General features: G+C 37.0%; 1 protein-coding gene across 2 annotated transcripts; it reads left to right on the top strand.

The window, feature by feature from the left end:
* Positions 1-9,367: 9,367 nt before the first annotated feature.
* Positions 9,368-187,137, top strand: SI (sucrase-isomaltase). Of its 2 annotated transcripts, none has more exons than XM_087933383.1 (48): positions 9,368-9,631; positions 82,305-82,422; positions 86,811-86,884; positions 102,179-102,299; positions 103,439-103,548; positions 105,814-105,968; positions 106,839-107,010; positions 110,492-110,591; positions 111,428-111,540; positions 112,538-112,663; positions 115,916-116,047; positions 117,213-117,332; positions 119,499-119,612; positions 121,054-121,138; positions 121,959-122,076; positions 122,554-122,725; positions 123,949-124,065; positions 124,152-124,306; positions 125,884-125,968; positions 127,231-127,287; positions 128,038-128,162; positions 129,801-129,889; positions 133,059-133,108; positions 133,831-134,001; positions 136,661-136,810; positions 139,513-139,719; positions 140,512-140,666; positions 142,467-142,635; positions 144,223-144,319; positions 145,002-145,114; positions 145,223-145,348; positions 145,842-145,970; positions 148,092-148,199; positions 150,562-150,624; positions 152,734-152,868; positions 153,676-153,760; positions 154,144-154,282; positions 164,479-164,612; positions 166,160-166,194; positions 166,283-166,399; positions 172,586-172,734; positions 173,598-173,682; positions 173,767-173,823; positions 174,095-174,219; positions 174,567-174,655; positions 180,434-180,483; positions 184,933-185,106; positions 185,781-187,137. In XM_087933383.1, exons 2-48 carry the CDS (start codon positions 82,305-82,307, stop codon positions 185,841-185,843), a joined length of 5,433 nt encoding a protein of 1,810 aa, XP_087789509.1. In that variant the 5' UTR covers positions 9,368-9,631; the 3' UTR covers positions 185,844-187,137. The 2 variants fall into 2 exon arrangements, with proteins under 2 accessions (XP_087789509.1, XP_087789508.1); XM_087933382.1 differs by lacking the exon at positions 9,368-9,631 and adding an exon at positions 9,969-10,014.
* Positions 187,138-251,144: the final 64,007 nt, after the last annotated feature.

The following is a 251,144-nucleotide window of genomic DNA, read 5'->3' as shown; positions in this document are numbered from 1 at the left end:
TGAAGCAAATATTCGAAGTTTTAGACAAACAGAAGAACAGGAGCATTTCTTATATCTTAGGAAGAAAAACAGATATAAGAAATGACTCAGGATGTTTCCTCCCTGATTCACTAGGGTATTTAAAAGAGGGAAAAGAAGTCCCGTCAGATTTATAAGATACTATAGCCTTCCTCAATAAAATATAGTTGTGATCTTCTTGTGGAATATTCTGATCTGGTCTACCTTAAGGTGCTGATAGTCCAGGAAAATGATGTTAAATCAATTTTTAATTCTTGCCCCCATTTCTTAGACTGATTTCCTCCCCCTTTTTAAAAAAAGATATATATTCCTTTTTAAAAAATGTGTGCTGCATAAAAAAGCAGGCAGAACTTTGACCATACTTGATATGATCATACTGAATTTTTATGTCCATATCTTTTTGCCCCCTCTGTAAAATGAACTATATGTGAAACTTCATGATATGAGCCACACAGACACACAGAATCTAGATCACCTTTCCATGTGGCCTGAGTGAAGAAAACATCTGCGTCAACTTCATCTGCTTAGTTAGGGAAATATTTACATGCTTTTAGCCAAAGTGTTTAGAAGCATAAATTTGCATACATACAGCAAGGTGATATAATTATCAGCATCCCCAGAAGAATACAAGGGGTCACACATGAAAATGGAATTGATGACAAGCAGAAAATGAATTTTGCATTATTTTTAATCAGCAGCTTATGTTTGACATATCCAACTTTACACCATAAATTCTCCATAGAATCCTACTTAACAAATAATTGTGGTCAAAAAACAATACAAGTCTGCATAAAGATTGGAACAAAGCCAAAACAGTTTTAAATATAAGAGAATGGATTGGAAAATAGTGGCCTAAGAAAATATTTCTTATTGAAGAGTCATAAAGACTGGAAATTTTCCATTGGGGTGTGTGTGTGTGTGTGTGTGCGTGTGTGTGTAAACAAATGATGTCACACAGACACACACACACACACACAAAATGATGTGATTATAGTCTAAAGCAGGGGTCACATCAGGGTTGTGTTTCATTGAGGGTAGCATTTGGGTTTTGTTTGACCTCAAGTGCTGGGGTGGGTTTGGCTAGGGTGGGTGTGGCCAACTCAATGTCACTCAGGTTGGGGGCACCTGTAGTGGCCCGAGCACTATGCTAGCAAAAATGAGCTCCCGATCTCCATTTTCGACTGTGACGGCCTCCTGCACCCCTCTGCCAGTGAAAACAGAGCTTGGGAGGGGTGCATCCCTGATCTAGAGACTATGCATAGTGGACCACATTGTCATATTGAAATGTTCTCTTATTAGATAATTCATAAAACTTATGTTGTTTTAAATAATTTGTTAAATTCCAAGAGTTTATTATTTCACAATGCTGTTGGAAAAAGCAGATACCAAAAGGTTTGTTAAAATATATACTTTTAGCAGCAATATAATTATTTAGCAATGAAAAAAATGTTGTACTATAAATCATCTGGGTGAATAAATGGGTACTTTTGAAATGTTTGAAACATGGAAGTATTCTACTATTGTAATGGTTGACATGTTCAATCACAAAATACAGGTAGTCCTCGACTTACAACAGATCTTTTAGTGACCATTCAAAGTTACAAAGGCACTGAAAAAAGTAAGTCCATTTTTCACACGTATGACCATTGCAACATTCTCATGGTCATATGATAAGAATTCAGATGTTTGTCACATTTTTGATGGTTGCAGTGTCCCAGGGTCATATAACAAACTTTTGTGACCTTCTGACAAGCAAAGTCAATGGGGAAGTCAGATTCATTTAACAACTGGGCTACTAACTTAATAACGGCAATGATTGACTGAACAACTCTGGCAAGAAAAGTTGTAGAAGGGGGAAAAACTCATTTAACAAATGTCTCACTTGGCAACATACATTTTGGGCTCAATTGTAGTCATAAGTCATTCCTTACAAGACACAAAAATAATTGTAGTCATTCCTTTCAAAACACAAATCTCTTCTTTCTCCAGAATTTTCTTCTTAGCAACTTATCTTTCCATTGCTTTCTCTTCCTTTCTTCGTGAAATATGTGTGTATATGTATATATGTATATTTCTAAGTAAAACACTATAGCAAAGATGCCATGATTTTAATTTTCCAAAAATTCCAATCAAGTCCTGAAACTTGGAAATAAAAGATTTCTGGAACCTGATAACAGAAACAAGAAATCCAAGAAGAAACCAGCATGGTTGCACAAAGATCTCTTTGGCAAATTGAAAGAAAAAAAGGACAAGTACAAAAAATGGAAAGAAGAACATACAACTAAGGCAGACTATCAGCAGATAGCCAGAATCTGCAAAGGCTAAGTCAGGAAAGCAAAGGCTCAGAACAAACAAAGACTTGCAAAAAGTTAAAGATAATAATAAAAAAAGTTTCTTCCAACATATAAATAACAAGAAAAAAAAATCAAGGAAACAGTTGGTCACTAAAGAGAGAAGATGGCAAGGAAGTAACAGGCAACAGAGAGAAAGCAGAACTGCTTAACTCATTCTTTGCATCGGTCTTCACACAAAAAGAAACTGTAGCTCAACCCATTAAAAACATAACTGTAAAATACAGGCCAGAAATAAAAGTTAAAATAAGAAAAAAAAAATAGTAAGAGAACACCTGTCTGATCTTGATGAACACAAATCTCCAGGGCCTTTTGGACTATCCCAGAGTTTTAAAAGAGCTGGCAGAGGTCACCTCAGAAGCACTGCACCATATCTTTCAAAAATCCTGGAGCACTGGAGAACTATCAGAGGACTGGAAAAGAGCTGATGTGGTTCCCATCTTCAAAAAAGGAAAAAAAAAAAAACAGACCCAGGAAACTATAGACCAATCAGCCTAACATCAATACCCAGGAAGATACTGGAAAAGATAATAAAAAAACAGATCTGCTGACAACTAGAAATAAGTAAAGTAATAACTAGCAGTCAGCATGGGTTTGTTAAAAACAGATAATGCCAAATCAATCTTATTTCATTCTTCAACATAGTGACTTAATTAGTAGACCAGTGAAATACTGTGGACATAATATATTTAGATTTCAGCAAGGCATTCAACAAAGTAGACCAAAACCTACTTCTTAGTAAGCGAGAAAAAAAGTGGAATAGATAGCACCACCACTAGATGGACTCGCAACTGGCTGACAAACCATACTCAACGAGTAGTCTTTAATGGGTCTAAGTCTACTTGAAGGGAAGTAAGCAGTGGGGTATCACAAGGTTCCGTCTTCAATATCTTCATTAATGACTTAGATGAGGGAATAGAAGGGGAATTTACCAAATTTGCAGATGATACTAAGCTGGCAGGAATAGCTAACACCCTAGAAGATATGCTCAAGATCCATCTGGATCCATCAGAAATGGTGTAGGGTCTCCCGCTTGGGCAGGGGGTTGGACTAGATGACCTATAAGGTTACTTACAAATCTGATTATCTGTTATCTGTTATTTTGAAATATGCCAGGTTTCCATTTAATCTTGTTTAACGTTAAATTTTAAACTTAAAATTCTAAAAAAAAATGTGTAAAAGAGCGCTCTGCAGATAACAAACTGTATATATTGCAACAATACGAAAATCTGCTAATCAGTTGCTAAAGGCAAAAGTGGCAATATATAGCATAATTTGCAATTCTTTCAATCTGGTGAAACATTTTAAAAACCCTATAATCAGGAGTGGGATTCTACCAGTTCGCACCTATTCGCTAGAACCAGTTGTTAACATTCTAAGCAGTTCAGAGAACCAGTTGTTAGAAGTAATTACTGGCCTAATCCTGTAAGGAAGGCAGGAAGGAAACATTCTGGTGTTGCTTACAAAACTGCCTCTCTGTTAACCCCTATTACATTCTTGGCAGGACTAGACTTCCTGTCTCAGGAAAGTCTCTGGAGTTTTTTCCCCTCCTTTGCTGGTACTTTGCTTGTGTGGAATGACCATTCAAAGCTACAGTGGCACTGAAGGAAGTGACTTATGACCATTTTTCACACTTACGACTGTTGCAGCATCCCACAATCACGAGAGGCCAGGCGAGGAGATGCGTACCTCAATGTGAGTGATATTGAGTTGGCCATTCCCAGCCAGTCACATGACCACCAAGCCACACCCACCACCTAAGCCATGCCCACAGAACCGGTTGTTAAAAATTTTGAATCCCACCACTTCCTATAATAGTCCACTATACAATATAGCCCTCAGAATATTGTATGGAAGTAAAATGAATGTGCCTGTTGAGAAAATTGAAAAGAGTGCCTTGCTAGAAAACATTTCTCCTATTATAACTGATAATGAATTCCTTCTGTGAATCAAACTATGGTACATTAGGAACCAGGGCTATTGTTTATATATATTCCTGATTAAACTATATAATATCTTTCCTAGTTTTGTTAGCTACACAAAGCAGTATTCACACTTGCCTCTAGTGTTTGAATATTAGCACTTTGAAATTTCTAGTGCTATCATTTATTGTGGATGTTTTTTTCTTTCCCAGTAATGAACAACCATAGAAAAACCAGCACCAATGCTAGAATGGATTTTTGATTAATCATTTTTTTATTCATCATTTTAAGGCTGTTCTGAAAAGAGAAACACTGAATAACTATCACCTTCCTTCTAATGTAAAAATGATTATCCAAGGCAAGAGGTTCTTTAATTTGGTTATTTGGCTATTGTTTTATTGTACAAATGAATATACAGGAGTGGCTCAGCTAATGCTGAGATTCCAGTTGGTTACAAGATCCGTTATCAGGTCATTCCATTTCCCTCAGAATCTAATTTGTAATATTTGTCACTGAGAACCTGAGGCAATTATGTGTATAGTATATGAGACACCACAATTAGTAAAAAGCTACTTTTCAAAAAATTCCTTGTGCCACATAGATAATTTTCTTTTTTCTTTTTCCTTATTGGAAACACAGCAAATCATGTCTGACAAGAAGAACTCTATTGAGAATGAAGACAAAAATATTCAGTGCAGTGAGTGACTAAAGAAGCCATTCCATTTCAAGGGAGTGCATTTTGGACATGGACTACATTGATGCATTGGCCATCAGAAGGCACCACATGATAGATTTTATCCTATTGAGAGTTATCAGATGTTGGCATTCAAATTTATTCTATGGGGTTCACAACATCCAGTGGGAATTTTGCTCGTTAACATTTGCACTCTATTGTACATATTGTAACTAAATGTATTTAAATGTAATTGGAAAAAATACACTGTGTAAAAATGGATCTACCATGACATCTGCAAGCTAAAAAGAAGATGGTTTCTATATATCATTCTAATAGACAGCAACATTATGGATAGCTGACATCAATCTTTCCCATGTGCTGTGAGAGCAAGTTTACATTGGGTGGGACATTTAACAATCCAATGCATTTGGAAAATGTTAAATTGAGTAACATGAATCATTGAGGGATACCTGATTAGAGTAGCCTTTGTCATAAAAATAAAATTAGAATAGTAGAACATTACCAATATGACCATTAATTACATGTGGGATTTTGCTTTTTTTCTGCATCATTTAGAGTTTAGTTCCTTTTTCTTGCATCTAAGGATACAAGCAAGGTTGAAATAAGGAACAGCAGACTTAGTTTATTGTGTCTATTGTTTTCTTTTTTCTTTTACAGTTTTCTTTTGTTCCCTTAAAAATGCATTGGGACCAGGGGTGGGTTTCTACCGGTTTTGTCCACCTCTGTAGAACCAGTAGCTCTTAAGAGCTATCTGCTGATGTTTTTGCCCACATGACCACCCGGGCTCTTACCTGACCTTTATTTCCTGATTTTTTTCAACTTCAGCTGCCGTGCGAGGCACAGCTGCAGTTTAAAAAGCAGGAAAAAAGGGCTTTTTGAAAGGCTGCTTCTCTGCACCCAGCATGCTGATGACGATTTACAGGCACGCACCAGCAGCATGCAGGGAAGCACATCATAAATCACCAAACTTCGTAAATAACCGAACTGGTAGTTAACTCTGTCAGATCCCACCCCTGATTGGGACCTTGCAATGTCTTTATTCTAAAGCTTGTTCCTAACAGATTGCAAGTGACCTGAGCCTTATATTCTAAATTAGACTCTGCCAATCTCTGCAAGGATCTAACATTCTCATGTAACTTTTCATTTTACACTCTGTTATCTGCAAAAGTGAGACAATTAAAACAAGGTTAACAGAGACCCCCAAATTAACACACATTGTCTCTCATCATGATGCATTTTAGAATCAATGGTATACATGGTACATCCTTAATGAATTTAATTAATTATGTTAGATTGCTGTAGTGTTACACCCTTTTCATTAGCCTACCCTCTACAGTTGTAGTTAATGAATCCATGCAAATATCTTGATTTGCGGAGTGTTCTTCAAACACATTCATTAAAAACAATTTTTATCAATTCAAACTCATTGTCAGAAATGAAAAGAAATCATTGTGTTCATTTTGACCATTTTTTTTTTTGCTTAAAATTACCAGATGAATTTTAATTTAGCTCAGGTAAAATTGAATTTTTGTTCCAAAGCTTTATTACAATCAACTTTTCTGTACAATTCAAGATGGATCATATGAAATCAATAAATTGCTGCTTTTATTCACTTGCTCATAATTTGCTTTCTAGCCCAGATTCAGTCACATTTTATATACCTTCCTTACTCTTACCCTGCTGAGCTGACATACCATGTAGTGGTGGAATTACTGATGTTTTGAAGATCTCATGCTCAGTCTAAAACTTTAAAATGCTGTTGAGCCTCATTTTTAGTTCCCTGTTTATTTTTTGTTTTTTAAAAAGCTGTCCTTTTCATTAATAGGAAGAAATGGCTATTTCTTTCAAATTTTCATTCTTCCAGTCTCATGTTTGGGTGCTGAAGTCAAGTATGTAATTTGGTGCTGAAGAGTCTTAAGAATACAGTTTTGATTTGGGTGACAAACTGGACTGCTAAATACTAACTGGATAAGTAGCACTAACATTTAAATAAACTTGTTATGCATCCTTTAGATTAGAATTATTCTTTGTTGACATCAAATACTGTGTGACTTTACGTCCATGTCAATGTAGTTTTCTTAGAAAGTGCAGAAATGTGGTTTTTGAAGGTAGTTTTCAATATCCAGACTACACTAAAAGCCTCAGTCCAAATGCTAACCAACTTGATGGTACTTGACTTTCAAAACCAACCAGGACCAGCAATTATTGTCATCTGCTCAGATTTCCAAAATTACATTTCCCGAATTTTCCCAAAGAAAACTATTTAGTGGTGACCTTGAACTAATGACTGATAGAAAAAACAATTCTCAATTTTTTATACAATGATACTATGCTAACATTTATTGAATGTTTCTTTTTTCTTTTTTGCCAACGTGGCTTCTGATATCATATAGTATCTCAGTGCATTTTTTATTTTTTTAAAAAAATATTTTAATATCTTTGACTTTAGTTAAGGATGTAGGATTCATGCTATTAGTGCTGATTGTCATAACTATAAACAAAGATATATCAGCATCACAAGCCTACCTTACCTTTGTCCTTTCTTACCCAGGGAAAATACTTTATAAAGTCCATAGTTTTTTCTCCTGTTCTTTCTGCTTTCTTTTGTTACTTTTTTCTGATTTTTCCTCCAGCTAGCAGAACAGTAGTTGTTTGAATAATTAGTATATCCTTTTGTGTTATGAACAGCAATGAATGTCCAAAGACACATATAAATTGGACCTATATGTTGGGGTTATAAATTGGACTTAAATGCTTGCTATTTTTCAAGCAATGATCTAATTTATACTGCAATATGATCATTAATATTACTCATAGATCTATATTCTGGAAAAGGAAAAATGCTGCTTAAGTCATTCTCCATTTCATTATACTGATATTCTTTACACTATTTCTCTATAATATATTAATATTATTTTAATATTTCACCTATGCATTTATAAGCTAGTAAAGATATCAAAGCAAGACAGAACTAGAATAATAAATCCAAATAAAATTGTGCTATATTTCCAAAACTCCACAGATGCAGTTACATTAACAATGATCTGGCTTTTTAAAAGAAGGAATAAGAGAGGCATATGTTATCCTTCCTAATTTCCCACACTCTGCACTTAAATCATTCCAGGATGGTGTATTAACTTTTCTATAAATCCTAACTTCCTTGAATACTTTTGAAATATTCTACTTTTCCCAGGAGCTTAATGAAGCATATGCATGAAACAAGTTTTACTTTACACCTACAATAATAACTCTGTTAATTATTTGGGCCGAGATTATATCTTTCCCCCTACCCTAAAATAAAAGAAAAAAAATCTGTACATTTTTGTGGATGAGAATAGCTTTATACTTGATCTTCTCAGTCCTAGTCAAAGCCTTAAATTCTGCACTGCACTGGTAACTGTGGCATTAATTATGCCAGTAATTGGGATAGGTTCTCTTCTTTATTAAATGAAAATGATGTCATAGTTAAGGAAGTTCGGATTTTAAGCCAAAAGGTCAACAGACTCTGTAATAATGTAAATATGTCTGTTGATCTTCAAGTTATATGAATCAAACATTTTGGCATGTTGTATGCAAAAAGAGCAGAAGAAATTAACAAAAGCATTTACATGAATGTGTCAATTACTGCTTTTGCGCTTTTATAAAATTATAATGTTGCATTTTCAACTGCAACATCAGACCCTTTCTTCTGGTAATCTGAACTTAGGTGGTTACAACTCATTTAGCCAGAGATCCTTCCTTCAACCACGGGTTTAAAAGAAAACATAAAATCATCTTAAAAATTGGTGGCATATTGAATGTGGACATTATAATCCACACAATAGAGAGATTATGGGACCATTGCAAATAAAGGCTGTTTTTTACCAACAGGTTCATTGAGTCCATTGAAAGCTCAACTTTCTCATATGAAAACTGATTGTTAACAGGTCAGGTTCTGAGATATGAAGTGTCCCTCACTTGCAAACTTCCAACTTTCTTCATTGTCCTCATTTGGAATATGTGCTAGGGAACTGAATGGACTCTACAGGATGTGAGAGGATACCGAGGCATGCTTGTACCATTGCCCAAGATTCTGTTTAAGAACAAAACTTCAACAGAAGATCCAATGTGCTAGCTTAAAAATTCCCCAGACCATCTAGAAATCATTTGAGCCATTAATTTGTAGGGAAGACCACCCTATTAGTTCCTTCATCCTTGCAGAGAGAAATATTATTAGTAGTTTAAATCTTAAAGGAAGAAATAGTCTGATCAGAACAATGGCTGGATATGAGATCACTCTTCTTCAGAACAGAAAGACAATTTTGCAAGCTTGTGAAGTTAATCAACCCTATTAAAGGAATTTGGCTAGTTGGGTGAGGCTGTGGTGTTATTGGTTAGGATGCATGTCCTTACATGCCAAGCGCATGCTGTAAAAAAGGAAGGACTTCCAGATAGAGATAGGCTGTTAGGCTGATAGTGTTAGGTTGACTAACTAGAAGGTGAAATAAATTTCCTCCATCAACTATTTAGTCCCAGTCAAATATTTTGGAAGAAGACGTAGTTGAAAAATTACAAGCAACGCAAATGTTTAGGAAGGAGAACAAAGAAAGTGAAGTTCTCGGGAGAAGAGCAAAACAGCCTATCTTCAGTGACTAAACTTCAAGGTAAGTTTCCTAACTGTGGGATTATCTGCACTACTGGATTGCCCCTCTTTCAGGACATGCAAGAAGCATGTAACAATTTAAATAGGTTTTATTTAGAAACTAGAAGGCAAGACCAAGCAATATCACCCTGCATTTGGACTTCACATATGATCTGTTGCTGCATTTTCCTGCCCTGCTTTCAAAGTATGTTTTCCTGCTTTTGTTAACTCAGGTGCAGTTGTTCTTTATTTTCCTCGAGATTAAGCTTTGCACTTTGATTGGCTACTTGAGTCACAGAACGCATTGGCTACTTCAGAACACAGACACACACACCCTTTATTTTTCCAGTATTTCCTCAATAGGATCATCTGCAGATTAACCTAGGAAAGACTGCTTAAAACCCAGTAAGAATGTTTTATACATTTCTGTGCATATAATGTAGAGTATGTAAGGTTTTATTTTCTCTGAACCACCTGTGTATGTAGTCCTTTTCTCTCCTCTCCTTTCCCCTTTCTTCCTCCTCCTCCTCCTCTCCTCCACACTGCACAAACCTTCAATAAGAAAATGTAACATTTTTTCAAATAAAGCTGGTTGTTTTTTCTTTGTACTTTTGTTGCACTTTGATGGTTTAATGTCATATGTGGATTTATTCTACTTTCTATAAATGTATTTTACATACATAAAACTTTCCAGTTATACTCATCCTCAGAAAGTGAAGCCAACGGCAATTGCTTTTCTGGAATGGAAAGTTGGAAGGCAAAGCTGCAGAGGAATTGTCAAGTGGGAGAGTGTGGTTGCCTTCAATCTGAAAAAAAATACCTTACAAACTGCTGCTGAAGTCTTAGTTCACACATAATTTTGATAAAGTGGCTGTTCAATGTTCTATGATCTGAACATACTCTAGAAACTGCTTAAGGATATACTACCGATATATCTTACATGAGGAAGTCAGTATTACCAACTATATATAAATACAAGCGGGATACCTGTGCTTCGCTACAAAACTATGTGACTGGGCTTAGTTTTGGGGAGGAAAATAAGGAGAAAAAATTCTGCCTCTGCCTACCAGCATCCAATGGTATTCATTTGGCTAGCATCTTGTCAGTGTGTGAGAGCACTGAGTGCTGTTTGGAAAGTGAAACAGTATTTGCTGTGTGATCAAGGAGACAGCAAGGAGCCTGGGCATGGCTTAGTTCAACTGTCCTGTACTAAAGATGCTTGCTGCTGTGAAACTAAAGCTGAAACTGAAACTCCTCTCCTCTGCTTGTGTTTTGCAGGCGGGGAGGGGGTATGGAACTCCTTAGCATTATTTGATCATTTATTTATAGCATTTAAAATTCAATGACTCAGTCACAAACTTACAATAGTTTAGGTCTAGAATCCTGACTTTAAAAAAAAAAATTCTCCATGCTTATATTTTTGATAGATTGCCTGGGTTACATTGTTTTCAACTGCTAATGACCACATTGGTAGTTTTTCTCCAAGACAATTTATTCCTCTCCCAAAAATGCTTTCAATTTTTTTTTCTAGTTAAGTCAATACACTTTGCAACTGGTTGTCCTTATCTTCTCTCTCCTTTTAGTTTTCCCAGCAATAAATCCTTTTCCAGAAAGTTAGGTCTTTGCATAATGTGTCCAGAATAGGATAATTTGAGCCTGATTATTTGTGCCTTGAGTAAGAGTAGATTTGTTCAATCTACTGAGTAGATTGCTCAGTGATCCATTAATTTGTTTGCTGGCCTGTTTATGATATTCTCAGGAGTCTTCTCTAACATCAAAGTTCAAAAATGTCAATGATCTGCCTCTCCTGCTTCTTTAAAGTCCAACTTGTGGAATACCACAAGGATTACTATGGCTTGTATGAAGGTTTAGACACATTATGACATTTGAATACCTTTCCCAAGGTCTTCATAGCTGCTGTATTGAGTGCTTCATTGTATGTTTTGATGTGTTAGTACCACTTTATAATGCCTTAGTAAGATCACATTTGAAATATTGTATCTAGTTTTCATTACCATGATATAAAAAATATGTTGACACTCTAGAAAGAATGCAGAGAAGAGCAACAAAGATGATTAGGGGACTGGAGGCTAAAACATATGAAGAATAGTTGCTGGAATTTGGTATGTCGACTAGTTTAATGAAAAGAAGAACTAGGGGTGATATGATACCAATGTTCCAATATCTAAGAGGCTGCCACAAAGAAGAAGAGGTCAACCTATTTTTCAAAGCACCTGAAGGCAGGACATAAAGCAATGGATAAAAACTAATCAAGGTGGTGACCAACCTAGAACCAATTTCCTGGAAAAAAAAAATATCAGTGGAATGACTTGCCTGCATAAGTTGTGGGTGCTCCAACACTGGAGGTTTTTAAAATGAGACTGAACAATATGTCTGAAATAGTGTATGGTTTCCTGCTTGAGTACAGGGTTGGACTCCAAGTCCTCCAAGATGCCTTTCAGCTTTGTTATTCTGTATTTTGACTGTTTGATCCTTTACTGTTGATGGTTGATAATATAAAGCTACCCACCACTTTGATATCTTCCTTGTGAATGCTAATTCTAGTTTTCATAAATTTGGTTTATTTTATATTTTATCCTTTTTTTCATTACATTCTTTGATTTTTATACTAGGGCTTGCAGGTCTTCTGCATTATGGCTACCAGAGTAGCACCAGCCATATCTTATAGATTATTGATTTCTCCACACTCCTCTTCTTCCAATCCAGCTTCCCTTAATATATATTCCACATATAAATTGAATAAATAAGGGGACAATGTGCAGCCTTGCACATTCCTTTGTCAACCTGGATCCAATCTACTTCAGCATATTCTGTCTGACTTTGGCTTTCTGACCCATATGTAAATTTATCATTGGGAAAATGAGATGTGGTGGGATTCCTATTTTCTGGGAACAGTTCCACAGCTTGACCTGATCATCACTATCAAAGGCTTTTCTATAATTGATGAAGTGCATACTGACTTCTTTTTCACATTTTTTGACTTTTTCAATTATCCAGAACATATTGGCTATAATGACTCATGTTTTTGGCATTTTCTAAAACTAGCTTGAACATCTAGCAATTTTTTTTCCATGCAGAACTTGAACTGTGTTGAATGACTTTAAGTACTATTTTGCTAGCATGTATTGTAGGTTATTGTACAATTGTGCATGTGTGTGTGCTTAGTTCCTTTTTTGATACTGGAATCTAGATTGACTTCCAATATGGCTATTACATCATTCTCAAGATTTGCTAACATAGCTTGGTTAAAATCTTGACTATTTTTTCTTGTGTTGCTTGCATTTCAATAGGTATTCCATCAGTCTTCCTATTACATAATGGTCAGAATGCTGATCTAACTTCATGTTCTAATACTAGAGGTTCTTCTAACTTGGGAATACAATATCTTCAAAGCTATCTCGGATGTTGACATTTTTACTGAATAGTGTTGTATACTTCTTCCATCTTCCTTTGAATTGGTGATTATATGTCCATTGGCATCCTTTAGCATATCAATTTGAGATTGGAACATCTGTTTGAGTTCAGAGATCTTTGAAAGACTTTCCCTGTTTTTTCCATCTCTGTTGCCATCTTCAGTGCCTTTATAGATGTGCTTGTTTCTTGTCTCTTCTAACAGCTCTGAAACTGTTAATCCTTTTTGAGATATTTGGCTTTAACTTCTCAAAATGAGCAATTTTCACAGCTTGTTTTGATATTCAGCTTGCTTTCTTTTCTTTCTTCATTTTTGGCAGTGCATTTTCACATACATTCTTAATAACTTTAAGTTCATTCCATAATTCATCTGGTTTTCTAGCAATGACTTTCAGAACTATAAAGCAATTCCTGATGTTCTTTTTGAAAATGATGGAGATATATGCAAGATCATATTAAACTTCTATTACTTCTCCTTCTTCCACTTCTCCTTTCCCTTTCCCTCCTGTTCCCTCTTCCCTCCCCCTTCCCCTCCTCTTCCTATTTTTCTCCCTACTCCCCATTCCCCATTACATACACTCTTTTCTTCCTTCTCCTGTAGTTTGTGATTAAGATGGAAGAAAAAAGTATTTAAATTGAACTCATCTTCTGGTCAATCCTACTTTTTATAGGATTAACAGAACTGAGACTTCCCATGTTGTAGGGAAGTGTACTATAATATAAAGTCCACCAATTCAAGTGGCAATGCTATCAGTAACTGTTAATCACAATGACTATCTAATCTTCAATACCTGAGGCAAAATACTTCTCACGAAATGAACATAAAAATGTTGCTTTATTTTTGACTTGCCTATACAGCTGATCCTCATTTAATGATTTTAATTAATTGCATTAGATTGATCCTCATTTAATGATTATTTCTTTATCTACCATTGTAACTTAAGATAGCACTGAATGAATGATAGTTGCAATCAGATCTCATACTTGCAGCCATTGCAGCATGCCCATGGTCACATGATTATGATTTGCAATCTTCAGAACTGGCTTTCCACAAACAAAATCAGTGGGGTAGGTGGCAGGAAGTTGGAAGTTAAGGTCACATGGCGTCCTTGCTTAATGATCTGCATGATCCTTGCTTAAGGATAGCCCCCAGGACTGCCAGAACTGCCATTGCCAAGTGGCATGGTCATATGGTTATTCAATTTATGACCATATTGTTTAGCAACAGATTTTCTAGTCCCAATTGTTTAAGTGAAGACTACCTGTATTGGATACTGCACATACCAGAACTGTCTTCGAACTATGACAATAAAATGATGGTTTGTTGAAAAAAAAAAGCACTCAGTGAAAGTAATGGATTTATGTACTGTACTATTGAAAGATTCGGTACAAGTTCAAACAAAATATAGACTACAATTACTAGAAGAATGAATAATATAATCAAGAATATTTTCATTTAATATTTTCACTTATCTAGAGGCCATCTACAATGTTAAGAAAATTAAGCATTCTGGAAAGCTGTAATCAAAATATCTAGCGGACACTTATTTAAAAAAGAAAATTGATTGAAATGCAGGCCCAACACTTTACAAGATACTGAAATATATTTTAATATTTTTTCCCATAGCAAATTGTAATAAGACTATTGATAGAACTAAGTGGAGAATATGAAGTCTTGTTTGAAGGGATTAAAAAAAAAACACCTCACTGATGATACAATATATATACTATGCAGATGGAAACATTTTTTTATACACTGAAACAAAACATTGCCAATATTGACTTTTTCCTATTTTGTGATTCCCAGTCTGTATCCCTATTAGGTTCCTAAAATAACACAGGCTTGGTTGGTGATATTTATTTGTATCAAGAAAACCAGTAGGATTCTTGATTAAAATACAATGTAAGTTCTGATTTCTTAGTTTGGGATTTGTGAGAAATAAATATAGCAGCTGCTCATCTTGGCCGAAATCCTCAGGGAAGCAGAATGCTTAGTAAAGTTAGGAACGATGCCCATCTTTGACAAACACTGTCTGTTGAAGTGTTAGGGCTCCACAGCCAACTGCTCAGTTTTGTGTGAATGACAACATGGTGGCATGAACATTTAACTGCAACTAGCAACAGACAGCACTGAAAGAAATCTTTAGCATTCACACTAATACATAAGCAGTGGGATTATACTCACTTGTATAGAGTGACTACAAATAATTGTGTAGCTGTGAAACAATAAAAAATGCTTTGGAATACATATTTTTACTGATAAAAGATCTGTACCGATTACTTGTAACTATTAGAGCTCCCAAATAATCAAGTACAAAATAAAAATAGAGGAACAAAGGAATTATTTTAATCCCATGGTTCAGCTCCTACCATTGGCTTTTGAGCATTTTAATTCCTTGTAATATTTTTGCTTGCATACTAATGTCTACATACAAAACCATGAACTGAAAATTTTAATCATACTTCCTTTCTGATCCCACGAAATCACTGGTCAGACTTCATGCAGGTTTTATGGTTGTACCATCTGGCATGGTTTACCACTAGAAGGCAGCAAAGAGATGCAGGGGAAAAAAACATTTGCCGTGATGAAGTGGTTGTTGAAAAGACAGGTTTGAACCCAGACATGGCAATAAACTAAAGTATGTGGATTTGAGGAGAGAGAGGGGGGAGAGAGAGAGAGAGAGAGAGAGAATCAAGTCTTCATAGAAAGTTTTAATGATTCTAAGCTATTCTCAAGGTAAGTAAGGACATTTTATTCCAAACAGAAAAAAAAGAAACTTTACCAAAAAACAAAACAAAAACAAAACCAGACTACAAAAACTGAAGACCCACAAGTTAAAATAGTGTTGTGATTCCAATGATACAAATAATCTTTCATCCTATTAGGATAATAAAGTTTCACAACTATGAAACTTTTCTGGAATGGCAGTATATTAGCCAGTTCAAATGTTTCCCTGAGGTATTCAGTGGTGTAATGATAGTTAATGACATATGAAGTACAAGAATCTGCATCTTTTTTTATTTGTTTGTTTTGGTAGGAGGAATTTCATTTAATTGTGTATTAAAGAATGAATATTTATTTAATCCAAACAGTGGGGTTAACATGCCAATAGTAGTTAGTGATTTCATTTTTGGTTGTTCCATCAGTTTGTCTCCTTTAGGTCTTTCGTTCCATCAATAATGATACTCTGTGTAGTTTTCTGTGTAACATCAAAGCGAGCAGAAGGCAGCCAAATTACATGTAATCAATAAGTTAAACATCCTGTATAATGTATCTCAGTTGTAAAGATGTGCATAAGTTCCTTTGTAATGAGCCAATTAATCCTATAAAGGAAAAGCAGAATGCCTACCTGAATAAAAATCCATAGATACTGAGATGTTTTAAAATAGTTTAGAGTAGGAAGCTATGTTTTGGGATTGATATTGTCATGTCAACAGCATCCATGACACGCAAATAAAAACACTCAGTGAGTTCAACATAGATATCATTTGACTACAGATGCTCATGTTTTGGATTGATTTTGGTGATGGGATAAATTTTATTTTTAAAATGTACAGAAGAGAAAAGAGAGAAATCTCTGTAATTTTGTATTTACTAAAAAAGAAGTCTAGGAATCCTTCAACCTCATCCCTAGAGAATTTATTTTTAAAAGAAAATATTGCATTCACAAAGAATATGGTTTTGGAGGAAGATTTTTTCCTCTGGTGTAATCTTTCTTTTTCCTTATATTGGGATAGGTAGGGAAGAGAGTGAAAAGTTGTCTTTCAGCATATATATATATATTTTTAAAAAACTTTCTTCAGTTTATCACAGCCCTCTTCAATAGTCTTCTCTTCCAAATCAGTAACTTTATTTATTTATGTAAAAGTTTTATCCAGCCATCCAAGTTGCAGAAATGTGACTATGGGTGGGAACAAAATTCCAACTCTAAATACTCCAAACCTCAGAATTACAAAATCTCTAAAGGCAAAATAGCTAGAAGTCATTTAGAATCCACATTCAGAGCACGTCAGCGGAAGGAGAAAGGAGAAGGATTTATTCACGATTACACAGGTAATACTGTATCATTGAAGATATCTGTAGTACTTTATAACCTTAGGAAAACTTGATTGGAGGAAGATTGCCCAAGGCATTTTAAGAATTGTTGCAGCAGTTTTTAAATAGCTAGTTAAAGTATCAGCATTGAACAAGTGCTGATGATCCTCAGAGAGGAACTCTAATTCCTCTGGGAGTTTGAGCAACAAAACCTATGTAACAGAAATATCAGGATTGTATTGGATTATAGAGAAGAAAATCAGACCTAGTATTTCTTGGAAGAAGGTGAGGGCATGACGCCAATGAAAAATAATAATTGTAAACACATGTTGCTCATGCTTTATGGATTTGGTTTTTTTTTTCTATGTTAATATATTTTAGTGAACAGTATTTTCAATAGTACATATTGTTATAAAATGTACTTTTATACATTATTAGTTAATTAGTTTCCATAGTTGGAAACACAGAAACCAGTTATGATGAAAAAAAAAAAACAAAGTATAATGATCTTAGACAAGGAGAGCCAAGACTTTTCTCTAAAAATGAATTACACTTGAAGAATGATTCTATTGGTGTTTCCTCCTGCCTCACCACATGTTTCTCTTCAGTGCTGAATATATTTTTTTTCCAACTTTTTTGGTTTCTCAGAATCAAAAGGAATGAGTGCCTGTACTTATTTTTTTTCAATTTTGTAGATGCATTTTTAAGAATAGATTTCACAAAATGTGTCACCAAAATCGTATGTGGTTTTTGTATTTTAAAATGTAAACCATCCAGAATTGCTGGGCGTTGCATATAAATTTAAAATTTAATGAACTGCTCTCTTGTGCGCGCTCTCTCCCTCCCCCCCCCCCCTCTCTCTCTCACACACACACATATCCTGGACTACAAAAAGGATCATTTTGGCCATGTAGTTCAGTACAGGAGTTATAAATGAAAGCTTCTTGACACCTAGTCTTTTTTCTTATCCATCCAACTCTTTATATTCAGATCACACTTAACTAGCTTGCTAAGTCAACATGTTGCCGGCTAGAATGCAAAATTCCTTACTGAAATCAACATTAATTTTACAACAGTGTTCCTCAACCTTGGCCACTGGAAGATGTTTAGATTTCAATTCCCAGAATTCTTCAGCCAGCCATGCTGGTTGGGGAGTTCTTGGAGATGCAGCCCGCACATCTTAAAGTGGCTAAAGTTGAGAAAAACTGTTTACAGAACTCCCACTATCTACTAAAGAATTAAAAAATTAATTTAAGAAACAAAAATGAGCTGTTAATTTAGCATGTTTTTCCTCTGTTACTCTTATTAATGTGAAAGCATAAAAGTATCAAATTAAAGCTTAGAAAAATGAAGAAATAAGACAAAACTAGTCAGATCTGTCATTTGCTATTCTGCTGATCACAAACTAATTGATAGTTTCTGGGGCTGGATTTCTTCTAAAGCACAGTATTGGTTCTTTTTCAGCAAGATTACTGCTTCAAAAGAATATCAGTTCCTACAACTTATCATTGACAAGCCTCACAGATATCAACAGTTATACAATATATATGTCTTTCTCCTAGTACTAGTTTGATTTATTCAGTATTTATCCTCATATATCACTTATTCTCTCACAAACCCCTTCATGTTTACTTTGAATTTTCTACTATTTGTACTTTTAATTATCCCGGGGAAAAAAGCTAATATCAAATCTAAAGAAAATATTGTAATGTTATGGTCTTCAATAGATTTGAAATAACTAGGGTGATGCTGCACTACATTTCTGATTTCTTTTAGATCATATAGTTCTTTATTATGTGACAGACATAAAACTCAGTGTGTAAGATTGGTGATAAATATACATCGCTGTGTAATTCTCCATATATAATTTCACAACTTCTCCTTGAACCTCTTTCTCTGATTGGGAAATCAGTTTATTTTATAAGGCACATCATGACTCTTCTATATTTTCTTACATTAAAAAAAAGCATCTGTCCATGATCATTGATTTTTCTTTTACATTTCTGACTTTGATTATGCACTTTCCATTACAGATTTAGAAGATCAATTGTTTCTTTAGCTAGAGTTTAGAATGGCATTTTTTTACCTCATTTTGTACTAGGTTTTGCCCAAACCAAACCCTGTTCAGTTATTCATTTATTTTCTTGTTATATATTAAAGTAAACCAGTTTTCTGTACAAGTCTGAAAAAAGAGGCCACTACTGTGAACTATTTAATGAGAATCTTAAAACAACTGCAAAGATTTGTGAAGAAGCCCGAAAAAAATCTCTAACTCATTTACTGAATAGGAAAGTTGTGTGGTGCCATGTATATGTTGTAGGTCTGATTGCTTCTTTCCTTGATGTCTGGCATGCTTTGGACCTTAGTTTAGACTAGGGTAAAATAGGGTGGATAAATGTTAGAACCAAGCCACTGACTTTATATGATATGTGAACCAAGCAATCAAAATCAAGCCATAATATGATTTCCCTGTGTGGGTGTTGAAGAATATATGGATGCAGCTCAATTGCATTTTTTCAATGTTTCTAACTGAAGCTTAACGTTTATCATCTGGGTAATTATTTATATCCCACATGTTTTCAGAACCTTGGTTGGTGGCCTCACAATACAGCCCTAACAAGACCACCAATCAGAAAATTATCAATATTAACAACTAATCACAGAACTGAATGTTTTATTAATATGATGTTTTATTGTTATTTCCCTTCAGTAGTACTCCTTCAGCTTATAAACAGTTTATTCAGCATATCTTTGCATAATGACCATATCCTATGGTTAATCAAGTTTGTTAAGCCTCTGAATTTCCATTAGATTGATTTTTACTTTTATTTCTTATGGGCAATACATTGAAATGTACACTTTTAGAAATAAAATGAAACTGTTAAATGGAATCCTAATAGTATCAATTAGCTAAATAATCATTGCTATTGCAAATCAATAATGCCTGGTTTGCAACAATTCCATATAAGGAACAAACTGATGTTCAAGTACAGAAGCAGTTTTTGAGATTTGGTTTAGTTTAGTTTTGTTTTAATGAATTAAGATTAAATAGAATGTATCATACAAGGACATTAGAAAGAATTAAAAAAACCCAAATTATTTCATTAAAAGATAACTGTTCTCTAGGAATGTGTTCTTGATTACTTATTCATTTGTTTGTTTGATGGAATAGATTGATTTTATACAAACTCTTGGAGATGCTCATCTATAAGTGCTGGATTTGTTTATTAAAAATGTGTTTGATTTTCTGCTGCATTGTTAGGATCACCCATTTCATAGTCTAGCTAAACAAATAGAAGCTAATAGAAATGCATTGACATTGAGGAAAAAGTAAGATGAATGTGTAAAGTAAGGAAATGTGGTTACCCCCTTCTGCTATGCATCAATATTCTGTTAAGATTGTAAAAGAGGAAAAAATAATTAATCTCTGATAACTAAATGGAAGATAAAGCTTTCACTTACCTTTCTATATTTGAAGACAGGTAAAAGATATGATATCTTTGACATACTACCTTAATATCCGTCTGATTGGATTCTTAAAAGTAAGTGGGTGAATACTATCTGGAAATGTGCAATTCAGTTATTTTAGTGATTATCTAATGAATGCAAAACCAATTCAGAATAGCTTAGGTGCAGCAAAAAAGATGGCTTTATAAGCCCATTTAACAAGATGAGTATGAAGCAGCAGCATTAACCGCTAATTGCTTATACAGTCTTCTTGGAGAACTTTCAAAGTGAAATTAAGGAGGTAGGATAGCATCATTTTCATTGTACTTAATGATGAAATATCACAAAAGACTAACAAGAAAAACTTGTATTAACTACTTAATAGAATAGATTAAGAGGATTAATCTATTAGGAAAATAGAACAATTGATCAATTCTTTCCCACCCATGTCATTTTTGAATGTACTTCTGATTTTTCTGAAATTGTTGGCAACATTAATGATTAATGAATATTAGTTTTAAAGAAATCAGGTTTAAAAGAATAGTGCCAATTAGAACAATGGTCCCACTTTTTAAAGTTTCAGACCTGCTTCCCAGAACTATATCCTTGGTAAGAAGAGTATTGGTCAAGTAACTTGATAAATATTTGATGAAGTTAAAATGAAACCATCAATCACCCCCATCCCCCAAAATCATATAAGCCAGCTCTTTTTACTTTCTAAGCATCTTCTGTAAGGGATTACACTATGAGTGTATATGTGTTTCAATTTTGTCTAAATCAATCAACAAATTGGGTGTAGCCATCAATTAGCACAGGTTTTTTTTTACCCTGAAGTATACAGTTTTAAAATCACTGAATATAGAACTCAATTGAGACATGAAAGATGAATATCAATCTAATCCTAGAAAAGAAATATAATTGATTGATTATGTTCCACCAAGTCGCTGTGGATCCATAGTGGCCAGATAGGTAGATTTTCTCCATGTTGACCTATCTCTACCTTGGTGTTTCAACTCTTCTAACAATGTATTTATCACCTCTCTAACTTTCAAATCACTTTGCTTGTAGTCATCCTATTCTCTTTTCATCTATCTTTCTTAGGACTAGGATCTTCTCCAAACAGTTAATTCTCCACATGATGTGTCTCATTAGGAAAATTTAAGCATGATAATTCACACCTCAAATGAGAACACTGGGGTGATTTCTTCAGTGATTTGTGTTTGTTTTCTTGGCTGCCTAGTCAAAATTCCAAAATGAAAAGCTGGTAATTAAATTTAAAAAATATTCATTCAGGAGTATCAATACATTTGCAAAATACTATTATAAACAACTTTCAAAGATAGAATGGAGTGAAGAAATTATTTCATAAAGTGAATATTACAATACAGTGGGCTAGAATGTTTTGTAGTCATGGATAATTGCTGGAATGATAGCTAACAATTGTAGTGAAAATTTTTGAGCATGGATCAAGAAAATATATTTTCAAAATATTGTAGAACAAATACATATGGACAGTCTCTTTACACTGTATGTCATAAATAGAAAGTTATCCCCTCCTTAAATCAAGGGATAGTTAAAAATGAATCAGACATCAAAAACACAACTGCTTCTCTGTGTAAAGGGCACATTAACCTGGTTTCCAAGACTCTGTAACAGGCTCTCAAACTCCTGGCCCATGGGCCAGATGCATCACATGCTGTCCATGTCCACAGCCAGTTTAGCAAAGGGGAAAAAATCCTGATATGTCACATGACGCTGCCATGATGACATGAGTTTGACACTCTTGCTCTATAACCAGGCAATGTCTCTTTTATAATAAACCTAACTAGGAAACTAGCTTTCTTGGTTATTGTTAATAGGCTTGATACAATGAACTGGCATTACTCCAAATATATTGTCTAATTTTGGAATTAATGATGATAGTTTTAAATTTACTTTAAGAATGGAAGTACTTGCTTAACTGTAGAACCAGAATTAGCAGGGAAGTTTCCTCTGAAAGAAGAAGGGCTTTACTTTCATTATTTTTTTCATCCATCTGTGAGTCTCCCTCACATGGATCACATTTTAGAACAGAATTGTCCTTCCTATGATAGGAATAGCCTCTTATTATTTTCTTTCTATTATTTGCTTCCTTACATTACATGCAGTCTTGAAGGTTTTTCAGTTATGACAAATTTCTTCAATTATGGAAAAAGTAGTGATTTGTTTATTATTGGTTTTGCTATTAAAATGTTTGTCGTAAAGAAAGGAATCGCTATAGTTGTATATGAAAGGAGGCTTAAGACACCAGCATGCGCACAACTTCAATAGAGAAAAAATTGTAGGGTAAGTATTAATGTAAAATAATTGCAGATAGGCCATTATTTGCCTTAATTTGGGGTGATATGTTCCAAAAGTGGCAGTACAGATTTGACATTTTTTCATGCAGTATCAAATGACACTTCAACAAATGAAGCTGAACCTGACATTTAAATTTAAATTAACTATAAGTTTCAACTGCAATATTTTTTTTTGAAGCAAATCCTAGTGAATCATGTTTCTTGCTCAGAAAAAAAGTCTGAAAACAGTGAGATAAGTTAAAGCATTGCAATAATCATAATAAATCATATTACCTGAATTTCTTTAAAATAAAATTTTAGTCATAAGAAATTTCCTAGAATTAATAAGTTCTTGCTACCAAGAATTGACACAACAAAAGTTGGAATATTTTATACGTTCTCTTACTAGAAACAATGGGAACATGAACATAACTTCTTTATTCCTCTGGTTATAAATTTAGAAAAGTAGCTGAGACTTTCTCTATGCTGACTTTTGTTCTCAATTCACTATATTCAATTCATTGATTTCAGGCTTGGAATACTTTGCAAATTCATATTTTATGTGGTTTGAAAGAGAAATGTGTTCAATAGGTTTACATCCCACATTTCTGATAAGATTTCAAGATGGTGTAGAAATCACTCCTTTCTTTATTTTCACCTCATAATAACCTTGGTGGAATAGATTAGATTTAAAAATTTCTCCCCCATATTCAGGATCTTCAGAGTCTGAGGAGCTATCTGAATCTTGCTCTCAGTCTCAAATTAGCACTAAAAGCAGTTGACCATACTGTAATTCATTTCAATATTTCTGAAAATCTATTACTTATTAGATAATTCAATTGGAAATATTTAAAAATATGTCAATATAAATATAAATGTTATGTTAAAATAGGTAATGTAAAAGAAGCAGATTTGCTACATGGGAATCAGTTACTGATTTCACATATTGCATTAAGTTATGATTTACTTAAAAAGTTTACAAGAGATGGCCACAATTTGCCTCCATAGATTTGTTTAATATAGCCAAAAAAGGCTCCTGTAAGTACAAGAAAACCTTTGAAGCTTTGCCCAGCCACATTGTGTGACCCTGACTTATTCAATAAGCCTCAACCATCTATGTTTACATAATATATGAACTAGGAAGAAGTAAACCATATTTTGCTTTGAGTACAATATGGGAACTCAGGCTCTCATTTACAGATTTTACTAGTATCATGCAAACTAGGCTGAACTCTGACCTGGTGATCAGGATTGAATCTTATTCCTCCCTGGAGATAATGCAAAGAAAATGAAGACTTTTTCTCCCTGGAGATAATGCAAAGAAAATGAAGACTTTTTCATTATTTTATAGTATGTTCTCCAGTTACTTTGATGACTTTCTGTGGGGATCCATTTGTGATAAACATCACTCTAATTCCTTCAAAGACATGCAGACTAAGAAAATTAATGAATTCCCTTAGGCCAGTGTGCTATTTGATATTCCTTCAGGACTGAGTCTTCAATCATCCCCAAGTACCAGAGATGAGTGATTGATAAGTATTGAGGGCCTTATCTTCATTCTGTTTATTTTTATCTATATGAAAAGGTCGGCCAGAATCAAAGAGAATTCTCCTGAGCAGGGATTAACCATTTCCCCTTCTGGTCCAATTGCATATTTTGCTCAGATTTACAGATTTATTTGTTTCTGCAAATATCCAGGATACTGTACATTGGTTTTCTCACTGAATTTGTGATTATGGAGACAGTATCAAAGCCATAATCCAATGTTTTGACTAATTGGTTCTAAACCTCAATATTTTCCTGATATTCTAAAATTGGGGATTTTCCATCCATTTTCTTTTTAAGAAGTTGCCTCAGGTTTAGCTTTTTTAGATGGCCATTTGCTTGTTTTATCTAGCAAGCCACATTTAAGCAAATGTTTGTTCTTCTTGGATTGGCACAATATACTTTCCTGATACTATGTCAGTAATTTGTTTTTGATTCCATGTGGTATTTCAACTTCCCATTTCACGCCTGATCATTTATTGAAGAAGTTCCCTATTAGTGTTTTATGTCATTTGCCAACAGATTGTCCTTGACTGTATCTTTGTTTTTGGTTTTGATTTCATGGTACACATAATCTAGGCAGACTCGTGAGACTGAGTCTTGAAGTTAGAAATTAGACTTAACTCAGGAATATTCAAGAATGATCCTCAGAGATATGAGATATATTAGGAAAATATTTTTAAAATTACACAGAAATTTTTTTTTCTAATATGCAGTATGTACATACATGTTCTTTGATTGTTAATGTGAATTTTTGGCTCTAGAAAACTTTGTAGTATTTTAAGGTCCCACGTGGATTCTAGCTAGGGCTAATGTAAGTATTGTCAGGGGGTTCAAAGCCTTTGTAGAGATATTATTCTTTTTGAGATGTATATCCCAGATGAGTTGTTAGTCCGTAAGTCTAAAAAGTTCCTCAACAGGATATTTAATCTAAGTCCCATTTGATTTCTAGAATGAGAAAATACCACAGAAAATTGACCCAATTGGTTTTCAGCTTCTTCTTCCAACAAATATAGCCAAACAAGCACCTTCAAGCGGGCTGGTGACAGTAAACTGAATGGAATGGCAAGTATACAAGAATAAACAGTAAGAGCAGAAAATAAATTGTTGTTCTGTGCTGATTTGGATAGAGTTTTTCAATAAAATTTGTCATTATGGGATTGTCAAAAGAATAATTTGGGGTCCCAATATGAGCTGGGGTTACACAAGAATAAATCAGAAAGAAACCCAGACATGTTGTGTGGAAATGAGATTGTATTTATTCCCAAAAGCAAAAAAAAAGGATTGTTTGTGTTGCTAATGATAGGGGAAAAAATGAGATACAGAGAGGTTCTTTTTTTTAGCGATGACTAGGTCCTTGCTGTGGGCTTGAAGTGTATAGGTGTGTACGTGCTGGTCCTACTGTGTGACTGTCAAAAGGTCAATCTTAATTGTCCTTCCTTGTGTCTGTAGACTTGCCTTTGTTGTGTGGTGCCATAAGATGGTGGCTTATTTGTAGGTTTGAGAAAGTGTGGGTGAACAGTCCGTAGAGATTCTCAATCATCCAGGTTCATGGTTGTCCCAAAGGTGCTTTTTCAGGAGGCAACTAGACTTTCTTGTTTTGAAGATGTTTTGCCTCTCATCCAAGAAGCTTCTTCAGCTTTGACAGGATAGTGGGAAATGGAAGGATTTATATTCGTTGCAGACAGCTGGCGATTTACATCCTTTTAAAGGGTCATTGAAGCACTTGGAGGTTTATCTGTGTCATCAGGGTCACTTGAGTAGTGCTACTGGCTCCTGTATGCAGTTTTTCCTCTGGAAATCGATTCCTACTCCCACACCATTCAAAGGGTGTTCATCCCAAATTGTATACCTAAAGGTCTGGAGTGATTCTCAGTCATCCAGGAGCACTACTCAGGTGATCCTGAGGACACAGGATGTTTTGCTTTGCTTTGTTTTGTTTTCTAACATGATTATGAATATAGAAGTAAGATTTCTCATATATACTTTACTTTTGTTCCTAAACCATGATGACAATATAACTACTATTTTTGGCTACAGCTTGAGAAATGCAGTTGTGACGTTCTATTTATTTAGTTTTAATTAGAATATATTTTAAAGATGTTATGAACTGTATTTTCAATTACATTGCTTTTATGCTTATTATTAATCACTTTGAATTCCATTTGTTAGCAGAAAAGTGGGATATAAATCCAGTGAATGAAAGAAAATTTGAGACAAACATACCATTAAAATAAACAGGAAAATGCAGTAAAGAATATCTTAGAAATGCCCATATTTATCAAGGCATTTCAAGATAAAAAACCTTCCCTTGAGGCATTCAACAATCTGCAAAGTCAACTGCACTGATCATTTGCTGCACCCAAGGCTTTTTAATTTTGTTTATTGTTACAATATAGCATAATGATTAAAAACTGGTGCATAGCACTGAATCTGCTGCAAAACCAAATAAAACTTTTGACCCAATGAATATTGGTGAAATATTTTTTGTACATGATTTTAAAAACACACAGACATTTAGCCTATTGGGCAAAGTTAGGTATCTAGGATATATTTCTAGATATATAGACATTGTTGGTTTTCCCATTGTTGGGAAAAATGTAAACAATGGGGAAAAGTTGTGTACACTACAGATCAAGACCTGAGATTTTCTAGACAATAGCATTAACAAGACAATTATAGTGTATATTTCATTGGTTAACAGCATGTTTCTAGGAGAAATTACAGCACCATAACCCACCAAAAATAAATAACAGCTACAACATATTTACAGAGTTCATTATGATAATCAGGTTACTGCATTAATTACTTCATTAATTGAAGTAATTAAGTAATTACTGAAATCATTGAAGTTTATATCAATTTTTTTCATGTATAAATTTTAATGTATTTATACACAAGCAAGTGGAAAGAATAACAGGATGGAAGACAACTGTCATGATCTCTGTTGGTGCAGAATTACAAATTCTTATGAACTATGCATAAAACTGGGCCAGGTTTGATGACATCTATTCAGTGAAAGTTGGGCCAATGAAAGCATCAATTTTGTCCAGGGAAGTGCAACATTACTAAGCATCAACAATGTCACATCACCAGATCCTGGGTGTCATGGGATGTATGAATAACTTCAAGGAATAGAAGGAGTCCCAACCAAGATAACAATCAAAGAAATTTGAGTCCAAAGCTGAAATATAATTGGACAAAATACCCCAGAATTCACCTTACTACTTTGTGTCAATATAGAGGCATAGAGAGAGGGAGGCAAATTCAAACTTGCAAAATTCTGTTGGTACAATCCTATACAAAAAGTAGTATTAGCATTCATCATTTTGGTTTCCTAGTCTGGTTTACGTGAAAGCTGACATTGGGGTCTGAAAACCCAAAGCTACTGCCTTGCTACAGTTGAGTGAGAGTCTATACTTCCCCATCCAGACCATCATAATCTCCAGACACTTTGTGTACTTCAACAGCATCACCTGTTGCTAGGTGGAGATATACTACTGATATCATCAGTATATGTAGTGTACTACATCCTGTGTCATTGAATGACTTTGCCCTGTGGTTTCATGTGGATGTTAAAACAGATGGGTGAGACACCTAAGCCCTGAGACACTTTAGCAATTTAGGGTTGGACCTTTTTTTTACCAATCAACATTAAGGGGAACTGACTAAGAGAAGAGGAGAACCACTATAGATGAGTGGCTTCCAAATGTCCAAAGTTGGTCCAGAACAATATTACTTGATGGTACGGAAAGCCATTGAGAGATCTAAAATAATTACACTCACCTCCATCCTGACCCTACCTGAAAGTCATCCACAAAACAACAATTAGAAATTGAAGTTTGGAGATTGAATGAAAGATATTCATACTGTGGGTCCATGGATGACCTCTGAGAAGTAGGCATACTAGCACATCCTTCAAAGTAGATGGTATCTCGCCATCTTGGTAAAGGGGATTAAACACTACTTGGATTCAATCATTTGCCAAATCCCAAGAGGCCTCAACCAACCAGAATAGGAATTAGGTAAGAACCAGTTAAGCTAAACAATACCCTAAAAAAAATTCTTCATTCCATGAAAGAAATTTAAAAGAAATGATTGACAAAAAATAGCCATCAGTTGGGATTTATTGGAAATGATAGGCATAGTCCTTAAAAATGTTTATTATTCCCCTTTGAACCTAGTAAAGACAGATGTAAACCTCAGTTTCTTCTGAAAATGCCTACTTACACTGATTGATTAATTATCTAGCAAGCCATTTTAAAACCTGGATTAAAATAATTGTACATGGCATTACACTATCTTCCTCTTGCTCATTTTCTAATAAAAGTTCAGTTTCAGGCTAGACAGAAATAACATTTTATATATTTTTATATACAATTTTATATAACATAACTTCTCCATCTTAGGAATTGATTTGGGATATGATTCTTTCTCAATGGCCTCATCTGAACATGGATAGAAGAGACCCATATATGAGATGCTATTAAATCACCCCATGCTCAAAAGCCTTGGTAATATAGATATCCTTTTATACAGAATGGAAAGAGTTATGTTAAGATAATTTGGTATAGATCTACTTTGGAGTATCGTAGAATTTTTATCTGTTTTTCAGAAGATCCAAATAAAAAATTCTGTTTGATTTATGTTTCACCTTGGTCCAAATATTATAAGAAATTGACCTGAGAGGTCACAGTGTGAAGAATCTGACAGTACATGCCCCCCCTCCCCCCAAGAAGTACACTTATATACTGAATCAAAGACTCACCCACAAAGTTAGTTTTAGCTAACATTTCAAGCAATAAATTCTTGTGCAGTCTTTCACAGAAGAACAGCTTAGTTCCAGTTGAAGAAATGTGTAGGGTGGATTGAGGAGTACAAAGCAGGATTTTAATAAATTTTGCCTGAGTTGCTTCTAAGGACTTTATATCTTCCTAATGCAAAGTTGTTGTCCATATGGTAGGGAACTCAGCATCCTAGCTCAAATAATTTCACTGCTACAGGAATGAAGTTGTAACTGTTACAGCCTGCAAATCCAATTATATTATTGGAAGCCTTCTGGGCATAAACTATAGTTTCTCAGTGTTGCTTCCAAAAGGTAGTAGATTAAAAATAAATTTCTAGATATTTAAAAACCTTAATCTGTTCAATTTGAATGACATTACTTTTCCAAGTGTGGTCTCGGTTGGTACACTGCTTAGTAAATTAAACTAACTTCATTTTCAAATAATTAACTTCTCATTTTTCATGCTGCAACATATGCTAGAGTCTGGAGGCTCTGTCAAAAAAAAAAACCAAAACCCTGAGTTTGGGAGAGAACGATAATGTCACCTGCATAAATTAAGATGCATATAGAATTGCTGTCTAAGAATGTATGGTGGAACTTACATTTTGAGAAAGCTTGAACTGTGGAATGAATCTAAAAATAATGGAAAAAGATACAACCTTGCTAGTCTTGTTATATTGTGGGAATTGGGGCAGAAGAAGAATTTGACTTGCATATAGGTGTTATAATCAGTGGTGGGATTCAAATTTTTTTACTATCAGTTCTGTGGGAGTGGATTGGTGGGTGTGGCAGGGGACAAATACTGTAAAATCTCTAGTCAGAGGTGATATTTGCTGGTTCTCTGAACTACTCAAAATTTCCGCTACCGATTCTCCAGAACTGGTCATAACTTGTTGAATACCCTCTCTGGTTATAATACAGCAACATGTTTAACTAGAATTATTGATGATGGCTGTGGCTGCTTTGTCCAATCAATAGTTTGGAAACCTTCATCTCCTATTATGAATTTGTTTGTTCTTAAAATGACAAGTACTAAAACAAGTTAATATAACAGAGTTAAAGTTTACAATACACAAATGAAAGAAACTAGAATCATCATGGGGACCTAACTTAGATGCCCCATTTGTACCTGCGGGTATCAGTTCTGAATTTGGGAAAAGAAGAATTAATATTAGTAAGAAATGCTCAGATCAATAAAAGAATCATTAGTTTATGACAGGGCTGTCAAACTCCTGGCCTGCAGGCCAAATGCATCATGCTCTGGCCATGCCCATGCCTGGTTTAGTGAAGGGGGGAAAAGTCCTGATATGTCATGTGACACTGCCATGACAACATGAGTTTGACACCCCTGGTTTAGGACAACAGTCTCTAAAGAAAGAAGTATTAACTCAACGAGAAACAACTTCTAAGTTTCAGTTTTATAGTGCTATCCAATCAGTTATAGTAAATAGAAGCAGAGGGAATTTTATGGGCAAATGTCCCTATGAACATAATTAGTTTCAGACCCCATTTTTTTTCCTTCTCTTGCATTCTTAGTATTTAAATTTGGTAGAACAGGAAATTAATCACATCTCCCTAAGAAGGAAATTAAAAACATCTCCCTAAGAAGGGGATTGAACTCGGTAGATTCAATGGCTCTTTCAATTCTGTGATTGATGAGATTTAAATACATTTACCTCAGGGGTGTCAAACTCGCAGCATCACAGTGGAATCACATGACATATCAGGACTTTTTTCCCCTTTCGCTAAACTGGGTGGGGGTAGAATAGCTCCAGTGTCAAGATCTGCAAGGTGGATCTTTCTCCTCTTATATGATGACAATGTAATCAACATTGTATTGTGTAGAAATAGAAGGCAGGCATTGAATTTATCCACACAATTCTTGAAACCGCCTAATAAACAGTTTTTCATTGATGAGATATTTAGCTAAAATACATTTGTTTTCTTCTTCTTTCCCATATAATTCTTGGATCCTTTCATATGATGTCTATTATGAACCTTTCAAAGATAACCAATTTCTATTTGCAAATGGACAGTCAATATCTGCCTGAAGCATGTAGAAAAATAAATGGTAGAGTTGAAACCCAAAGGATGAAAGGCTAAATGAAATGTTTTTGCACATGCAAAATTGTCTTCCATTTCCATATGCAGAACCAACTCATCTAATCTGTCTGCTAGAAGAAAAACAGTTTTCTTAGCTGTCTGCTAGGCCATGGCAAATGGAAGAAAAAAGATAGGGAAAAAATGTAATCAAGTGCACAAGCACTTGAGAATAATCATAATAGATGAAAGATTTCAGGTTAAATAAGGGCTTCACCTTATTGATTACAAAATCAAAGCTGCAATGCAATGGTGTTTATTCAGCTGTGTATTATCAATAACACTATCAGCACGGTCGTGATTTAGAAAAAATAGAATGCATGAAATTACCAAGAAGCCAGTCAGATTCTTTTAAAGGATTTTTCATAAACTAAGACATTTTTAATATTTAAGTAATTAAATATTACTTTAAAAAACTCTTTCGTTTTTTTTTTTAAAAACTGCAAACTACACAGATTCTGCTGTAAGCTTCTTACTTTTTATAGTTTAAGAAAATGATTCTAGCTAACTCTATATAAAGAGAGAAGCGTATTGCAAGGAAAAAGCAAAAGCAAAAATGAAGAAATGAACTCAATCATTAATGAGAACCTAAGTGGAATATTCCTTTTTGCCTCTTCTATTTTGGGTTACTACCTTGGCTTAAACTGGATATAAGTTTTAGATACAAGTTGTGTGTGGCTTGTTTTTTTTTAAAATAATGAGTTCTGAAGCTGATTTTGACATACATTTGTTTCTAAGTTTGACTTGAATTGATCTGTTCCTCATTCTTCTGAGACAATGGAAGAGGACTTGGCCATTTCTTCATTTATTGACTCTGTTGAGATGAATGGTTAAAGACTTGTATTTATCCCCTTATCACTCCAAGTAAAACCTAAGCAGGATTAGAGATAGAGGTTTTTTGGACTATCTTTGGAGATATTATAAAGTAGAGATTTTAGGTGCTTCAATATCTTTATTATTTTGCCATTTTTAACCACAATGTGGTTATTAGCAATATCTAGCACCTTTTATTTTCTATCTGCGCATAATGGAACAATTTAAATAAAAGTAAATTCTAAAAAACAATTGATTTAATTGTACTGACTAAATACAAATTGACAAGGAGATTCTACTGATGGAAAAGATAGATAAAGGGACTACAATAATTCTGTTTAATCCTGGTTTATTGAATAAATGACACAATTGGTTCTGGTCACACCATATATTAAGCCAAGAAAAAATATTATTATGTGAACAAAACAAATAGCCAGTTATACAGCTGTCCATCTATCCCTGAAACTCTGAATTGCAAAGAAAACAAAAGTATAATGTTCCATAAAAGAGAAAACAAACAATATCCCAAAATGTCATATAATCAAAGGCATCAGGGTTCAAAAAGCCCCATCAGGACTGTTTTGTTCTGAATTCAGGATTAAAGTAGGATGTGGCCTCCAAGAACGATGCCTAACTTCTCAAGCAGGAATGTGAGCAGCATTTGATAGAGGCACTTCATCTGAAAATAAACACAATGACAACACATATGTCATAATATGCAAAATAATGAGAGAAACAAATTCCTCAGCTTTATTGTTATGTTCACAGTTGCTATGATGGTCCAAGTTTTATTTAGAGTAAGATATTTTACAGTGTGAATTGCATGCTCCTAATGTTAAGAAACAAATAAGAGAATGTGAAAGTTGGAAAGGGAAAAAAATGAATAAAATTGACTTGCATAAGAAGTTGAAGTCTAGAAAGAGGCTTTTATTATCAGAAAATGACATAATCACATTTAAACTATTCTATTGTATGAAACTCACTTGATACCAAAAGTAGGCTATAGCAACATTAGTAGTGTGAGAGCATCACTATTAAACAATTGGAAAGCTTCTGTGAATGCTCCAACACTAGAAGTATTTAAGAAGAGATTGGACAACCATTTGTCTGAAATGGTATGGGGCAGAGGTGGTATTCAGCAGGTTCTGACCAGTTCTGGAGAACCAGTAGTGGAAATTTTGAGTAGTTCGTAAAACCAGCAAATACCACTTCTCACTGGAGATTTTACAGTATCCTTTTCCTGCCATGCCTACCAAGCCATGCCCACAGAACCAGTAGTAAAAAAAAATTGAATCTCCCCACTGGTATGGGGCTTCCTGACTGAATAGGGGGTTGGCCTAGAAGACTCCAAGCTCCCTTCTGTTATTCTGTTCTGTTCTGAGTTCTGTTCCTAATTCTAATACATATGTCCAAGTTAACAAAGTATGTAGTTAATGGTATGATACAGTAAAGATAAGAAGACAGCTGTTATGGGATTAGTGGGATACTTTTTGGAAAATTACTGTGCAATTGTTTCTAGTTTAGGTACACCTAGAATACCCCCAGTAGTCCCAGATAAGAGGAAGCATGTGAGACATTCAGTTCAGCAAAAATTACAGCTTGATATTTCTTTATAAATCTGACAAGTTCAAGTACACCCTTATTATAGTCATTGAACAATTTGTTTCAAACAAATGTAATTAAAAAATATTCAGGAAATTGGGAACAAAAGAAAAACATAAAATAGATATAACATAAAAAAACATAAAAAGATTTTCAGGGTACTTTGGAATATGCTAAAAAGAAAATATAACATTATGAGTAAATAAAATAGCTAACAATAATATAATGTTAACATATTACTACTTTGGGTAATAAGAGATAAATTAAGAGCCCTCAGGATGTTAGTACATTATGAACAAATCCTAAAATCAAGGAATCACAGATGGGAAAAGTATCAAAATGGGGAAAACAGGCAAACACAGGAAAGACAGATGCAAATAACAAGCAGGAGATAAAAAGGCAGAGAAGTTAACAATAACAATCAACATTATCTCTCATTCTTTCTCACAGACACACACAGACATTTCCAGAGTCATTGAATAGTTAACACAAATAATTATCAGTGGATAATTGACATGAACATTGTGAAAGGAAGTGGCTTTTTAAAATTAATCTTTAACCCTTTCTTTTTCTTTTCTTGTCTCTTCAAGTCAGTGTTGATTCTGAACAAGTCCCTGAAGTTTTCTTGGCAAGGTTTCAGAAGTAGTTTGTCATCAGCTTCTTCCTAGACCTGAGAGAGTATGATTGTTCTTTTTTTTTTTTTAACAAACTTTATTCAGTTTTTCACATTAAAAACAAAAATCTCTTTTTAGTGGACAACATATTTCCGGGTCATCACCTTTACATACAGATATGACAGTAATTATACATTCATATATGCATACTTATTATTATATTATTACCTTTTCCATTCCAATTTTTCAGTAAGGAGAGAAACAAACACATTAATTCTAGCCTCTTTCATTAATCTCAATCGAAACATTTTTTTGTTTCATTTCAATTATTTCAAATATAATCCTTTAATATTTATTTTAAAAATAAAGATAAACAATATGTGTTTGCCTAATAATAATAATGATAATATAAAAAAAGTTGCCAATGTCTCTCATTGCTTTTAATAGTCTATATTAACTTATTAATTTAGTTGGTTCTTTAGTCTGTCATATTCCCTTTCCATTTCACATTCTTTTTATAAATTCTAGATTAATACAAGTTTTAACACTAAAAAAAAAAAAAAACAAGTATCGGTTTTCCTCCTTTTACTGTTTTGAGTGTGACACCTCAATGATTAAAATATACCTGTATTCCCTCATCTTAATTCCCAATAAACCATTATATTTAAGAAGTTACAATAACAATCATTACATCTTTTCACTTGGATTCCACAGCATATCCCCCCCTTGATTTTTAATAAGAGTTATCAGTATCTATATTACCCTATTTTCTAAATATTTTTAATTGCAGAAATATTCTTATTACCCCTTGTCACCCTGCAGAATCCCCTTTTTAATTCATCAACCATTATCTCTGAAAAAAAAATATATTTTCAACATTTTACTATTTCCATATTTTATTTCATGCACCTGTTTCTTACTGCTTCTCGTCCCCTTCTTTTTCCCATATCTTTTCTCATTCCAATTTATATCCCTCTCTTTCTTAATATCTTCTTTTCCCCTTTTCTGCTGAGTCTTTCTGTCTTTCCCGACTTCACAGGTATTCCCCCTTTTGATTGCCTTCTTAAATTTCAATTTTTTAACCTTCCTTCTTTCCCCACTTCTTTGTAATGTTCTTTGTGTTAATTGTCTATTTAAAATGTCTTCTTCTTGAATCGACTCTGTTAAGTTTGAGCAATGAGAGGCTGAACCAGAGCATGAGTGCAACAATACTTTATTATAACAATAAAGGGCTGACCGTGCTTGCCACGCCTGGAACTGGCTCGCAGCAATCAGCAACTGGTTGGACCCCGCAGCCTGCTTTTATAGCTGGCTGCTGGAGAGAACCAACCAATGAGGAAAGGGGGAATAACGCCCACACAAAGTGAGTGGACCTGAGTGAGAACTCCTAGAGTCCTCAGGACATAACACCCCTTTCCCCCAGATGCGAACATGCATAGTCCTTGAGGTAGACAGGGGGTTTGTGTTGGCGCCCGGAACGGCGCAGCTCGGGAACATTGTCTGTCCGTTCGGAATCAGTCTGTTAGGGTTGAGCCGGCAGGGTGTCGCCAACGCGCGCTGCGGTTCGGGCATCCCCGGAACTCGCAGGGTTGGTTACTGGGGTCGAGCTCCCGTGGACTGGATCGGGCTGGTCAACCCTCTGGGCGCTGTTGTCCGAGTTCGGGCTGACCGGAACGACTGTAGGTGCGAACTGGTCATTGGGTACGATGTGGCTGAGAGGCGGATGAGGCGGTTCTCCTTCGTCTGGTGACTCTGGATTCCTGCTGGCAAGGGTGCTGAGGCGCCTCCGCAGTTGGTCTATGTGCCTCCTCCAGACGCGACCATCCTCCAGCCTGACCCTATACGATTTCGGCCCGGTGATGGCGATGACCTCGCCTGGAATCCATAGTGGGTCCCCAGCGAAATTCCTCGCGAATACTGGCTCCTGTAACATAAAATGTCTAACCCCCGAAGTGGAAGCAAGGGGAGAGTCAGGGCAGTATTGTGGGTGAAGTCTGTCCAATACAGTCCTCAGGCGCCGGCCCATCAGGAGCTCCGCTGGGGACTTATTGGTGACTGAACAGGGGGTTGAGTGCTGGCTCATCAGGAACCGCGAGAGTTTGTGGTGCCAGTCATCCCTGCTGAACCTGGCGAGGGCTTCTTTAGTGGTCCTGACAGCTCTTTCAGCCAACCCATTACTGGCAGGGTGAAATGGGGCTGTGAAAATGTGGCGGATGCCCAGGTTGGCAGCGAAACGGCTGAACTCTATTGATGCGAACTGTGGGCCATTATCGGAGACAATGGAGTCGGGTAGTCCGTGCGTTACGAACAGGCGCGTTAACACGTTGGTGATTGCTAGTGTGGTGGTCGTGGATAGCTGTGCTACGTCAATCCATTTAGAATAGGCGTCCACGACCACTAGGAACATCTTCCCATGCAAGGGGCCGGCCAGATCGATATGGATTCTAAACCAAGGGGCGCTGGCGCTCTCCCATCTGGTAGGGGTGGCAATGGGGGGAGCAGGACGGGATTCCTGACAGATGTTGCAGGAACTTACCCAATTGACGATGTCCTCGTCGAGACCCGGCCACCACACGTAGCTGCGTGCTAATGCCTTCATTCTCACGATGCCGGGGTGTCCCTCGTGCAACGCCTCCAGGACTCGGGTACGCAGCGAGGTCGGAATGACCACTCAAGTGCCCCATAGTAGACAACCCTGCAAACTGGACAGCTCCTGCATGCGAGTCTTAAAGGGTGTGAATTTGTTTTCAACATTGCCACCCGGCCACCCCCTCCTCACCCAGTCGAGCACCTGGGCGAGCGTTTGGTCTGCCTTGGTTTTAGCAGCGATGTCAAGGGCGGTGATGGGCAGGTCCAACTGGGTGATCTCGAAAATGGCGTTGACAGGAGCGGGGTCTTCAGCCGGAGCGGGTAAGGGGCAGCGACTGAGAGCGTCGGCGTGGGACAGTGTTTTGCCCGGGCGGTGAATAAGTTTGTAGGAGTAGGCCGCTAGGAAGAGTGTCCACCTTGTCATCCTAGGGGAAAGGACCTGAGGGGTCTGTTTGTCCCCGGCCAGTAGGCCCAGGAGGGGCTTATGGTCCGTAACCAGTTCGAAAAAATGGCCAAAAAGGAATTCGTGAAACTTTTTCATGGCCGCAACAGCTGCTAGGGCTTCCTTGTCGATCTGGCTGTAATTGCGCTCCGTGGCCGAGAGCGTCCTTGAGAAAAAGGCGATGGGGGCCTCAGCGCCAGTGGGAAGTCTGTGACTAAGGACCGCCCCAATTCCAAAAGGGGATGCGTCTGCTGCCAGTACTAAAGGAAGGTTAGGGTCGAATTGGATAAGCACCGCCTCTGACGTGAGTAGTGATTTGACGGCGTTAAACACTTGGTCTTCTTTGTGCCCCCAGTGCCAAGGCGACTTTTTGTCCAGTAATCTGTTTAGGGGTTCGGCTACTGAGGCTTTATGGGGCAAGAAGGATGCGTAAAAGTTCAGCAGCCCCAAGAAAGCTTGTAGCTCCGTTTTGGAGGTTGGAGTGGGAGCCTCGTGGATTGCCCTAACCTTGGACTCCAGGGGGTGAATGCCAGAGGCGTCAATTTTATAACCCAGAAAGTCCACCTGTCTAGTGGCAATGGCGCATTTTTCTTTTTTTAACTTGAGGCCATGCTGTCTGAACCTCTCTAACACTGCTCACACTCTCTGGAAGAGTTGGGGTCTGTCCCTGGCCGAGACCAAGATGTCGTCGAAGTAGGGTACTACACCAGGGAGGCCCTGTAAAATCCGCTCCATGAGGGATTGAAAAATACCTGGAGCAACACTTACGCCAAATTGGAGACGCTTGCATCGGAAGGCACCCCTGTGAGTGACGATGGTCTGGAGTTCCGCTGTTTGGTTATCAACAGGGAACTGCTGATATGCTTGAGACATGTCCAATTTAGCAAAAATACTGCCCGGCTCGAATGTGTGTAATAAGTGCTGAATGACGGGCACAGGGTAAGCGCTAACTTGTAAATATTTATTGATTGTTGTCTTGTAGTCCGAGCAAATTCTCAGGCTACCATCTTTTTTGAGGGGTGTGACAATGGGCGTCTCCCACTTGGCGAAATCTGTTGGCTCAATGACCCCTTGTTTTAATAGTTTATCCAATTCAGCATCTAGTTTTGGCCGAATAGCGAATGGGACTCTACGTGGTTTTAGTCTGATTGGGACTGCCTGGGGGTCAACTGCGAATGAGATGGGGGTTCCATTATAACACCCCAGCTCCTCGCTGAACACATCTGCGTAATCAGCGAATAAGGAGTCAGTGTCTAAGGTTGAGACAGCATGGACTCCTGTTAGCCCTAGGCCGAGGTGGGGAAACCAATCGAGCCCCAATAAGGTGGGTAGATTGCCGTTAACTACCACTAGAGGTAGGTGACCTTTAAAAGTTCTAAAACTGACAAAGAACTTGCCTCTGCCGATCACAGGAATGGTCTTCCCCTGGTAGTCCTTCAGGCCGAACTGGCATCTTTGAAGCCGGGTAGTAGATTGGCTGGGGTGGAGTCTCTTGAGGGTGTTCCACGAAATTATTGAGAGCGCTGACCCTGTGTCAACCTCCATGTGGCACGGTTTACCTTCTAGGGAAACGGAGAGAGAAATTTTACTAACAGTGTGGCAAGTACGCTTGGCAAGGCGGTGCGTGCGACAGTTTAATACTTGCCTCTGTGGTCCCGAGTGCGAGGGAGGGAGTCTATGTGCTGCGCTTTGGGGGGCTTGGCAGACTCTCGCGATGTGCCCCCTTTTATGGCAGTTGTTGCAGGTGGCTCCTTTAAACTTGCAGGTGGCCCTTTGATGCGATCCCCCACAGGCTAGGCACAGGGTGATGTGCTTGGGTGGACCGGTGTTTTCTTGTTTGGCCCCTACCTGTGGCCATCTGTCATTGGCGAGGCGGTGGCCGTCGTTTTCATTGTTGAGGGTTTCCTCTGCTACCACCTCCTCGGAGTGGACTGGGAGCGATGCCAGCTTGGCACTTGGGCCCTGTATTTCGGTGGCTGAGTTCGTTGCCAGCTCGGCTGCCAGGGCCTCCTCGACCGCTTGTGCGAGGTTGAGGTCTTTTTTTGCTAGAAGGCGCCTCTGCAGGTTGAGGTCCTTGACCCCACAGACTAATTGATCGAAGAGCATGTCCTCCAGGTAGGTTCCAAACCCGCAGTGCAGTGCTGCTGTTCTGAGGGCGGCCATATATTGATTGATGGTCTCCTTACTTGATTGCTTCCTCATACGGAAAGTGAACCTCCTGGCGATCTGTGAGGGCCTGGGAGCGTAGTGGTTAGTGAGGATCTCAAGCAACTCGGACCACGGAACGTTTTTCAACTCTCTTGGAGCTACGAGCGCTGCGGCAGTATCGTAAACGGTGGCTCCGCAGTAGATTAGGAAATAGGATTTTTTCCGATGCTCTCCCGCATCCGCCAGGCTGACCGCATCGATGTAATGATTGAAGCGGTTCTTATACGATTCCCACTTCTCTTCGTCTGGTTTGAACGCCGGGAATACTGGGTTGGAACTCATGGTGCTGGAACCGGCTGGGCTACCTGTGGAAAAATCTCTCTGGGACAACGGGCAAGGTTTTAGTGCTCGTGGGTTGCAAGTGATATCAGCTCTGGAGAGGTTTTTTTGCTATCCTCTCTTTCTCTCTGGGTTAACCACGTTGGCTGTTAGCCGCTGGAGGTGTCTAGATTCGCGCCAGTGTGGGCGTTAGTGACTTACTACAGCGCTGTGCTGTGTCTCTCTTTGGTTTGAAATTCAAATGACACCCATTTGAATTTCGCGCCTAATACTGAGCGGCTGCGGCTCGCAGCGCTTCACTTTCCCTGTAGCTGGGCTAACAAGCGGCTACAGACGCTTCTAACTTTCGAACCTGACCGCTTTCTCTGGCTGCGGATCAGCGTTCGCTTCTCTTCGCCTGCTGACCGCTTTCTCTGTCGGCAGATCAGCGTTTGCTCTTTTTGTTTGCTCGTTTTGTTGGCTGACCGCTCTCTCTGGCTGCGGATCAGTGTTTCTCTTATCGCCGGCCGATCGCTCTCTCTGGGCTGCGGATCGGTGGTTAGTGACTCAGCGGTTGCATGGTGCTTCTGGTAGCCATCCCACCCTCGTCGCCAGTGTTAAGTTTGAGCAATGAGAGGCTGAACCAGAGCATGAGTGCAACAATACTTTATTATAACAATAAAGGGCTGACCGTGCTTGCCACGCCTGGAACTGGCTCGCAGCAATCAGCAACTGGTTGGACCCCGCAGCCTGCTTTTATAGCTGGCTGCTGGAGAGAACCAACCAATGAGGAAAGGGGGAATAACGCCCACACAAAGTGAGTGGACCTGAGTGAGAACTCCTAGAGTCCTCAGGACATAACAGACTCCTCCTCTTCTGAAGCTCTTTCTTCTCATTCTTCAATCGCCATTTCCATTTTTTCTAACACAGAGCAAAGTGATTCTCCTCTTTCCTGTAGTAATTCTCTCATATTTTAAAGTTCCATATCATTACACACGCTTATATTTTATGATCGTTAAAGTCCACACAGACACACACAAAAAAACACTTTTACTTTCCTTCTTTCTTCTTTCAATTTTCTAAAGTTCTCTGTTATTCCAGCCAAGGATCTATACCAAAAACATCAATCAATCCCACAGTCAGTCTTTCCTTGCTTTTTTCTTTATTCTGGTTCTGCTTTCACTTTCTAAGATTCTTACTTCGTTTCAATATTTTTTTGTTATATCCACACAAGTTCATTCAGAAACAGGATACTCTCCCTTTTGTTTGAGCTCAAGTTTTTGTCAAAAAGTGGCACTCTCTATTATACAAAGTCTTCACCTTTTTCCCCTATTTTTTATTTAGGGTTTTTCGAACCTCAATATTCCAGCACAGTCTAGTCTCCAATTTGTAAACTTTATTATTTTTTTTATTTTTTGACAATCTTAAGTCCAGCTTTATTTTATGCCTGTTTATTCCCAAAATATTTTAGTACAATTTAGTTGAATCATTAGTTCCAGCTTCTTCCTTTCCCGGTTCGAAGCCTCACTTAGCTGTCAAAAATATTTTCTTATTTTTTTTTCCTGTCCCTTTGTAATTTCGCTGATCACTTTTCTTTTCTTAAAAATTCCTTGTTACCTTAATCCCAGAGTACTTTTGTTTAGTTGTATTGCCCAGTTGTCCCGGTTCAGATGTTATCCCCCTCTTTCTTCCCTCCTACCAAATCTTAATCCAGCTCAGTCCTCTTCTTCAGGATGGTCATTTTAAACCACCGCTGCAGTTGTCTTTGGCGGGAAAAAGACCAGGCCCATGGGGGGAGATGCAGCTCCCCTCAACCTGGCTTGCAGCTTCCCCTTACTCCGCCACCCCTCCAAGGCAGCTTAAGCCCCTAATCGTAATGATCGGGGCTCTCCAATGAAAGAGCACGGACTATAGCCTCGAGAGTTGCTATCTATGGTCTGTAAGTGAGGAGGCTCCCCCTTCTTCTCCTTGCAGCTGATTTTCATGCTTAAAGCAGAACTAGAATTCCTGGTTTCCTGGTTTCTGACCTGATCCCTTCACTACCACAATCAATGGCTCTGTTTTATGTACCTATTTCAGACAAATAGCTTTAAAGTCTTTTTTTGAAAGTCTCCAGGGATGGGCAACCACAACTTCTGAAGGCAAGCCATTCCATTGGTTGATTGTTCCCACTGTTATTAGGAAATTTCTCCTTAGTTCCAGATTATAGTACTTCTCTCCTTGATTAATTTTCACCCATAGCTTCTTATCTTACCTTCTGGTGCTTTGAAAAATAGTCTTCACCTTTGTGGCAGCCTCCCAAATATTAGAATACTACTATTATATCTTCCCTAGTCCTTTGGTTCACTAGGCTAGACATACTCAATTCCTGCAACCGTACTTCATAAGTTTTAGCTTCCAGATCCCTAAATATCTTTGTTGCTCTTTTCTGGTAAAGTGTTTAGATAAAGAGGAGTAAATGAGTTGCCTGACCTGAGTGATGCATTTAAGACTACAAGAGGACTTATAGAAAAACAAAATTAAATTGCTATTGCAGAAATTTCATTCAAAGAGATATTAAGATAAAGATTTTTCATTCCTCTGTTGTTCAACTCGTAACGTGCCTCTTACTTTTTTGTGTGTTGTTAAAAAAAAAAGAGTAGTGGTTTATTAGTTTGTTCCCACTGATTTGGTGAATCACTTGTAATAAAGGAGTATTGCTAGATACGGCTGAATAAACATTCACTAGGGCAAATCCAGTTTATCTTACTTGTGCCAATAATTCTACTAAAAAGCAATTGGAAGGACTGGAGGAAAGGAAACTAAGAAAAATTGGACTGAGTTTCACTTAGCAGAAAGAAGCTATTAATAATTCCCATTAGATTGTGTAAGAAGCTGAGTTGTTGAGAAAAGTGATAGTATAAAATAGTTTTCTTTTTTGTCCCCTACAAGTAAAAGTTCTTAAAGTGAATTTATGGCTGAAGAAAAGAAGTAAAAAAAGCTAATAAATAAGTACATTTTTTGATCCTACTAAGTCATCAGTATTTAGATGTACATCTTCATGATAAAACAGTCCAGTGATTTTGTTATTCTACATATCTTAACTCCACAAATACATACATAATTTGCCAGTAGTTTTAAAAACCAATTTAAACTACAGAATAAATCTTCAATAAATGAAATAAGAGAATGATATACAATTCCTTGGTTATAGAACTGGATGTTCAACTTGTGAACTGAATTTGAGGATTATTCTCTTTTTAAAATTCTCTTCAAAAAGTACAGTATCTAGGTGTACTGGCTTTGTTGCTGTTTAAAACATTAATATAAATTTAGTATTTTATATCTGTATGTTCATTCATTCGTACTCATCCTTCATTAGTTGTCATGACAGCATGAAATCACATCTTCTACTATAATGAACTAAACATGGTTTAACTACTAAACACATTATTTCAAATTAGACCATACAATAAAATATAGAAAGATAGAGCTGAATTTATGCCCAAATTGGGCATTATGTCTTTGTTTGTTTGCTTGTTTGCTTGCTTGTTTGTTTGTGTGTGTATGTATGTATGTATGTATGTATGTATGTATGTTTTTATTGTGTTTCTAGATCACCCATATTTCTTAAGGAAGAGCTCTCATTCCATATTTGAAGAGAAAGAAGAAAAATAAATACAGCAAAATAAATACAGACTGAGGCGACAGTCATTAATATCCAAAAGAATTCAATTGATCCCAAATTATGCTACAAAACTTTCCCAACCTCAAAACATAGACCAAAGTTCCTTTAGGCATTTGATTTGTTGACTTAAAAAAAATAATTATCATATATTGAAACATATTTGGGGGCATCCTTTTGGAATCTGCATTCTTTGCTGTAGACAATAGAATATATATATAGCCACCTACTTGCTTACTCTAGGTGGCTTACAGAAAATAAAAACACTATGTAGAAGAAATAAAAATTTAAAAATAAATAAAAAATGAAATAAACACCCCCCACCAGGGCCTCTCGGCGACAATACACATTTATTCATTGATTTAATGAATATAATTAAAGAATATAAATGATGTTGGTATAATTCTGCAGACTTACCTTTACTGATTTCATATCTTAGACAAAAATGAGAAGAACGATTAATCAGAATCATCAAATCTGCTAGTTTTTTCCTGAGTGACAATGACCTGAGAGAAAGTAACCAGTTCAAGCTCATATAATTGACTTTGCTTCTAATGTGGAACAGGAGCTTATGATCTCTCAATGTTTAGCTTTGTGCCTTAACAACTACATCAAATTTCAAAGCATTAGATCAGGGCTGTCAAATTCCCGGCCTGCAGGCCAGATGCATCATGTGCTGGTTACGCTTACATCCAGTTTAGCAAAGGGGAAAATTTTTTTGGTAAATCATGATAACATGAATTTGACACCCCTGCATTAGATAATGTAAATATTCTGTCCAAAAATCCTATCACTTTAATATTTGACAGCAAATCATCAAAACAAAAACATATCTTAGAAACTAGTATCATATGTATATACAGTAGAAATTCAGTCAAAATCCACAAGTCAACACAAGTCTATAAACTATCTTGCTGATGTTCTGTAAAATATATTTGTCCAAATGTCCAAATGTAACCTTACTAAATGTAAACTTTACTATAATTGATAGGAAATGGATATCTTTTCATCCTGAAATATCAACTTTTTGCAACTGTAATATCATTCAAAATCTGTTTCAGTTTGAATTACTGTGAAATAATATTATCTTTTCTATAATTCTTATTTTTTCATATATTTGAATAATTTTTATTGCCTGCTAAAGGACTATTTGGAAATTTGATCTAATTGTGGGCTTAATTTTCTATTTCCTCTATTCTAAATTTAGGTTAACTGATTTAGATGTAAATATGGTAATTATATATGAATACCTAAATACGACTACTTGGAGATCTGAACATTGACTATTCATGTCAAACTCATAGTACTGGAAAAAACTATTCTGGATTATTTAAATACATTTAGAAACATTACAGAATAAAGGGTTAAAAAGAAGAAAATAACACAAAATGCAAGCAGGGAGCACTGCCCACAGCTCAGTTCAACATACCATTAAGCACAAATAGAATATCTAGCACAAATAGAAATCAATATACCATCAAGCTTCTGTAAAAACAAAATATAGCCACTTTATGCAGCTTCTGAATCACAGTTTATGCTTATGCGGATGATAAAATTGTTTGCTTTCTTCTTCTTTTTCTTTTATGCTATTATCCCATATTTTACTCTCTACAGAGACTCATTATTCTGCTTACCTTCTAACACAAAGGAACAGTAATTGATTGAATTTCTCTAGGTCCATGAGTGAGTAGATGAGGCAAACCCCCCAAAGTGTAGCTGCTTGTTTTTGTGTTTGGTTTTGACAAAAGCCAACCAAACTGCAAACCAATATTCTGCTAAAGTTGATTTGGGAGCCAAGGAGTAGCAGCTGGAAACTTTGTTGACCTCTTTTTAATTTTTTTTGCAGGGAAATTAAGTTCAGGGAGAATAGAAACCTTTCTATTTTTCTGAATGAAAAAGCACAGTAGTCTTCTGAAACTTTTGCCTTGCATGGCATGGACTCACTGATTTTTATAAAGCAAGATGGCTGAACACTGAAGCAATGGGATTATATGGATAGAGAAGGACATACTGTGAGAAAAGAAGCACACCTAAGGTGTAGCATTCATTGGGATTACAATGCATGTAAATCTTCTATCTTGTGATGTTCTTTATGGTAGGATTCCATATCCTAGGGCCTGACATGATTCATTGCAGTCTATTGTTTACAATGGATGATCTGTGTATTCTAAAAGAGCAGTAAAACAATAAAATTAAATACCATTGATATCCCTGTAGAGCTGAAACCAGCTCTACAGGAATATAAAGTCATAATATTCTTTCTCTACCAGAACTACTGAGCAAGTTTTATTCAGCCTCTAAATATATTTTCTTATGTGTATATATACATATTTGAGTTACTTTTGATTCCTGGGAACTGTCTGGACTAGTTCCTGCAGTTTTCTTGGCAAGGTTTTTGAGAAGTGATTTGTCATTTCCTCCTTCCTAGAGCTGAGAGAAAGATCACATCAAAGTCAACCAGTTGGCTTTGTACCTAAGGCAAGACTAGAATTCCTAGTCTCCCAATTTCTAGCCTGGTATCTTAACTGCTACACCAACCTGGCTCTCAATTGTCACCCTTTTTTTTTCACCAAATACTTAAATTTCATCTGTGTTAGACACACCAATTGGATTCATCTACACAGTAGCTTCCTCCAATAATCAAGACAGCAAGAAATTATATTCTTTTGAAACCTGCTGTCCTCACAATATTTATCTTACTGTGCCTTAAAATCAGGCTGGTAGAGCTGGACAAGACCACAATTATAGCAGGTGGTATCAGAAACTGTGCAGTTACTATTCAATAAAATTAATGAGTTGTATTTCACTGCAGGTCAGCTGAATTTTTAATTACTGCAGAATTCCTCCAAAAAGGACAATGTTCTAATCTTTCTTTTTTTTTTCAATACTCATGATCTCATTCCCCCTCTATGAGAGTTTAAAGTATTTTTTTTAATTAGTTCCAAGCAGTGTGTTTCAGTGTTTCCAACTATCCTCCATTAAAGTTCTACTAAAAAAAAAAAGTTCATGGATTTGTATTTATGGCTTAGCATATTCAAGCAATTAAAAATACTGTTATTTTTTATTTTATTTATTTGTCAAGAAAGTATTAGATAACAAGTATAAGTATAAGCACGGTTATGAATACATGAAATGGATACGAATAAAAAAGAAACAAAAGGACAGGGAAGGTAGACACATTGGTGCACTTATGCACGCTCCCTACAGACCTCTTAGGAAAGGGGTGAGGTCAGTAGTAGACAGTCTAAGGTTAAAGGTTTTGGAGTTTGGGGAAGAGACCACAGAGTCAGGTAGAGTATTCCAGACATTGACCACTCTGTTGCTAAAGTATTTCCTGCAATCAAGTTTGGTGTGGTTTACCTTGAATTTGTATCTATTGTGTGCTCTTGTATTGTTGTGGGTGAAGCCGAAGTATTCATTGACAGGTAGGACATTGCAGTAGATAATTTCCTGTACTATACTTAGATTAGACTGAAGGCGGTATAGTTCTAGGTTGTTTAGGTCTAAAATTTCAAGTCTGGTGGCATAAGGTATTCTGCAACGAGTCGAGGAGTGGAGAACTCTTCTTGTGAAATATTTCTGAACTTTCTCAACTGTGTTAATATCAGATACATAATGTGGGTTCCAGACTGATGAGCTGTATTCAAGAATTGGTCTAGCAAATGTTTTGGTTGCTCTAGTTAGTAGTGTGATATTACCAGAGAAAAAGTTACGCAGGATTAGGTTAACAACTCTTAATGCCTTTTTAGCTATGTAGTTACAGTGGGCTTTAGCACTTAGATCATTAGAGATGAGTACTCCAAGGTCCTTGACATAGTTGGGGTCATCAACAAGGTCTTGATTATTCAGCTAGTATTTTATTTTCTGATTTTTTTTTTCCGATATGTAAAGCAGAACATTGTTTGTTAAGATTTGAAGTTGCCATTTGTTTGACCATTCTAACACATAGTTGAGATCATTTTGAAGGATAGCAGTATTGTCAGTGGTGTTGAATAGCTTTACATCATCAGCGAAAAGAACGCAGTTGCTCTTGACAGGTTCAGGAGTTGATAGGGTGTTCCCTATTTTGACCATTTGTTGCCTGTTTGACAGAAATGCATCTATCCAGTTATGCAAGTATCCAAAGATGCCATAAGATTTTAGTTTTCGGAGTAGTTTGTTGTGTACTACTGAGTCAAATGCTTTACAGAAGTCTATGTAGATTGCATCTATTGCATTGCCCTGATCAAGTTGTGTAGTCCATGTTGTGGCTCCGATTCCTGAGCCTGCGTTGTTAGAGGAAGAGGTCTCGGAAGATGATGATGAGGAATTGGGAATGCCTTCCTTCCCAGGACCTTCCTCTTCGGCAATGCCTTCCTCCCTGATAATACCTCAGGTTTCAGCAGATAACTGAGAGGGACAGCCTGAGACTAATCAGGAGGAGGAGGGCATATCGGAGCAGCCTCTGACAGGGAATCAAGTAGACGAATGTTGGCTTGATCCTAGGCAGCGTCGCAGGAAAAAGTGTGAGCTGCAACGTAGGAGGCGTGGGTGAATCAGAGAATGAGCTGAGTCATTGGGACACACCCCACAGGGGATAAAAGTGGATGTGTTTTCTCTGGAAACTCCGTACGGGACAAAGTGTTACTTTTCTGTCAGGCTTCGGTGTGTTTTGTTTCTTGTGGTCTGTGTTGGAAGCTTTAGTGATTAATTCTCCTGGTTATCTTGTCGGACTTGGCAGGCAGCGTTGGTTATAGTGCCAAGAACACTGTCTGTATAAAGGAATTAACTCTGTAAATACTGAATCTTCTTGCCTGCTTGTATTTGTCAGATTTTGGACTCTTCATTTTCCTTGGAAAGGTGAGACATAACACGTCCATATGTTTTTGTAGTGTAGGAGTTGCAGATTACAAGATAACTTTTTTCTGAAACTAAATTGTTTGTTAGAGAGTAGGTTGTTTGTCTCTAAGTGGAGGATAATAGATTGGTTAATAATTGATTCCATGATTTTACAGGTGACGTAATATAAAGATATTGGTCTGTAATTTTCAACTAGGCTGAGGTCTCCCTTTTTGAAGATGGGAATGACCATGGCTAGTGACCGTAGGTGTGATGACCCAGAGTATATCAGAACAAAACCCAAAATGTAACTAAAAGTCCTTTAATGCCTTCAGCTTGGCTTCACTGTTCAATTGTTCACAGCAGAGGAGTAAACTATTTTCAAAATAACATTTCAAAGGAAAGAAACACAGTTCAAAGTCAAAGAGCCAATAACAAAGCAAAAACCCAAAACAAACTACACTGTATAAAGTTTTACGACAGACCAGGATAGATAATTGCCAACTTCAGGAAGATAATCAGGTACAGTCCGTTGGAAGAACGCCAACCAAGATAAACCTTATTTAGGTATAAAACACTAATTTGTTTTCAGCATCTGTTAGCACGCAGATCCAAACTCTTATGCAAATCTCATACCTGCAACCTATGAAGAGGATCATGGCCCTCTCCTCCTGAGTAGACCATATTTTATCCTGATCCTCTCCTCCCTGTGTGTCCTAGGATGGATGGGTCCTCCTCTGACTGCTCAGCTGGCTTTTGCCCTTCCCCAGCCTCCTCCACCACCTCTGGAGCCACACTTCCACTCCCTGTTGGCTGTTCCTCTTCTTCCTCAAAGTCAGTCTCCACCAGGGGCATGACACTAGGTCTGGCAAGGAGCTAGTCCTGAAAGATTTTTTAAAGATTATCTTTAGAGGTTCGGCTATGGCAGTGGATAGCTTTTTTAAGAAATAGGCACATATTCTGTCCAGTCCAATAGATAGAGATGGTTTTAGATTGTGTAGTGCTTTTTCAACATTATATTTTATAAAATCGATATGTATTAGATCATTGTAGTTGTCTGTGGTTCGACTAGAAATATTGGGCATGATCGATTGCTGTTTACGAATACTGAGCCAAAGAATGTGTTAAAGAGATTGACTTTAATGGTGTCATTGTTACAGTCTTTACCGTTAGGTCCTTTCAGGGGTGGGATGGACCTTGAGTCTTTTAGTTTTTTGTTTACAAAATTGTAGAAAGCACAAGTGGAATTGGTGCATAGAAGGTTTTTCTCTTGCTTAATGTGATAATTGATGTGTTCAGTCTTTATCTGGTGGCATACATTTTTGTATGAGCTTTTAATGTTGGCAATGTGACCAGATTTGTTTTTCCGCCAAAGGGATTTCTTTTTGGATTGGAGCTTCCTTATTGTTATGGGTAATTTTTTTATTTTGTTTTGGGAGTTGTTATTGGCACATATAGTTTGATGACTCTTTTGACTTCAAGTAAAAATATGTTGTAATGGTCTTTGACAGTATTGCATCCAGTGAATAGAATTTGCCAATCAAGAGATGAAAGATTGTTGTTTATAAGATCATAGTTGTCTTTTTTGAAGTTATAATTGGGTATCCCGTCGTTACGATGATTTTTGTGAGGATGTATGTTTAGACAAAAGTCAATCATGCTGTGGTCACTGTGGGAAAAGTGTTGTTTAATTTATATTCCATAAATTGAATTCAAAGTGTTGCAGAAGATGAGATCAAGGCAGTTGTTTAGTCTAGTGTTGTTGGTTACTAGTTGTTCCAGTCCCAGATTTGTAACAGCATTGAAGAAGGTTGCATGTATGGGTTCAGTTGTACATTTGTTTAGGGTCCAGTTAATAAGAGGTAGATTGAAGTCACCAAGAAGGATAAAAGTGTGTGGGCAGGAGGTTGCCCATGTTAGTAGTGAATTTAGCTTGTTTACATGTTCGATGTCATAATCAGGTGCTCTGTCACATAGTAAGAATCGAAATGTGATATTTAAGGACAGTTCACAGACAATGGTCTCAGGAAAACCAGGCTCCTAGGTAACTTGGATGTTTTTTAGATGTAGGGACTTTTTATAGAAGATAGCAATACCACCTCCTCTACGTATTTCATGATCTGATCTGTATACATGATAGTCTCTTACTGTGCTAATGGAATCAGGAAGAGATGTGTTGAGCCATGTTTCACAGATAAATATGATGTCGAATTTAGTTGTATTTAGTAAGAGGAGAAATTCAGGTATTTTATTTACGAGGCTTCTTGCATTGAGTAGCTTGTACGTACGGCCAGTTATAGTTGGAATTGAAGTAGTTAGGAGCATGCGTGCCTAGTTTTGGATGATGCTGGATTGGATGGGGTGAGGTTGGATGCTGAGTTGTGGGTTACTTTTAATACAATCAGCATGGTAGTCAATGTATAGGTCCTTGTCTCCATTGTCTAGATGTCTTTTGAGTTCTGTGCAGAGTTCACTGGATCGGATTCTTTGCAGTATGGATAAGTCTGGTCTTGAGAGAAATTTGTTATGGGTGGGATTGGTTTTTGCAATGGTGTTTATTGCATGAATGAATATCTGTTGCTGGACTCATTTTTGCAAACAATTCTACAAAATCTTGGGGCCACCAAGATGTCATTGTATTTGAACTCAGGGCCATTTCTGGTTATTTCAATGATATCTTCAGGAGAGATGTTTATTGTATTATGATATTGCGAACTTTGGTGATGTCATCTGATTTGTTGGTGTCTTCGGGACCAAATAAGATGGCATTTGGACATTTCTGGTCACGTTCCATAATGTCTCTGATGAGTAAGGGGATATCATTTGTGGAATTATTTGATGGGATAGTGATTATTTGTGGCTGTGGTTTGGTGGTTATTTTTGGTTCTGGCTGTGATTGTAGTTGAGGTAGTAGTTGTGGTACTGGTTGTTCAGTTGGGATTTGATTTTGAGCTGATAGGTATTCGCTTATATGTGCTGTATTTTTTTTCAAGAAAGATTAGGCTTGCTTCTATAGTTGTTTCAAAACATGTTGCTAAGCATTCTTCTATTGAGTGAATGAATGATTCTATGCTTTCAACTGTCAGAGTACTTAATTTGTTTAGCTTAGGTAAACATGATGGACATAGACAAGGGAATGTATCTGATGTTTTTAGGAGATCAGCTAGGTTTTTGTTTAAGTTTAAGCAGTGAGGTAAGCTTGATTGTCACATAGGTGGCATTTAATGTTATTTTCACTTTCATTGATGGTTTCAAGACATTTGAAGCATGTGCAGGAGTCTGGGAGGTTATTGTAGAGATATTCTTTTGTTGTTGTTTGGTAGTGGAGGATTAACACAATGGCATAAAAGAACTTATAAAACATGCAACACAGTATATTCCCATAATAACCAAAGGGCAGCCTCATGAAGTTTCAAATGCCAAAATAACATCAGCATTTCTAGAGTAGTAATTTGACTCAAAATTAGATGTTTGTTTGTTTGTTTGTATGTATGTATGTATGCAACCTTTATTATTATTTTTAAATAATTCAAAATGGTAAAGATATCTAATATTTTTCTCTACTCCCATTTTCCCCATAAGAAAACATTTTAGGCGAAATGGGCTGAGAGAGAGTGATTAGCCTAAGATCACCAGTCAATTTTCATGCCTAAAAGGGACTGGTGATTGACCCAAAGTCACCAACCAACAACTCATTATCTTCCAGTTTCTAGCCTGAAGCCTTTAACGTATAGCCATAAAAAGGCTGCTGTTCTGTGATTCGTACTTCTATAATGTGAAATTTAGGAAGAATAGTTAACAAACTTGCCAAACTCTTTTAGTGCTAAACCCACCCACCCCAACTTTAGCATAAATACAAATGAAGGGATAGAGACTTTGGAGCATCTGGCATATATGTATATACAAATATATTCTGAAAAGTGTAGATGCTAATCATCACAGAATCCTGGCTGCACCTGCAATGGAGCTAGCAGACCGGACCTTGCTCCATTAAGATCGCAATATAGCCTCCAGTAAGAGAAGGGGAGGGGGCCTAATTATTTAAGTACATAAAGACCGGTACACAAACAGCAAAATAACAAACAGACATTGCTCACCAGATTTAGAGGCCATGACTGTTCAGTATAGACCGTTTTATCTGCCACGGGAGCTAACAGTAGTTACCATCACTGCTGTATATTTACCCCAAGATGCTAATATTAGCATGGCGCTCAGTCACTTTCAAGACATAATTACCACACAACAGAGAGTTCATCCTGAGGGCATTCACATCATTGTTAGGGATTTCAACAGAGCATATTTAAAAACTGTGCCCCCCCAAACTTTACCAACATGTTAGGTGTCCAACCAAGGGAAAAAACATACTTGATCACGTGTACTCAAATATTAAGCATGCTTATAAAGCAAAACCTCTTCCCTACTTAGGACAATCAGACCACTTCACCCTGCCTTTACTACCAGCATACACTCTGTTGAGGTAATTCTCCGTTAGGAGAATGAGTGCATACAGGGAGACATATTGAGAGAAGTGTTTGAATAATACACACACAGCACACAGATACACTGTACAGTAAATGTAGGTTTTTACTTCCAAAAAGGATTAAGCAAAGTTCAAAACAAGCAGTCCAAAATCATTCACAGGTAAAATCAGTTAGTTTTCAATCAGGGATAATCCAATAACAAAGTCCAGTGTCAAAAAACAGTTCAGTAATAGACTTACATTAAATCCATGAATAATAGTCAATCAGAAGGAACGACAAAACTCTCCAACAGAAGGAAAAAGAGTCTGACTCACACTCTCTTCTGAGACTAAGACTAAAACAACCCAGATTTCTGGCTCCATCTTATGGCCGATTGAGAAACCACACCCAATTACACTTTTACATTTTCTTAAAGAGACAGTATTAAAATGTCTATCCTGGTTTATATATTTCCAACCCAAATCACTGTTAGGTAACTTATATTTCTAACACACCCTTAAGAAGAGAACAAAACCTAGAAGTCAAACTATTAGATGCTTGCCTGAAAACTCCCTCTCCTAGCTTCAGGATTGTTTTGCCTGCACAGATTGGAGCATCTTCAAACAACAGGACTTTGAGTTATATACAGAGACTGTCCTTTTCTACATGAAGACCTGTATAGAAAATGTTACTGTGGCTAAACATATACAGACCTTCCCAAACAGGAAACCCTGGATGACCAGCAAAGTTCAGACTCCGATCAGGGTCCATGACCTGGTTTTAGAGCAGGTGACACCTCACAGTACAGCACTGCCAGAGCTGAGCTAGAAGGGGCATCAAACATGCTAAGGAGATGTATAGGAGGAAGGTCGAGGGACACTTTACTGACAGTGACCCATGGGGAAGTGGAGGGGGATGCAGGCCCTGACCAACTATAAAGGCCAGGGCCCAACAAACAGCGAGAGCAGTAGCACTCTGGCAGAGGAGCTAAACAGCTTTTTCGTATGCTTTGAGACCACCAAGAACCTGAACATACTTCCTCACGAGGACCATGATGCTGCACCTCTCTCTCTTCAGGTGCATGAGGTGAGAAAATCACTGAGAGCAGTAAATCCCAGGAAAGCTGCAGGGCCTGATGGCATTCCCGGTGCAGTAGTTAAAGCATGTGCTGACCAGTTGGCAGAAATACTTACAGAGCTGTTCAATCTATCTTTAACACATGCCATCATTCCACAATGCCTGAAGGCTGCAACCATCATCCCCGTTCCCCAAAGAACAAATATAAACACTCTCAATAGCCAATAGTGTTAACAAGCTCCATTATGAAGGTTTTTGAGTGACTAGTTTCACAGCACATCAGAAACTTGCCTTCTGCACTCCTTTGTTCAACATCAGTTTGCTTATAGAGCAAACTGATCTACAGAGGATGCTGTGGCCATCACACTTCATAGAGCGCTGAGTCATCTGGAGAACAAACAGAGCTATGTGAGGATGCTCTTTGTGAACTACAGCTCTGCATTTAACACTATCATCCCAGATATACTAGTAACCAAACTATATGATCTTCAGGTCCCCACCCCCATGTGCTCCTGGATTAAGAACTTTTTGACAGGCAGACCACAGTCTGTTAGACTTGGCCCCCACCTTTCTTCCACTATTACACTCAGTATTGGTTCCCCCCAGGGTTGTGTCTTGAGCCCCCTGCTATATGCCTTGTACACCTTTGACTGCTCACCAAGCTACGCAACAAACACCATCATAAAGTTTGCGGACGACATGACCGTAATTGGTCTCATCTCCGGAGAGGATGAGAAGGCATATAGGGTAGAAGTAGAGAAACTGTCTGTCTGGTGTTTACAGAACAATCTGTCACTGAATGTCCATAAAACCAAAGAACTGATTATGGACTTCAGGAAACATGGACAGGACCACGCCCCACTCATAATCAATGGAGAATGAGTGGAAACTGTCCTTATGATCAGATTGCTTGGCATCCATATTTCAGCTGATATCTCCTGGTCCCCTAACATCAAGGCGATAGTTAAGAAGGCTCAGCAGCGGCTGCACTTCCTGCGGGTTTTCAGGAAAAACAATCTGGATAAGAAGCTGTTGCTGGCTTTCTATAAAGCCTCTGTGGAGGCACTCTGACATACTGTTTGGGTGTGTGGTATGCAGGATCCACAGCTGAGTACAGGAAAACTGTACAGAGGATGATAAACACAGCTCAAAAGATCATTGTTGTCCTCTGCCCTCCCTGGAAGACTTAGCCAGGTCCCGCTGCCAAAGCAGAATCAAGGTCATCATAGAAGACCCCTCACACCCTGGCAATTATCTTTTTGACCTGTTGCAGTCTGGACGGCACTTTAGGTCAATAAAATCTCACACCACTAGACTAACAAACAGTTTCTTTCCCTGGGCCATCCAAACTGCAAATAAACACAAAGTCACTACCTTATTAAGATGTGAAAAGATGTGAAATCTCAATACCCCATTCAGATGTATAATAACATATGACAGTACAATCCATCTCTTGTGTATTATACTCGGCAAAGCATCACAGTCAGTGTTAGATGTATATTTTATGTATATTTGTAGATACTGTACTCTCTAATTGCAAATGGAGATGTGGGTACTCTATTTTTCTTATCTCCATTTTTAAGTGCTCTGGTTTTATTGTATTGCGAACAGTTGCTGGGGTCCATTTATAGTTTTGTTGTACTTGTACAATGACAATAAAGTTGTTGTTGATCTTCTTCTTCTTCTTCTTCTTCTTCTTCTTCTTCTTCTTCTTCTTCTTCTTCTTCTTCTTCTTCTTCTTCTTCTTCTTCTTCTTCTTCTTCTTCTTCTTCCTCTTCTTCTTCTTGCAGGAGAAGCAAATTCTGAAACATACAAATATGGCAAATGAAGTTTAGCTGCATATTTTATTTCTTTCATAATTAATTCATTAGATCACTTAGGTAGAGTCCCAGCTAGGACAGAAGGTAAATGATCTACAAATTTAGATCTTGCTGAACTTTGTACTTCAATTTATGACACTGTTTATTAGTAAGAATGTATGACTATTTAGTTCTACCTGAAACTGGATGATCTAAATGAGATCAACATGAGTAATATGCCATTCTGTGTTCATTAGAAGAGAAATACTGGTATTCTTATTTTCTATAGTTATGCCAACAAAAAGTATCTAAACATTAAAGTTATTTTATGATAATTTTCAGCTTATCCTTCATCTCCATTTGTTTCTTTGCTTGCTTGTTTTGGAAAAGAAGAATAGAAGGTGACCATAGCCCAATGTTTTGAACAATAGAATGCTGGCATGAATCTTAATGATAAGCTGTTATTATATACCCTCTATTTGGTATAGATTAGAGGTGGCAGACAGCAACCATATCAGTTTGATTTCCATTCAATGAGTTACATTTCTTGTAGAAACTATTTTGTAGGAAATTATAGGTAAGATGAATGGCATACAAGTCTAATAAATAAACTCCCAGTTCCCATTTTGTGAAAGTGACCATAACAATTCTTGCAACATTGTTGACATGCTTCATGGCCCCTAAAATCTTCAGACCATGACACAATGTTTTACCTGTGAGGATACCAGACATTTGCCAAATACCCATATCGTGTCATCCACACTTGATAATCTTCATTGTCTTTGCACTAATAACAAAAACAAATATTCACACTGATTAGGGTTAAAGGTAATATCAAATTGTAAAGGACTATCCTTTTCCTTTAAGCAAATGAAGGTAAATAGAAAGGTCTGATACCTGTTTCAGTAGACCCTTTTGGATTAGAGGAACTCACAATGTTTAATTCCAAAGTCTACTTGAGAATTGATAAACCAGCCATTCACATGTGGACAAAAGCAAAACATAGATAATTTATTTTTAAGGGGGGAACATAATTATTGTATGTTTATTATAATAAACTAGCAATAAATATATTAAATATAATAATTTAAAATAGTTCAATTTCAAAACTGAATACATATTTAAGTATTTTCCTGGTCCTTCAACAACCAATAGGAAGATGATGAGATTTGAGAGTGACTTGTAGCTTAGGAAAGAGTATTTTCAGGAAATATGAAAAAAAGTCCATGAGAAATAGATAAGACTACAAAAAAGGAAGGGAGAAGCACCTGTTCCAGCAGCAGCAGTCCATCATGATAAATGTTGTTATGCCAAAGAGTGATGCCAAAAAGTACACTCTAACTTAGATGTCATCCAAACTTAACTAAAAAGTTTATCCTATAGATGGTGCTGTTTAATGTTAATGTAACAGATGACAGGCAGTCTTTTTTCCATCAAATTTTTGTAAGTGTGAATTATTTTATGTTCAACTTGAAGATGAGCACCAGATGATATCTATACTTCTTTGGATGGATAAATAGCACATTAGTTGCTTTCCTTCAATACTACCTTCTAAACAAAATAAGTTCTCATGCTTGCTTGGACTACTCAAAGTACATGACTGAAGAATGAAGCCTCTTCTCATGAATTGATAACTAAAATGTATTAGTGAACAACTGTAGATTGCATTATATTTTCCTTATTAGAATTGAAGAAAGTAGATTCAACAGCTTACCATCGCCTTGTGGTGAGATGAGCAGCAAACAAATTTAAGAAATAAAAAATAGATATCCCCATCCATTTCTTTTCATGATTTTAAGACAATCAATATTGCTCAGTCTAACCTTCATTATAAGTTTGTGATGGTGATAAAATGAAGAAGGGATGTAGATTCTCCTACATCGATTTATATGCCTTGGAAAAAAAGCCATAAAAATATATGCACTGGGGAAAAGCAAAATCATATTTTGATCACTTAATTTTAGGGAAACATAATTTGACATTTGTTCCAATTTCATTTTCTTCTAGAGTATGGCTACATTTGAATGCATCAAAAACTCTACCACTGTTCCTTTCTTGAGAATGGGCCCAGAAGTTCAGGACATATTTTAATGTACATATTACACTGAAATTTTGTAATGAAAAATTCATATGGCTTATCATTGTGACCATATTAACTTAGAAATATTTAATATTCAACTGGGAACTTTCAAGAAAGGTGCAAAAGAGCTGCACAGAATTTCTTCTCAGAAAAATTGATAGAAAACATAATGGTGTTTCTCTATACAAAGTAAGTTATAAAGGCTTGCAATCCATCCAAGAATTAATTAACTCAATCTTCAGTAATTGTTTTATGCCTGAAACTATTGACAGTCCTGTCAACTGTTTAAATAGCATATGACTATGTGACAGTAAATTGAACCACACACATATGTAAGTGAGCAATATGATGGGATGGGAAAGGATATTAAGGATATTAAATTAATATAAATAATGTTTGATGTCTCTTCTCTGTCCCACCCACAACAGATTGTTCAGAATAACAATTTCAATCTCTAGATCTGTTTTGAAGATTTGTAAGTTGCTGCCTTATCAGTGGTGGGGTTCCATTTTTTTTTTACTACCGGTTCTGTGGGCATGGCATGGCTTGGTGGGTGTGGCTTGGTGGTCATGGCAGGGGAAGGTTACAAAATCCCCATTCCCTCCCCACCCCACTAACCTGCTTCCCAGCTCCGTACTCTTGTGCAGGGCAACCAAAGAAGACCCAGCCAATCAACCGGGACTCCGGAGGCAGAGAATAGATGGGGGGCGGGGCCAGTCAGAAGTGGCATTTGCCGGTTCTCTGGACCACTCAAAATTTTCACTACTGGTTCTCTAGAACTGGTCAGAACCTGCTGAATACCCCCTTTGTGCCCTATTCAGGTTCCTAGTTTGGATAGAAAACTTCTCTTCCATGAACTTAAGTTCATTTGAAGATCCAGGCTACTGTTTCTGAATACCCAAAACCAGGAGTCCTGGTTATGTGGAAAGAACTCTTGATCTGCTGGGATGTTTATATAGAGATTCTTGTTACTTATCCTCTGCATTTTGAACAATGCACAATTATTCAGTGAATGAGATAGTCATTGTTGATCAGCCTAACCTTCATTATACTTATGACTGTTTCATAATACTTATGACTACTAGAGAACAAACAGGGTGATAAGAATGTATCAATCTAGGCACTTAATAGATCCAGTAGGATTTTGATATTTGCTCTGGGAATTTTGCAGTCATCTTGTTAACAGATCTAAAGATTATCTATAACGATGCATTTGGTTTTTCTTGTCTTGTCTTTTCTTTTTCTTCTTTTAACCATTGAATTTCAGATTGTTTGATAATATCCAATTCTGTTCAAGTCTGTCAAGATCCTTCTATATCTTTAACTTATCTTTTGGAGGGTTGGCTATTCCTGTCAGCTTGGTGTCATCAGCAAATTTGATGAGTTCCCCATCTTTCCCTCCATCCAAGTCACTGATGAAGATACTGAAGAATACATGAGAGCCTTTGAGTACCCCACTGCACACTTCCCTCCATAGATGCAGTTCCATTGAGGACTACACGTTGAGTGTGGTTGGTCAGCCATTTATAAATCCATCTGGTCTTGATGCTGTCTGACCCACATTTTTCTACCTTATCAAATAGTAGGTTGTGGTCTACTTTATCAAATGCCTTACTGAAGTCCAAGTAAATTATACCAGAATTCCTCTGCTCCACTGCTCCACTAATTTTGTCACTTTGTCAAATAATGCAGTAAGATTTGTCTGGCATAATCTGTTTTTGATAAACCCATGTTGGCTTTATTTGCTTCTAAGTGTTCACTGATTCATTGCTTGATTATCTTTTCCAGAATCTTCCCAGGCATTGAGGTCAGGTGGATAGGTCTGTGGTTTCCTGGATCTGTTTTTTTCCCCTTTTTTGAAGATGGGAACCGCATCAGCTTATGTGGGAAGAAATTACAGTGTTTTGCATAACATTGATGACCAAGTGACTAATATTTGCCAAGTTCTAACTCTTACTTGGCAGTGTATATAATGTAAGCTTGGGCAATGTCTTGCCATGTTATATTGGTTTCACCTGGTTTGTGGATTCTGATGAAGTGAATAGGGTGCTCTCCTATCTCTTCTTAAATGAATCCATGTCCCTTTTGTCTCTTGGAGAGGGAATTTATGGGTTTGGAAGTAGTCAATAGCTCATTGTGAAAGGGGATATTTTCTACTGCTATGAAAAAAGGCTGCAATGCACTTCTTTTTAAAGTCCTTTCCTTATATCCTGTTGCTTATCTACAACATTCATTTTTTGGGAAGGATGTTGTAGCAATGTGGGAAGGCTACGAATATCTAAGAAGAGATACATTATCTGATTCCTTAATAATGATTCAGTCCTTCTTCCTTCAAAGGTCATTCCTAGTGCAACTAATTTCACTTCTATGGAAGTGAAATAGAAGTGAAACTAGTTGCACTAGGAATGACCTTTGTTGCAATCTAGTTGCAGGGGATGTGACTTTCTAGACGTCTTAGTAATCTTCATGTTATCACAAACACTGTACATTGGAGTTTCCACTTCTTCCTTAGTGAGTGATTCTGTACAAGTAGAAAGGGACTCTACAAGAAGAAAGGCTGGTTTGTGTTTTTCTAGTTCTCCATGAAGATATTGATATGGTATCATCAATATGTTGATAGTACTTAATTATACACTGGTGATGCAGACAATGTTTTATTCCAGTCTGGAGGCTGTTGGGTCTCAATGAAAAGAAATAGGACTGAACAGTGTAACACAAAGCTTCAATGTTGTCTCTTGAAAGGTGTCACTGAAAGAGTGGGTCTGTGATTTCAGGATCCTCCTGCTCTAGCTTCTTTGGGTTGGACAGGTGAAGATCAACACCAGTCGCGCCTTTTCCCAGCTCTGACTGATATACTAATTGATTTTACCAGTGATGGGATTCAAATTATTTTACTACTGGTTCTGTGGGCATAGTTTAATTTGTGGGTGTGGCTTGGTGGTCATGTGACTGGTTGGGCATGGCTTGGTCATGTGACTGGGGTGGACGTGGCTTGGTGGTCACATGACTGATTGGGCATGGCTTGGTGGTGATGTGACTGGGTGGACATGGCCAGGTGGCCATATGACTGGCAAACCAAACACAAGTGGTCCTTGCTTAATGACCAGTTGCTTAGCAAGTGTTCTAATTTATGATTGATCTCCCCAGAACTACTTGACCTGTTTTTGGAGTTTTGACAGACAGACAGACAGACACAGACACACACATACACAAATTTCTAACCCTACTATTCCATCATTCTGTAAGGATGGCCTGCTGGAGGAGCGGGTTGGACTAGATCAGGGGTTGCCAACCTTTTGGACCTTAGGGACCACCAAACTCATAATTTTAAATCCCAGGGACTACTAACTGGTTCTGTGGGCATGGGCACACATACACACACACACCCTACTAACTGGTTCTGTGGGGATGGCCTAATTTGTGGGTGTGGCTTGGTGACATTTGACAGGCTGGGCATGGTTTGTATGTAAATATTATAAATTTTTATATAAATATTGAATTTTTTTATTAAAAAATAGAAACATTTATTCAAAATCAGGCAAAGCAGGGCGGCAAATTGAGTTGCTCACAGAATCACAGATTAATTCAGAGATCTATCTATCTGCCATCGGCTAGCTCAGTCTGTCACATAAAATTTGTTTGCAAGCAAACTCATAAAATTTGCTAGCAAGCAAATTCACAAAATTAACTCACAATACACCATATATGTAAACATTGAATTTTTTATAAAAAAGAGAGCAACTTTTACCCAAATAATAGAGCCTTTAGTCCTAAGGGAGGTTCGTCTGTGCTTAAAAATAGAGCTGAAGATCTAAAGACTAGCTAGAAACCAAGAAATGCAAACATTTCCTGCTTTCTAGCTAATCTAGATCTCCTGGCACAGCAGAACAGCTGATGGTCAGGAAAAAAAAGGAAAAATAGCAATTTAGCAGGCAAGTTTGCTGGATAAGGAGTGAGTGGGTGGGGAGGGTTCCCATGGGCCATGTGGGCAGTGCAGCCTTGTGTTTCTGTGCAGCCTGGATTAATTGCTTTGGGGTGTGTGTGTGCTCTGAGGGTGACATTTCTCTGTGGACCCCAAAAATTTTCTTGTGGACCACCAGTGGGCCATGGCCACTGGTTGGTGACTGCTGGACTAGATGACCTTTGAGATCCCTTGTAGGCCAGTCCTAGATTGCTGTGCTGCTCCAAAGAGTCTTCTGAAGCCAGAGTTTGTGTCCTTCCTTCCTCTCCTTTTCTCTCTCTCTCCCTCTTCCTTTTTCCATGTATTTATCTATCCATTCATATATCTCATTCACTTTCTCCTCTCTCCCTCTTTCTTTCTTTCTTTCTTTCTTTCTTTCTTTCTTTCTTTCTTTCTTTCTTTCTTTCTTTCTTTCCCTTCCTCTCTCTTTCTTGCTCTTTCTTTCTCTCTTTCTTTCTTTCCCTTCCTCTTTCTTTCCTGCTCTTTCTTTCTCTTTCTCTCTTTTTCTCCTTTCCTTCTTTCTTTCTTTCTTTCTTTCTTTCTTTCTTTCTTTCTTTCTTTCTTTCTTTCTTTCTTTCTTTCTTTCTTTCTTTCTTTCTTTCTTTCCCTTCCTCTTTCTTTCTTGCTCTTTCCATCTCTCTCTCTTTCTCTCCCTCCCTCTCTCTTTCTCTCTTTCTGTCTCTTCCCTTCCTCCTTCCCTCTCTCCTTCTAAAGCTAGGAGACCCACCTGAAACACACACACACACACACACGCACACACACACACACACACACACACCCTTCTAACCCTGGTATTCTATGATTTTGTAAGGATTTCCTCCTTGCGCAGGGCGTTGGACTAGAAGATGACCTCCGAGTTCCCTTCCAGCCCTAGATTGCGGTGCTGTTTCAGAGTCTTCTGAAGCCAGGGTTTGTGTCTTTCCTTCCTCTCCTTTTTTTCTCTCTCCCTCCCTCCATGTATTTATCTATCCATTCATATATCTCATTCACTTTCTCCTCCCTCTCTTTCTTTCTTTTCTTTTCTTTTCTTTCTTTGTCCTTTCCTTTCATCTCTCCCTTTCTTTGTCTATCCCTTTTCTTCCTTTCACTTCCTTTCTCTTTCTCTTTTTCTTTCTCTTTCCTCTTTCTTTTCTTTCTTTTATCTCTCTCTCTCCCTTTCTAATTCCCTCTTTTTCTCTCTTTCCCTGTCTTTTTCTCTTTCTTTCACCCTCTTTTTCTTCCCCCTCTGTATCTCTCTCTATCTCTTTCTCTCTGCCCCTCTCCCTATCTTCTCCTCTTTCTTCCCCACTCTCTGTGTCTGTTTGATTCTCTCTCTCTCTCTCTCTCTCTCTCTCTCTCTCTCTCTCTCAGCTGCAGCTGGGCCAAGCCAGCAAGTTTTCCTTGGCACTCTTTGCTACTTCTTTCATTTCTTCTTTTTGGAATCCAGACTGGCTGAACAACGATCACCAGCCACGGTGGAAGCGTCCCTTTGGGCGACTCTCCTCCTCCTCCCCCTCCTCCTCCTCTCATGACTAGCAAAACATAAATCATCTAACCAGTAGTTACACTGATCGGATCCCATCCCTGGAATGTTTATTTATAAGAGGAAAAACAAGGACATTCAGGTTTCTGTAAAAATTATGTAAACACTCCAAAAAGAATGTTTCTCTTGATTAATAATACTATTCCAAATCTTGGCTCCAGCGATTATCTGAAAACACTATTGCAACTATTACCACAATGATGATGATGATAATGCTATCCAAGTTATAAAAGAGTATGTTGCACAGTCTGTGAAAGTCACATCTTTTTTGCAAGGATGATCAAGGCAGTTTCTTCTTCAGGAACATAGGTGATTTCAGCAGAAGCTCATACCCAAAAGTTACAATATGGACTAGGGAAGTCTGAAGGGGACAGTCAAGAGTAGTGTTTCTCAGTCTTGGCAACTTGAAGAGATGTGTGGACTTCAACTCCCAGAATTCACTAGCTTGGCTGGCTGAGGAAATCTTGTTATTTGTTCATTTATTTAATTTGTTGTTGTTGTTGTTTGTTTACTACCCATCTCACCATAAGAACTGATGCCCACGCTTCTTAAAGTTGTCAAGGTTGAAGAACACTTTTCAAGAGGGATAAGACCCTACTCTAGAAGTGGCAGCTCTTGAGTATTCTTGCATTCCAATAACCTATCTAAGCAAGTTGTTTCCAGACTTCATGACTAACATTCAGACTATTTCTCACTAGAAATGAATGAGACTTTTCATTAGTCATTATATTTAAATGTCTCTTTGAGTTCAATGTCACATCTCATGAGTAATTTCACACTGAATGCTATTCCCTAATGAATAAGAATAACATTAAAAAAGAAATAAAAGGAAACAGCATGGAATAATGAAAATCTGAACTAATTTAAATAGATGGTTAAGTTAAACTGAAGTTGCTATTTGCACTTAGAGTTCATTTCTACTGAGAAAAATGTACTTTTGATAACATAAATTAATATTACATCTTAACCACCAAATAAAGAATAGCATCTTGAAACATGGTACAGGTGGCCAGCTTATGGGGAAATTTGTGAATCTGTGCACCTTTCTTGTATGTACAGCTGTTTGCTGAAATTCCTCATATATCAAGTTTACTCATAGAAAGGAAGAACAACACATGCTTCAAAATTGAGTTGGAAGAAGCACCTTAGACCAATTTGCTATTCATTAGTAGTCTATCTTTTTCCAGACATCTGTTTAAGAAGAGAGGCAGCTTCTGTATGAAATATATTCATTAAAATTAAAGTAATTCTTAAAGCAGCTACCCGATTCTCAAGCTCTCATGGATGCCTGAAAAATGTTTGGAGTTTTTATGAACTGTCAAGAAATATTGATGTGAAGTCTGAAGGAATTCTTCTCATTTTTGGCATCTTTACAGTCCTACTGAAAACAATGTTGTATACTGTTGATCAGGAAGGGAAATCCAATGCTGACTTTCTCTTTGAAAAAAAGTTTTCCTGAATGAAGGAGAAATTATTGATTTTTTAAAAAAATATCAGTAAGGAGTATTTGGGTGATGGCTGATTTTCTTGGCATAAGTTCCATGAACTTTCACATAGCATTAGAACCATTATTATGATCAACTCTTTCTCAATATAAATTACAAAAATTTTAAGCTGTGAAGTTCTGTAGATAATAGTTGAGAAATATCTTTCCTACATTTTTCCTGTAAAAAAAACCACAGAATATAACACAATGACAAATCAAAAAGGGCTTGACTCTTGCTGCACAACCATCCAATTTATGTATTGTGTAAAAATCAGCATCAATTCAAAAAGGAACCTTTGAAATCCAAGCTCCATAATTCAGGTAAGATAATTAGATGATTTTAGAGTCATTAAAGGATATCAAAACAAATATTTGTTAATTAGATGAAGATGTTTTGCTGACCTGGGGCTTTATAGAAACTTCTACTTTTTTTACTTTCTTCAATATGTAGTCTTAATAAGTAAATCTTTGTCCATTTTTAATTGGAGGATTTTCTCAGACTAAAAAGTGAACTTATTACAACTGACCTATAATTGGCCAGGCTTTAACATGTATTATTACTCGTTGATTTTGTTGAATATATTTTGTTAAAATGGCCTTAGGAGCAAGGTCTTATTACTAGCCTTGTAAAAGTATTTGTTTTGCATTTGGACCGAACTATTTTTAAGAAAAAAGGATATAAATATAGAGTGTTTGTATAACTATGTAAATTCAAAGGCAGAAGGTTGAATATTGCCACAAAGAGCAAAAGTGGAAAGGTGAGGATTTCATAACTGTATTTTTAATTTTTCTGGTGGTGATTTGTATTGCTTTTGCTTTTGTATTAGAAAGGATTGATCTTCTAAAATGCTCTAATAGAATTTCCACTTTCTATTTAATAGTTTTCACTTATAAAAGAGAAAGTTTATAGCTTAAAGGTTGAAATGTGAGGTCCTAGGTACTCTCTGATCTTGGTTGTTTTCTTGCAGACATTTCATCACTCAAACTAGGTAACAATATCAGTGCTAGTAGGAAATGGATTTGCATCTCTTCTTGTATTCTAGTGGCTTGCACTGTCAGTGTTGGTGGAAGTCTTTTGGTTGTACTTTGGCATGTTTTCTTTAAGTTCGATTGAGAGTTCCTCTACTTCTTCATTATTAGTCTGATGTTAATACTTTGCTCATTGGGGTGTTTTTTTGCTGTTGTGGAAGTGGTTTAGGCTTTTTTGTCCCTTTTTTGGCTTGTTGATTGTCTCTTTTCAATGGTATTTAGATGCTGTTTACAATGTCTGTGTGCTATTGATGGGCAATTTGCCAGAATGTCCAAACTTCCAGGAATTCTCTATCATTTTTGGATTTGGCTTGGTCTAGGATGATCACAGTTTTCCAGTTGAAACTATGATTAAGTCTGTTGATATGTTGAAAACTATGTCTTCTGACTGCTACTCGGTGTTTGTGATTGCACTCTACTAATTGTCGTATCTCTCATATGAACAAAGGATGCGAGGCAGTGACTCGGTTCAGCTCTTTATTCGGGGTAAAACACAAGTGGGGTGAGTGGGGAAGAAGCGCGGCTTAAAAGCATTTTCTGCCGAGTGCTGTGGCCAATCGGGTCGTTTTGAATCGCCCGCGATCGGCTCAGCCAATCGCGGCCGATTCCGAATGACCAATCAGTGCCGCGCACTCAGCCAATCCGGTGGCCGTGCGCTTTAGCCAATCCGGGCTGCCGGATTTCGAGTATGCAAATGTCTGTACAGAACACCCCTCCCCTCTTGGTTTGGTCCTACGTGACGTAGTCCCGTAAGTAGGCGGGGCTCCGTACTTTCCGACTGGACTTGCGCTGGTCAGTTGTCTCCTGGCTGTCGGCCGGTTCGGGTGGGACTCCTGTCGCTCTCCGCCTCGTTGATGGAACCGCCTGGAAGGGTGAGTCAGGCCTCTCACCGCGGCTCCCTCCTGGTCTCCCCGGGTTGGTCGAGCTGCTGGCTTCGCTGCTCCTGCTCGGCCTTTCCGGGCTGGTTGAGCTGGCTTGGCTGCTCCCGCTCGGGCTTCCGGGGCCGGTTGAGCTGGCTCGGCTGCTCCTTCCAGGTGAGGCTTCGAGTGGGTCGCTCTCCGGTTCTTCAGGTGGTGAGTACTGCTGGTTTCTTTTGGGTGGGTTTGTTCTTTTTGTTCTTTGGGGCCTTCCCTCCCCTCTTGGTTGGTGTTTTGCCGGTTCCTTTCAGTGTCTGGTGTTTGCGTGTCGGTTGTATTTCCCGCGGTGGTTCTTGATCTCAGTTGGTCGATGTGGCGTTTCCACGCTCGTCCGTCGGTAGTTTGAAGGCGGTACGAGTGTGGGCCTGTTGCTTGGGTGATCATTGCCGGTATCCAGCGGGGGTCCCCGGTAAGGTTTTTTGCGTAGACCCTGTCTCCTGGTGCGAATGTTCTGTGTTTGCTGGTGGAGTCAGGGGGTGTCTCTGGGTTGTATGTGGGGTGCAGGCGGTCGAGCGGTGATCGCAGTTTCCTCCCCATTAGTAGCTCCGCTGGGCTCTTGTTCGTTGTAGTGCTCGGGGTTATGTGCTGTATTAGCAGCATCCGGTTTATTTTGTCTTGTATGTCCCCGGTTTCGATCTTTTGAATGGTCTTCTTCGTGAATTGGACCATTTTCTCTGCCCTTCCGTTCGCCGCCGGGTGCACCGGTGCCGTTAATGCGTGCCGGATCCCTCGTTCTGCCAGGAATTTCTCAAAGGGCAGTGCGGTGAACTGGGGGCCGTTGTCTGACACGATGACATCGGGAAGGCCGTGGGTTGCGAAAAGCTTACTGAGTTCTCTGATGACGGCGTCTGTGGTTGTTGTCTTCATGTTGCTTACCTCCAGCCAATTGGAGTAAGCGTCTACGGTTACCAGGAAGGTGTGTCCTCTGGTTGGTCCCGCGAAATCTACGTGGATTCGGGACCATGGCCCCCTGGGGGTTTCCCATTCTAGGATCGGGGCGGCGGGGGGGGTTGTTCTTGATTACTGGCACTGCTTGCAGGCGGCCACCCAGGCTTCGATCTCCTTGTCCATCCCTGGACACCAGGCGTGACTTCTGGCCAGGGCTTTTGTCCTAACGATGCCAGGGTGCCCTTCGTGCAGCATGCTTAGGACTCTTTTTTGCAGTTTTTCTGGAACTATGACTCTGTCCCCCCACAGTAGACAGCCTTTTTGCGTTGATAGCTCTGTTTGTCAGCTCCGGTAAGCTTTGAACTCATTGTCCACGTCCTTTTCCGGCCACCCTTTTCCCACCCATCTTAGGACCTGCACCAGACGTTTGTCTTTAATGGTTGCTAGGGCAATGTCTGACGCGGTCAGGGGTAGGTTGGGTAAAGTCTCGATGCTCAGGGTAGATGTGGTGGGTGCCGGGTCAGCGTCCAGGGTTGGCAATGGTATGCGGCTGAGGGCATCCGCGTGCGGGATTGACTTACCGGGGCGGTGGATTAGCCGGTAATTGTAGGCGGCGAGAAATTCGGACCACCTTGTCATCCTTGGGGAGAGGATGATTGGGGTGGCCCGGTCTCCTGCCAGTATTCCCGTGATTATGGAGAAAGTCCTGCCGTAAAGGTATTCATGGAATTTCTTTACGGCTGCGACGATTGCTAGAGCCTCTTTGTCCAATTGGCTGTAGTTTCTTTCGGGTTTTGAAAGGGTCCTCGAGAAAAAGGCGATGGGGGCTTCTTTTCCGTCGGCGAGGGTGTGGCTGAGGATGGCTCCTACGCCGAAGGGTGATGCATCGCATGTTACCGTGATGGGGAGTGTCTCGCTGTACTGGATGAGGACAGTGTCCGATGTGAGAAGGTCCTTGGTTTTGTTGAACGCGTCCTCTTCTTGTCTTCCCCACGTCCAGGTGGCTGCCTTGTCGAGCAGCCTATGCAACGGTTCCGCCACAGTTGCCTTTTGGGGCAGGAAAACATTGTAGAAATTAATCAACCCCAGGAACGCTTGTAACTCAGTTTTGTTACTGGGTCTTGGGGCTTCCTTGACGGCTTTGATTTTGCCCTCAGTGGGGTGGATTCCGTGCTGATCTAGGAGATATCCCAGGAATTCAACCCGTGCCGTGCACAGTTGGCATTTCTCCCTCTTAACTTTTAGCCCTGCACTTTGGAATCTTTGCAGTACCTCCCTTAGGCGGCCTTCCAATTGTTTCTGGTCGGCCGCGGCTACCAGCACGTCATCAAAATAGGGTACTACCCCTCTTATGCCCTGGAGGAGCCTCTCCATTAGGCTTTGAAACACCCCCGGGGCTACGCTGACTCCGAACTGGAGTCTCTTGCAGCGGAATGCCCCTCGGTGTGTGACTATGGTCTGCGCTTCTGCGGTTGCCTCGTCGACCGGCAGTTGTTGATAGGCTTGGGCCAGGTCGAGTTTGGCGAAAACCCTGCCCCCCCCCAGTGAGTGTAGGAGGTGTTGCACTACTGGGACGGGGTAGGCGCTTTGTTGTAGCGCACGGTTCAGGGTGGCCTTATAGTCCCCGCAGATTCTCACCAACCCATCTGGTTTTATCGGGGTGACTATAGGGGTCTCCCACCGGGCATGGTCCGTTGGCTCGAGAACTCCCTGCTTGATGAGCTTATTTAATTGCTCATCGATTTTGGGGCGGAGGGCAAAAGGCACTCGCCGGGGTTTGAGGCGGATGGGGGTAATGGTGGGGTCCAGGCTGAACGATATTGGGGGCCCCCGGTACTTGCCTAGGTTGCCGTCAAAGACCTCTTGGAAGTCGCGCACGAGCTGCTCCTCCCAGTCTGCCTCGGCGACGTGGTTGGTGCCGGTCACTTCTATTCCCAGCGGCGCGAACCATTGGAGTCCCAGGAGGCTGGGGCGGTCTCGTTTGACGATGGTCAGGGGGAGTATTTCGGTGCGCCCTTTAAATGCGACCTTGAAATGCCCGGTCCCTACCACGGGGATGCGATTCCCCTGGTAGTCCTTGAGGATGAGCTTCTGGCTCTCCAGCTCGTGCCGCTTCATGGAGGGTACTAGCCACTTAATTTCCCGCCACGCGACCATGGATAGGTAGGACCCGGAGTCTACTTCCATCTTGCATGGGCGGTCTTCGATGGCGACCTCCACGTGGACCTTCCGGCCATCCCAGTTGGAGGAATGGCCGACGATGATCGTCTGGTGCATTTCCTCGCGCTGGCGGTTTTCGCTGAAACGGCGGCTCCTTGCTTCCCGGCTCCAATGGCTCTCGCTGTCCCGGTCGCGGTTCCTTGGGGGGGGGGTGTTGTCGCGCCTGGCGTTGTCGCGTCTCCGTGGGCTGCCGTCTCGGTGGCGGGGGCTGTGGTTTCGTTTGAAATGGCAGACCTTTGCGATGTGGCCCCGCTTGTCGCAATGCCGGCATATTGCATCGAAGAACCGGCATTCCGACCGCGGGTGCTCGCCGCCGCAGCCAGCGCACTGGAACTTTGATTTTTGGTTCCGTGGTTCGCGCCGGTCGCGCCCGTCTGCAGCCGGTGGATGTCTTCCAAGTCATCTTCCGAGTCAAAGGGGGATTCGAGGTCGCCGTGGTGCGTGGATGCGGCCGCTCGGTGGTTGGTTTCGGCCCGATTCTTGGGGGTCGCAGTCGTCTCGGCCATGGCGGGCCGCTCCGCGGTGCTGGCCTGCCGCAATTGGGCCGCTGATTTCTGGGTCGCCTCTGCTGCGGTGGCTTTGGCAAGGGCGTTGGCGAGGGAGATGTCGCCCTTTGCCATGATCCGACTCTGTAGGACGGGGTCCCTGAGGCTGAGGACGACGCGGTCCCGCAAGGCTTCATCGAGATCGGTGAACCCGCACAGTCCCCCGAGGTCCCTGAGGTCAGCCACAAAGTTGCTGACACTCTCACCTTGCTTCTGGTCGCGGCGGTAGAACTCGTGCCGGTGGATGAGGGTGGGCACGGCGGGCACGTAGTGGCTTCTCAGCAGCGGTTCGAGATCGGCCCAGTCCATGGCTTTCACGTCGAGAGGTTTGGCGAGGGCTTTTGCCATTTTAAACACTGCTGGCCCGCAGTGCGTGAGGAAGACGGCTCGTTTTCTCTGCCCGTTCGCGTCCTTGAGGTTGCTACTCTCCAAGAACATGAGGAATCTGTCTATGTACGATTCCCAGTCCTCCGTAGCTTGGTTGAAGGGAGCGGGTGGCACGTTGCCGCTGGCCATGTTGCCGATTGCGGTTCCGTGAGCCACTTGCGGTGTGGGACTTGTTTTAAAATCCCACCCTCGTCGCCAGTGTCGTATCTCTCATACGAACAAAGGACGCGAGGCAGTGACTCAGTTCAGCTCTTTATTCGGGGTAAAACACAAGTGGGGTGAGTGGGGAAGAAGCGCGGCTTAAAAGCATTTTCTGCCGAGTGCTGCGGCCAATCGGGTCGTTTTGAATCGCCCACGATCGGCTCAGCCAATCGCGGCCAATTCCAAACGACCAATCAGTGCCGCGCACTCAGCCAATCCGGTGGCCATGCGCTTTAGCCAATCCGGGCTGCCGGATTTCGAGTATGTAAATGTCTGTACAGAACACTAATCTTCACCTGTTTGTCCAGTGTAGGGGCTGTTGCAAAGATGACTCCTGGGGTTGCTGGGCCTTTTGGTTTACTTAGGATGTTTTGGAGGACTTTATTTGGTTGATCAGCAGACAAAAGACATGATGAAAACTCCCAGAAATCAACACCTAGATAAGCAGAGATTAATACCAAGATTAAGCAATGCCCCAATCAAGGAGCTGCCAAATAAGTTAACAGAAAGGAGGCCAATCAAAGAACCCCAAGACCACTCCCACCAACACTGACAGTGCAAGCTTCTAGAACAGGGGTCCTGTTGTGGCTGTCAGCCGCTGGCCCCTCCAGCAGCCAAATCAGATGAGGAGGCAGTGTGGGAGTCAGGGCCAGCATCAAGGCAATCTGAGAACTCTGAGGGGGAAGAGGGAATGGAGCTGTCAGAGATAGAGACAAAGGTGGAGCCTGGGCCATCCATCAGCCCTCAGATGGAGAGGTGACAGCTCCCAGGTCTGAAGATGGCTGATGTGGAAGAGCAGGAACAGCTGGGTTCAGTGCCTGATACACAGAAGGCAGAGAAGAAGAGAGCAGCAGGATTCTATGACCAAGTCCTTGGGACAGAAGAGCCACTGCTGCTAGCGAAGCCCCACCTGAGGATAAAAGACAGGGGGCGGAGATGAATAGGTCTGGTCATCTCCCTGCCGGTCAGCATTCTTAGCCTGCACTTCTGAATCCTGTCTGGAAATTACTAGAATTCTTCTTGAAATCTGCAACGCCTTCTGAGTGGTGTATGTGTGTGTGTGTGTGTGTCTGCTGTTGGAAGAAAGTGACCTCCAGGACTTCCTTTGCAAGTGCGGGAAGAGAGAGCGAGAGAGAAACAGACAGAGAGAGACACACACAGAGAGAGAGTCAGAGAGACAGACAAAGAGACACAGGGTGAGAGAACCAGAGAGAGAGAGAGACAGAGAGAGAGAGAGGCAGAGAGAGGCAGAGAGGGGGGGGGCAGAGAGAGAGAGAGAGAGAGAGAGAGGGTAAAAGGGAACGATCGTCTCTTTCCATAGGTCTTAGAGACTTTGTAGCCAGCTGTGAGAGAGCAGCTGCTGGTGCTCCTAATAAAGGGAATGTTTCGTTAAATACAAAAGGCTTTCATGTTTGGGAACTAGGTCCAACAGGTCCTTAACCCTTGGGCCATGGCCCACTACTGGGCTGTGGCCTATTTACACCTGGGCCCCAGAGTAGTGAGCTGGTGCACACATTTGCACATGCAGCTCAAGTTGTACAAGCAATGGGCTGGCATACGTGCATTGCACATGTGTGCACAGTTCAACTTGTATAAGTTGAGCTGCACATGCTTGTGCATGCATACTGGACTGCTCCTCACATCGCCTAGTCCCCTTCTCCTCCTGCCAGGCCACTGGGCTGCCGGAAAACGTTGGGGACCACTGCTCTAGACTATAAAATGAGAGCAAATCCACTCCCTACCAGTACTAATGATATTACCTAGTTTGGATAATGAAATGTCTGTAGGAAAATTTTAAAGCTCAGAGAGCACCAAGGACTCTTCGTAACAGTTTTCAGACAAGTTGTCCAATAGTATTCAGTCTCATTAGGAATAACAAAAGGAAATTGTTAAGTTTGAGCAATGAGAGGCTGAACCAGAGCATGAGTGCAACAATACTTTATTTTACAATAAAGGGCTGACCGTGCTTGCCAAGCCTGGAACTGGCTCGCAGCAATCAGCAACCGGTTGGACCCCGCAGCCTGCTTTTATAGCTGGCTGCTGGGGAGAGCCAACCAATGGGAATGGGGGAATAACGCCCACGTAAAGTGAGTGGACCTGAGTGAGAACTCCTTGAGTCCTCAGGACATAACACCCCTTCCCCCCAGATGCGAACATGCATAGTCCTTGAGGTAGACGGGGGGTTTGTGTTGGCGCCCGGAACAGCGCAACTTGGGAACATTGTCTGTCTGTTCGGTACCAGTCTGTGATGGTCGAGCCGGCATAGTGTCGCCAACACTCTCTCTGGACTGGGCATCCTCGGGAACCACCGGGTTGGTTACTGGGGTCGAGCTCTCGTGGGTTGGATCAGGCTGGTCAACTCTCTGGGCGCTGTTGTCCGAGTTTGGGCTGACCGGAACGACCGCTGGTGCAGACTGGTCGCTGGGTACGATGTGGCTGGGCGGTGGATGAGGCGGTTCCCCTTCGAATGGAGACTCTGGATTCTTGTTGGCAAGGGTGCTGAGGCGCCTTCTAAGCTGGTCTATATGTCTCCTCCAGACGCGACCATCCTCCAGCCTGACTCTATACGATCTCGGCCCGGTGATGGTGATGACCTCGCCTGGAATCCAAAGTGGGTCCCCAGCGAAATTCCTTGCGAATATCAGCTCCTGTAACAAAAAATGTCTAACCCCCGAAGTAGAAGCGAGGGCAGAGTCAGGGCAGTATTGTGGGTGCAATCTGTCCAATACAGTCCTCAGGCGCCGGCCCATCAGAAGTTCCGCTGGGGACTTATTGGTGACTGCACAGGGGGTTGAGTGCTGGCTCATCAGGAACCGTGCGAGTTTGTGGTGCCAGTCATCCCTGCCAAACCTAGCAAGGGCCTCTTTGGTGGTCCTGACGGCCCTTTCAGCCAACCCATTACTGGCAGGGTGAAATGGGGCTGTGAAAATGTGGCGAATGCCCAGGTTGGCAGCAAAACGGCTGAATTCTACTGATGCAAACTGTGGGCCATTATCGGAGACAATGGAGTCGGGTAGTCCATGTGTAACGAACAGGCGCGTTAACACATTGGTGATTGCTAGTGTGGTGGTCGTGGATAGCTGTGCCACGTCTATCCATTTGGAATAAGCGTCCACGACCACTAGGAACATCTTTCCATGCACGGGGCCTGCCAGATCGATATGGATTCTAGACCAAGGGGCGTTGGCGCTCTCCCATCTGGTAGGGGTGGCGATGGGGGGAGCAGGACGGGATTCCTGGCAAATGCTGCAGGAACTTACCCAATTGACAATGTCCTCGTCTAGACCCGGCCACCACACGTAGCTGCGTGCTAATGCCTTCATTCTCACAATGCCGGGTGTCCCTCGTGCAACGCCTCCAGGACTCGGGTACGCAGCGAGGTCGGAATGACCACTCGAGTGCCCCACAGTAGACAACCCTGCAAACTGGACAGCTCCTGCATGCGAGTCTTAAAGGGTGCGAATTTGTTATCAACGTTGCCTCCCGGCCACTCCCTCCTCACCCAGTCGAGCACCTGGGCGAGCGTTTGGTCTGCCTTGATTTAAGCGGCGATGTCAAGGGCGGTGATGGGCAGGTCCAACTGGGTGATTTCGAAAATGGCGTTGACAGGAGCTGGGTCTTCAGCCGGAGCGGGTAAGGGGCAGCGACTGAGAGCGTCGGCATGGGATAGAGTTTTGCCCGGGCGGTGAATAAGTTTGTATGAGTAGGCCACTAGGAAAAGTGTCCCCCTTGTCATTCTAGGGGAAAGGACTTGAGGTGTCTGTTTGTCGCCGGCCAGTAGGCCCAGGAGGGGCTTATGGTCGGTGACCAGTTCAAGAAGTGGCCAAAAGGAATTCGTGAAACTTTTTCACGGCTGCAACAGCTGCTAAGGCTTCCTTGTCTATTTGGCTGTAATTTCGCTCCGTGGCCGAGAGCGTCCTGGAGAAAAAGGCGATGGGGGCCTCGGCGCCATTGGGGAGTCTGTGACTAAGGACCGCCCCAATTCCAAAAGGGGATGCGTCTGCTGCCAGTACTAAAGGAAGGTTGGGGTCGAATTGGATGAGCACTGCCTCTGGACGTAAGTAGTGATTTGACGGCGTTAAACGCCTGGTCTTCTTTGTGCCCCCAGTGCCACGGTGACTTTTTGTCTAGTAATCTGTGTAGGGGTTCGGCTACTGAGGCTTTATGGGGCAAGAAGGATGCATAAAAGTTCAGCAGCCCTAAGAAGGCTTGTAGCTCCGTTTTGGAGGTTGGTGTGGGAGCTTCGTGGATTGCTCTAACCTTGGACTCCAGGGGTGAATGCCAGAGGCGTCAATTTTATAACCCAGAAAGTCCACCTGTCTAGTGGCAATGGCGCATTTTTCTTTTTTTAACTTGAGGCCATGCTGTCTGAACCTCTCTAACACTGCTCGCACTCTCTGGAAGAGTTGGGGTCTGTCCCTGGCCGAGACCAAGATGTCGTCGAAGTAGGGTACTACACCAGGGAGGCCCTGTAAAATCCGCTCCATGAGGGATTGAAAAATACCGGGCAACACTTACGCCAAATTGGAGACGCTTGCATCGGAAGGCACCCCTGTGAGTGACGATGGTCTGAAGTTCCGCTGTTTGGTTATCAACAGGGAACTGCTGATATGCTTGAGACATGTCCAATTTAGCAAAAATACTGCCCGGCTCGAATGTGTGCAATAAGTGCTGAATGACGGGCACAGGGTAGGCGCTAACTTGTAAATATTTATTGATTGTTGTCTTGTAGTCCGAGCAAATTCTCAGGCTACCATCTTTTTTAAGGGGTGTGACGATGGGCGTCTCCCACTTGGCGAAATCTGTTGGCTCAATGACCCCTTGTTTTAGTAGTTTATCCAATTCAGCGTCTAGTTTTGGTCGAATAGCAAATGGAACTCTACGTGGTTTTAATCTGATTGGGACTGCCTGGGGGTCAACTGCGAATGAGATGGGGGTTCCATTATAACACCCCAGCTCCTCGCTGAACACATCTGCGTAATCAGCGAATAAGGAGTCAGTGTCTGAGGTTGAGACAGCATGGACTCCTGTTAACCCTAGGCCGAGGTGGGGAAACCAATCGAGCCCCAATAAGGTGGGTAGATTGCCGTTAACTACCACTAGAGGTAGGTGGCCTTTAAAAGCTCTAAAACTGACAAAGAACTTGCCTCTGCCGATCACGGGAATGGCCTTCCCCTGGTAGTCCTTCAGACCGAACTGGCATCTCTGAAGCCGGATAGTAGATAGGCTGGGGTGGAGTCTCTTGAGGGTGTTCCACGAGATTATTGAGAGCGCTGACCCTGTGTCAACCTCCATGTGGCACGGTTTACCTTCTAGGGAAACGGAGAGAGAAATTTTACTAACAGCGTGGCAAGTATGCCTGGCAAGGCGGTGCGTGCGACAGTTTAATACTTGCCTCTGTGGTCCCCCGTGCGAGGACGGGGGTCTGTGTGCAGCGCTTTGGGGGGCTTGGCAGACTCTCGTGATGTGCCCCCTCTTATGGCAGTTGTTGCAAGTGGCTCCTTTAAACTTGCAGGTGGCCCTTTGATGCGATCCCCCACAGGCTAGGCACAATGTGATGTGCTTGGGTGGACCGGTGTATTCTTGTTTGGCCCCTACCTGCGACCGTCTGTCGTTGGCGAGGCGGTGGACGTCGTTTTCATCGTTGTGGGTTTCCTCCGCTTCCACCTCTTCGGAATGGACTGGGAACGATGCTAGCTTGGCACTTGGGCCCTGAATTTCGGTGGCTGAGTTCGTTGCTAGCTCGGCTGCTAGGGCCTCCTCGACCGCTTGCGCGAGGTTGAGGTCTTTTTGCTAGCAGGCGCCTCTGTAGGTTGAGATCCTTGACCCCACAAACTAATTGATCGAGGAGCATGTCCTCCAAGTATGTTCCAAACCCGCAGTGCAGGGCTGCTGTTCTGAGGGCGGCCATATATTGATTGATGGTCTCCTTACTTGATTGCTTCCTCATGCGGAACGTGAACCTCCTGGCGATTTGTGAAGGCCTGGGAGCGTAGTGGTTAGTGAGGATCTCAAGCAACTCGGACCACGGAACGTTTTTCAATTCTCTCGGCGCTACGAGTGCTGCGGCGGTATCGTAACGGTGGCTCCGCAGTAGATTAGGAAATAGGATTTTTCCGATGCTCTCCCGCATCCGCCAAGCCGACCGCATCGATGTAATGATTGAAGCGGTTCTTATACGACTCCCACTTCTCTTCGTCTGGTTTAAACGCCAGGAATACTGGGTTGGAACTCATGGTGCTGGAACGGCTGGGCTACCTGCGGAAAAAATCTCTCTGGGACTACGGGCGCTCGTGAGTTACTAGTGATATCAGCTCAGGAGAGGTTTTTTGCTACCCTCTCTATCTCTCTCTGGGTTACCACGTTGGCTGCTAGCCGTTGGAGGTGTCTTGATTCGCGCCAAAAAAAGTGGGCGTTAGTGACTTCCTACAGCGCTGTGCTGTGTCTCCTACTGGCTCGAAATTCAAATGACACCCGTTTGAATTTCGCGCCAAATACAGAGCGGCTGCGGCTCGCAGCGCTTCACTTTCCCTGCAGCGGGGCTAACAAGCGGCTACAGACGCTTCTAACTTTGAATCAGACCGCTTTCTCTGGCTGCGGATCAGCGTTTGCTCTTTTTGATCGCTCGTATTGTAGGCTGACCGCTCTCTCTGGCTGCGGATCAGCGTTTCCCTTGTCGCCAGCCGATCGCTCTCTCTGGGCTGCGGATCGGTGGCTAGTGACTCAGCGGTTGCAAGGTGCTTCTGGTAGCCATCCCATCCTCGTCGCCAGTGTTAAGTTTGAGCAATGAGAGGCTGAACCAGAGCATGAGTGCAACAATACTTTATTTTACAATAAAGGGCTGACCGTGCTTGCCAAGCCTGGAACTGGCTCGCAGCAATCAGCAACCGGTTGGACCCCGCAGCCTGCTTTTATAGCTGGCTGCTGGGGAGAGCCAACCAATGGGAATGGGGGAATAACGCCCACGTAAAGTGAGTGGACCTGAGTGAGAACTCCTTGAGTCCTCAGGACATAACAGAAATATTTATACTTAATCCAAGGTTCTGTGCCTGAACTTTTATCTTTCAATTAAGTATAACCCAAATTATAGTAACTTGGACAATATTCAGAGCTAGTGGAATGTAAGGTTCTTGGCAGTTTGCCTTACTGACATTTGATAGGTATAATAGATTTGTAAATGCATACATCTAATCTCAAACTCTGAGTTCTAGATTGGATGCACTCTTGGATCATAGGAAAGCTGCATAAAATTCTACAAAGTCCTATAAGACTAACAAACCAATCTTAAAATTGCTGGAAAATATCCAAGTATCCTTAATATTTTGATGGCAGTGGCTTTTCTCTATAGTAGTATGTTGGTAATGTTTTAATTTGTTGTGGGCATCATCTGTAACCAAAAAAATTCTAATTCATATTTACTTTTTTCAGTAAAGAACATTTGTTCCCTGCCTCCCCCACTTCCTTTTTGTGTTTAAAGGGGTAAAGATAACCTGTAAAGGTACAAAAGCACAAAAAAATGTATAAAGAAAGGGGAATGAAAATTTAAAAGCCAGAATAAAACAGCAGATAATGAAAAAGTAATCTTTTGTTCTTTAAAGCACAATTAGGCACATAGAGAATAGGCTGAATGCCCAACATACAGTAACAGAGGAAATAAATAAATCTGTCCTGGAAAATAACAATGCAATTTGTAGAGTAACATTGGATTTAGATGGATTTTTCCATGCTGATTGTGTTCAAGAGGTGTTCCAGTTGTTTTGGGGTTGCATCCAAGATACACATTACTATTGGTACTACCTTTGCTTTCTTTAGCCATAGTCATTCTATTTGTATTTGCAATTTGTATTTTGTTATCTTCTTGATAACAAAATACAAAGCTGTCTCCGACTATTGTCCTGTCCACTATCCAGAGGTTTCCGTCTTTCTTGTTCATAATTGTTAAATCTGTCATGTGATGTGGCAGGTGCCTGTCTGTCAAAATTCTGAAGTCCCTGAGCACTTTAGCTTCTTTGTTTTCTATGATTTTCTATATTTTATGGTCCCACTAGTTTTTTGCTTGCAGGCAAAAGGTGTTTCTTGCAGATCTTCCATACACCATTGTTGCTACTTTGTCATGCCATTGTTTCAAGTCACTCTGTGTAACCTTCTGACATCAGCTGGTCCACTATTTCTTCAGCTTCTTTGCAGAGGTGGCACTTTCTATCTGTTGTTGTCTTGTAAATTCTAGCTTTCTATGAACTAGTTCTTATGGCTTGGTCCGATGCAGATAGAATTAGCCCCTCTGTATCTTTCTTCAACCTTCCTAATCTTAGCCATTGCCAGATTATTATCTGCTTTGCCTACTATTTTATTTTTTATTGTACTGGCCATGTAATAGTTCTTGCCATGTCTACTTTCTGTTTTTCATTTGTTCTTTTTTTATAAGCCATTTTGGTCTCACCGGTGCTCAGTAAGCCTCTCTAGTATATTAGTTTCAGTGCATCTTGTGACTCAGTTTGGCCAGAGCACCAGGTGATAAAAAGGGAGACTGGGAGTTCTAGTCATTCCTTAGGCATGAAAATCAGCTGGGTGACTTTAGGCCAGACACCCTCTCTCAGCCTAACCCACCTCACAGGGTTGTTGTTGTGGAGAAAATGGGAGGAGGAAGAAGGACCATTAGGTACTGTTTGTTAACAGCTTGAATCATTTTTTTAAAAAATAATAATAAAGGTAGGATAAAAATAAATAAAACAAATAATTAGAGGGATTTGAAAAGTCCTAGCTGACAAGTCTTATTTACATTTCCTCACTCAAGCAGGTACCTATTAGAGTTTATACTCCCACTAATCAGCAGATGACAATAGCAATGAAAGAAAAGCAGTGATAAAAAACCTGATTAATACTGTTGCAAACTACTTTAAACTCTGCTTTCTGAACCTTTATAAAATTTTAATGATTTTATACTGAGGTTCATGGCAGAAATGCTGATAACAAAAGCAAAAGTTCAGGGAGAATAAATAAATGGATTCATGGGGCAGCTTATAGCATAGCAAAAAGCAAAAGTATCCACACGTACTCTGTACCTGTGTTAAATGCTGCATGACAGATACTTAGGATAAAAAAAATTATTAATTAACTAGCTATTCCCTATCTGTAGCAGTTAAAAAGAACCAAGCAATCTGCCTTTATATGCCTAACTTCAAATGATAGCCTGGTTAAAATATAATATAGTACATTGACAGCAAGTCAGTGTATAACAAGAGGCCACAAAGTAAATGATCCCTTTCACAGAACCATCTAGCAGTCTTATGTGAAGAAAACCAAGAGCCTTTAAAGGTATGTATTAAAAATCATATTGTTCACTTTCTTTAATGTTGTAACCACTGTACACCTGTTATAAAACAGAGAATATTAATGTGTTCCTCTTGAAACATTGAGAACATTGTTTATCACCAATAACCATTCTCTACAGGAAATAATATAGATGTAACTTGACGCCACATTATCTTTTCTTCAAAAACATTTTTAAAATGTCATGCTTTCAGTCTATCCTTATGAATAACCTAACCTATAGAAAATCGGCTTGTTTATCGACCATAGAATTTTTAAAATTCTTATATTTATATGCTTAGAAAATGAAATTCAAGGGAGGAGTGTACTAAATCAATCAAAACTCTCTTTTGCAATTATTTAGTGAAGAAATATATGTTGTAATAACAAGAGCAGGAAATTTCTCCATGTCCAAAAGTATTGTGTAACTTTTCTCTTAGTTGTCCTAGGGCTACTGACTCTAAGTTGCAAAAATCTGTACAGCACCAGAGACAGACAGAAAATTCTACCACTTTGCTTCCAGCTGGTGGTCAATCACGGTTTTGCAATCTTTAATAATATCCTAACTGGATACTGAGATGAGTTCATGGAGATAAAAAAAAAAAGCTTATTCAGAAATTGAAGATAAAATAAATTGCAGGAAACAAAACTGAAACTTTCAGGCATGTAGCCCAGGGGTCAAGATAAATGGAAGTATTGGGGAAAAAAATGAAGAAATAAAACTGAGGGTGAAATATCCTGCTTTGCACAAATGAAAGAGTATAATCATAATGTATAAAACTAGATTTCCTTGCTGTGTTGAATTGCATGATAAAATTTAATTCATGCTAAAATTTTGCTGCATTCTTTTCTTGTTCTTAAAGCTCACATTTCTTAAAGTAAGAAATAATAATATATGCATGGAAATGTATGCTGTTGACTCAGTTCAGAAAAATATTTACACCTTGGTCAGTACTTAAACCACTCTTTACAGTTGGTAATGATAACATACAATTCATAACAGTTTGCAAGTTGGGAGGGGGGAGGGAGGGAACCACAAAGTCAATATATTTATTTAATTGCTGAAATAGTTGAGCATTTTGAATGTTTTTAAAAAAACAATTTAAACAAAGTTAGATAATTTGTCAATAACAAGGAAAGAAAAAAATGTAGCTCCTCTTACTTTAGTATGAAAAACCAAACAAGGCAAATGGTAATTTAATTGATTCCTTATTGATCTAAAAATGCTTGATATAAGTATGAGTGGGTTGTAATACTACTTTGAATTAAACACTGTTTATACCGTTTGTTTTTTTTTTTTTTTAAATAAGGTTGAGCAGATGGCTGTGGAGCCTATCTCTTGGAAAGACAGTTTGTCAGATATGGGCATAATTCCTAAGATTACTAATCAATCCTTATCCTCAAGAACTGTATTTCAGCCAAAATGAGCACTTGCTAACATTTATTTCTTATAAATCTCAAGCTAAAGGGCCACAGTGGTGCAGTGGTTAGAATGCAGTATTGCAGGCTAATTCTGCTGACTGCTGATTGCCAGCAGTTTGGCATTTCAAATTTCACCAGGCTCAAGGCTGACTCAGCCTTCCATCTTTCTAAGGTCGGTAAAATGAGGGCATAGACTGTTCTAGGGCATCAACTGCTTAGAGAGAGCTGTAAAGCACTGTGAAGCAGTATACAAGTCTAAGTGCTTCTATATTGCTTTTGCTTTTGCTAAAGGTACCCCCCCCCCCGTAGGTTTTATTCTAATTCTAGTTGGTCTGTGTTTCTGTGTATGTGTAATGTGTGCATGGGCATTCGGTAAGTTTTTCTTCAATGATTATCAACTGGGAAGAAACAGGAAAACAACAGGAAAAAAACCTACACATGTAAATATGGTTTTGCTTTCACTTGAGAGAAGTTTAGTGATTAAAAATAAACGTTTTAAAATGCTAGTTTGAAAAAAGTTGTTGTAATTCATCATAAACATTTAATGTTTTCTTGCAAGTTCTGTGGTGAAGAAGGACACAGGTTTAGCATTGTTGGCTATATTTTGATTATTTGGATGAAAGGATACATAATTTGAAAGCAACTGCTTGAATTGAATTTATGATGCATGTTCCATATATAGATATAGATAAATATCTATTTATCTCTTTTTCTCTCTAGATGGGAAAGAAGAAATTCACTGGATTAGAAATCTCCCTGATTACTTTCTTCCTTTTGCTTCTTATCATAACCATTGCTTTGATTGTACTTCTAGCAACAGGTTATTCTGGTCTTAAAGGTAATAATCCACTGTTCCTTGATTTATAGCCAGAAGAATGCTTCAACGGCTTCATTGGCTACCCAAGATCTTTTAAAAGAATACTTAAATATCTCCTACATGATTTTTAGATAGCTTGGACATCTAATCATGCCTTCAAGTGAGCCTTTGTGTTTTTTCTGTCATTCTTTCTTCATTTGCCATCTTGAAATATGAAACCCATGGGAATTAGAGTAGGATAGGTATACTGGGGTTAAAAATTCAAAACAGAACCCACCAAAATTCTTTCCAAGCCCCAGTCTCATTTAGGTATGATGCAATTCTACCCATTTCATGAACTCCCTCCAATAGCTAAATGGAGTCCATCAAAAGGTGGTCTTGTCCATTCTAAGTCATAGAACAGACAATAACATTTCCCTATTTGTACCTAACAAGATACATATATATATATTCCTTAGCTATTGGTTGCCTTACCTGGTCTTCAATATGTATCTGAGACAGCCTAAAATACTGTTTTCCTTGTTAAGTAAATAATAAGCTATAGCAATTTTACCACAAATACAATCTGACACACTTTCTGACTCTTTTGCAATGGAATTACCTAGAGGGTTGGATCAGCTTGGCAGCTATTAACCAATTTAGGCTGATTTTAGGTATCCTTTAACTTTCTAGTTCTTGGGTACTGCCTCTGCTCATTATATTCTGAGCAATGGAAGAATTCAGGAATAAAGTAGGTTATCTATCAGTAAATATCAGTCAAGTCACTGGTTAATTCTCAGCTCATGGATATGAATGGTAGCTGATCAGAAAGGTTGACAGGGATTCTGCAGGAAAAAGAGTGATTTTCTTTGCCCCTGCTCCTCATGATGCATCTCCACCCACATATGGTTATGGTATTCATCAGCTACTATTCAGAGTTATGTTTCTTGTTTTTAACATAGGCTTACTAGCTTGATAGAAAAACAGCCCAAACTATAGTTAATGGCCGAGGAACTACATAGTAAAGCAAGAGAGACAGAACTAGTTCATACAACCATCCCACAGCTTGGTTGCCAAAGTGCTTTTGAATGTGAAGTTAGCCTTCTAGCAGAAGATCATGAACCCAGTATTTCAAAAACTATGGGATTAGCAGTCCTCTGGAAAAACAATAAACACGTGTTCAAAAGTTCCTCAAACAGAGGCTGACAAATCAAAAATTGCCCACTACAACCATATTTATCATCAGGTATATTTGCTTTAATAGCTATTTGGTCTGATCCTACTCAGGTGCACAGATCTGATGGGTAAAGTCTTTCCTCTTCACCTGTTGCTTTTCAGAACTTTGTTTCTAGACTGAGTGCAGAGGTGAATAGGTGGGTGAATGGGTGGAGAGAGTTTTATAAGCTTGTGAGTTCACTCATCCATCAAACCATTGACATTACAACAATGCTGTATTGATGGATCTGTTTCCCAACAACTGATGACAGTGACAATGGAAGGGTGGGGGAAGCCATCTTCCCTGCATAGGAAATAAGGACATCTTTGACAGCTATCTAGAACAGACACCACAGTCACTGAGCTTTGGAGATGAGCCCTTAGGTGCAGTTTAGTTGGTAATGCCCTTGTTATAAAACAACTTCAAAATAAATAAACAAATAAATAAAGTGGGGGAGGGCATTTGCTGAAAGGAATGTAATGCTTACTTACTATTTACATGCTTATTGTTATAAGTTTCATAATAATATAGAATACACAAAGTTGTATTCCTGTAATTAACCAAGGGAACCTTTGAGGGCTAAACAATATACCTGAAGCTTTCTGGAAGCTGAAGTAAACAACTAAATTATTGCTTGAGCATAGGCCTACAGAAAGAGTGTCAGTTATAGATAAAAAAGGATAAATCAACGTTTTTGACCCATTGGGCATAGAGAAGAATAAGCTACATACTGTCATTGTGGCAATTTTTAGTATGAGTTAAATATCAGATCTATATTTGTAATTTTGCTATGATAACATTTAAAATGCTTGCATCTCATTCAGCTATTATATCATTCTTTCCCAGCCCCACCATTTAACACACACACACACACACACACACACACACACACACACACACACACATCTCTCTCTCTCCCTCCCTCCCTCTCTCTCCCTCTCTGAGGTGGTGTTTAGCAGGTTTTGACCAGTTCTGGAGAACCAGTAGTGGAAATTTTGAATAGTTCAGAAAACCGGCAAATACCAATTCTGACTGGCCCTACCCGCCATCTATTCTCTGCCTCTGGAGTCCCAGTTTATTGGCTGGGTCTTCTTCCAACAGAGCTGGAAAGCAGGTTAGTGGGGTGGGGAGGGAATGGAGATTTTTCAGTATCCTTCCCCTGCCATGCCCACCAAGCCACGCCCACCAAGCCACGCCCACAGAACTGGTAGTAAAATTTTTTGAATCCCACCACTGATACCCACACACACAAAATATATGCACACACTATAATGTGTGTGTATGTGTGTGTATGTGTGATGACATACTCAAAAATTTTATAAATACTTATGATTAATTATTTTGCAGAAACTAATAATCTGGTTCATTGCATATTTTCAGACAAATTGCTTAAATGCAAGTCATTTGTTTCAACTATGCAGTGAAACAGTTGCTAGTCTCTGCAAAAGTAATGTATCATGGTAGAATAAACAGATTATGATAAAATGTTCCCTAGATGAAAGTATGTACAAAATACTCTGGGACAGAACCAAGTTATTTATTTGTATAATTGCTTTAAAATGGGTAATCAAATTATGAGGACATGTGCTTATGCTAACATTAGAATATGTAAACTTCAGGATAACATGATTGCATTTTATTAAGCAGAAAAAAGAAAGATTATTAGACAATAGCAACATTCATTTATATCATGTGTTTATAACATTTATTTCAACTATTTATTTCCAAAAATGTAATCAATAAAACAATATATTAACCCACACTTTCTGTGCAATGTGTATTATGTATTTGAAAATAGCCTTTAAGGGTAAGAAGTAGAATTTGTTTAAAAAAACTAGGCACAATACAGGGTGATGTTATTTATTTGTGATGGTACCGAGATCAAAGGCTGAGTTAATGACAGGCTGTAGGAATAGTTGAAAACTTGTTTGGTGTAGTAGTTAAAGGCACCAGACTAGAAACAAGATTGTGAATTCTTATCATTGCTTAGGCACAAAGGCAACTAGGTGGCTTTGAGCCTGTAACTTTCAGACCTAGAAAGGAAGCAATGGCCATCCATTTCTGACATCTTGCCAAGGAAACTTCAGGCACTAATCCAGCTAGTCACTGGGAGTCAATACTGACCAGAAGGCCAAATTAAAAGGTAGATTGTATTTGTATGTCAATGTGAGCTCAGGAGTTACTGAGGCCAGAGTCAATGTTGGAGATTTTTGAGACCAGCAAAAATGTTAGAGGTGCAAGTTTATGTGGCAGAAATTGGACTCAGAGTTGAACATTGGATGGAATGCAAAGAATGCCATTCTGGACTATGTGGTAAAACAGTGGTGAAACAGGAATACAGTTGCATGTGGTATTGGACTGCAGATGGTGGACTGTTAAAGACTCTTGCAGTAGGATGCTTTCACGAATAGAATTAAATATGATTCTTGTCTGGATTGACATGGTGTTTTATATCTGTTCGGATTCATTTTTTTAAAAGTGGCCTGTTGCAGCTTTGCCTTTGGTATGTTGGAGGGCTTGTGGTTGTAAGTGGCTCAAATCCTGTTGGTCTTTTGTAGACCATTAAGACCTGACTTTTCTCCTTGGCATCAACTCAGGGTGGTGAATGGAATGGCTTTAATTCTGAATGATTCTGGGCTGGGTCTTTGGGAGAGGCTGATTTTGTATTAAATGTATGTAAACTGCTCAGAGTTGAAATTTGAGAGTTGGATTACTACCTAAATGGAAATAAATCAGCAAGCAAGCTTGAGCAGCATTTAGTCTGCAATCCAGAACTAACTAAGGTATAAGTCACTCAATGTACTGGATTTAATTCAGACTTAGTACGTTCTGCAGAATAAGGACGCTAATAAAGCATGGCCATTCATAGATAGAAAAGAAGGTTACATCAACATTCTCTTACATTCTCTTCTAAAAATTAAATGCATGTTCTGTCTGATATGTATATACTGATACATGCACAATCTCTGAATGTATAACCACAATTCTAGTAAGCATCTGAATATCACATTCAAAGTAATGTTTGTTTTAGACAGTTGCTGATTCTTGTTAAAATGAAATAAACACTATTTTTGCCATATCATCTAGTGAGGATTGCTCAGATTTGTTAACTAACAAAATACTTGATTGTTATATTTGTATTGCCTATTTATTTCTATTGTTGTTGTTGTTATTATTATTCTCTGACTGATATAATAAATTGATGTATTTCTAGCCTTCTCACCTACTTGTCCAGTTATTCCTCTTCCTGAAAGAATAGATTGCATCCCAGACCAAGTGGCAACAAAGGTAAGCAGTGTATACAAGTGAAATAATAATAACAACTTAATGATTAAGAATTATTAAATGATTAAATTTCCACCAATCTTAAACTGTAAGTATGGGTACTCCTCAACTTACAACAATTCATTTAATGACCATTTGAAGTTATAACCGTACTGAAAAAAGTCACTTATGGCTATTTTTCACCCTTACAACTGCTGTAGCATCCCTATGGTCATGTGATCAAAATTAAGATGTTTGGCAACTGACTCACATTTGTAATGATTGCAACATCCTAGGGCATGTGATCACCTTTTACAAACCTCTGACAAGCAATGTCAGTGGGGAAGCCACATTCCCTTAACAACTGTGGCAAGAAAGTTTGCAAAACTAATTTAACAACAAACCCCAAAAATGGTTCAATTATGGTTATACATGGAGGACTACCTGTGTAACTGCAGATTACCTATAAATAATATTTGGGTAGCAGAAGAGAAGAGAAAGAAATGGAGAAAAACAGTAAACAAGAAGACCTGAAAATAGAAGTTGAATAACTGTGTTAAAAGAAGGCAAAGGTAGTATCACTTGTAGTAGGTGCTTTGGGTGAAATCCCAAAATGTTTGAAGTACCATTTGAACAACATCATCAGTGATGAAAAGTTCACCCATTAATTTTATTCGGAGCTGTAGCGATATTTTAACACCATCCAAGAACAATATCTGCCTGTCCCATGTCCTTGGGAAGAACTCAATAGATATATAAAAATGCCAAATCCAGTCTAAACATCTAGCTAATCAGAAGTTCTTTTTGGTCAAGAGTAGCTGAAAATATAAAGTTAAGAAGTATTGTGTGATTTTTTTTTTATAAAGGAAAATTTGCTGCTCCTTCTTCCCTTTTCTTTCTTTCCTCTTATGTAAAGCAATCCTAAGAAAATACTGTACTTTGCAAGGGTACAAAGTAGATAAGAAAGGAAAACAAAATGCATGCCATTGATCAAGGCAAAGTCAAAGTTTTATGAGTATGTTGTTCATTGGTATCGTTCAGGTTAATGAAAAATTTTTATTTCCTGCACTGCTGAAGATTACACGTCCACATTTTTAAAGGGAATGTTTGCAAAGGGTTGGACTAGCCAATGGAATTGATCATGCTAATTGAAAAAAGCTTGGCAGCCCTTCCTATTTCTTTATGCATGTATGCAATCACTTCTAAAGACTCAGGAAGGTTTACAAATGTCATGTTGTTTAAACCATATCATGCGTCATGATTTAGTAAGCTAACTGACTGAGTTATTTGTTGGCAGTCAAGAAGAGCATTCATGCAGCTTTTTGTGCCTTCACCAATATGCCTTCCCATTTTTCCCCAAGTTAATAAGCTTATACAGAACAGTTTGAAATTCAGTAAGAGAATTTTGGAAAAAAATATATAAAGAAAACAAAAAAAGTGTGGCAATAGAGGGAAAGAGTCAGCTGGAAATAGAAGGAAAAGAAAAATTCATTGTCGTCATCATTAATGCCATCACATCAGATAGTTGGGAAAAGTTGAAACTGCTATCATATGGGCTACCACAAAAAGTGCTTTAGGATTGCATGGTGTAGAGGGGTGTTTAGGTAAACCCCAACAATTATCAGAGAAGGGAAATCCAATTAATATACTTTTTTTCCATGAATGTGTGAGTGAAAATCCTGATGCAGTTTAAAGACTTAACATAAATGAAGGCAAATACATGTGTCCCAAAATAATCCCAGGATTGCAAGATCCAATCTGAGTCAGTCACCAGGACCAGAGGTTTAGTCTTCTGAGCTTTCAGACTTATGCTGGACCCCATCCTCAGGGAACTTCTCTATCAGAATATGTGCTTTGGGTTATTCTATGCTTTGTATTTATGTGATGCTTTCCTTCAGAGGTGGTATTCAGCAGGTACTGACCAGTTCTGGAGAACGGGTAGTGGAAATTTCAAGTAGCTCAGAGAACTGGCAAATACCACCTCTGACTGGCCCCGCTCCCATCTATTCTCTGCCTCCTGAGTCCCAGCTGATTGACTGGGTCTTCTTTTGTTGCCTTGCACAGGAGAATGGAGCTGGAAAGCAGGGTAATGGGATGGGAAGGAAAGCAGTGGTGGGGAGGGAATGGGGATTTTGCAGTAACCTTCTCCCAGGAGTTGGGAGGGAATGATGATTTTGCAGTATCCTTCTCCTGCCACGGCCACCAAGCATGCCCACAGAACCGGGAGTAAAAAGTTTTGAATCCCACCACTGCTTTCCTTATGTGGTTGATTAGTGTGTTGATGGCCAGCAATTGACTGTTGTTTCCTTGTGCTGTTGTTTCCTGTACTTACAAATCCTTGACACATAACTTGATAAGCTGGTGGTAAAACAGCACTCCTGTTGACCAACAAAGGGCCTGTTTCTTATGCTTCAATCATTTCCCTATCTTTGTACCTACATGGCCAACACTCTTAGTAGCTGTGAAATTGCATGTATGACCTTGTTCATTGCAGTTTGAGGCTACGAATCAGTTTTGGTTTTTTGTATGCCTGCTCAGACCTTGAAAACAATTTTCTACCTATTATTATGTGCTACTTATTAAATAGGCAGAAGAGAATCTTCCTCTATGAAGCTCTAAAAGAAATGATTTGGAGTTTACTTTAGTAAGCCATTGCTAAAGGTAGCAGCAACTTGTCAGCTGTTGATCATGCAAGTTTATTTAAGCAAAAGCTTCAAAATCTTTGAGACTGTGGGGAAAGGTAGAAACATAGGAAATGAAGGATGGTATAATTATGGTTTATTATAACCTTTCCCAGTTTGATACTTGCCAAATGTGTTCAATGATAATTGTCAAAATTCCCAGGCAGTCTTTACTTTAATGCATTGGATGAACCTGTGGTGGAGGAAATTAGTTTATTGTGATATTGCAATGCAGCCAGTGATACAGAACTTTGGATCAATAGACTGCATGACAAAAACCTTATTTTGAAAGTCATTACTTTGTTTTCATTAAAAACCTTTAAAAGAAGTCAAGAAAATGAAAGTTTAATTCTCATGTCAGCTTCAGCATTATATAATTTAATACTTATACATAAATGCCTAAATAGGATAGTTTTCACATACCAAGAAATAACCAGTTTTTATAGTTTAAGCCATTAGAAAACCATTGCAGGTCAATTTTGTTGTGCTTCAATCTTTTCTTCTTTCAAAGAGATGAGTTCACATAGCTAGACTAGTTTTGATCAGTGATGATACTCTTGCAGAAGGTGCCTTCAAGAAGTAGATGCTGTTGATTTTTAGATGGTCCTTTATGTATTCAAAGTTCTTTTTTTAATCCTGTAATTGTTAGAAGGAGAAACACTTTTTTCCATATGTAAGTGATGATTCTAGTAGGCAGAAACCTGCAGTGTGTAGTCTACATGGAAACATTGTATGAATATTTAAAAATGCCTGCCAATCTTAACACAGAGAAACAGCCCAACTATTTTAATTCAAAAGGTTAGGAGAGTAGTAGTAAGAGGATTCTTAGGTTCCCAGAACACAGCGATTACATCTGTCTATCTGTTTGTCCATCCATCCATCCATCCATCCATCCATCCATCCATCCATCCATCTAATTATCTATATCATCATCATCATCATCATCATCATCATCATCTTCTTCTCTCTCTCTCTCTCTCTCTCTCTCTCTCTCTCTCTCATTTCTCATCTATCATTTCTATCAATCATGCCTCTCTTTCTCTCATCTATCTACCATGTCTGTCTGTCTGTCTACCTACCTACCCACCTATCCACTTACCCATCTACCTATCCATCCATCCATCCATCCACCCACCCACCCGCCCGCCCGCCCGCCCGCCCGCCCATCTATCTATCTATCTATCTATCTATCTATCTATCTATCTATCTATCTATCTATCTATCTATCTATCTATCTATCTATCTATTCTATTAAATTTCTGGAGGGAAAATATTTATAGCTGTTCCTGGCCTCAGCCTATGGTTCCAGTGGTGGTAGAAGCATTTGGGACTGTGACTCCTAAACTGGGACAGTAGTTCCAATAGATCCCAGGGACAACACCAGAGCTTTTATATAGAAGGATGCAGTGCTAAGAACAGCTAGGATATTGTGTAGAAACCTCAAACTCCCAGACCTCAGACTGGGGAAGACACATATACCCACAGGTTGAGAAGGGATTTTTTTTAATATAATAGTGATGGTAGTTATTATTTAATGTGGTAGTTTGGAACATCAAAATATTTGTTCATCAAAACGTTAGCACTTATTTTTTCCTATGAAGTTCCCTTCCTTTCTGAAAGTGAAATACTTTTCATAACCACTTCCTACGCACATTATTTTTTTAGAAATTGGGTTATGTGTGTGTGTGTATGTATGTATGTATGTATATATATATATATATATATATATATATATATATATATATATATATATATATATATATATATATATATATATATATATATATATATATATAGATAACACACACACACACACACACACACAGGGCAGAAGGAATCATTTGATGCTTAGGCAACTGACTCCAAATCAGTCAAATGTGTCAAAAGGGAATGGGAAAGTGTATTCAGTTGCTCTTGGACTATATTTGACACTGAAACTCCAAGTAGAGAATACTAAAATAGTAAATCCTTATAACTCTTTATTATGCTTCTCAAAAGAAAACATGGGAAAAATTTTCTTGCAATCAGAGGTTCACAGTACTAATTCAGAATTATGGTCATGCACTGTTATTGTCTTAACTATGGGAATCAAATGAAGGTTTGGGATTGTTGAAGGTAAAATATTCTTTCTTTAAAAGCAAATCAAAAATAAACAACCACAAAGTTAAAGTCTATCTGGAGCAGGGGCCTCCAGACTTGGCAATTTTAAGGCTTGTGACCTTCAACTCCTAGAATTCCTCAACCAGACAATTATAGTAAGCCTAAAAAAGCTAAAGTAGGCCTTGTTAGGTCCTGGATGGGAGACCAACAGGACCAATATATACAGTATGACAGTCAGGGAAATAAAACAATAAGATCCTGAAAAAAGTAAAAGGTAAAGGCCTGTTACCCAGAAAATTGAACAGAAAATGTATTCAAGCAGTTGAATTCAACTTTAAAATGCAGGTTCTTTTTTCCTTTTCTCTTAAGAGCAAATTATTGGGAGCACTAACAACAAACAGGTTATTTTTTTACAGTTATCTGCAACCGAGAGAATAGTTTTGAAGTTAGTCATGGAAAAGATAATATGTATTTAATAAATGTACACAGGAATTTAGCTCCAAAATATTTTTTCTTTCTAATCTATAATTCTTTTGTGATAAGAAATCAACCTTTCAGTGAAGAAACATTTACATTAATGATTAAGAACTTTTATTTAAATTCATTGTTTTGTAATGTCATATAAGATGAATCATGTAGATTCTGGGATAACATCCAAATGATGGTTGATACTTGATTCTTGATTAATACACAACCCTCTTTAAAGATCAGTTATGAGAAAAGAGATAACTGAATCAAGGCAATAGAAAGGAATGAGTGAAGACTTCATGTTATTGCCAAATTCATTTTAGCAAAAACTTTTGCAGTCAATAATTTGTATGTGTGCGTGTATCATTCTTGTGTGGGAGGATTGATTATATAAATGTATATTAATATGAATGGTAGAGGAATAAGAATTGGTTCCTGTAACTTAGATGATGAACAGAAATATTATTTGTAAAATACCATCAATGTCTTTCTATTTCTGTTTGGTGATAAATGGAAGCTAAATTTGCTTCAAAATTAATCCAGACGCAAAGTAGTTTCTTAAATGTATGAAGAATACTAAGCACGAAAGAACATGTTCTGATTTAATGGGAAAACAATATAGCATTCTGAGCTTCTTTCTCTTCTAAAATACTTAATAACTAATGTGTTACTAATTACTTACAAGACACTTTTTATTTCCCCCCAAAAGTCTATACACTGCTTATTAAATTAATCATTTCAAGTACAAGTTTAAATTAATATTTCTACTTTATATTCCCAGAAAAAATTTAACATTTCAGGATAGATTCAAAAAATGCTAGGGGGAAAAAGCTTTATTGAGGAGAGTATATATGCAATGGTGGCCTTTCTTCTTAATTTGACAGTCTTTTGGGTTTGAGAGAGCTAAAGTAGGAAACTGGTATTTAATACTTATTTCCAAAAAAATCTGAACGAATAATTCTTGAAAAGGTTAGACACCAGCTATCTGCTTGTTCAAATTTCCTTCTATAAATCAAAGATTTCTTTGGCATAGTTTAATGTCTTGGCACTCCTGAAAGATAAGATTTGCAACATTCTGACATTGGATTAGGAGTCAGTAAAACCAAGCTTCTGGGACATGTAAAGTTGTACTCCCCATCATATAACGACATTTATTTATTTATACAACTTCTTGCAGCAAATATTAGAAGATGCGTGGTGATCAGTAAATACCCAGAAGTCATCAATAACATTGCACAGTTCTATATGAAAGCTAAAGTATTTATTTGGAGTAAATATAAGCCTCAGGTGAGATGGGCAGCAAACAAATTTAATAAATAAAAATAAAATTCTAACCCTAACCCATAGTATTAAAAATAGAAAAGAAAAGAAAAGAGAAAGGGGGAAATGAATAACTAAATTCAGAACAAACAGAAATAATTACAGAAAACAAAAATAACTCTCAGATAAAATCCAAGTTATCTGCCCACACTCAGCCAGCTGGGACTTCAAGTTCATGGAAATGCAACAGTCTTAACCTATTTTTGGAGTTGCAGTAAAGTGAGAACTGCCTGTACTTGATGGTGGTCGGGAGAGTATTCTGTAAGATGGAGTTATTATAAGAAAGGCTAGCTGTCTCATTCATTCCTGAAATCTTCATGAAGGAAGAAAAGTTCCAGCAGGCACTCTCCTGGAAACGTGGCCAGATTGGTAGATTTGCTTGTGGCAAGGTGTTGCCTGATGTGTTCTAGTTCCACACCATTTATGGCCCTAAAGATGATGAATAGCACTTGGAATTGAGATTGGAGACCTGCTTTCAAGCAATAATAATATAACTGTAATATAGCTATAATGCAGTTTTTACATCTATACTACAGTTAAATTACAGTTTTATATATGTAATATAGTTGTAATATAGGTGTAATTCTTTGTTTTATTTTATTTTTGTCAAGCATGTATTAGATAACATGTATAAGTATAAACACGATTATGAATACATGAAATGGATATGAATTAAAAGGAACATTAGGACCGGGACAGTAGGCACATTGGTGCGCTTATGCATGCCCCTTACAGACCTCTTAGGAATGGGGTGAGGTCAACAGTAGATAGTCTAAGGTTAAAGTTTTGGGGGTTTGCTGGAGCTCACTTGCCAATAATAGAAGTAAGCAAAAGTAAGAAGTAGAAGTCATCTATGAACTATCATCTGTGAACTATCCTTAAATATCACATTTCGATTCTTACTATGTTACAGAGCACCTGATTATGACATCGAACATGTAAACAAGCTAAATACACTACTAACATGGGCAGCATCCTACCCAAATGCTTTTATCTTTCTTGGTGACCTCAATCTACCTCATATTGACTGGACCCTAAATGAATGTACAACTGAACCCATACACGCAACCTTCTACAATGCTGTTACAAATCTGGGACTGGAACAACTAGTAACCAACAACACTAGACTAAACAACTGCCTCGATCTCATCTTCTACAATAGTTTGAATTTAATTTATGGAATACAAACTAAAGAACCCTTTTCCAACAGTGACCACAATATGATTGACTTTTGTCTCAACATATGCCCACACAAAAATCATCACAATGACGTAATCCCCAATTATAACTTCAAAAAAGGCAACTATGATCTTATAGACAACAATCTCTCATCCCTTGATTGGCAATCTCTATTCACTGGATACAATACTGTTGAAGCCATTACAACATATTTTTACTTGAAGTCAAAAGAGTCATCAAACTATATGTACCAACAACAATTCCCAAAACAAACAAACAAACAAAAACAGGTTACCCATAACAATAAGGAAACTTCAATCCAAAAAGAGATCACTCTGGCGGAAAAACAAATCTGGTCACATTGCCAATTTCAAAAGCTGATACAAAAATTTATGCCACCAGATAAAGACTGTATGCACCAATTATCACATTAAGAGGAAAACCTTCTATGCACCAATTCCACCCGTGCTTTTTACAACTTTGTAAACAACAAACTAAAAGACTCAAGGTCCATCCCACCCCTAATAGGACCTAATGGTAAAGACTGCAACAACGACACCATTAAAGCCAACATCTTTAACACATTCTTCGGCTCAGTATTTGTACACAGCAATGGATCGTGCCCAGTATTTCCTAGCCGAACCACAGACAACTACAATGATCTAATACATATTGATTTTACAGAAGACAATGTTGAAAAAGCACTACGTAATCTAAAACCATCTCCATCTATTGGACCAGATGGAATAAGTGCCTACTTCTTTAAAAAGCTACCCACTGTCATAGCTGAACCTCTAAGCATAATTTTTGAAAAATCTTTCAGGATCAGCTCCTTGCCAAACCTATGATCACAAGCCACAGTCACCCCCATCTTCAAAAAGGGAGACCCCAGCCTAGCTGAAAATTAAAGACCAATCTCCTTATGCTGTGTCACCTGTAAAGTCATGGAATCAATTATTAACCAATCCATTATCCCAAACAGACAACAAATGGTCAAAATTGGGAGTGTCCTATCAAATTCTGTACCTGTCAATAGTGGTGTCCCCCAAGGCAGCGTTCTAGGACCAACTCTCTTCATACTCTACATAAATGACTTCTGTGATCATATTAAGAGCAACTGCGTTCTTTTTGTTGATGATGTAAAGCTGTTCAATACCACAGCAATACTGCTACCCTTCTTGACTATGTATAAGCATGGTCGAACAACTTCAAATCTCAACAAATAAATGCTCTATCTTACATATTGGCAAAAAAAAAAAAAATCAGAAAATAAAATACACGCTGAATAGTCAAGACTGTGTTGATGATCCAAGCTCTGTAAAGGACCTTGGAATATTCATCTCTAATGATCTAAGTGCTAGAGCCCACTGTAACTACATAGCCATAAAAGGGATTAAGAGTTGTTAACCTAATCCTACATAGCTTTTTCTCTGGTAATATCATACTACTAACTAGAGCATACAAAACATTTGCTAGACCAATACTCAAATACAGCTCATCGGTCTGTAACCCACATTGTGTATCTGATATTAACACAGTTGAGAAAGTCCAGAAATATTTCACAAGAAGAGTTCTCCACTCCTCTACTCATTGTAGAATACCTTATGTCACCAGACTTGAAATTCTACACCTAGAAAACCTTGAATTATGCTGTCTTCGGTCTGATCTAAGTATGGTATATAAAATCATATATTGCAATATCCTACCTGTCAATGAATACTTCAGCTTCAACCATAACAACACAAGAGCACACAATAGATACAAACTCAAGGTTAACCGCACCAAACTTGTTTGCAGGAAATACGACTTCAGCAACAGAGTGGTCATTGTCTGGAATACTCTACCTCACTCTGTGGTTTCTTCCCCCAAACCCAAAAACTTTAACCTTAGACTGTCTACTATTGACCTCACCCCTTTCCTAAGAGATCTGTAGGGGACGTGCATAAGTGCACCAACGTGCCTACCGTCCCTGTCTTATTGTTTCTTTTATTTTTCTTATATGTACCCATTTCATGTATTCAAAACTATGTATCTACTTATACCTTGTAAGCAATTGACAAATCAAATAAATAAAAATAAATAAAAGTAAAAGTAAGATCTTTTCAAAGGCAGGTTACTTTGCAGTACTTCAGACAGGTGGTTTCTGAGGTCAGGACATTGTAGTCTGGATAGAGTCATAAATGGTGCAGTAACCTAAGCTAGGGGAACCTTCTGCTGTTTAATGGGAATTGCAGGTCCAGGATAGCCCGCAAGTCAACACCTCAATTTCCTATTATGATGATCAAAGATGAACTAAACATAAAACAGTTCAGTACAAAATATAAATTAAAACATGAACAACTTGTCCCAAATATGATTAGTACAAATTTAAGTCCAAACATCTTATTGTCTAGTTACCTAATGTATTATTTTATGCTTTGTCTCAGCAAAGAAGCAGAAAAGGAGGCAGATTTGCTCAGCCACATGTGATATGTGGTTGCAATGATATCTTCAGGAACCATTAAATTGAAAGATAATGCTCAAATATTTTCAAAATGTGGATCACTCAATGTGTTGCCCATTACTTTTCCAATTATTTGAAGACTAGAATATTGATTTTTAATTAATTTAAATAATTCATTTCAAGATTTTTCCCTTGACAGATTAATGCAGGGATTCCCAACCTATGGGCCACAGCCCATTACTGAGCCCCAGACTATTCACAACTGGGCCACATGAGTGGCAGGCTAGTGCACTTGCACACACAGCCCAACTCACATGAGCAGTGGGTGCCAGTGCTTACAGCCCAACTTGTGTGAGTTATGGATGACAGCGTTTGAAGCCCAATTCATGTGAACAGTGAGCACCGGTGCTCACAGGTCCACTCACATAAATGGTAGGTGTGCGCAGCCATCACTTGCAATAATGCTGTTCTCACACATACATGTGCACATGTCTGCCATTTGTCAAAAACCATCCCCACTCCATTCTGGGCAGCCAACCCAGAAAATTTGGGGAATGCTACAATAGTGCATATTTCTAAGAGCACTATGTACCATAAGGCTCTTAAATTAAAAATCAGGATATCACCCATATATTCCAGAGCTGAGATGGTTTGGATTTGTAACTATCTTTGGAGAAGTCAGATTTATGTAAGACAGAAATTAAACAACTGATGAAAATGGGTCGAAATGAGTCATCCTTTACTCCATATTAAACAAATATATTTTTGATGTATGTATGTATGTATGTATGTATGTATGTATGTATGTATGTATGTTATTCAGCTTTGTTTGGGTATTTTCCCATGTCATTATAGTTGTGCTTTTAAAGTTGTAACAATGTTTTGGCAGAATCTCATCTGCCATCATGGATTCTGCCAAAACATTGCTACAATTTTAAAAGCACAATTATAATGACGTGGGTAAATACCCAAACATAGCTGAATACCATACATATAAATACCTGCGAAAACTTAAGAATATATATAAGAATAATATAAAGTGCTACAAACCCTGAAAAGAGATAACAGCATAATCATACTCCCAGCAGACAAAGGGAATGCCACAGTAATAATGGACAGAAAAGACTATGAAACAAAATTGACCGACCTACTCCAAGACTCCACATACAAACCCATAAACACAGACCCAACCACATACCTGGAAAAATTAATCAAGAAGAAAATTATAACCAGCCACATGAGCAAAGAGATCCAACAGACAATCATCCCAAGAGAAAAATCTTCCAGATGCCCCAAACTATACAGCCTCCCAAAAATACACAAAGAAGGCATGCCTCTCAGACCCATAGTCAGCTCCAGAGGAGCACCACTACAAAACCTAGCCAAATACTTAGCAAAACAGCTACAGCCCCATGCTGAAACAGCAGCTTCACATGTACAAAACTCATACCACTTCTTGGAAATGATCAAAGATCTACATGTGGAGCAAGAAGATCTGCTTGTAAGTTTTGACGTGGTTTCACTATTCACTCAAGTCCCGATAAAAGAGACCCTTGAAATCATCAAAAATAAATACCAACCAGCTAAACACCTCATGAAACTAACAGAACACTGCTTAACCAAAACATATTTCATATACAAAGGACAAAGATACAAACAAATTGAAGGAGCCCCTATGGGATCACCACTGCCACCCGTCATTGCAAACCTTTTCATGGAAGAATTCGAATCCAGAGCCCTGGCCAACGCCATTCACAAACCCAAACTATGGTTAAGATACATTGATGACACATTTGTGATTTGGCCCCATGGAAAAGAAAACCTAAACAATTTCCTAACACACCTAAACAGCACACACCCCAAAATCAAGTTCACCATGAAACAGAAACAAACAACTACTATTCCTAGATGTACTAATCTACAAAAAAAAACAGATGGCACACTAGGACACAACGTATACCAGAAGAAAACACACACCAACCACTACCTCAACGCCCAATCCCACCACCACCCAGCACAGATAAACTCCGTGGCTAAAACACTAATTACTAGAACCAAACGCCTGGCAGACAAGATACACATTAAGACTGAACTATGCACCCTGACTAAGGTACTGACAGCCAACAGCTTCCACAAAAGCAAAATGACAGGCCTGATCCACAAAAACACACTGAGACATAATGGAGACCTAGAAGATGAACAGACCTATGGAACAGCTGTCCTGCCCTACATAAGAGCTACTACAGACAAAATCAGTAAGATACTACACAGGCATCACATCAAGACTGCTTTCAAAACAGACAGAAAAATAGCAGCCATCCTTAGAAACCCCAAAGATAAAATTGACCTGGAAAACCAAGACATATATGAAGTCCCCTGTGCATCATGCCCGGCCACATACATTGGACAGACCAATAGAAGAATAAGTACCCACCTGGAGGAACACAAAAATGCAGAAAAGAAGCTGGAATGCTCTTCCTCACTAGTCCAACACATGAAATCCACAGGTCATAGCATCAACTTCAATGGCACCAAAACCCTAGCCACTATAGAAAACCCCAGCTACAGAATTATCAGAGAAGTCATAGAGATTTAAAAAAGACCTGAAAGCATGAATAGAAGAGATGATTCCACCAGACTGTCAATTATTTGGAAGCCTGTACTCACAAACAAAAAAATCTCCAAACCAACACCTGGGCACAAACAGATCCCCCCTGATACCTCCACCTCAAACACACCCCAACCAGGCACCCAGATGAAATCTAGCTTCCTAACAAATGATAGCCGTCCATTTACTCAGAGCCAAGCTGCACTAAGAGCCTCCAATACAGGAACACAATGTTGCCAGCCAATCAAGACACACAAAAAAGCCACAAAACAGACAAAAAATATTAGAAACACCAATCAAGCAGAACACAGCAAACTCCAAGACCAAAAAACACAGACCAAGACTCCCAACCAGTCAGGATGAAGAAAAAACCATTCTGGCACAACAGTAGGCTAGCCCCAAATTTAGAACTGAAACAACTGTAAAAGTCTGACTCAGAGACGAATACAATACAAGAGCCTGATGATGGCAGATGAGATTCTGCCGAAATGTTGCTACAACTTTAAAAGCACAACTACAATGATGTGGGAAAATACCCGAACAAAGCTGAATACCATACATGTAAGTACCTGCGAAAACTTAAGAAAAATTTATATATATATATATATGTATGTATGTATGTATATGTGTGTGTGTGTGTGTGTGTGTGTGTGTTTTCTGAGGTTCTCACGGGTATTTGTATGTGGATCTTTGGTTATTCGGGCTTTCTCCCATGTAAAATTGGAAGTATCTAGGCAACGTTTCGATGAAGTCTCAACCCCCAAACCAATTAGAATACAGCCAAACCCCTACCAATGAGAACACCCCCCCACATCAGAACACAGCAAAGCCCCCACCCAATCAAGTCACACCCCCACTAGCAGTTAAAAGGAAGAAGCAGCTACAAGCTCATATCACTCTGAGAAGCACAGAGCCGAAGACACAAGCCTGAAGATGATGAATGAGACTTCATTGAAACGTTGCCTAGATACTTCCAATCTTACATGGGAGAAAACCCAAATAACCAAAGATCCATATATATATACATATACATATACTATATATGTATAGTATTCAGCTTTGCTGTATACCTTACTTTGCTATAAGTACCCATGAAAACTTAAGAAAACATATATTTATATATATGTTACCTAATTAGAGTATAATGAAAAATTTGCAAGAAAACAAGCAATCTCAGAGTGCACGAAGGACTCCTCAAATATATTTTTATCAAACGTTTCCAAGAAAGATATCTTATTCACAACAGTTCCTATCATAAAGGTTTCTGATAAGAGTAAAGAGCCACAATCCATTGAAGACATCTCAGGTTTTTGCCATTTCTCCCCCATTTATAATATCAAAAGCCAATTTAAATTCTGCAGAAGGATTCTTTGTCCATGTCGTACATCTTTCAGTCAGGTGTTATAAAATCAAGTCTTCTCTGTCTGTTCATCTTCAATGATTTCCTCATTATCCAACCAATCCCTGAATTTATCACAGAGGTGCCTTGTGCAAAGCTTTCCCAATTAGGCTTAGGAAGCTAATGGAGTAATAATTAATTAGATCAAAGTGAGCCCTTTCTTATAAACCAGAACAATTACAGTCATATCAGTCTTCCGAAAATTATCCAGAGGAGTTAATAAATGTGATGAGGGCAGCCAAAATTGAGATCCACTAGTCAGCATTATTCTTTATCATTTTTGCAGGAGTACAATTTACAGCCAACAGCTTTGCCAGTCTTCAACTGGCCTGTCAACCTTTCACCTTCTGAGTTGCAGTAGGAAAACATCTTGGCAACTCTCCTTTGGTGGTGAATTTCCAAGTCATGACCCTGTTTAGAGTAGCTCCTCGGATCAATATCCACTCCCAGAATGTATGGTGAAGATATTACTTAATCTGCGTCATTGAAGTAGTTTTGTAGTTGTACACATCCTCCACCACAAAACAAAACCCTCATTGTATTAAAGGAATAGGATCTATTCCAGTTTTCATCCAGTTATTTAAAGAAAGTGAATTTCCATATTTTCCTTTACTAAAGACTTGTCAGGCTATTGGTAACTGACTGAACTGAACATATTTCGCCCCAAATTCTCAGAGTTCCATTTAAAAAGTACATTAAGTTTGAAAGAGTAGCAGCACACATTTTCCAGCAAGTGAATTAATGTTAAATCTCAAATCTCAAATGTATATTAAGACAGAGACTTTCTCAGTCAATTTTCCACAGTCCTAAGTAGGAAAGGAAGTTCTTTTTACTGACAACTGATATGTTAACTACTATTGCTGCTGTAACAGTTGCTTGAATGCTTATAGGTCTGAAAAGCAACAGTTACTGGTAATTTGGAACACATGTAAGTACAAAATTGGTTTGCAAAAGAAATATATGAAAACTAAAAATCTACACAAAAGGTCAGTGATAGTTGATTTCAAACTGTGCAGCTTTCCTGACATTAATGATTAGATATAGACTATTGTCCCAAAATTAATCTGGAGTTTATTTTGGCGGTCACAGTTCTGATTTCCTTTTAATGCTGATGATACAGGATCTGTGTGTATTCCGTGGCTGTTGCTGGGATCCTCAGAATGAAACACATGTACCTTGGTGCTACTTTTCAAAAAATCATGGGTACCAAGTTCAAGGAAGAATGTCAGATACAAATCCAGGTAAGCTGAAGAAGCCTAAACTCCAGACTTATTAGATATTTATAGATACAACATACTTAGCATGTAAATAAGGCAATGAACATAACATGTAAAATAAAAAGTATTTTCAGCATATGGATAACTTAATGTTTAATTTCTGTCTTACTAGTAAACTTAAAATCCGATAGATCAAGTATCTTCTTTGTTTCTGCACCACTTAATATGGGAAAGAGAAACAGCCATTCCTAAATTCTTAAACTTTGTGAGTTAGGAGGCTAAGTTAGCGTTTTGTTCATAACCATTTACTAGTTATTTGGGGTTTCAGGTTATTTTAGTTAGGAGGTAAGGTTAAAATTGAGAAGTTGTTTTTTACTATTTTTATCACTTCTAAACATAAAATTAATACATATAAAATAAATTATTTCTCAAGTATTTTATTATGCATTGTTTACTATGACTTTGTCTTGGACCATAAAGAAATAAATAAAAATAATTGTTAGTTAAGTGCCAGAAAGATGAGATATTAATGATTTATATGGATCTGAGAATCCACAAGTTGTGAGAGAACTAGGAAAGTATTTGAGAATATTTCTAGGACTTAAGCAGATCTTCCTTTTGTTTCATGTACAGATTCAGTTATTTATTTTTTAGAACCTACAGATTAAAGAAAAATCTTGGTCCAGTAACAAATTGAAGTCAGTGCAGTTTTTTCAATTATTCTGCAATTTATAAGTGGTTAAGTTCAATGCAGAAAATTCTTACAGCATTTTTCAGCCGCATCAGCTTCCATGCAGTGGAAAAGAGCAGTATAGAGGCTTCAGAATGAAGGATCAACTAAAAGGACTGCATAATACAGACACAGAGAGATTCAAAGCCTGTTTTGCTGTATAATTCTGACTGATTTTGGTCTAGAGGTTCACCCTAATCAACTCCTTTATTCAATTGTTATGTAAAAAAAGGATAGATGCTGGATTGAAAAATGCTTCAGATATGTTGAACACAGATTTAATCTAAAGGTCAGAATGGACAGAATGCTTTATCAGTAAACTGCATGCCTTATTCTCTCACTCTGCTTTGTCCTAATTGAGGAATACCTGGTATTCTTATAATTATTGTCAATACTGGAAGTAACACCCTTCCTTCCTTTCCTTCTTTCTTAGGATTTGAAGCTACTCTAATAAGACTACCTTCTCCATCCCTGTTTGGAAATGATATCGAAAAGCTTCACCTCACTGCAGAATATCAAACTGCACACCGATTCCATTTTAAGGTTAGAATGGTTTTTTTTAATGAAATATTTTCACACAGAAGATCAAGGAATGCAAGTGGGTGGCAAATAAACCTAATAGGCTTAAAATAATAATAATAATAATAATAATAATAATAATAATAATAATAATAATAATAATAATAATAATAGAAAAGATTAATGAATGACAAGCTGATGCCATAATGTATCACTGGGCTAAAGTCCACTGTGCAGAAATTGGAGGCAAATTTTCAGTTGGTACAATGTTATTATTTTTGCTAAATATACTGGATCTGGATTGTAAAATTTCAGGCGTCCATTAGATAACAGCGCAGAGACATAGAAAGCACTAAATATTTGCTAGCCTATGGGGAACATCTGGAATTTTGCAGCTTAGATCTATTCTGTACCTTCAAAGATAAAAATAAAATATTTGTTTGAAAGGGTGTATTGCCCAATTATAGAATATTGTATATAAAGCAAAATTAATATTATGATTCATCATCTTAAAATGATCTGCATCTTAAGTTAAATGAGTATAAGCATATAAATAGGTATATTCCATACCTATTGAGGAACAAACTAGTTAACATATATATTGAAGAGTACTTTCTATGAAAATATATTCCAGGAAAAACTGTCTTAAGGTCAGCATTGTCATGTTGAGTTACAGCCAATTTGAAATTTCTCAGGACATTTCAGATATTCACTGAGAAACCCAACTGTCTGGTTTGCCACAGTGGTGCTATTTTACCGGTTTGGCCCAGTTCTACCGTACTGGTAGCACTGAAGATAAGCTGAGACCAAGCCAGTTCTCTCTGATGAGCTGCTCTTGGGCCCACCTGCATGGCTGACCAGGCTCCCATACTGACCTTTATTCCCTACTTTTGAAGCACAGCTGCTTTGCGCGGCACAGAAGATTGCCACGTGTTAGCTGTTGAAGCTACAGGGAGAGTACAGGATTGCAGGAAGTGCGTAGGAAAGCCACTGCGCTTGTGCAAAGTGCATGTTTGGCATGTGCATATGCACAAAGTGTGTGCATGCACATAAAGCACGCCCACCAAGCTATGCCCACTGAACTGGTGGTAAACCTCTTTGAAGGCCACCATTGGTTTCCCAATGTTAATTCTATAAGCAAAAAGCTGGCATGAAGTCTTTATAAACTTTTGAATTGAATGCCTGTGATGATATAGCAATAGCACTTAGACTTATATACCACCCCATAGTGCTTTACAGCATCTATGGGTGATTTACAATGTCAGCATATTGCCCCCAACAATCTGGGTCCTCATTTTACCAACCTCAGAAGAATGGAGGGCTAAGTCAACCTTGACCTTTGTCAGAATCGAACTCCTGGTTGGGGACAGAGTTTGCCTGCAATGCTGCATTCTAACCCCTGCACCATGAAGGCTCAGTGTAGGGTTGGATATATAGAAAATGAAGCATTTAAAATATGGTCCACAATTATGAAAAGGTTATGAAAAGACATTGCTTTGAATTTCTGACAGGATGATGAAACAACTGAAAATGGTTTTAATTTTTGAGAACAGAGAAGGCTTAGTCAATCTAGAAATCTGCACCTGTAGACAATTCTCTAACAAATATCATCTTCTACAGTACAGGGGACTGTAGAGATCAGAGCACATATCCATTGAAGCACAACTTTTGATATCAGAATCCTAAACTTAAACTGGTAGAATTACAAGCCCTCTTTATGTTCTTACACAAAACATATTTTATTTGATTGGTTATAATAGTGTGCATTTTACTGTACATAGACAACACCTGAATCTAATCAATTTTGGGAATTCTATATCTTTATTGAGTAGCTGAATTGATCAATGCATAAATTGAATAATAGATGTGGAAGATGAAGTAATACATTTAAAATAAGGGTCCTAGAATTGGTCTAAAACTGTTATGCTTACCATAACTGTCCTCTGAAAGACTGTTGTTTCTACAACTAAATATTATTTCCCTGGGACCTTGGTTTCCATTCTTATAGATAAGCTTTTACCTATCTTATTAGTACTTGCTATATTATCTTCATCTGAGGATTCTCAAAGCATAGTTGCTTTCTGGCATCTTGTTTGGACCAAAACATATGTGAGTTGGGGCTTAATGTTGGAACCTTATTTTTTAATATATTACAAGACTAATAAAAGATATAATTAATTGCATTTATTAAATTGCATTTACCATCAATTAAGAATATTTCAGATGAGGGAAAATTGTGCATTCACTTTATTTCATTTTAAAATTTTACGTTCTGGTTGGTTTTAACAGATTACAGATCCTGCCAACAAAGATAGATATGAAGTCCCACATGAAAATGTTCAACCTTTTCAGGGATCTAAAGCAACCAACTTAATGTATCGAATAGAAGTCACAAACAATCCTTTTGGAATCAGTGTGATCAGGAATATCAATAATAAAGTCCTGTAAGTTACCTTTCTGTTCCTTAATTGTGTAGCAATTGTCAACTATTTTGATCTCGGGCTCCTTTTAGGTTCTTACAAATGAGTGAGACTTTGGTTTATGTGGTCTATATCTGTCATATTTACTGTATTATAAACATATTGAGAGATTACTTTTATCTTTACAGACTCTCTGAAAGGGTCTCAAGAACTTTCAGAGGTCCCTAGACCACACTTTGAGAACTGTTGCCAATATATTGACAATAAATTTTCAAACATTTTTTTTAAAATGCAGTAAATGCAGTTATTTGAATTGCACACATCTCTAATAGAAAGTATCTCATAGACCATAAGTTGCTTGCACTTTGAATAGGGTCTCAAGAAAGACTCTAAACCAGAAGATGTTTTTGCGTGTTTCATACCAGATTTTGTTACCTGTAGCTCTGTTGTTCAACATGAAATGTAAGTGTATCCACTAACATATTCATTGTTGTTACACAATTTAGGCAAGAATCAGAAGTAATCTTCCTTCTGGGAAGTTTGACTGCCATCATTTATTTATGTAACATCCTTATCACAATATTGAAAAGGAGTAATTAAAACAATACATCAGCAGCAGTCAAGAAAGTGAGCAATGCCTGTTAAGGAATAAAGACCTATTATCTATTCTTCCAAATGTTTCTGGTGTCCTGTAGTGTCCTGTCTTAATGACTATAGTTCTTACTGGTGACCCAATTTTAAGCTCTTATGTCAATTTAGACAAATGCTGGTCTTTTCCTTAGCCTTTTCCCCCTTTTCTTTACAAGGTATTCTTAGTACGAATACAATGTGAATTGAATGCATTTTTTAAAATCCAGTTTATAAAAAGCATAATACCTTTGATCATTCAAACAGCTTCAACACCAGTATAGGACCTCTGATATATGCTGACCAGTTCTTACAGCTTTCCATTAGAGTGCCTAGCTGGAATGTTTATGGTGTAGGAGAACATGTGCATCGACAATATCGGCATGATTTTAACTGGAAAACATGGCCTATCTTTACCCGGGATGCTTTTCCCAATGGGGTAAGTGTCTTCTTCTGATTCTGCATCAGGTTTGGTCTTCCGAAGTAGTAAAATAAATAAGAACATAATTCTGAATGAATGAAATGAAAGGAGGAAAGCAAAATACACACTTTTGAATTGTGATTCCATTTTATACAAGAAGCATGATTCTGACTTTGCTGTGAATCAAATGGTAGGACAGCATTTCTTAAAATTAAAGCAAGGCATAAGGGAGAACCAAAAAGGAAGAAGGCACAGTTTGCTTGTTAAGAATACAGCTGGCCCTCAACTAATGGGCACAACTGAGTCCAAAATTTATTTCGGTAAGTAAGGTAGTAGTTAAGTGAATTTTTCCTCATTTCATGAGCTTTCGTGCTTTAGTTGTTAAGTGAATCACTGCAGTTAAGTTAGTGGCATGGGTGTTAAATGATGCTGGTTTTCCCATTTGCTTGTCAGAAGGTCATAAAGGCTCTCACTATAGGTGACCCAGACACAATAGGTGACACTGCAATGTCATAAATACATGTCAATTGTCATGCATCAGAATTTTGTTCACATGACCATTGGGGATGTGAAAAACAGTTATTGTTGTTTCACTTCCATTGTAACTTTGAAAGATCACTAAACAAACAGTTGTAAATTGAGGAGTACCTGTACTCCAGTGACTTCTATTGCAACATTTTTTTTGGAATCCTTTTTTTCCCTTTCTGTAGAGAACTGGTGATGGAGGAGGTGGGGAGTGGGACGAGGATTATAAGGATATAGTTCTAGATCCTGTTCCAGGGGTTTTTTTTAAATTTGGACAAAGAAGACAAATATTATGTATTTTAACTTTCTTTTACTTTTTAACTTTTGTAATCTGGTCTCCAAAAAGAGTTTTCCCAATAGAGCTTGTAGTACATTTAATCAAATAACATCCCCACCTTCACAAATATATATATATATATATATATATATATATATATATATATATATATATATATATATATATATATATATATATATATATATCTATATCTATATCTATATCTATATCTATATCTATATCTATATCTATCTATCTATCTATCTATCTATATATATGTGTGTGTGTGTGTGTTTTCTGAGGTTCTCGCGGGTATTTGTATGTGGATCTTTGGTTGTTCGGGTTTTCTCCCGCGTAAGATTCGAAGTATCTAGGCAACGTTTCGATGAAGTCTCATTCATCATCTTCAGGCTTCTGTCTCCGGCTCTGTGCTTCTCAGAGTGATGTGAGATTGCAGCTGCTTCTTCCTTTTAACTGCTAGTGGGGGTGGGACTTGACTGGGTGGGGGCTTGGCTGTGTTCTGATTGGGTGGGGGTGTGTTCTCATTGGTAGGAGGTTTGGCTGTGTTCTGATTGGTTGGGAAGGAGGACACCAGACCCACACCCATGAGAGCCACACAAGATGCCACCACCACACTTCCATGTAGAAAACAGACTCACACCCACTCAGAAGATGAGACACGACCATGGACCAGAAGCTGCACTGCAGCTGCATCACTACCCACTTCAAACCCCTCCGAGCCATACATGAAGCAAACTGACACCCACTATGAAGATGCAGCACGACCACGAACTCGAAGCCAAACAGCAAGATCACAGCTCACCAACTCAAATCCCCCAGCAACTAAGACTAACCTGAGCACAACCAAGCCCCCACCTGAACAGAACACGCCTCCAACCAATCAGAACACAGCTAACCCCCTAACCAATCAGAACACAGCCAAACCCCCTACCAATGAGAACACACACCCACCCAATCAGAACACAGCCAAGCCCCCACCCAGTCAAGTCCCACCCCCACTAGCAGTTAAAAGGAAGAAGCAGCTGCAATCTCACATCACTCTGAGAAGCACAGAGCCGGAGACAGAAGCCTGAAGATGATGAATGAGACTTCATCGAAACGTTGCCTAGATACTTCGAATCTTACACGGGAGAAAACCCGAACAACCAAAGATCCATATCTATCTATCTATCTATCTATCTATCTATCTATCTATCTATCTATATCTTTGGTTGTTCGGGTTTTCTCCCGCGTAAGATTCGAAGTATCTAGGCAACGTTTTGATGAAGTCTCATTCATCATCTTCAGGCTTCTGTCTTTGGCTCTTGCTTCTCAGAGTGATGTGAGATTGCAGCTGCTTCTTCCTTTTAACTGCTAGTGGGGGTGGGACTTGATTGGGTGGGGGCTTGGCTGTGTTCTGATTGGGTGGGGTGTTTTCATTGGTAGGGGGTTTGGCTGTATTCTAATTGGTTTGGGGGTTGAGACTTCATCGAAACGTTGCCTAGATACTTCCAATTTTACATGGGAGAAAGCCAGAATAACCAAAGATCCACATACAAATACCCGTGAGAACCTCAGAAAACCAATCAGAACACAGCCAAGCCCCCACCCAATCAAGTCCCACCCCCACTAGCAGTTAAAAGGAAGAAGCAGCTGCAATCTCACATCACTCTGAGAAGCAAGAGCCAAAGACAGAAGCCTGAAGATGATGAATGAGACTTCATCGAAACGTTGCCTAGATACTTCGAATCTTACGCGGGAGAAAACCCGAACAACCAAAGATCCATATATATATATATATATATATATGTTTTCTGAGGTTCTCACGGGTATTTGTATGTGGATCTTTGGTTGTTCGGGTTTTCTCCGCATAAGATTCAAGTATCTAGGCAACGTTTCGATGAAGTCTCATTCATCATCTTCAGGCTTCTTTCTTCAGCTCTGTGCTTCTCAGAGTGACTCACTCTGATATATATATATATATATATATATATATATATATATATATATATATATATATATATATATATATACTGAGAAAGCAAAGGCAGCAGACATAGTTTAGATTAGAAACTTCATTTATAGCACACCCATTTAAATATCAGCATATTATATTAAAAAATCTTAGGACAATTAAAAAAACATGTTTGATTAGAAAAAAATACTTATGAACAAAAACAAGCAAACTGAAAAAATTTGTAGGGGAATGGATAAGTTACCATAAGAGAAGGAGTGATGGTATCAGCAAGAATCTAGAACTGAATAGGCTGCATTTTAGACCCACTGTACCTTTTGGATGGTCTTTGTAAACAGTCTTATGTCAAGTGCCTGAATAAATTATTTATATTGTAATAGAACCAATAGATCCACTGATTCTAGACAGTAGGACAAGAAGTAGATTAACAATAAATACTTGAAAAATCAGAAAAAAATGAATTTCATTAATTAGCTGTGGTCTAAATTCAAGGATATATGATATGTGGTTCTTCACTCAAATTAAAGGCTGGTATCTAATTATGGATAAATTAATCTGGATTGCCAAACCACCGGTGTTACCAAGCCATATACACTATTCAGCAGTATGGGAACTTCATAAAAATATTATATATGTTCAAGGCAGTTTAAGATATTCAGTTTCAACACTTAGGATTTCTAATGAACTTTCGTATTTATATATAGTTGTTGTTTCCTTCAAAGGATATGAGCAACCTGTATGGTGCTCAGACTTTCTTCTTATGTCTAGAAGATAAGAGTGGACATTCATTTGGAGTGTTTCTTATGAACAGTAATGCCATGGGTAAGGAAATTATTTATGATTTTGATAAAAATCACCTGGCTTTCTTAAATAATTTTCTACATGTGTATGATAAATGCACAAGATAATCAGCAGGTATGTTTTATACTACACATTTTATATTACATATTTTTTATCTAATACATTTATTCTGAGCAAGTTGTATTTTAATAATACTGTTCGAACTAATAATAGTGAGAATCTAATTGTGAAACAGTGTGATCCTATCTATTCAAAATTAAGTCCTTAATCTTGGTGAGGCAATGGCATGGTAGGTTAGCAGATATAACATTACTGCTTCTCCTTCCCAAATCACACAGACAGTTCTATTTGTAAGCATTATACCAAGGCAGTGTAAATATTTTTGAAGAATCTCATATTGTTTCTATGTTATTTTTCTTCCAGATGTGCTTCTATGCAGCTCCACTGAAAACTGTCATTACAGTTTTAGATAATATTCTGGTATTTTGTATAGATATTAAAAGTCAATTGACCTATGTCTATATGGTTAAATTGGAATCTTCAGCATAATTTCCATCTTTTAATCACTCAGTCTCCATAAACATTGGTGGTCCCTCATTCAATCTTTATGAGATTCTCAAGGAACAATTAAGAATAGTACATATTTTGTTAGACCATTAAAAGGATATTGGGATTTTTTTTACAGTTGAGAATTCTAACAGTAAACTGAAATATGCAAAACTTTGAAAGGTACATGCTAGTCCTCGGAAGATTCCTATTCATTCATATATTAAATTTACACAATAATTTAGGAGTAAAAATTAAAACAATATTCTTGTGTTTAAATCTCAATTAATTTTAAGAATTTCTCCTAACAGATTTTGCTCTTCAGCCTGCTCCTGCTGTAACATATAGAACAATTGGTGGAATTTTAGATTTCTATGTCTTCTTAGGAAATACTCCAGAACAAGTAGTACAAGAATATCTATTGGTATGTTTTTTTCTATCATGTTTTTACTTGGTGCTAATAGAGTAGAGCTCTATATGTTATTGTCTATACTGAAAGAGAAGATATGCTTTTCTTGAGAAGCTATTCTAGATTAGGAGCACTATAAGTGAAAATGCTATCTGTATAGTCCTTTCTATTCTGTTTCTATCCAGTAGTAAGAGATGCAAAGAAAAACCTCAGAAGAAAAGTGAAATTGTCAGATCAGTTTATATTAAAGGATTTATAAAATATTTTGTCTACAGTCATAATGTACAGGTCACTTCAACTAAAGTAACTAGAATCAAAGTTAGTAACAATACCATAGTTAGTTGCTAGGACTAGTATTAGATAATCTGACATAGATATAACCATAACCGCCTGGAATTTAATCATAAAAATCCAGCTAAGATTAAAGAGCTTTGCATAGCATGTTATGGTCACCCTTTATTGAACTAACAACAGAAAATATTGATAGACATTTTTTTAGAAAAGACATATCAGATACACAAGAGAAATGACAAAAGACATCTCTGGTTGTCTCTGCCATATGAATATCTCTCTGAATTAGATCAAATCCTACATCTCATCTCAGCCAACCTCTCTTACTAGGATCAAAATCCTAACTAGTAATTTCAGGGCATTATCTGGAGGAAGATTTCTGTTGCTATTGTTGCTGCTGTTCAATCTCATGCAGCCCCAAAGTACTACCAAACATTGATATTGACTCCTGTATCGCTCGGTTTAGACAATGGAAATACAGTAAAACAAAAATCTAAATTTCTTCTTCATTCTGGCAGCAGCTTAAAATTGCATTACCCTTTTCATAGATAACTAAGTCAATATGAATATGTCTTGTCCAGTAGCATGATGGTACAGAGATTTCAGTAGTCTTCCTCTGTAATTACATTTCAAGAAAATATCCTTCTCTATAAACAATAGAATGCAAATGCAAAAGGATTTGCTAGCCTCTTAAATTTGGTTTGGTATTTTACTTCTAAAGTTGATAGGACTTCCACTGATGCCTTCCTATTGGAGTCTCGGCTTCCATATCTGTCGATGGAATTACACAGATCTTAATGATGTGAAAGATGTAGTAGAAAGGAATCGAGCAGCTGGAATACCTTGTGTAAGTAAAAATGTAAGAGTGGAGAAGGAGTAGAGTAACTGTGTGAGAATTGGGTGATTACATACATCTGTTTAATTAACAAATCAGTACATTATTGGTTGGGGGGGAAATCAGTTATTTTGAAGACTCATATTCCATTTGCTGTACTATTGTGATCAGTAGAAAGATACAATTCTTGAAGAATTTGTAATGTTGAAGGTAGAATTTGATGTCTAGTTTCCCTTGAAGCATAACCATGGGAAGCAAATCTATGCTCATTTAATAAATTCAATTTTGGCCAAATTAAGGTCCCTTTCCATGTGTCTAGGGCTTTTGCTATTTTTATTATGAGATCTCATATTCTTACAATATGCATAAACCATTGGTAATCTTTTTCTTTGTTATTATGATGGAAGAAGAAATTATGAATTATATGGGAATTGTTAATGTCATTGTTCCAATTTTATTTCGATGACAACGTCATGCTTTGGGAAAACAGGATAGCAGGAAGAACGAGTAAGGAAGAAAGTTATAATCTAAGGATGGATACATTTTGGATTAGAGGATACACTTTACATTTTTTGGTAGAAAATAGGAGGTCACAAAGAGTAAGTTGATTTACAAAGTAGATAGGGTTAGGATTTAATACTCTTTATTTCCTGGTTTGGGGCAGCTGAATTTTTTTAAAAAAAATTGTTTCCAACTAAAATCTAAACCTATTTTAGGACTTTTTAAAAGGATATTTTGTAATATATATATATATATATATATTTGTTTTCTGAGGTTCTCGCGGGTATTTATATGTAGATCTTTGGTTGTTCGGGTTTTCTCCCGCGTAAGATTTGAAGTATCTAGGCAGCGTTTCGATGAAGTCTCATTCATCATCTTCAGGCTTCTGTCTCCAGCTCTGTGCTTCTCAGAGTAATGGAGATTGCAGCTGCTTCCTCCTTTTAACTGCCAGTGGGGTGGAACTTGATTGGGTGGGGGCTTGGCTGTGTTCTGATTGGGTGGGGTGTGTTCTCATTGGTAGGGGTTTGGCTGTGTTCTGATTGGTTGGGGGTTAGCCGTGTTCTGATTGGTTGGAGGCGTGTTCTGTTCAGGAGGGCTTGGTTGTGCTCAGGTTAGTTTGTTGCGGGATTTGAGCTAGAGGGATCGTGTGGCTTCTAGCGTGGTCCTGCTGCATCTTCAGAGTGTGTTGGTTTGCTCATGATGGCTCAGAGGGTTGAGTGGAGTGATGCAGCTGCAGTGCAGCTTCTGGTCCATGGTCAGAAGCTGCACTGCAGCTGCATCACTACCCACTTCAAACCCTCTGAGTCATGAAGCAAACCAACACCCACTATGAAGATGCACAGGACCACGAACTAGAAGCCAAACAGCAAGATCACAACTCTCTAGCTCAAATCCCCCAGCAACTAAAACTAACCTGAGCACAACCAAGCCCCTCCTGAACAGAACACGCCCAACCAATCAGAACACGGCTAACCCCCAACCAATCAGAACACAGCCAAACCCCTACCAATGAGAACACACCCCACCCAATCAGAACACAGCCAAGCCCCCACCCAATCAAGTTCCACCCCACTGGCAGTTAAAAGGAGGAAGCAGCTGCAACTCCATTACTCTGAGAAGCACAGAGCTGGAGACAGAAGCCTGAAGATGATGAATGAGACTTCATCAAACGTTGCCTAGATACTTCAAATCTTACGGAGAAAACCCGAACAACCAAAGATATATATATATATATATATATATATATATATATATATATATATATATGTGTGTGTGTGTGTGTGTGTGTGTGTGTGTGTGTGTGTGTGTGTATGTATGTATGTATGTATGTATGTATGTATGTAGGTCTAGGGGTGTTCGGGTCTTTTCCCATGTAAAATTAATCTTACACGGGAAAAGACCTGAACACCCCTAGACCTACATACCTGTACCCATGAAAATCTACGAACACACACACACACACACACACTTATACACATACACATATATATATAATGTTAAATGTAGGAAATCAATAATCAGGCAGTTCATCTAGGGTTATTATATGCTAAAGCACTCTACAAGAATCTGGACTACTAACAGTCAAAGCAAGTGGTAGATAAGTGGTAGATAAGAGTCAGTGGAATTCAAGATGGGTATGAAAGGACTGAAAACTGATATGCATTTGATCCCTTGGGCTGGTTACCTTTTACATTTAGGATATTTTAGGATAGTACACTATCTATGTGCTTCCTACTTTAACACAGTGGGAAATGTTTCAATTGTCCTTTAAAATGGGCTATGTTGTTTATTGGAAAATATATTGGGACAACATACAATTTTGGTAGTTGGTTGCCTATTCTTGATATAACTGGTAGAAATCACTCTCGCTAAGGAAATTATAGTGTTTTTTTTCTCACATCAACTATTCTGAATCCAATCAATGGAAATGAAATATTTCTTTGAATATCACCTAGAATCCTGGTGTTTTCGTAAAGGATCACAGTTAGATAGGATTTCAATAAAATAGTCAATGTTTAGGTATACAGAGAGGACAAAATCAAGAATGTCATTTTACAAAAATTTATACTTGCTAGGAATCTAGTTTAAAAAAGTCTTTCCTGGAGGCTGAAGAATTAAAATGGAAACAGGAGCTGAATTTTGTCACACCTGTGAATATTTAATTTAGCTAATGCAAGGAACAGTTCCCTTAGCTAAAACATCAGATAACAACATATACATTTTCTTTCTACCACTAAAATTATGTGTTTGGAGAAACCAATTTTCTAGGCAATATTAAAGGATAAATCAATGTATTTTACTTTTTATATACATTACAGAAAAAAATTAGGGTGGCTACATAGCTAGTAATTATGGTAATGAAAATTGGGGATGGGGTTATTGGCTTTTATAATGAGCCAGAGGTGCAGTTTCAGAGAAAATATAATTTTCTGAATATTACATTGTTAACAGGATCCAAGAAACCAAATGAACCTTCATGCCCAGTCAGCATGAGCCATATTATTTGTAGAAAAATAACCATATTTCATATACTCTGATGTCCAATGGAGACTTAGATATGAAATAGAATTATGCATCCAATTATTTAATTTTTATTAAAAAGCTCATCAGCACCAATTTTCTTTCTTTTATGCTTTTCTTGGCATTCATCATATAGACTATGATGATCTTGGTGTTGGTGATAAGGATGATTCGTCACAGTTCTGCCTGGGTTGTAACAATGTAAAAATTCAACATTTCCAATGGCTACATTTTTTTCCCCAGGATGTTCAATATACTGATATTGACTACATGGAAGATAAGAAAGATTTTACTTATGACAAGATAAACTTTGCAGGCCTCCCTGAATTTGTCCAAGACCTTCATGACCATGGGCAGAAATATGTCATCATACTGGTAATTCTGATTAATTTAAATAGTTCAAATGAACAAATGAAACAATTATTGAAACAATTTATCAGCAATTGTTTGCATATAACAGTAGCACTTAGAGTTATATACCACTTCGCAGTGCTTTACAGCCCTTTCTAAGTAGTTTACAGAGTCAGCATATTATTACCAACCATCTTGGTCCTCATTTTACTGACCTCATAAAGATGGAAAGCTGAGTCAACCTTGAGCCAGTGAGGCTCCAACTCCTGGCATTGAGCTGAATTAGGTTGTAATACTGAATTCTAACATGGCACGCCAAGGTTCATATATTGTATGTTACAGCATATATATCTATGCCAAATAGCATGCCTACCCATTACAATTTCTGCTCCTTCCTGAAACATTAAAAGGTTTTTGCTATTTTTTTACTTCTAACCCTATTTTTCTTCCTTATTTGTACTAAGATTTACCTCCATATCAACTGTTTCAGTAAAAGTAATGGGAACCTGATGAAACAGTATTATTTTATTCAGGAACAGAGGTGTCTAATAATTGTTTATCTGCAACCTCCTATAAATCTTCATTGACTTATCTATTTCTGTGGTTCAATGGATCATAAATCAATTTTAAAACAAAAAGCACAAGAAATGTATGATGGAAGTATTACAATATTTTTAAAAAGTTAAAAATGAACAAGCACGGACTCACCTGTTTTATATCTTCATCTTTAATGATGGTCCTTGACTTTCCCACACAATTAAATATACCAAAAGGTTGCCAAGTCTCTCTGTATTCTAATCAATAGTCAATGGATATTGTCATTCCATTCCCAGAAGTTTTTTAAAAAGACATCCAACAGATGGCAAAAAATAAACATAATATTAATTGTGCCTTAGCAGCTGCTCTCCACTGGTACCTGGCAATTTAGTGGCAGAAAGCAAGGCTGCAAGCAAGAAACAAGATGGCTTTTACAGGATCAGGGCATGTTCAATGATGCCACTTTACAAGTCTTGCCCTGCAATGTCGTGATATGGGCATGTAAAGTTGGGGTGACATCACTGAGTAACAGAGTTTGTCAACTTTGTTCTGCTTTGTTGCATAGCAAAATACTCCTGCTATCCCCTGCAGGGGGTACAATCGGTTACATAATTGTGCAAGGGTTTAACATTTGTAATTCTTTTTGTTAAAGGATCCAGCTATTTCTGTCAACAACCTCATGAACAATACACCTTATGAAGCCTACCTACGTGGTGAACAGATGAAAGTTTGGATAAATGAGTCAAATGGAATAAGCCCTCTTATTGGGGAAGTAAGTTGCTGTTTTTAGAAATAAATTTTGAACCACTTGAACATTACTATAGCAAATACGTGTCTAAAATGGACAAAGAGAAAGGAGGAGAAAATTGTACTAATTCAGAATCATCTGTAAAACTGGGATCTCTTCTCCACTCCATTTATTTTATTATTTAGTACTCTGAAGAAACCCATTGTATTTTTTCTCCCTTAAAAAGAGAAAGACATAACACTTTGATAAATGTTATACATGTTGATTGCTCTGACTGTGTAGTGAACCTACTTTTTTTTATCTAGTTCGGGAATGTAAATATTGGCACAATCATCAAATTGAGAATAAATCACAATGTTGACAATGGTTATTTTGTCAGATATATTCTGAAAAATTAAATAACTTTTTTTAAACCTAAGAAAACGATAAGAGAACACCTGTATGACTTTGATGAATATAAATCACAGGACCTGAAGAATTATATCCTAGAGTTCTGGAGGAGCTGATAGATGTTATCTCAGAACCATTGTACCAAATCTTTCAAAAAATTGTGAAGCACCAGAGAAGTATCAGAGGATTATAAAAGACTTGATGTGGTTCCCATCTTCAAACAAACAAACAGACAAAAACAACTATAACAAGAAGAATTCAGGAAACTACAGACAAATCAGCCCAACATTAATAATTTATTGATTTATTAGAATTGGTCAAAGAAAAATGCAAACAAGAATAAAGCATAGTCACCAAACCAGTAGAAGCACTGGTTGAATCCCACCCCCGAGTAAGACCACACTTAGAATACCAAATCCAGTTTGGGTCACTACATTACAAAAAAGATATTGAGAAGCACTAGAGGGCAAGACAGTAAATTACAGATGGAAACTAATCAAGAAGAGAAGCAACCTGGAATTAAGGAGAAATTTCCTAACAGCAATGGCAATTAACCAGTGGAACAGCTTGCATTCATAAGTTGTTGGTGCTTCATCAACGAGAGATTTTTAAGAAAAAACAGGACAGCCATCTATCTGAAATGATGTAGGGTCTCTTGCCTGAGCAGAGTCTTGGATTAAAAGATCTCCAAGGTCCCTTCCAGCTCTATTCTGATTCAATAGAGCTTACTAAGAATCTTCCTGGTCTGTTCAGCAACCTACAAGTTATTTTATTAGATTATTAGTAATTTCTTACATAATGTTTAGGTCTGTCACTATGAAGGTATAAACATTCCATTCATTCTGTATCATGCTCAATAAGTCATGACAAACAGGTCTGGGCAGATGTATAATACTCATATAAAATATTTAAATTAGTATAGCAATTTTATCTTGCATTTGATGATAACACATTCAAATTTCTTCTCTCCCTCAGTGCATTTATTTGTTTAAATTATAGAGAAAATATTTACTAGATGAGAAATTTGATGTTTTGAACATTGTCTACAATAACTTACTCATATTTACAAATTAAGGCAAGCAGAATTTGCTACCTACCTACCTATCCATCCTAAAGCATGAAATTTTAAAAAAGTTGGTTTCTTTGTTGATAGCCATTTGCTAAGAATTACAACTGATTTACATTTCCTTACAGTCCACGATTTCTAGGTCTCTCTCACTTCTCCCCATCTCTATATACATACAAAAATATATATGCACACACATAAAAATGTATGCAAGTATATACATATATACATATATATATACACATATGCACACATATATGTATATCTATACTTATATGCATACAAAAATTATGTAAAAAAACCAGATGTATATGCATGTGACAGATATATCCTATTATGGGGACTTATTTAGGTGTCAGTGTTTTGTGTGTATTTTCTTAAGAGAAAATAACTGGAGCAGAACTCAGCAGTATGTTATATATACTATCTATAAAAACACAACAAAGCCAAATGTCATTTATGATATCCAGTTAGTTGTCTAGTTGACAGTTTCTTGAAGTGGTACTGTTACATGAGAAAGAAACAATTTAATAAAAACAGAATTTCAGTATCTAACATATGATTGCATTTTTCTATTTTACTGTCTTCCCATGCATACATAACAAGTTTTGTTTTTAATACAGATTACTCAGATATTCCACTTGTTTCATTTTGCTTAGAATCTTGCAAAACTGTTTTAAGGAAATACTTATATATTTTGGTAGACCACTTTTATACTTTTCTTTAACCTACAGGTGTGGCCAGGAACAACTGTCTTCCCTGATTTTTCTAGTCCTGAAGCTGTTCTGTGGTGGGCTTATGAGTGCAACAATTTTCACAAAACAATCCATTTTGATGGACTTTGGATTGTAAGTACTATTTAGAAGTGAAGAAACAAATATTTTCTAGCAAAAATACTTAGGTAAAGGTAAAGATTCCCCTCGCACATATCTGCTAGTCATATGCTGGCTGTAGTGGGTGGTGCTCATCTCTAATAGAAAGCCAAAGAGCCAGCACTGTCATAAGATGTCCTGTGGTCATGTGGCCAGCATGACTAAAGGCCGAAGGTGCAGAGAATGCTGTTACCTTCCCACCAAAGTCCCTAATTTTCTATTTGCATTTTTACATGCTTTCAAACTGCTAGGTTGGAAGAAGCTGGGACAAGTAACGAGAGCTCACTCCATTACATGGTGCTAGGGATTCGAACTGCCAAACTGTAGATCTTTCTGATCAACAAGCTCAGAATCTTATCCACTGAGCCACCATGTCCCTTTTTTAGCAAAAATACTTAGCAATAAGCAAAAAATATGCACCTTTAAGTTTCGATTCTTTTCATAGGCAACAATACATTCTTCCCAAGGAATATAAACTTTGTATAATGCTTTGATTTTTTAAAATACATGGTTTTTAAAGTTTTTTTATTGTTGGTATAGTCTAGTTTCTAAATCTAGCTCAGCTCCAAGGGATTACATGAAAACATCAATTTTGGGTTTTTTTTAGCAACAATATAGCAGAATAGCCTTGTTCCAGTTTGATATCTTATTTTTCTGGTGTAAGCCTGAAGGTTTAGAATTTTCTCGTGGTTTAACAACCCAAACACTAATAAAATTTGATTTTTGGTTACATATAAAATCAGCCAAAGTCTGCTGTTTTGATTTATTGTCCATAGCAACAGAAATCTCCCATTGAAAAAGGAAGGCTGTCTCTCTTGGTAAAGAGTTAGAGAGCTGAGACAGGCAACAACATTTGAAAAAACTAGATGAATAACACAATTCAGTTCTGCTATTCACTTAAGAATTTGATAAACAGGCATTGGAATTTCTCTGTAACTGGCTTACAAAATTCAAAGGTAAACTTGAAAATTGTTGCCATGATGAGTTTCGTCAGTCCCCAAACCCCCCATTTACTAGAAAGTGGGTCATATTTTTAGAGGAAAATGTTTGTGGCTCAGGGTTGAAATGATAGGTCCTCAGTTCTCTCTGAGCTTGGTTGTTTTCTTGGCGACATTTCATCACCGATAATAATTACCTAGTTTAGATAATGAAATGTCTGCAAAAATAAAAATCAAGTTCAGAGAGCACTAAGGACCCTTCAATCATATATCTTCTCTAGTAAGAGAAGATATATCATGGTATATATGATACCATGGGTACCTCTCTGTCAGGCATTATTATGGCAGTTAAATATGTTGCTAGGAGTGGTTGCTTTTTAATTTTTTTAAAAAAAGTTGAATAGGACATGGGTCCTGATGAGTTATGTCTAAAGACCACAACTACAAATCCACGAATTTCTCTGAATCTTTTCTCATAGGACATGAATGAAGTATCCAATTTTGTCAAAGGATCAAAAACTGGTTGTGCAGCAAACAATTTAAACTACCCACCTTTTACTCCAAGTACGTTCTCAACTGAAATCAAAATTATTTGATTTCCATGCTAGATTTTTTCCTATATCTGTGTATGTAAGATCCTTAGATAGAACCTGAGATATTTTCATAATCAGATTCATTTACCAATTGTTAAATAATGCTACAACATAGTGATTCTTCTGGAAGATCAGAAAAACTAATTGCTAAATTATCAGATGATTGTACAACTTGTCACGCTATCTCTAACTAAAAGAATTTTAATTGGTGGATTTTTAAATCCAAACAAATAACTTCAGTGCAGCAAGGTTAAAAAAAGTGCTACTATTTTATATATATATATATATATGAATTAAACCACATCTAATTTGATATAGAATACAGAATACAGAATAACAGAGGTAGAAGCAATCTTGGAGGTCTTCTAGTTTAACCCTCTGTCCAAATAGGAAACTCTATACCATGGATTCAATCTAACTAGGAATTTTTATTCCTTTGGATTCCTATATAATCGTGTCGCAATTATTTGTAATAACATTTATTTCAAAACAGAGAAGTATTGAATTAATTAGGAAGTATCTTATTTAATACAAGCTCTGATTGCATTCATAAAACTGATTTAGAGATTTGATCAAGTAATTTTCAATTAGCTAACTCAATATTGAATATTAACCTTATTAAAAACTAGTCTAGTGTAGTGGATTAAAGAAAAGTGAAAAAAATTACTTTAAAAAATGGAATACCACAAAAAATGACATTTGTTTATCTATTCTTCCAGAGAGCTATATATTGACATGTTCAACAGAGATTGTTAAATTTAATGGATTTTTAAAATCTCTTTGTTTTGCAGAAATTCTGGATGGAGTTATGTATTCAAAGACACTTTGTATGGATGCAGTCCAAAAGGCAGGGAAACACTATGATGTTCACAGCCTCTATGGTTATTTCATGTCTATAGCTACTGATAAGTAAGGAATTATGTATTCTTTTTTCCCTTTAATTCATCCAAACTAATTTGTGCCAGATTTCCTTTGTTTCACTTTGGACTGCAACAGCTAATCAGAAGAATACAAATCTAAGAATGTGTCTTAGAAAAAAAATGATTAATTTACTACACAGCAATTCCATTAATTTCTCTACTAGTAGCTTAACGCCCCCAGGAATGAAACCAAATTTAATTTTTTTTGCAATTTGGAAAAACATGCTTATTGATATAATCCTTCTTCTGGATTGAAAGGTCATCTATTTAGTACACACAGATTATAAGATGTGATCTGAAAGTGTGGCCCATATTTAATACTCTATTCACACTAATTTTTCAATAATTTGATGGATTTGTTGTCAGTACAAATGCTATGTTGAAACCTGCCTTCCATTTTCTCCAAATTTTTTGTCCCAACAAAATAAAGCTATTCCTTAATTCTATAAATTCATATTGTTTTCAGAGCGCTCAAGACTATTTTCAGTGAAAGTAGAAGCTTCCTTCTTTCCCGATCAACATTTTCTGGTTCTGGAAAATTCACAGGACATTGGCTGGGAGATAATTTTGCAACTTGGAATGATATTAAATGGTCAATACCAGGAATATTAGAATTTGGTCTATTTGGATATCCTTTTGTAAGCTATTTTAACTATAGTAACTGTTAAATTTTGTTATAGTAAAATAAGATAAAGTTTTGGATTAATGTATCTCTTTAGGGGAGATCTATGCATACGATATTCTTTAGACTTGGTTTACACAACATATAATTTAGTAAATTTCAACTATATACTTTGAAGTGCCTGACTATCTCTTTTCTATTGGAGTAATCCTTTGGTAGGCTGCATGAATTGAGGAACTCTTCGCCCTCTATGAGGTTGGTTGTTTACTTGCAAATGTTTCATTACTGGACTATGTAGCACCATGCTGATAATGTCACATGGTTGGGCAGTGAAGCATTTGAAAGCAAGTTCAAACAGCACCAAGGATCCATACTTCGACCCTGAGCTACCTTTATTCTCTCCTGCGGTATGATCTGCAATTCCAAAACAGTACCACTTTGCAGTGTGGCAATCCAAAGAATAAAGATGAGACAGAAATATGTATTCAGAAAACAAAATTATTTTAAAAAGCAAAAATATGGATTTAAAGGTATCTCAGAATAGATGGGGCAATGGATTTTTTTATAAGATCTTTGTTATTATTTTCTTTCTAGTTTTAAAAGTAGCTGAGAATCAAAGTTACTGAAAGGACAACAATGTGATATGAATTTCCTCGTCTCATAAGGAAAGCTAAAGTAGATTCTTCCTCTTGTTTTTTTTTAACACTGAATTGAGGCTGATTGTTTGTTTGTTGGAAAAGACATTTATTGCATCAGCTACTATACTATGCAATATCTAATCACCCGAAGCTTGTCTTTTTTCTGTATTTGGGCTTTTATAAAAATATACATTGAAAAGCTTATAAATTTGACTGATTTTTCATAGGCTGGTGTCTTAATCATAGAATGTATATGTATGTACATATGTATTCATGCATATACATCCATGTATGTGTATATGTGTACATACATATATATGTATAGGTACATATACATATAAATATATTTAGAAAAGTCAGATACAAATATTTACATATACTGTAATGGCTGATCTCATTGCTATTCTATCCTATTTCTCTTTGCTCAATCATCCAAACATGATTTAGATTTTTTAAAACCTCTATCAAAGACCAGTGTGAATCAATTTATACTGGTCATCTGAGAAATGATTAATGTGGAATTTGTAGATATGATAGCATCACATTTTATGCAGACATATCATACGGTATGTCAATGATTTTTAATGTGCTTCTCTTTTAGATTGGGGCAGATATTTGCGGCTTCCTTGAAAATGTCTCAGAAGAACTTTGCAGACGATGGTTGCAACTTGGAGCATTTTACCCATTTTCTAGGAATCACAATGCTGCGGCATATGCTGTAAGCCCAATTTTAAAATTAGATCAAGCTTCTGATTGTTTGAAGGCTTTTTTCCCCCCAGTAACTTTATAAATACTTATTTCTAGCCTAAAGATCCAGCATATTTTGGACACAACTCACGTTTGGTGAATTCAACGAAACACTACCTGACAATACGTTACAGTTTGTTGCCATATCTCTATACCCTGTTTTATAAAGCACATACTCAGGGAGAGACAGTTGCAAGACCTGTTCTACATGAGTAAGTTTCAGCTTTTAAGATTTTGGGTGATGGGAAAGAACTTTACACTTTCCATATTTATGTATCCCTACATTTACATTTATGTCTTACACACACAAACACATAGACAAATGCACATAGACACCGACTTTCTAGACTGTATTTATAGACTCAAGTAGTTAATCCCAATATTATTTCAGATTAGAAAGATAAATTCTTTAAAAGTCTTGTCCCAGAAGAAAGTTTCACAGATTTTAAATTTTATAAACGTTTTAAAACAAGAAAGTAGCATGCCTCTATTCTGTTGTGAATTAGAACAATCAAGTGTTAAGTATTATCAGAATATTATTATTCTAATGAAGATTTAAAGAACCACATGCAATGCTTAAGACTGGATACAACAGGTTCTTCAATTGGCTAGCATAGATAGATAGATAGATAGATAGATAGATAGATAGATAGATAGATAGATAGATAGACAGACAGACAGATAAAGCAAATAAGCATGCTTTGGCATTCTGAAGGGCATCGCTGAAGCTCTAGATTCATTTCCATTTCAGTGGGAGGATTATAGCAATGTATAAGGCTTATTCTCACAGGAATAAATAGACAATTATCATAATTAATCATTATGGGATGTGCAGTTAATAAACTCCAGGAGAAGTACTCTTAGTTTCCAGCAAGCTAAACTGCGGAAAAATAAAAACCATCTCTATGCCTGGACCTCACTGATGCTTGAAGATATCTGGAATTTGTTCAAAACATTGTAAGCATTTCCTAACATTCTGGGGATATTTTTGTAGACACTAAAGCTGTGTTAAAATCTGCCTTTGCAATTGCTTAGAAATGTTCTCCCAGTGCAAAAGAGCTTTCCCTTTTCTACCTTATTCTCAGAAGGATGAAGGATTTTTTTCTAATTTATTTTGATAATGTATTTAATCTGATTTTATTATTAAGGTAGTAGAAAGTGCTGTTGTTTTTGCTGCTTTCCGACACAGAGGCTTTCTTCATTTTTATGTCTCCTTACTTGCCTTTGCTTCCTTCCAAGAAAACAAGTTCCCTTGCAATGCCTTGTATCTGGATTTAATCAAATCAGGGAAAGTCAGATAGGTTGCAAAACATTGGTGAGATGATAGTACAATGAAAACCAGGATATTTATATACATAAAATAGAATATGCATAATAGAATGCATACATATATGCATACACACAAACACAATTTCATATTTAAAGTAGCTTATGACTTTACAGCCATCAATAAGACAGAGAAAGATGAACAGTATATAAATCTGCTTATATCAATATTTATGCATTAATCCAAAATATGGTCTGAGCGACAAAGCTTTAACATGGAATGTTAAATAGACAATGTTTAAGAATATATTGCATATTGAATACAAATGCACTGGTTTCATCAGAGCATAACTAAACCTACTTTTTTTCATGTGCCAATGTCAACTAGTGAGTTGTCTTAAAATATGAAACCCGCTCTTTACTCTTATACTTGAAATTGTCAATAGTTTTTCCAATGCATAAATAGTTATTTAAGATTCACCAATTAGAAAAACATAACTTTAATAAAGTAATATTTCTTTAGATTCTACTCCGATGAAGCCACCTGGACTATAGACAGACAATTCTTGTGGGGACCTGGACTACTTATTACTCCAGTCTTAGATCCGGTACATTTAATTTTTATTAAGTTGGAATATACGTAAGTGTTGTTTTGCAGTGAGTACATGCTAAGCCTGCATTACAATTTCTGTTAAATGATGAATAGAAGAGTAGAAGTAATAAAATAATTTAAATAATTGAGTGAAAGAGATGAGCATGTCCTTTTTCATCACAGCTACTTCCTATCTCCTTTTGTGTTAGACCTGCCCCAGTCCAATCCCTTAGGAAAGAAAGACTCTCATTCTATTTGGTTGAAGTGATAGATTTTTTTTAATGAAAACATGCTGGGTACAGTAATGTCAGATTAGAAGTAAATTTTCCATGCTAAAAAGATATAGAAAGTTTCCCCTCATCTCAATCCTCCCTTTATGGTCAGTTTGTGTTCAGCAAATGAAGATTGCCTAGGGGGTTTAAGAGTGCTGAGATGTTTGGGGTAATCCATATTTCTTCTTAGGGTGCATGGCCTTGACGACTGGCACAAACTGGTTTTGAACTTCTCTGTTCTTTGTCAAGCTCTCATTTTCCCCCTCCCTATTTCTCATCACATACTGATACAGGTTTATTGCTCATTTGTTCACCCACCCATGCCAGTAAGGCACCAAGCTGAAGATGGTTTACCTGACATTTTGTGTTAAGAAAAATCCAGTTGCTTTTCAAGTAATGTTAGCTTTACAAACTTCAAGTACAAAGTTTGCCCTTTGCTTAACTAAAGGAAATTTTGCAAATGATTATAAAGAAAACCTTTCTTTCTTTCTTTCTTTCTTTCTTTCTTTCTTTCTTTCTTTCTTTCTTTCTTTCTTTCTTTCTTTCTTTCTTTCTTTCTTTCTTTCTTTGTTTCTTTCTTTCTTTCTTTCTTTCTTTCTTTCTTTCTTTCTTTCTTTCTTTCTTTCTTTCTTTCTTTCTTTCTTTCTTTCTTTCTTTCTTTCTTTCTTTCTTGTTTCAGTGTTGCTTCAAAAACTACACCTATTTCTGCCACAGATGAAAATCCACCAGCATATATTATTGATAGCTTGATAATCACTTTCCATTCTCCAAACCTTCCATGTCTACAGTCATTTTAGAGGATTTTGTGGTGGAAATAGCAATTGACATTATAATATGAAAAAAATGCTTGACAAATAATTTTTCCAGTAGAAAAGTCAGGAAAGAATAAAAGAGAAAGACTTTCACCCTTACCTACCTCCAGCCTAGGAAAAAAAAAAAAAATAATATCAAGGCATTTTCCTTTTATGTTCGTAATAAATGAAATATTTTCTTTTTAATATTTCAGGGCGTTGATAAGGTAACAGCATACATCCCTGATGCTGTATGGTATGAATATGAGACAGTAAGTGCATGTTTATTACAAAATGTCTCCCCTAAAAGTCTACTATTAACTTTTCAAATTAACTCTGCTGTGTAGCAATCTGTACATCATTTAGTTATACCCTTTAAAATGCATATGTGGCAAAGGTCTGGAGCTGCATAGAATTTTGTAGGGGTACTCAGACACAAAAGGTCAAATCAAAGTGCTTAGATTCTTTGGATCAAAGAGAATATTTCACTTTCACTGAAGCATTGCTTTAATCAGGTTACTTTTGATGATTAAAAAAGAAGTAGTACATCAAACAAATTGTCTAGCCTTTCTAAGAAAGTCGTCTAGCATGTGAGTGGGTTGTTGAGAATTTTATATTTTAATACTATCCTGAAAAAAAAAGCAAAAGACAAGTTGCAATACAATATTTTTTAAGAAGCACATGAAGACTATATGAAGCTAAAATTCATAGATAAATTTCACCTTCCAAATTGAATCAAGGTGAATGCCTCCAGTTTCCCTTCCCCCCATAAATGTGACAATTGGATTTACTCAATATGAAGGGAAGAGTTGATTTACTGTATACTAGGTTGTTTTTTTTTAATTGACTTGACCCTTAACCATTTTTTTTCATATAATACAAAATACATCTATAGAGTCATGATATTATTCCTCTGCCAATTCCAGTTATAAAAGGAATATATGCATTCTTCTTTGTTTGTAGGATACTAACAATTTTATGAATATAGTAAACCTTTATTCTAATTTCCTTATAAAAAATAGGGTATAAAAACACCATGCAGAAGACAAGAGTGTCAAATGTTCCTTCCAGAAAACAAACTTGGACTTCATCTTAGAGGAGGATACATCTTACCTATTCAAGAACCAGCCAACACAACTGTTTACAGGTATTTTCTGATACTGGGTTATTCTTAAGATACAGCTGTCACATCTGTTTAGTTTGTTTAAAACACTGATGGTGGATAGTGGATGAATAGACTACATAAGAAGGAAAATAAAGTTGATTTTTAAGCTCACCATAAACAAATGCAATACAGCACAATTTAGCCATTGTCCTTCTTTTGGATATTAGTCACAATAACATAAAAGATATCAGATAGCAAGAGAAAATATAGCTTGATATTGCGAAGGACCTGAAAGGCAGTCTGATGATCCAAAATACATGGTAGGAAGATCAGGACTTTTTTCAGCCCTCTATTCTTGAGAGTTGAAAGGTTTCTTCTATCTAGGAATTTTGGCAGTCTTTCCAGTTGATGGGTAAAATATTACCCAAAACACAATTCCAATACAATATGGAAATCTCCCTGGCATAGATTTAGCTTAATGTTTCCAAATATATAAAAGCAATTAATGTTGTTTGGAGGAAGACAAAATATCCACAATGCATGAACCAATGCTATAGATGGATTGAACATTTATTTTCCAAGTCTAGAACATTTAAAGTTTTGTCTAGAGGAAATGCAACTATTGGTATGGAGAGAAATTCTCTGCATGTTTTTTTTATTAGTTCTCATTTCAAGCTGATGAAAAGAGAATTTGTTCCTTTGAAATCTCATTCCAAGAAGATGAGAACTTGCGAGAGTAGTGTTCTTGCATTTATTTGTGAAAAGGGAGTCAAAGAGGATATGTGAATATCTTTTCTTGCATTATGCAATTTCCTCTGGTAGCTTTGTGGCTACATTATTTTTCACACTTCAATTACTTCTTAAAGAATAATATCACAAAACACAAGGTAATTTCTGCCATATTTTTTTCTCTTCCCCACCTGTTATTGTTATTGTCCTATTATTCAGAGGTCTGACCCTTAAGAAACTATTGAAGATTTTTTCCCCCTTGGGGAAATATGTAGAAATACTTCATCCCATTTTGCAGCCTATGCGGTCTCCAGAAGCTGATTAGAGATACATTTCCGCAGGTGCCATTGATAGGAATGATACTACAGTTAGAATTAGTTCTAGAAGTTTTGTATATATCATCTCTGACCAATAAGAATGAAGTGTAGTAGGGCCTTTTTGCCACTATATTTTTCTCGAGAATCATTGAAATGCATTTATTTGCATCTCTATGCTAGTCGTTGATTGAAAAGGGATTGACTGACTTGGCATTTGTCTACCAAAATGCGTGCACAGATTGTGAAATTTCAAAAGCATGTGCTATAATTGATTGCTCTAATCGCATTGACTACTGTATGGGCAATAAAATGGGATATAATTGGAAATTACAATAACATACACCTATAATTGGTTTGTGATTATGATGGGATGTCTCCCTTGGTTCATAGTAAATAGATCTCAGTTGAAACAATTTAGCTTATTTTCTGTGAGAAAGCTTAATTTAACACAATGATACTTATTTCCAAATAAACATTAATCTTTCACCCCATTATTATTCTCCTTACCCATCACAAATCCCTATATGCTCAATTATTTCATGATATCATTAGAAGAATAGAATGAATGAAAATGTAGTCTTATTATAGAAACTCTCAATATCTGGTCCAATAAAGACAATATGTTTTTTAACAGCCGTACAAAGCCTATGGGACTTATAATTGCTTTAGATGAGAATGGAGAAGCAACTGGAGACTTATTCTGGGACGATGGAATAACAAGAGGTAAACTTACTAACAGAAATAGATATGTGATAGATAGAATGTTAGAACAATAGAACGATAGAGAGATAGCAACAATGGTGGTATTCTACCGGTTTGGTTCGGTTCGGTTCTGGCATACTGGTAGTGCCAAAGAGCAGTGGAGACCGAACCAGTTCTCTCTCATGCTCTGCTGTTGGGCCTACCTGGGCTCCCGTACTGACCTTTATTCCCTGTTTTTTAAGTGCAGCTGCTTTGCGATAGGGAGAGACAGGATTGTAGGAGGGGAATCAGAAAGCCTCTGTGCCTGTGCACGCATGCAAAGTGTGTGCATGCACACAAAGCATGCCCATCAAGCCATGCCCACCGAATGGTGGTAAACTTTTTTGAAACACATCACTGGATAGCAATACCAATAGTAATAACACTTAGACATATAGCACTTTATTGTGCTTTATAGTCCCCTCTAAGTGGTTTTACAGGATCAGCATATTATCCTCAACTATTTGGCTCCTCATTTTACCCATCTTGGAAGGGTGGAAGGCTGAGTCAACCTTGAGCCTGGTGAGATGGCAGTCAGCAGAAATAGCCTGCAGTACTGAACTCTAACCACTGCACCACCTTGGCTCATAATAGATACCATAATAGATTTTAAAAAAATAAGACATCCCCTGAAAGTAAGCCCTAGTGCTTATTTTGGGGTACAAAAGAAAATAAGACCCGGTCTTATTTTCAGGGAAACATGGTAGATGATAGACAGAAAGACAGGAAAATAGATAATAGAGGCAGGCAAGCAAACACATTTATTCTAATTCAAAACAAAGTATGCAAATAATTATGGAGATACATCTTCAGTATGTTAAATTCAAAATTAAAATATGGGCATATTCACATATTTCAGCAATGATCTGAACTTATCAAACTACTTGGGAGCAAGGGGTCCTTTGTGCTCTCTGAGCTTGTTTGTTTTCTTGCAGACATTTCATTACCTAAAGTAAGTAGCATCATCAGTGCTGACAGGGCAAGCCAGTAGAATATAAACTGAGAGAAAAGTTCATTCCTTGCTAGCACTTATGATGTTTATTTATTTGTAAAATTCATTTGCTGCCCATCTCGTATCCAACATCTCCAAGAGGTTACCTAGTTTGTGTAAAGAAATGTCTGCAAGAAAACAAACAAGCTCATAGAGCACCAAGGACTTCTCATTTCAACACTGAGCTACAAATACTTTCATTTATTGGTATTTAAAACTCCTGATTTGTAGCAGTGGCATTTATGGAAATATGGAAAGGATATCAATTCTTAGAAGATTCTCAGATGTCTTAATGCTTAGTGGCAATTCAGCCACTTATTTGCTTGCTAGCAATGTTTTCTAAAGTGCTGCAAAATATCAGTTATCTTTGTGTTTCTTAAATTACCTTTCTCCCTGATTTAAAAAACTTCTGTGTTGCACTATATATAATTATTGGTCACCAGTGGTTATTTAAAAAAGCAAGCAAAATATTGAGATGGTTTAAAAAAAGGAGAGAGAGAAAGAACAATTTAGTGATAATTACTGCAATGAATACTGAATGGCTTTAAGGTAGACTGATGATATTGAATCCCAAAGATATTGGACTCTTTTTTAAAGATCTAAAATAAGCAAATGTTCATTGCATTAATTTAAAATAAAGTAATATAAAATGTTATCTTTTTATTAAACAAATAAAATGTAGGTGCAATGATTTTACAATCAAAAGTACCTGCCCTTAGAATTTGCTAGCAAACTTCCTACTTTTGTTGTTGTTAAGAGAAGATAATATTTAGCAATTATGTTATTTTCTAGAATTTTTATAGGCAAAAATTGTCTACTCTGTATAATAAAGCACTTTGAATCATATAGTTTTATAAAAAGTTATTATGGAAAAAAATGTCTTCCATTTCAAAAAAATTCAACAGATAACAGAATAGAAAAAAAGACACTTCAGTAGTTTATTTTTTCAGTCATTTATTTGACAAATACTGACCCAGGCATGTCATTTCTTGCTGGTTAATAATTTTTAAAATATCTTCTTTCACCATGAACAGACTTTATTGTTCTTTATATCATTTGGGCGAAAAGAAATTTTTTTCTGTGGTTTATTTTAATTAAATTAAATTAAATTACCCTGAATGTGATAGGATGTCCATAATAGCATTTCTTTTTGGAGTGGAGTCATTCAGCTAATTCAGTTTGGTGACATCAGGATTTATAGTTTAGATAGATTGAAGCTCACATTTTCCCAAATACTTCAATTAGGAACTCTGCTGTGTAAAGCATAAATAGTGTATATTATGACAGCTGATCTTTTATAGCCTCTGGCCCCTTTTGGACACCCTAGAACTATGATGATGAACCTATGGCACACATAACGGAAGTGTCATGCAAAGCCATTTCTGCCAGCACCTGAGCTGTCGCCCCAGAGTAATTCCACTGTGCATGCATGCACGCCTCCCGCTGCATATCTGCCATGCATGCACATGAGGAGGGTGCATTTAGGAGAGGCGCCCATATGCGCAGGGGTCAGGGGAAATGGGTGGAGGCATGCATGTGCATCCACATGCGCACTTTCGGCACGTGATAACGAAAAGGTTAGCCATCACTGCCCAGAACATGGGTATCAAACTCACGGTATCATATTGCTGTCACATGATATTTCACAATGTTTTTCCCATTCGCGGAGCTGGGGTAGGCATGGCCTGCACGTGATGCATCCAGTTTGACACCCCTACACTTAAAATCATACCAGTGAATTTCAACAACATTTCATCAAAATTGGTGGGATATAATTTTTTTCTTTATTATGGCATTTCTAACATTGATTGCTGTATGATTTGTCCATTGCTGATAGTTCTATACCATCTATAGAACATTTTATATCACTGTACCTTAGATTGTACTGTAGCTTGGGGTTATATTTTATTTTTTCTACTGTTCTTTCAATTGTTCTATTGATATTATGTCTTATTGTTCCATCTGTTTGATTATTTATAGGTAGATGTTTAGATGGACATCAAGACCAGTTATGAGCAGATCTGCCAAATATTGTTCAGAATTTTAATAATAGATATTTATTACATGCATATTACCTAAGTCTTTAAAATATTTTATTTGATTAATTTGCTTTAATAACTATCTTTGCTATTTAAAAGTACATTTCTCCTTATGTTTTAGATACAGTCAGAAATGAAAAGTATCTCTTATATAACTTTACTGTCACAAATGTAAGTATATTTTCAATAATAATAGAGATTCCCAGAAATTTCATTCAGTTTTTAACTGGATAAATATGTTTAAAATATACAAATTCTTAAATAAAACTAATGGATAGTATGTGACCTGTTATGAAGAATGAATATATGTTTAAAGAAGTACATTTTTTGATATATGTATATTCCTGCCTATGATTTACATGGAACAGCAGAATAAAGGATATTTAAGACATGTGTGAGTCAGAGGGACAAGCATAAAGAATAAATGGGTTAATTAATACAATATGTGGAACAGTGAGAGCATTTTTGGTGTACAGAAATAGTTTGTAAGAATGAAAAGTTATAGAGCGATTAGTGAATAGTGTTGGATAAACTAATATTTGATTTTATATTATTTTATTTTATCTCCAGCTATAATTTATTTTCCTCATAAATCCTGTTTTTCTGCATCTGTGAATCTAATTTAAATAGTTCCCTTACATGTAATAAATATGATCACAGTTTTAGTATTGAGGAAACTTACTGAATGCTAGAGAAAACTCATTTCATTATAACAATTGGATTGCATGATATTAACACATTTGCTTTTCCAAAGGATGTTTATTGTACTGTACTTACAACAAGCTATCATTTATACATGATTTTAGCTTTAAAGTAAATCATACAAAATCATAGAAAATTATAACTAAGATCAGCGAACAAAAGTGTTGTGTAATGATTTTTCTGTCTTCCAGAAAATCTTAACTATGGCAGTTACACGTAAAGGCTACAAAGATCCAAATAATTTGATCTTTGAGAACATCAAGATTCTTGGGCTACCCCTTGAGCCTTCAAATGTGAAAGTAACTTCAAATAATGTGGCTCAGTCATATAATTTGAATGTCAAGTACAATGCTGCAAACAAGGTATGTATTGCTGAGTGTTTTCATAAATTTTAATGAATTCCCCCCATAATATCATTTGCTATTCAAAGATAAGCGTTAAGGTTATATTTACTATATTTATAATGTAGTCAATAAAAAGGTTTCAGGAATATATTCGTTTAGATATTTAAGTGAGAGACACTTAGGTTAGTGTCTTTTCTTTGAAAGCTACCCACACATGCATGCATATCAGATAATATCCAATGGCAGTCCTAGTATTAATTGTGTCCATGTATGCTAACATAGCAAGTATTGAAGGTGCTAAATCGGGGATGTCAAAAGCCCGCGGACCAGATCCCAAACTTCGTTTTTGCTGGCAGAGGGCTAACAAAACAAACTAAAAACAAAACAAAGGGGGAAATGTTTCCTCTTTTGCATTTGAGCATGCAAGAAGGGACATGAAAGGAGAAGAGGAAAGAGGAAAGACAAAGAAAAAGAAAAAGAAGGAAAGGTGGAAAGAGAGCAAGGAAGGAAAAATAAGGAAAGTGGGAAGGAAGAAGAAAGGAGAAGGAATGGGGAAGCAAAAAGAAGAGAAGAAAGGAAAGAAGGAAAGAAAGAAGGAGATTATGAGAGTGAGGGAGGGTCTGAGGGATGTCCTTCCTTAGTACTTGGCCACCAATAGGTGTTTTCAACATGAGTGATGTCGAGCTGGCCATGGCCCTGGCCACACCCCAACCACCCCAGAGGTCAAACATAACCCTCAATAAAATTGAATTTTATATCCCTGTGCTAGATTAACTTTGCTAGATGCTATAATGCTTTAAAAAGAAGTATTTCTTTTATTAATGTTTTATTTTCCAATTTTCAAGCAAGATCCTTTCAAGCCTTGATAAATGTCGTAGTCAAACTGAAGGTGTCAAATTTTAAATAATTAAAACTCTGAAGTTAGAAATATCTTCTACCAGGTCATAAGAGTAGTATGTCTGACAAATATCTTTGTTAAGAAGATACTTGTTTAGAGGAGCAGAGACTAAATAAGCTACAAAGTAATGTATCAAACTATTAATGAAATCAAATCTTATCAACTATGCCTGTTTTCAAGGCATGGCAAAATAAAACTTTGCATAGTTAATTTTGCCCTTCTTCAGCACTGAGTCTAATTGTCAGAATATCTGAATATTCAAATTGGGTATTAAGTATAATAAAGAATAATTCTTGGGAACATTGCTAGGTTTATGATCCTAAAAGAATCACAGGCTCCTAGCAGTTAACAACATAAACATAAAAAAGAGGTCAAAACAAAACAGTAACATTGCATAAAAGCTCACCAAAGAATAACAATCTGTCTTACTGAGCTAAGAAAATCCACCTTCTATTCCCTGAAAGCTTTCTAAAACAGAACTAGTTTCAGTTGCTTCCAGAAGAACATTAGAATGTATGCTTGTCTTGGGAGGTGGGTTAATCACCAAAGAACAATGTTTTCAGGTTTCTGCTCTCCTCATCTCAAAACAAGGGACCAAAACTAGATTTTCACTCAAGAAGAATATCAGATGGGTTAATTATACTTAAAAAAAGGTGGTCCTGAGAGTTTTAAAAAAATGTACAAGGTTTCTCATGTCCAATCTTGTCTGATTTTAGGGGGCACTGCTCATCTTCATTTCCTAGCAGAGGGAACCAGTATTGTCCGAAGATTCTTCTATGTGGCCAGCATAATTATATGCTCAGGCACATGAAATGCTATTCCCACTGAAGTGATACCTATTTATCTACTTTAATTTGTATGCTTTCAAACAGCTAGATAGGCAGGAGTTGAGGCAAGAATGGGGGCCCACTCCATCATGCAGTTCTTGGATCTAGAAATTCTGGTTTCACAATCTTAACTTCTAGGCCATGAGCCAAACCATATAGGTCAGATTTGACTGATACACACACAAAAAAAGACACCTTATTTTAAGAATTTGATTCTCAATAATATTTGTAACCCTATTGTTGTTTTAGTTGTTACTTTGAACATATATCCTTTAAAGAGTGACCCAAAAAGAGACATGGAGTTCAATATGTATTCAGTATTTCTCTTTACTTTCCATATTGAACAAAGAAGACAATTTTTAGACTGAAATAGTCAGCTTTAATATTCATAACCAGGTGGTTAGTAGGGATTTCAAATCAATATTCATACAGCTACTTCTAATTTGATTATGCGGCATAAGTTAATATTTTCCCAGTACTGCTGATCTCAGCATTTTCCTAAAATAATTCTGGTTCTCGCTTGTCCCACATACCTTGAAAAGACCCCCAGAATATACCACCAAAGGTGAATGTATCACCTTTTTTCTTGCAAATCCCTTTGCATTGCAATCTGTTTCTTCAACGTTTAGTCATTCTACAGCTGATTAATATTGCCAGTTGTACATTATTTAACAAATAAAAAAGTAATGGTTTCTCTGACAGTCATAGTAGACTAGAATACTGTTTCTATTTAACCTGCTGCTTCTAGAATATGCTTTTGTTACTATTTTGTTCCCATTTCCTTATTCCTCACCACTCTCACTACGTCTCCCGGTGTGCACTCATTCTCCTAATGGGGAATTACCTCAACATTAAGTGTTCTTTATTAAAGTGGTGAAATCCATTTTGCACATGTGATTTACATGGGATATTTATGTGATCTGTATTTTGGTTTTTATTGTGAATTTCATAGGTTGCTTACATAACTGGTCTTTATCTTAAATTGGGGGAAGAACATACAATATCCTGGAATCAGACTTTAAGAGATATTGACAAATTTGATTGTCATCCTGAAGAACATGCATCAAAAGAAAAATGTGAAGCTCTTCGCTGCATATGGGAAGTAAGGAAAAAAAATCTCATTTTGTCCTTCTTGTGTGTTTTTGCTCTTTAAAGTTCTGTTTGTAGAGTATCTGCATTTTTTCCTTTTTATCTATAGCCACAAATTGGAATCAAAATAGCTTATCGCTGAGCAGCTCTCCAATCAATTCTTTCCTAAATTTTGCTGAGTATCATTTGTTGAGTTCACAGTTGACTGTGAAGCTTCCTAACTGCATACTTTTGAACAGCATAACTGGATTAAATGAAGGCGTACTCACATGGAAGCATTTTTGAAATGCTGTAATTCAGTTCTATAACCTTAATTAGAACTGATTGTAAAAATAAAATGTAAAAGTCACATTATAATGTAGAATTATTGTACCTTCTCCCCACCTAGAAATAGAAAATAATGTGGGGAAAATGCAGATATTTGTATGTTTCTTATTAATTTGAAGTAAAATCTAGGGATATTTCCATATGATCTAAGAAAATGTAAAGTGAACAGGATTGCGGAGTCCTGGGTGCTCTCTGAGCTTGATGGACATTTTTGAAGACATTTCATTACCAAACTAGATAACATCATCAGATGCTGTTAACTAGTTTGGTAATGAAAATCTGTAAGAAAACCTCCAAGGACCCCAGAGGTCAACCCTAAGCTACAAATATTATCTTTTATAAACAGAATTATTTCTAGATTGATTATAACTCTTGTAACCCTCCTATTTTTCTCTCCAGCAATGGTCTATGTTTTATTTTTCAATTCAACTCAAGTTTCTATATCTAATCACATGATGTTGCTTCCCTTGTGTTAGGAATTGATAGTTACCTAACAGTTGGGTTGGAAATATATAAACCAGGATAGACATTTAATACTGTCTCTTTAAGGGAATGCTAAAATTACAATTGGGTGTGGTTCTTCAAACGGCCATAAGATGGAGCCAGAAACCTGGGTTATTTAGTCCTGTTGTTGATAGTTGCTAGTTGGTCAATGTTCTGATGTTTGCTGTTTTTGGTTCCTGCATTTTTCCCTATTGACTGTTGCTGATCATTACTTTTCTTGGATTTATGTGAGACTGATTACTGAACTGTTTATGATACTAGACTTTGTTATTTGGATTATCCCTGGACTGAAAACTGACTGCTTTAACTGTGTATGATTTGGACTGCTTGTTGGACTTTACTTAACCGTTTATTGGAAGTAAAACCTACATTTTATTATTCAGTGTATCTGTGTGCTGGTTGTGTGTTATTCCTCACCACTCTCACTACGTCTCCCTGTGTGCACTCATTCTCCTAATGGGGAATTACCTCAACACCTTGGCTATCATTACCAATAGCAAAATTTGTACTGCTTAAGTTCTGTAGTCCCATTATAAGTGTTATAGGTCAACTAAAACAGTCCATATAGGATGAATATGTGTTTTCCTAAAATCCTTGCAAGCCTCTTAATTGTTGAAATGGGCAGAAAGAGACAAAATGTTCATGTTTCTATATACAAGAAAATTAAATCATTGATATTCAATTCATTAGCATCATGACTACTATAGCTAAGCATTTTTAGTGATTTTAGGTACAGGCCTAACTAAAGGTGAGCATTCCTGCAGAACTAAGTAGATGAAAATGTAGCTACCTAGTATCCCTTCCCAGCAGATTTCTCTTTAATTCCACAAAAAGGGATGGAAAAGGACAATATTTGTTTATTATTCATGAAACTCCCTGCATGTCTCAAGCTCTTTCATAAGAAGAAAGATATTGTGAGTTGTAGGGAGAAAAAGACATGGCATAAAATAATTTTGCATTCTTTTGGGTGCCGTAAAAAGGGCTTTCCTCCTGCAGAAAATGCCAGTCAGCTTAAATCCCCACTTAACTCTCAGTTAGTTGAATCAATAGATGTTAAAAGTCCATAACTACATTGGATTCAACTCTTTCTAAATATCTTGCTGTGTTTGTTTCCCATAATAATTCCAATAAGTATTCTTTCAGCTGTATACTAGCTGCTGAATCTTTTTAATCTGATCAAACAAAACTTGGTGGTCCTTTTAGCATTAAGCTATAATTCTAATGAAATCTCAAATGTTATTTCATGTTGCATAGTAATTATGATATTTAATGCTTCTTGATTCAATTCATGGCAATGGAAATTTTGCCATTCCAATGACAAAGGGTGCTTCTAAAGATAGAAATCTCAACAGTGGCGTAAAATTTTATCCACCTATTCAATTTCAATGCTCACAGTGCTACAGTTGACTTTGAATTTGTAATCATATTTCAAGTTCAGACTAGGCTATTTGTTTTGCTTTTCTTTATGGTCTGGGGCATTAAATATATGATTTATATTGTTTTAATTCTTATATATTTTCAATAAAATTTATTTCCTATTGTGGTATTCATTGTTATAATATGATGCCCCTTTACCCTCTTCTGCAATAAGCCAATCTAACATCCTTTATAAGGAAAAATAGCATGGAAATAAAATAAATGAATGCATAATGATAGAACTGGGTACGACAACAGTATGTCTCGTTATATAGAACAAATCCCACCCCCCCATTTTTTTAATACAATTCTATGAAGGCATTCAGTACTAGCTATGTGAAACCTGATTTGGAAAAGTCTTGCAAACTAGTTGTAAATATTGATTCTAATAAATTCAGAAATTTGGATTTAATCTCTTTCCAATTCTATTCACTCACTGATATATTCTTTTTATTTTTAATAAACTAGCCTTCTCCTGTTGATGACGTTCCAGACTGCTACTATCCTCCTGACAATGGTTACACGGTGGACCAAATTGAATATACATCATCTGGTTTAACAGCCAATCTTGGTAGAAACATTGACTTTCTTAGAGTTTCAGGACGGCAAATCCCCCTCATTGACAAACTTCGTTTGGAAGTAAAATATCATGACAATAACATGCTTCAGTTTAAGGTAAACCTCTTTCTAAAATGTTATAGTGGGTTATTTTAGAAACAAATTGAGGGTTTTGTCATTATTAATAAAGAGGTTGATTCTGGCTATCTGGTTAGAATTTTACCAAACTATCTGGTTTCAAAATATGAAACATAAAATATAGAAAAATAGAACTATTGATATATTGTATCTTGGTAAATACATTTTAAATTCTTATTAGAATCTTCATCTAATCATTTAACTTTTCAGCACCAGTTCATTTCAGCCTATTTTTGAAGTAGTGATTTTATTTTTATTTACCTGTGAAGAAATATCAATATCCATTTTCTTTTCAATTTTCCAATATAGACATTTTTTGCAAGTTCTGTTCCATCAGAAATGCATTGATATACAATTTCTCCAGTGCAGCTATATATAATTTCTTTATAATATTCTTTTGGTTATCCAAATACACCCCCCACCCCCACAAACACAGATACACTTTGCACAGACACACTTTGATCACACTACAGTTGTTTTATAACTCTAATTCAAGAGAAATTGAAAATAGATACAAATATAAATCTCTTAATCCTCGATTCTTTACTTTTTTAACTGGAGTTTATTGACCACATTTTCTTAAGGGAACCCATTCGCCTGTCTTGATATTGATTAGAATCTCTTTTCTTTGTTGGAAGATTATAAGTAAAACTTTTTGATGTGTTAAGAAACTTTTATCATCATTAAACAGGAGAATATTATAAAATGAACAAGCAGGTCTCCAATAAATGTTTTATGATCAGGTTTTAAACCTAAGACTTTTATTTTCAGATTTATGATTATAATAAAAAGAGATTTGAGGTTCCAGTGCCTCTGAATCTTCCCCAAACACCTATAAGTACTTTGGAAAACCGTCTCTATGAAGTGTCAATTCAGAATCACCCATTTGGAATTCAAGTTCGACGCAAAAGCACCGGAACAGTCCTGTAAGTAGAAATGTGATATTACAGATGAAATATTTAATTGGTGAATTAAAACATGTTGTGAAGAATGTTGTGGATAGACGATAGCATTAAGTACTACATGTAAAATTGCACATATTTAACAAGGTTGATTTAGCTATCAGTGCTATGGTATCAGGGGACTTTTCTTAAATTAATATCTCCCTTCACCATTGCTATTACCTTGATGGGAAATCAAATCATTTCTGGGTTAATGAATTGTTTGGCTGATTGACTAATAGGTGGACAAGACTAGCTTCTTAACTAGACAAATTTCATTTCATTTCATTTCCAATAAAATTCCAATTATTTTTTTCCAAATTTTCTATTTTTTTTCTATGTTGTTGAAACATCAGTATACTATTCTTAAAATCCCCTAGATTTTGCTTTACTTTAAACTTTTCAGAAAACATATGTGAATCAACGTAATTGCAGTTTCTTTTATGCTCATCGGGTAATGAACTAAGTTTATCGCCTCTTTTACCTCTCTTCTGCTGTGATTAAACATCATGGAAAAATAAGCAAGAAAGTACCACAAGAACATCAAAACCTTGTCAGTGCTTTATACACTTTTTTTAGAACCCATAGGAAAATGAAGAAGCTAATAGAAAAGGACACTTGAGATAGGAAGAAAATAAATGCTAACCTTCAGTGAGGAAAATAGTAGAACCGTAGAAAAATCCTTGGTGGAAGTCTAATTTAAAAAATACAGAAAGGAAATGAAAGAAAAAGAACAAGGAAGAGTCCATATAGATACCTGGGTACTGTATTTGGAAGACTAAAGGTCAGAATGAGCTACAAAGCAAATGAAAATGCTAAGAAAACTAAAATTGGCTTCTCCAGACAATTCTAATAAATAAAAGAGAATCAATGTATCAGAATTATAGAAAGAATAGAATAAAATAATTAATTTAGATTACAGGAAAGCAGATTGCAATTGTGTGTTAGAAAATAACTTATCCAGAATCAGAAGAGTTTGACAGTTAAATCAGTTCCACTGAGAATTGTGGATTGTCTTTCACTGGAGCTGTTCAAAATTGGAGGCTACATTGGGGCTGATTTGTTTTCAATTCTTGAGCTAAGCAGGACTTAAACATGGCCTAAGTCCAACTCTATGATTTTCCAAAATGTTAGAATACAAGTGCAACTGCTTAGCATTGTTGATTTCTATCATGATGTATAGGAGATGATGCCATTACATTCTATAAACTGGGAATATTTCTGCATCTAGCTATCCAGCGGGTTTAATCAACACCTATCAGTATTCTGGTTTCTTTCATTTCTGCATTTTGAGTCTCTTGCTATTAACCTTTCAAGAACATGTCAGTTCTCTAGGAGGGCTATCTAAATCCAGAAATTAAAAGAGAATTGTTTCAAGGTTTGAATGCTATGCAATTTTAAAATTCACTGATGAATCAGTGATGTATAGAAGTGAGGTCAACAGTTCAAAAATATATAAAATGGAAGAGCTGTAATGATTTTTTTCCATTTCTCAACATCAAATTGAATACTCTTTTTGTTTTAATATCCCAAAGAAAGAACTTTGTGTTTTGATGATATTAGAAAATGTCAACAAGTATTTGGTCTCTTTGCAACAGCAATGACATTTTACTGCAAGATAGAAAAATATTTTTTCTACTTTATCCTGCAAATGATTGAAAACTCAACATCTTCATGTTGCATTACTATTTATAAGTTACTAATATAATTTAGTCTTGTTTGATGTTTTATTATAGTTTAACATTTAATCATTGTTTTGACTGCATTTTTTTTTCCTCTTTATAGTTGGGATTCCCAGTTACCTGGCTTCACCTTCAGTGATATGTTCATTCAGATTTCCACTCGCCTACCTTCACAGTTTGTATATGGGTTTGGAGAAACAGAGCATAAACAATTTCGGCATGAAATGAATTGGAAAACCTGGCCAATGTTTGCAAGGGATCAGCCTCCTGGGGTGAGTTTCTTTTTCTTGATATAATTCACCTTCACTTATTTATTGTAGCTTTTAACTGAATAAAGAGGCTAAATTAATGCCTCACAGTTCTTTTAAAATGAAATGTATACATTTATTTATAATTCTTGTACATCACTTTATTTCATAATGGTTCTATGCAGTTAGAAACATAACAAAAGACATATCAAAAGTCCACAGTAGTCAATATTAATAATCAATTAAATTAAAATGGACATGCTAATAAGTAATAATGAAATGAAACTATTTGCATGTTACAATTTTTATTGTTTTATTTGTTGTAGTTATACTACTTAGAATATAATCAATCTTAAAAAAAAATAAATCAAGTAAGAAAGTAAGCATAAAGCATTATATGAAAACAATATAAAGCATCATATAATCAATCTACAACTCTCTGGAAAAGTTCAACGTTCATCAATTTCTAGAAATGGTTCATAATAGGCAAGTCCAGTTCCAGAGGAGATTATCCAACATTACCGGACCACAACAGAGAATCAACGGCCTAGCTTCAGTTCGCCTCACTTTAGGGAACACCAAACGTTTTTCCTACAACACATAGTAGTATGGATCAAGTGAAAAGATCTGAATGTCTATCAATGCCAAGGTAAATATAGTAGGGCTTTATAGGTCAAACCATTATTTGAAGTTGGAGAACTTGGAATGAACTTGAAAATCTATTAGCAATACAGGGCCTAAACATTGGGGTAATAGTGATCAGCAACACTGGTAATTAGTAAGCAAGCCACTATATTCCATACCAATTACAACAGTCAAGTGGGCTTCAAAAGCAGGCCAGAAGAAGACTTTGCAACAATTTAGCCAAGTAATAATGAGGTAAGATGTAATTCTGTGAAATCTCTGTACTTCTGGTAGAGCTAGACCTGAAACTAGACAAAAGCTTCTTGGCCATATCTCTACCAGCGCATCCAGCAATTACTATGAATCCAGAATGACTTCCCAGTTATCAATCTACTTCTCACAGGTAGTGCTTCCTTTTTAGTGAATAGAAACCACAAAAACCAAATAGCAATTTTTGGGGTTCATGCTTCAGACATCAACATATGTCTGTCCCATCCAATCCCATTCCTAACTATTTCCAAACACTTGACCAGACTGGGTGGGCTATGTAATTTTCAGTATCATTTGCATACTCAGAACACTTCACTTTAAACCAAGAATGATCTCTTCCATGTCTTTATGCAGATGTTGAAAAGTAATAGGAGAGGATTAACCCATGAGACATCCTTAAAACTATTCATTGGGTTAACCACTCTTCCCACAAAATCAATGCCTGGAATTACTCTGTAAGGTAAGAGTGGAACCATGGTAGCATGTTGTTCCAGATACCCAGTTGGAAGGCAGGATTTTAGTAGTGATGGCATCAAAAACAGCCAAGGAATCTAAAATATTCAGAAGAGGCACACTTCACTCAGTTAAGTCTAGACAAAGGTATGCTGCATTGAGAATGTAGTTTATTGCATCCTGTCAATATTCACATGCTAGCAATAAAATGTATATTCTAAACAATGCATTTGGTTATGACATTTTTTCTCTTTATGCCTGTAGTATAAATTTAACACTTATGGAGTTCAACCTTTTTATATGGGCTTGGAAGACGATAGCAATGCTCATGGAGTCCTATTGTTGAACAGTAATGGAATGGGTAAGTTGTTGTTTATTTCCTAGTGTCTATTCCAAACTAAATAATTGCCCTCAGAAATCATGGGCACTTCATCACTGGAGTTTTTAAAGAAGAGATTGGACAGCCACTTGTCTGATATGGTATAAGGTCTCCTGCCAGAGCAGGGGGCTAGACTGGAAGACCTCCAAGGTCCCTTCCAGTTCTATTCTACTCTAAACTAGTGCATATCATATTAGTGAACATTAATTCATAGGTCAGATGAGACTCAGCATGAGTTTTGCCAATCCCTGCAATGTTCATATTGCCAGTATGAACACATCAAATCCTTTTTTTGCTTAATATTCATTTATCTGTAAACGAAGAACCTAAAACCACTTACCATTTCTATATTAAAAAAATAAATCTGTCAACCCAAATGTTTTAGCGTACATTATTCCAAGTTAAACAATAGATTACTATTATTTGTGAAATAGCTTATCCAAAGCAAATAATTTGATACAGCTACATGGTTCTTCTTGCTGGGAAATGTTAGCAGATTAGATGCAGCACATTTCCTGCTATTTCAAGAGAGAAGATTGTACATCAGGTTGCTCAACTCAGAGATGAAATGACAGAGAAGTGATTTTCATTTTTATTGATTGGTTTTATATAACAGTATTATCAGGTCTATGCAATATTTTATTTCCCCTTTGTGAATTTTCAGAGGTAAAATTCCAGCCAACTCCTGCTTTAACCTACCGTACCATTGGAGGAATTTTGGACTTTTATATGGTTTTGGGCCCAACTCCAGAACAAGTTGTTCAAGAATATACCGCAGTAAGAACCTGTATTACAAAATAAATCTACCCTAAACTATGATTATAATATTAAACCAACACAACAATCACTGTATAATCCCTATTTCTTTTTGTTTGTTTTTATTAGCTCATTGGACGTCCAGTTTTACCTCCATATTGGGGTTTGGGATTCCAGTTGTGTCGATATGGATACAAAAATGATGCAGAAATATCTGAATTGTATGATAACATGAAAGCAGCTAATATCTCATATGTAAGTTATTCACAAATAAGCATTTTTCACAGCTTTCTATAAAATAAAATAAAATAAAAAATGTTATGAAATTACTTGACTTATGCAATTACTTGAAGCTATGCATTATCATTGTGCTAAATTATGGTAGCATGAAACAAAAACTTTTCTAGACTTACTAAAACATCTAAAAGCTCTAGATAAATATTTTAAAAGTCAGCAATTCAAAAGACATTTTAAAAGAGAAGGAGATCAATTGTCTATCTGACAAAGTTGTAAAAAGCTATTTCTTATCAGTACTACCAGTCTAGACACAAACATGTATTGGGTTTAGCAGAAGTTCTAAAAGACTAATGTTAGTGGTACAGTAGTCTTTTGCTCCTTGATGTGTTACTTACTTACTTACTTACTTACTTACTTACTTACTTACTTCTTTATTTGAAAATGAATAATTTTAATGTGCTTGTTATAACAAAATACACATCACTTCACAAAATTAACTTGTTTTCCTTAGGATGTACAATATGCCGATATTGACTATATGGAAAGGCAGTTGGATTTCACTCTAAGTCCCAATTTTACAAATCTTCCAGCTCTGATTAACAGAATAAAAAAGGATGGAATGAGATTTGTCATCATTTTGGTAAGTGATCATCACTAATTGTTCTGACTAGTTGGTTAATATAACAATACAGACTCAATCATCCATCCATCCATTTTTCTTCACCATCCCAGTTATGACAATCTGTATTCCTTAATGGATTGCTTTGTTTTTTAAAATATCTGAGCACAGTCATTTCCTAGGGTTTCCCAAGTCTTAAGGGATATTTCAGTCTTCTTTGATTATATACAGCATATATATATATATATATATATATATATATATATATATATATATATATATATATATATATATATATATATATATATATATATATTTATTCTTGACTATTTTCCCCAAAGTTATTTATCTGATTCTCTACACTTATGGATATTTCTTTCAGCAATTTTAATATAAAATTATCATTATAGTAATGCAACAGTATTCAACCTTGGCATAACCCTTTCCCAGTTTTGTAACATTTAGATTCTATATATTCTATATATTCATTTAGATTCTATAGATTCTATATATTCCATTCTAGTTGTTCTTCCAGAAAAGTTTCAACTGGTAGGTCAGTATGCTAAGTATACTCCTGTTTTACAAGCAAATGAGTCTTTTGTCTACTCCCATTCATCCAACAGATATTATTAACGTATTATTTTATTTTTATTTTATTTGTCAATCGCTAAGAAGATAATAGGTATAAGTATAAACGCGAGTAAGAATACAGGAAATAGGTACAAATAAATGGGGACAATAGGACAGGGACGGGAGGCACAGTGGTGCACTTATGCATACCCCTTACAGACCTCTTAGGAATGGGATGAGGTCAATAGTGGATAGTTTGAGGTTAAAGGAGTGGGGGTTTGAGGATGTAACAACAGAGTCAGGTAGTGCATTCCAGGCATTGACCAGTCTGTTGCTGAAGTCGTACTTTCTGCAATCAAGTTTGGAGCGGTTAACATTGAATTTGTATCTGTTGTGTGCTCTTGTATTGTTGCGGTTGAAGCTGAAGTAATCATTGACTGGTAGGACATTATAGCAGACAGGACATTGTAGCAGATTCTTGGATGCTTCTAATTCAGTTTGAGCATCCAGCAGATTTCATTCCAGGTATTGTTGAATGAGTTGTATAATGACTGTCTGTTTCCTGACAACCATATCAATAATCTGTTTTTCCCTACTATTTTGATTGTGAATGTGACTGCCGTTAATATGGTATCCTATAGGCTTCCTTTACTTTCCTTCCAGTATTTTTTACCATGATTTTTCTTGTGAGTTATAACTGAGTATGATAGAAGTGCAAGTAGATACATTCCTTTTATGAGCTGCTTTATCTGAATTGTGTTATTTTTTTGATTGGGATTGATGTTGGAATGCTATATCTAAGCACTGAGGTTTTTCTTGCTTCCTGTTTTCACTATGATGATAGTGAGGATATAAAATCTCTTAAAATTAACCTTTACTTCAGTTAAGATTTGAATGAAATACCACTTCTAAGAAAAAGAGCATCACCTATGTCTTTTTGTTCTCCTCTGCTTCAAAGTCCCATTTACTCTTTCTAGCTTATCTTGTGCTGTTCACTATAGAGTAGGTTGTGAGGAAAGTCTCTAGAGCTTGCTCTGACAGCCCCAAAGTGGAAACATTTTTAGACAATGTGAAGTTCTTCCATGAGAAAGGCATGTTGCCTTTCTATATCAGGCTGATTTGCAAATTGTCAGGGAACTGTTTAAATAATCCCTTCCATTTAACTGATCTCATCATAGAGGTCTAGAACTCCAGTGTGATGGTTTGGACATCAGCCTAGAAAGAGAGTGATTATAAGTTCTAATCCTGCCTTAGTTACAAAGCTAGCTGGCTGACATTGGGTCAGTCACTCTCTCTTGGACATAGGAAGAAGACAATGGCAAACCACTTCTCAAAAACCTTCCCAAGAAAACTGCAGAAACTTGTCCAGGCAGTCAATATGAATCAATACTAATTCAAAGGAAAAAAAGGAAGGAAGGAAGGAAGGAAGGAGGGAAGGAAGGAAGGAAGGAAGAGCAGTTATATTTGTCATCTTCGCAGCTGATATATTTTCATTATAGGATTGCCTGTGCTATAATGTTGGACTTCATAAGTTTAGATGTAAATCTAACGAGAATACTGTTTTCATTTCAGGATCCAGCCATCTCAGGAAATGAAACTAATTATCCTGCTTTCACAAGAGGACTTCTGGATGATGTTTTCATTAAGTGGCCTAATAGCAATGATATTGTGTGGGGAAAGGTAATATTTTAGATACGTAATATTATGCCTTGCGTTTGTGCCAAAGAATAGCATTCAATATAGCTTATGATATTCCTTCCTTCCTTCCTTCCTTCCTTCCTTCCTTCCTTCCTTCCTTCCTTCCTTCCTTCCTTCCTTCCTTCTTTCCTTCCTTTCTTTTTAGAAGTTGCCCAAGTCAATTGATTCTGGACAGCTAATGATATGAACCACCAATAAAAATATTCCCAATAAGATGGCATGATGTTATAAAATAGAACTAAACAAAAAAGAAAAAGTTCTGGTTATAAAAACAGCTAAAGAAAACTATTCCTAATTTCAGGTCTTACAGAAATAGTCATGTCCTTGATTTCATTTTAAGATTTCAGCACAGTCCAAGCAAGATTGAGTGACTTTAGGATGTTTTTCCTGTTGATTCCATAGACTTTTAATATTTGAATGTGGGTATGATAGCACTATCACAGACAGACACAGTGCACAATCTGGATGTCCTTCTGGACTTTTGTCTGTTGCTTGGAGAGCAGGTGGAAGACATGACTAGGAGGACCTTTGTATGATTATGCATCATTTGCACCCATTTCTGAATTATGTGAATTCCTGAATAGTCTGAGGCAACAATCATTCAAGCTCTCATGATTTCCAGGCTAGATACTAAAACATGATGTTTATGGGTCTGCCCTTGAAGAACTTTCAGAAACATCAGTGGATGCAGCATGCAGTGTTGCAGGCAATGCATGGCATTGGTTATTTAGCATTGCAAGCTACAGTGGCTATCAGTGTGCTTCTGTGTGCAGTTCAAGGTGCTGGTTACTACCTGTAAGGCCAGTCATAGTTGGGACTGGTTACTTATAGGACTGCCCAGATGTTGTTAGTTGATGAAAGTCAGTTGGTAGGAACCAAAAGGAGAGCCTTTTCTGTCATAGTGTCCAGGTCCTCGGAATATCATTCTTTCTGTGATTAGGATATCCATTTCCTAGCATTTTTTGTGGCCTTAACCAGTTTCTGGATTGGACTTGGGGCCTTTGATGTGTGATAGAACCCATCTCTTGGCTTTCTTGTGGTCATTTTATGATATGCTCACCTGTATTTTTATATTAAGTATTTTGTTAGTTTTATCTGTTTTATTACATGCTACCTAGAGTCACATATTCTGTGTGAAATGGGTTCCTATACTAATCAAATAAACTAATATGCATGCATGCAAGTATCCAGAAACAAATGTGCATCCAGAAACAAACACAATTAAGCAGACAAGATGGATTTGTACAAAGTCCTTCCAGGAGAAGTCATGAGTCTAAGAGGACCCATAATTGTTCACCAACTCTGTGGGAGTGCTTACTTCACCAATACCAGAGATGGAAAATCTTCAGATCCAGGGGGCATCTTAACCCACATCTCTATAATCTTGCTAAGACTGAGTCAAAGTCAAAGAAAAACTCTGAAGAACAAATTTTGGGTAGAAAGAGAAACTGGAATGTGGCATGAATATCAAATTCTGAGGCTACTTTCTGCAAAAGAGCCCTTCCTGTTTCTGTTACATTTGCTGATGCCTCTCATAGCCATATTGTGATTGTTTACCACTTCCTCTTACAAAACATCAGCTTCCTTTGACTCTTGCCAATGCTCCACATTTTAAAGTACAACATCTTGCAATCAGATAGCATACTTTTCCAAATAAGTAACCATCCCAGACATCAAGGGTACTTTATCATAGTGCTCAACAGTCTAAAATCTGTTCTGCCAGCCTACTTCCCACTACCACTTATGATCTTGACATCAATCTCCCACTCTTTCTGCTCTTACCTGCATTGCTGGAGGTAAAAAAAAAATTTCCCACTGGGAGAAAACCAGCATAGTTGTATCCTTCTCTGACCTCAGAGCAGGCAGCGGCAACAGAGATGCAAAAAAGAAAGAAAGACAATAACCAAGATAGCTGTTGCATTATGTATGCCAACTACACAATAGCTGGAAGATACAGCTTTTTTTTTTTTTGCTGGACCACCAATATGTCCCTACTCCCATGACATACAAAAGATGAGCATCCTTGTACCACCATTCCCTCCATCGCTCAGGTAAGAGATAAATTCAGAGCATATATTAAACCATCACTATTATTGCACCCTAAGTAACAAGGATTTTCATTTTCCAGTTGCACCACTATCTCCTCAACAACCAAGCTGGAGGACTCTAGCTTAGAGACACAAGTGCCTTATGCCCTTTGCCTTATTTTTTTATGTATCCCCCCCCCCCCTTTGGTAACAATGAAAGGCAAACAAATTTTTACAGTGGGTTATTTGTAAGAAAAAGTCTTCCTTTCCTTTAATTAGTTTATAAAGCTAATTATTTTTATTTTTATTTATTTTAGGTGTGGCCATATTTACCTAATATTATTATAAATTCATCACTCAGCTGGGATGATAAAGTGAAAGTAAGTGTAATACTGCCTTGGTAAAAAGATCCCAAGCAAATTCTTATACTAATAAAAGCTTAACTCTGGCAGTAATTTTAGTAATAGCAATTATAGCAAAAAAGCAATGTAACTTCAGTCATATTGTAGAAAATCTGCAATTGGAAAAAGCTGGATGAATATACTCTGATCTGTAGGATGTTGGCACAAGTATAATCTCTGAATGCCTGATTGGTCAGTTCTCTGGTTTATTTTTAGATACATTAAAATTATATTAAAAATCACAAAGCTTGTACCACATGGGGGAAGCATTATTAGAAAAACACAGCAAAACTACTGGTCCCTGAATCTCACAGCAATAGATACAAAGGTTAAGATCCAAAGAACTTTGAAACTCATTTATAAGCCCATTGGAATTTATATACATCCCTTCACAATCCCCCTTATAATGAGGTAAAGTCTCTTGATTGCTTTCTATAGTATTTAATACCAGTGCCTGCTATAAAATACTAGCTGCTAGGATGCAGTAGTGGAAAAGAACTATTGACACAGAATGCTTGACCAGTTGACACCATTCAGCAGGCTTTTCTTTCATACATACTGCATGAGAAGAGTTTCAGAAAAAGCCTGGGATTTTGTTAGAGAATGGGAAACAATTCTAGTGTGGGAACATTCAAAACCCCATTAGGCATTTTATGAGTCCAAAAATGGTCAATGATACATGTTTAATCATAAGTAAGCTCTGTTGATTCTGGGTGATTTATTGGAATTGGGTAAGTCTAGTTTAATGGGAAAAAAGTTCTAGGGATGACATGATAGCAGTGTTCCAATATCTACCGTGTTTCTCATATAATAAGACGGGGTCTTATTTTTTTTGAGCCCTGAAAAAATGGCTAGCTTGTCTTTTCAGGGGTGACTTAATTCCACCCCCCCCTTGCATCTTTGGGCGGGTGGGTGGCAATGGCTTGGATGTTGACCTCGGCGTTGGTGGGGCACTTTGTATCAGGATCAACACAGGCAGCACCATATCCGGGTGTGCAACAAGAGTACTTCCTAATGGCAAGCCCCGCCCACCACTCCCCCCATTTCTCATGTTTTAATATAGGCCTTAATTTGGGGAGAGGGGCTTAATTTCATTTCATGCCTATAAAACATGCTGGGACTTCCTATTGGGGGAAGCCGTATTGTTGGAGAAACAGGGTAAGAGGCTGCTACAAAGATGAAGGGGGTCAACCTATTTTCCAAAACACCTGAAGACAGATGAAGAAACAATGCATGGAAACTAATCAATCAGAAAACCAACATAGAAATAAACAGAAATTTCCTGAACAATTAATCAGTGTGGGCTTGCCTTCAGAAGTTGTAGGTGTTCCATCACTGGAGGTTTTTAAGAAGAGATTAGACAACTACTTGTCTGAAATAGCATAGGGTCTCCTGGTTGAGCAGGGCTTGGATGAAAAGATTTCCAAAGTTCCTTCCTACTCTATTATTCCAGGAACAGATGTTATAAAGATTCCAGGAACTATTTAAAGGCTATGCATAAAGTTATGGATATGTTATGTGAAGTGAGCCTAGACAATGTTTTTAAATATGTACAATGAAATTATCATGTTACTTTTCTGAAATCTTATTAATGTCTGCCTATTAAATGTGCAGAAGATATAAAATTGAATAGAATATATTTATCACACTGATGATGTTACCTAGTGGAGTAATGAAACATTTGGAAGCCTACAACCAAGTTCAGAAAGCACCAGAGGTCAACCCTGAACTACCAATATTCTCCTCTATTGAGATATAACATAACCTTTAAAAAAGCATAACTAACATTCAAAATACCCTTGAAAGTTGAGGTAATTAATCAAACATAGGATGCTGAAGTATTGCAGACAGAAATGTGAAGTTCTTCATTTAGAAAATAGAAGTCACACTCAAAGAAACAGAATTGAGCATGCCTGGCCATATCAATTGTCAAAAAGATTACAGTAATAAATTATAAATTGAATATGAATGAACAGTGTGATGAGATTGCACTAAAGGCAAATGTCATGTTAGGCTATATCAACAGAAGTTTAGTTTCTAATACATGGGACATTTTGTTTTTTCTTCACATTTTTTGCTTCTCTTCAGTTTTACAGTGCTTGGACTGCTTTCCCAGATTTTTTTCGGAAATCTACAGCTCAGTGGTGGAAAAAAGAAATTGAAGAAGTCTACAATAACCCCAGAGATCAATCACAAAGCATCAAGTTTGATGGCCTATGGATTGTAAGTTTCTGTCTTGTATGTTTTATCTGATAAATTTAGTAACATTATTTCCAATTCATGCTTTCTACATTAATCAGCATTTTCAGACATCACATTTAGTTTAACAGTAAGAAAATATTATTTTCTTGCTACATCTGGGGAACTTGGTAATTCCCACTAATTTTCTATTCCCAGCCATTGTTAATGCAACTCACATGGAACGCTTTAGTTTGGGAAATGGATCTAAAATATAGAAATTTGATAAACAAACCAACCAACCAATAAATAAAATGAATAATGCAGCTGACATGCATTATGAGGAAGTAGATTGTGGTTTTATTTTTTTATTGGAAGGAATGGGTAAATCCATTTAGAAACAAATCTCATCCATGTACCACTTCAATATGCTCATCCATAAGTGTATGACATTCTATTCCATATATACACTGATTTATATTATATACACACACAAACACACACTTAAATATCATTTGGAGCATTCTAAATCAAGTAGTCCAGGCAGTTCAAATAAATGTAAAGGTTTATTGCAAACTTATGCTCTCTACAAGAATCTTTACTAATGTATTGCCTGTTTGCTAATGGTCAATTTCTGTTATCTTGGACTTTATAGCTTACTTCAACATAGCACACCATTCATATAGTTTTATGAATAATATAAACTAAAAAAGAAGTAATATCATTTCATGCAAAATTTGCATACAATTTTCAAATGAATCATCTATCTATTATATTAGTTATACACTTCATAAAAGCTTAGTAAAATTTTTAATTAACAGTCTGGGTGTCTTATTTGTTTTATAATTTAAGGATATGAATGAACCTGCAAGTTTTGTCAATGGTGCAGTTACTGGTTGTAGGAACTCTGATCTAAATAATCCAATATATATGCCAGGTAATTAACATTATAATACATTATAATAATTTTAATTTTTTGGAATGTTGGTAAATAAAAAATATTAATAGATCCTAAATTTAAATTAAGCCAAACTTTCTAAAATGAAAATGTTTAGGTTCGGTCAGACACATGATGCTGGTAAATATATTTTGGAGGTAGTTCTATTATTCTAGCTCTTCCATATACTTTTGGCTGAGTTCGTCAAAAAATTGATTATGCACATTGTATTTACAATATTTTACTGATCTGAAATTACTACAGGCCAAGCCATATAAAATATTTTACCTAAAAAAGTAGAAATTTACGTTTTTAAATTTCAGACATAGCTTTATATGGTTCTATTAACTTCCTTGAATTTATTTTTTAATTATTTTTATCAGACATTCTGGGAAAACATGTGGGACTGAATGAGAAAACAATTTGTATGGAAAGTGAACAAATTCTGCCTGATGGAAGCCCAGTTCGACATTATGATGTCCACAATTTATATGGGTGGTCACAGACTAAGCCTACCTATGAGTAAGTTATCTTTCTCTGAGTAGTAGCAACATTTTAATAGTTATTTAGTAGTTATAGTAGTTAATAAATTGAATCCTTATTTACTAGAGTTAATTTGCATGAGAGATTAAAAGTTTATACACGTACAGTTTAATTTCTTTGTTATTGTTTCAGTAAAGAGATAATATTTAAATATGTAGTTCTTTAAATTGCTCTGCAAATATTCAAATACTTTAACATTATAGCTAGAGTTATAGGATGAATTGTATGATAGATGTCTGCAATTGAAGATTTGTTGAAAAATGAACTGAATTTTTGAGCTTTAATTAATCTGTTAATTCATCCATCTCTATAACAGAAATTACTGACTATAAATGGCATATCCAAGAATGTAATACCAAGGGCAAGAGGTCATAATTTTTTAATTTTTATATTTCTATCCTGCTCTTACTTCAAGGAATTCCTTAATTTGACAAAGTCCAGCAAAAATATCTTTCCCATAAACTAGAATCAAACAAGTGAACTTGGGTATATTTGTCATTCCTTAATATTATGCTGTATAGCATTTTACAATATAGTCTGGTACAGTAGTGGGATTCAAATTTTTTTATTACTGGTTCTGTGGGCGTGGCTTGGTGGGCGTGGCAAGGGAAGGATACTGTAAAATCTCCAGTCAGAGGTGGTATTTGCCGGTTCTCCGAACTACTCAAAATTTCCACTACCGGTTCTCCAGAACTGGTCAGAACCTGCTAAATACCACCTCTGGAAATCTCAGATAACTACTTTCTAAATTTATCATTGGATCACTTACATTTATAAGGAAGAAATTGTCTTTAGTTTCCAGTAAAGTGCTAAAGTTAGGTTAGGCTATAACTTATTGTTCTGTTCCAGCTCCACAAACCGTCTGAAGTTAACTCAAATATTTCTTTATTAGGAGTGCCAGTAGCCCTGGCAAAAAGTTTCCCTCTCACTGTAGGATAACAAGTCTGCTCGGCAAGGAGATGAATCTCCTTGTCTGCCACATCTACTCATCTCTGATCCCTGCTTTTTATCCCCAGAGCTAGGGTGGGGTTGTTAACTCTCCATTTTAGGGCTGATGGATGGCCCATGCTTTGCCCCCCGCCTCTCTCCCTCCCTCCCTCCCTCCCTCCCTCCCTCCCTCCCTTTCTCTCTCCCTCCCTCCCTCCCCCCCTCTCTCTCTCTGCCAGCTCCATTCCCTCTTCTCCCTTGAAGCTCTCAGGTTGCCTTGATGCTGACCCTGACTCCCATGCCTCCTCCTCATTTGATTTGGCTGCTGAAGGGGCCGGTGGCCAACAAGCCACAACACTTACATACAAAAGTTGGCCTAAAATACTTTCCTATCTGAGTTAATGGGCTGCTGCCATTTCATGGATTGAATATTTCTTTAATACCGATAACAGGATTCTCTATTTTATTTGAAAATAGCAGACTAGTTAGGAGGAACAAGCCATAATTCCAACTCTACAATCACAGCATATTGTAGCTGCTTTTTCAAAATAATATATCCTATGTGGTTTATAGACAGGTTCTAGATATGCATAGGGGGTATTTAGCTATATTGAAATCTGTGCTCAGCTAAGAAACTTGTAATGTTCCTTCACTGTTTCCTTGTAATAACATTATTAAGAAAGAGAATGTCCCCTCTGCCCAATTTAGACATTACAAAGTAAAAAGGTTAATTTTCTACGTACCATGAGTACTATACAACTTCAACCTTCAATAGAAGTCGAGTGCCATGGGAACATTTACCTTTCCAGTTTGACTGGCCTTTTATGCTTTCCTGTCTTCTTACTAAATCTGCAAGTATATTGGGACAGAATATTAAGAGACCCACCTAATTGTGAGTGATTATTTGTACATATTTCCTCGTAAAATGTTATGAAATTGCTGACCTAAAACGACCCAGCTAATATTTTGAATACAGCTCAATATGGCTGTTTATGCCCATGTCATCAAATTGTCCTGGTGTTTTCAGATACAGTTTATTGAGTTTATGACATGGATTCATTCTGAAGCATAATCTGCAAAGGCCAACTTGAGACACTCCTGTGTGATGAACCAGCCATGAACTGTAATAAAAAGGACTCTGCCATTCATTGATGACATGAAACAATTTTCAACTTCTCAATATGCCATTAAGAGTATAGCACAAGGAATTGGAGAAGAAAATAACCTCTTGTTTCAAGCTTAGTGTGTGATGGACTGCTTTAATTAAAAAGCTGGTATTATTTGGCTAGGATTCCATGTAGGATATCCAGAATGATTGTTTTAAATTAAGTGCTCTGTATACTTGTTCGTAAATTAATAATCTTAGCAATTCACTTTTTAAAAAGGCAAATGTTAAAGAGGGGCAAGAAGGTAGATATAAAGAAAGAAACAGAGAAATACTATAGCTTTAACAATGTATTTTGTCTGTTCCCAAACATCTTTATGACACACAAATTCCTGATTGAGATATTTTGTGTTTGAAGCAATGCCAGATCGAAGGATAATATATCTAGGTTGTTTACCCTTCAATTCAGTGAACAGAGAACAGCCTTTCCTCCAAATTAGTCATAATGACCTTTGGATAAATTTCATTTTGCCATGAAAAAAAGAGAGGGTCAAAAAGATCACAATGTTCACCTGAGTGAACATTGTATCTGGTGGCGTTCTAATATTTCACTGACAATCAGAACTTTTACAAAACTGCTGATGAGAAAGGAATGAATTTCAGATTTGCCTATTGCCAGCTAGATCAAATATTCCTTGAACGTCATCAGCACACAATAATTCAGTACTAGAAGTAATGATACCTTAGATGAAGCTGAAAATGAAGGATTAAATTTTGGGTTTGTGTGTGCCTGTGCATACTCATTTCCTCCAAAATAATAGTAATAATATAGAGAATAAATGACAAGTTCATCTGACTCTTATTTATTTATGAAATCTTTCCTGATTTATCTTGTACTTCACTCCATGATAAATTCTATTTTGAAACTGCAAAAATAATATACAAAGGTTAAATTGTCAGACTTTAAAACAGAGCCAGAGTGAGGGAGAGTACAGAGGTAAAATCACTGAAAGGCCAAGTGGAGCACCAACACAAAACACAACAGCCTATCAGAAGGAAGGGGGGAAATTAGTCTGATCTCTTTAGATAAAGGTTCAGTAGAAAGCACAGGAAGGTTGGTTCCTGTGTTGTCACCACTTAGCTTCTGTTGCTAGAGAGGCTTATAGGAAGGCTTTCAAAGGAAGTGATAATTTTTACAAAAGTTCAAGTGGGTTGGAGGTAGAAGTGAACCATTGTCACTGAAGATGTGACAATGGTTCACTTTATCTACACACACACACACACAAACTGAAGATGTGTAATTTAAACCATGGGAATATAATATGGTCAATCAAAATATACATTAGACTGAATTTCATTTCTTTGTGTAAAATATTCAGAGAGTTGCTCAATTTTTAAAATTACCATGCCAGTAGCACTCATTAAACAAAGTTATACAAACAAAATCCCACCACATATAATTAAAAATATATCTAATTAAAAGAAACCAAATGTATGTGTACCTTTAAGCTAATTATATGGCTGCCCATCCCACAGAAGTGATTCTGAGTGACGTATACAGATTAAAAATGAGGGTCAGAGACCCATCAGAGACAAGAGAGAGAAATTCTTACAAAAGTCAGATATTACCATAAGAAAGGTTCATCTCCCAAATCCCCTCAGATGACATTGCTTGGACCATGTCCATTTTGTCAGAATTAGTAGGATGGTCAGAAACAGCAGGTCCAACAAATAACTCAGTTTCATACCGTACAGACTTTGGTAGGCAAAAATAACCACCTTGCTGCACACCCAGAAACATTTTGGGAGTCAGTCCAATGGTACTGCATAAGTGTGTCCACATAGACACACACACACACACACACAAATCTGAACTTTCTAGAAATGCAGAACACTTTACATAGGATTACCCTTGAAGAGTATTTGGAAGCTACAACAGGATTCAGGTTACTTGAGAAACCATTTCACCCCACAGGCTTGTTCACCTGGACCAGCAGAGACCCCATCAACCAGAAAATTTTAGCTAGCAGGGTCCAGGAGATGAGTTTTCTCCACCATGGCTCCTGCCCTTTGGAACATCTTATCTCCTGAGATAAGATCGAGTTCTACCCTTTTCACCTTCCATAAGGGCTGAAGACCAGGCTCTGCCAGCTTGGTGCCCAATGGGGGAGTATCATACTGGAGGTGGTTGGTGCATTAAAACAAAATCCCACCTCTCCCCGCCCCTATATATCCAGCTCCTTCTCTTCCCATCTTCTAACTGTAACATTACTTTGGATTGTAATTCCATTTTTTCATTGTTTTTAGAAATATTTCTTTTATTTTTATATTGCTTTTAATGTTATAAGCCATCCAGAGTCACTTCAAAGTGAGATGAGCAGCCATCAGAACAAACAAACAAATAGACATCTACAGTATATACCATTCAAAGGAGATGATCAGCAAGCCGAAAGGAAACCATTTCAGCATCAGTCAACACCCAGATGAGCAGAGATTAATACCAAGATTAACATTAGATGAACAATCAAGTTGCAAATAATACTCTTATCAAGAAACAACCAAACAAGCTAATAGTAAAAAGCCAACCAAAGAACTACCAAGATCCCTCCCATTAACACTGACAGGGCAAGCTACCAGAATATAAAATGAGAGCAAACGTCAATTCTGACTAGCACTGATAATGTTATCTTGTTTGGGTAATGAAATGTCTGAATGAAAACAATTAACCTCAGAGAGCACCAAGGACTCTTCAAACATTACCTTGTCTAGAAATCAGGATATATTTGGACTAAAGTTATGATAGGTGTATTGTATGTATGTGTGTGTGTGTGTGTGTGTGTGTGTGTGTGTGTATGTATGTATGTATGTATGGCAGAGCCATACTTCCACTCCCTGTTGGCTGTTCCTCCTCTCCCTCAGAGTCAGTCTCCACCAGGGGCATGACACAAGAAGAAGCACCAGAGGTGGTATTTATCAGGTTCTGACCAGTTCTGGAGAACCAGTCATGGAAATTTTTAGTAGTTTGGAGAACCAGAAAATACCAATTCTGACTGGCCCCGCCCCAATCTATTTTCTGTCTCCTGAATCCCAGATGATCAGGTGGGTCTTCTTTTGTTGTCCTGCACAGGAGAACAGAACTGGAAAGCAGATTAGTGGGGTGGGGAGAGAATGGGATTTTGCAGTAACCTTTCCCCAGGAGTGGGGAGGAAATGGAGATTTTGCAGTATCCTTCCCCTGCCACGCCCACCAAGCCATGCCCACAGAACCGGTAGTGAAATATTTTGAATCCCATGTATGGCCTGATAAATTCCTTTTTTATTTTATTTTTTGTATTGTTTCTTACTCAGTATTGATGAAAGAGAATATTTTCCTAAATTTCTTTCCCAGCAGAATTGAATTTTAGAGGAATTATTATGACTAGAATGCTATGTTATTCCACTAATTTAGTTATAAGGTGGTTGAAGGCTGTATGTGGACATCTTTTTCTATATAATAATCTCTCAGCAGTCCGCTTTAATTAAATCCCAAGAGATGATATAATGAAAACATTTGTCCAATTGAGCTTTATCAAATTGGGAAGTGTAGGAAGTTGAAGAGGATTCAGCATGATAGAAAAATGTGTTAGAGAAAACAACAACAGGAATAGCACTCTGAATTATCTCCAACAATAAAATCCATTGAAAAATACTGCAAGAACAGATTCTGAGAGAAAGAATTTATCTTACTCATTCTGAGAAAAAGATAGAAATACATAATCTTTTGTAGAAGAGGAAAACTCCAGAGACATTGTAATGCCCAATTGCCTCAGTATTTATGGATATGTCAGCCCTATATGGTATATAGGTGCCATATAGGTCTACAACTACTTTAAATAGAACAAAAACTTGCAAATGTGTGTGTGCTACAGTCTCCTTCACTTTTATCAGTATGTGAATTAGTATGGAACCTGTGTGAACTGGTTTCTCAAGTTAATTTCTTAGAATGGGTTTAAGCCATACCTGTTTGATTATTCCCTTGTCTTCCCGATGTTTTTTGTTCAATTTATATCAGTTCTATGTGACCTCTACATCAATTAAGACTTTCAGCTTTGCCTTGCCAAATCCCATATTGCAATAGAGAATTTACTCTAAGCGGTTTCTCAACTCATAGGGAAATAGCATACAGAACAAGGATTTAGCCAGAATTTATTTTCCTTTATTCAAATACCTGATTTGCAGGCAATTTTGAGATTTAAAAGTTAAAATTTAGAATATTTTATGAATTCTATCTCCATGTTCCTATTAAGAATTGTTGTATGTCTATATTTAAAACTCTTGAAGCACCCTTGATGCAATGGTCTTAACTATTTGCATTTGTATTAGGGTGCGTTTGGTGGCTGCTGTGTTGGTGTGGAATTTCAATTGGAAGCTTATGGGGATTAAATTTTGATCTCGGCAGTTGCATAGGAATGCAAGGTCACATAAAATGGAAGCTCTTTGGACTTCAAGTTTTTCATAAGTCCTGGTCAGATGGTGGGTTTCCTCCCTGTAGAGGTGCAATATTTGTTTTCTGAGGTTTTCACGGGTATTTGTATGTGAATCTTTGGTTATTTGGGTTATCTCCCGCATAAAATTGGAAGTATCTTGGTGGCCATCCTAAAAAGAACAGAATTGGCCCTAATTAGAAATGAACTTCACACAAAAAGATTCCTCCTAGACCAAATCAACAAAGATCTCCTCACACTTCACCTCAAACTCAGCAACAAGATTCACCCAGCACTTTGGGACAAATCCAAACAACTCGCTGTCTGGAGAACCAAAACACAGACCACCCTCAAGACAGACACATACACCAACAAACTCAGAAAACTACAAAAATGCCAGAAACAAACTCCTCCCCCCTCACAGCCACACGTGAAACAAACAGTGCACACATATCAGACAAGATCCTCACTGAAGCGGAAACCAATGTCCTTTCGAAAGGATTCAAATTTGCTGTCGCTCCCAAAGACATCCCCACAGAAACCATTATATGAGGAGTTGAAACCAGCCTGACCAAAACCAACCCTGATGATGCTAACAGAATCAGACTCAAAATCACCAACATGCTCTGCACCAGCAAACCAACCAAAAGCAACTTATCCAAAGAAGAACAAACTGCACTACTTAACCTGAAAGAAGACACCAACATAATAATCCTACCAGCAGACAAAGGCAACACGGCAGTGGTTATGAACATATCTGACTACCAAACCAAGTTAACCAACCTACTCCAAGACCCCACACACAAACCCCTAAACACAGACCCCACCACCTACCTAGAAAAAAATCACCAGATCCAAAATAAAAGCCTCCCCCATCAGTGAAGAAATCCAGCAAAGAATCATACCCAGAGAAAAATCATCCAGAAGCCCTAAGCTTTATGGTCTCCCCACTTAGACCAAAAGTCAACTCCATAGGCTCACCTCTACAACACCTAGCCAAATTTCTCGCCAAACAACTATAGCCCTATGCAGAATCCATCAACTCACACATAGGAAACTCATTTCAGTTCATTGAGATCATAAAGAAATAAAACTTACAGCCCAGAGACCTGCTAGTGAGCTTTGATGTCATATCCTTCTTCACTCAAGTGCCTATAAAAGAAGCCTTGACAGCCATCCAAAACAAATACAACCCCGCCAAGCACATTCTAGATCTGACCAACCACTGCCTATCCAATATACAATACCCCTACAATACACCTACAATGGACAAAAATGCAAACCAATAAAAGGAGCACCCATGGGATCATCCCTCTCACCTGTCATCGCAAACCTCTACATGGAACACTTTGAAACACAAGCTCTAGAAAAATATCATCACAAACCCAAACTCTGGCTCAGATACGTAGATGACACCTTCATAATCTGGCCACACGGGAAAGAAAAACTGAACAACTTCCTCACACACCTCAACAGCCTACATCCCAAAATACAATTCACCATGAAACAGAAGCTAACAATCAACTACCCTTCCTAGATGTCTTGGTATACAAAAAATCCAATGGCTCCCTAGGACACACCATCTACCAGAAGAAAAGACATACAAACCGCTATCTACATGCACTCTCACACCACCACCCAGCACAGTTCAATTCCGTAGCTGAGACAATCATCTCCAGAACAAAATGTTTAGCCAACGAACAACACCTAAAAACTGAACTACACACTCTCACCAATGTACTAACAGCCAATGGATTCCAAAGAAAGAAGATTACCCACCTAATCTAAAAAGAAACCCCAACCAAAATCCAAGACAAAGAACAAGAGAATGGCAAAGCCCTCCTCCCATATATAAAAGACACTACAGATAAAATCAGCAAGATCATCCAAAAACACAACATTACGACAGCATTCTGCACAAACAGAAAAATATCCACCATCCTAAGAAACCCTAAAGACAAAATCGAGTTAGAAAACTAAGGAGTATATGAAATCCCATGCACCGCCTGCCCCACCACATACATTGGACAAATCAACAGAAGAATAAGTGCACACATTGAAGAACACAAGAACTCAATCAAAAAAGACCTGACCTCTTCCCTGGTCCAACAACTCAAAGCCACAGGACATGAGATTGACTTTAAAAATGCCAAAACTATCGCCAAAACTGAACAGTTCAACAACAGAATAATCAGAGAAGCCATAGAGATAGAAAAACGCCCACACAGCATGAATAAATGAGATGATTCCTCCCTCCTACCAGCCATTTGGAAACCCGCCCTCACTAACAAATGAGTACCTAACATGAAGAATGACACCAGACCCACACCAACGAGGGCCGCACAAGATGCTACCACCTCCACATAGAAAGCAGACTCACATCCACACGGATGATGAGACACGACCATGGACCAGAAGCCGTACCGCAGCTACATCACTACCTGCTTCAAACCCCTCCGACCCATACATGAAGTGAACAGAAGCCCACCCTGAAGATGTGGCATGACCATGAACGTGAAGCCAAACAACAGGATCACAGCTCACCAGCTCAAATCCCCTGGCAACTAAGACTAACTTGAGCAGAACCAAGCCCCCACCTGAACAGAACACACCCCCCGCCAATCAGAACACAGCCAACCCCCCAACCAATCAGAACACAGCCAAGCCCCCACCCAATCAAGTCACTTCCCCACTAGCAGTTAAAAGGAAGAAGCAGCTGCAAGCTCACATTACTCCGAGAAGAACAAAGGCGAAGACACAAGCCTGAAGATGATGAATGAGATTTCATCAAAACGTCGCCAAGATACTTCCGATTTTACGTGGGAGAAAACCCAAATAACCAAAGATATATGTATGTATGTCTTTATGTATGTCTGTCTGTATGTATGTAGACAGAAGATATTAGAAACACTAATCAAGCAGAACACAGCAAACTCCAAGACCAATAAACACAGACCAAGACTCCCAACCAATCAGGATGAAGAAAAAACCATTCTGGCACAGCAGTAGGCTAGCACCAAATTTAAAACATAAACGGCTGTGAAAGTCTGACTCACAGACAAACACAATGCAGAAGCCTGATGATGGCAGATGAGATTCTGCCAAAATGTTGCTACAACTTTAAAAGCACAACTACAATGACATGGGAAAATACCCAAACAAAGCTGAATACCATACATGTAAGTACCCGTGAGAACAACCACGAACTCGAAGCCAAACAGCAAGATCACAGCTCACCAACTCAAATCCCCCAGCAACTAAGACTAACCTGAGCACAACCAAGCCCCCACCTGAACAGAACATGCCTCCAACCAATCAGAACACGGCCAACCCCCCAACCAATCAGATCACAGCCAAACCCCCTACCAATGAGAACACACCCCCACCCAATCAGAACACAGCCAAGCCCCCACCCAATCAAGTCCCACCCCCACTAGCAATTAAAAGGAAGAAGCAGCTGCAATCTCACATCACTCTGCAATCTCACATCACTCTGAGAAGCAAGAGCCGAAGACAGAAGCCTGAAGATGATGAATGAGACTTCATCGAAACGTTGCCTAGATACTTCAAATCTTACGCGGGAGAAAACCCGAACAACCAAAAAGACAAATAAAATAAAAAAATGTATATATAATGATTTTTAATGATTCGCCCTAAATGTTGGTTTCTTCCTGTTATTAGGGCTCTGCATAGTATCACAGGGGAACGTGGCATTGTCATTTCTCGTTCAACATTTCCATCGAGTGGCAAATGGGCAGGGCATTGGTTAGGTGATAATATTTCAAAATGGGACCAACTTTACAAATCCATAATTGGTAAGTAAAATCTAAATTGCATGCAGTTAATAGGTTTTATGTAAACAAATAAAATTTCTACTGTTTATAAAACTTTAAGTAACAGACTCTTATCAGTAGTATAAAGTTGCTCTTAATGCTTATCTACCCAATTTTGCAATGGACTGCATACATTTTTGTAGTCATCAGATTTATTTATGTGTCCCATTTCTGGACATATTAGCAATGTATAATTAATGACATAGGCTACTTTTGAATATTAAGAAATAAAAATCATGAAAGATACTCATCAGGAACATTTAATTTTCTCAGTTCCTTATGAATTAAACTTCAGTCTTAATACATTGAAAACATAACAATTGTATTTTTTGCCACCTAATATTTTTTTTCCAGATGAGCACAATATGCACTGAAAGTATTGCATGTGAAACTAAATATTTTCATATTTCATAACACTATTCTTATTACCATTACCACCCAAAGAATTTTTCCTTCCTCATTATTCCATTATATCATGTACTTAATACATGATTAATTATATTTCAATGAATCCAATTAAGAAAAACATTCAAGTTGCACTTTTGGGAATGTGCATGTGATGTTATTATATTCTTCTACATTTATGAAACATCCCCCCAAATAAATAGCAATTGCAGTAGCACTTATACCTAATTCTACTTCATAGTGCTTTACTCTATGCAGTTTACAGTATTAGCATATTTTTTCCAATAATCAGAGTCCTTATTTTATCGACTTCAGAAAGATGGAAGGCAGGGTAAACCATGAGCCAGTCAGATCAAATTCCTGGAATTGGGCAGTTAATTAGTCTGCAATACTGCATTCTAACCATGCACCGCCATAGCACTTAAGTACTTCTTGCATTTTATCTTCATCAATAAACTTGTAAGTGGGGTTTAAAAAAAAAAAAGAATCCACTGATAGATCATTTCTCTTATAAGAAAAAAAGCCATAAAGTAATATTAAATTAAATTTTAAAAGTGCATAATAATGGAGGGGCAATATTTCTAGTCAAACTATCTTCTGAAAAGATGGATTTAGGATTTTCTTAAGTTTCCAGTTTCCAATTCTGTATAATATGTATTACAGTTTTTAATGTAAAACATGAAACTTAACAAAATGGATGCAAAATCTGTTACAGAATTCATTATAATCTACAAATATATCATCCTGACCATATCATGTTCTTAGAATTAAAAGTTCATTGAACATCTTGAATATATTATAAAATTACATGTTAAAATGCATACTATGGAAAGTTACATATATAAAATACATGTATCTATATATTTTACATATATTATTGAGATAATTATATTAAAGCCAAAGTTTATTACAGAAAACTGCACTGGCAAACAAATCTGTGTGTTTTTTAAATATCTTGCAGAAGAAAATCAATACTTGTAATTTTAATATAGACTGACTTTAGACTGATACATGTACCTCTTAATTAAAATCAAAACAAAATCCCTAATGGCCTACAAAAGGTTAATTTAGTTATTATTAAAAGACAAATCATTTGCTATAACAGTGTACAACTTTTTTCTCAGGTATGATGGAATTTAGCCTTTTTGGAATATCCTATGTAAGTTTAATTCACAATAATTGTAATTGTTTCTTTATATTGTTTTTAAAAATGAGACTGATATTTAAATATTTTTTATTATGTACAGACTGGAGCAGATATCTGTGGCTTCAATGACAACACAACATATGACATGTGTGCTCGTTGGATGCAGTTGGGTGCCTTTTACCCATATTCCAGAAATCATAATGGCATTGGATTTGTAGTAAGTGTAGAAAATGTGATTTTTAGTATTGATGTTTCCTAGCATGGTGAAAATTTCCTTCAGCAGAACCTCTGGTTCATGTTTTAAAATGCTATAGCCATTATAAGCCATTATTCATGTTTTTGTCTGTCCCATTACAAGTGATAACACAAGAAGAAAATACTGAATCAAAAAGTAGTAACTGTGATTGAAGCCTGATGATGGCAGATGAGATTCTGCTGTAACGTCGCTACAACTTTAAAAGCACAACTACTATGACGTGGGAAAATACCCGAGCAAAGCTGAATGCCATATATATATATATATATATATATATATATATATATATATATATATATATATATATATATATATTTTCTGAGGTTCTCCGGGTATTTATATGTGGATCTTTGGTTGTTCGGGTTTTCTCCCGCGTAAGATTCGAAGTATCTAGGCAACGTTTGATGAAGTCTCATTCATCATCTTCAGGCTTCTGTCTTCGGCTCTTGCTTCTCACTCTGAGCCTGAAGATGATGAATGAGACTTCATCGAAGCGTTGCCTAGATACTTCGAATCTCGCTGGAGAAAACCCAAACAAGCAAAGATCCACATATATATATATATATATATATATTTGTTTTCTGAGGTTCTATGGTATTTGTATGTGATCTTTGGTTGTTCGGGTTTTCTCCCGCGTAAGATTCGAAGTATCTAGGCAACGTTTGATGAAGTCTCATTCATCATCTTCAGGCTCAGAGTGAGAAGCAAGAGAAGACAGAAGCCTGAAGATGATGAATGAGACTTCATCGATCAGCGTTGCCTAGATACTGAATCTCGGAGAAAGCCCGAACAACCAAAGATCCACATATAAATACCAGAGAACCTCAGAAATATATATATATATATATATATATATATATATATATATATATATATATATATATATGTGTGTGTGTGTGTGTGTGTGTGTGTGTGTGTTTGTGTGTGTGTGTATGTATATGTATATGTATATGTATGTATGTGGATCTTTGGTTGTTCGGGTTTTCTCCCACGTAAGATTCGAAGTATCTAGGCAACGTTTCGATGAAGTCTCATTCATCATCTTCAGGCTTCTGTCTCCGGCTCTGTGCTTCTCAGAGTGATGTGAGATTGCAGCTGCTTCTTCCTTTTAACTGCTAGTGGGGGTGGGACTTGATTGGGTGGGGGCTTGGCTGTGTTATGATTGGGTGGGGGTGTGTTCTCATTGGTAGGGGTTTGGCTGTGTTCTGATTGGTTGGGGGTTAGCCGTGTTCTGATTGGTTGGAGGCATGTTCTGTTCAGGTGGGGGCTTGGTTGTGCTCAGGTTAGTCTTAGTTGCTGGGGGATTTGAGTTGGTGAGCTGTGATCTTGCTGTTTGGCTTCGAGTTCATGGTCGTGCTGCATCTTCATAGTGGGTGTCGGTTTGCTTCATGTATGGCTCGGAGGGGTTTGAAGTGGGTAGTGATGCAGCTGCAGTGCAGCTTCTGGTCCATGGTCGTGTCTCATCTTCTGAGTGGGTGTGAGTCTGTTTTCTACATGGAAGTGTGGTGGTGGCATCTTGTGTGGCTCTCATGGGTGTGGGTCTGGTGTCCTTCTTCATGTTAGGTACTCGTCTGTTCATGAGGGCGGGTTTCCAAATGGCTGGAAGGCGGGAGGTGTCATCTCGTTTGTTCATGCTGTGTGGGCGTTTTTCTATCTCTATGGCTTCTCTGATTATTCTGCTGTTGAAGTGTTCGGTTTTGGCGATAGTTCTGGTATTTTTAAAAACAATTTCATGTCCTGTGGCTTTGAGGTGTTGGACCAGGGAAGAAGTCGTTTCTTCTTTTTTGATTGAGTTCTTATGTTCTTCAATGCGTGCACTTATTCTTCTGTTAGTTTGTCCAATGTATGTGGTAGGGCAGGCAGTGCAGGGATTTCGTATACTCCTTGGTTTTCTAATTCGATTTTGTCTTTGGGGTTTCTTAGGATGGTGGATATTTTTCTGTTTGTGCAGAATGCTGTCGTAATGTTGTGTTTTTGGATGATCTTGCTGATTTTGTCTGTAGTGCCTTTTATATATGGGAGGAGGGCTTTGCCGTTTTCTTGTTCTCTGTCTTGGATTTTGGTTGGGGTTTCTTTTTGGATTAGGTGGGTAATCTTCTTTCTTTGGAATCCATTGGCTGTAAGTACGTTGGTGAGAGTGTGTAGTTCGTTTTTTTGGTGTTGTTCATCGGCTAAGCATTTTGTTCTGGAGATGAGTGTCTTGGCTACGGAATTGATCTGTGCTGGGTGGTGGTGTGAGAGTGCATGTAGATAGCGGTTTGTATGTGTTTTCTTCTGGTAGATGGTGTGTCCTAGGGAGCCATTGGATCTTTTGTATACCAAGACATCTAGGAAGGGAAGTTGATTGTTGGCTTCTGTTTCCATGGTGAATTGTATTTTGGGGTGTAGGCTGTTGAGGTGTGTGAGGAAGTTGTTCAGTTTTTCTTTCCCGTGTGGCCAGATTATGAAGGTGTCATCTACGTATCTGAGCCAGAGTTTGGGTTTGTGGTCGTATTTTTCTAGAGCTTGTGTTTCAAAGTGTTCCATGTAGAGGTTTGCGATGACAGGTGAGAGGGGTGATCCCATGGGTGCTCCTTCTATTTGTTTGTATTTTTGTCCATTGTAGGTGAAGTATGTATTGGATAGGCAGTGGTTGGTCAGATCTAGGATGTGCTTGGGCGGGTTGTATTTGTTTTGGATGGCTGTCAAGGCTTCTTTTATTGGCACTTGGGTGAAGAGGATATGACATGAAGCTTACTAGTAGGTCGCTAGGTTGTAAGTTTTTTTCTTTATGATCTCGATGAACTGGAATGAGTTTCTTACGTGTGAGTTGATGGATTCTGCATAGGGTTGTAGTTGTTTGGCGAGAAATTTGGCCAGGTTTTGTAGAGGTGAGCCTATGGAGCTGACTATTGGTCTGAGTGGGGTTCCTTCTTTGTGTATCTTGGGGAGGCCATAAAGCTTGGGGCATCTGGATGATTTCTCTCTGGGTATGATTCTTTGCTGGATTTCTTCACTGATGGGGGAGGTTTTTATTTTGGATTTGGTAGTTTTTTCTAGGTAGATGGTGGGGTCTGTCTTTAGGGGTTTGTATGTGGGGTCTTGGAGTAGGTTGGTTAACTTGGTTTGGTAGTCAGATGTGTTCATAACCACTGTCGCGTTGCCCTTGTCTGCTGGTTGGATTATTATGCTGGTGTCTTCTTTCAGGTTAAGTAGTGCAGTTTGTTCTTCTTTGGATAAGTTGCTTTTGGGTGGTTTGCTAGTGCAGAGGATGTTGGTATATGTGTGTGTGTGTGTGTGTGTGTGTGTGTGTGTGTGTGTGTATATGACTTTAGTCAGATATATATGTATGGACGAGCATCCTTAAAACTGCTATGACTAAGAAAAGCTAATAACCAAATAATTCATTTAGCTAATCAGACCCTAGTTTGGGAAAGACATTTCCAAGACTGGAAAGTCTATTGTTTGGAAGAAGTAAGTGGCACACTAAGGGGGAAAAAAGCAAAGTAAGCTTCTCTCTGTTGGAAGGACATCTTTCTGCACATACAGAGCCAAGGGAGAATAAAAGTCTTATGCAAAACAACTAAAATTTCCTCCAGCAAAGTGATTTATTCAATGAAGATTATCTGATTTCCTTTGGCAAAGCAATTTGGGTAGCCTCAAACTGGATCATTGATGAAGTAAAAAAAAATGGATCATTGATGAAGTTGGAAAAAACATTTCTCAGCCTTCTCTAGAAACATTTACAAAAGCACTTCAAAGTGGGCAGCTTCAAGATAGCCTAAAGCATGTGCCAAAGTCACTTAGCCTAGAAAGCCTTTGTGTGAGCAGATCATTCAAGTTGGGTGATCCCACAATGCTTTCTGATGCCGTCAGACGCAAACATTTTCACTGGGTATCATGTGTGACTGTGAATGATATCTATTGGCCAAAGAAGTTCCTCCTGTGCACCTGTAAATTTGTTGCACAGACATCCTACTTCACTCCAGCCCTACCTCTGTTTTAGCTTGTTTGTTCTGCTCTTGTGAAGAGGGGTGTATGTGTGCCAAAGTGGGAAGAAACCATTGAAGATATTAAAGCCAGTACCCTGTGCATGACTCTAAACTCAAGATACTCTGTATAGATGGAAGCATGAATGAGAAGCAAAAATCCAAGTGAAGAAGGAAAAACAAAGTCCAATTGCCTTTTGAATAAACATCTTTGGGACAATGTTCCAATGTTGGTCAAAAGTTATATTTTTCCTCCCTTTCTCAAAAAAATTAGAACCAAGGACCAACCAATGAAATGGATTTGGGAAAAAAAACAGCATATACTTGTGAAATACATACAGTAATTAGCCCATGGAATTTATTGCTACACAATAAAGTCACAATGAGAGTATCTAACCTGGATTTTTAATATATAATTTAATTTTTACTAAAGAAACATTAAATAAAAAAAATAGATAAAAACCAAAATATATCCACCTAAAATGATAAGATGTACCTTATTGTTGTTCACACTTCCAACATAAATTGAGGTGGCTTTATACATTCTAGACAATTTCTCTGGTGATACCACTTTTTTCTATCAGTTATTTTTGCTCTGCCATCTTCATAATTTTCCTAACATTTTCCCTTTTCTCATTATTGATTTAAAATCCACTTAATGCACCCAAATCCTTTAAGTTATATTTATTCTTTCCAAGATATTTTCCAAAAGATATCACCAAATCATTGGCAAATACCTCTAAATTAGGGCTGATAGTATTTAATATTCATTGCTCAGTATTACAGTACTGAGCAATGAATATTAAATACTATCAGCCCTAAATTACAGGTATTTACCAACGTTATTGATACTTTAACATTCTGCAAATACACATTGCAGAAGAATTGTTTCCATTTTCTGCTGTGAGGATTCCAAAGCCATCTGATTGACCACTGTAAGAAACAAAATCTGAGTAAGAAGGTATATGGCTTGATCCAACAGGTCATATTCTTATGATGGATTCTGCTTAATTGGATATGTTCAGATGGAGGTTAGCTTACCATTTTTCTGGGATATTTTAATTTGGATTTCTGCACTAAGCGGGAAGTTGATTTAAATGGTCAAAGACTCATTCAAACTATATGGTTCTAAAAACCTTAGGTTCTCCTAAGAATGCAATGATGACTTAAATCTGCAAAAATAAGAAACTATGTTCCATACATTAATACCTTAATTGTTTATAACAAAAAGCGGGGGGAGAAAGCGAGTTGGAGACAAATCTCATAAATATGCAGGGAAATTAACCGATCTGTCCTCTGTTGGCTGCTGCATTCCAAAAGGTGTCTGTCCTCCAAAGAGGAGAACAGCAAAGTTAGAAATATATTGTAGAAAATAGGTTAACAGAGTGAGTGGGAAAATAAATTAAGGAGGAAACAATACTTGCATACTTAATAAGGCTAGTGAAGAAAGATCTAATTTTATTGCATATTGATAAAGGACCAGACATTCTGGCCTGCCAAATTTTAAATATTTGCCAATGAATTTAGGTGGACAGAACTCTGAAGTGATACTGCTAGTCCACCATTCAATCTGTTGCATGGTTTTTCTTTATGAGATAGACTTTGTTCTATTTAAATATTCTTTCACACTATTTTTGCCATCTGTGAATGATAAATTTTCTAAAATGTATATATAATTCAGTGTAATGAAGGCTGTGGTCTGCTTGCTTTTGCTGTCCCTTTATCATGAGTCTATGCATTTGTGCTGGTCTGCATGTCCAGAAAACACAGCATAGGCTGCATAAACTACACTCTTGGACATATGACTAGGAGAGATGGTGGAGGAGAGGAGGGTAGGACAATTTCCACTACTTAGTACTCTCTCTCTTCCCCTCCCTTAAGGATGAGGTGGGATCTCAGGTGTTTGTTGTCGTTGTTCTAACTCACAGCCAAACATGATATATACTCAATGTCAACATTTATTTTTCTGGATTCTCCCCTATTCCAAATTTGGTATTTTTCTGTTCACATTTTGGAATGTTATCCTGAAAATTAGGAAACAGAAACTGTCTTAAGCTCCTTTATGTAATTCATTCCAGCAGCCCTTTAAAAGAACAAAAAGAAATGGCTCAATTTTTAAAGAAATTAGAAACACATTTTAAGTCTGAAATTTAACTATTATATTTATTTGAAATTTTAGAGGCAAGATCCTGTAGCTTTTGATAAGGAATTTGAAGACATATCCAGGAACGTGCTTAATACCAGATATACTTTGCTTCCATATTTGTATACACTAATGTATGATGCCCATGCCCATGGTAGCACTGTTGTGCGCCCTTTACTTCATGAGTAAGTATTGGATATTCTTGAATGCAACTATAGGAATACTCAGTATGAAATCATTCCTATGACTGCACAAAGCATTGCCATTTATAAAGCTATCTGACTAAAGTCATTTATTTTTCCTTCAACAGAAGAAGTTGAGATGAGCTTCTTCTTTGACTCGCTTTTTTCTGGGGGGCAAATTATTATACAATTTCTATGTTACGTTATAATAGACACAAAATACAATTAAACATAATTAAATATCTAAATATATATTATTCAGTGAATATGAATTCTTACTATTAATATTATTTAAAAAAAATAAAAAGAAGCCTCAAGTTTGAATATTGGTTTCATTCATATCTTTATCATTGTGTGACATTCAATAGGAAAATTCTCTCTGAAATGAAGAACCATCAATAAGTGACTTTTAATTAATTAATGGTGTCTGAACTTTCAAAGCCTAGTTTTTGTTTGCAATAAAATAACATGTCCTTTAAAAGAAAATGTCCTTCCTTCTTTAAAAAATGTCAACAGGTTGGAAATGTAATCTCAGAGCAGCTAGATCTTTCAACATTTAGAACAGTCTTTTCAAACCAAGTATATATAAAAGCATTTTTGGTGTACACTCAGGTATTTGATTTTTAAAGAAGCATAATGTTCTTATCGCTCTAGATCAGATAGTTTTGGATAACTTGAAGTAGATGGGCTAAAGCTTCTGATTAAGTTTTAATAATGGAGGAGGAGGAAAAGGAGGAAGAGGAGGAGGAGATGATAATGATGATGATGATGATGATGACTAAGGTTTTTATAGATAAAAAACAGAGCCAAAAAACTGAAACTAACCCAACCCTGCTCTACATATTGATTCATTATACTACTTTTAGATTTACAGATGACAAAGCAACATGGAGTATACATGAGCAGTTTCTCTGGGGACCTGTATTGCTCATTAGTCCTGCACTACATGAAGTAAGTTGAGAGGGAAAAACAAAAAGTAATATGTTTGAGTATATTCATATTTTATTTCATACTAATGCATCTATTTAAATGTAGAATGTTACAGAAGTGGAAGCTTACTTTCCGGATGCCTGCTGGTATGATTATTACACAGTAAGTAACATTTCCTCCTTTTACTTGTCTTTTTACTCTAAATTTTAGAACAACCTTTTTTAGTAATAACTTTCTTCTTCTAGCCTCAAATTTCAGTTGAGTTCAAGAATAAGAGTTTGATTGTGGGGGGGTCACTGAACTAAATACTGATGGGAATTTGAATCAAATGTTAGGAAAACATTCAAGTTATCCAATAAATGTGAAAGAGATTGTGACTTTTGGGGAGATGGGGAAAACAACATGAAAAAAATATTGTCTTATTTACAAATAGGATGAAAACATTGGCACAAGGCGACAGCAAAGAAGATTGCCAACTCCTCTTAATCACATCAATCTTCATCTTAGAGGTGGCTATATTATCCCATGGCAGTTACCTGGTTTAAACACCAACGCCAGGTATGAGCAATATGTCACAAAATTGGTAACTTGTTCATGAATTTTGTATTGAGAAGTTGCTTTTTTGTTTTTGTATAAAAACAAAACATTCAAAAATATAAAAATCCACATTACAAGATAAATATTATAAAATATGGATTGTGTTATAATTGTTCACTGCCCAAAGTCACTCGGTTGAGATAGGCCATTATAGAAATAAAATAATAAAATAGACAGATATTATATCTTATCTAAGTGTGGCTAGAAAACAGATTCTTATGAAACCAACATTCTCTATTTCAAGTTAGAAAAATGATGAAACTAAATCAACTTTCTTTTTTTCCTTTCTCTCTCTTTTTTTTGTTTAGTCGAAAAAATTTAATGGGACTTACAGTTGCTTTAGATGATAATGGGGCTGCTCAAGGACTTCTTTATTGGGATGATGGAACAACAATTGGTAAATATAACCTTGATAAATTAATCAATAGTTTTAATTGGCTTACAATATATATCACTCCCCATAGCATGAAAACATACATTGAAGATATACTGAATTATAACCTCTTAGAGTTTATATAACTGGATGACACTGCACATAACATTTCCCATGGATTTTCCTATTGAGTTCCTGGGTTTCATGGTCAAACTGATGTTCTATATCCATTTTAACATGGTTTTAGGCCTTGGTCACCCTATGGGATGATCTGGGCTGGCAAAAGGTTTTTTCATGTTGCTTCTCCTGGACTTTTGAGTGGCATTTAGTATTGACCATGCTATTATCCTGGACAGATGGACTTGAGATATGGGAACAATATGGCACACATAATGATTCCACTCTACCTGAATGGCCTTTTCTAAAAGGTGATGCTAAGCTGATTAAAATTCTACTATATGGTGGTTGGGTTATTTATTTATTTATTTATTTATTTATTTATTTATTTATTTTATTTGGTTTGTCAATTGCTTACAAAATAATAAGTATAAGTAAAAACATAGTTATGAATACATGAATACATACAAGAAAAAAAAAGAAACAATAGGACAGGGACAGTAGGCACATTGGTGTACTTATGCATGCCCCCTACAGACCTCTTAGGAAAGAGGTGAGGTCAATAGTAGACAGTCTAAGGTTAAAGTTTTTGGGGTTGGGGAAAGAAACCACAGAATCAGGTAGAGTATTCCAGACATTGATCACTCTGTTGCTCAAGTCCTATTTCCTGCAATCAAGTTTGGTGCAATTAACCTTGAGTTTGTATCTATTGTTTGCTCTTGTATTGTTACGGTTGAAGCTGAAGTATTCATTGACAGGTAGGACATTGCAATTTTATATACTAAGATTGGACCAAAGGCAGCACAGTTCTAGGTTTTCTATGTCTAGAATTTCAAGTCTGATGGCAAAAGGTATTCTGCAATGAGTAGAGGAGTGGAGAACTCTTCTTGTGAAATATTTCTGGACTTTCTCAACTGTATTAATATCAGATATGTAATGTGGGTTCCAGATCGATGAGCTGTATTCAAGTATTGGTCTAGCAAATGTTTTGTATGCTCTAGTTAATAGTGTAATATTACCAGAGAAAAAGCTACATAAGCTTAGGTTAACAACTCTTAATGCCTTTTTGGCCAAGTAGTTACGTGGGCTCTAGCACTTAGATCATTAGAGATGAGTACTCCAAGGTCCTTTACAGAGCTTGGATCATCAACAAGGTCTTGACTATTCAGCTTGTATTTTATTTTCTGATTTTTTTTGCCAATATGTAAGACAGAGCATTTATTTGTTGAGATTTGAAGTTGCCATTTGTTTGACCATTCTGATACATAGTCAAGATCTTTTTGAAGGGTATTGTCTATGGTATTGAACAGCTTTACAACATCAGTGAAGAGGACGCAGTTGCTCTTAATATGATTACAGAGGTCATTTATGTAGAGTATGAAGAGAGTTGGTCCTAGAACACTGCCTTGGGGGACACCACTGTTGACAGGTACAGAATTTGATAGGACGCTCCCCATTTTGAGCATTTGTTGTCTGTTTGACAGGAATGCTTCTATCCAGTTATGCAGGTGTCCAGAGATACCATAAGATTTTAGTTTTAGGAGTAGGTTGAATCAAAGGCTTTACAGGAGTCTATGTAGATTGCGTCTATTGTTTTGCCCTGATCAGGTTGTGTAGTCCATATGTTTTTGCAGTGTAAGAGTTGCAGATTACAAGATAGCTTTTTTCTGAAACCAAATTGTTTATTAGAGAGTAGGTTGTTTGTCTCTAAGTGGAGGATAATGGATTGGTTAATAATTGATTCCATGACAGGTGATGCAGAATAAAGAGATTGGTCTGTAATTTTCAACTAAGCTGGGGTCTCCTTTTTTGAAGATGGGGATGACCGTGGCTTGTGACCATAGTTTTGGCATGGAGCTGGTTCTGAAATTTTTTTTCAAAGATTATGATTATGGCAGTGGATAGCTTTTTAAAGAGGTAGGCACACCATCCGGTCCAAGAGATAGAGATAATTTTAGATTGCGTAGTGCTTTTTCAACATTGTCTTCTGTAAAATCGATATGTATTAGATCATTGTAGTTGTCTGTGGTTTGACTTGGAAATACTGGGCATGATCCATTGCTGTTTACAAATACTGAGCCAAAGAATGTGTTAAAGAGTTTGGCTTTAATAGTGTCATCATTGCAGTCTTTACCATTAGGTCCTTTCAGGGGTGGGATGGACTTTGAGTCTTTTAGTTTGTTGTTTACAAAATTGTAGAAAGCGCGGGTGGAATTGGTGCATAGAAGGTTTTCCTCTTAATGTGATAATTGGTGCATTCAGTCTTTATGTGGTGGCATATCAGGTTTTGAAACTGGCAATGTGACCAGATTTGTTTTTCCACCAAAGTGATCTCTTTTTGGATTGAAGTTTACTTATTGCTATGGGTAATCTGTTTTTATTGTTATTGGTACATATAGTTTGATGACTCTTTTGACTTCAAGCAAAAATATGTTGTAATGGTCTTCAACAGTATTGTATTCAGTGAATAGACATTGCCAATCAAGGAATGACAGATCATTGTTTATAAGATCATAGTTTCCTTTTTTGAAGTTATAATTCGGGATCACATCATTGTGTTGACATTTGTGTGGACATATGTTGAGACAAAAGTCAATCATGTTGTGGTCACTGTTGGAAAAGGGTTCTTTAATTCGTATTCCATAAATTGAATTCAAACTATTGAAGAAGATGAGATCGAGGCAGTTGTGAAGTTTAGTATTGTTGGTTACCAGTTATTCCAGTCCCAGGTTTGTTACAGCATTGTAGAAGGTTGCATATATGGATTCAGTTTTACATTTGTTTAGGGTCCAGTTAATGTGAGATAGATTGAAATCACCAAGAAAGATAAAAGCGTGTGGGCAGGATGCTGCCCATGTTGGTAGTGAATTTAGCTTGTTTACATGTTTGATGTCATAATCAGGGGCTCTGTAACATAGTAAGAATCGAAATATAATATTTAAGGACAGTTCACAGACGATGGTCTCAAGAAGAGCAAGCTCTTGGGTAACTTGGATGTTTTTTAAATGTAAGGACTTTTTATCGAAGATAGCAACACCACCTCCTCTACAGATTTCACGATCTGATCGGTAAACATGATAGTGTCTTACTGTGGTAATGGAGAGATGCATTGAGGGAGAGATGCTTTGAGCCATGTTTCACAGACAAATATGATGTCGAATTTAGCCATATTTAATAAGAGGAGAAATTCAGGCATTTTATTCACAAGGCTTCTTGCATTGAATAGCTTGCATTTAAAGCCAGTTGTAGTTGGAATTCATGTAGTTAGGGGTGTGCTTGCCTAGTTTTGAGTGATGGTGAGTTGGATGAGGTAGGGTTGGATGTGGAGTTGCCGCAATCCCACAGCTCGTTCATTCCCCGAGTCGACTTCCTTCTCCCGAGACCAAGCAGATTCTTTAGACCATATGGAATACCTCAAGCCTCCCTTTCATCCTTCATGCTTTTAACATCTCTTTGAAAGTGCTGAGCGAGATCATCTGGGGATGTAGGCTGTCATACTGTCATTATGTGGGACAAAATGCTTTTCATCAGCTTTAGCTAATTTACTACCTGCAACTTTACTTAGGATATTGGTCCGAACCTAACACAGCAGAACTGGGTCACAGGTTCTTCTGGGTTCAAAACCAATGAACACACACTATGAATACTTAAGGCTTTATTCCATGAAAATATAAGAATATAATATAGTGAAATAACGTATAAAAAGAATGAAAGAACATTCAAGATTATGGAAGAATTCAATAAGAGTGAACTTATGCCCCTTTTGCCAGTCAGGGAACCCCAAAATGCTGATAGTGGGTGGACCCTTTCAAAGGTAGCAAATATGCAGTGAAGTACTTCTGTTCCATCCCATGGGAATTTTTACCTGGTTTGTGTATGCAATGAATATCATTACTCATATCCCTTTTTGATGGTTTTATCTTATTGGACTTTGCAGTGATGTGATGGCCTAGAAGTAGAGCTCCCGCCTCACAATCAGGAGGCTGTGAGTTCGATCCTAGATAGAGGCAGATATTTCTGTCTCAGGGTACACTAAGAATATATCTGCTGGGGAAAAAAACCTCTGCATTGGCAACAGGAAGGGCATCCAGCCAGTTTACACTCAGCTCCATTCATTTGCCCAGTCTCCACCCCGCAAGGGATTATGGGCTCATTAAAAGAGGATGATCTCATTAGACTTTGCAAAGGACAGATTGAATGTTAACAAAACAAAGGAGATCATTATTGGTTTTAGAAAGAGATGGCATAGTCATACTCCCCTTTGTATCAAGAGTGCAGTTGTGGAGGTGATCAATAGTGTTAAGTATCTGGGGGTGCAGATTATCAAACTGACTTGGTCTCTTCATATATTATCTTTAATGAAGAGTGCAAATCAGTGTTTGCCTTTCCTGCACCGGATGAGGAGAGCACATCTTTCTGCTCTGTCCCGGCCACTTTTTACAGAGGCACAATTGAGAACGTTTTAACAAACTGCATCATTATTTGGTTTGGTGGCAGCAGTGCCTCACATAGAAGGGCTTTAAAATGTTTAGCAAAGGGTTCTTTGTTTGGTTGTTGGGCGGGCGTGGCCTAGTCGGCCTCCTGCACCATGGTGGTCGGGAACATTTTTGCCCTCCCTGGCCTCTGGAGGCTTTCCTAGAGCCTCAGGGAAGGCAAAAATGGCCACCCTGGGCTCTAGAGGCTCTTTGGAAGCTGCAAATGGGCCCATTTCTGGCCTTCCTGAACTTCCAGGAAGCTGTTTTTGCCCTCCCGGGGTCTCTGCGTGTGCCCTGCACTTATCTGCATCCAAAACAGGCTTCATGGGGACTCCTGGGAGAGGCAGGAAAGGGTGGGTGGGTCCAGTGGAATGGGATTTGGGGGTTCTCCAAACTGCACAGAACCTTAGTGAGGGGCTTTCCTGAATCTCTGTGAACTCCCAGAAGCCCATCCCTGAGAAGGTCCATACAGAGAGTAGTAAGGACAGCTGAGAAGATTATAGGAAGCTGACTTCCCATTATTTAGGATATTACTTGTAAGTGCTATCTGCTTAGAGCTTGAAGCATTGTGAGAGAGCTCACGCACCCACTTCATGGTCTGTTTCTGTTGTTCCTGTATGGGAGGAGGTCATGAAGTATCTTTAGCAGGACTACTAGATTCTGTAATAGCTTTGTTCCTTATGCCATCCATCTTGTAAATTCACAAGATTTTTTTTTTCCACCATGTATATATTCAGACTAGACTGTTACGTTTCTCTGTGTTGCACATGTGTTTGTTTGTGGGTATATGCATAATGGTTATCTTTTGAGAGCTGAATGCAATAAATTTTCATTTTAATATATGCGGCTCAGTGTACATTTAAAGTGACAAAAAGTTTCTATTCTGTTCTATTCCACTCTACTCACTCTATTCTACTCTAATCTACTCTATTCTGACATATTCATTTTATCTTGTGCTTATAATGTTTTGTCAGGTGGCAATGACGCTATCTCAAGGTTAAGGAATGCCTGATTCTTTATTTTAATATTTTTTATTTTATTTTATATTTTTATTATATTCTTTATTTTTAGTGTGTTTTGATGTAAACTACCCAAACACTTTGTCTATTGGACAGTTTAAACATTGAATGAATATTGAATGAAATGGTGTGAAACAGCATGTCAAAACATAGATAATACAATAATATATATTGCTATTCTTTTATTATAGATGCATATGAGAAAGGACTTTACCTCTTACACACGTTTAATGTCAGCCAGGTATGTACATTTCCTAGGCATTATTTCCCAATTGAATAAACCAATATAGGTAGTCATCAACTTACAACAGTTCATTTAGTAGCCATTCAAAGTTACAATGGTGCTGAAAAATGTGACTTATAACTGTTTTTCACACTTACAACCATTGCAGCATCCTCATGGTCACATGATAAAAATTTGGATGCTTGGCAACTTATTCATATTTATGATGGTTGCAGTGTCTTAGGCAGGGGTGGGATTCTACCAGTTTGGACCAGTTCTATAGAACCAGTTGTTATGATTCTGTGCAGTTCAGAACACTGGCAAATCACGCCACTAACTGACTCCTCCCCCCTCCTGTCAGATTTCTGGTTTCTAGCTAATCTAAATCACTGTTGTACTGCTTTGCCTTCACCTAAGAGGCTTCCCTGAGGCCCTATCAGGGGTGGTATTCGGGGGATTGGGAGGTGTGGGAGAAATGGCCTGAGAGCAGAGCCGAGCCTTCCTTAGGAGTGAAGTTTCTATTTTTCAGTGCAGACTCAGACAGCAGATTGCAGAAAGGTAGATCTGTGAGTGAATCTATGATTCTGCAAGCAACTCAATCTGCTTTGCCTTATTTTGGGTAAAAGTTGCTCTTGTATACATACATACATACATATATACATATATAAAACAATATTTACATACATATTTACAATGTTTATGTACAAGCCACACCCACACAAGCCACACCACCAAGTCACCCCCAGTCAGCAAGCCACACCCACCCAGTCACATGACCACCAAGCCACACCCACAAATTAGGCCATGCCCACAGAACTGGTTGTTAAGAAATTTGAATCCCACCCCTGGTCTTAGGGTCATGTGAAGGTCACCTTTTGAGACCTTCTGACGTGTAAAGTCAATGGGGAAGCCAGATTCACTTAACATGCTACTAAGTAACTACTAACATGCTACTTAACATGCTAGTAACTTAACAATTGCAGTTATTCGCTTAACAACTTTGGCAAGGAAGATTGTAAAATGGGACAAAACTCACTTAACAATTATCTTGCTTGATCTGGAAGATTTATATAGAAGCATTTTGGGTCTATTGTGATTGTAAGTCAAGGACTACATGTACAGCTAAATCAATTATGCTTCTATATAAATCCTCCAGATCCAAACAAATATCACCGAAATGGTTTCTTTGAATCAATTAGTTGTCAATAACATTTGTACATGTCTGTATATGACACAGAGAGCAAAAGAGATTTTTTTTTTCTCTCAGATTGTTTTCAAACTTGTTGCTCTCTCATTTTCATAGCTTTTCAAGCTATACAAATCCTTTTTAGATCTCCTTCCATAGCAACACGTCCTATCATTTTTACACCCCATTCTTCCTGTTTCACCATTAGATGGAATACATTTCAGGACGGCACTCATAAGTGATTAATAAAATTCAGGTGTAACATGCAAAATAATATTGTCTGTGCAACAAAAATTAGTTGAATAAGAAAATTACAAGTGAAACAAACAATTTACCGAGTACGTTTAAACATGAATTTATTTGTTGTCACCAGGGAGTGGGGTGGGTAGGTTATTGCTTTTACTTTTTGTGCAGTGAGTTTTTATTTTTGTAAGCCACTCAGAGTCATTAAGAGTAAGTGGGTGGTGATATAAATTCTCTTAAACAAACAAATGGAAAAGACTTACTGATTCAGTTCTTACCTGCTTTCTAGACTCCTTTTTCTAGCATGCAGTCATTGTGTTCAAAAAAAATCAGTGGGTTTCATGTTTGTGTAATAGCTATTGGCATGGCAAAATAATTTTTGTTTGTTCTTGCTAGTTAATATAATTATGTCACTATATACAGTACATATACCCTTGAGGTAGTGCTACTAGGGTAGAAAGAATAATAAAATTGTTATTTCAAGATATTTTTGAGAATGCTATTTTTTCGGTTAATTTGATCCATTTGTTGGCACATAACATTAAATTTAGAAAGCAATACTTTGCAATCATTTGCTGAATTATAATTCAGAGATAAGTGAATGACTGCTTCTTCTCATAATAGTGAGAAAGATCTTTGCTTTCTGGTGTATGCCAAAGAAATATTGAAATATCACAAAAACTTGAATCACTCCAAATGTCTCTTTATCAACTTTCCAGTGTTCAAAGCCTTCCTAACCACTATTTTCTCCCTTTCCTGTTTCAAAGCTTATGCATCTAATAGATTCTTTTCTTTCAAACTACAGTTGAACAGTTGAAGAAGGTCCAGAAGACTTGTTTTTGCTAAAGCTTTCAGTCTAAATTTAGATTTTCCAATCTGATATAACTGGAAGATCTGTTTGAGGCTTTCAGGTTAAATTTAGACTCATGGCACAGTTCTGCAATGTAGCGTACCTGCAAAAAATTATCTTTTGTCCTCTTGAACACTAGGTGTGGGAGATGTATTTGAGAATGGGCTGTGTTTTCTTATAGTTTCAATCATGGTTCAACAGGATGTGAGTTTGGATAATAAATATACAGGTTATCCTCAAATTACAACCATTCATTTAGTGACTGTTCATGGTTACAATGGCCTTGAAAAAAGTGATTTTGACCATTTTTGTTTAGACTGGATTTGGTATTTTCATCCACTTATTTATTAAATTTATATTTTATATTTATATTCTGGCATTTTTATCTCCATACTGTAATTATTATTTACAAAATAATGTGAAATCACAGTGCCAATTCTTTAGGTGGTATGGCTTTCATAAGCACCAAATTCTTCCCTGGAATCCAGGATGTCATATTACTATTATTGCCTTTGAGTCAGTATTGACTCTTAGCAGCTTGGACAAGCCCTGCAGTTTTTCTTGGCAAGAATTTTAACATGGTTTACTGTTGTCTTCTTCCTAGGATTATGAGAAAGTGACTGGTCCAAGCTGGCTTTGGGCCTGAGGTAGAATTAGAACTCTTTATCTCCAGGAACTAGCCTGATATCATAACCCCTACAGCAAATTGGCTTTACCTTTTTAAATTTAAGTCCTTGAATTATTAATTTGATCAATTTAGTAACATACGAATTCAAATATGATTGAGGAATGAACAAAATAAAGATTAATTAATTTATCACAAGCTATCTTGCTGAAAGTTTCAGTGATGCAGAATTTTTTTACTGATGTCTTAGTAATATAGTGAAAATACAGAACTATTTGTTCATATAATGATCATATAATGTTAATCAGTGTCCATAGTTTTCATTTATACTAGAAACAATTATACATTATTTTTGTGAATGGGTATAACATATTAAGAAGGAGGAAGATGAGCAGTTAGGAAACATGAAAAATAAACAAACAGGATAACAGAGTTGGAAGGGACATTGGAGGTCTTCTAGTCCAACCCTCTGCTCAAGGAGGAAACCCTATACCATTTCAGATAAATGGTCGTCCAATCTCTTCTTAAAAACTTTCAGTGTTGGAGCATTCACAACTTCTGATGGAAAGTTGCTCGAACTGTCAGGAAAGTTTTCCTCAGTTCTAGATTGCTTCTCTCCTTGATTAGTTTCTGTCCATTGTTTTTGGTCCTGCTTTGGAGAATAGGTTGATTCACTCCTCTTTATGGCAGCCCTTTAGAAATTGGAATGTTGATATCATGTCACCCCTGGTCCTTATTTTCATTAAATTACTAAATTCCAGCAACCATTATATATATATATATTTTGCCTTCAGTCCCCTAATATCTTTGCTGCTCTTCTCTGCTCTTCATTGCTCTATAAATAAATAAATAAATAAATAAATGCATACATACATACATACATATATGCATACATACACAATAATAGAAACTATGAAAGAAGAAAAAAACCTTACCCAATAATAAGAAACAAGCCATTAACTATAACAACTATAAGGATAATTAAATATTTTCTTTGTAGTTACTATAGGTATTTTGAGTATTAAATATTTTGTAACAAGTATTAAAATATTTCAGTATTGTTTGATAATAAAAGAAAAATGATAGAAGGGAAAACAATCTTAAACCATACCAACTTGGTATCAATTAGGGATTCTATCCTACTTTATCTATGTGTGAATTATACCTAGGAAGATTCTCATTCAGGTCATGGTTGTCCCAAAGGTGCTTTTTTGAAGGCAACAAGAAGAGATGCAAAATAGCATGGTTGCCCATAGTGAAAGTGGGACATGTTAAGCCAAGCACAATAATAAGCAGGCAAAAATCTACATTTAGATTTACAATGATCAGTAATAATCTGTAAATTCTGGTTAACAACTCAAGACATTGAGTTTTTATCTGCAGATTATTAAAACCAGCACTGTTAGATCATGAGTATCACAACCTTTGCCAATATTTCAATCACTGCTATTTCCATTCTCATCCTATTGTCACAACAAAAGATTACATGTTGGAACCAAATGGAGATGATGACAAATTATGAAATAACTTTATAAATAAATATATTGGGGAACTGTCTTTCAGAATGTCTTGGATATCAGGATTGCCCATCAAGGATATTTTGACCCAAATAACTTAAAGTTTGGTGAAGTAAAAGTCTTAGGGGCCCAATTCAACTCTTCTCGAAGTGTGGTTGTACTTCAGAATGATGCAATCATTCCATCACCTCACAAAGTAATGTATAACTCTACAAATCAGGTAAGGAAATAATAATAATTTTGGCATTTAAAAAGAGAATAGTATTATCCCTGTTCTATTAGACCAACGCTTTTTGAGATTCAGGATCCAGTTTCCCACAGTGACTATGTGGCTGCCTGTGGAAAATTACCAAGGAATATATGATGGCTTCTCCATTTTGTGGTTTTTCATTACTTGCATTAAGTAATATGATATCTGTGACCCTCAAGACAATATGATGACTAATAAATCAACATAGATGAATTTTTAATGAACTCAGTTAACTCTGTTCTGAAGCCATCTGTGCCAGCCATAACTACTTACTATGGATACAATTCACTAGTGTTCTGATGCACTGTAGTCTTCAGAACTGATGAAGATGAAGTTATGTGGAGTAATAGAGGCATCCTTTTTATCTGTATATTATGGCACAGAACTGGCAGACCTAATGAGAACAGGATGAATGGGTGGCATAATCAATTGAAGGAGAATTAATCATAGTGAAAAGCAAAGTGATTAGATCTGAGTGGAGGTGAAATGTTTCCTTCCCCAAATTCCATTGTTTTCTACTGAATATATAGACTTGTACATCTTTTATAATATGATAAATCAATTGTACTTCATATAAATGATTTTCTATTTATATACAGGAACATTAAACTAAGTTTACCATCTCCACTGTTTTGTTTCCAAAGGCAATGCATATTACAGATCTTCACCTTTTCCTGGGTCAAGCTTATACACTGCGATGGAACTAGCATCTCTTATATGACAATTTTGTTATCTGTACCTATCACAAGTTGATTGACTCCATTACTGAGTAGATTTGACTTTGCATGTTTCAATAATTAAAGGGTAGAAGTCCATATTTCATCCTAGATTCATCCATAGTGCAACTTGTTCAACCCAATGATAACACAACTTTGATAAACTTATCTCAATCTCAACTTTAATAATTGCATAAATGGTTCATTGCAATTTCAGTTCAGCACTTTAAAACATATGGAAATCCTTGTGAGTTTTAAATGTTTTTTTCACAGAAGACTCCAACAATACATAATTTCTGAAAAGGGGGAAAAAGGTTTTCTACATGGAAAACCAACTTATGTTCTATACCTGTTAATACTGCATTAGAATTGCCATTCTTTGAATTGCACATAACTTGGTATATTTGCTGTTTATAAGGTCTTGTGAATGAGTGCTATTAGACTGTATTATTGTAATTTGAGTAAAAGTCAATATTGGAACCAGAGCTCTTGTATTATTTTTCATTAAATATATTGTATGAGGAAGATCTGAAGATTCAGTTAAGCCTTAACAGCTTGTCCCTAAAGAGTTCTTTTATGCCATCATTTTCTCAGCTTCTAAAGAACCACTCAGTTAAATTTTTTGGTCAAATATTTCATTTTGGATAAAAAAACAGACAAACCACTTTTAAAATGTATGGCTGCATATGGGAGGTAAACATTAGGGAACTGATAAAAGGATTAAGGTAATTGTTGCTTATGTCAGTAGATAGCTGAGGATGCCTCCATGCATATTTGAATTCAATGGAACTTAGTTCCACATAATTAAAATGTAATTCTTCACACACCTATTTGGAAGAAAATCCTGATAAGCTGAGAATAACTTATATTTTTTTGAAAAATGCATTTGGCTTATCTTTAAGATACTGTTTTATGTCATACATTTATTTTTATTGGCTTATCAATTAAGTAATTCCTATCATTTTACTATTTGTGTGTGATAGAGCTGAATTTAAATATCTTTTGGTTTAGCTGATTTTGAAGGGAGAAGTTTGAATATTTCCTATAATTATGTCATCAAAATCAAATTGGTCTATATTTTTCAATTGCAACTAAAGGTAAAACTCATTTGTTTTTTTAGAAATTATTTCTATATAGTTTTTTAATAATGCTGCATTCTGGTGGATTGACTGAATTTTGATATTACTAATTTTAATGTTGTAAGATATTCACAGACCACTGTGGATGGAGAATAACTAGGAGTATTTAAGAATTATTAAATGAATAAATACATAGATAAAAAAAATGATGTTTGTGATGTTGTGATGTAAAAAAACGATGTTATGCTTGCATTGCCATGAAGAAAAATTCAGGCACTCTATAAATCAAAATAAACATTCATAAATCATTAACAAATAGAAATAAGGCTATAATATGAATTAGCATTATATATGCACACACACACACATTTAAGGGGACACTTTATTCCAAAGCTATAATGAGAAAACTATAAAATTTGATCCCTGGAAGAATGATTGGTAAAGTCTTATTAGTGCATTGCTGGCACATGAAATAAAGGAACAAGGTGAGGGAATGTCTAAGTAAACACAGACAGAGTTTTAGAATAGTATAAACAATTCATCATAAGGATATTGATTTTGATTATTAAAAGTAATACAGTTACTGGCAATATTTGATATGAATTAAAGCCATCTTCATAAACAGGAAACGGTTTCCTTTCTTTGAGAAACTTATTGGCACATAAATAACAATATTATCTGAAATGCCCCTCAGTGTTGTCCAAGCCAGAAACTGGGAAAAATTGAAATCAAGCACCCAAGAACTCAATACCAAGCCAGTCCTCCTTCTCAACCCACCTACCCCATTCCACCCCAAAGTGTTAAGAAATAAAAAATAAAGCTCCCCCATTTTTACCCAGTTCTGTTCTGATTTGAAATCATGTACATTGACTTTAGTCAAAGTGATAGCCTTATATAGCTCTACAAGTTCTTCTGTAGTTCTGTGTGTCATCCTGAGCAGTATTATGCTGCATGTTTGAAGTGATTTTAAGAGAGAAACCACCCTTGACAAGATTTTTTTAATGTCCTGAATCTTTTGTGTTTCCAATTTCTGGTGAAGTGTAAGTGAAACCCAGAGCTTTAGAAATGGTTTTGGTACCATTTTCATACGGATAATCATCAAGAAATTTGAATAAACTGAGGTCTTCAGAAATTGTTTGTGAATGGCACATGAAGCAACTTTAGAATCTATGTGGTGAGAATCTCATTGTGATAATGACCACTAAAGTTTGTGAGAATTACGTAGGGCAGATATGACCCATATCAGCTCAAATTCTTTAAGAATACACACCCATAACTTCCCCAATCACATTTTAAATAGAAGTAACTGAATTATAGCAATGATTTATCTTTTTACATTGGTACTTTACAAGTTGGATATGCTGCATTTGAAATACATGATAAAAGCTTCACATTTGTTTACTAATGTATTTTATATATGAATCAGATTCAGTTATGGATTTTAATCTCAATGGATATAGTATTTTGTAATATATCTATCTATCTATCTATCTATCTATCTATCTATCTATCTATCTATCTATCTTTCTTTTAAGTGATAGAATTATTTCATGCTTTTGTGATTTGCTCTGTATTGTTTATCCTATCATTTGTGCTGGAGAAAGACAAATAAAATTGATTGATTGAACATTCAATAGCAAATATATGCTAAACTTAAGAAAAAATAAATGTGGAGCATATAGATAGATCAAGGAAGGGAATATATATAATAAATTATACAATTGCATAGTTAATTTATCAGTAAAATAATAAGCAAGATGTATTATTCTTACTCTAAAAGGATAATCATGCAAATATCCATAAATGTTATTTTTGAAAAACAGTGATTTGTATGTATGAGTGTTTTCCTGCATAATTTCATGAATCTTAAATCCTGAAGCCTATTTCAGTTATTTTGATCCAAAGGTTGATCGCATCTGATCTTTCTCAAATGCAGAAAAACTATATATCTGTAGGAATTTACAGCTGTCTCAACTGGAGCAAGATATTACATTCAGAAATTGTATTTATAGTATATTACCGTTGTTGTGAACATGAAGTTGCAGAAAGCAAACAAATAAAAGGAATTAAGTCTTCAAAGCTGCACATTTGCAGAATCATACAAAAGTGATACTTCTTATTGCCTTTCAAATTAAGTATGAGCAGATTGTTCTGAAATCAAAACAAGCCTCTTCCAGGATTTCTGTTAGCACATATATTTTCTTAATAAACTTAATTTCTTTCTTTAGAATCTATTTGGTACTCTTAGGAGTTTTGGTTTTATTATATATAGAGATGCTCTGCTTAATATTTATATCTGTGATATGTAATCAGAGATACATTAATCTCTTTTCTAAAAAAAAGTATTATGAGCTAAGAAATAAGAAGACTGCCCACATAAATTTAAAAGTTGCATGAAAATTATCTTCAACAAAGAGATGGAACAACAGTCTCAAACAGTTGAGAAATTCCTGAATTTGGGCAATGATCCTTCAAATAAAAAATACTTTGCATCTTGCAAGCTCTGTGGGCTAACAGAATTGATAGAGGAATAAAGAATTTAAGATGGAATTAAGGAAAAAAGCAATTGGAATTCTTTGTCTAGCAATGAGCATTTCATTTTGGTTCACTTAGGAAATAAGAATTTGTTAGAAATGCTGAAAGGCCAAATGAGAAAATGTCTTCCTTCTTAAAGAACACCTTGTTTGAGAATCTGAAAAGAAAGAGCTTAGAGCATGATTAGAGCTTCTAATCATGTGAGAAACAGATTTGGAATGCTTGGCTTAAGAAGAGAACTTGAGGAGAAAGGAAGAGAGAAGAGATATCATGAAATAGTCTTTTTTTTCCTAGAAAAAAAGTCCAAAAAGGAAATGATCCAAGATACTATGAGAACACGCTATCATGAAAGCTCCATGTAACAAGAAAAGTACATATAATTATCACTATCCAAGAAGAAAAGAGAAGAAAGTAAGTCTGTTTGAAGAACAACAAATAGGGAATATAATCAGAAAAATGTCTGGTATGAGGCTACTGGAAGATAGAATATGCGTGAGCGCACACACACACACACACACACATTTAGAACATAGGTTATAAAATGACAGAAGTAATTATAGAAAAACAGTTTATTCACAGACTGACTCAACTAAAAATGTTATAATAGTCAATAAAACGGAAAATGGAAAAGCATCAAGAGCAAATGAAATACCTCCTAAATTGTTTAAAGGTCATGGGCAAGAAGCAGCTAAGGTGCTAATAGCTTTATATCAACAAATTGGGGAAAAAGAAATTCTATGCCTTAGACTTCAGGGAGGGGAAAAAAATCACAGTATTATACTGAGATTTATGAGAAAGTTTAGATTATGAAAAATTATACTATATTTTACATGGAGAGAGGTATATCAGATTGACAATCAAGATACAGAATAGGTAGACACAAGATTGGTAACAGAAACAGAATAACAGTTGGAAAGGACATTGAAGATCATCTAGTCCAACCCCTTGCTCAACCAGGAGACCTTCTATGATTTCAGACAAATGGTTGTCCCTTCCCTTTTTGAAAGCTTCCAGTGATGGAGCACCTACACATTCTGGAGGTAAGCCTTCCACTGATTAATTGTTTTCACTGTTAGGAAATTTCTTCTTATTTCTAGATGCTTCTCCCCTTGATTAGTTTCCATTCATTGTTTCTTTTCTTGTCTCCTGATGCTTTGGAAAATGCTTTGACCCCCTGTTCTTTGTGGCAGCCTCTCAAATATGGGAACACTACTATAATGTCACCCCTAGCCTTTCCTCTCCATTAAACTGGACATACCCAATTTCTGCAACCCTTCTTCATACATTTTAGTCTTCAGGCCCTTAATCATCTTTCTTGCTCTTATCTGCACTCTTTCCAGAGTCTCCATCTTTTTTATACTGTAGCGACCAAAACTCTATGCAATATTCCAAGTGAGAACTTACTAAAGTGATGAGCTTCTATAAAATGAATGCTAAAGAGAGAAAGAGAATATGAGAAAGAATTATTTTTACCCAAGCCACAAAGGCCTTTGACATAAATTAGGCCAGAATAGGAGACATATTAAGGTTTATGTGTATACCTGAGCACCCAATGATTTCTTACCATGAACAAGACACTATTGAGGAAAAAAACTGAATTTGGAGAAGCATAGTTGTTCAGAACAGAAGTACCAAAAGGAAATCACTGCTTTTGTGAAAAGCACTGCCCCTTGAGGTGTACATTCAATGTCACAGCACACATAGAAATGGAGCAGCACAGCAAAAGCACAACATTGCTGATATCAGTTTGGCCCCCATTGCTCCTGCTGCAGTTGCCTTTGGTTTAGATTAAGGAAGGGAGTGAGAAATATACTTGCTTATCTTTGCTTAACTTGTTCAGTGACTATATATTTTAAGAAATATATTGACCTTTTAAAAATTAAAAAGGTCGATAGTTGGAATCAAAGCTGGGAGTGGAAATACTAATCATTTGAAATATGTTATTGATACTATTTTAATAGCTGAAAATAAAGAAGATTTAGAATTCATTGTGAAAGTAAAAATGGAAACTGAATAGGGTTAATATCATCTTGCTTGGTCAGTCAATATATAATTGATAGCAAAAAAGTGAATAACAGATAACTTTGTTTTGTTGCATTCATGAATATATAATGATTGACAATGTACTCGAAAGAGGAGATCTAAGAAAAAGGGGAGATGATAAACTCAAGATAATGAAGGATAAAACTGTTTAATGAGTAACAAGGATAGAAATAGATAAAACATCTTGCCTCCAGTAGTAGTGTATGTGATTTTTTAAAAAAGTTTACTTTTACAGATTACAGATAATCAGAGTTGGAAGGGACCTTGTCGATCATATAGTCCTTGCATAGTCATATACTCCCCAAGTGGGAGACCCTGCACCATTTCTGACAAATGGCAGTCCAATCTCTTCTTGAAAGTCTCAAGTGATGACACTCCCACAACTTCCAAGGGCAAGCTGTTCCACGGGTTGATTGTTTCACTGTCAGAAAGTTTCTTCTTATTTCCAGGTTAAATCTCTCCTTATTCAGTTTCCATCCATGTCTGGCCTACAGGCACTATAGAAAATAGCTTGACCCCTTCCTCCCTGTGGCAGCCCCTCAAATATCGGAAGACCGCTATCATGTCTCCCCTGGTCCTTCTCTTCACTAGACTAGCCATACCCAGTTTCTATAACCGTTCTTCATATATTTTAGTCTCCAGTCCCCTAATCATCCTGGTTGCTCTTCTCTGTACTTTTTGTAGAGTCTCAACATCTTTTTTATAATGTGGTGAACAAAACTGGATGCAGTACTCTAGGTGTGGTCTTACTAAGGCTTAAAAAAATGGTATTAGTACCTCACTTGATCTCAATTGTATCCCTCTGTTAATACAATTTAGGATTGCATTAGTTTTTTTGGCTGCTGCTGCATACTGCTGGGTCATATTTAGCTGGTTGTCCACTAAGACTCCAAGATCCCTCTCACAGTTACTGCTATTGACCCTGGTTTCACCCAGTCTATATGTGTACTTTTGGTTTTTCTTGCCTAAGTGTAGGACTTTACTTTTCTCTACATTGAATTTCATTTTGTTAGATACAGCCCAGTGTTCTAGTCTGTCAAGATCCATCTGGATCTTGAGCCTATCTTCTTGGGTGTTAGCTATTCCTGCCAGCTTAGTATCATCTGCAAATTTGGTAAGTTCCCCTTCTATTCCCTCATCTAAGTCATTAATGAAGAGTACTGGGCGTAAGACAGAACCTTGTGACAGCCACTGCTTACTTCCCACCATGTAGACTTAGACCCATTAAGGACTACCTGTTGAGTACAGTTTGTCAGCCAGTTGTGAGTCCATCTGGTGGTGGTACTATCCCATTTTTTCTAGCTTAGCAAGAAGTAGGTTGTGGTCTACTTTGTCAATGCCTTGCTGAAATCTAAATATATTATGTCCACAGTAATGTTAAAGTAAGTTAAAGGAGTAAGTTAAAATAAGTTAAAGGAGTCCCTGTGGGTTTTACTCCATTAATCATAGCTGAATTTAGGAGGTGATGTTCATCTCTGTTTCTTTAAGCCATTAAGCCAGCACTGTCCAAAGTGTTGTTTCTGTGCTCAAGTGCCCAGTATAACATCATGCCACAGTGCAAAGCATATGACAAAACATAGAATGTTGATACCTTCTCATGGAAGTGTTACCTATTCATCTACTTGTATTTGCATGCTAGATTGCCAGGAGATGAGGTAAGTAATGGGAACCCACTTCATCATGAGGTGGTAGGACTCAAACACCTGGACTATAGACTTTCTCTGGCATTGTTTAAGCCCCCGAGCCCTTGTGCCTCTTAATGTATGTGATAGCTGGTACTAAAAAGAAAGAGAACAAAGATATAACTTTTCAAAGGTGGATGGAAGGCATCAAAATTTCTGAAAAATGTTCTTGTTTAATGTCCTTGGGAAAGTATTGATATAGGAAATGGGACAAGGTCCCAAGCATTTCTGTTTTCATATAGGCATTAATTAACAGGAGATAAGCCAGAAGTACCTTGAGTGATTGTACTGCAGTTTAAATTAAATTAGTATTACATAGTCTCCCAAACTACTTAAATCTGTTGTGAATATTCTAGAAATGAGGGAAGATGCAAACTTGCAATTAGTGTTAACATTTACATTTACAGTAATTTAATGTATACATAGGTGCTTCAGGGAACTAAGCAGTTGTATTTAAAATCAAGTGGAAAGAAAGATTATACCTGTCCAGAAGCCTTAGGTATATAAATTAAGTGACTGAAAGAAAAGGAACCACTGGTGAGAAACAAGTCAAGTCAATTCAGAAATTAAATTCCAATGAGCCTACAATATTTTTACTATAGAAGTAATATATCAAAATGGTGGTAACGACAAATAGAAGTATATGTTCCAAATTCTGAAACTTTGCCTACAAGTTTTAATAATTATGCTTTACATAAAGAATCTTTCCCAATGTTTGGTTATTTCTGCCAGTAAAAAAATTAAGGCACCAGAAAATTAATTGAAATTAGTACACTATTTAATTGACATTGGTCATGAAAGCTTACACTGTTAATTTAAAGGGGTTCTTTGTTTTGATAAAAGATCATGCGAAGTGCCTTTTAAAATTTAAAAGTTACATTTTAAAATTTTATGAAGCAATGTACCTCATTCCTAAAAGGGAAACAATCAACATATTATTTTGCCTCCTCTTATTTCAATTTCTTCTCTAGAAATTCCAGTAGTGGTGACAAACATGATTACTAGATATGGATTCCAAGACTGTTGTTGGTTTCCAAAAGGGGCTAAACCAGTTTATGGAAGTGATGGCAAATAATAGCTAATAGCTTTAATGGCAATGTGAAACCCTCTGAAGACCACTGTCAGGAGATTAGTAAATTCCCTTATTTGTTTGGCCCCCTATGACAGGGCTGTCAAACTCATGGCCTGTGGGCCAGATGTGTCACATACTGGCCACACCCACATCCAGTTTAGCAAAGGGAGGGAAAAAGTCCTGATATGCCACATGATGATGTCATGACAACATGAGTTTGACACCTCTGCCCTATGAGAACAGCATATATTATGGCACCAAAAATAATGCTGACATTTCTTGTCCAAAACTGATTAGTCCTATATGACACTTAATATGTACTATATAACTAATAAGTGTATAGCCTATATAGCACTTATTTCTATGCAATAATATATAATGCCCAGGATAATAATCACACCATCCTTTGCTGCATGATTGCTAAATGTCAACAGGCTGCAATTAGTGGCACTATTGCCTTGTACTGTAATCCGAGGCTACTGGCATCCTTTCTTCAACCTCCCCTCTACACATTGTGGAATAATAACTGTATTCCAGGAATAAATGTAATGGAGAGATTTTGTTTGAGGTTCTTTATGCCTTCCATATAGAGCTCAGATTATTGTGCTGTTTTCAGCACCTCTCCAACTAGCAATAATGAAGAATAGAAGCAGATGCTGGGAGTTGAGGAGGTCAGGGTCATCTAGGATCTCTCTGAAGGCAGGGAGAGGACAAGCCACATTTCGACTTCTTAAAGAATGAAGGACATCATCTTTATTGCTTATGCTTTAATTAAATATAACAATAGAAGATAAATAGGAAATGGAAAGTTACTCCAGCAGATGCATTTTCTATTCACATGAGCTACCAGGTGAAATTATCTCCATGTCAGAAAATTGTAGAATAAAACCTTTATTTTCAAGCTGATGAACAATTTATTCAGTAACAGTTCTAAGACTGCTTATGTCTTGTTTGGATATGTCTGACAAGGAAAATGGCTGATGAACAATCTGCTTCTTTGAAGTTAGACTTGTTTTCCCCTCCCCCACTGCTTTCAGTAAATATTTATGGCATTCTGAAGAAAAATGACAATGTGTTGTGGTTCGCCGGCAGCAAGTGTAGACGGCTGAGGTCTCAGAGACCAAGGACTCAGATGAGGGGCCGGCATGTGATGCAGGGATGGGGCCAGGACTATCAGAGAATGGAGTGCTGCCTTCGGAGCTTGTGGAGCTTGGCAGCAGTGATGCAGAGGACCTGAGGAGACTGTACCCAGCGCCCATGTGCACAGGGCTGCTCGAAGGAAAGAGCAGCTGCAGCAGCACGGGCAATTTGGGAGTAAAGCTGCAAGGTGATGGCTCCTCCCTTAAGGGATAAAAGCCAGCCCTCAGAAGTGGGATTCTTTGCAGGAAGTAAATAAGTTCTTGCACTTCAAGTTTTGTAGAAGTTCGGATTATCCTGGTTTGTGTTTGGAGACTTTTGGTTTTGATTATTTCCTTGGAATTTAATCTAGTGTTCTTGGCAGCCTTGCACAACCTTGGCAAGGCTTGTTCTTATCTGGGACAATGAGTTTTTAATAGTGTTTTACTGTGAATGAACGGAATTCACAGAGAAGCATTAAAAAGGTTTTGCTTTTATTTATGTTTGGTGTTTGTTTGCTTTGAACGAGGCTTGGGTCAGAACACAATGACATCAAATGCCAGCATGCCCATCATGTTGTTATTTCACAAATGGTGCAATACTGTCATGATGTCTGTTGCATTGACTAATTGTATCATTTAAGACTTCCAGGAAACAATGGTGGACTGAAGGCAGATTCTCAAAAGCCAGGCTAATGGCTATGGTGGTAAGAAGAGTAGGTGCACAGATTGATTCCCAGGAGCTCTCGCCAGATTAAAGAGAGGGCTATTTCTCTCGCACATTTTTCCATACAGAGTTGACCTTTGAACAAATTATAAAATAATGATCTCCTGTGGGTTTGAATGCTCTGGGAGCAAGGAGAAAATGATACTGCCTAAGCCACAGTTTGGTGTCTTCAAAATGGACACTGGGTTTAACTATTTCTTCTCTTAACTAATTTATGAAATTGCCTGTTATTGATTTTCTGGATATTAAAAACCTTCTGAAGGGCAAGTTTAATTTTACTGACAGAATTTATTTCTATCCTGGATGAAGAAGACTTCCAATAAACTTTGTATGTAAGAAAAGAGAGCATTTTCATTAGATCAGCTTTCCTATGTACTTCCCACCTTATTACCTTAGGAAACAGTTTTTTTCCCAAGACTTGAATTTTGTGGAGCCATGTAAAACCAAGATTGTAATAGTTTTGTGGATCTGAAACTTCAAAGAACCTTATGGTGATAACCAGTGAAGAAACTGACTCCAAAAATGATCTGCATGTCCCTTAGGTAAGAATTTTTCAACTTGCCATTTAAATATTTCCAAGCTGCCTCCAGATTAATGCATATTAAAATTCTCATCCAATTGCTCCTTAGAGATTCCATCAAGGCCATCTCTGCACAATGGACACCAAAAATGAAGTTTTGAAAACACATTTAGGAGAGCTATCCAAGCCTTTCTTTGCATTGTACTTGATCAAATTAGAGCCAGCTTTGAGTCAAACCTCATGCATTTATACTTGAATTTAATTGCAGAATAAAATCTCATATTCAGAATCATAGCCCCATTATGGTATCAGCTAAGCACAAAAATTGACACTGTGATACATTCCAGTTAGCCTGCTTTTGAATATCCAAGAGAGTAGCTTCCAATAAATACAATAACTTATATTTTTCAAAGATGACATTAGATATTGGTGAAACATGCTGCCTCATTCTATTCCTAGTTTGTTAGGCTGTTAGACTGTTTTGTGATATCATCTGTTATCTTGGGTGACAGTTATTTGATAGAATTAGAGAGCCAGATAGATATAATGGTTAAGACATCAGGTTAGAAGCCAGGAGACAACAAGTTAACCCTGCCATAGACATGAAACCAGCTGAGAGACCTTGGGCCAATCACTCTCTCTCAGACTTTTTAAGAAGGCACTTCCAACTTTTTTTCAAGAAGTCTATTCAATCATGAAGATCATCACTGCCTCAAAAGGACCTCTCCATATCACCTAAAGAATTTATTTGTATCAGAAAAAAAAATCCTAATGATAACCTTAGTTTAACAGTAGATGGTTGACTGTCCTGAATGTGTATAAGCAAAAGCGTGATAGACAATTTAGCAGGATGGCTCAATTTAGCTTACTTTATTGTCATTGCACCTCATAAAATGAAATCAAACACATCTTCAGTGCACATCATGACCATGACCATGAAAATAAACACAAACACACATCTTTCATCCTTCACGCATTGAACCAGAAACCCCCAACACTGCATTATACAGCAGAATTCAAAGGAGCTACCGGCAGCCTTTCTAGGGTCCACAGCCCTCAGAATGCTCCTCACCTCCTGTTCCTCCACAATGAGGTGGGGGCTACAATTGGCTGGTAGTTGTATTTTATCTGTCTCTGATGTCTCCACTTCAAAGTGAGCAAAGAAATGATTCAGTTTTTCTGCCAAATGAAGCATCCCTCTCAGCAGGGATGACATTGGTTGGTTGATGGTTTGTAATTTGTTGAATCCCTCCCCACACCTGCCTCATGTTATTGCTATAAAAATTATCCTCAATCTTTCTCTTACAATCAGTGTTGGCCTTCTGAATACCTTTCTTCAGATTAGCTCTGGCAACACTGTATCTTGCCCCACCACTGGACCTAAAGGCCTTGGTACTGTCACGCAAGAGGCGCTGGACTTCCTTGGTCATCCAGGTTTAGACCCTAATATGTTTATCCATAGTGATAGTATCTGTGCAGTGTTTGATATAGCACAGAACAGTTGCAATGTGCACCTTTGGTCACGGTGATAAAAAATGTTCCAATTTGTGTTCTCAAAACAATCCTGAAGTTGTTTGGAAGTATCTTCTGGCCAAGATTTCACTGTCTTTATTATAGGCAGAACCTGTCTCCTAAGAGGGACATACGCTGGTGCTAAAAGCAGTGACATATGGTCTGAGCTAGTCTTAAGCATGGAGCATCTTTCTGAAGATGTTCAGATTCATTCCTGATACTGGATAATTGATTGATTGAATCACATGTAGATGTAATATTAGTAAGTTAGCATAATTTTGGTTTTCTTCAGCAATTCTTTCTGAAATATATTTCTGTTCCTCAAATATAATAATATAAATAACTTCAGCCCTAGAAGATCAAAATACATACCCCAAATTTAAAAATAATGCTCCTTATTATTTTTATTTCTTCCATGGAAAAATTCCCTGGGCATTCATAGCAAAAAGTGTCACTCCTTTGCAACACTTTTGATCAGGGGGTCTTGGCATGAGCAGTCTTCTATCTTTGAAATACTTTGCATGTTTTAGATATGGCACATTTGATACATCTGTGTTTGGGGGATAAAAATGATGACTTTTCTACTATCCCATGAATTTTAATGAATTAGCATATTGGTTTTAAAACATGATTGGTGCATGTATCATGTGGATTTGTTATGTATTTTCAGTACCCTGGTTTATTGTACAATTGTATAATTGTTTTAGAATGCTAATGCTAATAAGTTATTGTGATCTAATATGATCATTAACAGCACAGACAAGAGAGGGGAAAAGTCTATAATACTTTTATTTTACATTGCACAATGGGGAGAAGTTCAATACAAAAATAAATCTATTGCTTTAATATACTCTTACTCCCTTAACAATATTTTGATATAAGCTTTGGTATACTTCTTGTGCACAATTAAGCTTAAGATCAATAGTACAATGCAAACAAAAGACTGAACTTTCATAGAAATAATGGCAGGCCACAGGAGGGAATATCCTAATATGCTGGTCAGGAGATCGAGTTATCAGCAGCATTCAGGACAACATTGGGCACTATGATCCACAGTCTTAACAAATCTTAAATGGTGTGAATAGGAAGAAATCCAAGCAATGTATGTTTGTGTACAGATAAAGTCAGTCTTATTCACTGGTGCTTAAGTGGTGAGGCAAACATCCAGTAAAGTTAAGGGTGCATTGCGAAAAGCAATGAAAAAACAGCAGGTAGACATGTCCTTTTCTAAAATCGAAAAAGATCATAACTATAGCAAAGAGGCTTTTCTTCTTAAAGTTAGTAAGACAGAAATATCAAACACCCAAAGCAAAACTCCATGGTATTAAATGGTAGCATACAAATTTTAAAAATTTCAGAAACTTGTGCATTATGGAATGTATGGCAATATATGATCACATCTGTGGTAATTCCAGAAAGTGATGCAAAGAAGCTTCTGTGGAATCTGTGAGAAAGATCTTTTCTTCCTATGAATAGAAAGAAAAAATTGAAACTACTGGTCACCTGATATATACATATATACAAAATATATGTAGTACCTCTTCTTTTAGAAATCTGCTTTTATCCGTGCTTTTTATTAAAAAATGTAGTTATAAATTTACTAGAGCAGAATTGTCTCTTGTGAAACAGGCAGGAAAAGAAAACTGATTTTCAGCTCATCCCTAATCAGAAGACAAACTGCTACTTTGCTTGCATCTCTCCTGTTCATAATATTATGCAGAAATAATGCTTCTCTTTAAAATTTAGTGAGTCTTAGAAACTGTAGGGGAAAAAACAACATTTCAACTCGAAAGAAATTCTATACAGTAAGTAATTAGTTGAGACAGAAAAGACAGTAAAAGAGATATTTCTAAAAGATTTCACTTCAGATATAAATACCAAAGAGCAATGGGCCATAATGATATATTATGTTATCATTAAAGGCATTTCTCAAAGAGATTATTATTAATGTCCAAACAACTGCACTGTCCGATTTCACAGTTGAAACGATTATTTCAAAAGACACTATAGCTTATAAAATATGACCAAATGAGAAGGTTAGCCAGACAATTGTACTGAAAGAGATTAATCAAGAGATTTATCTAGGACTTTTAGTGGTATCCTAACTAAAGATGTCTGTGAGAGTGAAGGAGATAAAAATACTTGCAGTAAGAGATTGTGGTATATAAAAGAAAGTGGAATTTAAAGGCCAATACAATCTTACATTCTGTGATTTAGCAGACAAAATTTCTGTTTTTCGTGATCTAAAAGAAATGAATTTGATTCCTGCTGGTTTTTCCATCTCTCTATTTTTTTTAAAGATACAGAAATAAACACCAACAAGAACTAGCCATTCAAGTCTCATCCACATATTTTCATAGTTAAATAAGGTTCAGAATTAGCATGAGATAATTGAAAGATTTAAACAATACTGAACAAATATCAACATGTTTCTTCATTTCATTATGAATCTATTTAGTGATTCAAGAAAAAATTAAGTTCAGATTAGTATGTTCTGTGAGGCAAAAAAATCAATGTCAAGTATAATCCTATGGTCAATGGAATGCCAACTTTGGGAAGATAACTAGGATTATGCCAAACAATTCAAAAATGATGTTTAGCAGGCCACAATATTTTTGATAAACCAATAGTTTTAAAGTATTTTTGAACACAAGAAATCAGGTAATGGAGGCTATCAAAAGTTTGGCAAGCAAAAATTCAATTCAGTTCTGTACCTGTTGGAAGGGAGAATGACAAAAGTATTAATTTAGTTGTTATTGTCAGTTGACATTTCTGTTCTTAAAATGTCTTCTATTTTAGAGCCATTTAGCATACCTGCATCAAAAGGAGCAATGAAAAATGTTTTTTTTTTCCCCATCAGCCTGGATGTTTGATTAAAGTGCAATGGTAGAACATGCACTGTGCATAGAATGGGTAGTAAGTTCAATTCCCAGTACAGATTCCTTCCTGGGTGTACTTAAAATACACCAAGCTTCGAGAATTAAGGGCAACTGTTATTATAATATCACTTTCTATTCTTTCTCATGTTCTTTTTTCAGAAGCATCATTTCATCTTGCCTTCATTTTAAAAGAAAGGCAACATATAAATAAAATATAGTTGGCATAATTAAAGGTCGTTGAATCCTTGGTGGGATGACAGAGATAAAACTTTGGAACATGATTAAATTTCTCTCACCTCATTAAAGAAGGTGGGATGGGACGAAAAAAATACTCCTTCTTTTCCTCTCAAATTTTCAGCTAATCCATATTTTCATCCTTCTATAAAAGACCATTATTTTCTTTAAGATAAATACATCATCTAAGTGCTAGCATAGTGTCTATTTCAACCACATATTGCTTCTCTGTGAATGCTAGATAGTCTAAGGATAAAGGGTAAGTGCCTTTTAAACATTAAGCAAAAGGCCAAGTGCCTCTCAAATTCTAGTGTGGGGAAGTGTCACTAAAAAACCTGTTTTGGAGATAATCATCCCTAGCTATTCATTTCAGAGTTCAACACATTTGGGAATCTCATATCCAAAGCTGAATGTTATCATAATAACTTCCAACAGAAATAATATTATAAAACACTTCTGCCTTCATGAAAGGAAATATATCATGACTGTTTGTAATCATGTGACCATAAAATTTGACAAGTTTTGTGCTGCAATTGTGGATAACTCAGTGGACAATTGTAATGATTGAACCTTGTCTGCAAATATGAACTCTTCTCAAAGCCATGTAAATGTTTCTAACATATCACACCAACCTTCAAAAGGACAGTCCAGAAACTATCATGAAAAGTAAGGTGTCTTTCAAAATACTGTGGAAAACATCTAAAGGTTTTGCTGATCATTTATAAGCCTTTAAATGGTTTAATATTGTTTTTTTATTGAAATTGCCAAATTCACCAGAATTGGGAATTCAATACAAGCATAATTTGTGGAGTCTGCTAGCAATAATCTCAAGATGTTCTAGACTTAAACATCACATTTAAAAAAATTGAATACTCTGCAAAGTTGCTTGCAAAATAAAAACCAACATATTTAGAAAAGTTGCATGTAAGATCTATATATTTGAGAAATCTAGCTGCAGAGATCAATATATTAGAGAAAGGTATACAATGATGTTCACATTAGGTAAAGATGAGTCTAGGGTAGATACTAATAGCATATATACAGTAAATATGATTTTTTCTTACTTTTTTATTAGCAGAATTATGAAATAATTTACTATTGTATATATATATATATATATATATATATATACGTAGTAAAATATGTTCTTATTTACAGGAGAAATATATATACTGTACAAAATGTATGTATGCATCATCCTCCAAATTCTACCTATCCATTTTCTGTCTGTCTGTCTTTCTGCTGGTCATCTATCTATGTGTGTCCTATCCATCCATTACTTAAGAAGTTCAGAACTGACCTACAGGATATTAATCCATTTTCTTCTTTTGCCCTGTGCATTGACCACAAAATATATCTGGCTTCTGCTGAGTGGCTTTTTGAACTAAATCCAGGTCTGCCCCTCTAACCATTAAACCATATTTGCTGACATTTGCTTCACTCAAAACTTGAGACATCTGCTATAAGCTCATGTATCAAGCACTCTAAATAAAAATGTATACATCAGAAACATCTGTGCTCCAAAGATACTGTTTCAATCATTCACCAAATTGCTTATCCCATCTTTAACCTTTGCAGAAGTTTTTTTTTTTAAACATCTAGGGTGATGGACTGTAAAAAGAGGATGAGCTGCTGGTTACAGATATGGAAACAACATTTGTTCTTTTCCTTTTTTTAACGGTATTCATCTCTGTGGCAATTGAACTTTCTCAACTTTATTGCATTCCAGTCTGCAGTACTACATAGTAGAAGGAGAAATAGGGATTATTTCCTCTGTTTCATATATTTTTGACTGTATCCATGTAAGGAAATTTTCCACTGCAAACATAAAAACACTGAAGAAGTGCTTAAGAAGGGCCTGAAAGTTCTAGAAATAGCAGTGGTCCTTGTGCTGCATATGTACTTTGGTGAGTATTCAAAGATGCAAACTTCTGACAACAGGATCAAGATAGCACTATCTTTATAATGCCACTTGCACAAAGGTACTATCATTTTTTCCTTCCCTTCATAATTTTGTTTGGCTTCCATTGATATTGACACAGTGCTTGTTTCCTCCTGAATGGGAAAGGGAGTTTGTGCACCTCTTCTCCTTTTCTACTTTAAATATATTTCAATACTAGGGCAAAAAAGCTTTTACAGCTGCAATTTCAGGGTTCAGTTTTCTTTGCCTCTGTATTTTCCCATGCTAAGCAGTCATAACCCAGACAAATTGCACTCACATTAGCTCTTGCAGGACAATCACATTTCAGAAAGAAATCACTTCTATAGAGTGTGAGAGTGATGTGGTGAGAGGACCATTTGTCAAAATTATCAGGAGTAATCTCTGGAGAGACTGGGTATACTTTCTCTTTTTGATATACTGCCACTGCAATATTCTTTCACTTTTTCTCTGTTGAGATGTTTCTTTTTCTGAAAAGGAAATAGTTCCTTGCGAGACAACAAATAAAGTAAAATAACAAGATGCATCTAATGAGACTGCAGACTTGGAATATGAAGACTTATTGGAATATGAAGACTTGTTGCATTAACAGAGGGATACAATCAAGATCAAGTGAGGTACTAATACCACTCTATAAAGCCTTAGTAGGACCACACCTAGAGTACTGCATCCAGTTTTGGTCACCACATTATAAAAAACATGTTGAGGTTCTAGAAAAAGTGCAGAGAAGAGCAACCAGCATAATTAGGGGACTGGAGACTAAAACATATGAAGAACGGTGACAGGAACTGGGCATGGCTAGTCTAGTGAAGAGCAGGACCAGGGGAGATATGATAGCAGTCTTCCAATATTTGAGGGGTTGCCATAGAGAGGAAGGGGTCCAGCTATTTTCTAAAGCACATGTAGGCAAGATAAGGAATAATGGATGGAAACCGAACAAGGAAAGATTTAACCTGGAAATAAGGAGAAACTTTCTGACAGTGAGAACAATCACCTAATAGAACAATTTGCCCTTGGAGTTGTGGGAGCAACTTTGAGACTTTCAAGAAGAGATTGGACTGCTATTTGTCAGAAATTGTGTAGGGTCTCCTGCTTAGGCAGGGGCGTTGGACTAGATGAACTACAAGGTCCCCTCCAACTCTGATTATCTGTAAAAAAAATCTGTAAAATCTGACTGAATAAGGGTGGTGCAAAAAGACAATTATTCAAGGTAAAAGGAGAACCTATTTCTTTGTTGTGCCATCACATGTTCTCCATTTTCACCCTCATTGCAAGCTTATTTCCATTCACCCTTTACCACCTGGTAGCAGCTGATCTTCTCATCTTTCAGCTGGGAATCAAATGGACACAGTACAGATGTCAATATTAAAAGGTCATCTAAAGCAGTGGTTCTTAACCTTTTTGAAAGAATCGCCCCCTTGAGCCATTGAGGAAGTTATCACCCCCTCCCCCAACATAACCTCTCAATCACAACACAGGGAAATAATTCTTCAATTAATGCAAATACATTTTTTATTTTCTTTAAAATTGTCATCAGGACATAGCGATGCAAATAATTTATTTCCAGTCTTTTTCCCATATCTCAACTGTTTAAAAAATTCTGATGCCACCCATCACTTTACTCCCAAACTTCATGATACATGATCTTATTATCTTATTTGTTCAAGACACTTAAATGCAATGACCACTGAAAACAAAATTCAATTGCAAGAAAATGAAATGCCCCCCACAAACAGTAACATTTAATGATTTAATTACAAGTGAATTTTAAGACACAAAAGGAAATATAAAAATGGCATAAGAACAAACCGCAATGTAGGAACTAAGAATTTCAATACAAAAACTCTGAAACTAAATTAAGATTTGAGGAAAATATACATTCATGAACACTGTAAAAAGGGTTAAAAAAACACAAAGAAAAATTTTACAGAAGGAAAGCAACAAAAATCAGAGCGACAAATTTAATGGGTAGAGTAAAGAGGCTGCTGTGCAACACGCATGAAGATGAGCAATGCATATTCACATATGTACGGCATTCTGTACTGAAGCTAGCTGGAGGAACATTTCAAAACACAGTTCAATCCAACTAATAGCAAGTGATCTGATGTTTTTGTACAACAGATATATAGCGGTTCACTGTACAAAAAAAGTCTCAAAAGTGTCCCCAAAACTTCTCGCTCCATCGCCCCCATATTGCCCCCCTTCCATTCCTTCATCCCCGTGTCACCCCTTTTCATTCCATCACCCCCCATAAAACTGAAATCACCCCCTGGGGGATGATATCGACCAGGTTAAGAACCACTGATCTAAAGCTCATAAAAGAGTAAAATAATTGGAAAAAAAAGTGTACTTAGGTACAATGTTATGGCTGAGGAGAGACATGGTGGTGATGATGGTTAGGCTTGGTTCTTAATTCCAAGTTGATGACCATGTCAGTTTCCTGGAGTAATTCTTCAAATCCAGCAGTCTACTGTTGTGGATGCTTTGCTTTCTCTTCAACAAAACTGATCTGTTTTGATCTTCATTTTTGATAGAATGGAGAAAGGTTGTCATCTCATGCACACCCATTCATGTTTATGTATAAACCCAGTTATTACTATTGTCAGATAATCAGAGAAAGACAGACTTTTTGAGCAAGCAGCACCATGGACCGAATTAGAATGGTTTATCTCTTCATAAATGGGGAACAAGAGGTGACTATTTTAGTGTTAGACCTCTTGATTTTGTTCCTAAGGTTGAAATCATATGATTTTACCTTCAAAAGAAGGCAAAAACTGGTAGGACAGCATTAATGTGCCAATTATTATAATTCTCATGTTCTCTCAAATTCCAAATAAGGAAAAATTATGTCTGTAATGTATATTAAAATGTGGGTGAATATGGCAAACCCATTTATTTACAAAAACCACTTCCAGCATACATGAAAATCTAATATATTCACCATGCATTAATAACTACTGTCATTAAATCCTGGGAATATCATACAAAATCAAACAGTTTAAACTTTTTGTACAGAAAGTTTTGATGAAATGTCCAGGGTTCCCTTGACAGTTATAAAAGAAAATGTGTTATATAATAATATTAATTATTTTTAAAACTAAATTCCTTATTCCTGAACTAGAAGGCTAATTACTTTCGGTCAATGAATCATTTATTTTTTACTTTATTTTTTTTTTATTTGTTCAGTATAGTCCTAATAGCTTACAATTTCAATATCTGTAGAACTAGCTAACCTTTCAACTTTTACTGGTTAAATAATAGAAAAGATTTGAGATTGACCACCTAGCACAATTACACTTATTTTCCTGGTAAAATATCTATTTACTTTGAGGCTTGATTCAAGTAAATAAATAAAACATCAAACAGCAAGAGGGCACGTAAATGAGTAGAAGGTACAACAATTGTTAAAAAATAAATATTATGCCCATGATTTTTATCATAAAAAAGTTTATAATAACAAGAGTTTGATGATAACAAAAACAGATATTATCTAGTCCCAGTCAATTTAAAAATATAACAACATGACTTCAAAGTTTTCACTTTAAAGCAACAGACAAGTATTGAAGTTAACAACATGTTTAGGAATATTTCTAGTACAAAGGAAGAGGATATTCACACTCTCCACAACTGACATGTTGACAACAAATGCAAGACAAAAGAGGTGGTCATCAAGCTAAAGATGCTGAAGTGGAATAAACATAGGATACTGCCTATTCAGCTGATGACAATTTGGAGGACAACACGTCAAAGCAAGGAGATTATTCTATTAAAAACTGTGACTCTTATCAAGAATGCAGCATATGATTTTATTTGATCCCAGGTATAACTGTGACATCTCTTTTTGAACAAACATCTATTTAAGGCATCAGTGGACTTAAAATATGCACATTTGGGATATGTTTATATCTTATGGTTAAGTCACTGGGTTTGTCGATCAGAAGCTTGGAAGTTTGAAGCCCAAGTACCACGTGATGGAGTGAGCCCAGATTCTTGCCCAAGATTCTGTCAACCTAGCAGTTTGAAAATCTGCAAATGTAAGTAAATAAATAGGTACCACTTTGGTGGACAGATAACAGTATACCATATGCTTTGGCATACAGTAATGCCAGCCACAAACTCATGGAAGCATTTTAAAATAATATTGGCTTCCTCGGCTAGGAAATGGAGATAAGCCCTCTAGACCACCAGTCCCGGTCCGTGAAACATTTCCTACCGGGCCGCCGGTTTGCTGGGCGCCGCCATCTTGTTTAACGAGAAAGTGCTTCCAGGTGAGCTTTTCTGGTTGGAAACCAGCATTGGGGTCCTGAAGAAATTCTCGTGCCTTAGTTTCATCGAAGGGGGGGGGGCTTCGAATGAAAATAAGGTGCGAGGATTCTTTCAGCACCCAAGGCAAGGTGAGCCGAGTGACCGTCTCGAAGCTGTCCTGAAGCAAAGCCCATCGACAAAGGTACAAAGGAGAAGTTGAAGGTGGCGGGGAGAAGCGGGGGACAGCTGGCTGGCTGGTCGCTCGGCTTGCCTTGCCTTGTCATGCTTGCTGATACCGGTACCGGGCCACAGATCATTTTGTGATGCCAGTACCGGGCCGTGGCACAAAAAAGGATGGGGGCCACTGCTCTAGACTCAGGTGTGACTGGTTAAGGGAAATCTTTTCCTTTTTTTCTTAAACTTTACATATGACCCTTTGTTTGGCACTGGGTTAGGAAAAGTGATGAACTAAGGCTAAGTTTTCCTATGGTTACCATAATTGGTGCTCAGAAGAACTAATTCAGATTGAATTATTGTGAAGTGGCTGAAGTGTATGCCTGTATAGAGAGGCACTTCAGGTACTTTATAGTGGTTCATTCTGAAAACTCAGAGAACTTCCTCCAGGATGGTTACTTAGCCAGTTGGACAACTATGACACATAGACAGAATGGCACAAGAGAGGCATGCTTTCATATGTTATAGCATATTTTAATAACTGGTTTCTTGTTGAACATTCCAGAACCACTTTCAACCACTTTTTTATTATTTTACTATTGTTTAATATTTTGTCTTAAGCAATTAAGTTTCTTTCTTTTCAGCCCTTGTATCTATATTGTTTATTCTCTCAATAAAGATAAAAATCTTCCTTTATGTTCTCTTCATTTGGCAAGATATCAGGGTTTTTTTTAAGCAAGCTGTCCTACTTCTAATTGTTCTTTGATTCTGCTTACTAAAAGCAGAATGCCCTCTTAGAATTTGAAACCAACTCTCTTGATCTTTAGTATGCTTTCTGGATTAAGTTCTATTAATTTAATTTTGAATAACCTGTTAAGAATTATACAGAAAGCTGACCCTTTTGATTTTCTCTTTCATTTTATTTATTGCAACACTTTCCTTTTTTAAAATAAACTTTCTCTTTCAAAAGTGAATATAATTTTTTTCTAACTTCTTTGACAATTGCTCACTTACACATGTACAGAATTTGATCACACTATGGTTGTTCTTTCTGCAATAATGTCTCCTTATAGTATAATGCCACTGACCAAATTCTTGGTTACCATTTAGAATCAAGTAGACAAGTCTCATCCTCTTTGTTCACCTCAGCGGCTATCAGTTAGTTAGCAATGTTGATACACGGTGTACACTTCTATGCACATAGATTAGGAATATCAAAACCATTCATATAGATTTTTGGGGGATTGTGCACATGCTTCATTTATAGATGAACATAGATCATGTGTATATCCATGCAACTTCATTAAAAAGTGCCTGACTACTCAAGCCAGTACAGCACAATCAACACAAACTGTGAAAAGGATAACATTGCCATATAGCAAGAATACTTCAGAAACCACCAACAAGCTATTACAATTACATGGCATAAGCATAGCATGTAAACCAACTAAAGCTGTCCAGAAAATCCTAAATAAATAAAATAAAAAATAAAAAACTCAGCAGCACTAGCTGAAGAAATAGGAGAAATCTATAACATATAATGTAAAGACTACAAATGTTGCTATATAGGACAAATGGGCAGAAGGATAGCAGAGCACATTCAAGAACAATAATTAACAGTCAGAAGACATGATGAAGACTCCTGAATCACACAACACAGAGATAGACTTAATCACAGTTTGATCTGGAAAACTGTGACCATCCTAGACCAAGCCAAGTCCAAAACTGCTAGAGAGTTTCTAGAGTTTTAAATCAGCTATAATAATATGCAGATAATATGAAGATAATCAGAAATTAACACCAAGATTAACATCAGACAACAATCAAGGCATAAACAATATTCCAAACAAGGAAGTGTCAAAAAAGCTAACAGTAAATAGCTCAACCAAAAAACCACCAAGAACACTCTCACCAACACTGGCACAGCAAGCCACAAGAATATAAAATGAGAGCAAATGAGCTCTAATGATATTACCCATTTTTGATAATGAAATGTCTGAAAGAAAACAACCAAGCTCAGAGAGAACCAGGGAATTCTCATTTCATCCCTGATCTATAAATACTCTTTATCATGTCAGAACCAACATATTACTCCCAACAATCTGGGTCCTCAATTTACTGACAGCCATAATTTTTCTTAGTTTTATAGATGAAGGATAAGAACCAATGATAAAATGAATAAACTAAGAGATTTTCTCTATTTCTTCCCCCATCTTTGAGATGCTTTATTCCTTCCATTCTATTCCATTCCTTTTCTTTCCCTTCCCCTCCCCTTTCCCCTCTCCTCCCTTCCTTTCCCTTTTTAACTTTTTTATTGGTTTTTTAGCTGAAATGGTAATCAATTACAAAGGTTGAAAACTTGGATTTGGGAAGCAAACAAAGATGGATTATCTGTTGGCAGCATCACTTACCATTAGCATTTCATTGATGATTGTTTTATTTTTTATTTTTTTGATTTAAAACAGATATATATGTATTTCACCAAAAGTTCATATCAACAGACAATTATACACCAAACATACACCATGTTTCATCATGTCTACAAAAGTTTTAAGATCCCAAACAGATATTGTTAGTATAATGACTTGTTCAAGTTTTGCAAAGCTTTTCATCATAGCTCATAGAATCATAGGTTTTCTAGTCCAATCCCCTGTCCAAGGCTGGAATAGCATTGCCTTAATAAATGATGATATTTTGCGTCAATATATTCTGGAATTGTATCTGTGGTTTCATTACAAATTTTATTCCTAAGGTTCTCTAAATAGTGCTGAAAATTCAGTACAATTTGATCACAAAGGCCATTGTGTTCTGAGGATAACCTGAATCCCATATGCTTAGTGACTGTTCAGTTATGATAAACCCTGAAAAAAATGACTTACCACCCAGATTCAAAGTTTTGGTCATGTGACCATATTTCAGTTGCTTGGGTTGCATATTTCAGCCTGCATTTGCAGCCATTTGCAGCATTCTGTGGTCACATCACCACAATTTACAATGTTGTCTTTTCAAGAAAGCAGCATTTACTTGTGGTTTCCAGCAAAAAAAAAAATGCCCCATAACAAACAGTGGGTTTACTTAATAATCACCATATTCACTTTATGACTTCAATCTTCATTTAATGAGACTCACATAAAAGTTCATAAAATGAACCACTTTATGACTGAAACTGTGGGTTCACTTACGATTGTAAGTCAAGGACTACCCATGCTTTCTCAGACTTCAAATTCAATAAATCCATTGTGACAGCAAGCCACAAAAGTACTTTTCTTTTAAACTCTTTTTTATGTGTTGGAGCTGTCTAGAGGGTTATGAATTCAGACCAGGGGCAATTTAGATCCTAATGTATGTATGTATGTATGTATGTATGTATGTATGTATTATACATATACACACACACATTGCAGTGGTGGGATTCAATTTTTTTTTTTTGCTACCAGTTCTGTGGTGGGCATGGTGAGCATGGTGTGGCTTGGTGGGCATGGCTTGGTGGGTGTGGTAGGGGAAGGATACTGAAAATCACCATTCCCACCCCACTCCATGGGAAGGATACTGTAAAATCCCCATTCCCCCCCCCCCCCACATTCCTAAGGGAAGGTTACTGCAAAATCCTATTCCTGCCCCAGCCCACTAACCAACTTTCCATCTCTGTTCTCTTGTGCAGGGCAACAAAAGAAGATCCAGCCAATCAACTGGGACTTGGGAGGCAGAGAATAGATAGGGGCTGGGCCATTCAGAGGTGGCATTTGCTGGTTCTCTGAACTACTCAATATTTCCACTACCTGTTCTCCAAAACTGGTCAGAACCTGATGATGATGATGATGATGATGATGATGATGATGATGATGATAGATATTAAATATTTTTTAAATGAAGATAAAGATACAAATATAAAATGAGAAAAAGGAAAAAGAAAGAAACCAAAGTGAAAGCTAAAAATGCAAGACAGGTCAGAGTAACTCTCTATAGACATTTGAGTTAAAAATTACTCTAATTTGCCTACATTTGCTTTGGGTTCAGGGTTCATGCTGAATTTGGGCACAGAGTTCGTCACTAATGTATTTCACAACTGAAACTGAAGGCCAGGTGACAACTGATAGATTCAAAGTAGAATCATTATGCTGAGGCTGTGTGACATTATGCTTGCAAATATCAAAAATAGCTGTGCTAGCATACAGCAGAAATAGCAGAAGATGACTTATTGCCCATCAGGATCTATGCCTAAGAAATCATGTCCTTGACAGGCTGTAAATTGTGGCAACTAAGGTAGCATGCAAAATGGAAAATACAGACATCAAAAAGAAAACATTTATTACATGTGGGAAAGACATTTAAAACATGACGCGGAACAGGATTCCTAATTAGCAAAATTATTCTTTTTGTCCTTTGCTATATAGAAGATATTCATTTTCATTTAAACCCTGCATAATGTATTCCACACATATTTTATTTATATAGTTAATCAAACTAGCATAGGACCTGGAGGTTACACCAATGTACAAAGTCATAAAAAGTAAAATTGATTTAAAAATGGAAATATATCATTATGGAAAGAGAAATACGTAAACTTTGGAAAGAGGTGAAATAAAATGTAAACTAGAATAATTTTACAGAATGAGCTCCAGTTTTATTAAGAACCTCAAGACTTAGATTTATAGTCTTGAAAACTTATCAAAGTAGCTAGGTTACATGTAATATATAGATGAAGAATTCTTTAAATCAAAGCACTGGCTATAGGAACGGCAGCCTCTCTTAATCAATAAAAGAGTTCTCATTTAAATGTCAAAATGATTCAACTTTCTTAAGAAAAAAAGAAAAGAAAATAATTCCTAGGAAGACAGAAATAAATAAGGAATGGTTGACTATTCAAATTTATTTTTGCTTTTTTAACAATATAATTAAAAAGTATGTTATTTAGTTATTCCTGAAGTTATTTTAAAAATAATAATAGCGACTGTGATGAAAGAAAGTAAAGATAGTACCAATACTGATAGATGCCTTGGTACAATCCCGAAATATCCAGAGCATCATTTGAACACCATCAGCATCAACAAAATCACCATCAAACAATTGCAAAAGGCAGATTTACTTGGAATAGTTTACATTTTATGATTTTAACATCATCAAACAACACCTGCCATCCTAGGTTCTTAGGAAGGGTAGGTGGATAAAAATGCCAAACCCTGTCTAAAGATTTGGCTGATTGTGCGAATCATCATCATTGTCGTCATTGTCATCATCATCATCATCATCTACTGTCTCCAGGCACAGTGTGAAAAGTGGTTGTGGCAGTACCTGGAGACAGTAGAATAAAAGAGAAAGAATTGGAGAAGATAACAAAATACAAAGACCTACAGATAAAAATATTTGGTTAAAAAAATTGGTTAAAAATTGGTTAAAAGAGATCACTGGCTATCAGATTGAACTCAGACCAGAATCCTTCCATTTAGGAATCATCAAAGAAAGATTATCAAAAGAAGTAAAATACTTAGTGTTACATATTACAACAGCCGCCAGAATAGCCTTTGCGCAGTTATGGAAAACACCAAATACCCACAGTGAAGAACTAATAATACATAAAGTAACAGAGAGTGCTGAGATAAATATGCTAACAATGAAATTGAAAGAAAAAGACGACTCTGAATTCTTTACAATTTGGAACAATTGGTATAAATGGCTAACAAACAGAACCAAGAAATGAGACAAAAAAGTTAAAATAAAATTTTGTAAACTATATAAAAATATAAGAATAGTAATTATAGCTAAAGATATTATTTAATAGTAGACAAATGCAATATAAGGTATTAGGATATTTAAACCAAAATCCTGTATAGATGCCAAGAACGTCATTGATACCATGTTTTATGATGTAAAAAAAAAAAAAGAAAATTAATAAAAATATTTTAAAAAAAATATTTGTGGCAAAGGCAAGCAAGGGTAGTACCAGTAGTAATAGGGGCCTTGGGTGCAATTCCAAAATAACTGGAGCACCACTTGAACACCATTGGCATTGACAAATTTGCCTTCAATCAATTGCAGAACGTGGCTTTACTTGGAACAGCTTCCATCCCTTGGTAATTATTATTATTATTAAAAATTTATAATGATAATTATGATATCTATTTTAAATATTTATTGTTTTAATTTTGTTTTTTACCTAGTCACTTTCTCATGAGATGGGCAGCTTTATAAGTTAAATAAAATATACTATTACATTACATCACCTCATATCAGAGGTGGTATTCAGCAGGTTCTGACCAGTAGAAATTTTGAGTAGTTCGGTGAACTGGCAAATTACCACTTCTGATTGGAGATTTTACAGTATCCTTCCCCTACAACACCCACCAAGCCATGCCCACAGAACCGGTAGTAAAAAAATTGAATCCCACCACTGTCTCATATCATATACCAATGTACATAGCACATACCATAACAATAATAATGACGTGTTACAAATATGACTGGTTTTTAGAAGCTATGCAGACATTTGATGGGAAAGCACTATTATTTACGTAGCATGGCCTTAAGTTTTTAAACAATTTTGACTTGAATTTATATATAACAAGCTGGAGTACTGTTCAGGATGATAGCCTTATACTCTTTATAACTATCCTAGGCAATAATCTGATTGCAGTTTCCAAGCTGACATGTTGAAGGGCTCTTGAAAGAGTACATATACAATAGCCCAAAGAGCATATTTGCAATCATAGAACATTTCAACATGGCAAGTTTTAATGTCTCTAGAAGTAGACGTAGTTGATTATATCTGCTTATATGCATACAATTCAGACAACCAAAAACCTTGGACATTCAGATTCAGGACTGAATCCATTAATAGAACCAAATTAAAATCTTCAATGGAATTATACTTTTAGTAAAGATAGCTTGAATACCCATTTCCTCATATGCTTTTAAACTTATATATTTTCTGAATTAAGCTTCAGTTTGTTTTCTCCTACCCAGTCTATAAATAACATTAGATGCTGATTTAGAAGTTATAAACTGTCAGAGAAATTTATGAGTAAATTAGAAACATGCCATAAAAAACAGAGAAAAGTAATAAAAAGAACACATAAACTTAGATGAAACCGGTAGCAAAAGAAAACACAGAAAAGGCCCGATTTTTTTTTTTTTTAAAAATATAGGTTATGCAGTGCTTTGGATTCCAACAGAGAAAAATGGTTTGGAGGTGTTTGGATTTGCAAGTCACACACATTTTTTTTTGTGAGATTGTACTTGAGTCCAAGAAAAGAAACAGCTGCCTTAAGATATTCATGGCAGGTATACATTTACAACCATGCATGTAACACATAACACTTTAAATCTGGATTGCTAAATGGTCCTAGAAAATATTCCTTAAAATATCTAGGATCATATGCATACAATATGCAGCCAAATGTCTACAATTACAGGTGGGATCAGAAACATTGGGTATCATCAGAAGTGATATTCAGCAGGTTCTGACCAGTTCTGGAGAACTGGTAGCATAAATTTTGAGTAGTTCAGAGAACCAGCAAATACCACCTCTGACTGGAGATTTTACAGTATCCTTCCCCTGCCATGCCCACCAAGCCATGCCCACAGAACCGGTAGTAAAAAAAAATGAATCCCACCACTGGGTATCATCATTAAAAATGTTGTAAAACTGACTCTGGTAACCACAAATCCTGTTGTTATTTTCCCAAGGAGAGAGCATTCAGTTGATTGCTTCAGTTCTGTGTAGGTAGATCTTTTAAAAAAAAAAAAACCCACTAAGGATATACTGTCACTTTGAATTATGCTTGGAAGTAAACTGGATGGAAGTGCAACAACATTACCATTACACAGTTGCATCATGCTGTTATAGTTCACCTCACAGCCATATAGATTTGGATTAAATGAAGCGTACAGACTGATGTTTAAGATAGGCTCATGAAAGAAACCAACAAAATCCTTTTAGAGAATAAATAAATAGAATAAAAATTAAGGCCATCAGAACTAGAATAAGCTGGAAAACGAATTGTTCCTGTGCATCTTTTGTAGACGTTTTTCTTGAAATATAGCCATTATACAGGCACATCTCTAAATAATGGCAGCTTTTATGTACCTCATCCTAATTCTGATCCTTGATTGATTGTTGCTATCTTAGTGACTTCAAAAATCGAATCCTTCCAGTGACAAAATTGCTTTACCTGAGAGATCTATCCTAGGAAAGGAGCCATCATATACTAAACCAGAGCCATGGTCCATTCCACCTCATGCCACATTTCTGAAGCCAAGAACTCAGCAGAAACAAAACAGAAAATGTGCTGGTCTTTTTCCTGCAGTGGTAATTCAGAGAAATGTGAATAAAAGGATAAGACTTATAAAGAAGATTTAAAAAATTATATTTCAACAATTGTGGTTTCCTTCAGCACCATATATTCTATCCCCCAAAAGATGGAGAGATACATACTTCCCCCGCCCCCCAGGTAACTGACTGTGCAGTTACTGCTTTCCAGTCCAAGTTTAAAAATATTTCAAGTTCAAAGATGCAAAATCACTGAGTGAAAATTAGCCAGCCATTACTAAACAGCAGGACATACCATCAAAGAGACAGTGCTCTGTGAGTTGGTTGCTTCATGCAGAATAAAGTTCCGACCTCTTTAACTTGATGGCATTAATTTAAAGAATGGTGTGGTAGGCCTCCTCCTGCATTCACACCAGGGGAAGTAGCCAGCCTCACATTGAAAATATTTTTTTTTTTCAAAATAATAGCCTTTTATTGAGTACGTGTTAGGTTTTGTGAGTAAATGGAAAGAATAAAAATAGTTAACAAAGAGACTTAAGCAAAGAGTTTTGTTTAAAAAACATCTCTTACAAATTTCAAATCCAAATAGCTTACACTGATTTGGAAATCAAAATTTTAAAAGGACTTAAAATGCATTAAGATTTCAATTCTTTCTTTTTACTCATATCTCCAAACTTGTTAATTTTACCTGTTTCTATATCCCAGTTTTGCTATTTCTTTCTGTACATAAAATTCAGAAAAGTATAAAAAGTGACATATAATTGTATATTGACTTGGAAGGTGTAAATTAAATACTTTTGCATTAAGTTGAAGTTTTCTGTTCCATATAGTATTTTTATGATGAAACAAAAGGAAACATGACACTTGGTCTTCAAGTGGCACTTTTAGAAGACAAAATATGTTTATCATCCACTCCTAATTTTGTGAGTTTTCCTTTTTTACTCTTCAATTCATGGTAGAGAAGACAAAACCATGAAGTATTTAAGCCCTTAGATTATGTTCAGTTACATGGATTTTTGATTTGGGGAACAGAAATTGTACCTGACAATATTGTGCCTTACTCATAAAATGAGCTTTCATATTCCCCATATAGAATGATAAATGATTAACAAGTCTTGGCATGATATGAAAAAAACTTCCTTCCTTCCTTCCTTCCTTCCTTCCTTCCTTCCTTCCTTCCTTCCTTCCTTCCTTCCTTCCTTCCTTCCTTCCTTCCTTGAAATGTATGCACTGTAGATCTAGATTTAGGATTCATACTCTGTTGAATGGGAATAGGGACCTGAATATACAACTGATTCTTAACTTGTCAGCTTAAGGAGAATCTTCTTGATATTATAAAGAATTCACACTGAGAAATATTGCATTTTCTCAAAGGGAAAATGAAGCCTTATGAGTTAGAGCTATTAAAGCATATTTCTTTTACATGACTGAAGAAGCTTTCAGTAACAGAATTGGAACTTAGAGAGATCATGGCATATCCACTTTATAGAAATAATTTTAAAAAGTGAAAAGAAAAATAGAAATCCATTTCTAAAGGTCTACTTTCCTCACAGCTACATTAATTGCAATGCATCAAGAAGAAATGGAATTATTAGAATTATTAAAGTGCTCTATTATCTATCTATCTATCTGTCTATCTATCTATCTATCTATCTACAGTATGCATAACTTTTGAGAACTCATGGAAAATTTGTGAGATTTCAGGACACTGGTTGAGGGCACGTTGCCTCTGTCTTCAAAAACTCCATGAAAGTCTTGTGTACTTATATTGGACAAGGTCTTATATCAGACCATTTAACAGGTTAATTGTGAAAATATATAAGGACGCAAGAACTGACAAGATCTAGCATGGATTTTTCACAACTAGACTATTTTATCTCTTTTTCATTTAAAAACAATCAAGGAAATTGCATAGATATATAATGCACTATCATTTTAGCAAAACATCTCATGATATACTTTAGAATTACATATAAAATATAAGCCTGAAGAGAATCAAGTGGGGTTCCCACTTCCCAGAGACTCCATGTTATTTCACATCTTTATTAATAATCTGGATTAAAGGACTGAGTGGTTGATTATCAAGTTTGCACAAAACTAGAGTAGGTAATGCTTTAGGGAAGAGAGTGACAGAGGGAGGGAGAGGGAGGGAGGGAGAGAAGGTACAGAACTATTTTAACTTTCTTAAATGTTATGTCATAAGTGTTAATATGTTAAGTCTTGTGTCTTGGGAGTACAATGGGAAAGACTTGGCCTTACAATAGTACATGTGAAAAAGATCTGGATATTCTGATAGTTCATCAGCTACCAGGTAGATCACCATCAGAACATGTACCAAAAAGGCAAATGCTACTTTCATATATATTAAGAGAAATATAGAATTTAGAGCATGGGAAGTAGTTATCCCATTCTACTCTGGTTTAGTCAAGCCTCACTTAGAATGATATGTCCACTCCTGAGCACTGCAGTTAGATGAAGGGAAGGAGAGATGGAGTGACTGGAGGAAGATATGATCTCTGTCTTCTGATATGTAAATTGTTGTCAATAGAGAAGGGAATGGAATTGTTCATTATTGCCCTGGAGGACAGGATCAAATCAAAGGTTAAAACTAGAATGGAGTAGATTCAGGTTAGATATTAGGAAGAATTAAGTCAATACTGTCAACTTATGGACTAGATGTTATTAAATGATATCTTCCCCTTCACTGCCTTTCCACAAAGGCTAGGTAGTCATATGTCCAAAATGCATTAGCAAATTAATTAATGAACAGGGAACTGGATTTAGATGGACTCTAAGAAAAATGATTCATCGAGCATTTTGGGATTAGTCCTGAGCAAACATACATAGGATTGTTCAATGCTTCTGGATAGTTGAAATGAGCAGACTATCTTATGAGAGATAATCTTAGATAAAAACCTAAGGGGGCAACATCTACCTTCTTTCTCTTTTGAAATTGAGGAATCATTCACAAGAACTAGATAGATGTAAGGACTTTAAAACTGATGCATCAAACATTCATCAGAACATGATGACTGGAAAATCATCCAGTTATGTCAGCTGGCATGGTGATATCCCTTTTCATTTCCTGGAAGCATAATATAGGTTCGCTCTTCAAATGATTTTTCAATCCAGCTCTCAGTCTATAAAGCAGAGTGATGAAAAGCTCCAGCTCCAAAATAATAATAATAATACATAAAAGTGTTCTGTGTGCAATCAACGGCAAAAAATTTCAAATCTATGGACTCACCATTCTGTTTCACTGAACTGGATTACAATCTAGCACCTATTGTCTTCTTAATCAACAGAAAAACCACTAGGATTCTGTTGAAAGCTTTAAAACCAAAATACCATGCTGGGGAACTTGCTTCATGGGTATTATAAATTTTGGGCAATAAAGGTTGTTATCAAAAACGCTGACATCTTTCCATGCTTGCATTCTCTATAAATGATTATAAAAGATTAAGTAGGTTTGACAGTTTTGCCCAAGGAGGCAGAAAATGGATTGAAAAAGAGTCTTGAGTTTCTGGGGAAAACAGGCTGAATATTTGTAAGCACATTTTGTATTTCTATTCAAACAAAGCAGATCCCTGGAAATCTGTATTAAAATACAGATAGCAGTTATCTGCACAGATCTGTCCATCATTCTTACCATCACGCACATGATCATTTATTTCATTTTCTATCATATATACTGTATTTCTGTGTGTGGATGAGAGTTAATGAAACATTTCAATAACTAACAGTTTATTTAGTGATGATGACATAGTCTCCTGGTATAATTTAATTAGTTCATTTGTGGATATTATAAAAACCAAGATGAGTAAATTATTTCAAGGGAGAAAGGTTGCTGTCATATTGATCACAAAGAATGAATAATTTTTATGGAATTCATGAGGTTGGAACAATATGCTCTGAAATGTGTCATTGGAGATTGAAAAGCAACAGCACAACAGATCCTATGGGTGCCAAAAAAAAAGCTATTACAAAGGGAGCTCAGATAATTAAAAAAATATAATTATATATTAATGCATATTCCAAAGAGGAAAAAAGGGAAGAACAACCACATAATTAATATGTTAGCATGTATTTGCTGGTAGCCAAATGCACAATAAAGGTAGACAGATAAATAATTTAAAAAAATGATCCTACTTAAAGACTGGTGGGTTTTGTTTTTTGTTTTGTTTTGTTGCCAAATTTTTAGTGCTAGGTACAGTATCAAAGACATCTGCATATTAAATTGGGCAAACATACAATTCAGCAGTGTGTTGGCTTGTAATGTCCATTCATCACTTAGAGCAACTGCCCACCAACCCAGTGGAGTCTTGACTGGTGCATCCATTCTAATGGGAAAGACTGATTCAGTTTGTTATGGAGTTAGTAAAACATGACACAAGTATAATAAAGGCTCAATTATCAATAAAAGAGAATATAGCACTGAGGATATCCTCAGTGTTATATTCTCTTTTATTGATAAGAGAAGCTCTTAAACTATAAGAGCTACTAGTAATAGCTAGTAATTAGTTATTCTAATTAGGAACTATTCATAGCTAATATATAATTCTTACAAGAGAATATGTATGTATTGATGCATGTGTGTGTTTTGTGTGTGTGTGTGTGTGTGTGTGTGTGTGTGTATTAGTACTGAAGATGTTACCTAGTCATGCAGTAAAACATTGTCAAGCAAACAACCAAACTCAGAGGGTACCAAGAACTCCACAAATGCTAAATTAAAAAAATGGATATAGTTTCACTTTTTTCTAATTATACTGAATTTACACAGGAGCAATTGGCCCAGGCTGATTTTAGATTTATAGGGTTTTCAAACAGATCTAATAACCCATTGCTCTAGATCCTGATTGTGGTAGGCTTCCTGAAAAATAATTAGCTGAAACTACAGTCCGTTACTTTTGGGCCATTGTGATTAATTGAAATAGAAATTAGAGCCAGCTGCTTGGGTTAAATACACACGCATATACAGAGAAAAACAAAACAATTTGCCAAGACAAACAACAGGACTATAGAACAATTGAATGCTACTCCTGAAATTCATGTGTTTTAACCTTTAACTTGAAATTGGTGTGCTTTTAACACAAATAATTCCCTCTTCAGCCATCTTCCTTGCCAAATGCTATTCTTCCATTCCCACCTTAATTTTTACTTTTTTAATAAAGAAAGTTAAGAAACAATACAGGATTCTGACATGTTGCAAACCAAAATCTGAGTTTTCAAAATTACTTTGAAGTGATTCTGAGCCCCTACATTGTCCTAGAAACTTTCTTTTTAATAAAAATGAAGATCAGATATGGTCTATTGTTATTTTTTTTAGCCATTTCTTATTTTTCTTTGATTCTACCATGTTTGGTTTGGTATTTGGGGGCATATTATATAATTGTAGTCATCATCATTTCTTCAACCCAATATTCATGCTTCTTGCAAACAAAATCTCTTAATATAATACAGTTGTGCAGTTGTATTGTGTGAGTACTAATGTGTGTGTTTGGAAGGTTATGTACCAGTTGAGTTCTCCAGACTAATAGTAGTGAGGGATTTGAGTCTGCCTTCCCTTGCCATGCCATTGAAAGCACCCCAGTAATTCATGGCCACACTGACACCTATGAATTTTATTTGGTTATTGTGTGCCTGATTCACTTGTGTGTCTGATTCAAAATGATGATTACATATTAGACCTACTTTTATTAGACCTAGACCAAGAATTGTGGAATGTCACCATTCAGTTCTTTTCATGGACATAGCACTGTCTTTCAGCCTTGTAGTTCTCTGTAATAGGTCAATAAATTGGACCAGAATGGGCACCAGATAAATTATGTGGTATTTCAAAGTGAAGTTGACTAAGTTTGGATGCACAATGAAGGCCTTAGTCACTGTTTGGTTTAGAAGGGCCAATGGGATAGCAATAGCATTGGATGAAGTTGTGCAAGTGCATATTCTTTCTTCTAGTGCAGGGGTGTCAAACTCAAGGCCTGGGGGCCAGATCTGGCCCATGGGATGCTTAGATCTGGCCCATGGGGCTGCCCAGGAATTAGCAAAGGACTGGCCTGCAGTGCCTCTGCCAGAGAAAATGCAGCCCTCTTCAGCTCTGTTTTTGCTGGTGGGGGATTGCAGGAGGCCATCCCAGCTGAAAACGGAGCTTGGAAGGCTGTTTTGTCTGGCAAAGTGCTCGGGCCACAGGTGTCTCCAATACAAGTTATGCCAAGCTGGCCACAACCCACCCTGGCCCCAACGTCAAACACAACACTGATGCAGCCCTTAATGAAATTGAGTTTGAAACCCCTGTTCTAGTGCATCTTGAAAAACTCTCTGAATTTCAAAATTACCCAAGGAGATGAAATGCAGAATTACACACAATTAGAGGAAAACAAAGAACAACCAAAATGAAACAGGGTAAGGGCCGTTATTAAGATTTGTTGTAATAACAAGGACAAAACATAATCATATTTATGTTATTACATTTGCAGAGAGATGACTGGCAGCTCTGTTTAAGGTGAGCCAGTGCCTCCTGGATAAGAGAAAGGTCAGAAGAACATTTTCAGGACTGCTGTGAAGGCATCTGTCAGATAAAATCATTTGGAACTGTTTCAGTTGGATTCTAACTGGGCAGGTCCTTTGTAACTTTTTGAGACATAGCCTAGTGCTTTTCTGGCAGATTTTGAATCTGCTGGTTTGAGGAAGAGGACCTTCACACAGTTAAGCCAACTATGCATTACATTCATGCTTTTCCTGGTTGGTCAAAGTCCCCTGGAAGATTATGTATGCTTGGCTCTAACATCATGCCATTCTATTATACTGTGTGGATGAGCAGAGATAATTTGAAACAGGTGGCCTCACAATTATCCAGGGCAGATGTGTTCTGACCATTTTTCTCCCATGAATAAAAATTCTGCAGCCTGAGAACCAAGTTCTTTAGCCCTGTATACAATTTTTGTTTCTAGCCCAGCATTTTGGTTTTTTTGCCAAGTGCCTTAGGAAGTTCACAAAAACAGCAGGAAAGCTTTTTATTGTTGCCTACCCTGGTTATTTACTATCTGGAACTATGCTTTCTTTAAATTTAGTTGTTCCATAGCCACCACTACTAATCTCCATTTACTGAACTTGTTTAACATTTTTTTCTGTAAAGAGCTCTTCAGAACATCTTGCAAAAATGTGCAGACATTATATGTGTTGTAGCTATATTATTTTTGCATTTTTTACTGTCCTGATGACAGAAAAATACTCAAAATTTGGGGGGCAATTGCAATAAGAAAGGCTTGTTTATTTCTCCCCTTGTTATTGCTATCTACCAACCATAAGGGAAGGAATAGATAATACTTGTAGAAAGCAGTATATTCGATTTATAGAGCTTGTACTTTAAATATAAAATTGTTTATACACATTTCACAGAATGAAGCTGTATTTCTTTGGAAAACAACAGGGACAGAACTAATGCAATTGTGGAGATATTTTATTCTTAACTTTATTTGCAATCACATTGGTGAAGTATGCAATATTAGGTGAGATACAAGTGGATCTATGATTGGTCATTTAACAACCCTTTGAATTTATGACAGACCTCCTAAGAGCTATTTGTGATCTGTTTATGAAGTTATGACAATGACATGTGACCACTATTTGCAACATCTTTTGCCAGTTTCCAGTGTTTACTTCCAGTTTCCAGCAAAAAACAAAAAACAAAAAACAATTAGGTAAAATGGACCAAGTTTAATGACCAAGTTATTTGTTTATCAACCACTGCATTCAGTTAATATTGACATACACAATTGCATCTGGTCATGCTTAACTTATGATTTACAACTATGATGGTGATCTCAATTACAGTCATAAGTCAAGGGTGACTTTGTTCAGATTTTTCTGGAAGTTATCTATTAAAGTAGCATGAGGAACTTGTTAAAATAGTAAAATAGTTGACACTAAAAATATAGGGACAGGTATGTGTAAAACTGAAGCACATGACATATTTGTAACAAATATGAAACAAATTTGGCCTCATTTTTCTGATGGAATATTTACTAGAGGTTTAAACAGAACAAATCTAGCCTTAGGGAGGGAACAATTAAAGCATTTCATCAAAATCAAAAAGGAAGAACAAAAAGGATAGCAGGGTTTTTTTTTTTTTTGGATGCTCTGTATCTACTTGTCCTTTCTTCAAAGCAGGTTCCATGAAATGACTCCCACAGAGCCTTCTTATCAGGGAGAAAGGTGACATATAAATTTAATAAATTAAAAAAACTGAGTTGCCATACAGATCAGTTTCAGCTTTGGTTCCTAGTTTTAAAATTCAGGAAAGGTAAAGTATCTTCAAAATACAGAAGTGCTTTTCTAACTTACAATGCTCTGCAAGTTTCTGCACTAATTTTCTTGTGGAGGAACTTCCAGAAAGTCTATCACTGAAATCCAGATTAAGTTCTAGGTCATATCTTGCACTACTTGTTCACTGAATTGTTGTACTGGGACAATTTGTTCCTACATCTTGCTGAGTTTTAAGATATTTGTTGAGCAATTTATCTTGTAAATCTTTGCTTAAAGAGTAATTTCTTTGGACTCTTTAATGGTCCTGTCTTGGTGCTCCACTGCCTAGTGATTATTCCATTTCCCATCTGAAATACTTTTTCTCATTCACCTCAGATCTTTGGCAATAAACAATTGACAATAAAATAAACACAGAGACAAACAGAAACCATCCTGAATATTTTTCAACTGCTCTGGACAAATGTTGAAATAAAGAAATTCATGATGATGCCTCAAAATTACATTTGATAAAAAATGAGATATTTTCTAGAATGAGCCAATACAAATTGCTATTTTCCTCTCTTTTCTTGGTCAAGATTCCATGGAAGTATAATTAAAACCAATATGTTGTATGTGAATGTAATTCCTCCCTACTAACCTAGCTGTTATTGGGCGTAGCCTAAATAAATCAATCAAGATTTTAATGTAGCATCAATTCAATGCTCTGAAGTGAATGAGAAGGGGCGTTGGTTCTTACCTGATACGCTTCTTTTCATGGAGCTGTCGAGAGCGTCCAGGTTGGGAGGAGCTCCAGTCTCGGCTCTCACAGGCTGAGCTTGAAATTGAGGAACGCCCCTCACCATCGCGTGGTCCTCGGGCGCTCCCCAGGTTTTTGCGCAGACGAGAACGAAGGTCCTGTTCTCATCACACTCAGGAAAAAAATATATTAGATTGCTCGGTCGAACAGCCAGGTTTCCCACCAGACGGCCTACGGGTGGGGCTGGACGCTCTCGACAGCTCCATGAAAAGAAGCGTATCAGGTAAGAACCAACGCCCCTTTTCCATAGATCTGTCTCGAGCGTCCAGGTTGGGACATACCAAAGCTTGGCTAGTCCTGCGGGTGGGGCCCCGTCTGGTATAGAATCTCTCCTGGAACCCCGATGACCCGCTGGAAGGCATGCCCAACAGGAGAAACCCCTGGAGATTGGAATGTCTCAACAAGGGGCCTAAAGAGGAGGTGGAGCTGTCCAGAAGGCAGTCCCGCCAAAGAGGCCAACAGGTGTGCAATGGGACCAGGATTCAAGAGACTGGGAAGATCGACCCGTGTTGGGAATTCCCCTGGGAGAACTCTGGGACAGAGAGGAGGAGGGGAGGCGCAGAGGAGCCCTAAGACTAGAGACCGGGGGAACACGGCAATGGGCTACCTCCATGACCCGGGAGAGAAGGAGGGACCCCTCTGCTAGGATCAGGAAGGCCCCGGGGAACCAATTGCCTGGACGTAGGGAGTTCCCGGAACAGCGGCCTGTCCTCGCGGGAGCCAGGTTCGGTTCCGCCCAACGGCGAGGCGGACGACTTTGCTCAAGGACCCAGCTGGCCGAGGGCCGCCTTGTCTGGGGATAAAAGTAGTAGTGAAGGCTAGAGATCTGTGTGAGGACCGGGAGCGCAAGAAGGGACCCCAGCTAGCATTGGATGGGGGTAGATGTGTTGCCGACCAGTTGCCCAGGGCAGGGTGAGGAGGGCAAGAGTGCTCCTGGGGTAGGAGCCTGTTGCAAGCAGGGGTTAAGGTCGGAGTAGAGATTGGCCTTCTCGCACTCCTTCCTCTCTCCTTTTTTTTTTTTTTTTTTAAAGGCAAGCGCCTGGGGACGACTGCATTATCGGGAACGACGGAACGAACCTCTCCCGGATCCCCGGGAGGGCTTCCTGGAAGAGTTACCTCCGGACCCATCCGGCTCCGCTCGGTAGGGAGATCTGTAGGGAGAGGATCGGTAGTATCTGGAAAAGGAGGAGGAATGGGAAGAACCCTGGCGAGGAGAGGGAGAGGAACCTCTGAAGTCAGACCTCCTAGAGAGGGAAGGGAGGTACTTGCGCTTGTTCCGGGTCTCGGCCAGGAATGGGTCGAGAACCGGTCCAAATAGTTTCCCCCAGAGATGGGGGCTGATGCTAGCTTAGTCTTGTTTTTAATGTCCGCTTGCCAGTGGCGGAGCCAGAGTAGACGGCGGGCGGTGACCTGGGACGAAATGGCCCTGGTGGAGAACTTTGCCGCCTGGAAGGTGGCGTCTGCCAAAACTCGGCCGCGGCCAGGATCTTGGCAATGTCCTGGTGCGCCCTGAGATTGGCTGCGGGAACATGCTGCTTGAGCTGCTGGAGCCACTTGATGGAAGACCTGGTGAAAAAAGACGCGGCAGTGGAAGCCCTGACTGCCCAGGCGTCAGAGAGGTGAGCGCGGCACAGGGCCAGTTCAGCTCGCTTGTCCTCAGGCTGGAGAGCATCGAGTGAGTCGCTGGGAGTAGAGCGGGAAGCCAGGCCTACCACGGGCTCGTCCACGGGGAGGGGATCGAGCAAGGTGGAGAACTGCGGTTCCAGGTTAAAAAACCGCTTGTCCTGGGCATTGGGGGGGGGGAGGGGGCCCCGAGGAGGCCAGCTGCCTAGAGACCATGTCTGAGAATATGGGCGGGACAGGGATCACCTCAGTTTCCACCATGGGCTGAGAGAAGAGAGAGTCGGGAGGAACCCCTGCCGCCGCTGGGTTGGGTGGGGGAGGGGGGTTCAGGCCCGAGGTAGTCCTGGCTTTGAACAGGAGGGACCTAAATAGGTGCAGTTTAAAGAGCCCTAAAAACGCGGGCTTGCCTGGAGAGAGGCCCTCGTCCTCCGACATGTCTCCCTCTAGGGGGCCTGTTCCCGAAAAGAGTTCGCTGCCTATGAGGGACCCCATGTCAAGGTCCTGCTCGTCCCCAAAGAGGGAAGGGTCCCCGGGTTCTTGGGCCTCCATCCCCTCCATCTCCAAAGGTAAGGTTAAGTCCCCTTGGGGAGTTGCCTGACCATGCGAGGCCGCTGATCCTAGGGCCTCGGGGACCGCAGGCCGAGGAGCCAGACCGGCCAGCTGCTGCATCTGTTGCGCTACCCTTTGCTGGATGGCCAGCTCCATAGCCTGCATTAGGTTTTCGGGTATTTCCGCCATGGGGGTGGGTGAGACTCCTCCGGGCGCAGTTCTACAGCAGTGGTGGGCAAGGAGACCTCAGGGGCCTGTCCAGGCTGTGGGGAAGAAGCAGAAGCAGGAGAGGAGGGGAGAGGAGGATGGGTGGAGGTTGATGGAGCGGAAGGGTCCCGGGGCACAGAGCTTGACTCATGAGAGCGTCTGTCAATTTCCCTTTCGAGGGCCCTGTGTCGCCTGAGGGCAGCCCTTTGGGAAGCTTTGGATGGTTCCTGTGCCTGTTTGCGCAGGTGGTGGGATTTAGCCTTGGCCTTCAGAGAAGTGCCACGAGAGGTATTGTCGTCTGCCATCTGGAGAGGAGAGAAAAAAGGAAAAATTTTCTGGTTAATGCGAGGTGGTTAACGGGTCTGGGTACAGCCTAAGCAGAGGCTGGAACTCCCAGTGCTCGTATTGCACCCCCTTTTTGTCAAGGCAACGGAGTTGTTCTGCAACGTGTTGGGAAGTAGGGCCTAGCCCGGGGGCCAATCAGCCAGAATAAACGCCAAGCTGTCCCTGCCGGGCGAACCGGGGAAGGGACATGGCAAGCAACTAACTCCTTAGCTGGGGGGAGACTTAGGCAGATTGCAAGGTATTTGAGCAGTCCCAGGATCTGCCCAGGAGTCAGGGAAACAATGCGGCCTACTGGTAGGCCTCTGATAAAAGCCAATGACCCTGGGGCCGCAGGCAGAAGGGAATAATGTAAGCTGAAACCAGGTCTGGATGCGGCCTACATGGAGGCTGGGAATCCCAGCGCACGTTCCACGCCCCCCTTTTAGTCAAAAAATTTTTTTCTGTTTAAAATAGAGGTTTGGTACGAACCAGGGCCTAGCCCAGAGACCAATCAGCCAGAAGGTGAACGCCAGGCAGCTACCCCTGCCGGACGGACCGGGGAAGGGGTGGGGGGGGCAGAGCTGCTACTTCGCCTGCTGGGGAAAAGGCTGCAGGGCCAACGGGCCCTATTTCTGCAGGAGGCCTGTCGTAGAATGAAAGACAGGCTGGGACGTGGGAGTCCCAGGCTGCCTAATGGTCAGTTAAGGCTGCGGCCTGTAAAAGGGCCTCTAGTAATGGCGGACGGCCATGCGGCCACTCACAAGATGGCGGCCGTTCCAGGGCACACCCAAGATGGCGGACGCCACAGGGGGCCCAAGATGGAGGCCGCAAGTAACGGAGGCAGCCCCAGCGGCGGTAAACTCCCAGGGAAAGGTAGAGAAATTGACCCTTTGGGAGAACCAGGGAAGCGTACCCTGGGCTAGATGGCGTTCGCGGGGGGGAACGGCGGCTAAAGTGAGGAGAGGCAGGCAGAAACGAAGCAGCCTCGCGCGGAGCGAATAGGCGGCAAACGAAGCGGTGGGGGGGGCAGCGCTCAAAGCGCTCGTTTTCTCCCCTTAAGGAAACGGTTCGGATGTTAAAAAACACTCACTGGGGAGTTCAAACCTGAGTTCCTGCGCTGCCTGCCGGTGATCCACGTAGAAAGCGATGAGAAGAGGAGGCCTAGAATGCTGAACGCCGGAGCAAGAGAAAAACAGCCTGTTTGCCACGAGGCTGAGCAAAAAACTGGGGAGCGCCCAAGGACCACGCGATGGTGAGGGGCGTTCCTCAATTTCAAGCTCAGCCTGTGAGAGCCGAGACTGGAGCTCCTCCCAACCTGGACGCTCGAGACAGCTCTATGGAAAAAAAAAATATTTTGAGAGAAAAAGACTTTTAAAATCTTATTTCAAAGATGAATATATACTTATTGCTTATTGAAGTATTGCTGACTGAAAAAAAATGATAAATCTGAATTGTAGAATGGAATACAATAATGAATGATATATACTAAATTATCACCATTACATAAAGTCTTTTCATAACAAAGCTGCCAGCACTGTAGAATATTACAGATGTATCACCAAATTTATATATGAAAGAGGCTAAGTCCCAGCAATCACCAAATATTTTCACTATCATAGAACATAGTATCTTAAAAATACATTTTACAAACTGCAATATTTGATGCAGGCATCACTTTACTGAAATAGAGTTAAGAATAAACAGTACCAAACTCTCCTTATTGTTTTCAGTTTTTCACCCACAATAACTATTAGTTTCCTTGAAGGACATGAATAAATGTTACAGTTTGTTCTCTGGGAAAATTAGCTGTTTCCTGAAATACGTGGAAACTTCTGGTAAATGACCAGAAAGTTGAAAATTAAATAAGAAGCAAAAAATGAGATTGGGGAAATAAATCTTTCATTATGGCATTTCTTATTCATTTAAAACAGAAGTTTGTCTCATCAATGGCCAAAGGTGACAATAGATTGCTAATTTAAAGGAAAGAGAATTAGGAAGAGTTTTCAGAGGCCGGCATGTTGAAATGCAATTTTGCAAAATTTTGAAGGAAAGTGTAAAAACAATAAAACAATAGCTGATTGAAGAAACTATATCAACAGATGGTCTCTAGCAATAATATTTTGGGAGAAAAAAGTCTTGAAAAAACAGAAATACAATGGAAACAGAAGTGGTATCTTGTGAACTGCCAGCTTTGTTCCAGCCAATAGTTGAACCAGCATAAGATACAGCTAGAACTATTTTAAAATGTTCTGTATAACATTGATTGCATTTTACAAGGCTCTTTACAAAGTATAAACATTCTGGGTCTGTAATGTATCAAGCTCTCTCCCTTACTGAATATTTCTTTCAATCAAAACTTTTAAAGTGTTCTGTAAATTATTTTCATTGTACACGGATTGCAATGTGAAACTTGATTTTCTTGGACAGCAGGACTCTAATATACATGCTCAGAAAGGTACCGGAATAACTTCATTTGGATACATATTTCTGACAGCAGCTTTATCCTGGGAGCTGCAATTATCAGTTAAATCTTCCTAGTTATCACTGACAGAATGCAAATTGACTCCACTTTCACTTCCAGTTTTAAGAAATGCTTCCAGGTAGCGTGTATTAATGATATGGCACCATTTCTGTTGAAAATTTGTCTTCTAATTTCCCAAGCATTATCTTCCTCTGTGAAAGAGGCTTCAGACTCTTTCTTCGGAGTCTATCCAGATTTCTTTTAAATTTATGCTGGTGGGATCTTTGGAACATATTTTGTTTCTGTCGTGATTTGAAGAAAGGTGATAGTGTTTTTCTCCTTTTTATATATCATTCCGTCACTCTGTTCTTTTCTTGGTCTGAAGAAGGCTTGTGAGGAAAAATTCCTTCAGTTTGTGTCTCCTACTTTAACAGAAATAGAAGATGCAAAATAAGCTAAACATCATTACAGAAGATGGTTGTATTTATTTTTCAATTGTTTTGGAAACAAGGCAATATAATCCTGCATTAAATCCATTCATATTTCATCTGTATTTTTTTTCTTATTTGAATAAGAATGACATAAAAATGAAGGAAAAACAGTGGGAAAATATTACTGGGCTTTCAGGAAAAGGCAGTACTCTTATTTAGTTATTTATTTATACATTTATATTGCCACCTACTCACACATGTTTATTCAAGGCAGCTTACAAAAATATAAAAACACTATATAAAAGAAAAAATAAATAAAAATAAAATAGTAAAATAATAATCCCCCCACCCTAGCAACAACATGTATTCATACTAGCCATTTAATGGGCTCCATCCTGCTCTGGGTTCCTCAGGCCTGCTGACAGAACCACATCTTCAGGGCCTTCCAAAAGAGTGTTAGACTGGGCAAGTCTAATCTCCAGGGGAATGGTGTTCCAGAAAGAGGGAGCCACCATAGAGAAGGCTCTCCTTCTGGGGCTTGCCAAGTGTATCTCCTTAGGGGATAAGACCTGCAACATTCCTTGCCTCCCCACTCTAGTGGGTCAGGTAAATTTGACTGGCAACAGATAGTCCCTCAGACAACCTGCAAATGAAAGGCTTTAAAGATGATAACCAGCACCTTGAATTGTGCCCAAAAGCAAATCGGCAACCAATGCAGTTTCTGCAGAAGAGATGATACATGTGCACACTGAAGTCTGGATAAAACCATGTGGGGCCACTGTATTTTGCACCAACTGGAGCTTCTGGATGATTTTCAGGGGCAGCCCCATTAGCATGTGTTGCAATAATCAAGATGAGAGGTGACTAGGGCATGAGTGACCATAAATAAAGATTGTTCCTCCAGGAAATGGTGTAACTGATGCACAACCTGCAGTTGCGCAAAGGCCCTCCTGGCCACGATTGCTACCTGCTGTTTGAGTTGGAGTCATGAGTCCAGGAGAACCCCCAGATTATGCATAAGTCTGTTTGGGGCAGTGCTATCTCATCCAAGACCAAAAGTGGCAATTCTCCATGGACCAAAAAAACCCCATATTGTCCCTGAAAATTCCAAATTCAGAAAAAAGAAAACAGATTCCTAAGGAGAGATCCTTTCCTTCTTGGGGGCAACTAATCATTTGATGTTTCCATGCAGTGTATATCTTTTTTCAGAGTTGAGCAAAGACAGTCAAGGAGTATAACATGAATTTTATAAGCATGGCTGTCTTCAGATGCAATGGCAATGAAAAAGTCTAGAATAAATTCCAATGCTATCTAGAAATGTATGTGATACTATAAATATACACCCCTTTGTTGGCCAAAGTGATAAGACAATCTTACAGGTCATTGGACTTTTTTTTTGAAATAGTTATGTCTGTATTTCACTTCTCCTAAATAACAACTTATATTGCATTTGAACTAGTAAAAATAAACTCATTTTTTGCACAGCTGTCTTTGTAGGTTTTATAAGCCTGAACAGCTTTAGATTCCTTCATTTTCAGTAGTAATGAAAAAGTTATCAAATGCATGTATGCACTTCTCTGATATATTTAATATCCTAGATTTCATCACATTTGTTTTTAATACTTGAGCTTCAGAAATTATTCATGTTTCCTTCTTAATGATGCCAGATTTTAACAATTGCCAATTCTGGTTTTGTACACTTTGTTTGCAATTTCTTTTATGCATTGGCCATGTCATGGTTTACTTGCCTATTTTTCTAAATGATTTTTCAATAATACACTTTTGTAGTCATTTTTGCTTCTGCTACTTGCAAGATGTTTTTCTTGCAAACTATAATGGGCATTTCATCTTTGATTGCCTTGATGCAATCATTTAATTCACTTTTTTTTCCTTCCACAGTGGTGTTGCCTGTAGTAAACCATGGTCCAATTTTTCATACTAAGCACAGCCAACAAGCATCACTTCATGGATGCAATGCCTGATGCATTGTCATTAGTTTTCAGGTATTCCAGTCAGAATTGTACAGTTCAAGTTGTGTCTAGATTAATATCCCATCTAAGTGTATATGGCTTTGATGTTGCCTTCAAGTTTGAAATTAGAATATTTTGAATATAAACTGGCTTTCCTTTGAACTTCATCATACAAGATGTTATCTAATTCAAATATTCCTAGATATCTGTACTCTTCCTGTATTGGTGAAGATTTTATGATATATCCATTGTCAAACTTCATTTTGTCCATATTTTACTTACACAAGGAAAACAAACTCAACATTTGTTAAATCAAACTTTTACCTTAATATTATCATTATATACAGTATATTCACACAATATGAAGTAAAGGTGAAGTTATAGTTTCAAATGTAGTTCCATCTAGCTTTAAATTATTCTTGTATAACAAGTGAAACTTTTTCACTTTCCTTCAGCTATTCATGTTAAGCTTTGTTTTCAGGATATGAATAAATGATAATATAAACAATTGAGACATTAAGACTTTTGAATGTTTCTCTCCTGGTCTTTTTTTCCCTTTCATTCCTTCCCCTTCCCCTTCCCTTCTTTCCTTTCCATTTGCTATCCATTTCCCCCCATTTTTCAAAGCTTCTTATCTATGTTTGCAGTGTGGAAATAGTCTGTTCCTCAAGTAAGCATGCCATGTAGGACTTTATAGATAACAACAAGAATCCTGAATCACACCAATAAGCAAATTGACAACCACTGCAGTTCAAGAAGCAGAATTGTTACATGGGTATACAAGATATGCTTTTCACTGTTGAAGTTACTGAATTCTACATCGGTTGAAGCTTCTGGGTGATCTTCAAGGGTAGGCAGGTGATATATCAGCTTGTGTAAGCTTTCAGGGTTGTTATGAATGACCTCAGCAGCTTTTTAATGAAAATAATCCTTTTGATGATACAACCCATTTTTTAATCCAATTTACCTCTTAGTCTATGATCAAATGTAACAATATGTATATGTGTGTGTGTTTTCATGAACCCTCTCTGCCAAATACTACCCAATATTGCTCTTTCCAAATTTTTATAATTATGTTTTCAAAAGAAGCATCATATAAATATTTAAATGACACAGAAGACTACTATAATTGTACAGTGTTTGCTGTAAAGCACAGTTGGCTCTGTACCACTAATAGATGAGGATACATACAGATAAATAGCTCCCTAAAGAAGATCTGGTTATACCAATGCTGTATTTTAGTCTGAATTATTTTTTCCCAGACACAATTGCTTTTTCATTGGCTTCAGTATTAGAAAACAATGAGGAAATAGAGATGTTGAGGAGTTTAAGTGGGGAAAAATCCATATAATATGCTAGCCATTGGAAAGATGGATTTAACAAGAGTTAAAGGAATTGAAGGAATTGCTTTTATTTTTAAAACATTCTATATAAATTAAAAAAGAGCATAGTACTTCACTATATTCATCTATTTTTATTCTTTGATGCTGTTGCCACCAAACAGGGGTCCCCAATCTCTACTACTGGACTGGACTGCCCACTACTGGACTGTGAGCCATTCGGAACTGACCTGCAGAAGCAGTGGTGAAGATACACATGCACATCCCCACTGGTGCAAGCAGTGGACAAGCACATGTGCATTCCATTTGCATAAACAATGGGTGCTCATGCCCTCCTTTCACAAAAATGGAGCTGCACATACATGCACATGCATGCCAGCACTCATGAGAATCATCCCCTCTCTCTTTACCATTGGCACACAAAGCCAGAAAGGTTGGGGAGCTCTGCACTAAACTATGAATTAAACCATGTGGATATCCATCTTTTCTGGATCAATGTAGAGTTAGCATAATTCTCCTTTCCCCCTACTTTCAAATTATGATCAGATTTGCATGCAAAGCATTCATATGGATCCCTGAAATGATTAATCTATTCTGTGTTCTGTAAGTGAGAAAGCAAAAACCACACCTTTGAATGGAATTTTGTGTTTGGTTGGTCAGACATTTATAGTTTATGCCTTGCCCACAAGTAAATCAACTGTATACAAACAATGAAACTTCTGATAACTAATTATCTTAATTTTAATTTATACAGAACTATCATAATTATATTTAGTTATTTATCCCCAATAAAGGTCTGTCATTTGTCTATCTCTCTATATATATGAATTTTATCTCCCAAATGTGAAAAAAAATATGATGATGATATTTTTTTTGTTTCTATGTTTCTATATTTTATTTCTATTAGGTGAAACCTGGATCAATGGCAGTAACTGTATGAGGGATATTGGAGTCGTAGTAGAGAATCACTTAAATATGAACCAGCAGTGTGCAGCAGCAGCCAAAAAAGCCAATACAGTTTTTGTTAAGTTTGGGAAAAGAGAGGCTGAACCAGAGCATGAGTGCAACAATACTTTATTATAACAATAAAGGGCTGACCGTGCTTGCCACGCCTGGAACTGGCTCGCAGCGATCAGCGACTGGTTGGACCCCGCAGCCTGCTTTTATAGCTGGCTGCTGGGGAGAACCAACCAATGGGTAAAGGGGAGAACGCCCCCGCAAAGTGAATGGACCTGAGTGAGAACTCCTAGAGTCCTCAGGACATAACAGTTTTAGACTGCGTTAATAGAAGGATAGACATGCAATATTATTAGTACCACTTTATAAAGCCTTAGTAAGATCACACTAAGAATACTGCATCAGTTTTGGTTCCCATATTATAACAAAGATGTAGACTCTGGAAAGAGTGCAGAAAAGAGCAGCACAGATGATTAAGCTGCTGCAGGCTAAAACATATGAAGAACGGTTGCAGGAAAAGAAAGACCGGGGGATGACATGATAGCAGTGTTCAAATATTTGATAGGCTGCCACAAAGAAGAGGGAGTTAACCTATTTTCTAAAGCAGCAGAAGGCAGGACAAAAATAATGGATGGAAACTAATCATGGAGAGAAGCAACTAAGGATAAATGTCCTAACAGTGAGAACAATGAACCAGTGGAATGACTTGCCTTCAGAAGTTGTGAATGCTTCATCACTGCATGATATTAAGAAGATACTGGACAGCCATTTGTTTGGCCAGGGAGTTGGACTAGAAGTCTTCCAAACTCCCTTCCAGCCTTGTTAAAAAGCAAAATTACATAACTTTGCATTCAGTTGCATTTAATTTATCTATCATCCATATTCTCTTCTTCTAATATCCTAGATTTGAACCTGCATCTCCTATTACCAAGAATCAAATAATCTGTATTGCTATTTTAAATGAAGAATGTCAAGGTGACATATGAGATAATGAAATATTTTTAATCCTAAAATAACTATCCTTCAGCTAGTTTGGCTTTCTATATTAAAGCTCAGCATTTCCTGGAAAAACAACACAAAACGAAATTTACCTTTCTGGGCATGTGTCAGATCCATGTATTTGCCATTCTTCAGTGGAAGAAGAAGAGGGCGGAGTTGGTACAAGTAATCCTTTTTAATGTAACCTGAATATCTTAAGTCTTGTATTGAATTTGTATAACTTGCACATGATATACAAGTGGGGACTGGAGCCTGGAAACTTGTCACCTCTTGGACAGATAGCAAGAGGAGAAAGGACCATAAAAGTTCCAGCTCGGAAAGTAACTTCCTGGGAAACTTTTCTCAACTACGTTCTCAGGAAAAAAAAAGGGAGAGAATTAACATGTTGCTTCTTTGTATTGACGAAATCCACATCGGACTAAGGGGAGGGGTTCTAACTCCATTTATCTATGCTGCATGCCAGGAGGCATATTAAACCTTGCTTTGGCTATCACCTGGATAACTTCCTTTTCAATAAAGAATTCCTTTTGAAATACCCAGTTTTCTTAAGTTCATTCTTATCTTTTGAAGGGGAGAAAATCTGGGTCTTACAGCATGTTAAATGGCTTGCTTTAATTCAAATATTTGTTGCTTTTGTATAGCAAGTTTTGTTCTTTTATTTTCATGGCAAACAAATTTATCTCTTTGGTTGGAAGATCATTTGTGGGTGGATATGATGAGAGATGGAGTCATTTAATGAGTCTCCACATGAGTACAATAGATTCTGCTTTCTTTTGACTCATCCATCCACATTGTAGATTTAATCGGAAAGCAATGCAACCGTATAAATGAATAATGTTTTAAATAAATGTTTCAAATATTTGTTATTGCCATAGCAGTTCTTGATCATCAGACAATCAACAGAGACAAAACTAGATATATAATACTATTTTTATACCATATAAGTCTCAGGCAGAGAAGCATTTCTGACACAAACAGGTCTGAGATGTTCTCCCTCCTCCCAAAACTTCAGGACTCGTGCAAATGAGTTTTTCTGTTCCAAGTCCCTTATCAAATAAACTCTATTCTATAGGGGTTTAACAGTACTTACAGGGGCCAAGGGTCTGCAAACATTTTAAATCTCATTAGTAAACTTCATGAAAATGGTCAATTGGACTAATGTAGATGTTCAGCATAATGAAGCAGGCTAGCTAAGAAAACATCAGGCTGTTGTCCACGCTATCCTAAAAATTACACCTTGTCAGCCAACTGAAAAAAAAGTTGAGATCATCACAAGTTAAATGGAAATTTCCTAGTTTTGTTTACTATTACATGTGTGACTTATAGGTTGGTTCTGGGATATACAAAGCTTTCTTATCCATTCTGATAGGATCTTATGTATTTTTTTTCTTAATGTATGTTTGAAACAGGGCCATTTTAATGGTCCCCTGGAGATGGAGTGGGTGCATGAAAACAATAGGGTAAATAATGAAAGCTGCATTCTGTTGTTGTATAGTGTAACATGCATACGCATATATGAAAAAAATAAGAAATAGCTTGTTTATTGTGGTGTGACACTGCTTTTGTTATTTTGATGAGAACTTCAAATCTTACAGATATATCATGCTGCTTAACTTAGAGATGCCAGACATTCTCCTATGGCCAACTTTCATCTTGATGTTTGTTAACATTATTCAGTTCTATGCTGCAAAAACAAACATATAATAGAATCTTCTATAAGACCAAAGGATACATTCAAAAGGAAACAATAAGAGGACAAAACTCATCACAAGAATGATTAAGGCACTTTGAAAATCCATATAGGACAAGACATTTGATCCACTTGGACTGTAATTAATACAGTTCAAACTTAACAGGTATCCATGTGATTTTAGGTTTCTCTAAATCTTCAGTAGATTTCGATTTAGTAGATTTAGTAATCTTTAGTAATTTTAATAATTTGCAGTAGATTTAGCTTCAGTATATTCCATAGACAATCTTCAGTACTGTCCTTATTTGAGTGGTTTGAATGTAACAGACTAATCATTTGCACATTTTACAATTTTGGGAGGGTATTTAAACAAATAAATTCTTTATTAGAAAGCAAGACAGAACATAATAAAAATGGTGTATTTGTTTATTTGTAAAGAAGTCCCACCTACAATAGTCATTAGATCTATGAGTATACAATTCACTAGAACATTTTTCTATGCTCCCTTTAGCTGTATGCATAAACTTAGGATGAGGTTGACTGTTTAAAAATGTGAGGAAAATTAATCTTTTAATTTTTTCATTTAAAATCCATATATTGAATAAAAATACCACAGAAACATGTGCTTTCTGGAATAGACTAGGCAGCTTTAAACATTTTTCATTAATATATTGTCTTTGCTTCATCTGAATTGTTATATAATGGTTTTGGATAATCATCTTCAGATAAAATAAGGTTTTCTCATTCTTTTCTCCTGCTTGTAAGACTTGGCCATTCTGAATTACACTACTTGGGAGATTTTTCTTATCCATTATTGTAGCTTAAGGTCTTCCAAATCTACTGAGTAATATGAGACCTGACATTTTAAATATGATATATTAGATGCCCAAAGTACACATTAATCTCAGAACAGGCACAAACTCAAAAGTGTTTAATAGAATATGTGTCAGCTTATTCAAATGGTTAGTCAGATATGGGTTTCTGAGTATAAATTTAAAAATTCTCAAAATAAGAATGGAATGAAGGAAGTCACTCTGCTGAATGTGGTAATTGAGCTCCTTAGGGAAAACTCTGGTTTAAGTCTCTGCTCAGCTGTAATGCTGACTGTGCAGATTGTGAACATAAAGCAAGGCACTCCCAAGGAATTTGGCAAGAATTTTGGAAGTAAAAATAGGCATCGGATAAATAAATATTATGATTTCTTTGGAGTAGAATTTGACTGTGCTTTAATTCAGAGTGAAACCCAAAGCCAAAGTGAATTGTGGAAACTGAATTGTGGAAATTTGGAAGAGAGTTTATTGCTCTTTGACTATTTCTAAAAGCTAGTTCCAATTTGTATTTTCAGTGCTTGCTAATGCTACAAGTAATGAAAGGAGCAAGGAGATTACTTTACTGTTTCTTCTAAGTATACCAGCACCCTTAGTCCAATTCTGTGAAAATTTAGAATAGGTCCTGCACTATAGGATAGGGAAGTTCGACCTTATTGTAGTCTAATTTATTTTCTAAAGGAATTAATGCTTATGGAAAAGAGAATTATAAAGGACAGACATAGACCAAATCACAGTTAAAAGCAAGCTTTGCTTTGTTCTTTAAATACAGTACAAGTAGAATCTTTCCAAGAAGAATGAAACTTTATTCTTCGCAAAATCATATTCCAAAATTGTGTACAGGTTAAACTGTCAGAGGTCAGTTGGGCATATTTTCCTCATAACAGCTACAAACTGAACAACTCCTAATGCCAAAGGTAAAAGATAAGATGCAGACCTTCAATGAGGACACTGGACTGGAATTGCAGGTCAACTCTGTCTCTTCTCCTCATAAAGAAAATTATCCATGTGGTTTCTGGGAGCTGAATAGGGTTTCATGGTACATAATCAATCAGCCTCATTGGGAATGGATGGAGTGTTTGAAGGTAAGAACACAAAGCAGTAGCTCTTGTCAGAGAAAACAACTCATGGGACCTGAAGCCTTTCAGATGCTGACTCTAGTAAAGCAATGCTCTTTACCATCAATTGTATTTGGGGACAGGCCTGACGCATTTGTGTTGCTACAGAAGTTTCAACGCAACTTGCGTTATATGTTGTATTTGCTGCTCTGGGAATTCCTTAGTCCCTAGACCAGGTCTAAGAATTGCAACCATCTTATCATTTTGAAATTTGTCCTTTGTAATTGGATTGCTTGTTTTAACTCTTGGACTGCTTCCTTTGCTTCCTTTTGTCAGAGGCTAGTTAGTTTTTTGAAACCTATGTATGGGCAATTAGTTGCTGGAATTTCAAAACTTTTTCAACATTTAATTCTTCTACTAAATATGACATAGGTTTCATATCCAACATGTATTTGTTTTATTCTTTCAATTTAAGCAACATACTTGCTTCAAAATAATTTCCAAGTATGTATATTCTGAAGGCCCTCCCTCCCTCCTTCCTTCCTTCCTGTCACAATTAAAAACAAGTCTTTATGGCTCACACAGAAAAATACAATATAATATACAAAAAGTAGAAATGAATTACAAAAATAGAACAAAATGAAGGATAACAACTCAAAACCAATTTTAAATAAAATGGTGGCATGTAGCATACCAATACTTTATTTTAGAATTGTGGCCACTTTCCACCACCCCACCTCAAAGAAATAATCTGAAATGTCAAAGATTCCTTATAACAGGCTATAACAATTTCTATATTACCTATTGCCACAAAACATTGTGGGACTCCAATTTAAGAGAGGGAGGTGAGAGAGGGAGAGGGAGGGAGGAAGGAAAAGAGACATTTTCTGGGAAGAATCAAGACAGAAAGGTGGTGAATCCTCTTTTATATATTCTCAGAGTATTCTTTGTGTCAAAAATTTTGAATGAATACATCCTTGATCTGATTTGGTGAAGTTGTTAATGGACGGAATTTTGATCTTTCTTTCCCAAATCAAATTCATAATACTTTACAAATATACATTGCACTTATGAGGTTATTATATTACAGCAGGTGGCAGCACCAAGCCAAAAAAGTAAAGCAAGAAATTCCAGCCCTGGAGTGTCCATTCATATCCATGTAATCATTAGAAGCCAAGCCCAATATTAAGGAATCTTTATTTTGATATTCTTGCTTCATTGATTATAACAGAGAAAATATGGCAATCTCAAGTTTCCTAAACTGAACACATTCCAAAGAAACTGGTTTAACATGGAAGAAGATTAGTCACAAAGCATTTTATGAAGTTTATTTTGGAAATGAGCCCTAGGATTATCATCAGATCAAACATGAACAAGAAATGAGTTTGAAAAAAAGCAAAGGTTTACTTGCCACTATCATCAGAAAAGAAATATAATATTCATTTGTTGCAATAGAAATATTTTAGTCTAGGATACAATGAAGACCTCTGTTTTCAATAGCTTAAGGAAACTAATCACAGAATACAACAACAAGACTTCAGAAACAGTGAAACAAACATTCTAAAATTACTTTTTAAATAAAGTCTATATTAAAAAGCAAGTTTTGTTAGCAATTTATCTATTTACATAATATGTTAGGTTTTAATCTCAGATTAGAAATAACAAACATTACTAGAAATAAACATTTAATGTGATTAGTGAAAAGTCTGCGTAAATATTTTGTAAAAGAAAGCCATACAGTCTACAAATTATATATTTACCCATCATGCTGTTCCCTTTTGGATAGTAAATGCTTTGTTTTTGTTAGTCACAAAGTCATGTCTGACCCATCACGACCCCATGCCTTTACCATCCCCCGGAGTCCATTTAAGTTCACACCAACTGCATCAGTGACTCCATCCAGTCACTTCATTCTCTGTTGCTCCATTCTTCTTTTGCCCTCAATCATTCCCAGCATTAGCCTCTTCTCCAGTGAGTCCTTCCTTCTCATTAGGTGGCCAAACTATTTCATCTTCAGGATCTGGCCTTCTAAAGAGCAGTCAGGGTTGATATCCTCTAGGACTGACCAGTTTGATTGCCTTGCAATCTAAGGGACGCACAGAAGTCTACTCCAGTACTAGAAGAGGTGGTATTCAGCAGGTTTTGACCAGTTCTGGAGAATCAGTAGTGAAAATTTTGAGTAGTCCAGAGAACTGGTAAATGCCACCTCTGATTGGCCCTGCCCCGATCTATTCTCTGCCTTAGCTAGGTCTTCTTTTGTTGCCCTGCACAGAAGAACAGAGCTGGAAAGTAGGTTAGTCGGGTGGGAAGGGAATGGGATTTTGCAGTAACCTTCCCCTGCCACGCCCACAAAGCCATGCTCACAGAACTGGTAGTAAAAAAATTTGAATCCCACCACTGAGTACTAGGCAATGCTAGGCACAACAAACAAACAAAAAAAAAAACTAAATGAAGGAAATGGAAAGAGTAAGAAAAGAAGAGCAAGAAATAGAAGAGAAAATATTTAAAGTGCTAATGAATATATACATATTTATTGTGCAAACATCCATGATTTAATTCAGATTAAATCTTTTAGTAAGGTATACCCTGAAAAGTACCCAGAAAATAAATAAAGTGTGGTTAGATTAAGTTATACCCAGATTACTTCTTTATAAATTTCTATTCTTGTAAACCATATTTGTTACTCTTGCCAGGGTCCACACAACGCTTCATGCATTTCAGAGCATGAAAGACCAGGTGCACTTGTGAGGGTCCAATTAAGCTGATTTTTTTTTTTTTTTGCTAAAATAACCCCACCAGGACAGGATTATTTTCAGCTAATAGTTAGCATCTGCTTGGAGTTAGATAAGGGTCCCTGGAATTGGATTTAGGAATTGGGGATTGGATTTAGCTCTTGTGTGGCTACATAGGGATTATTGTCTGATGCCTCTTTTAACTCCATTCCTGGTTCTGCCACTCCTTCCCCTAAAATTGCCTTTGTTCTTCAAATTCTGTTTTGTTTATCTCTTCTATTCAATTCAACCACAACATCCTTAGTTTTCTCTTTCCTTTTGACACTTTTAATCTTCCTACATATATTTCTGTTGCAATACAGTTCTTATTCTACATAATCAAACCACCTCAAAATATTTTTTTCATATTTCACTTTCTATTCAACCCACATTCATCCACTATCCATTCTAATTTTCTTCTTTTTTTAAAAAAAATGCAGACACTTCTTAAGTACCTTATTCCATTCAAGTTCTGACATCCTTTAAGTTCCCACTTTGATATATAAAAGGTAAGTTAAAGTCATGGATATGCACATTCATTTTTGTTCCTTTTTGGATGGACATTTTCCAAGGGACATTTAACACTTCAGTCTCCCTATAGTTTATATATAACTTTACTGTTCTCTTTGTATAGGAAACTAATAATGCTATTCTTCCAGACACTGTCTTGGAATGTACCTTAATAACACATAAGATGAGTCTGTCATCTGCACCTCTATAACTGTTTGATTTGGATCTGCAACTAAACAAGACAGACACAACTTCAATGAATAATTAGAACTGCAGAAAAAAATGGATTGATTGATTGATTGAAGTTATATTGCCACCTATTAGCCCATGGTGACGTGAGATGGCTTACAGAATGTAAAAACATATTTTTTAAAAAAAACAATAAAACTAACAAAAATAATCAAATAAATTAATAAAGTACAATAGAACAAAATCTGAAAAAAAATTGAAAAAAATCAACCCCCAACTCCCATCACTTGCCCCAATCATGAGCCATTTGATGGGCTCTATCTCGCTCTGGGTTTCCTAGGCCCTCTGGCAGAACCGGGTCTTCAGTGCCTTCCGGAAGAGAATTAGAGAGAGGGCCATTCTAATCTCTGGGGGAATGATATTCCAGAGAGAGGGAGCCACCACAGGGAAGGCCCTTCTTCTGGGTCCCACCTGGTGTATCTCCCTCCGGGATGGGATCCACAGCATTCCCTACCTCCCTGCTCTAATGGGTTAGGTAGATGTGACCGGCAAGAGATGGTCCCTCAGATAACCTGGTCCAAGCCATGAAGGGCTTTAAAGGTGACAACCAGCACCTTGAATTGCACCTGGAAGCAAATCAACAACCAATGCAGTTCCCGTAGGAGAGGTGAAACCAGAGTCTGCACAAAACCATGTGGGTTGTTGCATTTTGCACTAACTGGAGCTTCTAGATGTTCTTCAAGGGCAACCCCATGTAGAGCATGTTGCAATAATCGCAATGGGAAGTGACTAGACTAGAGTGACTAAATTCCTATCAACCTGCCTTCCATTGAGGACCTTTATACTGCACGAGTCAAAAAGATGGCTGTGAAAATATCTACCCCATACATCCTGGACATAAATTGTTTCAAGTTCTATCCTCAAAACGACATTACAGAACACTGCACACCAGAACGAGACACAAGTACAGATCCCCCCCATGCCATTATTTTCTTAAAGAACTAACTCCCACAACACTGTCAAACTATTTATTAAGACTGTATTACTATTCTTCTTCTCATTTCCATTACCTATCTCCTTTCTACTTATGAACATAACCTTCTTGCTTGAATTTTTACAATTTACATTGTTTTATTTAATTTACCAGTATAATTTTGATTGTTTATTTAGTATCCTATGGCTATCACTAATTGTTGTATCTTATGGTTCTTGATGAATGTGTTTTTTATGTACACCAAGAGCTTATGCACTGAAGACAAATTCTTCATGCACACTAGTATGAGTCCATGTAAAATAGGACTGTATAAAGGATCAGAGTAAAATAGATTACCATTATTGTTGCTCAATGAAGTGAAATCTGAAAATGCATACAGTGCTTTGTGTTCACCAGTAGAATACCTGAAAATCCAGATGGATCTAGCCTGGAGAGATAAAAGAAAAGCAGCTTTATAAAGGCAGCTGTGCTGTCCACTCATCTTGACAAAAGAGGCCTTGCTGATATTCAGCTAGAGATGATACTAACATGAAAATTGACCAAGCACTTGTAAAATGCTCAGAATGCTGTTAACACAATAAATGTTGCAAGTGATACAGATCTGTCACTATTTTACCACTTTCACATCTATTAAGGAGAATTGTATAAAATTCTTCAGCTGAAGTGAAAAAGAAAAGGGTATTTTGTTAGTCTTTTATGTGGCAGCATAAGAAAAGATCTCCAGGTGAGGAAAAGAAAAAAGTAGGACATTGACAATAAATATTGAAGGTCCAAATAGCTTTTATTTTATAATCTGGGGTATCCAATGTATTATCTGTTGCATTCTATTTCTCAAGTATTTTTTTCTCTGTGTGTGTTTTATATATATATATATTATTTATATATATTTATGTCTACATTTGTGAGGAAAGCACACAAAAAACCACTTTATAGCATAATGTACACATAATGGATTCTCTTGGAATGGAAGCAGTTGTTACTAGGCATTTTTACCAATTGTATTGTTTCTTTTTTATAAAAGTTTTTTTTTAACAACAAGCATAACCATAAAACATAGACATAAAACAAATAAAATCTTCTTTCAGTTATACAGTCATTTGGTATATATTTCTTGTGCACAGTATCTATAGTCTTTTCCTTTTAGGCTTACAGTCATATAACACTTTCCATATCATTAATCATATCATCAATTAACTTTCCATATCATATTATATTATTGTTACATCATCCTTAGACTTTAATTTTAAATCCGTATTATCATTTAAAGCAAATCTCAATTCTTACTAATTTTTCTTCATGTTGTAATTTATTCTAAAATAACCTGTTATAACATATCATTGCTATTGTATTATACTTCAATTTCCTAATTTTCTATCTAGCCATTGGTAGAACAAATCCCATATCTTATAATACTCTTTTTTCTTCTTGCTCTCTTCTTGCTAATGTTAATCTACTCATTTCTGCACATTCCATTATTTTCTTAATCACCTCCTCCTCCATCAGAATTTTCTCATTCTTCTAATTTTGAGCAAATACAATTCTAGCTGCAGTTAAAACATTGATAATCAAATATGTCAATTCTCTATTGTAACCTTCAGTTAACAAATGTCTCTAGTTTTAAATCTATATGCTGTTTTGTCATTTTTTCCAGGATGTATTTTAGTCCAATATCTTTTAGCTTCCACACATGTCCACCACATATGATAGTATAATCCAGATATCTGATGACATTTCCAACACTTCACCAACTTATCCTTGAACATCTTTACTATTCTCGCCATGGGTAGATACCACCAATAAAACATCTTATACAAATTATCTTTATATGCTGTTGACATTATTAATTTATAATTTCTAGCCCATAGTTTCTGCCATTTTTCTAGATCAATCCCATATCCAAATTCCGCCCCCCATGCAATTATCATTTCTTTAACTTGTTCTTATTCTAATTTCACTCCTAGTAAATAACCATATAATTTTTGATCATCCTCTCCTTAGTACCTGTTAAGATTTTATCTAATTCAGTAAATTATTTATAAAACCCTTCTATCTTACTATCTTTATCATATCTAGAATGTATTTGCACATATGAATGCCAATTCATATTTATCCCTTGTTCATCTAATTCTTGCTTTGTTTTGAGTTCACCCTTTTCATTTAAGATTGCACTATATCTAACTATGTGTTCCATTTTAAAAACAATTGGATACGCAAATGTCTCTGTTGTTGATAACCAGACTGGTATTTTCATATAATGTAATTTCCTTGTTTTCTCTCATGTTGACAATAAAGCATCTTGACTATGTCTCCTAAAATACCCATGTACTTTGCTTCCCCTATACCATAAAAATGTATGCCACCCCAATTGTATATCATAACCTTCCAGTGTTAATAATCTAGTATTTCTCAGAACAATCCGTTCTTTCACCCACATCAATGTAACTGCTCGGTAATATAATTCCCAATAGGATAGTCCAAAACCTTCTCTTATTCTAGCATCCTGTAACAGTTTTAGTTTTATTCTTGTCTTCTTTTCCTGCCATATATATTCCACTTTTCCAGTTCTGTCACAATTTGTTGTTTTAATTTATAATAATTATCTTTCTTTAGGGTTCCACATCTTTCTGTCAGCTGTATTCCCAAATACTTCACTTTGTTTGTGATCTGGATGCTCAATCTATCTGTGTTCTTTCCTTTGTTTTTTCATCATATTCTTGACTTAGATCTTAGTTTTATCTTTATTTATTTTTAATTCTGCCACCTTTCTGTATTCTTCAATATTTTGTATGTTTAGACACTGTTTCCAATGGTTCTTCCAATATAAAGACCAGATCATCTGAAATGCTTGTAGTTTACATTCCTCCTTTTTTTATCTTCAGTCCCTTTATTTCTTTATTTTTCCTAATATTTCTATTTATTACTTCCAAAATCAATACAAATAACAATGGTGACAAAGGGCATCCTTGTCTGGTTCCTTTTTTAATATTAATATTATCTGTCAAATCTCCATTTATCATCACTTTTGCAGATTGTTTATAATATCAATTGCCTTAATAAATCTTTCTCCAAAACCCATTTCTTCCATTTTCAATAACATAAATTGACAATTTACATTATCAAAGGCTTTTTGTGCATCTAAAAATATCAAGGCCATTTGCTTCTCTGGGTGTGTTTCATAATATTCCAATGTATTCAGGATTATTGTCATGTTATCTTTTATTTGCCTCTTTGGCAGAAATCCATTTTGATCAGTCTATATAAAGTAATTCAAATATATTTTAAGTCTTTCTGCCATTATTGAGCCAAATATTTTGTAGTCTGCCTTCAGCAGGGATATGGGTATATAGTTTCTTATTTGTTGTATGTCTGTATCTTCTTTGGGTAATAAGAGTAATATAAGCTTCTGTCCATGAGTTAGGTATTTTGGTTTTTGACAAAATCTCATTCATTACTTCAAGCATTAGTGTTTAAAGATTCCTGAAAGGTGCCGTAGAATTCTACTGGTAGCCCATCTGGGCCCAGAGCCTTTCTCTTCTAAAATTATCTTAGTTTCCTCAGGTATTCGGGATAGCTCTGCTTTTTGCAAGTATTGTTTAACTTTCCCTTCTTCAATATTCTCTTGTTCATATAATTTCTCATAATACTTCTGTACTATTTCTTTTTCTTTTTTGTATTGTTGCTGTACATTGGTGCTATCAAATCATCAAGTTATATTTCTCAATTTGTAACTTGACAAGATAGATAGATTTGGTTTTAATAAACATAAATAGTTTTAAGACTGTGAAATGCGTTTATGCTTTTCTCCTGTACTAGTCTTCTTCCAAGGACACTTCATATCTCGATACATCCTGATTTGTCCATCTGTGCAATTTTAAATACTTCTCCCATGGATGACAATTTTCAAGTCAGCTTTAGAGGAAAAATGAATCTTTGGAATTTCTTGCTTAAGGTTTCTAAATGCAAATCCACCTATGAACACAAAATTTATCTATTCCAGGAATGTTAAACTCAAGACCCAGGGGATGGATCTGACCTGCGGGGTACTTAGATCTGCCCCATGGAGCCATCTTGGAAATAGCAAAGGACCGGTCCGCAGTGCTTCTGCCAGTGAAAACGGAGTTTGTGATGGCTGTGCATGACCCTCCCAAGCTCTGTTTTCACTGGCAGAGGGTTGCAGGAGGCCATCACATTGAAAATGGAGCTCAGGAAGCCCATTTTCAGTGGTAGAGCACTTGGGCTGCCACAGGCACCCCCTGACACAAGTAACATCTTACTTGACAGAACCACTCTGACCACACACCCCACCTCTGTACACAAGTAACATCTTACTTGACAGAACCACTCTGACCACACACCCCACCTCTGAAGTCAAACACAACCCTGATATGGCCCTCAATGAAATCAAGTTTGACAACCCTGATCATTTCAGTCATGCAGGTTTGTAAAGAAAATGCAATGAAACTTCCTTCTTAAAAGGGTACTGCCAAATGCATGGTTATTAAAAATAGTTTATTTTGAAGAACAGGAAGAAGAACAGAAGAAGACTGTATGTATCATCATAAAGAATTTTAAAATATCAATGTGGTTCAAATGTTGTTAGTTCTTTTCTTATTTTTAGAACAAAATATTAATTGTGTCAAAATAGGAATGAAATAAAACCCAATCTGTTAAGCAGTTCTGTCTATGTCTAACATTCTAGAGCCTATCTAAAAAACTAGAATGGCTAAACGTCTTTTCTGTGACTCTATAATTGAATAATAAAGATTTGCTCAGTATTAACTAGACACCTACTGAGGAAGAAGATTCTACATCTGAGGTGCAGAGAAGAAATTATGACTTTTGATCTATTAAAGTTGTGAGTACTGAGTGAACTTATCAGATGCTATAGAAAACAATAATGAGCCTCATCAAAAAACAGGGGGTTGTTCCAGCTAAAGATCTCAGCAAAGGTTTGATCTACCTAATTTTGCCAATCAACACTTAACATTTACCTCTGTCAAGGCTTCTCTGCTTACTATAGAAAGGCCACAAATAAGGCCACATACTTAACACGTACATTGTAGCTGTAGGGAAGGGAAGGGAAGGGAAGGGAAGGACTATTTGAATATGACTCAGATTCTGAAGACTACATGGTCTATGCTGTATTCCTGTTGTGCAACTATTTTGTATTATATTGTGTTTATTTAGTGCTAATTAAATCATTTTTTTTCCTTTGATCAATATCACATACTTATATTTGCCAAGAGTATTATTAGATGTAGCAAAAAAATCTTCATTAATTTCCCCTGAACAAATGAAACAGTTTTAACAGGTGTTATGAGAGTTCAGATAGCCTGTTTTATAATTACAGTAAACAAATAAAAATAAATATATTTCTCTATGTTTATTACCTTTAAGCTTTAATTCTATTTGGAAAGTAAAGGATGGAACCTACACTCTCAAGACTTTTGAGGTGACAATTTCATTTATTAAGGAATATAGTTGTCTATTTTCTGAATGCCATATTAGCATATTATAAAGAAAGAAACTACTACTTCCATTCATTAATGGAAATACATAAAATAGAATCATGCCTCATTTTATACCTTCTGCACATTTGGAAAGGTCACTCATAGTTATCATGGGTTTAAAGTCTATATATTGTATAATAAACTGCAGATTCAGCCTTCAAAAGCATTGGAAAAGTTGTTATAATTAATATTATTAATATTTTGTGAAATTCCATGGATGTTCTATCTGAATTTCTTGAATTTTCATTATTATTTTTTTTAAAAAATGTACCTGTGGTACTTGTTCCTTACTTACAATAACTTGGTTCATTTTTGCTTCACTTCATAAGCCATAGAACAACTCTTTCTGCAAATAGGTTGAAGTGAGAAGACAAGATTTCCAGAAAATTCTTTGTTTTCAAATATGGAACATCATATATGCAATTGAAAGCCATTTGATTCTACTTTGCTTCTTCTTCCATTTTTGGTGAATGAATCAAGGAGAGAAGCAACCTAGAACTAAGGAGAAAATGTTGAATGGTTAGAGCTGTTATTGGTTATTCAATCAACCAATAGAACAACTTTCCTTCAGAAGTTGTGGGTGATCCATTGCTGGAGGCTTTCAAAAAGAGACTGGACAACCATTAGTCTGAAATGGTATAGGGTTTCCTGCTTGACAGGGGGTTGGACTAGAAGAACTCCAAGGTCCCTTCCAATTCTATTTTTATTATAAGCAATGTTAATCTCTTTTATGAATGTGGGCAGAAAGAAATTGTGTTACAAAAGTTGTTGTGTTTCATTTCTTGAAGCTAAAAATGAAACAGGGTGAAAGCTGGATGCAATACACTTTTCTTAAGTTGCTTGGAAAAAGCATTGATTTTGTGAATATAACTTCTAAAAATTTGTAAAAATCTTGTAAAAATGGATATTATGTTTAATTAAAAGCATAATACACAAACAGTTGTGCAATACAGCAATTAATGCACAAGAGCAGAAAAGTATGACTAAAGTACACTATCTTTCATCAAAAAAGGACAATGACACTCTTTCTTTCATCCTTACAGTCACCAAATTTAAATATTCCTCCTGATTCATCAAGAAACTCGCTGCTTAAATATTGCAGGATGCAAGCAAGAGAACAGTTGTAATTGGTGGGTTGGAGTTTCAGCTTTGTATTAATCTGCAGTAAGAATGCAAACAAAATCAATACCAGGGTTACAAAAATCGATTCCCTAGCCTTTACATTTAGATTTGTTCATTCATTAATTCAGTTTACTTTATTCAAGCAAACCTATCATTATTGTTCAGCTCTCTCTGACAACTAGATTCCCAGTAGATGTACATTTTCAAAATTTTATTTGGATGGTTGCTTCCAATGGTTACATGCACATATTACAAAGTAGAAAGTATAGCAGGTCCCTGTAGGATTAAAAATGATCAGAAACAATGTATCTTATTCAGATAAGCAGTCTTTTAAAAATATTATAATAATAATCTTCATGGCTATTTGATCCAAATATTATCCTGAATGGAATAAAGATATGGTGTGGTCATTTCTATTGGATTGTTGATATAGAATGCTGGCTTTGTGATGGGTCAAGTAATTCATCATTAGGCTATCAAGATCAAATTATTTTAATATATTTTATTTTACATTTATATTGTTTTTAAATTTAACATTTTAGAATAGTAGAACTATGGAGTTTGATTTAAAAGAATCATCTAGTTCAACTCTGTGCAGGAAAATTAGTTAAATCATCCATAAGAAGTGGCTGTTGAGTTTCTTCTCAATGACTTCTAGAGATGGAGAACACAAAATT

This window comes from Pseudonaja textilis, chromosome 4 (assembly GCF_049901715.1).
Source record: "Pseudonaja textilis isolate UNSWEBS1 chromosome 4, rPseTex1.2, whole genome shotgun sequence".
NCBI classification, from domain to species: domain Eukaryota; kingdom Metazoa; phylum Chordata; class Lepidosauria; order Squamata; family Elapidae; genus Pseudonaja; species Pseudonaja textilis.
Note: the sequence above shows the minus strand (reverse complement) of the source record. Positions and strands in the feature narration are given on the sequence as shown.

Excerpts from the sequence above, each read along its gene's own strand:
- SI (XM_087933383.1), top strand. The coding sequence starts at position 82,305 with ATGGGAAAGAAGAAATTCACTGGATTAGAAATCTCCCTGATTACTTTC. Across the intron at positions 102,300-103,438 it reads AATGTCAGATACAAATCCAG|GATTTGAAGCTACTCTAATA; the intron begins GTAAGCTGAAGA and ends CTTCTTTCTTAG. Across the intron at positions 112,664-115,915 it reads GAGCAGCTGGAATACCTTGT|GATGTTCAATATACTGATAT; the intron begins GTAAGTAAAAAT and ends TTTTTTCCCCAG.